Source organism: Callospermophilus lateralis, chromosome 2 (assembly GCF_048772815.1).
Source record: "Callospermophilus lateralis isolate mCalLat2 chromosome 2, mCalLat2.hap1, whole genome shotgun sequence".
In the NCBI taxonomy this organism is placed as follows: Eukaryota; Metazoa; Chordata; class Mammalia; order Rodentia; family Sciuridae; genus Callospermophilus; species Callospermophilus lateralis.
Genome location: NC_135306.1, coordinates 150154133 through 150359062, shown reverse-complemented (window position 1 = coordinate 150359062; position 204930 = coordinate 150154133). Strand labels below are relative to the sequence as shown.

The 204930-nt window shown below is 38.8% G+C and overlaps 1 protein-coding gene and 1 pseudogene across 5 annotated transcripts; one reads left to right on the top strand and one right to left on the bottom strand.

The window, feature by feature from the left end:
- Positions 1-8748: 8748 nt before the first annotated feature.
- Fam168a (family with sequence similarity 168 member A) lies at positions 8749-194489 on the bottom strand. Of its 5 annotated transcripts, XM_076846663.1 has the most exons (10): positions 194296-194489; positions 75272-75359; positions 70852-70944; positions 32419-32499; positions 26793-26819; positions 21761-21886; positions 13157-13299; positions 11497-11671; positions 10082-10212; positions 8749-9369 (listed from the first exon to the last, which is right to left on the bottom strand). In XM_076846663.1, the coding sequence occupies exons 2-9, from the start codon at positions 75339-75341 to the stop codon at positions 10100-10102; spliced, it is 828 nt and encodes a 275-aa protein (XP_076702778.1). In that variant the 5' UTR covers positions 75342-75359; positions 194296-194489; the 3' UTR covers positions 8749-9369; positions 10082-10099. The 5 variants fall into 5 exon arrangements, with proteins under 5 accessions (XP_076702778.1, XP_076702779.1, XP_076702780.1 ...); XM_076846664.1 differs by lacking the exon at positions 26793-26819; XM_076846665.1 differs by lacking the exon at positions 70852-70944.
- Positions 103018-104834, top strand: LOC143391306 (protein FAM222B pseudogene; annotated as a pseudogene).
- Positions 194490-204930: the final 10441 nt, after the last annotated feature.

Here is a 204930-nt window from a genome sequence, read left to right as displayed (position 1 = left end):
CCCTCTTGGCCACAGTGTGCAGAGTGCAGGGTCAGTGGAAGCAGGGGTACCTTGAAGGAGCCTTTGCAGCTGTCCAGGCAAGAGATGATGGAGAGGAACAGCTGGAGCCACGGGACTCCTAGGGCAGACCTGCGAGGGCTCCATAATAGGATGTGGGGCAAGGGATTAGGGCCAGCTGGGTGGGACAAGAGCAGTCCTGGGGGCACCTATGACAGCCCTGACAGGTGTCCTAATGGTATCTGGACATGGAAGTCTGGAGCTTAAAGAGACAGACCTGGTTGACAAGAATATCACTTAGATGGACATTTATGCCAGGCCTGAGCTGGGACATGTCTCAGGGAAAGGGCCCAGAGCAGATCCTGGGACCGCTCCAGGGCCTGGCAGAGAAAGAACCAGCAGCAGAAAATCAGGAGAGGAGTGTCCTGGCAGCTGGGAGAGGGCAAGGGGGTGGAGAAGAGGATGGGCTAAAGGCCAGGTGCTGTGATGGGCCGGGAGGACTGCTGCCTGAGCAGACATGGATTTAGAGGGAGTCCTCTCAGGGGAGCAGTGAAGCAAGGCCAGGTCCAAGTGGACTGAGAGCGCTCCATGCAGAAGCCTGGCTGTGTCAGGCCATGGCTACTGGGGCCTTAGGTTCTGGGAGAGATTGTTTTTAGTTAAGTTGGGAATTCATTGGTGTTTGTATTCTGTCAGAAGATGGAAGGAAATAGCCAGGGACTGTGGCACATGCCTGTAACCCCAGCTACTCAAGAGGTTAAGGCAGGATGATCAAAAGTTCAAGGCCAGCCTGGGCAACTTGGCGAGAGACCATCTCAAAATAAAAAGGGCTAGGGATGTAGCTCAGCAGTAGAACACTGCCCTCACATGCAAGAGGGTCTAGAGTCAATTCAATATCCCAGAGCAAAACAAAACAAAACACGAAAGAGGATGACACAGTAAACACTACTGACCTACCTCTGGAGAGGCTGAGGAGCTAGAAAGAGACCCTGAATGGAACCAGGGAGGTGTGGAGAGGACCAGCCTGCATGAATTGGGCCTCTTGTGAAGCAGGCATAAATGACCAGGCTGGTGCTGCAGGAATCCTGGCTTCACAGAGGGCAGAGGCTTATAGGCAGAAGCCAAGGCGGGGGCCTGGTGGCCTCAGACAAGAACTCCCACCCTCAACAAGATGGGCAGACATGCTTTGAGATTCCACTTCCCCTGGCTTCTCCCCAGCTACCAGGGCACAGGCTTCTCTCTGGGGCTTCTCAGTTGAGAAGGAAAGGGCTGGGGTGCTCCTGAGGAAGCGGCAGACAAGGTTTCACCTGTACTAGGATAGGAAGGAAGGAGACAGGAATGATGGACAGCAAAAAGAAATTTTTTGGGGACAGCAAAGGCTGTCAATCAAAATCTAGGGCAGGATAGATGACTAACCAATGTAACCAGTGAACCAAAGGAAATGTTCCCTGGGGCTGCAGGGTGCACTTGGCATCTCTACTTCCCAGCTGTTCAGATTCTCGAACTTGATTGTCCCCTCAGCCAGCCAACTACCCCTTTTGACCTAGGGCTTGGGTAACACATGGCCCACTCTGGGGGTACGTGAGGATGAGAAAATGGACCCATTCTCCTGCTCTGGCTTCCTTCCCCAGGGGAAGGCTGCACTGTGGTGTTTTGATGTCCTTTCCCACCACAGGCATCTATAGATGCCAGCCAGGGTACAGACCGACACCTTGTCCAGGCTCCCCAGGCTGTTAGGGACACCCATATCACAGGGGAGTACTGTGCTCCCCTGCCCGCCCAGCCTCCTGCTTGCTGAGAGGAGTGGCTTGTCTCTTGAGGTTGAGGGTAGTTCTTCAAGAGTGGGATAAAGAGCTAAGGGGTATGTAGGGGTGTGCCTGATGCTCCTGGGCTCCAGCTCCCACTTCCGGAAGTTTTCCTGGCTCACTTCAAGTCCCTGCAACCCTCTTAGTTCTTTTTTTTTTTTTTTTTTGGTACTAGGGATTGAACCTGGGGGCACTTAACCACTGAACCAATCCCCAGCCTTTTCTTTTCTTTCTTTTTTTTGAGAGCGCGTTTCCCTAAGTTGCTGAGACTGGCCTCAAACTTGCATGCCTTCTGGCTCACCTTCTCAAGTTGCTGGGATTACAAGTGTGCACCTCCTCCCCAGAATGGTGGAGGTTGGGGCCCAGGTCTCAACTTCCCTGCCTGATCCTGGCCTCAGCCCTGCCACTATGACCTGGAGTTGAGTGCCCAAGAAATCCCGTCCTGCCCTGGAGAAACTGAGTGCTGTGACACAGCAATACTAGTGGCCAGAGGTGCCTTCCCCAGCCACTGCTTTTCAAGCTAAGTCAAGGACAGAAAAGGACGCTGGGGAGTGCCATGGGAGTGTGGGATGTTTGATGGAAAGCACTGGAGAGAACAAAGTCTGGTTGCCTCCCCCTCCCCACCCCAAAACTGCAACCAGGGCCTTGAATACTATTGAATGTTACACAGCTTATAATAAATAGCATAGAGACAAATGCTTGGTTTTAGTCTTTCTAAGTGATCACTCTAATGGGCCTGTTTTTTCCTCCATTTGTAATGGTTGCATTCTTAGAGGTGTAGATGCCAGCATGTGGAGAATAAATTGTCTTGATCAGGCCCTGGAAAGGCCCAGTGGCCCAGGGAGAGAAGCCTAGGCCTGCCCTAGGGCAGTATCATCACTCAGAAAGGGGAAAAGAGATTCAGATGTTTTGAAGGTAAACTGACCTGATGACTGCTTGGATAGATCATGCGCACTCTGTCAACTGTCCTGTAGCTACAAACCACAAAGCCTTCTTGGTTTCCATCTGATAAATCCACCCTTTAAAAAGCTCCCTTCTGGGATGGGCAGGAGAACGTGAGCCTTGGTGTCTGGGTTCTGGAGCCAGACCCAGCACGAGTTCCAACTCTGCCCCTCACCAGCTCTGTAAGTGCATTTACTCTCCATGGCTTCCCCTTTTAAGACAGGGATAGGACTTGCCTCACCATCAGCTGTGAAGACTGTGTTAACAAGCAGGAAACAAGGGACAAGAGGAGGCACTCCACAGCTTTTTTGGCAAGGGTGGGTGCTGGGCATCAAACCCAGCCCTCATGCATGCTATGCATATTCCACTACAGAGCTACACTCCAGCCCTGCAAATGTCAGCAATTAATGGCCTCACCCAGCTCCAGTCACATAACTTACTCCAGGTGCTAAAGTCGCCACTGCACAGCTCCCTGTCAATTGAGAGTGGCTGAGGGCACTGTTGGGCCTGCTTTGCAGGCTTGCATTCCTTCACTGTGAATCACCTTGGGGAGAAGCCCAGGGAATTCACTGGCTGGGGGTGGGTTTTTGTGCCTCCCTCCCCCAAGAATCACTCAGTCTGGTCACCTAGGACTTTGGTTTTTTGTTTTTTTTTTTTTGGAAACTTTTTTTTTTTTTAATAGTTATTGAATGTTCTACAGTTTACAGTAAATATCATAGTTACAAACTCTTGGTTTCAATCTTTCAGAATGATCACTATCTGATCTTCAAAACAAAACAAAACAAAACCCAAAGGAATCCAAAACAATGAAACAAAACCAGATTTACACTTCATACACGCACAAGCGGAGGCTGAGGCCGGTGGGGCTTTCCAATCTTTACACTCCACGTTGTGTTTTGAAAACACCTATAATTCTTTGATCAAACTACTTGGAAGACACTGGTCAAAAGTTTTTTATTATTATTATTATTTTAAATGTTTTTATTTGTTTTTAAAATGTGAGTTCCAATAAAATTTAAAAATTAGATTCCAACCTGTAGATTAAAATGAATTAAAAAATACAAAATCATATACAATGCTCTCTTCACAGGGTTTACATGCCATGAGAACAGGCTTCTCTGTCATGATATGAAAGGGATCCAGATGCCTTGAAGTCAGGAAGGGGACTGACACTGGTCCGGGGCCTTTTAAGATCATCACAGACAACTCCAAGGTGCTAGGCATAGCCTCACCTCCCCTTGGCTAAAGAGGAGCTTGAGCCACCACATAGATTTGGGCAACCTGGCTGACCCGAGGAGACCTCTGGGCCAGTCTCACTCTTTCCTTGACTCTCAGGCATGAGCGGTCGGAACCTGGAGGATGCTCGTCTTGCTGGGGTCAGCCCAAAGCTGATTTCACCTATTTGATTTCCATGAGCTGGTACTTATCTGCCAAGCTGTTACCTCTGTTCTGTTCAGGAAGAAAAATTCCCCCTCTGGGGGCTGGAATGGGTAAAGGGACTGCCACAGCAAGGACACCTAGGGATTATCGATGCAGCCACAGTGAAGCGGGGGCTGTTGTGTCCCTCCCTGGCCCTGTGGCGGCCAGTCTCATCTCCTGTGCTCCTTGGCTGGCTGCCGGGCTGGACTCAACAACACGTAAAATAGGAAATACCCACGGGAGAAACTGAAGGACTGAGACCCAAGTGTGGCCCAGGCAAGGCAGGCCATGGAATGTTGAAGCTAGCCTGCCAGGAATTTTGAAGGCTGGGTCCTGGAACCATGTAATGTTGAATTTCAGAAGCGTTTTCTAGGAGTGGGGACATGGATGGGTAAAGGACACATCGTGAAGCTAGCCTGGCACACCCAACAGAAGCACAAGTGCTTAGAGGCTCGGGTGTGGAATCTGCCCAGTTCTAGTAGCTGGGTTTCCCCACAGACCCTGGCTTTCAGCGGTGGGTGGAGCTTGCACACCAGCACCAGGCCTGCTTTACCCATTCTGGAATCCCAAGATGACAAGAAGCTAGGGGCTGCACAACCAGTGGTGACATGTTGATATGGGACAGAAAAGCAGAGCTTGCATGTACCTCACTTCACTCCACTTTAGAGTCACTGTATGGTGACAAAGACCAGAGATGGTGGTGATGACACCCACAGTGAAGCCTGTGCCCTCTGGCCAAAGAGCAGACCCAAGGAATTTGATATGTTGGTCTTGCTCAGTCAGCAAGGACATGTCCAGTCTATATACAGTATACAAGAAATTGGTGACTAAGGGGCTTGTCCTGTCTTATGTGGTTCATTTTTGAAGTCCATTTAGACAAACCAAGCCCTCCAAAACACCTTCAGATCTCTGGAAGGAGGTTACCTCAAAATTTGGAACAATTTGGGTGGCAAGGGGAAAGGACTAGGATGTACAGAGCCTACTCATTTGGTGCTTGCTCCTGATCTCACCCATGAAAAAGCAAGCCCAGGACTCCAGGCAAGATCTGTTTTTGGCTATTCAGGGCTATGGCAGGCCTCCTAGAAATGCCAACTTGCTGGATCTGGATAGTGGGCAGGCTTTCAGGGGTCACAAAGCCAGGGTGCTGCAGGTTTCCGAGAGACATGGGTCTTTCAATAGAAAAAGATGCCTGGAGCTATATCCTGGAACATGTCTTCAGTCCTGGGCACTGTGACTGCAAAGTGCTTTTTTCAAGTTAGCCTTGTGATCCAAATTCTCATCCTTTCTGTGCTACCAGCTGGATATACCTCTGGGTTCCCAGGGCCTATCACAGATTTTGGTTCAAAGCAGAAATTCATAAAAATCTGCTCCTCTGAGAGCACTGAGCTTCCCAGGCCTCCATAAAGTTTCCTCTGCTTGGGGCAGACAGGGAGCCTCTCCCTTCTTCTAGCCTGTCACTGAAAGACCCAGTAGGTGGCAGCAGAAAGAGCAGAGGATTTGAAGAGCTTGAATCTTGGCTCTTTCGCTCATGAGCCCTGTGTAGTGTGTCATTTGGCAAGTCTCTTAACCTCTCTTAACTCTCGAAAAACATTAGTTTTTTCATGTATAAAATGGAAGTTTTGGCAATCAACATCAAAGTACTTTACATGCCTAAAAAGCTTTGGAGAGGTGTGTGCATCCCTGTTGAATATTCAGGGAAGAGGGTATGTACTTTAGGTTCATTGCCTGAAGGGACAGCAACTGTCTATCTCACAGAAACACGTTTTGTTTTGTTTTTAAGCATGGCAAAAAAATGAAGTTTCAGGCTTTCATCATTTGGGGAACCCAGCTCCTAGATGAGCTTCCTGGGCCCTAGGCCAGTTAGGGGGCAGTGGGGGAAGCCACAGTGTTGTCTGGGGATTGGAACCAATTTCACCCGTGGCCCTGGCCACCAAAATGATTAGCTGGGGAGAGGCAGTAGCATGGGATTGAGAGGGCTTGCATGTCATGGCTAAGTCACATGTGCATGTCCCTTGTGTTGTCTGGTTTGCCTGCCTTCCTGTGACAAGAGGACCCTTCCAGCTTTGACCTTCTGTCCAGTTTGACCATGGGGCCATCCAGAATCTTTGGTTGATATTTACAGTATCTCCTGCCAGAAGCCTGTGACCTTTGCCAGAGCTGGGCTCATCCAATCAGAGGCAGACACTGCCCTGTTCTCCAGGGCTAGATCCCTTTGTAGTGACTCCCTAAGCTTGGCCAGGCTTATGGATTTCTGTCAAAACAAGAGGGCAAGGCCAGCTCAGCTGTGGCTCCACTGCTTATACTGACAAAGGGGTTCTGGGCCGGGCCCTCCAGATCATAGCTTTTCAATGCCTTATCTTTACCTCAGAGCTTCTCTCTCATCCTGAATTGTACACCAGGGGTACAAGATAAGGTGCTGAGCATAGACACTTCAGTACATGGGCCTGTGGGGGTCAGGCTGGAAGAGAAAGAGCACACAGCCTGGGATTCAAGTGGTTCTGCTGCTTATTTCTGAGCCTCGGTTTCCTTATGGATCAAATAGGAGGCATAATCACCATTTCTCAGGGTTAACCACATGCTATATATTAAACTGCTCTGTGCAATGTGAGGTACAGATGTTAGTTTTTACTTATGGGTGTAGAAAGAACAAAAGTTATAAGGTCATTCCTAGGTCTCTTCCTTTTCCCCCTCTTCTCTGTAGTTCCACCCAGCCCACGAGGCGACAGGGTCATGGAAGCCTGTCAGGACCCCAACATTCAGCTCACTTCAGGCCCATTCCCTTTCTTCTACAACCTGTATTCTCATTTGTCAAATGGGTGGAATAACTGACCCTGTCTCTCTCTGGACCTGTAAATTAAAGGCTGTGAAGTGCTTTGAAATCTATGAAGCACCTGACAAATATTTCCTATTATTATCATTATTATTATTTTGGCATTTTCCAAACACATATGACACAATCTAGAACAGCCTTCACCCACCTTTATGAAACCAAAGAGGGTGGGAGGAAGTATTTGCAAAAAATGGATTAACACTGGAAAACTTTCTGTTGTTTTAAAATAAAACCTCATCAAGCACCCCAGAACAGACCTCTCAGAATAGCTGGGTTTTCTCTTTCTAGTCTTGAAGTTCCCTGGAAGGTCAGGAAGGTGGCCCCCAAACTCCTGGCACTGGGCCAAGGACACTGTGGGCTCTGATCTCCTGGGAACAGCTAGACAGTTTCTGAGGTCTTTCCGACCCAAGGGTTTCCTGATTTTTTTCCTCCTTGAGGGGAGAAATGGAAGATAGGGGGAATGGTATGTCCAAGTTTACAAGAATTTAAAATGAAGTTATTTTAAAAATCCCAAATGTTGTCAATGATCCCACTTTGTACAGTAAAATGTTCCTGCCCCACCCCAGAGGGGCTGCTGGCCCAGTTACGTGCTGGGTACAAGAGGATGGTGCTGGGCAATCCAGGCTCCTGGCTGAGACTAGCAGGGGCCTCTTTGTCCTAGGGGTCCCTCTTCTCCCAGATGAGCCCATGTCTGCTGGGCCTTATCCTCGTCCTCCTCTCCTGATGGCTCCCACTTTCTTCCTCTCTTCTCAGGATGAGGGGCTACTGTCCTAAAAGCATGGCCTCTCCTTATCAGCCAGCCCTCCTGCTCCTTTTCCTAGGGGTGGAGTCAGGCACAGGACGAAAGTTCCAGATGTCTTCACAGAATTTCCAAATGCTATTTCTTCATTTGCAATTTCTGTTCCTGCCATCTGCCCCATGTAGCCTCAGATCAGTCTTCAACCCACACTTCTGGAGTCCGTGAGGGTAAGGAGCAGAAACAAGAGCCCAGAGAGCATTCCGGAGCTCACCAGGTGTGAGCGCTGCTGACTTAATTTTTACAAAACCAAGCCAATCCATCCCTAGGTAAATTTTGTAGGCAACATACTACTAGGTAGGAAGGCTGCATTTAATGCTAATTTACTGCAAGGTCTAGGGAAGTCCTTTCTTCTTCTCTGGGCCTCAGTTTCCTCATCTGTCAAACAGGGAAATGGATGAGATGATTGCTAAGGTCCCTTAAGTTCCATGAGTCTATGAAATGTTTATTGCTATTGCTTTTCCTTCACTAACCTGACCTTCAGAGCCACCAGCACCCACCTGGAATGTGGTTCCTTCACTTTGGCCATGAATGGCGCAAGGTAACCAGGAGCCTGGCCCGTCTGCCAGCCCCATAGACAGACAGGTGAGCCCTGGTACTGGGAAGGGCAGAAGGGAAAGGGAGAGAAATGCCACAGGTTCCCATTCTAATGAGGAGGAAGCTCCTCATCAGAGTGGGTCTATGAGGGCTCAGAGGCCGAGGTCTGGATTATGCAGGGAACCTGGCCTTTCAAGTCCTCAGGATGCTGGGATCCCACCACCCTGCAGCTGCTTGGCGGGTCTGAGGTCAAAATCCCCTTTTGAGGAAGTGCCAGGTCAATTATCATCACTGTGCAAATCAGAAGGTCCAGGCCCAGAACATATGGTCAGAGACCTTTCAAACCAAAGCCATCAGGCAAGCACCTCTCTCCCCTTTCTTCCCTCTCCTTCCCCAATGCCCCCTCCCCTCACCCTTCCCCCAATTCTCCCAAAGACTCTGGTTTCCCCAGGTTCTCATGGAGCTGCTAATAACATTCCTACATAATCAGGTGGTTTTGTTCTTGGTCTGCTGCAATGGTTCTTAGAAGACATTTCATTTGTGTAGAAATGTCCTAAACTAATTTTGCTTAAAAAAAAAAAAAAAAGAAAGAAAGAAAAAGAACAATTACCCAGAGATGTTGCCTGCTCAACAGCTCTGAGTTCTGACCCAGGACTTGAGGGCCACATCTGTTTATATTCTTCAAATGAAGTTGAGCCTTCAGCTGAACCACTGCAATAAACCCCACTCTACTTGCCACTAGCCTGGGATCCTGGGGACTAGATGCTTGGGGGGAAAAAGTAGTGCTGAGGGGATGTGGCCTGATCAGGTAGAAGTGGGTACAGCTGAAAGGGCAGCAGCTAAGAGAGGGGCTAGGGGGAAAGGCAGGAGATTAGAAAAAGCAGCTTTTACAAAAACCAAAAATAAAAACCAAAATCATTAAAGATGCATAAAGTGACCCTTGCACTTCTGTTGTCTCTTCTTGAAAATAGAGGTGGTGCTGCTAGGGAGCTGCTCCAGCACCGGTGTAAGACTTGAGTAGTTGCATACAATGTGTGACTCCAGATCTGGAGGAGGAAGGGAAACCATCAGTGACAGTGATATTCCACAGGCCACTTCAGGAAGCCTCTGAACCCCCTTCCTTTCAACTTGGGAGCCCTAACCAGAGCCCTCTGTGTTCTCCTAGTGGAGCTGTTTCTCCCTGCCCATGGAAGCTGTTATCTAGCACCAACTTCCCCCAGAGGGGGCAGAGGGCAAGGGAGATGCTGCTATAGGGCAAATTCCCAAGTGAGAGCCTTGGAACCCTACAGTTCACAGGCACTGCTTCAGAAGTAGGGCAGCAGAGGGCTGGTGGTCAGGGTCAATCCCAAGTTTCCACTTGCCTCAAACCATAGCTAACATCCAATTTAGGTGAAGATTTCATCTGAAGAATGGGGCTCATGGAAGTCTGAAGGCCATACAGTTAAAAACACAGAATTTGGTACTGGGGGACTAGAGTTCAAGTCTCAGATCAATTTTTACTGGCTGAATGGTGTTGAGCTACATATTTATCTGCAAAACAGAGCTAATGATTCTTATTTCACAGAGCTACTGTGAGTATTATGAGATAACCCAGAGCCTATAGGTTCAATAGTCAGAACCACATATACACACAAAAAAGAGTGAAATTACAGGTCTTGGAACAGGAAAACAACACCTAGGCTCCAGACTCAGATCAGGGCTTTGAGGCAGTTTCTATATGCATTCCCTTCCCACCTCTCCCGCCCTGGCCCCACTTACTTGGATGGGCTGAAGGTTTTACCAGTGCGGGGGCACGTAGCTGTACGCAGGGGTTCCTTGGGCCCTGTATGTTGGCATAGAGACAGGGTGTGCCCCAATCGCAGTGTGCTGGGGTGTAGTCAGCAGAGTACCTGAGCATGCAAAGAGAAGAGGAAACCTGACAAGTCTGTACCAGGGTCAGGGGTGAAGAGGAGGAAACCATGCCTTTTAAGTTAGTGCCCCCCCTGAGTGAGTCCCCCATCTCCCCTGCCTGCCTAAGGAACCTTCTCTACCATGTCAAGCTTTACCTCTTTAGGAGGATCTTTTCGGATGCTGGAGGAGAGAATCAACCACTATTCTTTGGAAGCCTCCTTTCGCTTTTCTTTGTGGGATTGTTGCACACACCAAGCGGTAATTGTTGGTGTCTGTGTTTATCTCTCTCACACTAACCTGCATGTTCCTTAAGGGAAGGGCTCTGGTTTGACCTAGTGATTCCTGGTACCCAGGACCTAAACAACAGGGTGGGCCCTGAGAGGTATCAGTAGCTTGCTAGTGTAAAGGACAGAATAAAATCCGAATGTCCACTCTACCCCTGGCCCTTCTTTCCTCAGATGGGGACCTCGCTGGCTCTTTAAAACCTCGGTCTCTACAAGCTAGTCAAAGACCCTGGTCTTCTCTCACCCTTAATGGGAAAGCCCAGTTTCTCCCTCAGTGTCAACTCACCCTAGACCTTCCTAAAGCTGAACTCCCCATCCCCATCTTCAAGGTTCATTAAGGGCAGTGCTCTGCAAGGGTCTTCGGGGACTCCTGCTTCCCTCCTCTCACCACAGGTCCTTATACTCCTGTCTGCTAAAATAACATTGCCCTGTGCCCTCTTTTCTGGGCCCCCTACTGATACCAGAGTCCTCATGTCATCATTTCTCCCCTAATCTGCAGTGACAGCCTCTTCACTGGCCTATCTGCTTCCAACCCTTATCCTCTGGTCCTGCTTCAGCCTGTTGCCAGAGAGATCTAAACCCAACCCTGTCCTTCTACTTGAAGCCCCTTGCCAGCTCCCTCACCTTAAGATTCTCAAACTTCTCCCTGTCTCACCCTGGCTGCCGGGCCACCACTCTTCCACCTACTTCCGAAGTGCCTTCAGCCACCTCCATTCTTTCAACTTGCCACCCTTGGATTCTTTCAGCCTGTATTGCTCTTCCCTCTGTCACCTCTCTGCCTGGCCTCTATTCACCCTTTAAAGCCTTGCTCAATATCCCCTTCTTGGTGAAATCTTTCTCATCTCTGCGACAGATTTAGAAGGTCCTTCCTCTATGACCCTGGAACATCTCCGCATAGGATTTCTTATGTTGTGTGGCAATCAGTTCCATGATTGTTCTCTGCTCCATCAGGAGTTCCCGGAGGAGAAGGAGGGATGCTAAGGCAGATACTGCCCTCACCTGCTGACATTGCCATGGTGGTGCCAGCCACCATGCCCATGGCCACGCCATTGGTCCTGGGGGCAGCAACAGGCGCTGGGTAGATGGCAGAGGGAATGCTGTTGGGCTGGACGACCGTGGTATGGTGGATGACATGGGGCTGGGCAGCGTACACCGGCTGTGTATAGTAGGCTCCCTGGGGAAAAGAGGCTGAGGTCACAAGGGCTCTTGGAGAGGTGGCAGGGGATGGAGGGAAATGGTTGGGGTGGGGACTCTGTTCCTCCCAGACCCTAAGGAATGCGGAGGGGAGAAGCACTGATCCATCGACACAGGCCTAGGCCCCAGCTGGAACCCTGCTTTGTCTTACCACGACTGTGGCTTGTTCAGTGCTGGCTCAACTACTGGTCACCCCCACACCTATCTTAATTTGCTCCTAGGGCTGCTTGCTCCCTAATGGAATAAGAGCTCTACTCTTTTAACCCTAGTATTAGCAATTTAAAATGTTTGCATTTTATTGAACTACACTCCAAAAGCTTCCTATAATTTAAAGGTGGGAACAATAATCAATCAGTTTCTAAGCATGTGAATGGGGCTGGTGAATCCCAGAACACTACACACATATGCTGAGAGGTTACCAGACTGGTGTGCGTGCTGGCAGCTTACACACTGAGAAAGTGCCATTGATCAACAGCGTTTTCCACGATGTCTCTTACTTACTCTCTCTCTCCTTTTGACCAAAAGATAAGGATGGAGACAGAGATCTGAGGTGACTTCCCAGAGTCTGGATCACATGGCTGCTTCCTGCTACTACCACTCATATGCCTGCTGAGTAGAGAGAGGCCCTTGCGATCATTTTAATCCAAAAATTTTCATATCTTTCCACTATATAGTGACAAGGGCTTCAAAGGTCTGAGAGGATAGTCTAATACAGTTTTCCATAAATGAGAAAAAATAATCTCAAGCCTCTTTTTTTTGAAAAGTTCTGCATTCTAATTGGCAATATAGCTAGTTTTTAAATTAAAAAAAAAATTTCCCCTGCCAATTAAACCTCATGTTGAATTATCACTCCAGAAGAACGTGCCATTAGCACGCCAGAGAAATCATATGGTCTCTAACTCACATCCTCCCAGAGTGTACACAATTATTCCCCTGAAAGAGTCCAAATGAGGACACTGAGGCACAGATAGAATAACTGCCCAAGGTCATAGGGCACTGGTGGCAGAGCCTGGGCACTTTTCTCCTTCTTACTTGGTTCACAGACTTTATCAAGGAAGAGTAGATGTGGGGTTAGGGAAGACCAAGACATGGGATCTCATCATCCTGACTCAACCAATAGCTCACTGTGTGACCTGGCACAAGACACCCCCCTCTCAGGGTCTGTTTCCCCACTTGTTTAACAAAGAAGTTCAACTAGATGATCACTAAAGGCCTCAGCCTGGGCCCCCTCGATATTCTGAGTTCTGTTCATCTAAATTAGAGTTCATGCCTCACCCCTCTGGGGACTGAGGTAGAGGGAAGGAGAAAGCAGACTTACTTCAGGGATATTGTTTCCATGGCACCAGTGATGGCTGGCCAGAATTATGAACCCTCCACTCTTTTTCACCCTACCCCACCCACCATACTCAGTCTGGAGGGTCCTCTACTTGCAGAAGAAATAGGCCCAGACCTCCTGTATACCTACCTGTGCATACAGATTCTGCTGAGGGTAGGCACTTCTGATTGGATACATGGCCGTCTGATAGGGGTTGGGTGATGGGGAGTAGGGGGGTGGAGCAGTATTACTCTGGGTCGGTGGGACCTTGTATGGAGTCCCTGCAGTATATCCTGTACCAAGGCAATAAGAGAGACTACCAGTTAGTTGGCATAACAGTGGTGCTAGAAGGCAGCAGGTCCCAGTCACAATTCCCCAGACAAAGATGGGCTGAATCCAGGCTGGAAACACAAATGAGAACAAACAAGAGAATAGGGCTCAACCCAGAGAGCCCTAGCCCTAGAGGCAGCTCCCTCAGTCCTGGTGCACAGGGCAACATGTGTGTTTCTCTAGAGATTTTTTAAAATTTCTCTAGGTTTCAAGGACTCTCATCTACAAAGTAAGAGGTCAGAACCATATGGTCCCTTTTAGCTATGAAGGCCTGGGTTCCTGCACTGTCTGAGAAAAGTAGGTCCACACAGATGGAAGCCCCTTAACACCCCCACTCCCATCTTCTTGCTTTTCTGTCTCCTCACTTATCCCAGCATCCCAGAGTATCTTTTGCTAGCGGTCCTGCCTTCTTCCTTAATCTTGTTCTATTTCTTTTTCTCCTTATAAGTATCTCCCTTAACCATGCTGCCTCCTCCTCTCCAAGTTTGAAGGTAAAAACCCACATAAAACATCTCTCAGATGCTCATCTTCTGCTCTGCAGGGCTGGCTTTTCCTCCCCTCCTGTGGCTTGTGGGAGATCATCTTTGCCCCATGGGCAGCTTACACACTGAGAAAGTGCCATTGATCAACAGCGTTTTCCACGATGTCTCTTACTTACTATCTCTCTCCTTTTGACCAAAAGATAAGGATGGAGACAGGCCTGAAGTCAGGACCCAGACCTAGGCCATGTCTGCACCTCAGCAGGCCAGACAACAGCTGGGGGTTGTGAATTCAGGCCCCAAGAAGTTCACAATTGGCTATGAGAACAAACTGTGCTTCTTTTGAGACCTCCAGAAAAAAGTCAGATCTTATGTTTACAGGAGGGACTTCAAATACAAGTCACTTAGGAACAAGGTGTCCTTATAAAATCACCAAATGGAATCATCCTATTGAACTAGGTAGTCATCAACTGATCCCCAATCCTCTGAGTTATATGAGGGGATCCTGAGGCTCAGATAGGACAAGCCTTTTTAGAAACTTCTCCTAAAGACTCTAAACTCTAGCCAAGCATGATGGTCTGTAATCCCAGCTACTCAAGACACTGCAGCAGGAGGATCACAGGTTCAAGACCAGCCTGGGTGACTTAGCAAAATAAAAAGGGCTGGGAATGTAGCTTAGTGGTAGAATGCCCCTGGGTTCATTCTCCACTATTTAAAAAAAAAAAAAAAATTAAGATTCTAAAATTTTCCTTCTGAGTTGAAGGGTCAGTGTCAGAGGACCTTGGCTCCGAAGCCCCTGTGGAAAGATGCTAGGGTGGCTTCTGCCCTGTAGTCCTGTCCTAGGTGGGTCTAGCTAAAGTCGTTGGACCTCTCTGGGCTTCATTCTTTTGCCTATAAGATGTTCACCAAGGAACCTTTAAGCCCCAAGGGACTGTGTCTGAAAGAAGGGACTAGGGGTCAGAGTAGCAAGGAACTTTATTAGAGGAGAAGTGATCTAGGCTTTGGTCTGGCTTTCTGCCTAACTTGGATGTCAACTGCCTAAATCTCTGGGCCTTAGTTTCTTATTTTGTAAAATAGGAGATTAAAAATGAAAATCTCTTTCTAAGAAAAACTAAAATTCCATGGCTCTAAGATTATGGGTTTCCTCTATCCTAACTCCAAGTAAAAGCAAGCTACCACATGAGCACAAATCCTCAGTTACACCACAGCTTTGGCTTGGTATTTTCTGCCCTGATGACTCAAGAGGATATCAGAGCTATTGCTCAGCTGGCACAAAAGATGTTCTGTCATCTCCCCTGGAACTGTTACTTATTTTCCCACCTGCATATCTACAGAGTTTGTTCCATGAAAAAATTGTTTTGTTCTCAAGTTTGTTTGGGAAATAAGTAGCAAAGAAGATGGGGTGAAAAAGATACATTAAAGAAAAGGCAGAATTGATAAGAAGTAGAAATTAACTGGAAGGGAATTATAGAGCAGATTCTCTAAGGTTTCTAGACTATGGAGCTAAACCTGAGACATGTGGTCACAGGAAAAAAAGCAGATACCACATGAGAAGACGGAGTCTAGGTTTGCAGAAACCTAGAAGGAGCCATCTGATGGGTATTTCACCTTTTCACCTTGGAGACAGCTTATTTCTCTAAGAAACAAAGGGATTCTCAAAATGGGCTGATTCCAGGGGATCTTCTTTTCTTTTATGGTACCAGAGACTGAACTCAGGCGCCTTGCACATCCTAGCCAAATTTTCTACCACTGAGCTATATCCCCAGTCCCCCAGGGAACTTAATAGTATTTGGAGAAGAGAAAAGAAGGGGATGAGTTTTAAGGTCCCATAATTTGTGAAATAGCAATGTAATATAGAGATAAATAGGTGTTGTTTTTTTTTTTTTTTGTTGTTGTTGTTGTTTTAATTTTGTGGCCCTGAGAAGTCTTTAAAATAATTCAATGGGCTATGAATCTCTGAAGATGGGGGGATATATAAGGGACTGTATTCCCCTAAAATTATCACAGAATTATTATACAGAATTATTATTATTATTTTTGGGTGGTATTAGAAATTGATCCCAGAGGCACTTTGCCAGTGAGCTACATCTCTAGCCCTTTTTATTTTTTTATTTCAAACAGGGTCTTGCTAAGTTGCTGAGACTGTCTTCAAATTTGTGATCCTTCTGCCTCAGCCTCCTGAGCAGCTGGGATTAAGGATGTGTGCCACCTGGTAGGACCACAGAAATCTTTTATTCATAATAATAATTCCAGTCTGTGGTTTTCTGTAATTACAACTTATCTGGTAAATAAATATTTAATTTAACTACATACCTGCAATGACTACTTTCTTGTTACAATGGTAGTTACAGAGATCATATGGATTGAAAAGCCTGAAGTATCTACTATCTCAAAGTCTGGCCCTTTATAGGAAAGTTTCCTGACCCTTGATTTAAAGGAATAAAACAAGGGCTGGGGCTGTAGCTCAGTGGTAAAGCACCTGCCTTGCATGTGTGAGGTCCCGGTTCAATCCTCAGCACCACATAAAAATAAATAAAAATACTGTGTGTTAATCTATAACTAAAAAAATGTTAAAAAAAAAAAAAAAGGAATAAAACAAGATGTAGAGGGGCTGGGGATGTAGCTCAGTGATAAGGCACTTGCCTAGCATGTGTGAGGTCACAGGACTCACGCCCCAGAGCATTGCAAACAACAAGAAAACAAAACAAAACAAAGGCTGGGGATGTAGTTCCTGGGGAGAGTGCTTGCCCAGCAAGGACAAGGTCCCAGGTTCAATTTCCAGTACAGAAAAAAAAAAAAAAAAAAGGAAGGGCTTATTTTAAAAACAAAACAAGCCAGGCATGTTAGCACACACCTGTAATCCCAGCAACTCAGGAGGCTGAGGGCAGGAGGATTGCAAGTTCAAGGCCAGCTTCAACAATTTAGCAAAACCCTGTCTCAAAAAATAAAAAAAGGCTCGGGGATGCTACACAGTGGTTAAGTGCCTGGCTTTCTACCTAATTTGATACCTGCGTTCAAAAAAGAAAGAAAAGAAAAGAAGAGAAGAGAAGAGAAAAGAAAAGGAAACAATACAAAACAATGTGTGGAGAATCCTGCCAGGATAAACATCTCTATGCAGAAAAGGGCATCCTCAATCAGAAGATGGCTGTCTCTGAAGGTACTACAGCACAGAGCAGTGGTTACAGTCTGAAGACAGACTGACAGTCTGGGGCCAGACCCCAGTCCTGCAATTTAATACCTGTGGAATATATCATCTTCTAACCTGTAAAATGGGGGTAGTAACAGCACCTACTTCATAAAGTTTCTGTGATAAATACATTGATAAGTGCAAAGCACTTAGTACAGTGCTGGACATATTATAAGCATTTCAAACAGGGTAGCTGTTATTATTTTTTTTTTCTCTCACTGTATAAAGATAGTAAATTTCCTATTCTGGAGGCATAAAAGCCAAGTCTGGTCTGAATGAATACAAAAGATAAGAAGTTAAATTATGACTGGTATGGTTTGTTCCAACTTGGAGCAAAGACTCCAGGACTCTAATATTCTAAAATTTTATGGTTGAAATACTATGATTTTATGATTCTTTATAGAGTTAACAGGACAACACTGCTGGTTACTTTACTTCATGCTCCTAGAGAATGTGCTCTGGAATTTTTATCTTCACCAGAAAAGGTTCCACAACCCCTCTATACCACAAGGACGACCATATTACAAAGTGCAGGGACTCTCCCTCTGAGGAAAAGGCTGTCAGAGACTGCAGTAGAATCTGCTTTCCATATCTAAGAACAACCTTTTCTGAGAATGTTTCCCTTTCTTCATGTTATGAAATGAGACACATACTCAGAATACAAACAAGTAACCAAAACATCCTTGGCAACCAAAGAGATGCTGATCTAGAAGGCCCTGCTTGTCTGTCTAGACAGTTTGGGATGGGAGAAGCAGAGCCGCAGAGCTAGAAGAGGTCTTAGAGATCTCCCAGACCGACATAAACATTTCACAGGTGAGAGAATAAATAGATACTAAAAGAGAATGGCTGCTCATGGGGACACTTTCTCTAACCACAGTAGTAATCAAGGTTACCATTTGTGTCAGGAAGATATGAGGCTACAGAAGCTACCCAGGGTCCTCAGCCTAGGCTCCGTCAGAGAGTTCTGCTCACTTCTCTCAGGGAATGTACTCATTTGGACTGGATAATTTCAGAGGGTGTTTCTGAAGATGATGATATTCTGAGTTTCTGAGTATCTCAGTAGGACTTTTATGAGAACATTACTACTGAGGACTTTCTACAACAGACTGGTGGTCCTTGGGGAATAATGAAAATTCCTGTTGTTGTAGTCTGGGTTACTTTAAGTATCACAAAAATCAGGGTTTCTTAGTTTGTGAATCTAAGTAAAAGAAGTTGTTGGGGCTGGGCCCAGTGGCACACACCTGTAATCCCAGGGGCTCAGGAGGCTGAGGCAAGAGAATCAGGAGTTCAAAGCCAGCCTCAGCAAAGGTGAGGCACTAAGCAACTCAGTGAAACACTGTCTCTAAATATAACACAAAATAGGGCTGGGGATGTGGTTCAGTGGTCCAGTCTCTGAGTTCAATCCTTGGTACCATGGGGAAAAAAAAAAAAAAAAGTTACTGGGCTTCTTGCAAAAAAAAAAAAAAAAAGGTTTTTACCCAAGTGAACTTAGGCTCACTGATGGCCTGGCAATCCTGAAAGAAATTCTGAATCTGAAGGTCATAATATTAGGACTTCGATATGCTGTGCTTTAAGGACATTAGAGGCTTGCAATCAACCTTCTCCCTTGCAGAGGAAGAATCTAGAGCCTGAAAGGACTGCAATTTCAATTTCCCCCAAATTGCATAACAAATTAATGAAAGCTGTGTCCAGAGTTCAGGGCTTGAGTTCTTGTCTTGGACAGAGCTCTGAGTTAAAGGTTTCTCCAGTTCAATTTTGGGCATTTAGTATATTGGTCTTTGTATTCCCATTTCACTAAGGGCAAAATCATAAGAGGAATTTGATCATTAGAAGTCCCAGCTTTGCCTTGTAAAAGAAGCTTTATGATATCTATTGTTTGTCTCAGGTTCCTAACCATAATTTTAGGCTCCATCAAACAGGATAATAAAGAGAGTGTGTATGTTAGCAAGGTTAAAACTTTTCCAGCTCTCTCTTCAGTCCTTCTTCACTGCTATAAATCTTTCAGTTGTAGAAGCCCTACCACTTTCAAAGGTATTGGTCCTCACATCATAGGTGCCTTTCAGACTAATAGGTTTATTGATCAGTGGGTTTATACGTCTGGACAAAACAAAGCTCTATGTCTGAGTCTTGCCTTGACCTCTGACTCTCCTTGTTGGTAGCTAAACTGAGCACTGAATAAATAGGAGGGAGACCTATTTACATACAGGCTTAGCAAGTGCTGGTGAAACTGAACTGAATTTGTCAAAGCACCCTGAATTTTCTATGGCACTAGAAGCAACAAAATGTGACAATTAGTGGGTCAGTCAATCCCAACTCCATTAATGTTTAAACCTGTGTAACTCTTTATTTACAAGAGAGGGATACATTTCGGTCCTTCCCAGGGACTGTGACGGCCTGTCTGGGAGGGGACATGGTTACTGGACATTTAATGGAGTTTCAGGAAGGCTTCATATAGTACAAGGCAAGGCCTTCTGATACTTGGACTGCTTAACTGTGGAAAGGGAGGCAGAAACTAGATTGCTGATCCTGAAGATATGAGCAAAGGCTTGATGGCAACTACTGGTGAGAGCTGCTGGAGAGGAGGTCCCTGTGGTGGGGAGGATATTGATACAGAGCTGCAATGTGAGAGAATCAGGAGTCTACTGGTTATTGAGAATGTTTAGGATGAACCAATTCAGGGGCCTCATTTAAAAGACCAAAGTCCAAAGCATGGACATGAATTATCTAAGGCTACTCAGAACAAAGTCTAGAATCAATTTGGGACCTCTACTCCAGGCCTCTTCTTACTGCACTACAGTAGGTATGCCTTCATGTATTTATCTATGTATGTGCAACTGTATGAGAGAATAGTTTTAAGCCAATTAACATACATAGTTTTATATATGTTCTTTCAATTCTATCTGGGGTATGTGGAAAAACTCTCCATAGCTGGTATCCCTCTCTTAAAGGGTAAAATGAACCTCATGAAAAGAGTTAGGAATAAAATCTTAACCCTGGGTGATATCTCTTTCCAGTTGTGCTGCTTATTAGTTGGGCAGCACTGGGCATATTACCTTTTTGAGCCTCAATTTTCTAACTAGGATGAAAAATCCACCTAAATGACTTTTTTTTTTTTTTTTTTTTTAAGAGAGAGAGAGAGAGAGAGAGAGAGAATTTTTTTTAATATTTATTTTTTAGTTTTCGGTGGACACAACATTTTTATTTTATTTTTATGTGGTGCTGAGGATTGAACCCAGTGTCCCGTGCATACCAGGCGAGTGCGCTACCGCTTGAGCCACATCCCCAGCCCCTTAAATGACTTTTAAGACCATAGTGTTGGCTAAATGAGAGGGTGCTGGGCAAAAGTGGTCCACCTGTAATCCCAGTGACTCAGAAGGTTGATGCAGGAGGACAGCAAAGTTAAGGCCACCCTCAGCAATTTAGCAAGGCCCTAAGCAACTCAGTGAGGTCTTATTTTAAAAAATAAATAAATAAATAAATAAATAAATAAAAAGGGCTAGAGATGTAGCTCAGTGGTAGGTACCCCTAGGTTCAATGCCTAGTATTGCCAAAAAATAAAAATAAATAAATAAGAGGATGATTATGAAAGCACATTATCCAAAAGACAAGCTATACTCTGTAAGCTGATATTGACATCTAGGGGCAAATGATAAGAAGAGGTGACATTAGAGGTTTTAAAGAAGAGAAAATACAATGAATTCTTCTAATCTACTTACTTGGTAGACTAGCAATTCACTGTAACATCACACTAAAGGCTTATAGCTCCTGCTGGCACAACTCCAAGGCTAAGTCCTCACCATATCCAAAGTCAGCCATTCATCTAAAAGCTCCCATGAGGCACCAAGTTCTTCCTTATATGGAATCAAAATGCCACTAGTAATTTCGAATCACTGGGTCTCATTTCCTCAGTGGAACCACTGTGTGAAAAATCAGAAATATAGGGACTGGGGATGTGGCTCAGTGGTAGAGCGCTCACCTACCATGTGCAGGGCATTGGGTTCGATCCTCAGCACCACATAAATAAAATAAAATAAAATAAAGGTATTGTGTCTAACTAAAACAAAAAAAATATTTTAAAAAATCAGAAATATAAAGATGATAGCACTAGTTACCCTACTGAGCCTCTAGATTATCATGACCAATCTGACAAGGCCGGCTGGCTTTTATCAATATATATACTTTATTCCCATAGTATAGCTTCCACAAGGGCAGTATTCCTCAAAGGGGCTGGGGTGGGGTGGCATTTACTAAGTTTGGAGACATTTTTGGTTGTCATATAGTGCTTTGCTCCTGGCATCTAGGTGTAGAGACGAGGAATGCTGCTAAACATCCTGCAATGCTCAGGACAGTCCCCAACAACAAAGAATTATCTGGCCCAGAAGTCAACAGTGCTGTAGTTAAGAAATCCTGCCTAAGGGGAAATCCCTCTCTGTCCAAACACACAGGTCTTCAAAATGGGCCTTCTGTTCTTTCCCTTGAAATGCAGTAATAGTCTTTTCCTAATCCAATTTCTCAGCCAGAAGGAGAGTACTCCTTTTCCCTCCCTAACTGTTGTGTGTCTCCCTAAAGCAGGGTGCATGATCAATGAGATCTTTATTGAATGAGGAAGGCCAACTTTTTTGCATGGATAGGAGAACCTTTTAAAGTAGTATTTATATAATAAAGATCATTTTTAAAAATCCCCTTTCCTTTCTTTCTAAGAAACAAATCAGTCCCAACCAAGGGGAACAAGGAAAGGAGGAGACAGGCTGTATTTACTGAAAGCCGCAGAGGATGCTTGGTAAGTTCGGTTCTCGGTCCCGGTGTCCACTGGGAGGTGGAAGGTGCCTTCAGTGCCACAGGAAGACGAGTTCTGTGGCCAGGCCTGTTTCATCAGCAGAGTGGCTTAAGGGAAGACACAAGAATGGCATTAGGCAGAAATAAGAAGTGGGCACCACCAATCACAGACACAAAGCAAGGATTTTGTGCTGGACAGAAACATATAACCCAAAGGGCCTGTTCAGACACACAGAATGATTCAGCCTTTCTGAGATGGGTTAGTGGGGTGGGAGCAGTGCTGAAGTGAGCTTCCAGATGGTTGAAAACTGAGGAAATCTGCACTTCCGCTAAGAGCATCAGGATTTTCTAGGTACTACTAAAACCATGAACATGTCCATGAATACTGCTTCCTTCTACCTGACCTTCTGGCATAAGGCTCTGGTATATTCCTCAGCTACTTTATAATGTGGATCAAGTTGGGAGCCTTTGTGTACTGGGTTATATCAACTCAGCCCCCCTCCTTTTTGTCTGAAATTTCCTCAGGAGGTGTATTTAATAAGTTGTGGAAAAACTTTATTCTTGCTGGAATACCATGTCCTCTAAATGGACTGAGATGTAGCCATGCAAGCTTAAAAGGCACAGGGCCCTGTGGGTGTGTTCCTAGTTATCCAGTGGGGCACTCCTTGCTAACTCATCCTGGACACCCATCCAAGGTCAGATGAACAAACCTCTGCATATCCCTGAATTATATCCTGCTGAGGTGCTACTGGGTATCCCACCTGAGACAGCTCATAAATTAGAAATGATCCTTTAGGCCATCCCAAAAGTAAATGCCAACTTGGGGTAGGTGTGAAATAGAGATGAGGCCCAGTTTGAGGTCTGTAAAGACTTCCTTGGCTAATTCAAAGCTCAGCTTGAGAAGCTTGAAAGATGATCCTTTATATGTTGTAGAAGTGGGACTGACTCAAAAAACTTACCTTCATGGTACCCAGAGGGGAAGGAGAGAGGAAATAGGGCTCCAAAGGGTAGAATTGCCCAACTTTTTACTATACTTTCAAACACTAGAGAAGAAACATCCTTTACCCAAATTTCTATTTCATTCAAATAAGGTCTTGGGAGTCTTTGATATGGATTTTTTAAAAGTATATTATAGCAGGAGATGGGGTTGTACTAACAACAGTCAAATATAATTGAAACATTTTCACAAGGGGCTAAGGTAAGTCAGTGTAGTCTGAGAAGAAAGTATGCCTATATATGCTCTAATTTCACCAGAATATTCTACCTTCAGAGAGATTTCATATCTTCCTCTGACTGTCTGGATAATAACAAATGTCTCTGTTCCTTCAATCACAGAACTGCTAAGGTTAGAAAAGGTCAGGGACTCTACTGTTCTTACTAAACTAAGGCTAGGAGTGCAGCTGTTATATGCTGACTCTGCTTGCATTAATGGCCCGCAATATATACAGCAGATGCTGAAGAATGAGAAGGAAATCATGGGCAGGAAAGTGACACTAAAAGGAGAATTCTGGCAAAGAGAAATGGAGGCCTAGCGGAACTCCAAGTATAGTTCAGGGCCTCTTCTGGATATCCAGACATGGCTCTGCATATACTACAGGAGGAGAGAAGTCCATTTAAAGCAATCATCTTGGGTTCTTTATGGGGGCAGAGGGCTGGTATAAAGGGGATTAACAAAGGATCCAATTAGTGTTGAAAAGCTTATGAAGATGTCTCCAAATTTAGAACTTGATACTCCATGTGGCTGGAAAGCTGAGGCCACCCAACACAACTACCTGAAAGGTTAAACATGTAAGTTCTGAGGAGTCAGAAAGAATAAGCCCATGCCCATAGGAACCTCATGGGACTCCACCAGTGAGCAGGAGCATTGAATTTGGTTGTATAAATTTGGAGAAATTAGAGGTCCTGATTCATCCAATTTTTTCCTCCAAGTGGCACATACTTCAACATAATTTGCATCATTAGCCAAAAGTCTGACATTAGCCTGAAGGGCTGTGTGACAAAGTAAATCAAAATTAGCCAAAGAGTACTGAGGTCTAACTGCGCTCAGCACTGAGGGGAGCGCCACCGTGGACAGGAACACAACGTGGGTCACGGTCACTGCACACAAGGTACTTACAATCTAGCTGGGGATGCAACATAGCCACACACCAACCAGGGAGTGAACAAGACAGCATGATACCCAGTAAAACAATGTTGCAGATTAATCAGGAAAAAAGCAAATGGGATTATGCCTTTGATTGTCTTCCCTAAGTGAACCCTTAGCTAAACTATACATTTTCCTGAATAAAGGGGCATTTTCTTCTGGTTTCATTAAAGAAAACAAACATCATTTTCTATGCCTCCTCTGTATATTTGAATACTAAATAATTGAATAAATGTGAAAACTTAAAACCAAATATCAACTTGACCTCCTCATTAGTTAGATAATCCTGTTCTTCTTCTAAGTACAATTCTAACGGCACCCATTCTGTTGGTGATGCTGATCAGAGCTTAGTTGTGGAATGAAAACAAACCCAACTAAAGCTTTTTTAGAAGTATAGTGGTGGAAGAGGCTGCTCTAATAGGAGGGCATATTCTTGGGTGCCAGAAAGAAACCACTTCCTAGAAATGTTTTATGTTTTGAACTGTGCGATTGCTATATTATATGTATATATATGTATATATATATGTGTGTGTGTGTGTGTGTGTGTGTGTGTGTGTTACATGTGAAAAATGTTGTTAAGCTTTTTACTTAAGATCAGTGTACTATATCATATGTGCCATCCTTCAAGTCAAAAAGACAGAACAAAAGGGAGAACCATTGGCAGTGAAGGGCCATGGGCCAGTCACAGCAGGCTGCCCACATCCAGGTGCTGGGTTGTTCACTTCCCTGGATATAGGACCTTCACACCCTCTGACACTTGAACAATCTGTTAAGCACACTTACAAAGAGGAGAGGCAGCAAGGGACCATCATCCTGAACAATGTACTGAGTCAGGAAATTTACGTTCTTCTATCCTGGGCTCTGCCACTTATTAGCTATGGGATCTTGGGCAAGTCACTTAATTTTTTGGTTATCTCAAAATGGCAATAACTACCATTCACTGATTGCTTCATAGTATTGACATAAGGGTAAAAAATAAAGTGTCACCCAGTTTAAGTTCTGGTAGCTATCTATTCTTCCATCTCCATACTGGTAAAGGGCTTTAATTCAAGCTCTCAGCATCTCTCACCTGAATTGCTCCAACTGCTTCCTCACTGTTCTGTTTGTTTTTAAACCTGTCCCCTCCAATCATTAAGCTACAGCTACAGTGACCTATCTAAGACAAAATCAGAAAACCCTCTTTCTTAAGAATATTCCCTGATTCTCTACTGCATATAGGCTGGTCTGAAGTCCTTATTGAATTCAAGGCCCCATGATCTAGTTCAGATTATCTCGCTAGTCTCTCAGTCTCCAGTCTATACTACAGTACACCCACTGATTATCATTCCCAGAATATGCAGAGGAGCTACACATATCTGTGGTTTTGTCCATACTGCTATCTCTTCTGGCATGCCTCTTCTCACATTCCACCTGGTAAACTTAGACTAATTCATCAATCATGAGCTGAAGACGCACATGTACTACAAAGTCTTTTCTTCTCTCCACCCAGTGACCACAGCTTCTGCATGCACTCCATGTAGTTGACCACCCTCACCATTCCTGTGATTCTTAGAAGTTCCTGTACTTGGCTGGCTTATCTGTCTCCCCAATAATCTGCACACTCCTTGAGAATTGGAGAGCTTGTCTTACTGGTCTTTGTATCTTCAAAGGGCCACTTAGGGCCTGCCACAGAATATTTTGTTAAGTGTTCTATCCATACTACTCATGCATCATCATTTCAGATGCTTTAAGTGGAAGGGTGAAGAAGTCTGAGACCTTCTCTAACTTTTTATGGAAACCTCGGTCCAAGTTCATATATTCTGGGGCAACCGAGAGAGAGAGAGAGGGGGGGGAGGGGGAGAGAGAGAGAGAGAGAGAGAGAAAGAGAAAGAGAAAGAGAAAGAAATAGGTCTGTGGCTTGCAAAATTGAAATAATAAAATTGTAAAAGGATGGGATGTTAGCATTAAAGATATGAAAATATCCATGTGGAATAAAACTTTATCTATAGTCTAGAAACATTAGCAAGTTGCCCAAGATCACACAGCCCACAATAGTGGCAAGAAATTTCACAGCTCATCTTCTGAAAGATGTGCAACACAAAAATTTAATTTCTGACAACTAGATGATCAAGGTTTAAAAGTTGAGAAAGTGTGCAGAGATTTTACAAAAACATTGTCCTCAGCAGCCCAGGTGAGGGTGGTTAAAGTGGCAAGTCCTTCCCATGGTCCCTTCCTGTCTAAGACAAAAAGGACCTAGTCAAGTTACACTGCTAGGACCCTCACAGGTGCCCAGAAGTTCCCGTGGTGCCTTGGGCCTGGAGTCCACACTGCCCCAGAACTCAGCATTTGATCCCTGAACTCATTGGCACACTTGGCTCCCACCTTTCACCATCCCGGAAAATGCCCCAATAATGAGCCCAGAGCTCAAGATCTGAGCTAAGGGAACAGATTGTATTTAAAGTCACCAAGTCTTCAAACATGTCAGACTGCTGATGGAGATAGGAAATCTGATCCTGGGGCAGACTGGTGTTTTAGCATAATCCAGGGACTTCTTCAAAGAGGCTGCCACAAAGCCAACAGAAAAGCCACATATAGACCCTGGAATTTTGGTTCATTTGTTTGAATTCAGCAGCCAGGTTAGGGTGAGAGACGCCTTTTAGTGCCATGATCCTTCATTGTTGCCCTAGGGAAATGGTTCATGTGTGTCTCCAACCCATGATTTTGCACCATCAGACATGTTCCTGCATGCTTTAGGAACTGCTGCTGAGCCACCTGGGGGGAGCCCAAGCCTAGGGGATGGGATTTAGGGAAGAAAGGAGAGGGGTTCTACCATTGTTACAAAATAACACATTCATAGGCCGTAATACAGATGAGGAAAAATAGCTCTCCTACCATAAGCTGAATGCAGGAACTGAAACTCTGTTGGATAGAAATGTTAGTTGAAATTACCACTAAGAATTTGTGCAAAGTTTTACATATTGCAGTTACATATACATTCTTTGGCTTAAGACAGCAGTTTCCCCCAGGCCGCACAAAAAATGGTGACTATATGGGGTATGAAGTACCTTTACCCTGGAGAGGGTGACAGACTTGCCATCCAGGAAAGTTCAATCATTGCAGAGAAAAATCTCCCTGGATGCCATGGCATCTTCCATATAGCTGACCCAGAAGCTGCCTAGATGTGAACAAGACCAAGCTCTTGCTCTTTGTTCATTCATGATAAAAACATGTTTCAATCCTCCCAAGAACCAGAGAGGGTGAAGATGTGATAGATATTAGAGGAAGTGAAAGTTCAGGGACAATATCATCAGCATAGGACTCCTTAGAATTGTTTGTAAAATCCCAGAGAGCTAGGCCCATGCCTCCAGGGCAGTTGGTGCTATACAAGTCTGAATCCCAGATCTGCTGCTTTTTTAACTGTATAAGTTTGCACAACTTATTTAACCTCTGAACAAAATTTGAGGCAAGCAGCTCCAATACACAGGACTAATATAAAGGGGAACATTTATAGCATGCCTTGAATAGTGCCTGGAAGGAGGCAAGTGTTCAGGAAACAATTCCTTCCCCCTACCATTCTTTAGGCTTGTCATATGCAAAATGGGAATAATATATTTGTACTTTATAGGCATTATGAAACCAGGTGAGATAATAGATAAAAAATGCTTTTGTATACAGATTCTTGTGAGGCGGTATTATATTTTTATTATTCTAGTTACCCTGTTTACCCTCCCTTTTCATTTTCAAGTCAGATTACCATTAATATGATAAACTCTTTGCACTGTGGATTCTGAAAACCTAGTCTTGGATAGCTTCTGTCTCCTGTGGGGCCAAATAGTTCTTAAATTAAGATTCTTGAAATCATAAAGAACTTGGAAAAAAGCTCCAAGTACCAACATTGCTTTCAGAACCAATCAAAGAACTTCCTTGCATTCTAGACAGATGATATCTTAGGTGCTAAAAATAGATCTGTCTAAAGCAACTTCTTGGTCTCCTTGAAGCAACTGAAAGATATTTAAACCTGAGAGCCTGGTTCCTTTGCAGACATCTGCTCCTGTGATGCAGGCACCTCTCTGCATCACAAATGGCTGGCTTTGGCAGGAAGTTGAGAGTAACCTACACTGTCCTCTCTGACCTTGAGCCAGCTCCTCCTTGGCAAGAACTTCCCCACTGCAATCAGGAAACCTATGAATACAGAGGCCAGCATCCCACAATATGAAGCAGGCCCAGTTTGTGAGTGTGTGTGTGGGTGTGTGTGTGTGTATAAAATTCATAAGGCAAAGGTGTCTCCCCAAGGTCACACCAAAATCAGAAAAGAGTTAGTGCTACAGTCCAGGTTTTCCAACTTTCAGGATGTGGCTTTCTAATACAATGCAGTAGCATTACCCTTTCTTGTGTACTTTGTGGGTTTCTGAGCAAATGGTCTAGGTTACCTCCATTAGCTCCTGAAAATATGTTGACTTTTAAAACACAAAATTGGACTGGGCATGGTGGTGCACAGGAGGATCATGAGTTCAAAGCCAGCCTCAGTAACTTAGCAAGACCCTGTCTCTAAATAAAATATAAAAGGGGCTGGGATGTGGTTCAGTGGTTAAGCACTCCTGGGTTCAATTCCCAGTACCAAAAAAAACAAACAAACAAAAAGCGATAAAATGGGAAAATCATGTTAGGTGATGACTTTTATTATTTTACTTTTTTTTTTTTTTTTTTTTTTTACCAGCAGTTTTCCAATCTCTCCATTTTTGTTTTAGTTCATTTTTTCTTTGACAGTCTCAATTTCCTCCTTTCTGCACCACCTTTCCTCTCTATCCTGGTTATTCCAGTTTAACACTTCAATTTCTCTCTGCCAACTCCCTCAACAATAAAGTAGTGGTTTAGAGTTCACATAGCCATGTGACATGATACTGGGCTGTGGAACTTTGAGCTAGTTACTCAACTTCTCTGAGTTTTAGTTTTTCCATTTAGAAAATGGGAGTAACAATAGTACTCACCTCAAAGTTCTGATTTGTTATAAAACAAGTTAACATCTGTAAAGAGCTTAAAATAGCTCTGACACAAAGGAACCCTTCAATAAATAATAGCTATTTATTCCTTGTCTTTCCTCTTTCTTGCCAAACAATCTTATAATCTTTCACCAGAAGTGCTGAAAAGAGCCCACTGCTGGGAATTGGAGCCTGGACCAATTCCTGGCCTTCACCTCACTCAGCCTCCAGTGTTACCCTGCTCTGTGCTATCGTTTAGTAGTTTCCATTCCCACTGTTTCATGTGAGGCTCTTACACTTTGACTTTTATTTTTCCTCTATCCCTCATCACCTCTGTGTCAGCAAATCAAGGCCATTAGATCAGAACTCTCCACTTTAAACTGGGCAATTGATTCTAAACACATCCCCTGTGATTTTTCCTAGGATCTGAGAGGAAGAACTGCCCTCCTGTGTGAGGTACCCCACTTCCCCCCTGCCACTCAATTCCCCCAAACTAGGAAGAGAACGGAATTCTCGATTTCCCACCCCCAATGCAGCCTCTGTGCAGGCCTAGCTGTGTGGCACTGCTTCTCCAGCATATCTGACTTGTCCCCTCCACTTGCTCCTCCCATCAGTGCTTAATCATGCCTATACCGCCAAAACTTTCTCAACCCCAAGCACCCTTTATAGTCAATGCCATTTTATTTGGCTTTCCCTGGTAGCCAAGCTTCTCGTAAGCATGGCCTCTGCCTGCTAAATCTACTTCTCTCCTCCCTGGTTCACCATAGATTGGTTTCCAGTCTCACTACCTACCTGACTGCTGCCAGTGAGGTCACTGGTGGCCTCCTGACTATCAAGACAATCAATATTCCTCATTCCTACCTCAGCTTCTGCTACAACTTGTTTCATTTTGCTTTAGACTAGTTTACAAAGCCGACTCACAGATCTCATGAAGATTTAAATCATTTACCTATTGTGATAGATTTAATAACCAAAGCTACTATAGTTTTTAAAGATAAAACTTACCAAATTTCATTATTTTTTTCAGAGAGATTTCTGCAGCTTTTATTATTGCTGCCTCCTATTGTAGATTTTTTGGGAAATATATTTTATTGATTAAAAGAAAACAGAAAATCAATGCTGAGATGTAGATTTTGGTCCATGTATCACCACTTCCCTTATAAGCTCTTAAGGCAGTGACAGCAGCTTCTTCAAGTTTGAATTACCTATAGTGTCTTCCTGACTGCCTCAGGCATAATAGGGCCAAAATGACTATCTGTGTAATGTCACATTTATGTAAGCACTTTAGGGGTTATCATTAGTTACATGCATAAAATAACTCTTGTTTGCAGAAAAAAAAAAAAAAAAGAGGGTCCTATCTGATAACTTCATGATGTGTGTGTGTGAGAGAGAGAGAGATGGGGTGGGGGGTATGGTAAGGATATGATTCCAGGGCTCAAACAGAGATCTTCAAATATAGCCCACATTCATTTCTGCTTTAAATATCCCAGAAGAATGGGAATGAGGGGACTGGGGATGCAGCTCAGCGCTACAGAGCTTGTGTGAGGTCCTGGTTCAATTCCTAATACCATATACACATACACACAAAGGGGAATGACAGTAGAAAGAATACTGGTTTAGTACAAAAAAACATGGGACTGAGAGACAGGAAATCTGCCAAGGGTTCTAGTTCATAAGTTGTTGCTGATTCATTGGATAATGTGGAACTAAACACTGTTTCTGGGTTTCTGTAGTCAAGAGAAGAGGCTTAACTGGAGAAACCTCTGGAATCTTTTCAAGCTTTTGAATTCCATAATAATAATCACTAAACAAGAAAATGGGGTGTTAGGATATTCAAGGCCTTTCCAAATCACCTTTTCACATCTTTAGTTAAGATTCATCACCACCTCCCACCCTGGCCCATGCTTCAACTATTCCTATTCACTTCTAAGTCTCTAACAGTGTCATGTTCCCACATTTCCATGTCTTTACCAAGCTTGCTCTGCCTGGACTGCCCAGTCCTCCTTTGTGTGATTAAAAGAACTCCTCCTAGGGCTGGGGATGTGGCTCAGTGGTATAGTACTTACCCAGAATGCATGAGGCTCTGCATCCACTCCCCATCAGTTAGGAGAGGGGGAGACTTTCTATTTCTCCCTCAAGTCTCTATTCTTCCACACTCTTACCCCCAGGCAGACTGTGGTTCCCTCTTCTCTTTTAATATGTATTCCTTTTATAATATTTACTGTATTGTACTGCAATGAATTTGTCTACATGTTAGGCTCCAAAATGGACTGTAAGCTACTTCGGGGAAAGATATCATGTTTTAATTTTTCTATCCCAGTATGGAGGATAGTCAACGAATAAATACTTGCTGAATAAATGAAGAAGAGTTTCCATAAAACAACTTAAACCCTGAGGTAAGTAGTTACATTTGAATCTCAGAGAGGTGAGGTAACTGCCCAAGGCTTTAATGAATCAGTTGGGTAATCTGGATTTTAACCCAGGATTTTCTAACCACAGAACCTATACATTCTCCTGCTCTTTTTCTTACCCCAGTTCTAGCAATCTAAAGGGCTTCATGCATGCTAGGCAAGTGCTCTACCACTGAGCCACACCCCCAGTTCTTTTATTTTTTTATTTTATTTATTTATTTATTTTTTTTTTAAAGAGAGAGTGAGAGAGAGGGAGAGAGAGAGAATTTTAATATTTATTTTTTAGTATTTGGCGGACACAACATCTTTGTTTGTATGTGGTGCTGAGGATCGAACCCGGGCCGCACGCATGCCAGGCAAGCGCGCTACCGCTTGAGCCACATCCCCAGCCCAGTTCTTTTATTTTTTATTTTGAGAAAGGGTCTTGATAAGTTGTCTAGGCTGGCCTCAAACTTGCAATCCTCCTACCTCAGCCGCCTGAGTAGTTAGGACACCATGCCCAATTTTCCTGCTCTTGAGTGTTTAAGTACTGGCTGAGCATAGGGGTTACGATCAGTGTAAGATCTCTGCAATGCAACTGCCCAAATTAGAATAAACCCTTTTAATATTTTCATATCCACTTCAACCTCTATCCAAGAAGTACTGGACATTTATTATTTTTGAAAAACAAGTAGCTTTTCTAAGCTTGAAAACCACTTCTTTACCCTCTGATGGCAAGTCTCTTACTCTCTTCCAAATCTATATCCTGGTATTTGGCTGTATGTGTGTGTGTACACGTGTTCATGTGTTTCCCAGCGGCAGCCTCAGGGGAAACTGAGCAAAGATAAGAATGAATTTGGATCTTGCTTGGGAGAGTAGAAAGGGTTCTATAAGAAGGATGCATGTTTCATACATTCCACTATAGGAGAAATAAGCCAAGCTTAAGACCCAAGGAGAATGAGGAAGATTTTACTTCCAACCCCCACCCTGAGGCTCATCTGCCTCAGTTCCCAGAAGGTATGGACTCCCACAGATTCAAACCAGGATAGGCTGAGCCCAGAGCAATTAAGGACAGGGAAAGGCCAGCAAGTAGGTTTGTTTTCCCACACCTCCCACCCCATTCACCACTGATGCCCCCACTCTGTTTACCTGGAGCATAACTGGGGCTATTGGTTGGGTACAGGCTGGGATTGTAGGCAGGGGCCGCTGCCGGGTAGGCTGTAGGGTAACCTACATAAAGACAAGAAAAGTCTTACTTAGGCAAGGAAAACAACAACACTAACAACAAAGAAGATTTCTAAAGAAACAAATTCAAGTTACAGGCTTAGCTTTCATTTTCTTCACAGGCCATTTCACAGAGCTTTCAGACTCTCAAGAGAAAAGTCATTAATACCATAATTCCAATAAATGCAGATTTTTGGGCCCACTTTTAAAAAGCAATACATAAAATATGCCTGCATTTTTCACTGTAAAAAAAAGTGGAAAAAAATTAAAAGAGTTTATGATAAAACGTGTATCTTTACTTTCACATTCTGCCACAAAACTGCTCTGAGAGGTAACCACATTAACAGCTGGGCATCTATTTTTTTCTAGGTAGCTTTCTATGGATTTTATACACATATATTCAGTGGTGTACTGGCAAGTATTTAACAATTGGCTTGAAGAGGTTGGGAGTGGGGTGCTTTTCTAGCATACGCCAATTGCCATGATGTAAATTATCTCACTGTGGCCAATTTCAAGCTACCGATATCACTCATATCATATGATATGAGTAGTTGGAAAGAAATGCTCACAGTCAGCACTCAAGATCACGTACACCAATGCCAGCTCATCATAGCATATCATATACAGTTCTGTTTTTTATTTTTTTTAAACTTCCATTGTGGCAAAGTAAATATAAAATTTGGAATTTTAACCATTTATGTGTACAATTCAGTGACATTAATTACATTCACAATGTTGTGCAACTATCATCAGTATCTGTTTATATAACCTTTTATCATCCCACATAAAACCTCTGTGTCTGTTAATAATAATTTCCCACTCCCCACAACCCCTACCCTGGTAATCTCTAATTCACTTCCTATCTCTACAATTTCTCCCCATCCTCACCAATGCTTTTTTTTTTTTTAAATTATAGCTTTTACAGTTAGTGTGAAGTGGTATCTCATAATTTTGATTTATATTTCCCTAATAATTAATGATGTTGAACACCTTTTTATGTGCTTGTTGGCCATGTATACATCTTCCTTTTTTTTAACCAGGGATTGAATCCAGGGGTCCTCAACTACTGAGTCACATTCCCAGCCCTTTTTATTTTGAGACAGGGTCTCACTAAATTGCTGAGGCTGAACTGTGCTTCTGATCCTCCTGCCTCAGCTTCCTGAGCTGCTGGGATTACAGGTGTATGCCACTGGGCCTGGCTTGTATATCTTCTCTGGAGAAATGTCTACCCAAATCATTTGCCCATTTTTGTAACTGGGTCATCTTTTTGCTGTCACACAATGTAGGAGTTCTTTATATATTCTGAATATTGAGCCATTACCAAATAATTTGCAAATATTTTCTCCAACTCTGTGGGTTTTCACTTGATAATCCTTTCAATGCAATTTTAAGTCCAATTATCTACTTCATTTTTTGCTACTTGTGCTTTTGTATCATATCCAAGAATCTATTGCTAAAACCAAGGCCATGAAGATGTTGGTTTTCTTCTAAGAATTTTATAGTTTGGGGGCTTTTGAGTTAATTTTTGTATATGGTATGAGGTAGAGGTATGTATAGTTTTATAACTTACTGTTTCATTTAAACATAAACATTTTCCCACATAATCACGTATTATTCAAAAACTTTATTTTTAATATCTTTATACTATTCCATTACACAGATATATCAAATCACTTAACCATTACCCTGCTTTTAGATGTTTAGGTTGTTTGAATTTTTCATTTTTATTATAGCTAACAACATCAAGTAAACTAAATAAACCTTTGGCTGCAACTCTATTTCTTTAAAAATTAGGTCTAGAAGCAAATTAAATGTTCTTATCTATCAACAGACATACTAAATGAATATTGTAGCCACTACAGAGAGTTTCCAAGAATCATCTTATGAAATCTCTTCATAGAAGCCAAGTACAGTGGTACATGCCTATAATCCCAGAGGCTCGGGAACTAAGGCAAGAGGATGGAGAGTTCAAAGCCCATCTCAGCAGCTAAGTGAGGCCCTAAGTAACTCAGTGAAACCTGTTTTCTAAATAAAAAATAAAAAGGGCTGGGGATGCAACTCAGTGGTTAGGTTAAATCAGCCCTTAGGTTAAATCCCTAGTACCCTCCCACACAAGAAACCCGAATCTCTTCATAGGTAGGGCTCAGTGCTAAGAGCCCTTACCTAGAATTAGAGAAGCTCTGACTTCCATCTCATACCACAAAACAAATAATCTCTTCATAAGTCTCCAATCCAAGTAATGATAATATGGAAATATTAGTTATCACATTTGTTCAGTAATATTGTATAGATGTACTAAAATATCATATATACCTCATAAATATGTACAATTATTATGTGTTAATTAAAAAAGAATTTTAAATGCTTAATGAAATGTAAATGTTAATCTGATGATTTTTGCATACTGATGTGTTTAAATTATCACATTGTATCCCTAAATTTGTACAATTAAAATAATAATAATAATAAATTAAAGCTAATCTTAAGCTTAGAAAAATATTAGTACTAGAAGTGAAATTCCTAAGGCTATTTTTATAATTCATCCATTGAACAAATATTTGATTATCAATTCTGTACCAGACACTGATTTAGAAAGAAAACTAAGACCTCTGCCCTTGTGGAACTTATAGTCTAAGCAGGGGAAAGAAGGCAATGGATAAATAGGAAATATAAACAAAATTTGGGGGATTTCTAAGTACTGATGTTTTAATAATGTATCTTTGTTTATATGCTGGTCCTTAAACCCTTTCCAACTCCAAAGAGAATTCATTTCTGAATTCATCTTCAATCATTTTCTGATTTTCGAATTGAGATAATCAATGTGTCACTTCATTAGCAACTGCTATGGGAGAAAAAAAAAAGGCAGGATGAAAAACACCAGAATTGCCACTGTCAAGGTTGAGAGCATTGCAATATTAAATAGGATAATCAGGGTAAGATACTGAGAAGGTAAGATTTCCACAAATTTGAGGGAAATGATATGGTTAATCAAACAAAAGGCTGAAGCATTCCAGACAAAGAAAACAATCAATGCAAAGGGCCAAAGTTGGGGAGCATAAGGGACACAGCAGAGGAACAGCAGAGGCTGGAGTGGAACAAATGAGGGATACAGTACTAGTAGCAGAGGGAGTAAGAAAGATAAAGAGCTATTCAGTTCATGTATGGCCTTACAGGCTACTATGAGGACTACAACTTTTATTCTAAGTGAAATGGGAACCTGTCACAGGGTTTTGAATAGAATAGCATGATCTGACTTATGTGAAAAGGGTCACTCTGATGGTTGTGCTGAAAAGAGAGTACAAGGGGGCAAAGATAGAGAAGCATGGAGACCAGCAGGGAGCTATTGCAAACTCCTGGCACTAGATGGTGGGGCTCAGACCAGGACAGCAGCAGTGCAGCTGATGAGAAGTGACAGGCTAAGTCTTCAAATACTTTGCTGCACTGCTTTCTAGAAAAACTATCAATTTGAACTTACACTAGCAGTGTAAAAGTGCCTGTCTCACTACTTACTCCCTGCAGTTTTTAAATGCTCTTTGGTTTTTTGACTGACAATGAAAAGCTGGTTTTAAAAGTCAAAGATTAAACCCCTAAATCCCTAAAACCTTCTTTGGGATTTGTAAATATTAGAGCTTTAATAATGTATCTTTGTTAATATGCTGTTGCCTAAATCTTTTCCAACTCCAAAGAAAATGCACTTCTGAATTCATCTTTGATCATTTCTGATTTTGGAACTGAGGTAACCAACTTGTCATTTAATTAGCAATCAGGAGGTATGTCACTCTGCAGAAGAAAGTCAGGGTCTAAGCTGGAAAGCTAAGTGATCAGTCTTATGGATGGAATCTATACTCAGCTTCAAGTGAGAGACTGCAGCATGAGTAATCACTGTTCTTCACCTCATATGCTATTTACTTCAGGGGCAATTATAGGATCTTCCTTAAATGTTTCCAAGTAGAATTATTTTTAATTCACATAGAATGGCAGCACTATAGGGGTTTTATTTTGTTGACTCTTCTTCATTTTATGGGTGATGTTCATAGGCCCAGAAAAGGGAAGAGACTTCTAGGATCACAGACTGCTGAGGTTAGAAGGCACCTTAAAATCCCTTTAGCCCAATCTTGTATTAGGAGAAGTTAGTGCTTCCATTACAATAACCTCAATGAAATCATTTATCCCAAACTTACATCTTTACTGACAGTAAAGGCCTTCCTTTCCTAAGATCCCCTACTCCACTGTGAGACCACTCTGTCCAAAAATGCCTTCTCATACTGCTCCAAAGTCTGACTACCTGTAGCTTCTACTTTTTAGAACAGAAAAATTTGAAGATACATGGTTGCCTTAACACATTGTACTTCACACTATAATTATTACACTGTACACTTCAAAGCCTTGTTTTCATTTCCTATCCTACACCCCTCTCCCCAAACTGTAAGCTCCTTGAAGGCACAGCTATGTCTCATTTGCTTGTATACAATACCTCTTGGTCAGTCCCCCTTCCCACTTCCCACTCAGTTCACCAACTCACCACTCCCCTCAGCCTGGACTGTAAGCTCCGAGCTTCTCAAATGCTGGGTGGCTGACAGCCTGCGTGGCCAGCAGGGAATATCCTTTCCCTACTATCAACTTTGTCCAAAAAGGAAATCACATATAAATTGGGTTCCTTCCCTACTCTTTTCTGGTTTTCATTTTGTTTATTTCATTTCCTTGTTTCAACTAATATTTTTCATCCTGCTGCTTCTACTGATGATGATATCTGCATTTTTAATGCCAAGCACAGATAAGGCAAAGAATAGGTATAGGTACTCAATGAAGAGATTATCAAGGGGTTGTTTTCTGCAATGATGAGTGGCTCTGTGTGTGTGTGTGTGTTGGGGATTGAACTCAGGGCCTCATGCATGGTAGGTGTGAGAAAGTCCAGTGGTCCATTTTCAGAATACAATATTTAGCCTTAAATGTAAAATTAGGACATAAGAAAGGAAAGGCAGCTGGAGGGGAAATAGAGCAGAATGGAAAGTTTCAAGGAGTTAACTCACAACAGCACCATAGTCAATGACTGTGACAGATCCGAAATCCATGTACCCAAACAGCCCTTTGACAAAACAGGAGGTGGGAAAAGGAGTCTGTCTGACCCACAGAGATAGAGATCTGTTAAGAAACAATAACTTAGGCCAGGTGTGGTGGTGCACACCGGAAATCCCAGGGGCTCGGGAGTCTGGGACACGAGGATTGTGGGTTCAAAGCCGCCTCAGCAACGTCGAGGTGCTAAGCAACTCAGAGAGACCTTATCTCTAAATAAAATATAAAATAAGGCTGGGGATGTGGCTCAGTGGTTGGGTACCCCTGAGTTTAATCCTGGTACCCACCTCCCCAAAATAAAAAGAAATAATAACTTAGGTAAAAAAGTAAGAGCTTGTATATGTGCCAAAAGATACTCAATCCAAGAAGACTTTCTCCCCACAAGAGAACAAAGGGAGATGGGAACAGCTAAGGTATAAATTTATTCTTTAAATAACACAATAGGAGACAGTAAAACCTAGGCAACTTTTGAGAAGACTGTGTACCTCACAATACTCAGCCAATGAGGAATGGGTGTGTGTGTGGGGGGGGGGGGGTAGGACTGTCAGGAGCTACCCTGGATGCACATGCCTTTAAGTCCTGATACCCAGGGGCACTGAACAATTGTTGCCTTCAGCAGTAACTTGGGTGTTACCCCCAGCTGGGATAACAAGGTGTGGCTCCAGGAGTAGGCATCACCAGCTGGAGTTGAGTTACACTTACCTGTTCCTTAGTAATCCTACCCCTTTGCCCTTTTGGGGATAGAATGTTCCATGGAACCTCCCCTTATGTGTCTCCCATATAAGAATAAAGAATTCCAGTGCTTATTCTCTTTCCTCAGACCCTGAAGGTCAGAGAGCCGTCACGGATTTTGAAAAGGTACTTCTGTGTGTTTGCACGCTTTCTTTCTTTCTTTTTTTTTTTTTTTTGAGAGAGCATTTTTTTAATATTTATTTCTTAGTTTTCGGTGGACACAAACATCTTTATTTTTATTTTTTATGTGGTGCTGAGGATCGAACCCAGCGCCCCGCGCATGCCAGGTAAGCGCGCTACTGCTTGAGCCACATCACCAGCCCCTCTTTGTCTTTTTTTTTTAAGTTATTGGAATAGTCAGATTTTGTGAACCCAGCATTAGATCGCTAGCTAGGATAGATGGCAATAAAGGACCTTGCACACTAGGGGATAAAATGCTAATTGTAACCATTCTGGGTATGCCTGCTCAACCAGATACCTGATTTTGCAAGACTGTCATCAAAGCCTGTTTTTTTTTTTTTTTTTTTTTTTTTTTGTCATTATTGTTGTTTTGCTTTGTTTTTAGTTTTTTTTTTTCCCCCTGTACCTCCTGTTTCTGAGCCCCTTGTTTGGGTTTGGGCAGGTGAGCATGTTTCTCACACTAGGCAAGCATTCTATCACTGAGCTACATACCCAGCCCTTTTTTCTCCATGAGTTTTGTGAAGGTTTTTGTTTTTTGTTTTGTGATGCTGGAAACTGAACACAGGGCCTTATGCATGCTAGACAAGCACTCTAGCTCTGAGCTATAACCCTAGCCTGAGTGGTTTAAAAACAAATGAAACAAATTCAACAGGGTCTCTGGCTTTGAGATGGTCACCAACTGATGAAGGAGAAAGATAAGAGGATAGAAAGTTGTGGAAGGGGGCAGAGATAAGTGGACAGTTAGAATATAGTCTGAAATGTGCCATGACAAGGATAGACTGGTCAGAGAAGAGACTTTCATTAATCATCATTATTTAGCTCTATTGTCAGTTAGGAATTATCCTGGGCCAAGTGTCCCTGGATGTAAATTAAAAAGAGAAAGAAGGGCATTCCAGATGAAAGTAGCATTTTGAGGTCATCCACTACTGGCTTCACTTATGCCCTCCTTGGCTCTGAGAGGTAGAACTGATATTTTAACCAAATCCTTTGTCTTCAAGGGCTTGAACTTAAAATTTTGCCTTCTTGTGACCATGCCTCCTTTTATGGTAGTTACCCTAACCTTCCTTTCTGACTTCATCTGTCCACTAATTATACTTGGCTTTTTATATTGCTATACTTCTTGCCTGAACTTCTGATTCATATAGTATCTAACTGCCTTCTTGACATCTCTACTTGGATGCTTGCTAGATATGAAGGCTTTGCAGTACAGCAGGATTGCAAGTTCAAAGCCAGCCTCAGCAATGGTGAGGTGCTAAGCAACTCAGTGAGCTCCTGTCTCTAAATAAAACACAAAAGATGGCTGGGGATGTGGCTCAGTGTTGAGAGCCCCTGAGTTCAATCCCGGTACCAAAAAAAAGAGTGGCCCTGATAGCTGGGAGTGTATGTCAGTAGTTGAGCACTTGCCTAATACAAATGAGCCCAGGAAAGGGAAGGGCAGGGAAAGAAAGGGAAAAGAAGGGCAGGAGGGAGAAAATTTTTAAAATTGTGAGTGGAGCTGAGTGCAATGGCACATACCCATAATCCCAGTGGCTTGGGAGGCTGAGGCAGGAGGATCACAGAGTCAAAGCCAGCCTCAGCAGCTTAGTAAGGCCCTAAGCAACTCAGCAAGACCCAGTCTCAAAATAAAAAATCAAAAGGGCTAGGGATGTGGCTTAATGGTTAAGCACTTCTGAGCTCAATCCCTCATACAAAAAATGAATGAATGAATGAATGTATGAATGAATAAATAAAAAACTGTGTGTGAGCTCTAGATCCAGACTGCCTAGGTTTGAATTCCAACAATAACATTAATTAACCTCTCTGTGCTTTAGTTTTCCCATCTGTAAAATGAGGCTAATAATATCAAATATCTACAGAAAAACTAAAATGCCTAGGAATAAATTTAACCAAGAGAGTAAATGACCTCTACAATAAGAGTTACAAAATAGTGATGAAAGAAACAGAAAGGCAAAAATAAAGAGACCTCCCAAGTTCATGAATCGGAAGAATTAATATTGTTAAAATGTTCAGAATTGATTAATATTGTTAAAATGTCAAAGTGATTTACAGAGTTAATGTAATCTCCATTAAAATATCAGTGTCATTCTTCAAAGAAATGGAAAACTGAATTCTAGAATTCACATGGAACCATAAAAGACCCCAAACAGCTAAAGCAATCTTGAGTAAAAAGAACAAAGCTGGAAACAACATGATACTGGCTCCTAAGACCTACTACAAGGCTATAGTAACAAAACAACATGGTACTGGCATAAAAATAGACACCTAGTAGCTGGGGGTGTAGCTCAGTGATAAAAGCATATGTATGAGGTCCTAGGTCAATTCTTAGTGTCCTCCCCCAAAGAAAAATAACATTGACATAGACCAATGGAACAGAATACATAACTCAGATATAAATTCATACATCTATAGCCAACTGATTTTCTAAAAAAGCACCAAAAACATACATTGGAGAAAGGGCAGCCTTTTAGTGGTGCTGAGGAAACTGAAATCCCTATGTAGAAGAATTAAAGTAGACCCTTATCTTTCACCCTACAAAAGATCAATAAAACAAAGAGCTGTTTTTGAAAATCAGTGAACATTTAGCTAGACTAAAGATGGGGGGGGGGGCAACTAAATAAAATCAGAGATAAAAAGAATACTGATATCTCAGGAGTTAGTCTCCCAAAAAAGAAAAGCTCAAGACTGGATGGCTTCACTGCTAAAATATACCAAACTTTTAAAGAACTAAATAGCATTCTTTTTTCAGACTACTTCAAAAACTTGAAAGAGGGGGAACTAAAAAAGATTTATACCATGATCAAGTGATGCAAAGATAGTTCAACATGTGCAAATGAACAAACATGTCAATCATATTAGCAAAATTAAAGACAAAATCATGATTATCAATAGATCCATAAAAAGCATTCAATAAAATTAAACATCTGTAATAAAAACTCAGCAAATTATAGAAGATAATGCATCTCTTCTTAATAAAGGCCATATAAAACAAACCCACAGCCCATACCATACTAAACAGGAAAAAGCTGAGAGTGTTTCTCTGAGATATGGGACAAGACAAGGATGTCCACTTTTGTTGCTATATTCAATACAGCACTGCAAGTCAGAGCAATTAGGAGAGAAAGAAATAAAAGGCATCTAAACAAGAAGGGAGGAGTCAAATTATCCCTCTATGCAGGTGACATGACTCTATAAATAGAAAACCAAAAGACTGGTAGAACTGATAAATGAATTCAGTAAAGTAGCAGGATACAAAAATAAGCATTCAAAAGTAAGTAGTACTTTTATATATCAGTAGCTAACTTTCTGAGAATGAAATTAAGAAAGTAATCCCATTCACAATATCTACAAAAATAAAAAATCCAAGATAATACAATACGTTGCTAGAAGTATTAAACTAGTTAAGACCCAAAGTGCTGGGGCCAAGTACATAGTTAAGCCTTTTTTTAAAAAATATTTTTTATTAGTTGTTGATGGACCTTTATTTTATTTATTTATATGTGATGCTGAGAATTGAACCCAGTGCCTCAGACATGCTAGGCAAGTACTCTACCACTGAGCCACAACCCCCGCCCCCATAGTTAAGCCTTTTAGGAAAGTTAGCTATTATTATTTCAAACATAAAAGACTACAGAATAAATGTTTGCATCTTATCTTCCCAAACTTGTTCTCCATGGTTTTCTCTATAGCATTAGATGGTAATTCATTCTTCCAACTCTCAAGGCAAGTCTTAGAATCATTCTTGACTATTCTTTCTTTCCCATCTACATCCAATCCATTAACAAATCCTTCAACTCCTTTTTTCAAAATATATTTAGAATCTGATCATATCTCACTGTCTACACAATTTCTATCCTAGTTCAAATCATCATTAATACCCACCTAGATTACTGTAATAGCTTCATAACTAGTCCCCTGGATGATCCCATATGGTCTGTTTCATACAGTAGCCAAAGTGATCCTATTAAAACATTAAGTCATGGGGCTGGGATTGTGGCTCAGTGGTAGAGTGCTCGCCTAGCCGTGTGAGGCCCTGGGTTTGATCCTCAGCACCACTTAAAAATAAAATAAAAATATTGTGTCCAACTACAACTTAAATATATATTTTAAAAAATAAGTCAGGTCACAGAACTCCTCTCTTTAAGTCCCAAAGTAGCCCACATGACAATGATAGCCAAATCTCTTTCAACAACCTGGGTCCCTGCTACCTGTGTAACCTCCTCTCCTATTGCCTCCTTGCTAATCTTTGGCCACAATGGCCTCCTTGACATTCCTCAAATGCATCAAGCACTTTTCCAATTCAGAGCCTTTAAGTTTGGTGCTTCCAGTTCCTAGAACTTTGTTCAAAGGTCACCTTACATTCTTTCTAAAACAGCATTCCATCATTTTTTATGCTCTTTGATCTGTTTTTCTTTCTTTCTTTTTTTTTTTTTTTTTTTTGTAGTACTAAAACCTGACGTCATATATGCTTGTTTATGTGATCACAGTCCACCTCCCACCACTACAACGTAAGCTAACAGTCAAGCTTGCTAATTTGTGGATTCCTTGCTAAAAGTCTCCTCTTACCACACTCCAAAGGCTCTCCCCCTACAGGCTCAGTCTCAGCCCTGTGAGTGTAGTACATTACAGACCCTAGGTCCCCAAGATTGACTGGATCTGCTGAGGTACATCAGTAGTAAAGCATACTGAATTGAAATAACATATGTGTATATTTCACCCATTGCTCATACAAAAAAAAAATTTTCACACCTGTTATTCATTTGATCTTAAAATTAACCCTAATATTATTTCTCCCATTTTGTAGATAAGCAAACATAAGCTCAGAGGTGAAGTAACTTTTTGACTAAGATTATCCAGTTTTTCAGTGGTAAAACTGGGAAAGGTACCCCCAAATCAATGCATTTTTCCACACTTTCCAAATAACTATAACTGGGACCTTGGAAACAAATGTACCCCTTCTGTGGGTTTGTCTGTGTTTTCTTTTTTTGCAGTATTAGGGACTAACCCGGGCTGCTTTACCACTGAGTTATACCCCAATCCTTTTCTAGCTTTTATTTTGAGACAGGATCTTGTTAAATTGCTGAGGCTGGCCTCAAACTTGTGCTCCTCCTGCCTTGGTCTCCTGAACCACTGAGATTAAAGAAACACACCACTGTATTTGGCTGTTTTTTATTTTTTGAAGGTCAAGAGGGAAGAAAATAAATGGATACAAGCAAGATTTTTCTCTTTTACAGTCCAAAGGCTATAGTAGTGATTGGATTTCCTGAGATCTTGATGTGTACATTTTAATTTCTTTGTAAATGTCAATACAATTTAATCCTCTTTTCTTGTTCTTACTGGGATTAAAACTAAAGAAATATAAAGTTATTTTTTGATTAATATGGAAATTAGAAATTACTCTCAGCAGAAATCAGAGAACTATTTCTGAAACTACTTGATTTTTAGGTGCTAAAAATAATAGAGTATTAAAAGACTAATGAAAGCCTACCTCTCTGGCTCAGTAAGTCAAAGAAGATTACTCCTTTGTGAGCAGGGGATACTTAGGAATAAAGACATTTTAGGTCTGACACTCACAATGAAAAAGTAAACCACCCTTGCTCCAAATGCCAGAGTGACCCCAAACAAACAAAAGTCTTTATTCTCTCAAACTAAAAAGAGGGCAAAAGAAAGGATATAATTTGGAATCTGTATTATATTCTGAGCACTGTGGTAGGCAAGTCTTTAATCTGATTTAATTTTCACCCTAAGTCTATAAAATACATTAGGACTTCCATTTTAGAGATGAGAACATTGAGACATGTCTTGCAAAGTAAGTAGAAAGTGGAGACAAAACTCTGACCAGAGCAAATTAGTCCATTCCTACCAACCTCCTTACCTCTTCTCAAAATATGAGTCTACTCAACGTAACCTCCAGATTTGGCTGCCATTAACTTGGCCAAGATTTTTTTATTTCATCTTCTGAACCACACAAATATGGTCTGTTTAAAAGGAAAACAAAACAAAACAAAAAAGCTATTTTTTTTTCCTGCTCAGTGTCTTAATATAGGCCATGCTCATGATATTGAAAGTAACACACAGACACTGAGTTAGAATTGGAAGAAGTATTAAGAGGTGACTAAGTCTAATTTGCCATCCTTTACAGTGATCCACAGGCCTGGCAACAGCTGCTGCCGCACCCCTTTCTAATGGCTCAGTAAGACAAAGAAGTATGTTCAGAATCTTTTCGGTCAGTCAAAGCTCATATTAGAGAGCACTGGAGGTTGGAAATTCTTCTCTTTGAGAAAAAACAAAATAACAAAAAACAGCCTCATGAGGAATTGTATCTGACATCTTCTTCCTCAGTCACTGGTCCCAGTTCTACCCTCACAGAACATGCTAGTTTCTTCTGCTTCAGAACAGCCCTCCAGAGATATGAAGACATCAGTTATTCTTCCTTAATTTTCTCTTGTACAAATCTAATACATCCAATTCCTTCGAGCTTCCCCCTCCTGATTGTTCACCTTTGATCAGACTTTCATTTAAATTAATCTATAGGTATTACATAAAATATACAATCAGAATGTTGGGGTGTTATCAGAATGCCAAGGAGATTATGAAAAACAGATTTGGAAGAGTTGGGAATAGCTTCTCAGAGGAGGAAACATTTCAGTTGGCGTTGAACAATGAATGAGAAGAACTTGTTAGAGGTGTATGGGATGAGAACAAAGAAATATATATTCATTCTATGCATGAAGGTATGAAAATGCTTGCCTTATTAGGAAAATGGTAAATAGTTTAGTATGATTACACATAGGGGAAAATAGAAGGAAATGAAGGCAAAAAGGAAGACTGAGGCACAAACTGTGAAGGGATCTGAATGCCAGGCTAAAGGACAGAATTTACTAGTAAATAAAAGGAAACCACTGGAGGGTTTTCAACTGGGGTGTGTGGGTGGGGGGGGGTGGTTCAGATTTGTGTTTTGCAAAAACCACTAGAGCAGCAGCGTAAGAAGAGGTTCAGAGTAGGCAAGATCAGAGGGACCTAATAAGAAATTACTGCAGTAGCCCAAAGAAAAAGTTAAAGGAATAGCAATGGGATAAAGAGGAAGGAACTGCAAAGATATTTAGGTGACAGAACCCACAAAATTTTTTTTTTAAAAGATAGAGAGGGGAGAGAGAGAGAGAGAGAATTTTAATATTTTATTTTTTAGTTTTCGACGGACACAACATCTTTGTTTGTATGTGGTGCTGAGGATCGAACCCGGGTCGCACGCATGCCAGGCGAGCGCGCTACCACTTGAGCCACATCCCCAGCCCCTGAACCCACAAAATTTGATCTTGATAGATAAAACCCCATTTTTAGTGCTATAGGCTGAGAAGCTACAAAGTAAGGAAAACATTCTAACACAGAGTACACAGGCTCCTCCTCCCCTCTTCTTTCTTTTTTAGTTGTAGTTGGACACAATACCTTTATCTTATTTATTTATTTGTTTGATTGTTTGTTTATGTGTGGCTGAGGATGGAACCCAGGGCCTCGCATGTGCTATGAGAGAGCTCTACCATTGAACCACAACTCCAGCCTCTCTCTTCTTCAATAGAAGAAAATAAATTAGATGGGTCCTTGAATCTGTTAGCATCAGAAAAATGCCTAAATCTGAATTCCTTTTATTCTCTAGCAGGCCTGGCCGCTGAAAGTGCTAGACCAGTGAGAATGTAGGTCAGTGAGAATGTACCAAGCAGAGGGTAGTTGTGGAGTGCTGCCTTTGGGCCTGCCCACAAGGCCTGACTCTGAGGCAGCCTGTATATTGGATTTAAGACCCACCCACCAAGTCTAGCACTGGAGTGGGCCCAAGGTTTTGTAAAGCTGTGAGAGAGGCACTGTTCTCAGGGCAAGGTAACGCCCCTGAGATAACAAGAAGGGAGACACCTGGTGCTCATCTGCACTGTGTTGCATCTTCAAGGAAAGCCTATCCAGGTTAAGGGCAGCCACCTCTAGGCCATTCACCTTAGGAAAGTCCCAGCAGAAAGAGCTGCTAAAACCTTGGCAGGCTTAACTTGCATATCATTAGTGTAGAAACAATACCAACAACAACAAAAAAGGAAAACAGGCTGCTTAGATGTTCCTAATATAATTGCTCTTAAGTACATAAGGCCAGGTGTGTGTGCTGTTCCTCTGGGAGAAAAGATTCTTTAACAAATCTCACTGTATCTCTCCAGATTCTTCTTATCTGCTGGAATGGAAGAGATTTTAATAGAAAGCAGATGGCCTATTCTGTCTCAATCTCCTACTCAAAAGAATGCTGCTGCTGCTTCTCTTCTCCTTCTCCTTCTTCTTTTCCCCCACTGTATCTATAAGGTACTTGGGAAGTACCCAACACTTCCTATGTTGATAGTGAATGGTCTCTGACCCTGTGCATTTATCTTCTAAATACAGATTAAAAAGCAAAGTAAGATTTTGCAAACTGATGATTTGGTCCATGAATTCCTTTCCCTTACAGATCAACTCACTCTTTCATTCCATTATGCAGCAAAGGGGAGAATCTAGTTCATATTCGATAAAACATATGGGACACTTGCTTTCCATATTAAAAAAAAAAAAAATCAGACCCCCACTCACACTTCTACAATTCTAGAAAAAAAACATACTTTACTATAAAATAGAATTTTTGAAACTATTAAAAGAAAAAGAAGAAAACATTGGTATGACCCTAGGGTTAGAAAACCCTAGGATAAGACAGACCCTTCCATCCTTCCTTTCTCCCTCATTCCTTCCCTTTGTTCCTTCTTTCCTTTCTTCTCTCCTTTCTTCCTTTCTTTTTTTTGGACAGGGATTGAACCCCAGTGTACTTTACCATGGAGTTACATCCCCAACCCCTTTTATTTTGAAACAGCATCTCATTAAGTTATTGAGGCTAGTCTGTCTAACTTGTGATCCTTCTGTCAGCCTCCAGAGTCACTGGGTTTACGACAGCTATGTGTGTGCCTCCTTACCCAGTTTAGACAGTATTTCTTAGATAAGACTAAAAGAAGAATCACAGAAGGATGATAAATTTAACTCATCAAAACATAAAGCTCTACATAATAAAGATGCATAAACAAAGTTAAGAGACAAGTACACAGAGAGAAAAGACATTTGTAAGATCTACAATACAGGATTAATGTCCAAAATGAAAAATAAAAAAACTTGCATTAGTCAATGAGAAATTAATTCAATAGACTCTAATCAGACAATCTGCAGATGAAATAATTCAATTGACCAGGTAGGAGGAGGAGAAAAGAAAAAGATGTTTAACTACAACAGTAATCAACAAAATGCAAATACATGGAATGTGTTATCATTTTACACTTAACAGACTAGCAAAAATTTTAAGTGTTGGGAAGGAAGGATCTGAAATAATCCTAGTATTCTGTTGGGGGTTTTTGGATTTATATTCAAATAGCATATTGGTCATATAGTTTTCTTGTCTGTGACATCTGTATCTGGTTTGGGTATCAAGGTTATATAGGCCTCATAGAATGAGTGTACCTATATGTTCTAATATGTTGCATATAATAGTTCATAGAATTCCCTTATATTTCTTTTTATTTGCATAAAGTGAGCAGTAATGTCCCCTGTATCATTCTTTTTAACTGAAAAAAAAAAACCTAGAAACTTTTACTTTTCAAAATTCCTGTGAAAAAGATAAAAAGACAAGCTGTGGCCAGAGATAAAATATTTACAAATCACATATCTGATAAAGATAAGTATCTAGTATCTATAAATACGCTCTCATTCTTGATTTTAGCAAATGGGAATTTACTCTCTTGTTCCTGATCAGTCTTGATCACCTCAATTTTGATACTATTAAACCAGTTTTTGTTTTATTGATTTTCTCTGTTGTTTTCTCTATTTCACTGATTTCTGCTCTAATCTTTATTTCTTTTCCTCTACTTGCTTTAAGTTTCCTTTGTTCTTTTCTTCCTTCAATGTATTAAGGTGAAATGTCAGGTTATTAAGCTGAGACCATTCTTCTTTGTTTCTTTTTTTTGGGGGGGAGGGGGAACTGGGGATTGAACTCAGGAGTACTCAACTACTGAGCCACATCCCCAGCCCTATTTGGTATTTTATTTAGAGACAGGGTCTCACTGAGTTGCTTAGCACCTCACTTTTGCTGAGGCTGGTTTTGAACTCACAATCCTCCTGCCTCAGCCTCCTCAGACACAGGATTACAGGTGGCGCCTGGCCTGTTATTCTTTTTTAAAGTACAAATCTACAGCTATATATTTCCTTTTCCCAAGTACTGCTTAGCTGTATCCTATTTGTTTTGGTGTTATATTTCATTCACCTCAAAATATTTCCTAATTTCTTTTGTGATTTGTTTTTTGACTCACTGGAGTGTTGTGTTTCATTTTCACGTAATTACGAATTTATCAAATTTCATTCTGTTACTACTAATTTCATTCCACTGTTCTCAATCAAAGAACATATTTTATTTAAGTTCAATCCTTTAAATGTATCAAGAGTTGTTTATTAGCCTAGCATATGGTCTATCCTGGAGATTATTCCATGTTTTCTTAAGAATTATATTCTGTTATTATTATATCTATTAGGTGTACAGTGTTCAAGTCTTCTATTTCTTCACTGATATTTTTTTTTAAGAGAGAGTGAGAGTGAGAGAGAGAGAGAGAGAAAGAGAGAGATAATTTTTTAGTATTTATTTTTTAGTTTTTGGCGGACATAACATCTTTATTTGTATGTGGTGCTGAGGGTCAAACCCAGGGCACATGTATGCCAGGCGAGCATGCTACCACTTGAGCCACATCCCCAGCCCCTTCACTGATCTTCTACCTAACCCTATCTATTATTGAAAGTGAAGGTAATGGAGTTTCCAACTATCATTACTGAATTGTCTCTTTCATGCTTCATTTCTGTCAGTTTTTTCTCATGTATTTGGGGGCCCTATTATTAGGTGCATATGTTTGTAATTGTTGTATCTTCAATTGACTCTTTTCTCATTATAAAGTGTCCCTCTTTATTTCTAGCAACATTTTTGTTGTTGTTTTAAAGCCCATTTGGTTTGACATAACTACTCTAGCTTTCTAATGGTTGCTGTTTACGTGATTTTTTTCCCCCATCCTTTTACTTTCAAATAATCTCTAGCTTTGAATGTACTGTGTGTCTCCTGTGGACAGCAAAGAGATGGGTCTTGGTTTCCTTTTTCATGTATTTTTTTCCAAAAATTTTTAATTGGTGCATTGTAGTTGTACATAATAGATCTTGATTTTTTAAAAATATTTTTAGTTATATTTTTATATTTTATATATTTTAGTTATATTTTTAGTTATTTATTTTTATGTGGTGCTGAGGATTGAATCCAATGCCTCACATGTGCGAGGCGGAAGCTCTGCCACTGTGCCACAGCCCCAGCCCCTGGATCTTGATTTTTTAATACAGTCTGACAACATTTGCCTTTAGAGTCAACACAGGGAAGATTGAATGAAGGCTCCAGAACAATAGGGTGTGCTGAAGAGTGAGTAAAGAAGCCGACAATAAAGGAAAGGAGAAGTGATGATAGCTTGAGGTAGAAGGATCCAAAGGAAATTCCTTTTTTTTTTTTTAAATAGAAGCAAGACTTTTCTTCTCCTTAAAAAATGAAGAAAATTAGGGAATAGATCTAAATACACTTTCATTTATGATGATGTTTGTTAATACTCATTTTCATACTCATTTTAGTATCCTGAAGTCTATACCCCAGTGTGGGAATTAATTCTTGGCTGGAAGCCAAAAATCCATGTTTTTAAAATTGTGTATATGTTAAATGTTAACACCTGCATCATCGCCTTCATCAGTGAGTCAGGTACACAAAACATGGGCTGGAGGTGTGGCTCAGTGGTAGAATACTTGCCTAGCATGCTCAAGGCCTTGGGTTCAGCCCTCAGCACCACACACACAAAAATAAATAAATAAATTAAATAAAAACTTAAGTGTGTTGGGGACTGCAGTGAATGTAAAATGAAAAGATACAATCCTCGCTGTGCATAAATTGAATATCTAATGGGAGAGACAAGCAAACACACAAATAAGCTGGTATTAGCCTTGGGTAATACCAACCTTGGGTAAAGGCTGTGGCAGAGGGAAATTCAAAGTATTGTAGGAGAGAACAGGAAAGAAAAAGAGAATTTCTGTCTGACTTCTGGCTTTGGAGAGGCTGAAGCAACTACAAGTTAAAGACAGGAACACCTTAAATAGTGTGCTAACTTATGGTCAGGCCATGGACCCTCCCTTAGGGTTGCACACACTGAGTCCAGGAGTAAAACAAAGTCAAACTAAACAGTGTTATGTAATGGCAAAAACTTCATTCATAGGCAGACCTAGGTTCAAATCCCAGCTCTCTTATTTACAAACTCTGTGTCTTTGGGCAACTCACACTTCAACTTTCAGAGCCTGGATGTTATGATTTGGATATGTGGTGACCCCAAAAAAACTCATGTGTAACAATGCAAGACACTCAGAGGTGAGATGATTAGATTAAGAGAGTTGTAACTTCATCTGTGGATCAATCCACTGATAAGAGTTAAGTGGGTGGTAACTATAGGCAGGGAGGGTATTGCTGGAGGAGTTAGGTCACTGAGGACATGCTTTGGGGGCTTATATTTTGAACTCCTGGTGAGATGAGTTCTCTCTCTGCTTTCATGTTGCCAAGTACTGAACTGCTTTCTCTGCCATGCTGTTGTTCTGTCTCATCTCGGGCCCAGGGCAATGGAGTAGACCACTGATGGATTGAGACCACTGAAATCATGAGCCCCAATTAAAATTTTCCTCCTCTATGTTGTTCTTGTCAAGTCTTTTGGTCACAAGCAATGAAAAAGCTGATTAAAACACTGGGTTTTGATATTTTAAAAGATAGATGCAATCTGTAACATTTATTTTTTATTACCAATTCTATGTCAGCATCAGTATCCTTTTTCCTTCTGCATGTGGATTGGCTGGGGAGGTGGGTAGGGAAGTCCTTGAACATGCTTTGTAAAGATCCATCCAAGTATTCCTATTGTAATTTAGGAGTTTCCTTCTCTGGCCCTCCTAGAAGAGTCATCAGTCCACTGAAACGAACAGGGGCTCTTAGGGCAGGCAAATAAGGATTCAACAGCTGGCTGTACCATTTACTCAGATATGAAATCTTAAGACAAATCCCTTTACCTGATCCTCAGAAACACAGAGATGTCCTATACTACAGGTAAGACAATCAAAAGAATACTTGAAATTCTAAACACTTTATACAAAATACCTCACATAAATACTTGGCACAGAGTGGTAGGTACTTAAATGTTAGTCTCCCCACCCATAATCTTTTCATTAAAAGCTCCTTTTTGGAAATGGCCCACGGATTTTAACACTATTTAATCAAAATCCTCCAAGTCCTCAATCATGTGCCTTATCTCCCATCTTTTCCTTACCCTCACATGGTTCAGATGGTCAGGCCTTTTACTGTTTGGCTAGACAAAAGCAAGCTACAAGTCAGCTTGGTTTTTTGTAGAAACACTGAATATAAGTGTGTGTGTGTGTGTGTGCGTGTGTGTGTGTTGGGGGGGTATTGTTGTATGATTATAATCTTTTGGGCATTGTGCTGGGGTTTTAATCCAGGGACTCATGTCCTCTATCACCAAACTATACTCCCAATCCTTTCTGGACATTTTAAAGCATTTTTGTTCCCCTTTAAAAAAAAAAAAAAAAAACAGTAAATTAAAGCATCCCACATCTTTGCATTTTTTTTTTAATATTTATTTTATTTTAGTTATCAGCGGACACAACATCTTTGTTTGTATGTGGTGCTGAGGATCGAACCCGGGCCGCACGCATGCCAGGCGAGCACGCTACCGCTTGAGCCACATCCCCAGCCCACATCTTTGCATTTTTATTTCTAATTCAACTCGGTCTATTATTTCTGTTTTGTGCTTTTTGGTTTATAGTGAGTTTAAGCAACCAAAGCATCTACCAATAGAACATTAGTTGAAATAAATTCAAATGATCCAATTCAGAATTCAAATAAATTAAGGTAACACTGGACGTGGTGGCCCATACCTGTAAACTCAGCAACTCAGGAGCCTGAGGCAAGAGGATCACAAGCTTGAGGTGGACCTTAGTAAGGTCCTGTCTCAAAATGGAAAATAGCATAGAACTGGGGATATATAGAACTGGGTGCTTAGTGGTAAAGCACCACTTAGTTCAATTCCCAGTACCAAAATTAATTAATTAACTAATTAAGATGAATTATAGAACAGTACACAACATATAATCTAATTTTTCTTGAAAAAGAATGTCTGTCTGTTCATTTAAAATGAACTAGAAAAATGATACATCAAAGAATTGTCTCCAGATCAGGGGAATTATGGGCGTTCTTTATGTTCTTCTCATTTGTCAACACTTTGATTTTTCTTTTTTTTAAATATTTATTTCTTAGTTGTAGGTGGACACAATATCTTTATTTCAGTTTTATGTGGTGCTGAAGTTTGAACCCAGTGTTTCCTGTGTACTAGGCAAGCTCTACCACTGAGCCACAACCCCAGCCCTACACTAACATGAACACACTTGTTTTGGAAGTGAGGAAAAACAACAAGAGAAACCATAAAATAACTGTGTTATCGGATACTTAGGTAGGTTCAATTAATTTCCTATTGTTAGACATTTCTTTCATATGTTCCAAATAACTGCTACTCATCCTTCAGAAAGAGTCAGGACTATAATCCAAATACCCAGATTTCCAGGTGTATGTAAAAATGTAGCAAAAACTTTCATTGGGTCCTACAAATTTAAAGCACTATTGTTCTATAGACTCTTAACTCATTGTTGACATCCTCAGGAAGCAGGTGGAAAATATGTGTGACATCCAAACCAGAATGGGGTTTTCAAATAAAATGAAACATGAAATATGTCTTAAGTGACAGACCCTCAGAAAACACCACTTCAACACTCTTTTTTTTTGGGGGGGGGCAGGGGACAGGTGTTAGAGCTATCATTAAATTACTATATAGACATAGGTAAGATCCTTATGCTCCTTATTGAATTCTAAATCTTGTTCTTGTCTGCAAAACAATAACAATAATTACTCTTAAATGAACATCTCCCATATCTATCTATCTATATATCTATCTATATATCTATATCTATATCTATATCTATCTATCTATCTATCTATATATATCTATATATCTATATCTATATCTATATATATATATATATATATATATATATATATATATATATATATTTTTTTTTTTTTTTGTGGTGCTGGGGATTGAACCCAGGGACTTGTGCATGTGAGGCAAGCACTCTACCAACTGAGCTCTATCCCCATCCCATCCAATATTTTTTACAGGTGAAAAACTGTGGCCCTGAGAGATTTCATAATTTTCTCATGGTTACTTAAATGACATATAAGAATGAAATCAGATCTGAAAAAAGAAAATAGGGGTAGGGGAATGTCTGAATATTTCTGTGAGTTATTTTAGGTTTTCTTTCTTTTAACATTAATGAGGCATCAGCAGAACTTTCTTCGTATAATTCGAATGATACTGTGCACTCTGTTGGATTGAATTAGAAGGTGCATTGAATTACAATTAACTCATGGCCTTATCTTAACAGCTGAGTAATTAGATCAATCTTCCAAATTTTATTGCTTGGTTTATTATGGCCTATAATCAGTTGAAATTACAACAGAAAGTCCAAGTATTGCACAAAGGCAACATGCTGTGGAGGAAGAACATTTTCTTCAGTTGGGTGATACCAGGCAAACTACTTAACTACTCAGCACGTAAGTTTCTAATCTGTAAAATGGAAATAACATTATCTTACCCCATAATTACCAAGATATGTTAAGTTTAGAAATGTCCAGTTCTAGGGGAAAAGTTATGAGACAATTATCTGAGAAATATCTAAAAGGAAAGCTCCCTGAAACACTCACTGGTCTCAGAATTATTGAGAACTCAGTGATGGCACAGGATGCTATCACTTATAGCAGAGAGAGCTTGGGATAAGTCCAGGTTCCTCCCCTTTCTCACTCCCCAAATCCAACATCAAGCTCTTATGTATATTCCACAAATGCTGAATGTCTACTGTATGTCAGATATCTTTCTCTCTAACAATGACTCAAATCTATTCTCCTTTTCATCCCAGATACCACCTCTAACTCAGGTCTCCTGACTAAACCATTTTAAAAACCTAACTGGTCTTCTGATCTCCATTTCTCTCCCCCAACTCCCTCCAATCCATCCACCTCACTGCATTTAGGGAGATCATTTTTAAACATGCCAATCTATACATCATGCCTAAAACACTCTGATGGCACCCCACTGCCCTAAACTTTTTAGCATAGCATAAGGATCCTCCACATCTGCCTCCTATCCATCTAAATGGCTTACTTCCCTTGCCAAGCCTGGCCTGGCTTTTTACACTTTACCAACATCAAACACAGAACTTTCCTAACAATACTTCGCAGTCCTGTTCTATATCCATGTTGTTGTTCAGGCTGTCCTTATGCATACATAGTCTTTCCTCTGCCCTTCACTTTTTTTCTCCTAAAAGTCTTCCTTGACCTTCATCCCTCCAGGTTAGATCAGAGGTTCTTCTAGGCTATCATAACTGTTTTTTCTTATAGTGCTTATCAAATTACAGCGAGCCTGGCATGATGATGCATTCCTGTAATCCCAGCAGCTCAGGAGACTGAGGCAGGAGAATTGAGAGTTCAAAGCCAGACTCAGCAAAAGTGAGGTGCTAAGCAACTCAGTGAGACTCTGTCTCTAAATAAAATACAAAATAGGGCTGGGGATGTGGCCCAAGGGTTGAGTACCCCTGAGTTCAATCCCTGGTACTCCCTGCTCCCCCCAGAAAATTACAGTTAGGTGCAGTAGCACTCCCTGGAATCCCAGCTAGTTGGGAGGCTAAGGTAGAAGGCTTATTAGAACCTGGGAGTTTGAGGCAAGAGTGGGCAACACAGTGAGACCCTCTCTCAAAAAAAAAAAATAAATAAATAAATAAATAAATAAATACACACACACACACACACACACACACACACACACACACTTCCATTTTTCTCAAATAGTCATCCCTCTATTTTGTGGATCTAGGGTCAGTTCAAGGATGACCCCCTAATTTGTGATTGCCTTTATTTGCTCCAAGTGGGGGCTTCTGCTTGGGCTCTCATCACCCATACCTATTCTTTTTTGGTCTCTCTTGTTCCCTAATTAACAAGGCTTAACTGAAGCCCTACGTCTGGCAAAGACAGACACACCAATTAATGAAAATTTATTTCTGTGCTTATTCAACTTCTAGTGCAGAAAAAAGTAGCGTGGATTATAATTCAGATATAGGCTGTAACCCCAGTTTTGCTACTTCAAAATATAAATTCAGTAAAGTTATTTCTACTCATTGAGCTTCAGCTAAAGTGTACGTGTGCACAGACATGTTTTGAACCCAGGGCTTTGCACATGCTATGTGTATGTAAAAATGTAGCAAAAACTTTCATTGGGTCCTACAAATTTAAAGCACTATTGTTCCTATAGACTGTCAACTCACTCTTGACATCCTAAGGAAGCAGGTGGAAAATATGTGTGACATATTACCACTGAATCTTCCCAGTTCATACTTCTTATGTAAAATAGGATAATAATTACTTTGCAGAGTTGAGATAATTATAATGCTGATATTATCTATGCTAAGGAAGCCCTTTATGTTAATATCATTTAATCATCACAATACCTTCATGAGGTAGGTTTTACTATTTAGAATAATTAATAATAAATAGTAGGTTTTACTATTAAAACCTAGAGGTCACTGTGGTAAATACAATGGGCTGGCTCACTGAATACTCCTTCCCAACCCCCTCTGCCCTTGGTGGGGGTGGACACTACTCATTTCCCAGGCTTCCTAACACCCTATAATAACCATGGGTCTAGTTCTGTCTAACGATATGTACAAAAAATGTCTACAAAAGGAACTTTGGGAAAGTCTTTGCTTTCCTAGTAAAAGAATACACATTACTGGGGGCTGCAGTTGTAGCTCAGTGGTAGAGCGCTCGTCTAGCATGTGTGGAGCACTGGATTTGATCCTTAGCACTACGTATGTATGAAAAAATAAAATAAAAATCTAAAATAAAATAACATAAAAAATACACATTACTGATGTTTCCTATACCCCTTTTTTCCAACCTTAATCATAGACACAATTCCTAGAGCCATAGCAACCATCTTAGATCAACAAAGACCACAAGAGTCATGGGGATCTTGAAATCACTTATCTAATAAATCAATGCCACCTGCCACTGACGTCCAGACTTTTTTTTTTTTAATTTTTTAGTTGTCAATGTAGCTTTATTTTATTTATATGTGGTGCTGAGAATTGAACCCAGTGCCTCACACATGCCAGGCAAGCACCCCATCACTGAGCTACAGCCCCAGCCCATCCAGACTCTTTTTTTTAAAATACCTTTATTTAATTTATTTATTTATATATGGTGCTAAGGATCAAACCCAGGGCCTCGAATGTGCTAGGCAAGCACTCTACCGCTGAGTCACAACCCCAGCCCCTAGACTTCTTTTAATGTGGGGGGGAATATATATATATATATTTCCCCCCCATATGCCTAGTTAAGCTACTGCTAGTCAAGTCTTCCAGAAGCATCTTCTGGTGTTTATAACTGATATAAATGATGGAGCTGTGATTCAAACCTAGCTGAGATGTAAGCTGAGCTACATTCCCAGCCCAAACCTGGGCAATCTTAACTGGTGGGTTACATAAGAATCACCTTTTACTGAATTTGGTAGGGAATGAGTATTTAAATAATAAAAGTGATGATAATATCAATCATTCAGCCCACCTCCTTAAAGCTCTATGCTCCTCTGGAAACTTAAGATCAACAGTAACTTTAATTACAACAGAGCTGCTCAGGAACAGCCCTCTCCTGCCTGCCCTCTCCTTAGACAATATGTCCAGCTCTCTTGTCTAACTTTCAATTCAGTTCTCCCAGTTCAGGTTCACTCTCAAGAGGAAAAAGGGAGAGATGGTCTGGAGTTGGGTTTTCGTTTTCTGCCCACCTGTACTATTCTCAAGGTATCAAAAAGATTCCAAGTCTCATGCCATGCAGATGCCAGACAACACAGAGTTCAATGAACTCACCATAAACTTACAAATTGCGACAGCCTTTGTGACAGTAGAGGTCAAAGCTTCTCTCTAGCACTTAAAGGCCTTGTGAGATAACAGGAAGTGTGATTTTACAGCTTAAACAAGACTATTGATTTTTCTGCCTCTTCTCCTGCTGAGAGCAGTAATAGCAAAAACCTGATTTAGACACTCGATCAAGTACCTTCCCCACCTGCTGAGCAATTTTCAAGTAATCACACTTTTGACCTTACCCAATAAGAGTCCATTTAAAGCCAATGTTGGGGGTCAATTATTTAGTTTCCCAAAGATGTGTAAGGAAAACGATAAAATTGTTGGCTGGAAATTGTAGCTTTCATCCTTGTGCCCAGGGTTTGGGGTTGCCTGACCACAGACTTCTCTCTGTCTCAGAAGAGGCCATCTGCCCCTCCCATCATAGTTGACATGACCTGTTTATAAATCTACAGAGTTTATGAAAAACATACAATTTTCTGGGAACCACCTCCCAGTTTCTGATTCAGTGAGTCTGGGGTGGGGGCCCAAGAATGCATTTTTTTTTTTTAAGAGAGAGAGAGAATTTTATTATTTATTTTTTAGTTATTGGCGTACACAACATCTTTGTTTGTATGTGGTGCTGAGGATCGAACCCAGGCCGCATGCATGCATGCCAGGCGAGCGCGCTACCGCTTGAGCCACATCCCCAGCCCGCAAGAATGCATTTTTAAACAAGTTCCTAGAACCTACACTTAGAGAATCACCGCTATAAAATGCAAATTACTTATTAGTCTCAGAGACTTTTGGCCTTTTGGAGGATTTACTCACTATTGGGCAAATCCAGATGCTGGAAAAGTCTCCTCATTCCTAAGAAGAGATTCTTCAACATCAGAATATTTAACTTATTAAACAAAGCAACACACACACACACACACACACACACACACACACATACACATCATGCTAGACTGCTTTACATCACTGTGAAGAAATACCTGAAAAATCAGATTAGAAAAGGAAAGATGTATTTTAGTACTGAATGAGAGCTTAATGTGAATAATTGTTATAGAAGAGCCCCAGGACAAAAAAAGGTCTATTTAAACTCTGAGGTTAATTTGTCAGTGTAGAGCCAGCTGGCTCCATTGCTTTCAGACCTGTGATGAGGATGAAACACCGTGGTGGAAGGGCAGGAGTTGAGGGTAGAAAGCTGCTCACCTCATTGGCAGCCAGGAAGAGTATTGGGGGAGGGGGCACTGGTGCAAGGAAGGGGACATGATATATCCTTTGAGGATACACACCCAGTGAATTACTTCCTCTAAGGTCCACCCCTTTTAACTTTCCACTACCTCCCAATAATGCCATCAAATTATGAATCTATCAACATATTAATTCACCAATAAGGTTACAGCCCTCATGACCCAATTACTTCCCAAAAGCCTCACATCTGAACAGTGCTGCACGGGGGACCGAATCTTTAACACATAAGCCTTTGGGGGACATTCCAGATTCAAAATGTTAACATCTACCAATCTGAAAGCCAATAGTAACAGGTTTCCATAGATTTTTAAGGATCAAATGGATTCCAAAATTTCAGAACACTGTGCAATTGTGCAATGCCTATGGGTTTTCTTAAGGCAAAGCTCTCTCTTAAGATGCTTTGAGACTGAGGCTATAGCACATATAGATACAGCACATGCTTAGTATACACAGGGCCCGAGTTCAACTCAGCACAGAAGAAGAAAAGAAGAAAGGGAAAGAAAAGAAAAATAGATATTTTAAATTCAGAAGAGATTCACTCTGGAAGAAAGGAGAAGTCTCTAGAGGAGGTTTTCCAGCCTTTCAAAGCATATATATATATATATATATATATATATATATATATATATATATCCCATACTAGCTGCTACTAGGGGGAAAACATCCAGTGTTTTATATAACACACCTGTGCTCATCACTGTAATAATAAGGAATATATGAGTACAAAACAGAGAAGAGAAAGGAGTGTGTGAATACAGTATACAGTGGGAGGATAGGGAGACAAACATAAGCCACACAATTCTGAGATTTTCTTCATGGTAGCTTAGGGGTTGTTCATGGGCTGTGACTTGAGATACTGATTTTTTAAGATAATCTAATGGTGTCTGGGAAGGAGGTGGACATAGGTGCTCCTGGGCAGCTTTCTCTATTTATCCAGAGATCCCTGTAAATATCAATTATTCTGCACATAAGCAGTGGCTTAGAGCTTAATGTGAATCATTGTTATAGAAGAACCTAAGGACAAAAAAAAGTCTTAAAAAACTCTGAGATCAATTTGCTAGAAATGTGTGAACCCTTGAAATGACTTCATTTTAGGGGCTTATTCATTCAACCAATCAGTGTTCATTGTGAGTTTACTTTTTGTTTATTTATTTCTTTGCATTTTGATCCTCTGGTCTCAGCCCACCAAGTTGCTGGATCATAGGTGCAGGACGCAGCACCCCACTGAGAGTTTACTTTGTGTTATGCACCCTGTTGAGCATAAAGGACACACAGATTGCCTGCAAGGGTAACAGGTACTAAATATATAAATACGGCAGTACAATGACATGGGAGACTCATGTAGTTCAGTGGTTAAAAGCATGGAACATCCCAATCTGTGTTTGGATCTGGCTTTATTGTTTTTTGGGTCTGTGATAGGAACAAGTCTTTTTCCATCTTTCTTGTGTCTATAAATATTAAAACTTGTATAATAAATACTAAGTAAAATAACAGTTCTTAAACTATATTCAGTAACCCCTGTGGTTACTCAATAATATGCTGAAGGGTACATAAAAATATATATAAATAAATAAATATAGTGCACCTTCCTGAGATATTAATTTTACCAGATATTAAATACAGTATTTTATAGAAAACAAGTATGACTATGTAATGGTGTTTTCAGGCAAAATTCATATAAATTTTGAAGACAAGACAAACTTCATTGTCCTCAAATGTCAGGTACACTGTAGTAAGTTTCCAAACATTGTGTATGGTCCATAATGGATGCTCTACAAATAGAAACCATTGTTGTTAGTAATAGATAGCTGTTCTTATTAGCCCACCCACTGGAGAAACAAATTTACTCTATATAGCTTGGAACATAAGGGGAGGCCCCCTCTATGGTATTTTTTTCCAAGTTTGGAACCTCTCCAGGTCCTGCCCAGAAGCCCAGTGATTCCATGCTGAGAACAGGTCAATTATGCCTCCAAATGCCAGGAAATTCTCTTCTAAACACAGAAAAGAAACATTTTAGCTGATAAAATTGCTAATCTCAATGACTTCCTGGCCTGCTTTGGGAGCCTAGCATATGCAAGCAGTTAACCTCCAGGATAAGAACAGTCAGTCTAATCCAGCTCCATCCATGGCCATCTTAAAATTTCTGACAGATGAATTATCTTCTTAAAGTATCAGAAACAAATTAAAGACAGGGTAGGTTATTATTATTATTATTATTACCTTTGTAGAGAAGGAAACTGAGGCCTTTGGAAATAAAATGACTTACTCAAGTTTTTAGTTAGAAGCAGCTGAAGCAGACTGGGTCTTCTGACTTTAAGTGTAGGCTCTGCCATCTGCATTAAGCAACAGAGGTCATTCTAATGAGAATTTATGTAGCACAGCCCAAAGCTCTTCAAATCCTTTGTTAACATCCATCCCACTGATCTGCACTCTAATCACAGCCACAAAAATTATATTAGCATTGACTAAGAACCATAAGTAACTAATAGAAAACAAAATTAAATTGCATAAGCTTAATTAGCAGGAAAAGGGAACTCAGTCACTTGTGATGACTATACCTAAGTGATCTTCCATAAGAAGCTACTTGTGAAAAAAGGCTTTCATGGTTTCCTATTGATCTTGCCCAAATCCATCAAGAGCTGTAGGGAAAGAACCCTGGGCTGACAGAAGCTGTTGTCACCGTACTCAGAATGGGTTCTGAGTAGGGGTACTGAGCTTACTTGTCCTTACCTATTTCTGAGCCCTTCAGTTACATCTCAGATTCCAAGGCAAAAGGAGCTGGGTACAGTGGCCCACAATTGTAACCCCAGCTATTCAGGGGGCTGAGACAAGTGGATTTTCAGCCTCAGCAACTTGACAAGGTCCTGTCTCAAAATAAATAGAAGGGATGGAAATGTGGCTCAGTGTTAACCACTTTACAGAGTCCCTGGGTTCAATCCCCAATGGGGGGGGGGGGGAGGGAGGAGGGAGAGGTATGGGGGGAAAAGGCAAAAGAAATAGATTAAGGAAAGGAATTATAATGAAAAAAATCTAATAAAAAATTTAAAGATTAATGCCCAGAATGTTAGAATTGGAAGGGAGCTGCCGAGCAACTCAAGCCCCTGGTAGCATGGATGTGAAAGTGAAGACAAGAGAATAGGTAGGAATTGCCCAGTTTCACACAGTCATTTATAGTGCAGTCAGACCTAGAACTCAGACTCTCCTTATGCTTCAAAAATCTAGTTCCATGCTTGCTTTTTCAGAATGCTTTTCTGACACCATTCTCTGACCTCATGCATACCTTTTGCATCTATTTATTATGTTAGGCTTTTAGAATATTGTGGCACCTCCTTCTGAGATAGTGTGTCTCTCACTGTACTAAAATTGTGTTGTTACACACCCGTGTCTTTCTATGTCATACAGACCCTGTGCTGGTTAATAAAGAGAGTCTATGGAGGGGCCATGAATGTACACAAAGAACACAGTCATTTTAGGTGTGTGTTCACAAACTTATAATTATATAATTTGAAAAACAAAGAATATAACAATTGGTGTAGAAAAATAAAACTATATCCCTATCTCTCACCCCGCACAAAAGTCTATTCAAAATGGATCAAAGACCTAGAAATTAGACCAGAAACTTTTCAACTGCTAGAAGAAAAACATAGGGTCAATGCTCCAACATACAGGCACAGGCAACAATTTCCTCAAAAGGACCACTAAACGCAGGAAATAATACCAAGAATTAACAAATGGAAGGGCTTCAAATTAAAAGCTTCTTCTACATAGCAAAGTAAACAAGAACATGAAAAGAAAGCCCACAGAATGGAAGGAAAACTTTGCCAGCTTCTCTTCTGGCAGAAATAAACATCCAGAATACATCAAGATCTCAAAAACTGAAAGGTGGAAAGGCAGGGATAAAGCATCTTAATGCAAAACCCTAAATGAAATCTCTCCAGATAAAAGCAGGCACCTTAAGTCTTCAGTCAAAGCTCTCAGCATGGTGATGATACAGATTTTTTTCGCACGCTAGGGCAGAAGAAAGGTAATAAAGTGAGCTATCGGACAATTTTGCATCATTTTATAGAAATATGCCCATGACTGAATATTATAGAAAGGTCCACGTGTTAAAGGCTTAGTCACTGCCTGTAGAGCTTTTGGGAGGTGGGAAAACTTTAACAGGTAGAACCTAATGGGAGAAAATTAGGTCACTGGGGGCATACCTTGAAGGGGACATTAGGACCCTAGCCCCTTCCACTCTTTTTCTCTTTGCCTCATGGCTGCCATGAGGTGAGCAGTTTGCTCCATGGTGTGCTCCCATGCCACCATGATGTTCTTCCTTCCCACAGACCCAAAAGCAAGGGGACAAGCAGCCAAGGCCTGAAAACTCCAAAACTTTTGAGTCAAAGTAAACGATTCCTCCTCATAAGTTTATTATCTCAAGTATTTTGACAACAATGACAAAAAGCTGACTAACATACTGAATACACTGCTGGGATTTCAGTTAATTGAGAGACTCTGTCTGTCCTTGTGAATGGGTACACAGAAAGCATGTATCCCATCAATCCTGCAGGCTGATGGCTAGCTACTCTTTATTTACAAAGAATATTGTAATACAGCAAGGCTGTATCTGGAGGGAAAAAAGCAAATTCTGACTTGATACTTTTTATGATGCAATGGTGACAGACCTTTTTAAAATATGACACCAAAGGTTCATTGTTGCATTTAAAGAATAACTATATTGGGAGTGATGTCATGAAAGATGACAGAATAGAAAACTCCAGGAGTCTACTTCTCCACCCAGACAACTACTGGCAGAAAGTATCTGAAGTAACTGTTTTGGAACTCTGGATTCTAATCAGAATACTTATAGCATCCAGGGGAGAGCTTGATGAAAACACTGGTAAATCTCAGCATTTTTGCCCAGTAGCTGCCATCCCCTAGTTTCTGGTATGCTTTGCTAGAGCCAGGGTGGGCAAGAAGGACTTAAAAAAAAATAGACATGATGATATTTTGTAATATGTATGGCAGTAAGGACTCTGTCTTCCAAATATCAGGGTTATATGTTTTGACTGCAGGTTTTGATCACTGAAAGACCATCCCAAAAGCTGGCAGCCAGTTTCAACTTCTATTGGCTGAATCAAGATTTCAGGGTATGTAAAGGGACAGATGAATGAATAAGCAAATATTGCATGATTCTACATAGTGAGTGATACAGACGAATGCATAGTAACAGAAAGTAGATTAGGGGTTATAGAGGTTGAAGGGAAGATAAAGGGGAGTTATTATTTAATGGGTGCAGAATTTGTGTTTAGGATGTTGAAAAGTTCTGGAAATAGTGAGGACAGTTACACATCATTATGAACGTACCTAATGCTACTGAATTTAAAATTAGCCATTTTTACACTTAAAAATGGCTAAAATGGTAAATTTTATGAAATATACATTTTACCATGATAAATTTTTTTTAAAGCATGTTTGTATTTCATTTACGGTGACTTTATAAGCTATATACCCTTGGGAAAATTATTCAACTTATTTGAAACTTCTTATTCCCTCAGAAGTAAAATGAAAACAGCTCTCACTTGAAGGATTATCACAAGAATTAGAAACAATGTTTTTGAAGTGCCTGGCACCCTAGTGACAGTTATTATTGTAGCTATTACTTTAACATTAAGAGCAACGATAATAAAATTAATACAAACTAATAATGGTAATGATATTTAATGAGTAAATAAGTGCCCACACTCTGTTCTAGGCAAAGGAAGTCCATGATTCCTTCCCTCAAGGAGCTCACAGTCTAGAAAGACCCAAATAACTGCACAACTCCTGAAAAAAGGAAGACAAAAAGACTTAGAAGCATGGATTTAGAATAACAATCCAACAACACTACTACTTCTTTCTTTGGGAGAATAAACTGTTCTTTTCTACAGAGGTGGGAAATTATTTTGTGATGCTGGAAAGAAAATTGGTCACAGAAAAATAGCAATGTGGTTTAATGTATATGGCTCTTGGTGAGACAAGATTTAATCCATGTACCTTTAGGTACACACTCACAATTTGTATTCATTCCAAAATCCACAGGGGGGGCCCAGGTTTGTAGCGCTGGCCTAGCATGTACGAGGAACTGGGTTCAATTTCTAGCACCACATAAAAAAATAAATTAAAAAAAATAAAGTTATTAAAAAAAAATCCACAGAGACCTTGCCTGATGCCTTGGTGGAAGGAAAAGACTGGAGTCTGGTAAACCTAAATGCTAATCTTGGCTTTGTTATTTATTAGCTGTATTACCTTGTAAAGACTTGTTAATCTTTCTGAGTCTTTTTTCATTTATGAATAGGATTTTTTAATAGGAATAAATATTGTACTGTTCTGAGAATTAAATGACTTCACAAATGGTAGTTTTAATTTCTATAGTAATATACTTCTTATTATATGGGTTTTGTGGGTCTTTGCTCTCTCATGTTTCAGAGAAAATTTTTCATAGGAGAGTTAAATTTTGTTTTCCAAAGTCAAGGTCCATTCTGTCTTTGTTAGCAAAGAAGCCGTTCCTCATAGTGAGGCAGTCCAGGGCTGAATAGATAATACAGGAAGCTTGAAGGCAACTCTTGCTAAGTAGCTCAATGGAATCATTGGATGTAATTATTACTGTTCTAAAAAAGAAAATTTCTTTCAAATCCAGTAGGTCAGAGGAAAGGATCCTTTTGACTACATGACTCAGAAGTAATAAAAATCTTCCTGTTCCATCTAGAGGAATTGAGCAATCATAAAATAACATCCAAGTGAAGTTTTCATTCACCTACAAAGAATGAACAAACCTTCTCACATTGGCTACTGGTCCCAAACTCTCCTTGCCAAATTGGAAGGCTACTCATTAGCAAGAACAACCAGGTCACAGACATCTCTTCCTCAAACCCAATGTATACTTCTCTGCTGTGATCCTTCACTCAGATTTCCATCTCCTACCCTCCCTCCCTTCTTCCTTCCTTCCTTCCTTCCTTCCTTCCTTCCCACCTTCCCTTTCTTCCTTCAAAATTTACTGAGAGCCAACTCTGCACCACTCCTTGTGCTAGATACTGTGGATATAAGGATGACTAAGAATAAAACAATGGCTACTCATTCTTTAGTACCTAATAAGAGACTTAAGCACATACTGGATGCTTTACACACATTATGTCAATCCTCAAAGCACTTTTGAAGTAGGTAGATAATATTATCCCTGTTTTTTCTTTTCTTTTCTTTTTTTTTTTTTTTGAGAGAGAGAGAGAGAATTTTTTAATATTTATTTTTCAGTTTTCGGTGGACACAACATCTTTATTTTTATGTGGTGCTGAGGATTGAACCCAGCGCCCCACACATGCCAGGCGAGCGCGTTACCTACCGCTTGAGCCACATTCCCAGCCCCTATTATCCCTGTTTTTAACAGGAACCTCAGAGGTGGGAAATGACCTGAGAAGATGATAGAGTTACCTTGTTTAAAGAAACCTAAATAAATGTATTAGAAATTAAAAAAAGAAAAAATAAAAGATAAATAGCATAAGGTAAGTAGAAAGAAAACCACATTGGCTGCCAAAGTATTTGGGTTCCACTTGTAGCTCTCATATTTGCCTATCTATTCATGTGTCAAAAACTACTGAGTAAATATTCATGGCATGGGGCTATGCTGGTTACTAGAGATACTAAAGTAAATCAGGTATTGAATTCATTGTGAATATCAATAAGTGCTTTCCTTATAATTTAAATTAAAAACCTAATGTCAGACACCAAGAGAATACGGATTTAAAAAAAAAAAAAAAAAGATGAGCAGGAGATGGGCTGAAGAGATCTGAATGATTAGGTCATTAAAACTACCCACTACAAGCTAAGGAGTTTGATTTTATCTGAAGGATAATGAAGAATCCTTGAAGAGTTTTAAGCACTAGAGTGATGTGGTCAAATTTTCAAGTTAGAAAAATGATTCTGGCTGCTATGTAAAGAGTAGATTGGGGGGCTGGAGTTTGGCTTAATGGTAGAGTGCTTGCCTGGCATGTGTAAGGCCCTGGGTTCAATCCTTAGCACTATAAAAAAAAAGAGAAAAAAAAAGAAAGAAAAAGAAAAGAAAGAAGAATGGGTTGGGAAGAAAACCTATGATAGGAACTGGGAAGACCAATAAGGCAATTTAAAAAATCCCAGAAAGAGTAATAATGGCCTGAATGATAGGCTATAGGATCATTATCAGAATGATAGGATATAGGATCATATCAGAATATAGGATGAGAAAGATGAGGAATGAAGGTCTGAGAAATGTAAAGAACATTTTTATTTTTTAAAAAGTTATTTTGGGCTGGCGCTGGGGCTCAGTGTCAGAACACTTGCCTAGCATGTGTAGGCACTGGGTTTGATCCTTAGCACCACATACAAAGAAATAAACAAAGGCATACTGTTCATCTACAAAAAAAAAATTAATAGTTATTTCATAACTATTAAAATAGTTATTACTTTTAACAGAAAGAGAGAGAATAACAAGCATTGATGAAGCTGTGTGGAAACTGGAATCCTTAATACATTGCTGGTAGAATGAAAAATGATGAAATTGCTAAGAAAATTATATGATGGCTCATCAAAAGATTAAAAATATCCAGCAATGTGATCCAGCAATTCCACCTCGGAAATATGCCCAAAAGAACTGAAACTAAGATACATGGTATATTCTAAGCTAAAAAATTTTTTAGCTTTATATATACTAAGATACATGGTATATTCATAGTAGCATTATTCACAACAGTCAAAAGGTAGAAAGAGGGCTGAGGTGGTGGCTCAGCAGTAGAGCACTCGCCCAGCATGTGCAAGGTGCTGGGTTCAATCCTCAGCACCACGTAAAAAAATAAATAAATAAAATGAAGGTATTGTGTCCAACTACAACTAAAATACATATATATATATATATATATATATATATATATATTTTAAAAAAGGCAGAAGAAACTCAAGTGATATTTGACAGAAATAAACAAAACGTGGTATATATTCAGTCTTAAAAACCTGATGACATTAGGCAGTGTGAAATAAGTCAGTCACAAAACGATAAAGATTGTATGGTTCCATTTAAATCAAATACAAACCACAAATTGATAAAAGGAAAGAGAGGTTACAGGGGAAAGAAAGTGAACAACTCAGTTTTAGATACGTCAAGTCTGTGCAAAGTATGAGACATTCATGGAAGGGATGTTCCAAAGACAGCTGGAATAAACTAGTCTGTAGCTCAGAAGAGTGATTTGCCACAAAGCTACAGTAAATGAATCATCAATCTATAGATAGTAGCCAAGGCAAAGCAAGAGAGATGTGGCCCTTGGACAACACCAACTTTTAATGGGTGAGCCAATGGAAAATTCCTTGAGAGAGAGCGAGAGAGAGAGAGAGACAGACAGACAGACACAGACACAGAAAAATTACAATGGCCTCAATAAAAGTAAGGAAAGCTGGGGCTAGAGTTATAGCAGTGGTAGAGCACTCGCCTCACATGTGTGAGGCACTGGGTTTGATCCTCAGCACCACATAAAAATAAAAAAATAAAGATATTGTGTTCATCTACAACTTAAAAATATACATTTTTTTTTAAATAGTAAGGAAAGCTTGCTTCAAGAAGGAAGGGGCATCAGGGGTGTCAAATGAGGGCTGAAAAAGATCCATTGTATTTAATGAGAAGGAGATGATTGGTAACTATAGTGAGAATAGTTCATAAGAAGTCTCTTGAGGCTCTTCTTCAACTATAGGTGAGAAAGTGACCTGAGAGGTCTTTTTTGAGCAGAGGAAATAAGTTTGAACATCAAAGAGGGTTTTGCTGGAGCAGTTTCAGAAATTAGAATCTATTTTCCAGATTCATCTAAGACCATAACCACGGTGGTGTCCAACATACAGCTACAGCCACATGTGCCACAGCAGTAAAAGCACTCACTCTGTAATTCAGAAAATCTGTAGTATGGGTTCTGCAATACAGTGTGACCTTGCGGAAGCAGATCTCCAATTATTTCATGGGGAAAATAATGGCTATCTCCCCAGAGTTGTTATAAAAAACAAATATGAGGGAAAACTCCCACAAAAGTTCTTTGCAAAGAATAAATGCACCAATGTCAGTTAATCTTACATATGATCCTTACAAAAAGAGAATGAGCTGAGTAGGGCTTGGGTCATTGCTGAGACCGCCATTTTTTATTTTTTATTTGTTCTAATTAGTTATACATGACAGTAGAAGACTTTATTTTTTAATCTTACTGATATATCAGGTTATTCATTATATTTGCAGGCCATCAGCTTCATTAATTTTAAAGATCATCTAGATGATAAATCACTGTGTCAAATATAATCTGCTTCTTAAATTGACTATTTTTTTTTTTTTTAAGTAAAAGAAGCAGTCTAGGGAAAAAAACTGTTAGAAAGATGGTGACATCTTTGAACACATCAATTTTTTAGCTTTATAAATTTGGGGGTCATATCTTCTATTTATGTATTTGTAGCTTTTGAACATGGGTTTGATACAAGATGAAATCAGGAAATTCATTCAGGGCCTACCACAGGAGTCAGGAGAGCACTTGACTAATATGGGCCAGCAGACTAATGGGAAGTGGTCAGGACAGGATGTAGGGAAGATGAAACCTTGCTTATTATTTTGTGGTAGAGAGACAATGATTACACAGGCCCAGAGTGGGGAGCCTTAGGTTTCAGACTCAGCTCCAACACTTTCAGTAAAATACCTCTTATTCTCCATCTTTTCACCTATAAATGATGAATTCGTTTCACTTCAATTGTTCTCACATTTCAAAATTCTTTTCTAATTAGGTTTTGGGAACTATATCACAAGTAAATGGCTGGTCCTATTACATTCAGCTGTCTTATGAAAAAAGCATTCCTAATTCTTTTTTATAAGTTATCTTTTTTTTTTTTTTTGCAAATGATATATTGGAAGTAGGAAACCTTAATAACTTATCTGATATCACACAAAACTTAAGTGACAGATGAAATTGTAATCTAAGTCACCATCTCTAAATACCATACTCTTTTCCCTTACAGAGGATATGTTCATTGCTGGGCTTTATAACTACCCTTAACTGAGTGTCAACTATGAGACAGGCATGTTATTATAGGCTCAATCACCAAATTTAGGGACCCACTAACCAAACCATCTGTTTAGATCATTATCCCATTTTACAGTTGAGGAAACTGAAATTTAGATTGGCTAAATAACTAATGTGCCACACCTAAATAATGGGAGAGCCTAGATTCCAATCCAGATCTGAAAGACACATAACAAAGTTATCAATATCAAAATAGTCACTTATGTCAAATCCTAACAAAATGGTGTCAGTAAGTCATGAAGAAGAGCTTTTATAGACAAATGCCTGTAATAGGGCTTATAATAAGAAATTCCTTGACATGTGCTTATTATAGGATTTATTGCAAGAAATTCCTCAAAACCACAGTATTCCAGATAAGCCACTTGTACAAAGATGCCTGCCTAGCAACAATGACCTCAGGCCAAATCCTGCAAATAGCCCCTTTAACCAAAGGTCTTTGTTTCATAATAGTTATATGAACTTTTTTTCCTTAAAAGTTTCCCTTTTGCTCCAGGCCTCCTGGGTGTGCCTATGGTTCACTGTAGCATGCGTATCCTGAGTTGCACTTTTGCACATTCCCAAATAAACTCTTTGCATGGAGCTTCATCTCTCTATATTTTTATTTCAGGTTTGTTAGCAAAACCTGTCATCTTCCCAGACCACCTATCAGACCTCTGGGTGATGCCTAGATATTGACACCATCAGAACACTTTAAGAAACAGAATAATGTTTACATCTTAACTACATTCCAGAATTCTAGCAGAGAAATCTATCTGAGGCCTTCAGAAAAAGAAATGTCCCAGTCTGTATAGAGCTCATTGTTATGGTTAACCAAAACGACAGGTATTCAGGCGTTCACTATACTTACTATTGTCTTAGGCAGCCAGGGCTGCCATAACAAAATACCACAGACTGGAGGCTTAAACAACAGACATTTAGTTCTTACAGTTCTGGAGGCTGGAAGTCCAGATCAAGATGTCAGCATGGTTGGGTTCTAGTGACAGGTCTTCCTGGCTTGCAGATGGCCACCTTCTTGTGTCTTCATAAAGCAGAAAGAGCTCTGATGTCTCTTCTTCTTTTAAGAGCACTAATCCCATCATGAAGTCCCCACCCTTATGATCTCATTGAAACCTATAAAGGCCCCATCTTTAAGTAACATCCTATTGGGGATTAGAGCTTCAACATATGAATTTTAAAGGGACACCAACATTCAGTCCATAACACAATCTATAAACATTTTAAAGTATATGGTACATTACATTCTTTAAATTCACTTTTTCAAGATGTACAGGAGGTAGCAATAATAATGCCATAGGATTGTTGCAGGTGTAAAAATACAATTTGTGTATAGAATGCTGGGCTCAGTTCTGAGTGCACAGTAAATACTCAGTAAAGGAGCTTTAAAAGAGGGGAGGAGTGGAAAGGGAGACAGAGAAGAAAAACACTGTCAATTGGATAGAAGATAGCTATTTACTGGAATACACTGTATCACAAAATTGTATTTCATTTCCCATCTAATACTTCAGAGAGAATTTCAAATTGGGAGTGTTTTCCTTTAATTCCTGTGCCATCACCCCATGGCCTTTGAAGCAGATAACACCACAATGCACTTGACTCCCTCAATTTTTGTCCTGCTGTACCTACCTTAAACTACTGGTCAGCAGCAGGCTTGTACCATCTCAAAGGGAAGGTTCCCTAGTCCTGGATTCTCCCTTAGATTATTCATGAAGCAGTGAAAGGGGCACATATTTTAAGACAGATCAACTTGCCATAACAGAGAGCACATATACTTTAAAATCATAAAGACCTAAATTCAAATTTTTCCTCATTCCTTAGATGCTAGATATACTAGCCAAGTCAATGAACTGATTTAAACTATCACAGTTTTTTAAAAAAAAAATCTGTTAAAGAGTATTTTGAAGTTTATGATTAATAAGATTAATCATAATCAATACACACAAACATACATAGAACAAACCTAGAATGTGTCCACCAAATAGCAATTAATACTTGTTAACATAACCATTACTATTAGTAACAATAAGTGTATACTGTAATGTACTACGTTTTGCCATTTGTTTCTAATTATCTCATTTGGATCTTCCATTTCCAGCAATATAAAAGAAAAAATAACTCAAAATTATGCCTATTGAATGACACCTAGAAAATTTGGATGAAGTATAACAAATATCTTATTCTTAGGTAAATCTGAGATTTAAGAAAGAAAAAGAAATATTCAGGGATCAAAAAATGAAGGTGAAACTAAAAATCAGGAAGTTTAAATAGTAAGTTGATGTCCATCTGCTCTGGTTAGGGTTTGGTTGCTAGGAACCAAAGGGCTTGCATTCTATAGCCAGCAGGGATAGGAGATAAGGCTATGGATCTTAGAGAGGCCAAGGGCTGGAACTTAAATTTCCCTGTATAAAGCTGGGACCCTAAAGGAGCTGTATTGTAAGTTAAAAATTAATAAATATCTCTGTATCCAAAAGTACAGAGATACAACATGAGCCAGAGACATGGCACACACCTGTAATCCCAGCAACTCAGGAGGCTGAAGCAAGAGGATCACAAATTCAAAGCCAGCCTTGACAAGTTAAGAAATTAAAAAAAAAAAAAAAAAAAATGGATTGTGGGGATGTAGATCAGTGGTAGAGTGCCAACAGGGTTCAACTGCCAGTACCACAGAAGGAAGGAAGGGAGAAGAAAGGAAGGGGAGGGAGTGAGAGAAGAGATAAAACAGGGACACTCAAGTTAAAAAAGAAAAAAAAATCTCCCTATGAATTTGAAACTTTGGCCTGAATGAAGCCTGAATTTATAAAACTTTGTGGAGTTTATACTACCTGTGTGTTCCTAGAATCTCCATCAGGGAAATGAACTTTAAACATAGTTCCATCCTGATAATATTCCTTGGTGATTAGCAGAAAGAAAGAAACAAACAAAACCCCTCCTTCTAGAGAAGTACAAATTATTTAATTCTCACAACTGTCCTATGAAATTAGACCATATATATATTTTTTAATAGAAAATATTATTCAGTTTATAATGGAAATTAAGTTTTGGGTGGGGTTGTGGCTCAGTGGTAGTGCTTGCCTTGCATGTGTGAGGCCCATAAATAAATAAATAAATAAATAAATAAATAAATAAATGATTGATTGATTCATTGACAATTAAAAAATATTTTAAAAAGAAAAGGAAAAGAAATTAAATTTAGGGAGGTTAACAACTTGTCCAATATTATCTAGTTATTACCTGATCATGCTGAGGTTTGGACTTGGTTGTTCATTCAACTGAAACACATTACCAAGTTCTGTTATGAGTCAGGAAGACAAAGTCTATTCCCTTTCCAATATATCACACTGCCTAATATTTTGGGGGGGTAAATCAACAAATAAATGCAACTATTTCCTTCCTTCTCAAGCTTAGCAACTCAGTAAGAATGAAGACAGCCAGGATCACAGCAATTACGAAACCAAAGCCCCACAGGGCTCCCAAGGACTCTATCTGCTAAAAAACACTGACCTCTGGCAAAGGATCTTAGGTTGCTAGCATATTCTCAACTGGGAAGGGGAAAACCAATCAGCTAGATAGATGTGGGGTACTACCCCATGGGTCTTAGTTACTAGAATTACTTTTATTATAATAAATACACAATAGACATTCAAATAGAAAATATTTACTTTTAAGGTTAAATAATAAGGAAAATTACACAGTTGTGATAACATAAACACGTGAAATTGAAAGTTAGGGATAATAGCTACAGTTGTATCTGGCTTAACTTCCAATATATTTCAAAATGTATGGTGGCATGGTATTGAGACAATTCTGATTTAATAACATAAGCAGCTGGGGCTGGGAGTATAGCTCAGCAATAGAGCACTTGCCTAGCATGTTTGAGGCCCTGGTTTAATCCCAAGCATCACAGTAAAATGAAAACAAAGATGAGAGCTGCAAAAGGTAGCAGTTTTTTGTTTGTCTGTTTTATATTAACATGCAGTCTTAGACCCTTAAAACAATGATAATAAAACATGTATGCATGCTTTATAAAAACAGATCTTAATCTTTTTTAAAAAATCAAATATTTGAGGACACCGAAACACTCTCATAGTGTTCTTATAGGACAAAGTTTAGACACAAGCAAACAATGGGTTCTCTGAGATCCTTCCACTCTCAGTCTTAGGAGGCTGTACATCATACACAAAAAAGTATGTAAGGAGTTTGAGAAACCGATACATGCCACCACTTCTACTTATTTTCATTCTGGGACAAAACTCTTCAATGCTCCCAACTCTAAACTTGCTACCAAGACCTTAATCTATCTTTCCTTCTCTCCCATTTCTTTTCTAATCTATATACTCCATCTAAGCTTGAGGATTGACAGTACCCTGTATAGTCAAGAATTGATCACACATTCTTTTTTGTTGTTGTTGTTATGTTTTTGGTGTTGGGAATTGAATCCAGGGCCCTATGCATGCTAAGCATGCATTCTACCTCTGAGCTGCCCCAGGCCTGACCAGACTATCTCAATTCCATGTGATTGTTTATACTGTTACCTCCACCTTCATTTATATTTATTAATGTTTTTGAAGGTTTGTGATGTGCTAAGCACCATGCTAGACAACTTACATCTTCTCATTGGCTTCTACTGCCATAAGTTCTCTCTGACTTTATTTGTTTGTAAATAATAATAATCATTACTAAACACTTACTTTGTAAGTGCTGAGTGCTTTACACTAGCTCTTGTAATTCTTTCAGCACCCCTATAAAGTAGGGTAATGTCCCTGTTAAATACATGAGAACTCCGAGGCTCTAGAAGTTTGGAAAACTTGCCTAAAGTTGAGTAAAGGAAAGTATGCTTTCTGGAAAAGTACTGTCCAAAATAAGAGTTGATTTCTTAAGGAATAAAGTAAAGCAGTCAGGAAACAGCAGCATTCAAGACAAAGAGACAACATAAATAAAAGTACAGTAGTAAGAAACAGCTGGTCTGCAATTAATACCTTCAGAATCACCTGAGCCAAGTTTGAAGATCTAATTTTGTTTTGTACTTTTGACTATGTGACTTTGATTTTCTCATCTGTAAAATGGTGATAATAAGCTCTACTATGTAGAATTTTCTTTAAGAATGAAGTGAAATAAGGTATATGGTAGTGCCCAGCATAGGCTAGACCCATGATAGGTGCCCAGTGAACAATTCAATGACTCTTAGTGAAGAATGTCACACTTTCATCATTACTTGACCTCAGATATATCTTCTCCAAGTACCCAAGCTTAAGGACTTTTGAAGGCATAGCACACCAAGTCACTCAGAAAGTTATTTTGCAATGACATCAACCCCCATTTCTCACAAGAGCCTTTCTCACACCACTCACCCGTGTAGGCCATGTTCTTAGGGTTACCATAAGGAGCCCCAGGCTGCACGGGGCTGTAAACAGGGTTCATTGTGGAAGACTGAGGATCCTACAGAGAAAACAAAGAAAACAGAATTAATTATTAATTGCTCATTTTCCTTGACATAAGTTTTTCTTCTTAAATCTCCAATTTATGCTCCAAGGGAAGAATCATAGTTTAGTAATAAAAAGAACTAAACAACATACTATACAAAATACTTTTCCCATTTTACAGATGAAGATATTGAGAAGCAGAGCAGTGATACAACTTGTTTAATGTCAACTCAGGTTCTCAGTTCAGTGTTAATTACACTATCCTACTGAGAGCTCTGTCATTAGCCATTAGTGTGGCATTGGCCAGGTCACTCTCTCTATATATATATATTTTAATACCCTGATATAAAATGAATTAGTTTAGGATCTCTGAGGTGCTTTCTAATTCTAATGATACTAGCTCAAAATTATATGCTGGAAAATTATATACTTCTGTGGTTCACTAAGGGAGTCCGATGCCTGATGATGAACACAACAGCCTGCTGGAAAGAAGAGTAGCAAGTGTCTTACCTATTCCTGTACCTGCAGAGGACAAGATACCAGTTACGCAGCTTTAAAGAAAAAAAGATGAAGAGAGGTTCACTGCCATTGAACATTTTAAAAAAATTATTTTTAGTTATAGATGGACACAATATCTTTATTTATTTATTTGTATACAGTGCTGAGGATAGAACCAAGTGCCTCACCCATGCGAGGCAAGTACTCTACCATTGAGCCACAACCCCAGCCCCCCATTGAACATTTTAATGTACACAAGGAAACAGCCAGAATTTCTTTACATATTCATTCAAGAGAAAAAATAAACTTAGAAATTTGTGTGCAGGAACTGTCACTTGCACAAGTGTTCTGTTAATTATCTTAATGAAGTACATTCTCCTATTCGGATTAATGGAAAATCTGTCATTAAGCTCTATTAACCAGTCAATTTGTTCCAACCTTGTTTAGGTAGCCATTTCTTACAGGCTGATACTGTTTAAAAATGTGTCTACAAATATATTATTTTTAAGAAATGTTTTTATAGTAGATGGACACAATACCTTTATTTCATTTTTATGTGGTGCTGAGGATCAAACCCAGTGCCTCACACATGCTAGGCAAGCACTCTACAAACTGAGCTATAGCCCTAGCCCTAAATATATTATTTACACTTCATAAAAATCAAAATATTCCCTCCTAACTAGGTTCATATGATAAATGGGCAATTTTTTAGGTCATTAACTTTTCTAACACCTCAGAATAGGAAATAAGTTCAATGTTGAAAGCAGGCAGTGAACAGCTGGCCTGATGACAACTGTTCTGAGACTAATCAGTCTGTCCAGGAATCTGAAATGAGAGGTAGAGAAAGGATAGATTCCCAAGGAGAGGAAGTTAGGGCCATCAGACAGGCAAAAGGGATAATGCTGCCAGTCAATTTCAGAGGCCAGAACTTCCCGAAGCCTACCCAATATGCAGCCTTGGCAAACCACCTCAGGGTCACAGCCTAGATAAAAGTACCATCTGTCTATAAACTAAAACCACAACAACTTGAAGATGAAAGTTAAAGAAGATATGTATATTTTAGCTCAACTTAGGAAAAAATATTTCACAACCAGAGTTGAAAATTACAAGACATCACAGATATTATGTCACAAACTCTAAAGTGACATGCAGAGTAAACAAGGATGGTATGACAATGGTGCAAATGTGAGGATGACAACACAGAGGACCTGCTTATATACTTTTCCTGTCTTGGGTGTCTCCCTTCTATTCACCCAGTTCTCTGCATAGTAAGTCAGCATGAGGGAGACTATTAAGGTGCTGCTATCCATTCACCAATGGATCCACAAAAAGCTTGTGGAAACTTACTGGTCATTGTGACAGTATTAAGGGGTGGGACCTTTAAGAGGTGATTAGGCCATGAGGGATCTGCTCTCATGAATGAATAAATTAAAGCTGTTATCATGGGAGAGAGTTCCTTATAAGAGAATGAGTTTTGGGGCTGGGGTTGTGGCTCAGTGGTAGAATGCTCGCCCAGCATGTGTGAGGCCCTGGGTTCGATCCTCAGCACCACATAAAAATAAATAAATAAAGGTATGGTGTCCAACTACAACTAAAAAATTAATATTAAAAAAAAAGAATGAGTTTGGTTCCCTCTTGCTGTCTTTTATCTTCTTTTAACCCTTCTTCTCTTCTGCCACAGGATGACACAGTAAGAGGGCACTTGCCAGATCCCAGAACAATGATACTGAACTTCCTAGCTTCCCCAAACTGCCCCAATAAATTACCCAGGCTACAGTATGCCTTTACAGCAGCACAAAATGACTAAGACAAGCGCTGGGCAGCACAACTGAGCCTATAAACATCAGGGCACCCTCTTATTGAGAAAACACTCTGTATTGCTGATTGGAGAAAATATAAAATTGTTTTTCATAATCAAAGGAACTGGTCTCCTATTGTTTTAAAATGACGGCAACTAGCACAGGAAGAGACCATGCCTGGGGCAGTATTTCATATCAGCATCAATTCCAATCCCAAGTAATGACTGACAGAAAAGAGATCTGTCAGGGGTTAAAAATTTGAAATAAGCTTATGACAGCCACTTCTGGGAAGCTGCCTAAGGACAGACAGAATTCCCAGTTTCCAAATTAAAGTCAGTATTTTATGATAGAATCTAAGTAAGTATTTAAGTTCCAAAAAAGATTTTGATGTTCAAACAGTTTAAGGAGCACTCTTCCCCAAATGCAATTTCCATACATAAAGAAACTAAATAGCAGTGAACAAGAACAACAAAAATCTCTACTTATATTCTAACTGGGGAAGAGTAGACAGAATTTTCTAAAAACTGAAATACCAGTATATTAGATGGCAATAAATGCTATAAAGAAATCAACTTAGAGTGAGTGTAGGAGTGCTAGGACCAGAGTTTCTATTTTAAATATGGTGATTAGTCAAAATGTCAGAGTAACATCTGAGCAAAGACCCGAATAAATCGAAAGAGCCATGTAATACTTTAACAAGGAACTGTCCAAGCAGAGGAAATAGCAAATAAAAACTCCCTGGCAGAGCAGCTCAGTGGTGAAGCACACTTGCCCAGCATGCGCCAGGCAAAAATGCCCTGAAGTGAAAATATGTTTGAGAAATACTTTGCAGGCTAGGTTGTAATGGGTTTTTGTTGTTGTTGTTGTTGTTGTTGTTGCATGCAAGGTAAGTGCTCAACCACTAAGCTACAACCCGCCTCCTAATGGTAAATTTTAGCATATTAAATGGCTGAATTAAGAAATACTTGGTAAAGAATTATTTGGGGTTTGTCTGAAAGGTTGCTCTCAGAGAAGATTAGCATTTGAGTTTTAGCAGATGAGGTGGGGAAGATCTGCCCTCAGAGAGGGCAGGTACCACTCTCATTGGCCAGCTAGGACAGAATAAATACGGAAGGTGAATTGGTCTCTGCTCCAAGAGCTGGGTAGACCTTCCCCCTTTTAAAAATTTTTATTTGTTCTTTTTAGATACACATGACAATAGAGTATATTTTGACATATTATACATACATGGAATATAATTTCCCCTTCTTGGAATTGAACATGATATGAAGTTACACTGGTCATGTATTCACACATGTATATAGGAAAGTTATGTCCAATTCATTCTACTGTCTTTCCTATTCCCATCCCTCCTCTCATTCATTCCCCTTTGTCTAATTGAATGAACTTCTATTCTTCCTCCACTCCCATTATGTGTTAGCATGTGCATATCAGACAGAACATTCAGCCTTTGGTTTGGGGGAGATTGGCTTATTTCACTTAGCATGATAGTCTCCAGTTCCATCCTTTTACCAGCAAATGCCATAATTTCATTCTTCTTTATGGTTGAGTAATATTCCACTGTGTATACATATCACACTTTCTTTATCCATTCATCTGTTGAAGAGTACCTAGGTTGGTTCCATAGCTTAGCTACTGTGGACTGAGCAGCTATAAACATTGATGTGGCTGTGTCCCTGCAGCTCTGCTGATTTTACGTCCTTTGAGTATAACATTAGGAATGGGATAACTGGGTCAAATGGTTCCATTCCAAATTTTTTGAGGAATCTCCATACTGCTTTCCATATTGTTGTACCAGGTTGCAGTCCCACCAGCAAAAGGGTATGAGTGTACCCTATTGTTGCTTGTATTCTTAGTAACTGCCATTCTGACTGGAGTGAAATAAAATCTTAGAGTACTTTTGATTTGCATTTCTCTATTTGCTAGAAAATGTTGAACATTTTTTCATATATTTGTTGATCCATTGTATTTCTTCTTCTGTGAAGTGCCTGTTCAGTTCTTTTGCCCATTTATTGATTGGGTTATTTGGTTTTTGGTGTTAAGTTTTTGAGTTCTTTATCTATCCTTGAGATTAACACTGTATTTGAGGTGGCAAAGATTTTCTCCCATTCTGTAGACTCTCTCTTCATGTTCTTGATTCGTTCCTTTCCTGTAAAGAAGCTTTTCCCATTTATTGATTCTTGATTTTACTTCTTACACATTAGGAGTCTTCTTGAGGAAGTTGGTTCCTAAGCAGACATTATGGAGAGTTGGGCTTACTTTTTCTTTTTGTAGGTGTAGGGTCTCTGGTCTAATGCCTAGGTCCTTGATACACTTGGAGTCAGGTTTTGTGCTTGGTGAAAGATAGGGGTCTGATTCATTTCGCTACATATGGATTTGCAGTTTTCCCAGCACCAATGTATGTTTTTCTTTTCTCCAATGTATGTTTATGATGCCTTTGTCTAGTATGAGATAACTGTATTTATGTGGGTTTGAGGATAGGCCTTTTCTTACTGCCTTGAACATCAGAACTGTCAGCTCACGGGCATTTGGACTCGAGGACTTACACCATCAGCTCTCCAGGTTCACAGGCTTTTGGCCTTGGACTGAGAGTTACACCATTAGCTTTCTCGGTTCTGAGGCCTTTAGACTTGAACTGAGCTATGCTACCAGCATCCCAAGATCTTCAGTTTGCAGACTGCCTGTCATGTACTCCTTAGCTATCATAGTTGTGTGAGCCAATTCCTCTAATAAATTCCATCTCATGAATCTATAATAGGTATCCCATTGGTTCTGTCTCTCTGAAGAACACTGACTAATACAAATTGGAAGATACTGCAGTGCTTTGAGCAAAAGAATGACATGATTTGACTTCATTTTAAGACAATTACTCTGTGGTGCTAAGATCAGATGCCAAAAAGCAAGAGAAGTAGGGTAATAAATTAGGAGGCTACTGAAATAGTTCAGATGAAAGATAGGGGGCTGGGGTTGTGGCTCAGTGATACAGTGCTTGCTAACATGTGCGAGGCCCTAGGTTCAATCCTCAGCACCACATAAAAATAAATAAATAAAATAAAGGTATTTTGTCCAACTACTATTAAAAAAATTTTTTTAAAAAGAAAGAAAGTAAGATGGTAGTGGTTGAATGGCTGGTGGTAGTGATTGGTGGTGGTGGAAAGTCATATTTCGATGATTAAGCTGACAGAAATTGCTGATGAATTGAATATAGGGTCTGGAAAGAAAACAAAGGATGACTCCAGTAGTGATTTAAGGAACTGGAATGATAAAAATCCCATTTAACTGAGATGAAAACTATGAGGGGAGCAGGTTTGGGTGAAGAATAAAAATTTAGATTTGGACTTAAAGTTACTCAAAAGTTCTGCTTAGAACAATGATTGATACACAATACTCTGAAAGGATTAATCTTTAGTACCACTTTAAATATTACTTTACTACCAGCAGCTACCATTTATTGTCCATCATGTGACAGGTACTGTGCTAGAATCTTAGTAAGTTCTTATAAGTCTTATTAGGTCACGAAGATCTTCCAAAATAGGTTTTATTTTTACTATATGACAGATAAGTAAACTTAAGCCAAGAGAAAGTCTCTTTGCCCAAGGTCTCAAATAAGAAGTGAGAAAAGGTCAGTTTCAAACTGACTACAATGTCTATGCTACTTCCACTAGGCTAGGTAACTCTCCCAGGCTCCTCTGTCTCCTAGCCTTGCACTGAATTTTCCTCTGGAATTCCAGGTTTTCAACCCCCCTACACCTCAGGGGTCCTGGTGCTCTGTTTGGACCCTGATAAATCCCACCATGGAGGCAGTTCGTATCCATTATACTACCACCACCTGCTGGGTCCCTGCTGGGCATACATGGGCAGTTACAAGAGAATAAAGCCTTGCCTCTCTCTGTTCCTGCCAGATGACTAGAATCTTAGCTGCCATACACTACCCATCTGATCTGATTTCAGTTTTACAGTAAGACAAACTTAGGAGTACCCACCATGCAAGTCCTGCCCCCCATCTTTCCAGAGTCAAGTATGAAGCTGTCCCTATTCCCTGGGGTTGAACCACCATAAAGTCTACTTTACTTATGCCAGCTTCTCATTTTATTCAGAAAAAAAAAAAAATCTAAAGTCCTTATAAGAGTCTGTAAGACCTTATATGATCTGGCCTTGTACAACTATCTCTCTAGTTGCAGTTCTGACAACTATACCCTTATTTCCACTATTCCAATGACAATGACCTCCTTGCTCTTCTCTGAACACACCACACTTATTGGTGCTTCAAAGTCTTCATACTTGCTCTTTGCCACATCTAAATGCCCTTCTTCCTGGATATGCAAATGGAATGTTCCCTCATTTCCTTTAGGTCTCTGCTCAAACATCACCTTGGCAATCAGAAATGCCTTCTTTAACCAACCTTTGCAAAATAGCTCCTCCATATGATGTTATTCTCTGTCCTCTCATCCTGCTTTACTTTTCCTATTGACACCTGTCTTAGCCCATTTTGTGTTACTATAACAAAATACTTGAGACTGGGTAATTTATATTGAACAGAAACTTATTTCTTGTAATTCTAGAGGCTGGGAAACCAAGCTCAAGGGTCTGGCATCTAGAAAGAGCCTTAATGATACATCATCCCATGGTGGAAGGCAGAAGGACAAGAAAGAGAACCTACCTGAAACCTACGGAAAGCCGTTTTTTAAAGGCATTAAACCCACCCACGAGAGCAGAGCTCTCATGGTCTAATCACTTCTTTTATTTATTTACTTTTTAAATTTTTTGTAGTACTTGGGATTGAACCCGAAGGTGCTTTACCATGGATCTATATCCCTAGACCTTTTTATTTTGAGACAGAATTTTTGCTAATTTATTGAGGCTGGCCTGGAACTTGTCACCCTCCTGCCTCAGTCTCCAGAGCAACTGTGATTACAGGCATGTGCCACCCCACCCAACAGCCTAATCACTTCTTAAAGGCCTCACTTCCCAATGTTGTTACACTGGCAATTAAATTTCAATGAGTTTTGAAGGGAAAAAACATTCAAAGCAACAACTATTACCTAATTTTTTTTTCTTATTTGCTTATTCTTTCCTTCATTAGAGTAAATTCTATGAAAATAAGGGTGCTGTTTCTTTTGTCTTATATCACCAGTACATAATAGTTGAATGAATAATGAGCCATTTTTCATGCTTCTCCAAAGACAACTTTAAAAAAGCTTTAAGGCATTTGGCACTTTTTGGCATGCTCTAGTCAACCACTTTGCTCCATTGGTCTCTCCATGACCTACTTCTCAAAGAGATTCATCTTAGGCTGAACAAGTCAAGGTGAACCCAGAAGTAATATGATGTATGTGAAATAAAATAGAGGTGCTGATGAAGCTGGTTTGCACCCTAAGATTTTCTGCCCACTGTTCTTTCTACAAGTGGCTTGCTGCTGCCCTCAAAACAACTGTGGACTATTTCTTTCAAAACAGCAGCAAAACCATGCACACTGGCACATATCTGTAATCCCAAAGACTCAGGAGGCTAAGGCAGGAGGATAAATTCAAGGCCAGCCTAAGCAACCTAGCAAGACCCTATCTTTTTTTCTTTTTTTTTTTTTTTTTAGCAAGACCCTATTTCAAAATAAAAAATAAACAGGACTGGGGTTATAGCTCTATGGTAAAGCAACCTGAGTTCAATCCCCAGTAACAAAAAAAGAAAGAAAATTAGAAAGTAGTAGTAATAATAATAATACTACAAGGGGATGAAAATTCTGAAATAGCCAGAGTGCTCAGCAAACTCTCTCCCCAAAAAGCAAAACTACAATGGAACAAAATGATCAAAAACAATCATTTCAAGCTGGATGTAGTGGCACACATCTGTAATACCAATGACTTGGGAGGCTGATGAGAGAAGACACAAGGTCTAGGTGGCAATAACTTAGTGAAGTCCTGTCTCAAAATAAAATAAAATATAAAGGGCTGAGGATGTAGTTCAGTGGTAGAGCACTTGTCTAGCATGTGTGGGCCATGGGTTGGATCTCCCAATACCGCACAAAAGAAGAAAAGAGGAGAGAAAAAAATACTACAGCCTTTTCAGGCCTCTGGGGTTTTGCTGGGGGCAGTTCTTCCTTTATTTATTTATTTTGAGATGTTGGAAACTAAACCCATGGCATAAAGCATGTTAGACAAACACTTTACTACCAAGCTATTCTCCCAACCCCTGAAATGTTTTGTTTTTGTTTTTAAGATGTGGTCTCAGGGGCTGGGGTTGTGGCTCAGCGGTAGAGCACTTGCCTAACTCTTGCAGGGCTCTGGATTTAGTCCTCAGCACCACATAAAAATAAATAAATAAAATAAAGGTATTGTGTTCAACTACAACTTAAGAAAAAAAAAAGATGTGGTCTCACTATGCTGCCCAGGCTGGCCTCAAAACTCCTGGGCTCAAGCAATATTCCTGCCTTAGCCTCCAAAGTAGTTGGGACTATAGGCATGTACCACCATACCAGTTAGTTCTCTAAAATTAAATGCATACATTAAAGTGAGAAAAACCACTGAACCAAATTAATACTGGTGAAAGTGTATGACATTTTAGCCTGGAGCTATCCTTATTTCCAAGGCCCCCAGCTCCTGGGGTTAATTCTCTGGGATAGTGGGGGAGGGGACAGACTAGGCCAAGAGAACTACTGCTACCAGAGTAGGACAATTTAATTTGAAGCTGAGCATGGAAAATGCCAGGCCCAGAGTCATTGTTCAAATACAACAGTGAGACAATCTGGAGAACAATAGCAAATAATCCAGGATCCAGGAAGGCCACTACTTCAGCTACTCTGAGGCCATAATACTAGTTGGTACAAACCATAAATCCAAGATAAACCAAAAATTTTAAGAAGATTCTAGGGAAAAAAACCAGTATAGTGAGTGTTGATAATCTTTCATGGGATCCCTAGTGGTCCAAAAGGCATAACACTTACTTAGGAAACACTTGAGAGAATCCTAACTACTGACCTTAAGTGAACATAAAAAGGCCTTGAACTCACCAAAACTAAAAGCCAAAGCAGAGTCATAAATTGAATGCATTTTCCCAAACCACATACAGATCCATTAGCAAAGCGTAAAATAAAAGTCTTCCAAGCCTAGGATTTAAGCACAACCCCTGACCAATGATTGGCTGGCCACTAATCAATGCCCAGGAGTGGTCTTTAGAAAGTCAAATTTGAAAATTAAAATAAAAATTTTAAGAAATATGCCAGATGCAGAGGCACACACCTGTAATCCCAGCAGCTCAGGAGGTTGAGGCAGGAGGATCGTGAGTTCAAAGCCAAGCCTCAGCAACAGTGAAATACTAAGCAACTCAGTGAGACCCTGTCTCTAAATAAAATACAAAAAGGGCTGGGGATGTAGCTCAGTGGTTGAGTGCCTCTGAGTTCAATCCTTGGTATCCCCTGCCCCCCAAAAATTTAAGAAATATGACCAGAGACACCAGTAGTCACACAGTGAAAAAAAAAATGACCAATTTACAAAAGACTCAAAGTCACTAAACAAAAACTCTAGCAACAATACCCTCTCAGTGGTGAGAGATCTGAATCAAGAGTTGCAACAATATAGTGTTTTAAACATATGCCTTTCAACAACAAAAATCATGAAAAATGCAAAGCATGGCCTATTTGGAATAAAGGCAGGAAATAAAGAAATAAAGACAGGCAATGTTAGATCCAAATATTATACAATCAAAATATTGATATCAGGAGATAAAATCTTCAAAGCAGCATTTATAAATGTTAGAACTAAAGAAAGTCATACTTTAAATAATTAAAATGAAAATATAATTTGACTCATCGAACACATAATATCAATAAACAAAATTTACAGAAGTAAAAAGAACCAAACTGAAATTGTTTTTTGAAATGAAACATTAAAGAGGGGCTCAACAGCAAATCTGAGTTGGCAGAATTACTAGACTTGAAGGCAGAGCAATATAGATTATGCAATATAAAAAACAAAAGAACAGATGAAGAAAAATAAGAGTCTCAGAGATCTACAGGATATTAAAAAAAAACATACAAGTAATAAGAGTCTCAAAAGGAGGAGAGAAGTAGAAAGAAAAAAATCTTTTAAGATATAATGGCCCCAAACTTCCCAAATTTGACTTAACAACAACAATAACAACAAAAAGGTTTATGCGTTGGAGACATGGTATTCAGGGTGGTGGTACAAGGAAATGAACTGGAAACTTTAAGTGGAGCCTAGTGGGAAGTCCTTAAGCCACTTGAGACTTGACCTTGTAAGGGATTATGGGATCCCATCCTTTCTGGCTTCATGTCTGATGATGTGATCTCCTGCTTTCACATATGCTACTACCACTAAAATTAATCATAAGGGGCTGCAACTAGGGGTGGGGGGAGGGTGTCACAAGAACCTGTACCATGCCTGCAAAATGGTGAGTTAAATAAAACCTTTTTTCTTATAAGCAGGCTGCCTCCTGGTTTTTTTTAAAAAGGCTGGGCTGGGGTCGTGGCTCAGTGGCAGAGTGCTTGCCTTGCACATGTGAAGCACTGGGTTCAATCCTCAGCACCACATAAAAATGAACAAACAAAGTGAAGACATTATGTCCAGGTATAACTAAAATTAAATGCCCATCCAACAAACACAATGAACTCCAAGCAGTATAAACACAAAAAGATCCATACCTATATATGGTAAAATATTCAGTAAAACCACTGAAAATCAATGGGAACTTTCCAAAAATGGAAAGAGAAAACAACTTCCCAGATAAAAGACAACACTAATAAGATTAACAGATGACTTCTTATTAAACCTATCTTTTGAAATTGAAGGCCACATAAATACATTTCCAGACAAGTAACAATTGAGAGAATTCACTGCTAGCAACCTGTGTTTAAAAAAAAAAAAAAAAAAAAAACACTAAAGAAATACTAATACTGAAAGGAAGTGATAATAGTAATTCAAATTCATACAAAAAACTAAAGAGCACCAGTAAAGGTAACCAGATAGATAGGATATATAATAGTACAGTATTTTTTTTCTTAACTGTTTAACTATAAAACTGTATTGTTAGCTTTATGATATGTAAGGATGTAATATAAACATATAATATAAACATAAGAGTCCAAAGTAAAGGAGCATGGGAATGGAGCTATATAAGAGCAAATTTTCTATATTTTATTGACATTAGTTCTGTATCTGAAATATTATAATGCCATAAGTAATAATAAGTTAGGATGCATATTTTAATACCTAAAGTAACCACTGGAAGAATAAACTTAAAAATTTTAAGGATCAACAAACAGCAAATAAAAAGGGATAAACTACTAATCCATGTCACAATATGGATTAACTCTGAAAATATTGTGCCAAAGGAAAAGAGCCAAAGCGAAAAAAAAATGTATTTTATCATTCTATTTATACGAAATGTTCAGAACAGGCAAGTCTACAGAGACAGACAATAGATTTTTGGTTGTCTAGAACTCAAAAGAAATGAAGATTGACAATAAATAGAATCAAAGAGATTTCTCTGGACTTAGAATAGTTTAGATTTTGGTGACAGTTGTACAACTTTGTAAATTTGCTAAAACATTGCATTATAAACTCAAAATGGGTGGATTTTATCATCTACAAATTATACCACAATAAAGCTGCTAAAAATACAAGTTATTGATTCAAGAAGAAGTTATAGTGACACCCCCAGCCCCAACATTTTCATTTTATATACATGAACTCATGTTCTTGTATTGGGCCTTGCGTAACGTGTTACAGATTCAGAGGTCGATGGGACAAAATTTCCGATAGCCATGGAAACTGGCAATTAATGGCAATCTAGTACAGTTAGTATACTGTCAGAATATAAAGAAAGAACAACTAAAATGAGGGGACGGTGAAATGCTGTGCTGTCACTTGGCAGCAATATGCTCAGTTAAAGGATTCTATTTCCCAGCCTCCAAGTTAGATAGGGGTGGCTATCTGATAAGTTCTGTTCTGTGAGGCGTAAATGAAATTCCAGGAAGAACTTCTGGGAGGGCTGAATAAAAGGAATTGTGCTAGCTTGGGAAAAGATATTCTTCCTCCCTGCCCTTCCATTTCCCTTGACTATTCCCCACCATCTAGAATTAAACATGATGATTAGAGCTCAGTGGTCTTCTTTTCCCTGTAATCTGAAGAATGGAAACCTTAAACCCAGAAAGGCAGAAGCAGCTTTGATAAGCTCATGAAACAACCATTTTAGCTCTGGACTAGGGACCTCTTACTTTTTTTTACATGAAAAATAAAACTCTATGCTTTTAATCCATTATTATTTTAGATTTCTGTTATATGTGGCTAAACCTAAACCTATTTAATAGGAGAGAAACTATAGGTTTCAAAAAAAGATATGTTCTGAAGGATGACATGAATTCTACAGAAAGAAAAGAAGGAAAGGCCATTTGTGAGATTATACCAGCACAGAGCGAGACATTCAGAGAACATCAAGCAGTTCTGGAAAGATAAAGCACAGAACCTAAGGGGAAATACGGAAAGAATATTATCATTCCTATCTCTGTTTCTCAATAGTGTCCACTCAAGTTTTACAAGAACATCAAAACACCAGATATAGCATGGCTACAGGTCATTTCATGATCCCAGAGATCACTGAACTTTTCTGTTTTAAATACTCAGTGAGGTTGTAATTTGTCTGCCTGATTCTTTTTTTCCTGCTTCATTTTAAACACAAAGAGGTAAAGGGGCTATCTCTGTTTTATTTAGTACTAAATTACTAAAGAAAGGGCCTGGTACAAAAGTAGAAAACTTCTATAAAAACTTTTTAACTAGATTAATGAAATAATTAATGAAAGATGAATAAGTGAAGAAAGCATTTATTGGTATCCAAGAGCTTAATTTCATTATAGAAATTAACATTTTTTCCTAACAGTATAAGAACTCGTAATCCTCCTCCAAATGAATTTAAGAAAGCAGGCCAGGCACAGTGGCATATGCCTGTAATCCCAGTGGCTTGAGAAGCTGAGGCAGGAGGATTACGAGTTCAAAGCAGCACTAAGAACTCTGGGAGATCCTATCTCTACATAAAATTTTTAAAAGGGCTGGGGATATGGTTCAGAGATTAAGCGCCCTTGGGCTCAATCTCCAATACCAAGAAGAAGAAGAAAGAAGAATAAAGAAGAAGAAGAAGAAGAAGAAGAAGAAGAAGAAGAAGCAGCAGCAGTAGTAGTAGTTAGCATGGGTAGTAGTAGTAGTAGTAGCAGCAGCAGTAGTAGTAGTATTAGTAGTAGTAGTTAGCATGAGTTTTATACCAGTAATTCAACTTTGGATTGTGTTGGATTTCACCAGTTGTCCCTGCCCAGTGTTTTACTGCCCAATGTCCTTTTCCTATCCAGGAGACAATCCAGATCCCACACAGAAGCCCAGTTTTTCTTTTTAAATATTTTTTATTAGTTGCAGATAAACAAAATACCTTTGTTTTATTTATTTATTTACTGTGGTGCTGAGGATCGAACCCAGTGCCTCACATGTGCTAGGCAAGCACTCTACCACTGAGCCACAACACCAGTTCAGGAGCCCAGTTTTTTATGATAGTATCTGTTTCTTCATCCTGTCTGCCCAATGTAATCAGAAGTGCACATTAGAGTTTTGCATTTTACAATTCTGTACATACATTTCATTTCAGAAAAGGTTTCAATTTAAAGATGAAATGGGAAATCTGACTTAAAGGAATCTGTTAAGAATCTCAATATCTGAAAGGCTTCCACATGCAAAAGCCCAACAATCAGCTTTTCAGCGTGCCTGAAAATGAGATGCTCATCAGCAAAAGGTCAGGTTTCAACCACCAGAGCATTTAGCCCATTAAAATCACTTTAAAAAAATAACTTTTCAGCTAATCAAAACATAACAAAGGGCTGGGATTGTAATTCAGTGGTAGAGTGCTTTTTTAAAAAAAGATGTGGCATTTATACACAATGGAATATTACTCAGCACTAAAAAATAATAAGATCATGGCATTTGCAGGGAAATGGATGGCATTACAGCAGATTATGCTAAGTAAAGTTAGCCAATCCCCCAAAAAAACAAATACCGAATGTCTTCTCTGATATAAGGGGGGTGACTCAAAATGGGGTAGGGAGGAAGAACATGGCAAGAAGATTACCTCTAGATAGGGAAGAGGGATGGGAGGGAAATGGTGGGAGAAGATGAATTGCATGGAGGGTGGAAGGAGACCCTCATCATTGTACAAAATACATGTATGAAGATGTGGGGAGGGGGGGAAAAAGAATGGGTCTTATTATTGCCCAGGCAGGCATCAAACTTGGAATCCTCCTGCCTTGGTCACCTAAGTAGCCAGGATTACAGGCACATGCCACAGTGCCCAGCTTATTGTGCATAATTTTTAAACTAATTCTCTTTAGGAAAAAATGAGAGACATAGAGATTTTATTCAAACAGAAGATGGTGTAATGAAGCTCCTTACTTTGACTGTATGTTCTGCTGGAGTTTTAGAGTCAAGCTAGCCCCATGTGCAATTAGCAGTGAAGATTTCAACTCTTCTGCCTCTGGGCTCTAATAAAGGGGGTCTTTGCTGGAGGAACTATATTGCTTCAGAACAATCAAAGGCTCTATTCTTCAAAGCCTACCTGCTTCAAGTTTTCAGCCTCTGTATTTATTATGTCCAAGGAACTTCAGGAACTAGACCATGTTGGTCTATACACTTATCTCTGTCCCTGACCTGCCAGGTGCTTATTCTTATCTACCTATTATATAAATGCAAGTGTTAGGGAAAGGGGCTCATAGTTTCTGATATAATGCAAGTAAAGCTGACCAAAGTTTAGATGGTTTTGTAGGCACTGGATACTCAAAACAATGGAATTTATTATTTTTTGTCTTGCCTTTTTAGCAGTAAAATATACATAAGCATAAATTTACTACTTTAACCATTTTAAAGTATACAGTTTAATATAGTGCATTAAATATATTCACATTGCTGTGTAACCATCACCGCCATCCATCTCCACAGCTTCTCATCTTCCCAGTGTGACTCCCCGTATCCATTAAACAAGAACTCTCCGTTGCCCCTCCCCACCCAGACCCTGACAACCACCCTTCTACTTTCTGTTCCTATGAATTTAATAAGTTTCTAGGAATCTCATGTAAGAATCACATAATATTTTTGCTTGTGTGAATGACACTTCACATAATATCTGCAAGGTTTATCCATGTCATAGCAGAAAAACACTGTTTTTGTCATTACAAAACACTACAGACTTCGCGTCTCAGATAAATTATAAGACAGACCATCATTTATTAGCTTTTCAAGACAATCAAAAGCTCACTGTAGGATTTTTCCCCCTCCAATACCACTGAGATTTCCAAATTGATTTGTAATATGGAACAAATATTTCTAAATAGATAATTTAGATGGAGCATCTTTTGCTGCTCTCAAAATAAATTCTAACATATTCATTAGGAAGTAAAATGACCCTCAATAAAAAAAGACAATGTGTTATCAGTGTTTGGATAAATAAGATTAATGTTTAGAATAAGCTATTCATTTGCTTCTTTTTAAATTTTTTCATATATATTTTTAGTTGTTGATGGACCCTTATTTTATTCATTTATTTATATGCAGTGCTGAGAATTGAACCCAGTGGCTCACACATGCTAAGCAAGTGTTCTACCACTGAGCCACAATCCCAGCCCATATTCATTTGCTTTGATATCAATAAAACTTTCTTGCAGGAGAATAAATATGCATCTGATTATTACATATAACACATCTACAACCATTTCCTACTCCAAAGTAGTATATTTTTTAACGTTGCTAACAAATTCTTATTATCCACACTGATGGGCCAAGAATTATACTTTAACCAGCAAGACCAATATGAATAAAAGTGTGAATGATCTTACTATAATCAGAAAATACTTCCTCATTCTCAGAGATATCATTTATTGTTTGCTTTCTCACCTCTCCCCAAACCTCACCTCCCAAACTTGAATCCCATGTGTCCCTGTACACTGCTTGTTCTGACCCTCATCTCTCTCTCATCTCCTCCCGATCTTTTCCACCACACTCTCTATAATTCAAGATTAGCAAAATCCTCTGTAACTTCAACCTCTCCTGTGAATGTCCCCTTCACCTTCTTGCCCTTAAGTGAAATCTGGCTATCTCTCATGACAATGTTTTCCTTTGGAGTCCTTTCAAATGGGAGCTGGTTTTGTCTCTACTCCCCATCTATCACTGAACCTTAAAACTTACTGTTGCTTCCATTTCCTTCTCCATACAAACATCCAGTTTTGAATTTAAATTCAGCATCATTCCTCCTTATAGGCCTTTATTACTCTTACCCCTGCCCCTATCTGCAATTAGGAATGAAATACAGAGCTTTGTGCATAGCAATGCTAGGCAAACACTGTACCATTAAGCTACATTCCTTTTTCTTTTGATCTTCCAGTCTCAACCTCCCAAGTAGCTGGGATTATAGTGTGTCACCACACATGCCTAGCTCTTTACTACTCTCCGGTTACTCTCTTCTAATACCTTAAAGATTGTGGCTCCGGGCTCACTGTCATTCTAATCATTCTTGTCATTAATTCATAATAATGTCAATAACTACATAAACAATGGTTATAAAACATTGCCAGATAAAACCAAAAGCTCACTGTAGGATTTTTCCCCCTTCAGTGCCATTGAGATTTCCAAACTGATATTTAATCTAGAACAAGCATTTCTAAATAGATAATTTAGATGGAGCATCTTAGTACTCTCAAAATAAGTTCTAACATATTCATTAGGAAGTCAAATGACCCAATAAAAAAGACAACATGGTATCAAGGTTTGAATAAATAAGATTAATGTTTAGAATAAGCTTTTATAACTGCCTTCTCAGTTGCTTAACTTGCTCTCTTCCTTTGATCTTGACTTCTACCCTACCCTCAGCCTCTCATTTCCATGGTTATGACCTTGTCCTTGACTAATAACTGTAACCTTCTAGAGTATTTTTCTTTTGAGGGGAGGCAGTACTGTGGCTGAACCCAGGGGCTTATGCATGCCAGATGTTATGGTTTAGATATGAGTGGCCCCCAAAAGCTTATATGTGAGAAAATGAAAAAAAACTTTAGAGGTAAAAGGTTTGGATTATGAGAGCCTTGACCTATTCAGTGCATTAATACCAATAAGGATTAACTGGATTTTAACTGTAGGCAGGAAGGGTGTGACTGGAGGAGGTGTATCAATAGGGATGTGCCTTTGGGATATATGTTTTGTCCACGTGGCGGGAGGCTCTCTTTCTGCTTCCTGATATCCTGTGATGAGCTGCTTTCCTCTGCCACACCATTCTGCTATGCTATTCTGTCTCACCTCAGGCCCACAGCAATGAAGCCAGCCATGTATGAACTGGGACCTCTGAAACTGTGAGTGCCAAGTCAACTTTTCCTCCTCCAAAACTGTTCTTGTCAGGTCTTTTGGTGGCAGCAGCAAAAAAAGCTAACTAAAATACCAGGCAAGCACTTTACCACTGAGCTACTTTCCCAGCCCACTTTCTATAATATTAATATTAAATATCTCATTCTGTAACCATCTTCTATCTTTAGTTTGCTCACTATAGCATTTCAACTCTAACAATCCTTCAACCTATCTGGACATTCAACTCTACTAATTCTACCTGCACTTCATTACCCACCATTCTCCTCAGATTCTCATATCCCTCAGAACTGTAACTACTTTAAACTCCTTAGTCAATTTTTTATAAACATTCCTTTGCCCCTTTACCACTTGTATTAACACTAGTTTGATGAAATCCAATCTTGTTAAATCCAATTCACCATCTATTCACTGCTCACATTGGTACAAATGTTGGAAGGAAGAAAACATACCACTTATGCTTACTAAAGTTAAGTTTTAAACTCATGATCATCATTTTCATGTGGCTTTAAATGCTACCTGACAATCATTCTATATTTTCCTGGTCCATTCCTTTTCCTAAATATTGCATGCTTCGTCTGCTCTTAATCTCTTTCTCAACTAGTATTTTTGCTTTTCATGAGAACTTTCTCAAGCTTCTCCAGATTTACCTACCAAACTGTACTTGTGTTCACAAACTCTAACCTCTCCCCTATTACTACAGATGAACAATCCATGTTCAGCCCTCCAGTGATATATTAGATTCAATTTCCTCACCAATTGAAGGATACTACTCAAGTCACTTCCCCTATTTCTCAAGCATTAGAATTCCTATTCTCTTCTTTGCAGGGTTATTCATATTAACATGTTACTTGTCTCATCTAAAAGCATATATATAGGCTGGGTGCAGGTGGGGTGGCAAACATCTATAATCCCAGCAACTCAGGACACTGAGGCAGGAGGATTGTGAGTTCAAAGCCAACCTCAGTAACAGTGAGAAACTAAGTAACTCAGTGAGACCCTGTCTCTAAATAAAATACAAAAAAGGCCCAGGGATATGGCTCAGTAGTTAAACACCCCTGGGGTTAAAAAAAAAAAATACATATCTAAGATAAACTAAAAAATGCTTTCTTGATTCCATCTAACATGCCAGCTACAACTTTGTTTCTTTCCCTTCAGAGCAAAGTTCCTACAAAGAGCTAGTTTTATTTGTTCTTTCATCTTCTCTCCCATTTGGTGGGGGACAGATACAGGGGATTGAACTCAGGGGCACTCACCCACTGAGCCACATCCCCAGCACTATTTTACATTTTATTTAGAGACAGGGTCTCAGTGAGTTGCTTAGTGCCTTACTTTTGCTGGGGCTGGCTTTGAACTTGTGATCCTCCTGTCTCAGCCTCCCATTCTTTTGGTCACTCTCTGTCCAGATTTTCATTCTTACCATCCCACCACCACTGTCCTTATCAAAGTCACCAGTGACCTCCACCATGCAAAAACTTGTAATCAATTTTCAGCCCTCATCTTCCTTGACATATCAGCAGCACTTGACCCTCATAATCCTTTTATCTCCTCTTTATTTTTCTCCAGTGCTAGGGAACAAACCCAGGACCTCATGCATATTCTTTACCACTGAGATACATCACAGCCTTCTCTCTCCTTTAAAAAATGTTTTTCCTTACTCTTTGTAGTGTGTGTGTGTGTTTTCAGGTACTGGAGATTTAACCACTGAATCGCATTCCTAGTCCTACTTATTTATTATTTATATTTTGAAACAGGGTCTCATTAAATTACTTATTAGGGCCTTGCTAAATTGCTGTTGCTGGCCTCAAACTTGCAATCCTCCTGCCTTAGCCTCCTGAGTCACTGGGATTACAGATGTGTGCCACCGCTCCCAGCTTCCTTGCTCTTTTAAATACTTTCTTTACTTGGCTTCCAGACACTACACTCACCTGGGTTTTGGCGTGTTTGTTTTGTTTTTTCTCCTGTTGGTTCTGACAGCAACTTTTCAATTTCTAAATTTTGCCATGATCCAGATTCAAGTTTGAGCCTTTTATCTACCTCCATACATTCTCAAGGTCACCTCCTCTAATTCCATGACTAAATACCATCTATATTTTAATATTTACTACCTCCCAGCCTTCTGAAATGTTTCTCCTAAAGTCTTCCCCAGTTCAATAGATTGCAACTCCATGATTTCAACTGCACTGGTCAAAAATCTGCTGTTATTTGTGACTTCTTTTATTCTCATTCATCATGACTGGTCCATCAACAAATTTTTCTCAATTCTACTTCTACCTCTAAATTATATCCAGTTTTCAATAAATTTTTACTACTTCCACTTCTACCATTTTAATCTAAATTACTATCAATTCGCACAGGATTAATGCTATTGCCTTCTAATTGGTCTGTTTTTGTTTTTTTGTTTAGTACCAGGGACTGAACCCAGAGGCACTTTACTACTGCGTTACATCCCCAACCCTTTCTACTTTTTATTTTAAGACAGGGTCTCACTAAATTGCTGAGGCTGGCCTTGATCTTATGATCCTTCTGCCTCTGCATCCCAAACTGCTGGGATTACTGGCGTGTGTATACCTAGCTAGTCTTCCTGTTTTTGCATGTGTCCTTCTTGAACCATACCGGGCTTGGCCTCAGGGCTCTGGACTTGTTCCCTCTGCCTTGAAAATTCTTCTTTCAGTTCCCTCTCTCATTTACCACCAGTCTTAATTAAAAATCACCTTCCAGTAAGGCTTTCTTTGGGTCCCTATCTTAACAATTCAAACTTTCACTTTCAACCTTTCTTCTTTGATTTATAGTTATTCTTTCCCACTTAACTATGCTACTTAATATTTTGTTTTTTACCCTGTTAATGGTGTCTTCCCCAATAAAATATAAGTTCCACTGTAATAGGAATTTCCCATCTATTTTGTTCACTGTTTGCCTCCCATGTTAGAACAGTACCCAGAATATGGCAGATAAAATTTGAGACATCCCTCTATTCTATGGTTCAGATGACACACAAATCATGGACAATGAAAGTTTGCATTAGTCACTACCTACTATTTGTCAGATGTTAATCCCAGTTGGTCTCATTTATACTATTATACTTATTCTTCATAATAATCCTGAGCCTTCAGAGACCAGCTGCTGACAAAATGTGCACATGTGCACACACACACACACACACACACACACACACATACACACATGCGCGGGGTTCAGCAGAAAGGAAGGCTAGGGACTAATGGAAGATGAGAAAATGGCCCACGGAGAGGTGAGGATCACAAACAGAAAGATGATATGATGGAAAGTTACCATTCCAGTAGAAAGCAGATTTCATGTTTGGTCTACATGTTTATACAGTTCTCATAATCAAGGGATGTGCTTTCCTGGCTTCTATTTTACATTCTTGCTTGGTAAAATTGTCTTCCCCCTGGTCTGAGAATTCCTGAGAAACTGTCCTTTCACTTCTGCAAGCTCAAAATCCAGCTATCACAGAGAACATTCCCATAAATTTTTATTAAATTGAACTCAACAATTATTTGAGGTATTTATTCTATTTCACTCATGACAAATGCGAGCTTTCAGCAACATTATGTAACACACTCTGGGTGCATAGACCCTCTAATTGATAGAACAGGAATTTGAACTCAAGTTCCCTGTCTGTCCCCTATTGTTGTAATATAACATATTATACAAAAGTCATAATCACTAGTTGAACACTACCATATCCCCATCTTCATCTGATAAGTGAAGCGTAGAAGTGAACTTCATAAGTTCACCACTTCAACATTCAAACATTTTTCCCAATTCTTTTCCCCACCCACCCACTTTCTTCACTTTCCTGTCCCTCTGTATTCATACCTGCCTGACCATTTAGTATGTAAAGTCCTCTTTTTTTTTTTAGAGAGAGAGAGAGAGAGAATTTTTTAATATTTATTTTTCAGTTCTCAGTGGACACAACATCTTTTCTATTTGTATGTGGTGCTGAGGATCAAACCCAGCGCCCGCGCATGCCAGGCAAGCGCATTACCGCTTGAGCCACATCCCCAGCCCTGTAAAGTCCTTTGAAGGCAAAGACCATGTCTGATTCTTCCTTCAAGTCCTCTAAGCATATACCCACAGGTACTTTGGAAATGTTTGTTAAATTGAAAATACTAAAAATCAAACAGATAACTTTTTTAGTTTCCAAAGCATTTCCATAGTCTAACAACTCAAAGGGGAATCAGGTCTGGGATCAGCCTCTACTTTATAAGTGAAAAAGCCTAAAAGAAGAGAAGCCCTTTGCCCAGACTTTACTCCTCATACTGCAAGCTCAGCATTCCTTATAACATGTAATAATGTTCACTATATTTTGAGGAGCCAAGAAGATGGCTGAAGCAAGAAAGAGGATCAAGATTGACAAAAGATTGTAGCACATTATAAATTATTCACTTAACAACATAAAGAGCACATCCTGAAAAAGTAAGCAGATGTGGCATTCATAGAAGAGCCACAGGCGTGGTTTAAAATCAACTCATGTCTAATGACACTCTGCTCTGTATATTCCTTGTGTAAATCACTTGGAAGAGACAGATGATAAGAGAGTAAGATACACTGAAGAGGCTTAAGTAGCAGAAATGAGACCTACACACTCAGAGCTTAAAATCCTGATGGCAGACAAAATCAGACACATGCCTTCAAGTCACAGTTTAAAATAATATTAAAAAGGCAAAACAATAAGAGCCAAATGAATTTTATAGGTAACCTGTGCGTCTGTACAACTATCACAGGATTTAATATGGGAGAGAAAAGGATCACCATGAGAGACTGCATCTGTGTTTTTTTGGTTTCTAGGGTTTCTGCTGTTTGGGGGAACTTGAATTCAAATTCCTATTCTATCAGTTAGAGGGTCTATGCACCCAGAGTGTGTTACATAATGTTGCTTTGCTTTCCTTTTTGTTTGTTTATTTTTAAAGAAGAACATGATTTACCATGAAAACTGTGGCAGAGTTTGAGACAGAACTAGGCTTGGGATTCCTATGGAATGGGAGAGGAAAAACAACAGAACAGAAGAGAAGACAGGTCCAAAGATTCCCATGCTACTTCCTACGTGAAGCTCTGCGAAGCTTTCCAGCTAGAACTAACCCCTGTCTTCTGTTCCAAACACACTGAGTGATAGCTCCATGCTAAACCCACTTCAAGTTAGAAGACTTAGCCAGGGGAGGTGGCGCATGCCTATAATCTCAGCAGCTCAGGAGGCTGAGACAGGAGGATCTCGAATTCAAGCCAGTCTTAGCAACAATGGTGAGGCGCTAAGTAATGCAATGAGACCCTGTCTCTAAATAAAACACAAAATAGAGCTGGGGATATGGCTCAATAGGTGAGTGCCCCTAAGTTCAATCCCCGATCACCCCCCACACACATACAAAAAGACAACTTATTTGTTTATGCAACTGCTTCCCTCCTACGCAGAAAGTTCTGAAAGCAGCAGATATCTTATAAACCTGTGGGGTTTTCCACTGGCTAATAAAGCCAAGCACAGTGTAAGTACACAGTTTGATCAACTTAGAACTTGACAGAAACTCAAAGATCATTTAATTCAAGCCTTTTGTTTTGCAATGAGAAAAGAGACCAAGTGACTCTCTCAAAATCATAGAGCAAGTCAATGATAGAGCCAGAAATGGGCCTCCGGCCTCCAGACTCTCAGCCAGAAGAGTGGCAGTGAAGCTGCTCTTTCTATCCAAAGTACAAGAGATTTCCACTGCCTACTGGCTAGTTATAAGACTACTGGGCCCTTGAAGTGGGAGGTCTAAGACTCTGAATCAGGAACTGCTGCATTCCAAACAGCTGACATGCAGAATACCAGGGCCAAGTCCTTTGTCTCAGGACAGAAGGGCTCAGAAAAAACTGGCAGAACAATCTCTATTTGATGCAAAGGCCCCAGAACACTATGGACTGCAGGCTAGGGCAGTGGACCAGTAAGGATTTCATTCTGATGAAGCTAAAGAAAAACTGAGGGGAAATGGGAGTTTGGGAGCAATGGAGAGGTAGATTCATTTGCTCAGCAACAGTGACAATGAGAAGCACTCTAGGTGCAAAAGAAAGAGACTCTATTAGAAGAAGCTGAGGGCTTAGGAAATGATAGAGAGAGTAATTTCAGGACTCAGTGAAAATTTCCCAGGGAAGCACCTCTCTAATTTGAGACTTGATGGTATATATATATATATATAAATAAAATAAAAACAAACAAAAATCAGACTGGAGCATGTATGATGCCAAAGAAGATCCCAGTACAGAATAATGCAGCTTGAGTGATCCAAGTCTCCTCATTCTCCATCACTGCTGCAGCCCAATCACCATCACCCTCCATCAGAACCACTGGGAACTCATTTAAAACATATTTTTTTTTCTTTTTTTCAGTGGTGCTGGGGATTGAACCCAGGGGCTTGTGCATGCGAGGCAAGCACTCTACCGATTGAGCCATATCCCCAGTCATTAAAACATAATTTTACATATAAATTTAAAATTTAAATTCCTCAATTTTAAAAGGAATAAAGGATTTGAACAGATATTTCTTAAAAGAAGGTATACAAATGGATGATGAAGAGCACATGAAAAGATGTTCAATATCACTGATAACTAGAGAAATGAAAATCAAAACTATACTAACAGCCAGGCAGTGGCATACACCTTTAATTTCAGCAACTCAGGAGGCTAAGGCAGGAGGATCTCAAGTTCAAAGCCAGCCTAAGCAAAAGCAAAATGCTAAACAATTCAGTGAGACCCATTCTCTAAATAAAATACAAAATAGGACTGGGGATGTGGCTCAGTGGTCAAGGACCGCTGAGTTCAATCCCTGGTACCAAAAAAGAAAAAAGGAAAAAAAAAAAAAAAAAAACTACACTAACAATACCCCTCTCATCCTTTAGGCCAATATCAAAAATATCAGAAAATAACAAATATTGGTGAGGATGTGGAGAAACTAGAACTTTAATGCACTTTTAGTGGGAATGTAAAGTGGTACACTTACTATGGAAAACAATATGAAAGTTCCTCAAAAAATTATTCAGCAATCCCACTTTGGGAAATATTTCTAAAAGCACTGAAAACAAAATCTTGAGGAGATATATGTACACCCATGTTTAATGCAGCACTATTCACAGTGGCCAAAGGTGGGAGCAATCTAAATGTCCACTTATGGATAGATAATGAAATGTATTGCGCGCACGCAGGCATACACACACACACACACACACACACACACACACACACACACACAGAAATATTATTCAGACTTTTTAAAAAATCTGTCATATGTTAACAGAGGACATCATACTAAGTAAAGTAAGCCAGTTCCAAAAATGATACATGATTCTGCTTACATGACATATCTAATATAGTCAAACTCTTAGAGAAAGCAGAATAGTGGTTACTAAGCTTAGGCTGAAGAGAGTGAAAATGGGAGCTGCTGTCCAATGGACATAGTTTGTTTTCTAAGATGAAAAAGTTCTAGAGATCTGCTGAACAACTAAGTAAATAAAAACACTACTGTACTGTACACTTAAATGGTTAAGATGGTAGCTTTTATGTCAATCTGTCCTTTAAATACACACACAAACAGTTTAGGTTCCACACCAAAACTACTAAATCTGACCATCTGGGAATTAGAATTTTAAAAAATTCTTGAGGTATTTATGGTAGTGGTATTTCTGAAATTCAAAAAAAACCACAGGCTTTAAAATAAAGTCCAAACTTTATTTTGGCATCCAAAGCCCTGTGACTCCATTCCTATCTAGCATTCTATTCTTAACCCTTGCTACTCCTCAGGTGACACTCTATTTGCCCTCTGGCTAATCTAGGCCCTGGAAGAAGAAGAGAAGCACTGTCCAACTGAACACTATCCAATGCAAAAGCTGTTAGCCACATGTGACTATTGAGCATCTGAAACATGGCTATTGTCTACCATATTGAACAGCATACTCAACAGCATAGGAGTGGAACAACAGATCCTAGAAGAAAAAGAGAAGTAAATGGTAAAACAAAAACAAAACCCTCCATGTAACCTTTTTCTCAAATATTACTGATGTGCATTCAACCATTTAACAAATATTTATTGCTTATTGTGTGCCAGGTTTGTACAATTCTAAGTACTGGGGACACAACAGTGAACAAAATAAACATCCCTGTCCTCAGAAACTTGAAGCAGATACAGCAATTAAGAGCAAAAAGAGCCAGAGGGTTGAGGTTCAAATTCTGGCTCCGCTTTTAACCACCTATGTATTCTTTGAATATCACTTCATTTCTTCATGCCTAATATGGTTTGGATGTTCCCCCAAAGGTTCATATGTTGAAAGGTTGATCCCTGGCAATAGATTATAGGGGAGCTTTAGAAGGTGGGGCCTAGTGAGAGGTCTTTGGGTTACTGGGACCCTGCCTCGAAAGGATTAAGGTAATTCTAGTGTGACCCTGAGTTGATTCTCTCAAAAAAAGTTATTATAAAAGGAACAATCCTGACCCTTTCCATTCTCTCTTGCTTCCTGCCTGGCAATGTGATCTATTCCTTTCACATGCACCACCACCACTGTGATGGCACTGCCATGAAGCCCTCACCAGAGTTGAATCAACATCAGTACCATGCCCTTGAATCTTCAGCATGCCCTTGAATCTTCAGAACTGTGTGCCAAACAAACCTTTTTACTTTATAAAGTTAGCCTACCTCAACTATTTCATTGTAGTAATTCATTTAGTCTTTTTTTTTTTAAAGAGAGAGTGAGAGAGGGAGAGACAGAAAGAGAATTTTTTTTAATATTTATTTATTTTTTTTTTTAGTTATCGGCGGACACAACATCTTTGTTTGTATGTGGTGCTGAGGATTGAACCCGGGCCGCACGCATGCCAGGCGAGCGCGCTACCGCTTGAGCCACATCCCCAGCCCCTTATTTAGTCTTAAATGAATCCAATCCTCAGTTTCTTTATCTGTAAAAGATGGGTAATAATACTACTATCTAACAGGGTTTCTATAAGTATTAAATCAGTTAACAATCAAAAAGGGCTTATACTTAACAGCTGGGCACAGCAGTATGTATACACCTGTAATCTCAGCAACTTGGGAGGCTAAGGCAGGAGGATCGAAAGTTCAAGGATAGCCTGGACAATTTAGTGACTCCTGTGTCAAAATTTTAAAAAAGGCCTAGGAAGTACTTCGGTGGTAAAGCACCCTGCGTTCAATCCCCACTATCACAAACACACCAAAAACAAACAAACAAACAATGCTCAACCACATAAGAACTAGCTGTTATTATTATTGTAAAACAATATGGAAGTTCCTCAAAAAATTAAAAACATAATTATTATAAGATCCAGCAATCCTACTTTGGGATATATATTTAAAAGAACTGAAAAAAATCTCAAGGAGATATTTGCACACCCATGTTTACTATTCATAGTGGCCAAGAGGTGGGAGTGAGGAGCAAGACAATTAACAAATAGTAAAAAGTAAAGGCAATTAGTGGTATGGGAAAAAAATAAAGCAAGATAAGGAGACAGGGAGTACTAAGACAGACAATAGTCAAAATTTTTAAGCAGATTGTCATAGAAAGCCTGAGATGATGCTACCTGAGAAAAGACCTGAAGGAGGAAAGAGAACAAGTCACACAGATTGGGAGAAAAAAATGTAATCCTCTTATGAATGCTTTCTCTGTATGAAAGCATGAAACCTCTATGAAAATACTGACAATCTACTCCTATTCAGATATAAAAATAAGATAGCTAGGGGCTGGGGATGTGGCTCAAGCAGTAGCGCGCTAGCCTGGCATGCGTGTGGCCCGGGTTCGAGCCTCAGCACCACATACAAACAAAGATGTTGTGTCCGCCGAAAACTAAGAAATAAATATTAAAAAATTCTCTCTCTCTCTCTCTCTCTCTCTCTCTCTCTCTCTCTCTCTAAAAAAAAATTAAGATAGTTAAATAGATGAAAATTATTATTAAAAAAATAAATGAGGGCTCCCGGCGAGTCCCGGCGGCAGCGGCGGCGACTGAGGGGCCGGGGCGTGGAGCAGCGGTGTGGTGGCGGCGGGCGGCAACGGAGCAGCCATGAGGGCAGGGCCCAGTCACAGACATGTGAGCCACTGCCCCATGTTGTGTTGATGCTGGTCTGCCATGCTAGCCTGTGTACCAGGGCCAGGTGACCTGTCCTTTCAGCTTCTTTCTCACACGCAGATGAACACTGGACTTCAGAAATGGGACACTACACAGAAAATGAGAACTGCTCACTATCCCACCCCAGCCGAATTGGATGCGTATGCTAAGAAGGTCGCAAACAACCCACTGACTATAAAAATCTTCCCCAACAGTGTGAAGGTTCCCCAGCAGAAACACGTTCGCCGTACTGTGAACGGCCTTGACACATCAGCCCAGCGCTACACCCCCTACCCAACTCAGGCTGCCACCAAGGCAGGCCTGCTTGCCATTGTCAAAGTGCCAGCCAAAAGCATACTCAAGGACTTTGACGGCACCCAAGCCCGGTTACTCCCTGAGGCCATCATGAACCCCCCAGTGGCACCCTATGCTACTGTGGCACCAAGCACTTTAGCCCATCCCCAGGCCCAGGCTCTGGCCCGCCAGCAGGCCCTGCAGCATGCACAGACCCTGGCCCATGCCCCTCCCCAGACACTGCAGCACCCTCAGGGTATCCCGCCACCACAGGCACTGTCTCACCCTCAGAGCCTCCAGCAGCCTCAGGGCCTGGGCCACACTCAGCCCATGGCCCAAACCCAGGGCTTGGTCCACCCTCAGGCCCTGGCTCACCAGGGTCTCCAGCACCCCCCCAATCCCTTGCTGCATGGAGGCCGGAAGATGCCAGACTCAGATGCCCCCCCCCCCGAATGTGACCGTGTCTACCTCAACTATCCCCCTTTCAATGGCGGCCACCCTGCAGCACAGCCAGCCCCCGGACCTGAGCAGCATCGTGCACCAGATCAACCAGTTTTGCCAGACGAGGGCAGGCATCAGCACTACCTCAGTGTGTGAGGGCCAGATCGCCAACCCCAGCCCCATTAGTCGCAGTCTGCTCATCAATGCAAGCACTCGGGTATCAACCCACAGCGTCCCCACACCAATGCCTTCATATGTGGTCAATCCCATGGAGCACACCCATGCGGCTCCAGCCGCATTGCCTGCCACAGGTCCTGTCAACTTGCCCACAGGCATCTCTAGAGCCCCCACTGGCTACTCTAACGACCTCAAGCCAGTTGCTTGGAACCAGCACCAGCTGGCCCACCTACAACAGATGTGCAGCAAGGCTGGTGGGACACCAGCCCCTGGCCTGACAGGCAAGCATGCAGCAGGACGTGAGTTGGCAGGGCCTGGCTTTGTGGGTAAGGCCCCTGCCTACCCGCAGGAACTCTGCCTGACACAGTCGTTCCATCTGAAGCCACCCCTGGAGAAGCCGACCCCATCCCCACCAGTCAAAGGCCTGGCAGCCCCATTGGCCTACCCCAATGGTCACTACTTCCAACCCTTATGGAACAACATTCTGCCCACTCCCAATAGCGACAGCTTGGGATCTCAGGACCTTGCCATGCCGTTCCACGGTGGGCAGCCCACAGGTGCACCCCTCGACTGTGCGGCAGCTCCTGGGCCCACTACCGAGCAGGGACTGGGGGCAGTCCAGTGGCAAGCCAGAACAGCTTGATGCAAACGGTGGATTACCTGAGTGGGGATTTCCAACAGGCCTGCTTCCGAGAACAGAGCCTGGCCATGCTGAGCAAGGCCCACCGAGCCCCTGGCAGCCGAGCCCCTGATCCCACAGATAGTCGAAGTCTTCATATTCAGCACGCAGGGTATAGATAGGGAGCCATGGTGCCCTCCTTAAGCAACACTTCATACATCACCCTTCTAGGTTTAGTCTTACTTTAAGTAACTGAATAGTTTCAAAGTTTCACTGCTCCAATGTGATCATTCTAAGACATTTAAGGGAGGGAACTTGACATGGGATCCAATTAGGGGAAGAAGGGGTTCTCTTGTCCTCCCTTTCAGCAACTTTTGTTTTTATGTTAACAATGTATCCCTTAAGCCAGGATTTTATCATCTCCACTGCTTGCCTATTAGTCTGTCTTCACCTTGGTCATTTCCCACCAACCTCCTTCCATCTTTTCCTGAACCTCTACCTGTTTCCCTTAGGACTGAAGTGTGACTAAGGGAAGGGGCCTTAGGCCCTAAGCTAGGCCTCTCCCTTTAGAACTAATAAGCCAGACTTTGCAAGTGCTCTGGAAGCTCAATCCTTATTCACCCAAAGATCTCAAATCAAAACTAACCTATTCTTCATCTCTTCCCCACTCCTTACTTGAGGCTTTGGTTTGCTTTTATATTGCTTTCTGTAGCCACTGCACTTGTGTTTGCCTTTGCCACACTGGACTCAAGGCCATCTTGCAGGTATTTGGCCGTAGTCTTTGCTACATGGAGAAAAATGTCTTTATATTGGCATCTTGTTTCCTGACTTTGCTTCCAGACTTGGAGAAATTCAGTGGCCATCTAGCATACCCCTTCTCACTGTTGCCTCTCTCCTAACTTAACTGTGTCCTTATCCCCCTACCCTCTCCCCTCTGCCCTCCAGAAAAGCAGAACAAAAACTATCTTACTCAAGAAATTAGGTAGGTAAGGGATGATCACATTGGAGTTTGAAATTAAAAACACCAAAAACAAAAAAGAAAAAAAAAAAGGAAAGAAAAAAATGCATTTGGTTCTCTCTACACTGGCTAAGAATATTGTTCTACACTGTAAGTTTTAAATGTCATGTTTCTGTATGAATGTAGTGTGGGTTTGAGTAGCATTGTGTATGAGTGGCCCCACAGGTACATTCACCCTCCTAATCACCTCCTTTGCAGCCCCTCAGTATAATGAAGAAAGGAGAGAAAAGAAAAAACAAACACAAAGCCTTAAGCTCTTTGAATTCTTCCTCAACCAAATGAGCATGGTTTTAACTAGTGGAGATGGGCTTATATTGGAAACAGCCCCTCCTACCACAGTCCATTCTCAGAGCATCCCCCACCTACTCCATGCTCAACACATCTCATTCCCAAGTGACAATTAGTTGGCTAGAAATTTAACATTTTTATGTAACTTTAAACTTAGATTTTGTTTTGTTGTAAATTATGCACCCATCTTCTGTTAAAGATGCACAATGGGCTTTTTTTTTTTTTTTTTAAACCAAATAAGCCCTTACCTTTTCTCCTGTCTCTGGGGAATGTAAGCTGATATTTAAGATTTTGGGTTCTGTTTACTATCCACTGTTCCTTAGCCAGAAATTCTCTAGTGATCTGAAGCAATGTGACTGAAGACCAGTTTTTAAATTATGTGTTGGCAAGTTGCCTTATATTTAAAAAGAAAAAAAAAAAAGGAAAAAACTGCCTGATTGTGTTATGCCAAATGATAGCAACATGAAGTCCTAATTTATTGTTCCCAGTTGTTTTCCTACTGTCTGTGTACACTGGTACCCCCCTTGTCCCTGAGCCCTCAGGAGCCCCTGCAGCTTCTGGTGGATGCCTTCTCCCCAGGTGTTGGCCACTGTCTCACCCAGGGCCCCCTTCCAGTCCTGCTTTTCTGAGTCAAGTTTAATGAGCACTACTGTTTACCCTTATCTCTTGCTTGATTTCCAAATCAGATATTCTTGCTGTAACCCCCTTCTCCATCCCTCTCCCCAAAAGGTGAGCTGCCATTTTAGGAAACCGGACCAGACACCAATTTGGGGGCTTTAAGTCAAACAACCTCAAACCCATTTCTTCCTGTGTAGGGGTGCAAGTCTCTGAAGCTCTCACTCCCACCCCTAGTCTGCATGGAAAATGTACTGTGATCCCCCACCCCCAACAAACTACCCTCACCTTTGGTGTGAGATGTTTCCTAGTTCAACCTGAGTCCCCTGCTCCTCTGTCAGCCAACCCCCAACCAGCAATAAGGGTCCAAGCCAGGGCCTCCTACCCACACTCCCTGCCTCCTATCCACACGTCCCATGCCACCCCTAGGGAATACCTGGATTCCCCATTCTATATCCACATACTGTAGCATTCATTCTCCATCTCTCACCTCACCTGTGGTGGTTTATGGGTGTGATGGGGTTTTTAAGATTATTATAAACCAGTAAAAAGAAAAAACTCACACAAAAAAAATGAGGCATATATTTAAATCAAGCGATCCAAATTCATATTGTCTATCTACCATATATGTGCCATATGATTATTGGTAGTTTATTCATCTGTCGGTGAAGACACAAACGCAGGAGAGGGAGAGGGGAGATACTAGGGAACAATACTGACAAAATTATGTGTTATACTGTGTACATGTATGAATATGTAACAACAAATCCCACTATTACGTAGAATTATATGTAACAACAAAAAATACGAGAAAAAAAGATACAATGCCATACTTCAAAGAGATCATTAGAATCAGCTATGAAGTTGGGCAGTGTTATATTTAAGTCACAGCTTTAAGCTGGGCATAGTGGGGCATACCTGTAGTTCTAGCTCCTATACTGCTCAGGAGTCTGAGACTACTCTTTTGACTGTTTGGGTAACATAGTGAGCCCTAGTCTTAAAAAAAAAAAAAATCACAGCTTTATCACATATTAACCATATGGTCTGAGTGTGTTACTTAATCTCTTTGGGTCTTTATGTCTTCATCTCTTTCAAATAGTGATAATACCATGTTCACAGCTGATGTAAGAATTAAATAAGATAATACAAGTAAAGCACTTAGTGCAGTGTCTGGCACACAGTAAGCACTCAATGAAAAGTAACATCATTTTCAGGTTGCTTATGAAAATATTTTCAATAAGAGGAAAAAGCCTCTTCAGCTTAACATGCTGTGAAATGTTTAGAATGCTTATATCCAAAATTATAATACTCATATTATCATTTAGAATACCAATATCCAAAATTGTGAGCAAATTAAAGAGGGAAAGAGTGTCAAAAGACAGTTGTCAGCCAGGCACAGTGGCATACGCCTGTAATCTCAGCAGCTCTGGAGGCTGCTGAGTGAGTTCAAAGCCAGCCTCCACAATGGCAAGGCAACCCAATGAGACCCTATACAAAACAGGCCTGGGGATGTGGCTCAGTGGTCAAGTTCAATCCCTGGCAACAGATTATATGGGAGCTTTAGAAGGTGGGGCCTAGTGAGAGGTCTTTGGGTTACTGGGACCCTGTCTCGAAAAAAAAAAAGACAGTTGTCTTGGGCTTGGAATGTATAGTGTTATGCCTAGCATGAATGAGACCCTGGGTTCAATTCCCAACACCACACACACAGGCAAAAAAAGACAGTTATCTTAAACATTTCTCTAAATACAATTCCTTTTATTTCTCTACTTTGCATTTCTAGCTTCCTTCCAAACATCTTTAATACTGCCGTAAAGTACATGTGGAAATGTACTTAAAGTAATAGGAAAGGGAAGGCTTGGGGTCTTTCTGCTAAATTGAAATAAAACTGCCATGTCTCCTTCTTTAGCTTTGTAGGCTGCTTGCACAGTAATTGATCATCTGCATCTACCAGAAAAGCCAGTTTAAATTGAAGTAGCTAGTTGTGTTTTTGTTTTAGAATTTTTTTTTTTCTTCTGATACTACAAGAACACAGTGGTATCTCTGGGTCTGTGGCCTGTTCATCTGGGTAACAAAAGATGGTACAGCCAGAACATGAAAGCTGCACAGGACATAACAACAAAACGGAAGAAAAATACCCCCAAGCTAGTGTAATATGATCAACAATTGGATCTATTCATATGCTTATGTTGAATAAACTGATAATTATGTTTTATTGCATTACAATCCACATATGTGAAGAGTACACTAAAAAAGGCTGATCTGTGTCCAGTATGCTAAAATCCTGAAATGTAAGAAGCAGAAGAGCCTTTAGAGAGTATCCGAAATAGCATTATTATTATTATGGATACAGGAACTAAAGGACTAGAAAGGAAAAGAAGCTTATTCACAATCACATGGGAACAGAACTGAGATCAGAACTCAGGAGCAGGCTGATTGTAGACTTGAATATAAAGTTTATAGGAAGGAAATCTGAAAAACTTTAACATTTGTGAACAAATCTCCAGGGATGGTTTAATAACCCCACATTTACAAATGCACTGACTCTAAGGATGAGGCACTCTTTAGCTAAGTAAATTACTCTCATCCACCACTGCCTTGTCAAATGCATTTCAAATGCTCACCTTGAGAAAATGGGAAATTATGGCAGCTCAAGGGGCCTTTGAAGATGTTCAAGATCAGCCTAAGCTGCATATATTAAGTTCAAAAGTGAAATTTCTAAAACAAAGCCCTAATTTGTAAAGGGCAAAAAGGCAGAGAATTCATTACCCAGCTGTTTCCAGAGTTCTCACAACTTACCTCTATACACTGGGGAGTACTTGTGCAGTGGTATTCACAGGAAATGAAATCCCCCAAATCTAGGATTCTGCACTTTTAAAAACCTAGCTGCAACCTCCATGCTCCAGAACTTCCCACTATTCAACAATGTTCCAGGAAAAATAAATCACCCTGGTCTTCTTCCACAAACCTTGTGCCATCCCTGTGAATTCAAATCGTAACCATCCTTCAGGCCCATCTCAAGGCTCCCAATTCCAGAGGGTTTTCTCTAAAAAGGCCACATTAAAGTGATCAGTCCTCTCTGGTTCTGAATCCTTTTTGCCCCACCACCCATCATTTCTCACTGCCTTTCCTCATCTTCCTTCACTTAATTCAACCTGTATTCTGGCTACCACATCAATTTAGTTGTTTCTTCTCCAATTACCATTAGCTAATACTCTGCCTTTGGAGATTGGCTCTAATAGTACTGTGTCTCCCCTGTCAAAATCATATCAGTAAAGTTATAGTATGTTAGAAAAAATATGGACAACTTGAACTCAGAATATCTGAGTTGTAACCATGGCTCCATCAACTCCAAGCCAATATTCACATCCAGGTCCACCAAGCTCCTTCAATTAGGCAACTCATCCTCCATATACAAAACCAAATAGCCACTGATTTAACAAACCTAAGAGTTTATTAAACATGCCTCATAACTTAGGCTCTCTAAGGGATAAAAAGGTACATAAGGCATGACCTCAGCCTTCTACCAGCTAATGATCTTATGTGAGTAGGAAAATAGAAGGTAGAGTCTGGCTTGAGATCAGCCTAAGATCAAGATCAGTCTAAGCTGCATATATTAAGTTCAAAAATGAAATTTCTAAAACAAAGCCCTAATTTGTAAGGCATCAGGGTCCTGTTCTCACCTCTGCCACAGAATCTGTGATCTGGGTAAGTACTTTCCCTTTACTAGGCATCTGCTTTCTTACTCTGAAAAATGAGCAGGGGTTATAATCAGTGCTTTGTAAGGGTCCTCTCTCTCAGTTTTGCCACTCTGTGGAAAATAACCACAGTACTACCTGTTCAAGATGCAAGCCAAGAACATGGTATAGATAATGCCTAATGTAAACAGAAACAAACTTCTGCATTCAATGGAAGCTGCTCTGTGACCAGGAGATTTAGTGGAACCTCAAAGGGGGATGGGAAAATTGAGTTTGGATGATGAATGCGTCTGCTGCCAGGAGGTCACGGCTAATCACAGGAACACTTCTCATTCACAGGAAGCTTTGCACAAACCCTCCATTCAAGTCGCAAGGTCCCTTTCCACACAAAGGAGACTCATGCCCCAGAAAAGGAGAGGTACCAGCCAGAAGCCCGGCAATGCAGACAATGGACAAAGCCACTGGGGCAGAACCCATCCTGCCCAAAGCTGAGACCACATCTCAGGGTTTCTCTGTCCTCAAGTTTTCTTTCTACACAAGATAAAGAGAGCAATAGGAGTTGAACATTTCAAAATATATAATAAATCCCAAGTTATTTTAAACAAAATATATATTTTGTTTAATTAATGTTTTGTAGAATTTATCAGAGAAATAGCAGAATATTCCTTCTGCAAGCATCAGAAATAGTAAAAGCAGGTTTTGCTATAAGACCAAAATCCCAGCTCAACTATTTATCATCCACATGATTGTAAGTTGCTTTTTTTGTTTTTTAACATCTATCTCTCTCTGAGACAGATAAGATAGTAACATCTATCTTATTTATCTATTACAAATAAATACCGGAGGGCTGGGACATAGCTCAGCAGTAGACATAGCTCACTTAATATAGGTGAGGCCCTAGGTAGACCCAGGTGGTGGGGAGGGAAGATATTAGAATGAAAACAAGGCCTGAATTTCAGGTGTTCAATAATGTTTAGTCAAACTAACTGCAAAATAAGCCATTCATTAATATAATTCCCAACTTCAAGGCACTCAGTATAAAATATCATCCAGACATGTTCACAAACTATAATTAAATTAAAAGGAAACATATACTTTGTGAAAATAATTTCCCTAGGGAAGCATCTCTTACGAAGTAGTTTGGCAAAAATATTCAATATTCACTCACTATCCATGAGTTCTCTCACAGTTCTAACAGCTTTTAACAGACAGCTCCATGTGATCAGTTTGGGCCAATGTTCTATGAACAGAAGTGATATGTCTCAAATACATGAAGAAGTACTTAAAAGGTGATGTATGACCCATAGCTTTCTCTTTCCTCCAAAGGCAGCCTGGAATCTCATGCTGAGATGGTGGCATCAGAAGACTGAAGTAGCCTAAATAATCATTGTAATTCTGCCTATCCTGAATATGGATTTTTTTGTGTGTGTGGGGGGGAGTACTGTGACTGTAGAAGCAAACGTGACTCCATTTTGTTTTATGACTTTATCCTGTAAAACAACAAGTTGTTTCAGTTTGCTAGCCCTTGATTTACTTTTTTAAATGGAAGTAGTGGCACTATCTTCTCAGAATTGTTATGAAAATTAAATAAAATATATGAAAGCAGAGGAAATAATGCCATGTAGAAGGGTCATGACTGCGTCAAGATGTTCTTTTCCTTTTGCTATAGAAACCTTTAAGAACACTAACTACCTAATTGGGCATTGTTTCTGTAACTAGGGTAATGGGGTGTTTCTGTAACTGGGGTGACTGGGCTATCTGTGATTGGTTAGGCTTCCTGCCGCTTGACTTCACTCTCCCACTTCTGTAACCTGGCTTGCTTGCATTGGCTAGACCCCCGAACATCCCTTTTGTGGTTTTCAGGCTTATAAGGAGTGCCCTTGCTGATCAGGGGAACAACTTTATGTTCTGGTCAGTCACCACTAGTGTGCTTCAATAAAGGCTTGATTCGATTATATGTGAGTGGTCTGGAAGTCAGTTTATGAAACCCTGGGATGAAGCTTTAACCGTAACAGTACCAGGGATTAAACCCAAGGGTGCTTAACCACCGAGCCACATCTCCAGCCCTTTTTATGTCCCCCCCGCCCTTGTTGCTGTGGGTTTTTGTTTTTGTTTTTGTTTTTTGTTTTCAAGACAGGGTTCTGCTAAGTTTCTCAGACTGGCTTTGAACTTGGGATCCTCCTGCCTCATTCTCCTGAATCATTGGGATTACAGGCATGCACCACCATGCCCAGTTTAACCAATGAAACTGTAACAAGATAAACCTAGAATAAGTGAATTCAAATCTGTAGTCTACCACTTGGTATTTTGGCCAAGTTGTTTCGGTTTGCTAGCCCTTGATTTACTTTTTAAAATGGAAGTAGTGGCACTATCTTCTCAAAATTGTTATGAAAATTAAAATATATGAAAGCAGAGGGAATAATACAAATGCCTTTGGGGGAAAATATGAGACTGCACTTGATGCTCAGCTGAGAAATTCCAACTGGAGTCTGTGTTGTCAAAACCAAGAAAGGGCACATGTCTGGAAGACAAATTGTGCTTGGACTAGTTTAGAAAAAGCAGTTATTTGTTTCTTTGGGAGGAAAAGAAAACTCATCCTCCAGTCTGTAACACTTTTTATGGTCAAAATAACCTATCTTACTGCTACATTTATTCTTCACAAGAAGCCAGTGGTGTGGATGCTTTTCAAAGAAGAATTAATTCAATGGTCTGGAGAATGAGAATTATCTTAGGAAATTCCTCAAAAGCATCAAGAATTTTGGTCCGTGAGGGGAACACCCGAGAGCTCTATAAAATGAACTTAATAGTGCAATACAAAACTTGTAGTCCAAAAACCTAATATGTGTCCTGGCTCTGTCTTTTACCAGATATCTTACCTCAAGTAAGTTATTTAACCACTCTGATAACATCAGTGATCACAACTTCCTTGTCTCTTTTTAACATGGGGAATAATACAACTTACCTTACTAGATAGGCAAAATAATTAAGAGAGAAATGATTGAGAAAGTATCTGATAAACTAAGATTCATAGTAACACATCTCAAAACAATATCCTTGGGATTACTACCCCTCTGTCTGTTCCTATATTGATAGAATAAGCTTAAGTTTTAAATTCTAAATTATTGTTGAAATTAAACAGTTACATTTCTAATAAATAAGCCTCAAACTCTAAGCCAAATTAAGTTTTGCTTATAAATGTAATTACTCATCCCCTTTTCACCCCCAAGGTTATATAGTATAGAAGATACTTCTGAGTTGTTCTTCCTGATCCTCAAGGAACAGAAATATTTTTTTCTGCATGGTAGGACTATAACTTCAGAGGCAAGCACAATCCACCACAATACACATAAGGCTCCTTTATCCAAATCCTACAGAACTTCATGAAAACTTCAAATATATATATATCTTTCCATGTCTATCTCTTCTAATAGATCTTATGTACCTCCAGGGTAGTGATTATGGGCAATTCTCATAATTCAGGGCCTACCAGGAAAGGTCTGAGCCTACAAACAAATCAATGGACCTCTGGTACTTTAAAGAGTGGATGGTAGAAAACCCTTCATTCATTTATCCAAAAGTATTTATTATGTGCCTTCTATGTTCCTGGCACTGCCCTGAATCTTACAGAAGCAGCAATGAATAGAATAGATATGATCTCATTAGGCACAGTGGCATATGCCTATAATCCCAGCAACTTGGGAGGCTAAGGCAGGAAGATTATAAATTTGAGGCCAGCCTGGACAACTCAGCGAGGCCCTGTCTCAAAATCAAAAAGTAAAAAAGGCACAAGTGGCTAAGTGCCCCTGGGTTCAAACCCTGGTACTGGAAGGATAAAAAAAGAAGAAGAATAGACATGATTCTGACCTCATGGAGTTTCTGGGTAGTAGGGAAGACAGCTATGGAACAAGAAAGTATAAATATATTATTATTTAAAAAAATACAAATTGTTATGGAGGTTTATAGTGGGCAAGAGCATGTAGTTACAGAAAAGGTACAACTGTAAGATACTTTTTTAAAAAAACTTTTTTTAACATTTATTTTTTAGTTGTAGGTGGACACAATATCTTTATTTTATTTTTATAAGGTACTGAGGATCGAACCCCATGCCTCACGCATGTTAGGCAAGCGCTCTACCACTGAGCCACAACCCCTGCCCTGTAAGGTACTTTTGAGACCACTGGGTCTACATACTAAGTCAGTAATAAACAAACTCTCCCTATGGATCTCTATACCTCCACCCCCAAACCCCTTCCCTCATGCAGCTGGTCTAGAACCCAGATTACCTTTACTATTGCCTCTATCCCAGTTCATAGATTTCTAAATCCAACAGAAAAAGATCTTATATTAATAGTTAAAGGGCACTGTTTATTTGGGCAGGGTGGGGTAGGGGAAGCCTTGTATACATTGTGGTGAATTGTGCTTGCCCATGAGTTCTCTGAAAGTATTCTTCAAACATGCAGAAATAAATATTTCTGCTCCTCAAGAGGACCAGGGAGAACAACAATTCAAAAGAGTCTTCTATACTATATAACCTTGGTATTGGTGACTCAGGGATACCAATTGAAATACCTGATATGACTGAGTTTTGGGGGGTTTTTGTTTGGTTGGTTTTTGGTACTGGGAACTGAACCCAAAGGCTCTTTACCACTAAGCCATATCTCCAGCCTTTTTTATTTTATGTGAGAGGGGTCTCATTAACTTACTTAGGGTCTCACTAAGTTGCTGACACTGTCCTTGAAATTACGATCCTTCTGCCTCACCCTCCCAAGCTGCTAGAATTACAGGCATGTGCCACCTTGCCTAGCTTTTTTTTTTTTTTTTTTTAAAAACATGAAAGCATTGTGCTATAGCTTTTCCATATAAAATAGAAAGCATATGTCATTTTGTTAGGGTCAAACACAGAAGTAGAAGATTTGGAACCATTCCTTTCAGCTAGGTCACAACTCAATAGTAAATGTCTCTAAAAAAGACAGTGGGTTTAGGAGAAAGAGTAGAGTGTCCCAGTGACTCCATTTATTGACTGTGTGCTTTAGGGAAAGGAGCAAAGACTGGTTCTCTACAATATCCTCAGTGCCTAACACAGTTTCCAAGAATTGGTGGATAGAAGTATTCAAAATATATTTGTTAAGAGCCTGAATCGAGGAACCTCTTAGATTTTTGGATAATTTTCTTTTTCTGTCACTAGTAAGTGACAGAACCAGGATCTGAATCTATGATTTATTTATTCCAGGGATGTTACAGAATAGTATACAGGCCTATAATAGAGCTGCATCCATTTCCCAGGGAAGCTCTTCAGTACCCAAGTAAGAACAACTTATTCTAACAGATTACAATTTCCAAAGATGGTCACAATAACATCTCCCATTCCATATGTTTTTTTCATAATGTGATCTTGCCACAAACCCATCAAGAAGTAGAGCCAAACTAGATGTGGTGGCACACACCTGTGTAACACCCATTATTCAGAAAGCTGAGACAAGAGGATCCCAAGTTTGAGGCCAGCTTCAGCAACTTAGCAAGGTTCTAAGCAACTTAAAGAGACCCTATCTCAAAACTTAAAAAATACACAGGACTAAGGATGTGGCTCAGTGGTAAAGCTCCCCTGGGTTCAATCCCCAGTACCCCTCCTTTAAAAAAGCAGCGGGGTGCGGGGGGGGAGAAAAAGAAGAAGAAGAGGAGCCTAATTTTCCTCCCCTTGAATTTGGGATGGTAGCCCAAATTACAACTATAGGATACAGCTTTAAGTGGTTCTCTTGGGATACTCCCTAAGAAACATCTATGAAAAAAATTTTTAAGAAGTTCTTTTTCATTCATTCAAGTACTCAATGAGTAATTCTGCATGTTCTTACTATGTGTCAAGATCTAGACATTATGTGAGACACTGAGAATGCAGTGGTGCACTACCAGTTACTATTTCTGTCCACATAGATTTTACACTCTAGATGAAGAAAGTGGTACACAGTAGGTGGGACACACTATACATCCCATAATTACAACTTGTAAGAGATGCTCACAAAGAAACAAAGAGAGATTTGCTTAAAAATGGCAAGTCAAGGGCTGGGGATATAGCTCAGTAGAGTGCTTGCCTACAAAGGCCCTGGGTTCAATCCCCAACACCACAAAATAATAATAATAATAATAATAATGGCAAGTCAAGAAAGGACAGTCCAAGGAAGTGACATTTAAAACCTGTCACAGCCAGGGAGGAGTTAGCAATGTTGCAAGAAGGAGCAGGCAAACATTTTATGAAAAGGAACAGCAAACACAAAGGCACTGAAACAGAAAAAAGCTTGACACACTCAGAAACAGAGAGATGCTGAGTGTGGCTGGAACCAGTAAACAAAAGGGAGAGTGGCACAAGGACAAGAGCATAGATTTCTGAAGCAATATTGTTGGGTTAAGCAGAGGTCATTAAGTAGAGCATATAAGCAGGTTCACTTCCCAGAGTTATCCTTTAAATATTATTTTAAAGTTAGCCATATATAATTTCAGATATAAAACAAAATAGCAAATAATAAATGCAGGTACCGAATACTATATAATTAATTGCAGTCACTCAGAAAGCACATTATGCTAAAATGGGACTGTATCCAAGATAAAGGAACATATGGTTTGAAGGCCTTCCTGTAATTAACCTCTTCAGAATTTCAGGACATAGAAAAACAAAACTGACTTTCCTGCTGCCTCATTAATGGAACATTTCATAAATCATACCTGATTTGACCTAGTTTCTTTAGTTCTCAAAATGTTTCATTGAAATCATAATCCTTAAATGAAAAGGATGATCAAGCCTCTCACCAAAGGATGCCATGTCCAAAATGAAACAGCTTCTTGATAGAATTCAAGAACATCAAAGTGGCCTCTGGGGGAGTGGGGGGGGAGTTGCTGGGAATTGAACCCAGGATTGCCTCCTAACAATCAAATTTTTAATTAAAAAATATAAGTCCATGTCCCACAAAAGAGCTATTCCTAGCTCATTCCAGGGGGGGTGGGGGGGCGGCATGGCTGCCAATCTGGCATTTCTGAAAGTAGTTTTATGGTAATTTTACCCCATCATCAGCTACTCAAAAACTGGGTCGTTAGGACTCCTGTTTGCTATGTCAGGGACGCTGCAGTGTCCTATATGCAGAGGCTATAAGGGCCAGTATTAAAAATATTATGAGGACACCGCTAGAAGCTAAGTTTCAATCAAATGAACATCACCAGCAAACGCTCCAAAGCATGGTAGAGCAGAAAGGGCACTGGGGAGAGTCAAGGACCAGACAGAAGTCTGTTTCTCTAATTATTCATTCTAACTCTCTGGGCCTTATTTCTATGTATGACATAACTCTTAATTTCATATGGTTTTGAGGAGAGGCAGGGCATAACAATTATTTTATAACCTAATTTTATTTTATTTCTTGGTAGGGGTACTGGGGATTGAACCCAGGGCCTTGCACATGTTAGGCAAGCATTCTACCACTGAGCTACCGCCCCAGCGCTCTAATTTTATTTTTAATCAAGGTTATAGGTAATTTCACAGGTCAAATTCAATAACACCATAAGACTTATAACAAAATGTGAGACTTCTACCTTATCCCTGATTTCTGCTTCAGAAAGCAATCACTTCAATTTTTAGCTTAACCTCCTAGTGTCTATTTATTTTTTTAAATGTATATATTGTCATTTTAATTTAATTTTAGTCACTTCTTATTATCTTTCTGAGAATAGAGTTTGCTCTTTTATATCAACATCATATGTTACTCAAATCCACACAGAAGTCCACATACTTCCCTTACTCCCGCATAGTTAGATCAAACTTTCAGCTAAATTAATATTAGGGTACATTCAGAACATGGCTCTGGAATACACCTTAATCATTATTTGGGAATTTCTCCTCAATTTTCTATGTTACATTCTCCTATTTCCTTGATTCCATACCTCTCTCTTCCTTTTTTAACTCATTTTATTGGATCAAACTACCCAGTTTTATGAGATAACATATATGGGAGATAAGTCTTTTGAGGTACTGCTACATGAAAATGTCCCTCCCCTCTCATATTTGTGTCAAACGAGTATAGAATTTTAGGCTGAATATTATTTCCTCTCATAAACAATTCCTTGGCTTTCTTCTAGCTTCCAACATTGCTTTTGAAAAGTCAAATGCTTTGTATGTGACCTCTTAATTCTTTTTGAAAGCTTTTATCCAGTGTACTAAATTCCTTGCTATATATATTTTTTTCATTCAGTACACTGGGCCCTTGGTGGGCCTTTTATCTAAACTTAAGTTCTGAGAAATCATGTTATTTATTTGATGATTTTCTTCACTCTATGAAGGGAAGAAACTAGAGAAACTGAATAGAAGGAAATCATCAAGAAGTAGTTAAATCAATCTTATGTTTAAATAACCTTTAATTTTAAATACATCTTAAATTGATCACTTAATTTTTCTTTCTTATTTTCTACTATTTGTTTCTGCTAATTTTTTAAATTTGTTCTAATTAGTTACACATGACAGTAGAATGCACTTTGACACATCATACATTCCTAATATATTTTTAAATGTCCAAAAGTTCTTTCTTGTTTCCTGGCCTTTTTTTAAACAAGATCCTATTCTTGTTTTACTGAGGCAATCCTTCTCTGATCTGACATTTTTTAACAAATTTTATTTTGCTCCCTATGTGAGCTCTTGAGCTCACATGTTCTCCTTCTCCCTACTCCACCTCCCCTCCCTCTCCCCACCCCCCATATTTTTTTTAGTAGTTGATGGACACAATATCTTTATTTATTTATTTTTATGTGGTGCTGAAGATAGAACCTAGTGCCTTACACATATGAGGCAGACACTCTACCATTGAGCTACAGCCCCAGCCCCCTTCTCTCTTTTTGAAAGGGATGGAGGTTTCCTTTTATCTGTAGGTTTTAGTTTATTGTTCATATTAAGAGATTTTTCTCAAATAGTAATTGTCTTTGCCCATTCATTCACATTTAAGAGTAAAGCACATATAGACACACTATATGAGCATAGGGCATTTTAACTGCTAGGCGTCAGTACAGAAAAAGAAAATGCCATGTCAAATTTTTCATTCTGGAGGGGAAGAGAGGCCTTCAAATGGCTATGGGTCAGTTTCTCAGAGAGAAATCCTCCAATTCCTACCTGAGGAGAATAAACCTGATTTACCTATGTCTACAAACCAAGAACTAGATAGAGGCCTTCACTTAATTCTTGTTTTCAGGATGCCACCTCTCTGAATGATGTTTTTTCTCAGTTAAGTTTCATATCCCCAAGTGCAGATCCTCCCTGATTTTTTCTCCAGTGAATAAACCTCAGTGTTCTGCTGAAACAGAAAAAGGACAAAGGAGTATAATTATTCCTTATATAATCTCTAAATTAATCTTTCTGTTTTCTCTACCTCTTACTTAACATTCAAGATGATAAGAATCTCCAATAACTTAGGGTTTTGTAGAGTTTCTACCTCAAAATGACATTGTTCTCATTAACATCCCTCTGCAGCCTTATTTTCTACTTTCTGTAATCTGTTAAACAATTCACCGTTTGTGCTCTTTTTCATCTTCTAAATGTTGCCCCCTCTCATTTATTATTGTCTCCTCTCCTATTTTCTTAGCCCTTATGAGCTAATACCAGTTTTGTTCCATTTTAAGAAGTTTTTAAAATAATATAAGATGAACATTCAATCTGTCTTATCTTTTTTAAAAAAATATTTATACATATATATTTTAAGTTGTTGATGGACCTTTATTTTATTTATTTATATGTGGTGCTAAAAATCGAACCCAGTACCTCAAGCATGCTAGGCAAGCGCTCTACCACTGAGCTACAACTCCAATCCCAATCTGTCTTATCTTAATCATAGCCCCTATCATGAAGTTCTTGGAAGTAGCACAAACACAAAGAATATGAAAATTCTTGGAAAATTTAGAAAATAAGTGTAACATTGCTAATAATAGCAATTACTTTTTTTTTTTAAACAGTTATCCCAATATAAAAGACTATTTTTCTTTGGTGCTCTAGGGAAGCAACAGTTTCATAAATAAAACAAAAATATTTGCAGCATGTATATCAAAATAGTAATAAATATCTTAACATACCAACAATCTCAGCATAAAATATGAGACAACTCAGCATAAAATGTGCAGTAAATGACACAAAGTTCACAGGATCAATATAAGTGGCCAATAAAGAAACAAACAAACAAAAATTTTTATTTAATATTACTGGGGACAGGGTTGTGGCTCAATGGTAGAGTACTTAAAGTGCCTAGCATGTGTGAGGCACTGGATTTGATCCCCAGCACCACATAAAAAATGAAATCAGATATTGTGTCTACTATAACTAAAAAAAATGAGTATTTTTTAAAAATAAAATAAAGGTATTATGTACAACATCTACAACTAAAAAATATATATTTTTTAAAAAATTTAATATTAGGGCTGGGGATGTGGCTCAAGCGGTAGCGCGCTCGCCTGGCATGCGTGCGGCCCGGGTTGGATCCTCAGGACCACATACAAACAAAGATGTTGTGTCCGCTGAAAACTAAAAAATAAATATTAAAAAATTCTCTCTCTCTCTCTCTCAAAAAAAAAAAAAATTTTACATTGTAGGGGCTGGGATTGTGGCTCAGCAGTAGAGCGCTCATCTAGCACACGCGAGGTCCTGGGTTCAATCTTCATCACCACATAAAAAAATAAAGAATTTAAATAAAGATATTGTGTCCAACTACAACTTAAATATTTTTTAAAAATTTAACATTATGGGCTGGGGATATACAGCTCAGTTGGTAGAGTGCTTGCCTTGTACCCAGCACCACCAAAAATAATAACAACAACAACATTACTTGTAATCTAGGGATTTAACAATTAAAACCATGAGATATTTTTCTCATATCAGATTGGCAAAAATTATAAGCAGTGATAATATCTAGTGTTGATGAGGTATGCAAGGTATGACGATGTTCCCAGTGATGATCAGAAACCTAAAAACTAAAAGGCCTCCTTGCTCCTGAGTTCTCATTCTAACTACTGAGTTCTTGACTCAGTGACTTTGAGTCACCACCTTTCTCTGAGCCTCCATTTCCTCATTGTTTAAACAAAAAACAAAACTCACTGAGCATATAATTTGTTTACTTCAAAGTATTATGAAGAAAAAATGCAATAAAAACTGGCCATAAAATAACTCTGTAAATTTTACAGCTCAATGCAATCCTATAACAATACTATGATAAGACAAACCAATTAAGTGGTCTCAAAATTTAACTGTTTATTGTTGGCTAAAGAGCCTATGAATTAAATAGCTAATTTCCCCAAAAAAAACTGCATAAAGAGAATTAAAAGGACAAAATCCAGGTTCTGATTTCACCAGATGAATTTAAGGAAGTCCTCTACTCTCTGTTTTTTGGCTTCTAAAGACCTCTAAGGATTCTATTACTGTCTGGGGAAGAAAAATGAAACCCTTGAACTTCAACAGTGGAATTCAAACTTACTAGAGTCTCTGATTTGAAAAACCTAGGCCAGCTTTGCGGGTTACAGATCTATGAATATTTTTTACTGGTCAGCCCTCCTTTAAGGCTTATACCAAAGAAATAATAAAATAACAGCCTGATCACACCTCATTAAAAGCCTGTGACAGACACTTCTTAGTCATGTATACAGAAAACCAGACCCAGAAATATAGAGTACAAGAGGTTCTGAACCACCACTTGGCCTTTGCACTACACTTTATCTATTACGGAGCAACTTGGCAGAGTTGGGAAGGAAACTCACAGAGGAAACAACTCCACCGTTCTGTTTAGTACATGAATACCAGAGGACCACATAAAACTGCCCCTAAAGCAAATGGCAAAAGCTCCCCATTAGAATTAATCCTTGAGTATGTATTTAACTGACTCATTCCACAGGAAATATGCACCTTAGGGATTTTTCTTCCTTTAATTCCCCTAAAAATGATGGATTATAACCACTTATTGAGCCCTTAGCATATGCAAATACTATGTACCAGATGTGTGACAAGATACTTCTGTTTCCGTTAGCCAGGTTTGTTCTCAAACCAAAACTATCATTAAGGAATTATTGCCTTCATTTTATAGGTAAGTTGAGGTTCAGAGAGATTAATGAACTTACTCAAAGTCATGGATCATTACTATCATCATTATATATCATTCTCATTTTAATGATGAGGAAACTGAAACTCAGAAGGGATATATCATTAAGTTATTAAGAAGCAGAATGCAGGTTTGCCCTACATAGTTCTGTTTCTAAAGCCCATACTACTTATACTACACCACTTTTTTTTGTTCTATGCCAAACTACAAAATTAAAATTTCAACTCCAACAAGTATACAGTTAATAATAAACGACATGTCACAGCTGGGTGTGATGATACACAAGTGTTGTCCCAGTTATTTGGGAGGCTGAGGAGGGAGAGGAGTCCAAGAGTTTAAGACCAGCCTGGGCAATATGGTAAAAAATAAATAAATAAATAAACAAATAAATAAATGTCATGTACAGACTTTTCCTTTAGTTCCTTCCAAAATAAATAAATAAATAAATAAATAAATAAATAAATGTCATCACTTCTGAAAAGCAGTTAAGGAACAGCATTTACAGCAAAGAAAATCAAAGGGGAAGGTGACTATCTTAAGATTCCCTCCTAATGATAGTTCCAAAAGAAACAAAGGAAAGGTGGCATTAATACAAGGACTTTTTACTGTTGTGATGAAGTCATACTCCCAAATGAGCCAATTTTCCCGGCCATCCATCCAATGGATCATCAAAACCAGGTGAATAAGTTTTTACTGGTGCACAATAATTATTCAGAATAATGAGTTTCACTTGGCATATTTGTACATGCAGATAACATAATTTGATGGATTTTAATCCCCAGAACCTTCCCTTGTCCTCCTCTCCTCCCTTCCTCTACCTTACTGGTCTCCCTTCTATTTAAATGAGATTCTTTTTTTCCCTGCAGCTGAATAATTTGATTGGCAAATTCTGTCATTACTGGTCTTACCCAGTGATTTTAATGAAAAGCTTGTCTCAATAGCATCTCTCCCAGGCCACAAGCAACATACTCTAACCCTATAAGCAATGAGACTAGGATCTCCAACTCTTCCTGCTTGGATAATATCTTGAAAAAAGAAGTAACTGACTTCCAACCCTAAATAATTTACTTAGAGACTTTGTGTATACTGACCCAGAAGCAACAAACACTCCAGCCTCATAAATTTTGTTTCCTAATAATTAAATGGTCTGTCCACCCTCAGTCCCCAGAAAAGCAAACTTTAGGAGGAAGCAAAGAGAAGCTTAATGTTGTAAGGAATGTATGAGAACTCTTTTGTAAACTGCTAGTGTGGGATTAAAGAAGGGAAAGGAAGAAGAGGAAAAGAAGGAAGACAAAGATGAAGAAGATGATCCTGGCTGCCAGGCAGCAACAGCCTCATTAATCAGTGTTGGAAGCTCAAGCTCAAATTGGCTTATTTAAAAGGCCAACTATTAGCAAACATTATTACTGCAGCTTTGCAAGAGCTGCTATTTTGTTCTGTTATTGCTTGCCCAGTCTCTAATGGACAGAAAGAGAAATCCGTTCCACAGATTTCTACTGTCATCACCTAATAAGCTCTGGGCTTGCTTTCAAATGCTGGGAGAAAGGGAGAAGGTGCTGTCCAGTTTAAATTTTAAAACATTCAAATTCAGGCTCTTGTCATGTCTCTTCCACTTTACCAGATGTACAACTTTAGTCAAGTCCCTCAGTTTCTCTAGCTGAAAAATGAGGATAATACAATGGGATAAAAGGAATAAAAGAACTAATTGTACATGACCCATAATAAATTATTGCCCTTCTGAGAAATACATGTGTGTACAAAGTATCCACCCTAGAGTTCAAATTATCACCTTTTAGGAAAGAAGATATGTTTGACTTCGTAGTACATATGAACATCAACAGCAGAATTTTCTCCCATGCTCACTCTAGCATTGATGCACATGACAGGCACAAAGCCTGTGCCTTCAATAAGGCTTTAACTTACAAAATAAAGCAGTTGCTAAAGATGATGCCTAGCCCAGTTCGATCCCTTCCAACAATAATCAGAATTAAGCCAACCTAGAGAAATATCTAACTTTCTCTATCTTAGTGATATTCCTTACTCAAATAGCACTTGTTTGAGCAACTCTTTAACACCAAGACCCTTCTGGGATAATGCAGACACAGAGACAAATCAGACTGTTGCAGCCGCTATCAAACTCATGGTCCAATGAAGATGACAGATATGAAAACAGATGATTATAATATAGAATTTATTCATTTGTTGTCTTACAGTTTCAAACTAATTCTCTATTGTCCTGCTGTTATACCAGACCAAACTCTGCAGGCTATATTTCTCTTTTCCCAGCCAACTGCCTACTAGGTTCTGCCAACAGAGGGTGCTGGAAGGAGACTACAAGGCTGGGGAGATAGAAGGAACTCTTTCTAATGTTCAGTTTTCCACAAGGCAGCAAGCAGGTCAGTGTGCAGTGGGCCTTGGCTGATTTCAATGCAATGACTCTCTAGTTACTGAGGCAAGTGCCCATCAGCCAGTTTCTTCTTCACCACAACAGTAAGCAGAACATTGCTACAGAAGCCATGTATTCTCCTCAGAGGTCTGAATCTGAGCCTTGTGAAACTCTCTTCTAAGCTCCTTCCCTGTTCAGCCCTAGCAGTGATAGCCATTTTCTCCAGTTTCTACATTTATTGGATTTTCTTTTATCTCTTTTGGTAATTAAATACCTTTTACCTAGTTAACAATTCTTTATATTAAATTTAACCTGTTCAAATCATTGTTGGAACTTTTGTCTCCTCAATTGAATCATGAATGATATAAGTAGGATAAATGCTATGATACTGATCATAGAGTCTAGCCTCCTATTTTATAGATAAACTCATGTTCCAAAGATTGAAAAGAACATGCACATGGTCACAGGCTAAACCTACTAGTAGTAGTAGTCCCTGTTTCTGACTCTCAATAACAATAAAAATACAATTTGTGTCTTTCCCATCTACATTATGAGATTCCTAAGCAAGCTGTTCCTTGGTACCTATTACTGTTCCCAGTACACAGCAGTATACATAATTGTTCTATTAAATTGGATAGACTCAGCCTTTTTGCCTAATAATGAATGGAGTCCTAACATACCCTGATTCATGAAAAATCCCTCCTGGGGTCTAGGAATATTAAATTGCACTAGAAACTCAGAAAATACTTCTATTTGAGAATTTAAGTATTTCTTGTGCCAAACTGGCAATGCAACTATGTATCTTTAGAGCTTCTACTAAAGAAATTAATTTGCTGCAAGTCCAAACACAACAATTTTTTATCTTCCTCCTTTATCTGAATTAGAAAACTAGACAGAATTTCAATTACTATAAACCTTGTTTACTAACATTCAAACTACTGCTGTCTAATATTCACATTGTTTTTTCTTTTGGAAGCTCATTTTTTATTTAGAGAGGGCAAATCATGCACTGTAATAAAAAGTAGGAACTGGAGTCAAAAGAAGAGAATGAGTCCTAGTCTGCCAACTTTTATTTTTCCAGGTGAACTTGGAAAGTCATTTAATTTCTCTGAGATTCAATTTTCTCAGCTAGGGAATAGGAAAAATACTATGTGCTCCTCTGGACTACTATATGGATCAAATGAGAACTATTCCTCATTACACTGTACTATGACCTAAAGAATCTGACCCTATCAATCATGCACAGTGGTACACACCTATAATTCCAAGTATTTGGGAAGCTGAAGCAGGAGGATTGCTTGAGCCCAGGAGTTCAAGAACAGCCTGGGAAACAACAAAACCCTGTATTCTTTCATCCAAAGAACTGAATCCTGCACTCAGAAAGCTAAGACAGGAGAATTGCATTTTCAAAACCAGGATCAGCAACTTAATGAGGCCCTGAGCCACTTAGTGAGACTGTCTCAAAATAAAAACATAAAAGGGCTAGGGGTATAGCTTGATGGTAAAATGCCTATGGGTTCAATCCTTGGTACCAAAATAAAAAATAAAAATAAAGAATTAAACCCTCTCTGTTGAGTCAGACAACCTGAGATTATTCCCAGCTTTACCATTCATGATGTGATATGAGCAAGGTATTTCATCTCTCTGAGCCTCAAATTGTTGCATCCATAAAACAGGAATAATCCTACCTTCCCTATATACTGTACAGAATCACTATGAAGCTTTTTTTTAAAAATGAGAAGACATGGATGAAAGCAATGTACTTGACAAATCATTAAGTTTCATCATAACACTTCACATATGTGGAATTCAGCAACCCAATTACCTTGTCTTTTGGGAACACACAGAGAACTAAACTAGGAAACAAGCAAAAAAGTCCTCTCCAAAGCCAATATAACTGTCTTTAATGCAACACATCTATTACTAGGAGAGTCCCTAGGGCCTCACTCTTCCTTTAAAAACAGATCTAACAGAGCTGGTGGTGTAGCTCAGCGGCAGAGTGCATATCTAGCATGTGTGAGACCTGGATTTGATCTCCAGCACTGCAAGCAAACACACACACACACACACATTAATAAACTCAGTTATTTCAAAGTACCACATACAGTGAGAAGTAGCCAAAAACAAAGGAGAACATTTTATTCTCTATCATGTTTTATAAAAACCAAAGAGAAAAGGCAGAAAAATAATTCAAAACAACTGCAAAAATTGCACTGGGGATATAGCTCACAGGATATACCTCACACACTGGGAAGGAGCACATGCTTACCAGGTACCACCATCTAAACACACAGACAAAATCTAAAACATAGTATTCACACACCAGAATGTGGCTTTTAGCACTTCTGGGCCAGAAACATTTTACTACTGAGCTGCATCCCCAGTCCTTTCTGTTTTTATTTTGAGACAAGGTCTCACTAAATTATTTGGGGTCTCTCACTAATTTGCTAGGGCTGGCCTTGCACATGGATCTTCCTGCCTCAGCCTGGAATTATAGGCATGCTGGAATTATAGGCATGGCACCCAATAGGCTTAAGTACAGCATAAGGGTTTTTAGTGCAAAATGCAACAGCTCCCATGGGAATCACCACAACATAAATGGCAAAATAACTGATGTTCAAAATAATGAACTTGAATCTCAAGGAAGATTCAATGATATTCTGTCTACTATGAAAAGGGAATTATATAAAGCATTTTAGGAAGAAAATCTACTCAAAAGTCTTCCCTTCCTCTCTTCTTCCTTACTTTTTAATTTGGTGCTTAAAAGGACAAAGCCTCAAGCAGGCATGGTGATACATGCCTATAATCCCAGCTGTTTAGGAGGCAAGAAGATCATAAGCTCAAGGCTAGCGTGGGCAATTTAGCAAGGTGCCTTGTCTCAAAATAAAATTTCAAAAAGGTTGGGGATGTACCTCAGTGGTAGAATGCTTGCCTAGCAAACGCAAAGCCCTTGGTTCAATCCCTGATACCACTAAATGGTGTGATGAGGGTGGGTAGTGTTTGTGCGTAAAAATTCCAACTGTCCAGGTAAGTTGGTCATTTACTAGATGCCTCTACTTATTTGCTAATGGAAGAGAATAAGTAATGTAATTTAGTCAAGAAAATCACATTTATGTGCTGGGCATATTGTGTTAGGTTATACTGCTGGGAGTGGACAATCACATTCTTGTGGATGTGATGAGTCTGAATGCAGCTACATAGAATTGATCTATGTGACACTGCACACTGCATGCCACCTAAAAGCCTGTTGACATCTCATTCTGGTAAGTGTCCTAATGTCACAAAGCTTCTTAGCAATGGATCTAAAACTCAAGTTTCTTAATAATGTTAAAGCCCACATTCCCCCAGAGCAAACAGCTGCCTTTAAACATAGTAATACATGATTTCTCCAACTGTCAAACAGGGAATGAAATTCTGATAAAGACTTCTGGACAAAGTTGATAAATTGAATAAATGTCCTCTTCTTAGATGCTACTTTAGAGTCTTTTTTAATAAAAGAGTATTTTTTTAAAAAATATTTGTTGTTATTGATTGACCTTTATTTTATTTATTTGTATGTGGTGCTGAGAATTGAACCCAGTGCGTCACATATGCTAGGCAAGCATGCTACCACTGAGCCACAATCCCAGCCCATCAGGAGAGAGATTGAGAGAGGGAGGGAAGCAGGATTCCTATACCAAAAAAACAATAATAATAATAATAATAACATAAGTAAACTAAACATTGAGAAACTTTCTCTCCCATTTAGCTTTCCAATCACTGGTAGCAGGCCTATAACTTCTATGAAAGAGACTGGGGGATTCTTCCAAAGAATCTGGTGAATCCTAGTGGAAAGACCTAAAGATACTAACATTGTAGTTGCCCCTACATACAACCCATGCAGATCATCATACAACAAAGTTCACATCCAGTAAGCCCAATCATGTATTTAAAACTTAAAAATTATCTTTTTAGTATACTACTTTTAAATATGAAGAGGCAATCAAGGATCACACATATCTGGAGAAAACCCAAACATGAAAGACAGAATTTATGCCTTTATATGGGAAGAAATTTGGGGATACAAATGAGAAGTTACTTGAAAGAAAACTTAAGTACATCCCAGCTGCTTGGGAGGCCAAGATAGGAGAATCACAAGTTTGAGGCCAACCTGAAAAACAGTAAGACTCCATTAAGGAAGAAAAAAGAGAGAAGAAATGGAGGGGTGAAGAGGATAAAGAAAGGAAAAGAAGGGCTGGGATGTAGCTCAAGCGGAAGCACTCTAGCCTGACATTCGAGGGGCGTTGGGTTCGATCCTCAGCACCACATAAAATAAAGATGTTGTGTCCACCAAACACTGAAAAATAAATATTAAAAAATTCTCTCTCTCTCTCTCTCTCTCTCCCTCTCTCTTTAAAAAAAAAAGAAAGGAAAAGAAAAGAAATAATGACCATGTTTATCTTGGTCAAAGTTGGCCAATGATTTAAAATCAGATCAGATGAACCTATGCCAACAATCTGATTAAAAAAAAAAACAGCCCTTTTCAAACATAATGGTTTTACTGATGGTTATTTGCTTTCTCGGGGGCAAGAGGCATAATAAGATAAAATCTGCTGAGTGGGTCATAAACAAAAGCATCAGTGGATGCATCACTGTGTCCATTAATTAGTGATGCAATAACATGTAGATATATTTTTGTAAGTTCAAATTCTAGATGAACCTAGAGAAAACAGGTCACTCATTCCATGGCATCTCACCTTCAGAGGTCATGAGGACCTCATAGAAAACATGGTGATTGAGAAGAGTTTTAAAGAAAGAGACAAAACAGGAAGTACAGCATAGAAGACTAGAAGGGGACAGACATAAATGAGTATGGAAGGGCTGAGAAGCTCAAAAATAGTACAGTGCAACTGGAGCATAAACAAGAGCAATAGGAAATGAAGCTAAAAGGGCAGGCAGAGATTAGATCAAGAAACACCTTGCATGTCATGGAAGGAATCTGGATTCTAACCTGAAGGCAACAGGGAGCCAACAAAAAGTTTTACCAGCAAATTGAGATGACCATATTTGTATCTTAAGAGATTTTCTGATGATAATGTGACAGATTTGAGGGTCAAGGGGAAGAATGATGCTACAACCTTCTGTGTAGCAGTTCTCCTACCTACAAACCCCATGTTCTGTTCTCAGCTTACTATGAAGCAGACTGTTCTCTCTCTAAGAGACTACTAGAGACACTCTAATGGTGTCCCTGAGGAATCCTGCATCTACTTTCAGGTTCTTCCCCAGCCCCCCTCCCCCCAAATTCCTAATATCGTCTCTAAGGACACAAAGATTATGCTTTGCTGCCTTATCAGAGTGTATCTTCCAGTCTGATTTCAAAAATATGCATCTGCCCCAAGCCCTCACCTCCCAATTCCCAATGACTGTGGCCAATTCCAGCCACTTATTAGACCTTCATTAAACAAACGTGCATGTGTGTGTGTGTGTGTGTGTGTGTGTGTGTATGCACACAAACACACAGTTACTTACATAAATATCAGATTTCTTCATGTATATTTCTTAAGGAGATGGAAAAAAAGATGAAAAGGAAGACTTACCACCAATTTAATGCCTTAACTTTTCCTATATATTCTCTCATTGGATCCTTACTGCAATTTTGGATGGGGTGATATTTTTATACTCATTTTCAGAGATGAAGAAACTATGGCTCAAAGAGACTGAAAGACTTACCCAAGGTCTTGGAGCCAGTACAGGGCAAAGATGAGGTTTGAATCCACATGTCTGTGGGTTCACCAACACTTCATCTAAACCTCACAGGTATTGGGTTTCCCCATATCTTACTTATTTGTTACTGAATTTCTACTTAACACATTCTGTTGAATTGCATTACACTAAGTCTCTAACTGAACAGGTCAGCAACCAGTAATAGCAACCAAACAGAAAAACAAAGAACAAATGTAATACTTAGACAATAAATGCAGATACCACCAAAAAATTAAAAAAAGAAAATCAGCAACATCAACTCCAATAAACTCTTCAGAGCAGATGTTATTAAGAAGTGAAATAGCCAAATTGCATGTTGAAAGACCTCCAATCCAGAATTTTATCTCTTCCTCAGGCAGCTCAGTAGAGGACCTGGTAAAATACTGCCTAGTAAGGAGCACATCATAAATAAACTCCATTAAGCAGATGCATTTTTCCCTAGAGCCTTCCCACTCTGACAAAAACTACCAGAAACTGGAAAAATCTTTTGTTTTCCATCTGAATTGCCTGCAGGCCCTTGCTGGATAAGGAAAGTTGGTGTTGAAAAGCAGATGGCTTGTCAAAGAACCTAAAACCTAAGGTGAAAGGGAAGCAATTTACTGAAAACAACCATTCCAAAAGGGAAATCAAGACTCTTTGAGGTAACAAAGAATGCTGTCATAATAGTGACACCTTCTAAACAGAAGATTCCAAAGCACCTTGTAGGAGGGGTAGAGACCAAGACCCAGATTACCTCCCCAGGTGCATTTACCCATAGATGTTACCATATGTTTATACTAATATTCTATATTTTTCTGAAAGTCAGAATCACTTGTTACTATCAACTCCCCCTACCCCCAATGCTAGGGATCAAACTCAGGGCCTGATGCATGCTAAGTCAGCACTCTATTCCCAGCCCGGAACAATTATTTTTCATTATGGAGATTTTACTATAGAATGAAAGATTCATACTATCATACCAGTTAGACCATCAATATACCAAGAAGAGCCAGAAAATAAGGTAAAGGTTAAATAAAATAACTTAAGTGAAATTGAACTGGCTCAAGATGTTTGTTCAATTGAACTGAAAAAAAAACTAATTAGTATTTGTTTACTATACTCTGATTATCAAAAATGACCTAGGCAATTTTCATATACTTTATCTCATTTAATACCCAAAACAATTTATAACAAGTGTTAATTGGCCTCATTTTACAGATGATAAGAGCATTAAAAAAAATTAACCAACTTGCTCAGTCATTCAGGTAAGGGGGAAAAGTGATTTGTTCAAGGTATCAAAAAATAATAATATTGCCACTTTATATTTGGATAATGCTTTGAAATTTTTCACAAGCACAAAATATGGGATTGGGGTAAACAATGGGCTAGGAATACGAATACCTGAGTTCTAGTTTTGGCTATGTGTTTGAAAATGTTATGCAATTTAAACTAGGTTCCTTTCCCTCTCTGACTCTGAATTTCCTCACCTATGCAATAGTGGTACAACACTTAAAAAAATCAGTAGAGCTGGGCTTAGTGGTGCAAGCCTGTAATCCCAGTAGCTCAGGAGGCTGAGGCAGAGGACCATAAGTTCAAAGCCAGCCTCAGCAACTTAGCAAAACCCTGTCTCAAAATACAAATGAAAAGGGTGTGGATCAGTGGTAAAGCTCCCCTGGGTTTAATCTCTGGTACAAAAAAAAAAAAAAAAAAGGTCAGTTGGGCTAAATGATCGCAAATGCTATTCACTGGAAAAGGCATTCTTGTCAGTGTTAGCTTGCTTCATCTAATTACACTCTAAGGACTAACAGCTTACCTCCACCTGTCCATGAGTCATTTCTAACCAGAAGAATCCTTTTTATAGTACAACTTACCACCTGTGCAGGATGCTTCATTAAGTGTAAAGCTGATACTGTATTTTGCTAGAAGACTGGTGCAAAAATGTTACCTGGAGATGAATAAATCATTCCAGTTGCATTGGATTGCAACTGTAAGGGCAGCATCTGTGGTTCTGAAAACAGATGGTCATAAAAGGATAGAGGCCGTTGCTCCCATTTCATTTTCCTATGGCAAGCAGGTTTGGATCAGCAGGAAGGCTGGCTGAGAAGTGCCTGAGTAGAGGTAGTATCCAGCGATAAGGAAAGATGACAAAAATGAACTCACAGTTTCTTCCATAATAAATGAATGTATCAGGGCTGCAATTACCAGAATTCCAAGCTCTTACTTTTGTACCTACTCATCAATTTCTAAATTGTTTTCTTTTTAGTCCAACACTCCTTTCTTGATCACAACACGAAGGTGAGCTCAGAGAGAGTGCCTAGGACAGCCTTGGCACAAAACTAAGACTTTAAGATATGCTGACTAAAACAAATTTTAAAAACAGAGAAAAATAAACTGAACTTATTTGAGGACAGCCTAGGACACTGAAAGTAATAGTGCATATGCTTAATAAATGAAGTAATATGCCAACTTCCATTCTAGGTGTTTTACCTACATTCTCTCATTTATTTTATTTTATTATCTTCATTTTATAGATAAGGATAAATCATTATTGGATAAGTCATTGCAGAAAACTCAGAAAAGTTAGGTACTCCTCCCAGAGTCACACATCAAATAAATTGATACAAGTCATAACTGACCCTCCAATGCTGTATGCATTTTGTTTGTCAACCTTCTGTCCTATCAATGTCTTTCTTGCATTCCTCAAATACACCTGATTTATTCCACCCTTTGTATCTTTCTACCTGCTGTTTCTTGCCTCTGAACTTCTTTCTACCACACTGCTCAAAGGCTTTCCACTTCAGATCATTCAGGTCTTTGTTCAAATGCAATCTCTTCAGAGGAGCTGTTCTTGGTCATCCTCCCAATATACACTGTTCCCTTTTTCTTTTATAATTATGGCACTAACATTATATTATTTATTAGCTTGTTTACTGTTAGCCTCCTTTAATAGAATGAAAAACTTATGAAGGCCAGCAGTTTGTCTTGGTCAAAACTGTATCCTCAGCACAGACCAGTGACTAGTATAACATGGGCCTATCAAATATTCATTGAATGAATGATCAAATTCTACATGCTCAGAATCACAGAGCTCTAGAATATCAATACAATAAGGTAGTTGTTACAGGATAGAAAGAGCATAGGTTTTGAGATCAGGCAGACCTGCAATTAAGCCTCTCACTTACAATGATGGTATGACTTTGGAAGTCTATAAATTTTAATCTTATCTATAAAATGCATATAAAAATATAGATCACATAGGGGCTGGAGCTGGGGCTCAGCAGTAGAGCGCTTGCCTCGCATGTGTGAGGCGCTAGGTTCAAGCCTTAGCACCACATAAAAATAAATAAATAAAATAAAGGTATTGTGTCCAACTATAACTAAAAAATAAATATTTTAAAAAATATAGAAACAGGTTTATTTTAATGACGGGAAAAAATTTAAGAGGTAAGTCAAGACCTTCACTTCAGATTATCAACCCAAGAGCCAAAAAGGTGAAGTTTATTATCCAATGTCCCACAGTTATTTAGAATCAAACCATGATTAGACTCTAGAACTCCAGATGATCACACTAGAACATCTAGCATTATCCGCCACAGACTGCATGGCCTCTCATGCTCTGCTTTCTCTTGGTCCTTCTATCTCACTGGCTGCACCTTTGATCCTCTTAACTTTTCAGGGTGAAAGTGCCCAGGGATCAATGATCAGATCTCTTCTCTGTTCTATCTACACATATTTCCGAGGTGATCACACCTATTCCATGGCTTTACCTATGCTAATGACTAAAGCTATGATTTGGATAAGTGCCCTCCAAAGATCCACGTGTTTTAACATGGGGTTTGGTTCCTAAGGTGGCAGTACTTGGAGGTAGTGGATACTTTGAGATGAGGTGTAATGGAAGGAGGGCCTTAGAATACTGGGAGCATGCCTCCAAAGGGGGTTGTGGAGTCCTTGTCTCATTCTCTTCCTCTACTCCTCGGCCCAAGATGTAAGTGGCTTACTCTATGTCATGTGCTCCTGCCAGGATGTACCAACCTCATTAGAGCCTCAAAGCCATGGGACCACCTGATATTGCACAAGAAACTCCAGAACCATAAACCAAATAAACTTTTTCTCTTTTTAAGTTAATTGCTTTGGGTACTGCATTTAGTAACATGAAGCTAACTATTACAACTTCAATTTTATATTTCCAACTTGGACATTCCTGAATTTCAGAAATGTAACTGCTTACCTGACATATCTTCTTGGTTATCTAACAGCCATCTTAAAGTATAATACAGTTAGGTGTCACTTAACAACAAAGATGTATTCTGAGAAACACATCATTCAGTGATTTCATCACTGCATAAATATTATACAATGTACTGACACAAATTAAGATAGTTATAACACTGCTACACTACATAATTTTTTAGGACCACCACTATATATGGGATCCATGACTGAAGAAAATATCATATGTGCAAAACTATATGTTTATAACCACATGCCTGACACCCCCCAACACACACACACCTGCTTCTCCCAGTCTCCCATCTCTAAAAGTGGCAACTCTATTTTATAGTTGCACAAAGCAAAAATGTCAGAATCATCTTTGACTGCGTTTTTATTATTGTCATAATCCTCATCTAATCTATCAGCAAATTCAGTCAGCTCTACTTTCTTAACATCCCTAATCTAACCATTTCTTAGCACTTTTATCACTAACAGACTTGAGTTTTCATTACTGCTGTTTAACTGTAAAACAGGTTATCTGAATCCTCTGCTTTGGTCCTCACCATGTCTAACCTATCTTCCTCCCTCCCAGTAGCCAAAATGATCCTTTTAAGTTCAAATGAGAGCATGTCATTCCACTCTCTTCAAAACCCTACAATGATTTTTTTTCACTCAGAGTAAAATACAAGATCATTACCATAACCTATAAGACACCATGTAATGTAGTTCCTCTCTATCTCATCTCACCCCTTACAACACTCCTTCTTGTTCACTGTTCATTACAGTTACTTTTCTCCTCCTTGCTCCATACTGTACTAAAATTTTAACACCAACATCTATGGTGTTTGAAAACCATTCTGAAATGACCAAAAGCAAAGATCAAGAAAAACATACAATCCTCAGATCCATTAATGTGAACAACAGGGACATTTTTCCCTTTTTGTTCCTTGATAAACCAAGCAAATTATATGTATGACTTGCTCCTTTATTTCATTTAGATCTCTACTCAAATTTCACCTCATTAAGAGGCCTAGGTTAACTGGTTATATCTAAAATAGCTCCCTCCCTTCGAAGCACTCCTTTTCCCCTTACACTGATTGACTTTTTTCTCTCTACCTGTTAGAACTCTATTGGAAGGAGGGACTTCATTTTATTCACTGCTGTATCCCCAGTGTCAAGATCAAACTCTAAGTACTCTACACTCAATACCAGTAATATATTTTAGCCATTAATTGTTTTTTAATTATATCTTAAGTCTTTAATCTCATTTTCCCCTAAACAGGATGAAAAATTCTTTGAAAATGTCCCTTTTCTGCATACTGGATAGAAGTAACTAAAGAAGGAAAAAATGAAAAATGAAGCCATATTTTTCCCCATGAAATTCTCTAATAATCAGCTAACAAATCAATATCAGCAAGCACCTTTGGGTGCAGAGTACCATCCTACCAAATTTAGAAAGATGTTACCAAGCTACATGGTAAAGCATTAAGATATACATAAAAAAAAAAAAGTAACAAGATGGGCAATAAGCTCATGAAAGATGCTCAGCATCATTAGCCATCAGGGGGAACACAAATCAAATCACAATAAGATATCAACAGTATGGTTAAAAACAAAAAGACAAATAACAAGTAGATGTTAGGACCTGGAGAAATTCGAAGCACTCCCCCCCACAGTGCTCGTGGGAATATAAAATGGTGCAGCCACTGTGGAAAACACTCTGAAGTTCCTCAAAAGGTTAAACATAAAATTCCCATATAATCTAGCAATTCCATTCCTAAGTGTATACTCAAGATAAATAAAAACCTTTGTCCACATAAAAATTTATGTGAAGGTTCACAGCATTACTGAAAGCTAAAAAGTGGAAACCACCAAAGTATCATCAACTGATGAATATATAAATAAAAATGGCACATACACTGGTGACAAATGCCTGTAATCTCAGAAACTCCAGGGGTAAGGCAGGAGAATCACAAGTTCAAGGACAACCTTAGCAGTTTAGTGAGACCATCTCAAAATAAATATAAAAAGGTCTGGGCTCAGTGGTACAGCAACTGTGGGTTCAATCCCCAGTATGGAACAAGTGGGGAAGGCTGGGGAGGTGGGGAGTTGCATATCCATAAAACCATATTCAGCAATAAAAAGGAAGTAATGATCCACGCTAAAAAATGGATAAAGCTTGAAAACATTATGCTAACTGGAAAAAAATAGTCATCATAAGCCATGTTTTATTATTCCATTTATGTGAAATGTCCAGAAAAGGCAATCTAGCCATAGAAAATAGATGAATTGGTTGCCCACAGCTGGTATATATGGGAGAAACAGGGAGTGGCTACTAAAGGGTATGAATTTTTTGGAGTAATGAAAATATTCCAAAATTGAGTGTGGTAGTAGTTGTACAATTCTTTAAATATACTAAATACCACTAAGTTGTACCCTTTAAATGGGTGAACTGGATGGTACATGAATTATATCTCAATAAAACTCTTATTTTTGAAAAGCCATTAAAAACTTAATCTGGGCTGCAGGATATAGCTCATCAGTAGAGTGCTTGCCTAGCATGCACAAGGCCATGGGTGTGATCCCCATCACTGCAAACAAATAAACAAATAAAAACTGATCTGAGGCTTACATTGGGTCCTGTTTATCAATATTTCCATTCACTAAGACTAAAAAAGAAAAGAAAAAAACTTCCAGTTGAGACTTTAAAATAAAAAAGTTTTCTCAAATTACCATTCATATTCAACCTAACATTTACTGCATGTTAGGTAACTCTCACCTTCTTTTTTTTTTTCTTTCTTTTTTTTTTCCTTTTTTTTTTTATTGGTTGTTCAAAACATTACAAAGCTCATGACATATCATCTTTCATACATTTGATTCAAGAGGGTTATGAACTCCCATTTTTACCCCAAATACAAGTTGCAGAATCACATCGGTTACACATCCACATTTTTACATAATGCCATATTAGTGACTATTGTATTCTGCTACCTTTCCTATTCCCTACTATCCCCCCTCCCCTTCCCTCTCATCTTCCCTCTCTACCCCATCTGCTGTTATTCAATTCTCTCCCTTGTTTTTTTTTTCCCCTTTCCCCTCACAAACTCTTATATGTAATTTTGTGTAACAATGAGGGTCTCCTTCCATTTCCATACAGTTTCCCTTCTCTCTCCCTTTCTCTCCCCCCACTCGTCTCTGTTTAATGTTAATCTTTTCCTCATGCTCTTCCTCCCTGTTCTGTTCTTAGTTGCTCTCTTTATATCAAAGAAGACATTTGGCATTTGTTTTTTAAGGATTGGCTAGCTTCACTTAGCATAATCTGCTCTAATGCCATCCATTTCCCTGCAAATTCCATGATTTTGTCGTTTTTCTTTATTTTACTTAATACAACCAAAAATCCTACAAGACAGGAATTATCAACTCACCCTTTTTGTAAGCAAGATACCTACATCTCATGGAAATTAAATGATTTAGATTTTTATGAAGTTATCAAAGCCAGGATTGATGCTGCATTCACTATCTCAAACTAGAACTGTTTCTAAGCGCTCTCTCTCGCTCTCTCTCTCTCTCTCTCTCCTTTTTTTTTTCTTTTTAAGAGAGAGTGAGAAAGGGAGAGAGAAAGAGAGAATTTTAATATTTATTTTTTAGTTATCGGCGGACACAACATCCCTGTTTGTATGTGGTGCTGAGGATCGAACCCGGGCCGCACGCATGCCAGGCGAGCACGCCACCGCTTGAGCCACATCCCCAGCCCCTCTCTCTCTCCTTATTACTGAGCATAATTCAGATCTGGATGTAGCACTTATTTATAAAAGCATCTGAATTAATAAAGCAAGAACTTAAAATCATAAGAACACAGATTAGGGCAAGGGATGTAGCTCAGTGGTAGAATCCTTGTGTAACACAGGGTGAGGCCCTATGTTTAGTAGCCACACCACCAAAACAAAAAAAAAAAACACATTAAAAAAATGATTACCAAAATCACTATAAAACTCAATTATCTCACTTGTTCATCAGTGCCCTCCTACATGAAAAGGAGGCTAGGTCTGATTCCTAAGTTCATTTATATGGGAGCAGGGGGTGTTTTTGAAAAAAGAAAAGTGCAGAGCATTTCCCAGCAAATTAATTAAAAGCCATAATCACTTATATCATAAGATTCATTCAATTCACAACTGACCTCAACCAATCTAAAAGTAAAGCAGCTTCTTAGTAAAACAACAAAAAAGTACCATTTAAAAAGCAAGCTGTGGGGGCCGGGGTTGTAGCTCAATGGTAGAGCGCTTGCCTAGCATTCATGAGGCACTGAGTTTGATCCCCAGCACCACATAGAAATAAACAAATAAAATAAAGGTATGTGTCCATCTACAACAAAAATAAATAAATAAATAAATAAATAAAAAGCAAGCTGTGGGGGCCCTGGCTGTGGCTCATTGGTAGAACGCTTGCCTGGCATGCACGAGGCACTGGGTTCAATCCTCAGCATCACATAAAAATAAAATAAAGGTATTGTGCCCACCTACATCTGAAAAATACATATTAAAAAAAAAAAAAATACAAGCTGTGACAGTAGCTCAGGAGGCTGAGGAAGGAGAATCATGAATTCAAAGCCAGTCTCAGCAACTGAGCAAGGCCCTAAGCAACTCAGCAAGACCCGGTCTCTAAATAAGATACAAAAAGGCAGGGGGTGGGGTAGGGGGGTGGCTCAGTGGGTAAGCACCCCTGGGTTCAATTCCAGGTACCAAAAAAAAAAAAAAAAAAACCACTAGCTGGGACAAGACAGTTTCTTGGAGTGATAAAACTGTCCTGTATCTTGACTGTAGTGGTGGTTACACAAACTACCCATGTGCTAAAATTCAAAGAATCTTATTACAAGTCAATTTTAAATAAAATTTAACAAAAACTTCATACAAAAAAAAAAATGAGCTACCTACAATTCAACAAAATAACAATTAAAAAATTGGCAAAGGGATCTGGAGTTGTAGCTCAGTGGTAGAGCACTTGCCTCACATGCGTGAGGCCCTGGGTTCAATCCTCAGCACCATATAAAAACAAATAATAAAAATAAAGATATTGTGTTCATCTACAACTAAAAAAAAAAAAAAACCTGTCAAAGGATTTAAATAGACCTTTCTCTAAAGAAGATATACAAGGGCTGGGGTTGTGGCTTGATGGTAAGCATTCACCTAGCACGTGTGGGGCTCTGGGTTCGATCCTCAGCACCACATAAAAATAAATAAATAATGGGGCTGGGATTGTGGCTCAGCGGTAGAGCACTTGCCTAGCATGTGTGAGGCCCTGGGTTCGAACCTCAGCACCACATTAAAAATAAATAAATAAATAAAACGAGGGTGCTATGTACAACTAAAAGAAATAAATATTTTTAAATAAAAATAAATAAATAAAATAAAGGTACTGTGTCCAACTACAACTAAAAAATAAATTTAAAAAAAAGAAGACCTGGGCTGGGGTTGTGCCTCAGCGATAGAGCGTTAGCCTGGCATGTGTGAGGCCCTGGGTTTGATCCTCAGCACCACATATAAATAAATATCAACATTTTGTTTTTATAGAAAACAAAATGAAAAATAAATTTTGTTGAGGATGTGAAAAAAATGGAACTCTTATACATTACTGGCAACAATGTAAACCGATAGAGCTACTAATAAAAACAGTATGGAGTTTCCTTAAAAATTAGTAATAGAGTACCATGTGATCCAGTGATTCTACTTCTGGGTATAGATCCAAGAGAATTGGAAACAAAATCACAGAAATAGTTGTGTACCCATCCATGTTCACTACAGGATTATTATAGTAGCCTAGAGGTTTAAACAAACCATTGTCCATCATGGAGTTAACAAAAAAAGAAACCATGGTATATGCATACAATGGGATATTATTTGGCTTTTAAATTCTGTCACTTGCTACAATATGGGTCAACCTTGAAGACATTATGCTAAAAGAAATAAGCCATCCATGGAAAAACAAATACGGTATGATTCCACTTAAATTGTGGATGACAGACGATACAAACTGGGAAGAAGAGGAAAGAATAGAGTGGGTTCAATGAGATAGTTTCAGTTTTGCAGGAGGAAAAAAATTTAAGAGATCTGTTACACAACAATGTAAAAATGGTTAACATTACTAAACTGTAACTTAAAATAGTTAAGATGGTAAATCTTATGGAATGTTTTTATCACAATCCATTTATGAATAAATAAATAAGATGGACATACATAGTAATGTGACAGGAGGTAAAATGATAATAACAGTTAACATTTATTGAGTGTTTTCTATAAGCAGGTACATTAGTTTACTCATCTGCGTCCATAATCTCATCCAATCCCTCTTTCACAAATGAGAAGTCTGAGCCCAGAAAGGTCAAGTCATTTGCTCAGAATTATACTGCTCAAAACTGAAACTGAATTCAAACTCAAGCAATTGGACTCCAAAGCCCAGGTACTTTACCACTGGTATCTTACACCACAAAGTACCATAACAAATACTACAGATAGGTCAAGCACAGCAGAGCACACCTGTAATCCCAGCAACTCAGAGGCTGAGAAAGGAGGATCTAATTCCAGACTAGCCTGGGCAACTTAGCAAGACCCTGGTTAAAATAAAAAATAAAAATGACTGAAGATGCTAAAGATGTAGCTTAGTAGTAAAGTGTCCCTGGGTTTAATCCCTAGTAACAACAACAACAACAACAAAAAGATACTATAGGGCTGGGGTTGTAGCTTAGTGGTAGAACACTTACTTAGCATGTGTGAGGCACTGGGTTCGATTCTCAGCAAAATAAATAAATAAATAAATAAATAAATAAATAAATAAATAAATAAATAAATAAAATGAAAGTCTATCAAGAAATAAAAAATTATTTTAAAAAAAGATACTATAGACATAAGTTGACAAAGATAACTATTCAATCCTGACAACTTAAACTTTCAATTGAAAACAGCCATATTAGAAGCAGACACATTGTACATTCAATGTATGTGATTAGAGTCAAGGAAACATCAAGACTGTTCTTTTGGGGAAAAATACACATATAAAAATGTAACTGGCCCCACAGTATCTCCCTTTGGAACCAGCCCCAAGTCAGCCCAGGAAAAAAAAAAAGAAAAGAAAGAAAGAAAGCAAACTAAACAGTTCTAGATCATCACTCAAGTAGGCACAGGCCCCTGCGCGTGCACACATACATACACACACACACACACACACACACACACACACACTTATTTCTAAGACCTAGTCTCCAGCATCCCAGTTTCTTTTTTTTTTTAATATTTTTTAGTTATAGACAGACACAATATATTTATTTTGTTTATTCATTTTTATGTGGTGCTGAGGATCAAACCCAGTGCTTCACATGTGCGAGGCAAGCGCTCTACCACTGAGCCACAACCCCAGCCCCACTTTTTTTTTTTAATATGTATTTAGTTGTAGAGGAACACGCAGTATCTTTATTTATTTTTATATGGTGCTGAGGTTTGAACTCAGTGCCTCACACACACGAGGCAAGCACTTTACCACTGAGCTACAGCCTCAGCCCCTGGAATCCCAGTTTCAATATTGCTTCCAGTGCTATCAGATATCAGTGCCACCAGAGTCCTTTCAGGCACTCTGGACTTCTGAATAGTTTTCATATTTGCTCTGAGCAAAGAACTCTTTCCTTTGGTCCATGGCTCTGTAAAAACAAAAACCACCCTCTGCATCTCCACCCCATTAATGGATGCTAGAACTTCCTCCAGGCCCTACACTACATACATTCCCCTTGTTTCTACTTGAAATCTTTATTTCCCCATATCTCATTGTTCATGATGTTTATTATTTATCTAAAAGGTAAAAGCTTTAAAAAATTTTAAAAAGACACTATGCCAAAATAAAGTACCAACAGCATTAACAGGGGCCTAATGAGGAATTAACTTTCTGCTGATTATAATCATTCCCCAACACTCAAGGAAGGTCAGTGAAGGCTCCTCAGTGTGAATTATTTTCTCTTCTGTAGTTTCTATCAAATAAATATGATGCAGTTTATAACAAATATATTTTGTTAGCTGTATTTATTATCTTTAGGCCACATTTCTTAATTCTCCATATTTCTTTGCAAGATTTCTTATCTTTCCAAGAATGTTAATCCACTCCTTCGTAGGAATCTTTAGTTAAACAAAGCTGTAAGAGGTTTGCACTCAACCAAGCTTAATGGAGCACCTACTGTATTTCTGAATAGGATTTTTTATAGTTTTTTTCATTTAACTCTCAAAAAGAATCCTTTGAATTAAGTATTACTGACTTTTTGGGGGGGCACTGGGGCTCAATCTCAAGGCCCCATGAATGCTAGGTAAGTGGTCCAACACAGTACCACCACCAGCCCCTCTATTATATTGAACTGTACTTCCTCATCTACATGTCTGTTTCCTCACTGTTTTGACCCTCTAGAGCCATACTTTCTGATATGTAAGCCACTAGTCATTTGCAGCTATTTTAATTCACATTTAAATTAATTGAAAGTTGGGCAGGGTCTGTAGCTCAGTGGTAGAATACTTGCCTAGCATAAGCAAGGCACTGGGTTCAATCCTCAGCACTCCATAAAAATAAACAAATAAAATAAAGGTTCCATGTCCATATACAACAAAAAAAATATAATTAATTAATTAATTAACTGAAACTAAGTAAAATTTAAATTTCAATTCCTCAGTCTCACTATTCATGTTTCAAGCACTCAAGAGTACATGTGGCTGGTGACTACCCAATGGACAACACAATATAGAACATTTCCATTAATTACCTGTAGTGTAGGCTAGGAGTCAGTTTGGCAGTAGCTATGCCTAACTCATTTCTGTACCCCAGCATCAGCCCTTGATAAGCCCCCATTAAATGTTTCTTAGGAATAAATGACATTGGGTAAGAGACAGCTTGTTCTACCTTATATCACACAGCACTCAGGTCCTCTTTTCCATAAATTCAGTGTCCTTTACAGGCTAGAATCAATGTAAAAATAAACCATCCTTCCAATTTGTGGGAAAAAGAAGAAACCATAATAGTAAGGAAAATCAGAAAGTCTTTTTCTTCAGTCCCTCTCCCTAAAGCTTCACTACTTATTATAAAATTTAATTAAGAAGAGGCTCATTTCTCATTTCAGGTTTGGCAAGTAATTAAACTACAGGTGATTCTGAGAGGAATTTTTTTTTTTTTCAAATACTGGAACAATGTCACAACTTAGCAGAAATAAAAACAGGAAAACTCCAGTCAAAATTTATTACACTTTTTGGAACTCCATGGATAGAGATATCCTCAGTATGTTCTTAGTCACTTGACACGCATTTTCTGAGAAATATTAAGAACTAGGTGTTACAGACAGCCAATTATGGTGGTCCATGCCTGTAATCCCAGCAACTCAAGAGGCTGAGGCTTGAGGATTGCAAATTCGAGGCCAGCCTCAGAAATTTACCGAGACTGTCAGCAATTTAGTGAGATCCTGTCTCAAATTTTAAAATGGCGGGGGAGGCTAGGGATGTGGCTCAAGTGGTAGCGCACTCACCCAGCATGCGAGAGGCACTGGGTTCGATTCTCAGCACCACATAAAAATAAAATAAAAATATTTAAAAAGAGAGAGAGAGAAGAAGAAAAAAAAAGAAGGAAGGACTGGGGATATGTAGTTCAGTGGTAAAATACCACTGGGTTCAATCCCCAGTACAAAAAACAAACAATATAAACAAAAACAAAGGAGGTGCCAAAAAAAGAGAAATAAAAGAGAAATGAAGGAAAGGAATAAAACCCAGTGGGGAAACAGGGTGCAGGGTCGGGGAACCACAAGGGAAGCTGCTCTAAGATGAGTCCAAACTAAGTTTAAAGGGTAATCAAGAAACTGGGCGATGAAAAAGGGGTGAGTATGTTTCCCAAATAGAGACAATGTCATAAAGGTATAGGAATGGAACCTGGACAATAAATAAAGAGTTCAGTTTGGCTGGAACAACATATGAGAAAGAAAAGAATTTCTGGGTAATGAGGCAGGCAGAGCCCAAATCAAGACCTTTGCAAAGTAAAATAAGAGGCTTAAATTTTATCCTCTAAGTTATGGAAAATCTCTGATAGTTTTAAAGAAGGAAAGAGGAGTAAAATCTTTAACAAATCTCAGTACCAAAGAGAGAGAGAAAGAAAGAGAGAGTGTGTTCCTAATAGAAATAGTTATGGTTTTAAACACAGCCTGTTTTAAATGGTCTTTCTCCATTAGTCTATGCCTTTTAAAGCTGTAACACCATGATTTAATTATATAACACAACTACAAAAGCAACTGTTAAAGTCAATTCCATACACTGTAAAAATTTCACAGCACTCCTTTATTCAATAGTCACTCTAAACTTCAAACTAAAACTGCTCACTTTTCTCCTTTCCACTGAACACAATTTTAGAAAAACATTTTACCCAGATGAGCACATCTGTGCAGTGTATAACAAGTGTAAACAACTTAACACGAGTTTAATGAAACATTTCCTATTCTTTGTTGGGGAAAATTCTAATATGGCAACATCAGGTTGCAAATTGACATTTTTAAATTAACTTTTTAAAAAATATAAACATGCCAATTTTAAATCCCATCTGGTGGCATGTTGTGGCTACCCTGAATGAATTTTCAGTTTTTAGGCACATGGCTAAAGCATTCAGAACTACCATGTACCACCAGCAGCCTCAAGGACAATACTTAGGAATCTCTTATATATCCATGCCGCTTTAATAAAAGGATTTCTTTCCAGAGGAGAGACACTTGAGATTCATCTCATTTGGTCATGTTCCTTCTACAGAGGAAAGTATATGTAGGAAAATGAAAAGAAGCAACTCATATTTTTTAATGTTTTTTTTAGTTGTAGATGGACACAATACCTTTATTTTATTTGTTTATTTTTATTTTGTGTTGCCGGGGATTGAACTCAGTGCCTCACACATGCTAGGTAAGCGCTCTACCACTGAACCACAACCCCGGCCCCAGCAACTCATATTTTAACAAAGTACTATTTTTCAGTTTTACCTCCTCTTCTCTTAAAAGGCAATGGACTGTCATATTTTTGACTGCACAGTTCCTGACCTTAGAGAGTTTTACCTTTCCTTCTCACTTGTACCAACAAAACTAAAATACAAGACTTTGGAATTGAACTAAACTGTGTTCAAATCTAACTCTACCTCTTACATATTGTGTGAAATTGGGCATATTTCCTAACCTTATTGAAACTTTATTTCCTCATGTATAAAATTATAATACCTAATACTTAACCTTGCTGAGCTATGGTGAGGATGAAAGAAAATGTACACAAAATATCTAGATATGTCTGGTACATTTGGGCATTTAAGTATGTTAACACTTTCCTTTGTATCCAACTATAATTTGTACTTAACAGTAATTATCTATTTTAAAGGTTTGTTTTAAGGATTAAATGAATTAATTCAGATAAAGGGCTTATAACAGTGCCTGGCACAGTAGGTAATCATTAAGTGTTAATTGCTTTCATTACTATTATCATAGCATGTTTCAGACTAAAATACAACTTCTTTCATTGCTGTCTTCCTCCTCATTAGTTACACAAAATAGGCTTCAATAAATATCTGTTGACCAGCTAAATAAATAATGGTTGAATGAACAAATTAGAGATATAATAGTCCATTACAGAGGCTGGAGATGAAGAAATAATGGGAATGTGTCCAAATAGACACAATGGCATGGGTGAAGTATAAGAATGTGACCTAGACAGTAAGTGTCAAGTAGTTCAGTTTGACTGGAACAAAGAATAGTATTTGAGGCTAATGAGGCAGGCAGAGCCCAAATCATGAAAGAGCCTTATAAAATAAACTAAGTGCTCTACCACTGAGCTAGCTATACCCCATCTTAAAAGGCAATGGACTGTCATATTTTTGACTGCACAGTTCCTGACCTTAGAGAATTATATTCAGGTAATAAACAGAGTCCGAGAGACATTAAAGGTTAAGATCACTAAGAATAGCAACTACAATCCCCTTTGGTCTCTCAAAAGCTATATTTATAGGTTTGGTGGGTTTTTTTGTTTTTTTTTTTTTTTTTCTGTAACCAGATTTCTCTCTCTCTCTCTCTCTCTCTCTCCATATTTTAGATGTTACCTATGGGATTGATCAAGTTTTTCGAATCTATGTGGTTTCTGAGTCAGAAGATACCACCAATGAATAATGAAGTGCTGTAGAAGGACCATGACCAAACGAGATGAATCTCAAGTGTCTCTCCTCTGGGAAAGAAGAATAAAGACCTGATTTCATCTGCCCTGAGCTAGAGAAAGCAATTAAATCCAAAAGTAACAAGAGGATAAAATCCTAACTATGAACAAATGAGGACAGAACACAGACAGAATCAACTATGAAAAGCAGTAGGGAATTACAGGCACTCATCCCCTTCTCTAGAGAGCATAAGTAGGTAGTCTTCTATGGAGTAGTCCTTCTTTCATTTAACAAATAATTCATACAATGAACAGAATAATTCAAAAGCATGTATCCAGACCCTTAAAAAAATTACACCTTTACTCCTATTACCCCTTATTACCTAAATAGTTATTCTAAGAAAGCTATCAAAAAATACAGTCTAAAAATTACAACCCAAGATGCTTATCACAATGCTGTTTATAATATTTTGAAAAAGGAAATGTCTCACAATAAATTATGATTAAATCACTCCAGACAATGCAATAGCATACAGCCATTAAAACTGATAGATCGAGGGCTAGGGGTATAGCCATCTCAGTGGTAGAGCACTTGCCTAGCACATATGAAGCATTGGGTGGATCCTCAGCACCACATTAAAAATAAATAAAATAAAGGTATTGTATCCATCTACAACCAAAAAATAAATTAAAAAAAACTGATAGATTGCTAAATTAAGAGGCACTCCATGGGCTGGGGTTGTGGTTCAGTGTTGCAGAGCATTTGCCTAGCATGCATGAGGCTCTGGGTTCAATTCTCAGCACTTCATATAAATAAATGGAATAAAAAACACTATGGGGCTAGGGTTATAGCTCAGTGGCAGAGCGCTTGCCTCACACATGTGAGGCACTGGGTACGATCCTCAGCACCACATAAAAATAAAGATATTGTGTCCATATTTTTAAAAATTCTTAAAAAAATTTAATCCAAAATTTTTTTTTAAAATACTCCATAAAACTACCTATAGGCTGATCTTAACAATATAAAATAAATAGAAAAAAACATTTTGAAAGCCCAAATGCTGAAAGTTATTTTGTTTTTGTTTTTAGTGCTAGGGATTAAACACAGGGGCACTCTACCACTTGAGTCACATCCCCAGATCTTTTCTTAATTTTTATTTTTCATTTATTTACCTATTTAGGTACTAGGGATTAGACGCAGGGGCACTTTACCACCAAGTTATATATTCAGCCCTTTTTATTTAGTTTTCTTTTTATTTTGAGACAGGGTCTCACTAATTTTCTTAGGGCCTCACTAAGTTGCTGAGGCTGGCCTCAAACTTGGAATTTTCCTGCCAGCCTCCCCATTTGCTGGTATTATAGGTATGCATCACCACACCTGGCTAAATTTTTATTTTAAGCCAGGGTCTCACTAAGTTGCCAAGGCTGGCCTTGAACTTTTGATCCTCCTGCCTCACCAAATGCTGTAAAATTTTAAATTAATCTCTGTATAGTAGAACAGAGAGAGATATTATTTGCCAAGTTTTCAATTTTTTTCCCATAATAGGAATTTTTCCAAAATCCACAGGAGGAAGGAAATGTTAGGAAGAAAAATGAGGATATAAAATACCATCAGGATTGATTGAGATCATTAGAATCTCTGCTAGGTGAGAAGGATATAAAAGGCATATTATTTTTGTACAAAAGGACTATTTTAATCCTAGTGAGAACTGACACAAATGCAAGGTTGAAACACAATGGGAGAGCAATAAAAAGGAAATCCCATCAGATTCCCAAGAGGTCACTTTCTTTTCAGAATGCCTGTCATCAGCAAAGCCAAGTTCAATGAGTGATGTGAGGAATGAAGCTTGCTGGGTGAAGAAGATAGTAGAAATCCACCTAAGAACTAGTGCTAAAATATGTAAATTCCTTGAGAATATTGGACCTGTCAATTATCATATCAAAGGACATAATGGAAGGCAGCAACAAGAATGTGGCAAGAAAGAGGAATCAAAGAAGGTTCTTGGAAGATGGTTGATTTAAAAGAGAAAGACATTAATTTAGAGAAAGGCAAAAAGTACATTCCAGGAAAAAGGGGACACCCCAGAAAATAAAAACAGCTTAATGTACCTTAAGGAAATGATATTGTTTCAGCATTGCTAAGAGCAAAATTCAAGGCTGACAGGGGTGAAAGATGTAGTTGCGAAAGTCATCAGAAGTCAGACAGAAGTCTCTGTCTCAGAGAACCTGAATGTCTGGTCTACTTTATCACTCAAGCAGCTACCTGAGTAAATCTACAAGGATATCAGCCCAGAAGAAGATCACTCCAGCAGAAGAGACAGCCAGGCAGCAATATGGAAAAGAGGAGTGTTGGGAGGTTAGAGCACAAGGAAGCACACCCAAGTCACCCTGGGGGCTCAGAGAAAGCTTCTGAGAGAAGGTGCTAAAATTGAAGCACAGAGGAAAAAGGCTAAAGGCATTAACATTCAAGATGGTAACTAACACAGCACTGATACCCGGCCTGATCACAAACTCCATAAATCAGGTAATGAGTCTCTGCAATACTTCCAAGGAGGGAGCCATTTCTAGCACCAGACCACAAGGACCTTGTTGATTACCTTCCTCCCCAACCAGGTAAAGCTCTCTGCCACTAGTGAGGCCTAGGACCCTGACTTGTCCTTCTCTCCAGTTCTGCTAAAAGTCACCAAACACCCTATTAGGCAGTCTCCAATGGTCAGAGGTGAGGATGCACTGAACCACTGAGGAGAAAACAGAGGTGGCCTGCAATAGGTTTTCCAGACCCCAAATTTACCAAGCCAGAACAAAGGTACTTAGGATATTTGTAACAATGTTTCCTCCAGGAGGGCAAACACTCCTCTGGCAGTACCTACAATATTATTGCTGTTTAACAATGCCTCCCTCACTCCCTTTCCTCCCAGAGACCAGTTCTAGAAATAATTATCAACTCCAGTCTCCTCCTAGCCCATTTTCCCTAGGCTCTTCCACTCCCAACTATACTGTCCCAACCACCAATGAGTTCTAAACTAGTCTAGGCCAGGTGCAGTGACACACACGCACACCTGTAATCCCAGCACACCTGTAATCCCAGCGGCTCAGGAAACTAAGAGTTCAAGGCCAACCTCACCAATAGTGAGGCACTAAGCAACTCAGTGAGACCCTGTCTCTAAATAAAATAAAATACCAAAAAAAGAAAAAAATACTGATCTAAACAAGATCTTTTCTTCCTCCAGATACCTCTCCAAACATCCCAATTCTGTAGACTTTTCCTTAAACCACCCTGCTAGACAGACATCTACTAGCAAATGAACTAGTATCTGTTACAGTTCTCAGACACTTCTACATACATTAAATCATTTATTCTTCACAAATTTGAGAAGTAGGTATTCATATCTTCATTGACTAAACTGTCCCAGTTTGGTGTAAGTAAATAAATAAATAGTGGGGATTATTTCCAGAAAAAGAGGCCTTTCCTTTTATCTTTTTCTCAAGCCAAAAATCTTTCTCAGAAGCTTCTGATAGTGTTCTTCTCACATCTCAATTAGCTAAACTTTGGAGACATAGCCATTCCTACATCATTCATTGGCAAGGGGCATGGGATTATCATGAGTAACTGATTTAAACTACTTTTTGGAGTAGAATGGAAGCTGGCAAACACACAACCAATCCCTCTAGGACACAGGGAACAATGAGGGAAGCAGACTGCTTTCAAACTAGATGTATGGTCCCTAAAAACTCAGGAAGAACTGCCATCATAGAAAAGACATTCTGTAGAGTCCAGAGTCTATGGAAAGCACCCAAGAAGGGGATTTAAAGACCTTAGTTTGAATACTCGTACTATAATAAGACTAGTTCTAAATCTAAAGCCTACTAGGTAGGCTTGGCTAAGGGACTGCCTCTCTCCAATCCTCAGTTTCCCCTTCAACAATAAGAAACTGCAGAAATCAGTGTTTTCCAAATTGTTCTGCAGAGAACTAGGGGTTATGAAAAGGTACCCAAGACCAGAAGTAGAGGGGGACACAAAGGAGCAGTGTTACAAGCCCCACTTAACCAGAGTAGTTCCCATTTAATCTGTTAACCTTCATGCAACATTTGGAAGAAAAGGTTTGTAGTGTTAAACTTTTTAAAATCCACTAGACAACTAATATCCCTTCCATGCATGTGTTAATTTACCCCAAAGTTCAACCATTCCACAATGTATACATATTTCAGGCATCATGTTGTACATGATAAATACATATGATTTTGTCAATTAAAAAAGAAAAATAATTACAGAAAAATGACCAAAGTAAATTAACAATATTCCTTCAAAGCATTCAACTTTTCAGTGAAGAAGGTATCAGCTGCAAAATCCCCTACTAAACACTTCACTTTATGTCACTGCAGTGTGAATGATCAAATGGAAGAAAAAAAATTCAATGGACATTAAGTCTGTGTTTCCATTTGATCTCTCAACATTGTTTAGCTCTACTATTCATTTCTTCCTTATTCTTTCACTGTATTCTCCTAGTTTTCCTCCCACTTCTGTGTTTTAGCCCACTCTCTACTTTCCAGGTTTAGCCTCATTTACTCAATGTCTAAATGTAACCTCAAGACTGTATTATTCCCTGTTCTCTTCTCCCTCTTCTCTCTCTTTCTATAAAAATGTCCATGTCCATGACTTTATTTATTTAACCATCTAAATGCCAAATACATAACTAATTTTTCTCTAGTCCTTTTCTTTCTGTAAGTTTCAAGACAAACTGTCTCACTGCCTACTCAACATCATCACTTGAATGTCTCAAAGTCACTTCAAATTCAATGTGTCCAAAACTGAACTCACAAGATTCCCTCCCCAAACTAATCCTTTTCAAGAATTCCCATTTTACTGCAAAGCATCTCCACCAACCACCTCCTACTTATTGAGCCAAAAAATCATTATCATTCCTTTTCCTTTACCCCTCCCCCATTTAATCCATCATTCAGTCTTATAAATTCAATTTGCTGAATACCTCTAACATTTCCACCTATCGTCTCCACCTATCATTCTCTTCATCCAATCCACCATCTTATCTCTCACATGAACCATATCTGTGAACAACAACAAAAAAAAAATCTCCCTGCACCTACTGTTACCCTTCTAGACAGCAGTCCTCTTTATCTGCAGGAGAAATGTTACAAGATCCACCATGAATGCCTGAAATAAAAAAAATAGTACCAAACCCTAACCATACTGTTTTTTCCCTGTATACATTTATATCTCCAATGAAGTTTAGTTCATAAATTAGGCACAGTAAGAAGTTAAAAACAATAACTAATAACAAAATAGGACAATTATAACAGTAAAGTTATGTGAATGGGGTCTGTCTCAAAATCTCACTGTACTCCATTCAACCTTTTTCTTGTGATTATGTGAGATGATACAATGCCCCTATGATAAGATGAAGAGAGGTGAATTACATAGAAATTGTGACACAAAATATCAGGCTACTACATAAAAGTTACCTGAATACACACAGCAGTAGCCAACAGTCAATCTGATAACTGAGATAACTACTAAGTGACTAACTGGTATACAGCATGGATATGCTGAACAAAGGGATGATTCATGTCCCAAGATGGACTGAGACCAAAGGTACAAGAATGGATGTGCAATTGAAAATTTATGAATTGTTTATATCTGGAAATTTCCATCTAATATTTTTAGACTGTGGGCAACTGAAAACATAGAAAAGGAAGCCATAGATAAGAGGGGACTCTATTCCTTTCAATAGATAGCAAAGTGCTATTTTCCAAATTTATATCATGTTATACCCCATAAAACACTTTGATGGCTTCCAATTATTCTTAGTATAAAGAAAAATATCTAGTCCTTTATTTTTCTTATTCCTATCCTTCAGTACTAAAGCTTTATGTACTATAACCTGCTATACATATTTCATTTTCTCAAATATATCAATCTCTATTCTGCAAGAGACTTTCCATGTGTTGTTCCCTCTACATAGAAGATTCTACTCACTATTCTTGCCCTAGTTTTGTCTAGAAAACTCTAACTTGTCCTTCAGACTCCCCATCCAATATCACTTCTTTAGAGAAGCTTTCACAGAACTCCCAGACTAGGTCAGATCCCACTGAGATATTTGCTGACAGCAACATGAAACTCTCATTTGTAATACTTAACCACAGTTATAATTTTTACATTGTGTTTATGCATATGATTAATTGATCAATATCAATAATCATTACTAAACTGTAAGCTCCATAAATATGTGGAGACCATATCTGATTTTGTTGACCATAGCCTCTGTAATTGTTATATAATCAGTAACCAAAAGAGCCAAGGTTACAGCTCAGCTCTATTCATTTCCAAAATTTCCAGTATGTACCACTGAAGACAATAAATCACTAAGACTATGAGAAAGCAATTTTAACTGAAAACTAAAAAGATGAGTTTGATGTTTCATGAATGTCTGCAAATCTTCAAAATCCCAGAAAGTGAATTTTTCTACATTATTATAGTGGTTAAACTATTCTTCCAAAATATGGAAGACTAGAAATGAGGAAGAAGGGAGGATGGGAAAGTGAAAAATCTTAAAATTAAGTTATTAATAAAAGATATAACATGATTATGAAATTGAAAAACTTAATATTTTGGGGATATTAAAACTAGGCAAAGCAGTCTACAGATTCAATATGATCTCTTGCAAAAATCCATGGCTTTTCTTTGTAGAAATATAAGAGCTAAATCCTCAAACGCATATGAAATTGCAAGGGGCCACAAATAGCCAAAATAATCTTGAAAAAGATGAACAAAGATGGAGGACTCACACTTTCCAAATTTAAAACTCACTACAAAGCTAAAGTAATCAAAACAGTATGGTACAGGATATACATATAAAGCAATAGAATAAAGGATCCAGAAATAAATTCACACATCTGTGAGCAAATAACTTTCAACAAAGGTGTCAAGACCCGTTAAGAAAGAAAGAATAATCTTCATACAAAAGAATACAGCTGCAGGCTGGGGATGTACATCAATGGATAGCACTTAAGTTCCATCTCCAAAACTGTAAAAGAAGATGGAAAGAAAAAAAAAAAAAAAAAACCTCTACACACGAGTAAAGGTTGTAGCTCAGTGGTGGAGCACTTGCCTTGCACATGTGAGGCATTGGGTTCAATCCTCAGTACCACATAAAAATATATAAATAAATAAAGGTATTGTGTCCATCTACAACTAAAAACAAATATTTAAAAAAGAATAAAGCTGAATTCCTATTTAATATCATATAGAAAACAACTCAAAATGAATCAAAGACCTAAATGTAAGGCTAAAACCATAAAACTCTTAGAAGAAAACAAGAATAAATCTTCATGACTTAGGTTTTGGAAATTAATTTTTAGATATAACACCAAAACATGAGCAACAAAAGACAAATTAAATTGGACTTCAAAATTTAAAACTTTAAATTGGATTTCAAAATTTAAAACATCTAAGCATGGCAGCACATACCTATAATCCCAGCTACTTTACCAAGAGAGTAAAAAAAAATATTTTCCAGTATTCCAAATATTTTCTTTCATTCTGTGGGTTGTTTTTTTTTTTTTTTTTACTCTCTTGGTAAAGGTCTGGTATTGAGAATACACAAAGAACTCTAAAATTTAAAAAAAAAAAAGGCAAACATCTAATTTTAAAATAAGCAAAGAACCTGAATAGATATTTCTCCAAAATTATGCAAATAATCAACAAATACATGAAAAGATACTCTTTATCATTAATCATTTGGGAAATAATAATCAAAATCATATGAGATACAATGTCACTCATATCCACTAAAATGACCATTAAAAAAAATAAAATAAAATAACAGTGTTAACAAGAATTGTGAAATTTGAACCCTCATACATTACTGGTAAGATTGTTAAAATGGTGTAGCCATTATGGAAAACAGTTTGGCAGCTCCTCAACAAGTTAAACGTAGAATTACCATATGACCCAGTAATTCTACTCCTAGGTATAATCCAAAAGAACTGAAAACAGTTATTCAAACAAATACATCTATCCACACATTCGTGGTAGTACTATTCATGATAGTCAAAGGTAGAAACAGTCCAAATGTCCATTAACAGAAGATAGATGAATAAACTATATAGTACATCCATACAATGGAATGAAGCCATAAAGTACTAATATTTGCAACAACATGAATGAACCTCAAAAATACTATTCTGAGTGCAAGAAGATACAAAAAGTCACATATTATATGATTTGCTTATATAAATTATCCAAAATAGGTAAATCCATAGAGACAGAAAGATTGGTTGCACTAGGCACTAGGGAGAATGGGAATGCAAAATCACTATTTAATGGATACAGAGTTTATTTTTTCCTTTTGAGGTGATGAAATATTTTGGAACTCCACAAAGGTGATAGTTACAAAACACTATGAATGCACTAAATGCCAGTGGGTTGTTCACTTTAGAGAATGGTTAATTTCAATGATGTTACATGAATTTCACCTAATTGAATCTGTCATGGTTTGGATGTGATGTGTGCCCCAAAAATTCATTGTGTGAGACAATGCAAGAAGGCTTAGAGGTAAAATGACTGGGTTATGAGAGCCTTAACCGAATCAATGAGTTAATTCCCTGATCAGGATTAACTGAGTAGTAACTGAAGGGAGGTGGGGTGTGGACAGAAGAGATGGGTCATTGGGAATGTGCCTTTGTATCTGGTGAATGGAGTCTCTCTCTCTCTCTGCTAAGTTGAGGCCACATTATGACAAAACAAATCAAAGGAATACCCCAATAAATTGACATTTCCACACATGCAATTCATGCTCTCTGAGACAGCATGATGTACCAAAAGGGTGGTAGGGTTTGGAATTTGCATCCATCTCCATGAGCTTATTAACTGTGTAAGCTTGGGCAAGTCACCTCTCTGACCTATGGAAACATGACCAAGGTTGTGGCTCAGTAGTAGAGTGCTTGCCTAGCATGCATGAGGCACTGGGTTCGATTCCCGATACCACATAAAAATACATAAAGATATTTTGTCCATCAACAACTAAAGAAAACATTTTTAAAAAGGGAAAATATGATTATAATATCTTTCTTGGAGCTACTACAGGATTTAAAACAAGGGAAACATTTAGTCAAATGGTAAAATATTATGCAAATGTTTCTTTTGTTCCTTTACTATCTAAGAAGGGATTCAAAAAAATAATAGAACTACTTTTATAAAGAACACTATCCTCAAAGCTCCACAACACAGAGACTACATTTTCTTTTGGATTTGAAGTGATCAAAACTGTTTCCAGGGAGGGCTTATAAAAACAATACCACATTAAACATTGGTGATTTGTTTTAAAAGTTAGTATGCAATTAAAAGGATTCCACTGTTTCACCAGGCTCTTGTGGCATCCAATTAAGTAATAACATGAGAGAGAAGCTCTTAATTATGGAGGAAAACTTCCATAAGCCAGTGACAGGTGTGCAGGGCTCAAGCTGAGATCAAAATAGTTGACTACAGCATTAATTCATCCTTTTCCTTTTTCCCAAAGACACTTAAGTTTGCTTGCAATTAGTTGAAATGTAAACCAGACCAAATGACTGCCATGTTTCAAGCTTTATTACCTTTTATCACATTAACATCCACCAATTGAGTTTTAAAGGATTAACACCAAAACAGATGGCTTAAAACCCATAAGTGAGCTTCAGTGATCAAAAATGATAATGGCCAGACTGAATTTACACTCGTCACTGAGATGTTACCATGTTTCCCTGAATAATACCTATTCATAAAACTGAAGTTATACCTTTTTCATTTTCATGTTCTATGTAAATAACCTTAAGAATAAAACCATCTTCAAGGGGATGCATTTTTTTCTAATTTGCATATCGTTCCTCCAAATTGTAAAGCAAAAAGCTCTCTTTCTCCTTCTTTTTTTTTTTTTCCTTTTTTAAATTTTAAGACAGTTTGGATAAATTGTCCAGGTTGGCCTTGGATTTGTTATCCTTCTGCCTCAACCTACCAGAAGCTGGGATTATAGGAATGAGCCACCTCACCAAGCTAAAAAGCTACTCTTTTGTCCCTTGATGTAAGCAATAAAAATTAAAGCCAAACACCCAATACTTCTTTGTTTTGCAATAGAGACAATGGTTTTTGTAGCACCAGACAAAAAAAAGGGGGGGGGCAAATAAAGCCCATCCCCAAAATCCAAATGGAAGAATAATTTTCCCAGAAGTTTGATTATCCCTGGGTCAAAGTTTGACCTTTGGAAGACATAGACTCTTACAAATATCAGTGAAATTGTTCCTGTGAACTCTAATGTGTCAGAGCAATGATGATGCCACAAAATCTCCCATTAGTTGAAATATCCCTTTTCAAGCAGGGCTACTCTTGACTTCCAAAGAAAGCTTCTGGAAAATCAGGTCTCCAAATTCAGTGATCAAGAGAAACTTTTTTTTTTTTTAATTCAAATTTGTTATGACAGCAGAATGCATTACAATTCATATTATAGAGTAGAGCACAATTTTTCATCTTTCTGCTGTATACAACATATATTCACACCATTCGTGTCTTTTTCATACATGTACTTTGAATAATGATGTCCATCTCATTCCACCATCATTTCTAATTCCATGCCCCCTCCTTTCCCCTCCCACCCTCTGCCCTATCTAGAGTTTCTCTATTCCTCCCATGCCTCCCCCACTGCAACCCCACTATGAGTCAGCCTCCTTATATCAGAGAAAACATTCAGCATTTGGTTTTTTGGGATTGGCTAACTTCACTTAGCATTATATTCTCCAACTCCATCCATTTACCTGCAAATGCCATGATTTTATTCTCTTTTAATGCTGAATAATATTCCATTATGCATATATACCACATTTTCTTTATCTACTCATCTCCTGAAGGACATCTAGGTTGGTTCCACAGTTTAGCTATTGTGAATTGTGCTGCTATAAACATTGATGTGGCTGTGTCCCTGTAGTATGCCGCTTTTAAGTCCTCAGAGTTTAGACTGAAGAGTGGGATAGCTGGGTCAAAAGGTGGTTCCATTCCCAGTTTTCCAAGGAATCTCCATACTGCTTTCCATATTGGCTTCACCATTTTGCAGTCCTACCAACAATGTATGAGTATGCCTCTTCCCCCACATCCTTGCCAACACTTATTGTTGTTTGTATTCTTAATAGTTGCCATTCTGATTGGAGTGAGATGAAATCTTAGAGTAGTTTTTATTTGCATTTCTCTAATTGCCAGAGATATTGAACATTTTTTCATATTCGGAAAAAACTCTTGAGAAATACGTACATATTTACCCAGGAAGAGCCATTATGATAAGAAAAACTCAGGATTTGGATTCAAGCACCAGTTCGTAACATAACTCATCCAAGAAATTATTGAATAGCTGCTCTTTATCAGTATTGAATGCTGATGATCAAAGGAGGACACGTAATAAATTAGTGTTACAGATTCTCTGACAGACATCAACACAAGAGAAGTGTAAGAGAAAATAGTCAGCTCTACCTGGAAAAGAGAGGTACAGCTTTACAAAGGACATGATCCTGGTACCACATTTTTTTTTAAATAACATAAGGCCATGTTTATCAAGTTAAAAAGGGAAGAGAACCATTTGAGGTGGGCGGGCAAGTTAAGATCTGGCAGTATAACTCGGTGAATACTGGGGACTGCAAGTGGTTGGGAAGACTTGAGTTCAGAAGAGGAAGTGGCAGCAGAGGGAAGAAGGAAAGCTGCTATCCAGACAAGAGAGATGCTGAGAGTTTGAGCTAAGGGAACAGCTCTGGGGATGAAAAGAAAGGCCACAGATTGGAGAAATGTTAAGGAGATGTTGAGAGCCACAGCCGAAGGGGCCCCAGCAAACTTTCAGACTACCAGCTGATGATTGGCTCACAGCGGCCCCAGCAACATCTAGCTGATTGGCTCCTCTGCGGTGATGCTCATTGGGCTGTTTTCCTGCCCTTTCAGGCCACGGAGCTGCTCATTGGGGGACTTTTTTGGCTCCGCCCAGGCGACCCAGCCAATCGGCCTCAAGAGCAGGAGGATTGTGGGAGGTGGAGAGGCTGGTGGTTGGGGGGAGTGGCTTGTGGGAAGCCAGCGGTGGCAGTTGGGCTCTGAGGGTTTTTCCTGAGGAGCTGTTTTGTTTGGCGTGTGTGGTTCTAAAAATAAAGTTAGTTTCTTTTGACAAGTGGCTCCTGAATTGTGCCCAGCCAGACTGCGGCATTTGGTGGCCCTTATGGGGAACGAACCCATGACCCTGGCATTATCTACATAGCTCTGTGACTGAAAGAAAACAGAAAGATAAGGAAATCCTAAATTTCTGGCTTTGATGACAGAAAATGGCGGTGTCATTCACTGAGATAAGAAATAAAAAGAGAAGGTTTGGGGAAGATGATAATGAGTTTAGTTTTAAGCCAGTCTTGTGACTAAACCAGTCACTTAATATGTCAAATTCAGTTTCTCAGTTGGAAAAATTATTATTTTAATTATTACAAAAATTATTACAATAAAGGTTATGGTGAGAATTAAATAGGATAATGGATGAGGGAGGGATAGAGGGAATCATTACCCTCTACCCATTGGTCTAAGGAAGAGATTGCTAATAGTATTTATTTTCTCTCCCTGAGTACAGACACTTCCCTATCCTAATCCCCTGCCAAGATTTAACTGGGCACAAGCAAACATGCTGGAAACATCCATTCCCCAGGATTATTTAAAATTAGGTATGCCATGTTTCTAAATATAATGAATGAGATGCCAAAAGAATTAATGTATACAACTTCCAGCTCTTTTAGATGGACAAGGAGGTTGAACCCAGGGCCTCACATACACTAAGCATACACTCTACCACTGAGCTACACCCGCCCTGTTTTTATGGCAGCTTTGTGCCATCCACTCTCCCTTCTCCCTTCTCACAGACTAGAAGGTAGGTGTGTCAATCAGCTATCTGAGCATACAGATAAAGGCGTCATTCTCCGACAACAATGGGATAGAAGTAACTTTGGTTTCCAAAATGATTTCAGGGAGCAAGACCTCTGACCACCATAGTCATAACAAACCTAGCTCTGGACTGTTTAATAAAAGATAAATGTCTATCTAGTTTGAGGTACTGAATGCCTGGATTTCTGTTTCAACAGCCACTCTGAATTCTATACCAAACTTTAAAAATCTGCAAGGAAAATAAGCAAGACAAATTTCAGGACCCTAAAAATCTGCTAGATGTTGATAGTATGTTTGAGACTGGAGGGAGGAACATTCATATTCATACATACACACGTTTACTTATAAACATCAAATGAGAAGAGCTAAAATGGTCCAGGACTGTAGTCATCTAGTTAAGATTGAAAGTTCTAATTTTTTTTTTCATACAAATTCCACAATTAGTTTTTTTAAAAGCCAATAATATACAGATTACTAACTAAATCAAATCTACAATCTGGAACAATGAAATCAATTTTGTGACATTCTTAATTTATATAACAACCATGTCAGACTAAAACAAGAGCTTGAAATTCGCAGATTTCTGAACTATAATCAAACAGAAAAATAATGCAGGTCAGAACACCTGAAAAATTGCTTCTCGGCCTTTTGGCTAAGATCATATGCAGAACACCTGAAAAACCAAGTAGCTAGGTTATAACAGGACTTTTTGGCTCTGACACTGCCTAGAAACTAAACGGAACCAAAATTGGTTTCTCCTCATGGTGAGGATGAAGGTCAAAACACTTGGGCCTGTGACTTTAATCACCTTTAGGGCATTATCTGGCTATGAAATTGCCAAAGTAAGCAAATAATTTCCAAAAGAAAAAGAATGTACTAGGCTGTGAAGAGGTGAAGCCTTTGGGAGGTGGGATCTGAACCCTTGTGAAGGAGGCCCAAGGGAGCTTGTTTGCCCTTCCACAATATGAGGACATAGCTTGAAAACCCTGAGGAGTGGGCCTTCCCCAGACACTGAACCTGCCAGAACCTCAATCTTGGACCTCCCAACTTGCAAAACTGAAATAAATAAGAAATAAAATTGAGGGGCTGGGGTTTTTGTTCAGCAGTACAGCGTTTGCCTCACACTGGGTTCGATCCTCAGCACCACATAAAAATAAATGGGCAAAATAAAGGTATTTTGTCCATTTACAACTAAAAAAAAGAAATAAAACTGTGTTGTGATAAGCTAAAAAAAAAAAAATGAAAAAGAAAAAGAATGTACTGTGGTAAGTACAAGGCAATATAGATTCTAGCCCCAGGTTCTTCCTTTTTCAAACTATATGACCTTGAACAAATCAATTCACTTCTCTGGGTTTCCAGTTCCTTATCTTTCTGATATGAGAGGTGGAACAGATAATAAGTTTTTTACAGCTATATGAAATTCCAAAGTTTGTAAATATTCTAATAGTATTAAAATAATTTTGTCATTTAAATGCCAATACTTCAATGTTAAAAACTTATAGAATATACTATAGCTTCAATTTCTTATTTTAAATGCTATTAAGGAAAAAATACTGGAAAATAATTTGTTACTGCTATTCCTTCCTTTTAGAAATACAAAAGAAATCTGACAAGTCAATCAAAAACTATCAGTACAATTAAGACAATTCACCCAGACATCAAAAAAAAAAAAAATCGATTTTTCAAGTACTACAAAGACTTAAGTATAATCCCTTCTCTCATATGAAGGGTTATAGACAGTTATCATATACTGGCCCAACTATGTTAAACACCACTAAAATTAGAATTAATCTAATTCTCAAATATAATCAAATAGTGACCAAGAATGAAGATTCAGGAGAAAGCACAGGATATAAAAATAAACTAGCAATTTTAGGATCATCACTCTCTAATAATACTATACTCAGCATCAACATCTTCAATATGTACACCTTCCCAACCTTTATGGAATACACCTTTATGCCAACTATTCGAAAAGGAGACACCACACACACACACACACACACACACACACACACACACAACTGTTCTATCCATCTACAAACAGCTCAGATAAAGGAATCTATATTCCACATATCAAAAAAAATCACTGTGCATTCCTAAGAAAACAGATGTAAAGCTCTAACAGCTAAAAGTAAGGTAGAGGGAGAAAATATGAAATCTGGAGTCAGAAGACCTGGAATTTGGATTCTGCTACTCAGCAAATGTATAAGCCTATATAATTAATGCAGTTCACTTTTCCTGACCTATAGAACAGACACAAAAAGGATAATGTCCATTTCACAGAGTTTTAAGGCTCAAATAAGATAGATAATATTTTTCATATATATTTACATATTCATAGAAACTTTCTGAGAAAATACAGTTGTAGGGATTATATAGGCTCTGAAGTCAGAGTGACTTGGGTTTTAATCACAACTGCATCTCTTCATTAGCTATGAGACTGAGCAATCAAATTCCTTTCTCTGAGACTCAGTTTTCTCTTCTATGAAATAGGGTCAATGAGACTCCACATCATGTAAAAATCACAAAAATGGGATCCTAATCAGATTAAATTATACTCAATGTAGTATGTCAAAATAGACTCTACTGTCATGTACATCTAAAATGAGCAAATAAAGAAAAAAAATAGAAATACGATCAATGAGAATTAAGACAAATATTGCACTTGGCACAATGCCTGGCATAGAGCACAATGTTAGTTAGTTAGCATCATCATTATCCTAGCTTTGTGTTGAATACAATGAGTAAAAAGAGCAGGAGGAAAAAACAATTTGGTCCTGCCCTGAGAGCTACCAGTTTAATACAAGAAACAGATTAGAAACAGATTAAATAACATAAAAATGCTTTTAAAAAATGAATTATGTCAATATCAGTCAACACTATAATATAGAGTTAATATGATAAGGTAACTCAAGACTGATTCTAAGTGGGGCCTACGGAAACCCATCTCCTTATTTAACCACTATACCACCTTCATACTAGCAGACAAAGAGCATAGAAGATGAAACCTAAATGCGTTCTTATGATCATATAAAATATACTTTGAAACTGTCCTGAACAACAACTATTCTACCCTAATGGCCAATAGAGAAGGCAATGATCCAGACAACATAACACAGTCACGTATAGTCAAGAAAAAACAACATCACCCTGAAAGAAAAATGAATAAAACTGGTGCAGCACCAAAATCCAGAGCCAGAAGGCTTTCTTCTTACGGAAAAATGCTTAGCCAATACACTGCATCACTTAAATAATTAAACGCAATGAAAATGTGGGTTGATGTTGCACTGAGGAAAACTATCATCTGCATTACTGAAATATCATAAACAAAATCAATTTCAGAGAAGTAATCTGAATAGGACTGCATAAAATTAAGCTTTCTAGTTTGTGGAAGCAGATCCCCCACTTGCCAACCACCTGCACATCTTTAAATGAAGATATGCCAATGTGCTCATCTGAGAGCCACCTCTGGATTCATGTGCAATAACACAAGATTCACTTACAACTTTCCCCCAAAATGGGCATATTCATATGTTGGAAAGTAAAGAGTTAGGAATGAAACAAAGTATATATTAGCTTCTTTACAGATTTCTAGAAGACTTAAAACTGGAATTTCAACTTTAGTGTTCCCGTTCAGGAAGCTACAGATGTTAACAGCCATCCCTATTTCTTCAACCAATCCTCCACCCACTGCCCAGTGTCCTGAGTTTTTCTAAACAAGGAGCCTCCATCCTCCCTGTTGTATGGATCAGGATTAGACCAGAATCCAAACTTGATTTCTAAGCTCCTCCCTAAGTCCCCTTGGGCTGCCTCACACAGTATCCCTACCCCCACCCTATTCACACTTCCACTAAAAATTTTCTTTACCCAGGACCTCATTCTGACCTCTTCTCTTCAGCAGTCCCTAAGAATAACAATAAAACTTATCAAAATGTCTCCTTTATATAGTTTAAGTAAAATTTTGCATTTTTCTTTTAAATATTCACTAGTGAATTCTCACTAAGTCCCACCTAATCTAATGATAAAAGTCACAAAATAATTACTACTTTGTCGGGCATTTTCCAATGTAAAGGGCATTTTCACATCTATTATCTCATTTGATCCTCACAACAGATGGAAAGGTCACCTTTATTATCATCGCTGTCCCAAGTCTCAGAGAAAGTCAGTTGTCCCAAGAAACTCAACTATTAAGTAGCAAAGCTGGAACTACAACCAAGTTTGTAGGATCACAAACCCATGTCCTTTCCACATAGGCACTCACTCTCTTGTCCAAGGAAGTAAACAGTAAACCAGCTGTTTAAATGTCCCTTAAACAAATTACCTCCTGGAGCAACAAGTTCCTAGAGAAAAATGAACTCTTGTTAGTTTAACAGTATCAACATGAAAATACAATAAAATGGCACCAGCAGTTGTTGTCTTTTTTAATAAATTTTATGGCCAATGATCAAAGAAACACTCTATTATCCTATAACACTCCACTAGGAATAGTCAAAAAGGAAAAAAAACTATGGAGCCCCTTCTATGCTACAGGCAAATATTACTATATACATCAATCTTAACATACCTGTAAAGTGAGTATCAATCACATCCCTATTTTGCAGATGAGCAAAATAGGCTTATCCAAGATCACCTAACAGCAGTGCCAAGATTTTGAAACCTAGTCCCCAAACTCAAAGTCTGGGCTAATTCCAGTGACTATTTCACATTTTAGAGACTTTCAAAGAATTCATAAAACAACATCTCTTTAGAAAAGCCTTTAATTGGTCTGGGGTTATAGCTCAGTGGCAGAGTGCTTGCCTAGCACGTGTGAGGCACTGGGTTTCATCCTTAGCACCAAATAAAAATAAGCAAAATAAAGGTATGCTGTCCATCTACAACTACAAAAAAAATTTTTTTTTAAAGAAAAGCTTTTAATTTTATTAAGATAATCAAAATACTCCATGGACCTTACTATTAAAATACAAGATTAAATGACAGAAAACAAATACATATATCTGATGATGAGTACTAATTCATATATAATAGATTATTGAGCTATCTGCTATAAAATCTAATAAGAGTTTAGTAGAAATTTGAATGTAGGGCTGGGGATGTGGCTCAAGTGGTAGCGCGCTCGCCTGGCATGCATGTGGCCCGGGTTCGATCCTCAGCACCACATACAAACAAAGATGTTGTGTCTGCCGATAACTAAAAAATAAATATTAAAAAATTCTTTCTCTCTCTCTCTCTCTCCTCTCTCACTCTCTCTTAAAAAAAAAAAAAAGAAATTTGAATGTAGTTTCAGAATGTGTAACGCTATAATTAAAAAGCTAGTTTGAGGACTGGGGATGTGGCTCAAGCGGTAGCGCCCTCATCTGGCACGTGTGCGGCCCGGGTTCGATCCTCAGCACCACATATAAAGATGTTGTGTCCACCGAAAACTAAAAAATAAATATTAAAATATTCTCTCTCTCTCTCTCTCTCTCTCTCTCTCTCTCTCTCTAAAAAAAAAAAAAAAAAAAAAAAAAGCTAGTTTGAGCTTTGAATCTGGCAAGCCTGTCACTAATTAGCTGGGATACCTTAATTTAATTATTTCTTTGAATTTTTAGTTTTAATATAGGTAAAATAGAAACAATACCTACTTCTCAGGGTTCTCATTAACATTTAGAGATAATATATGTAAAATACCCAGGGCAACATCTAGTGTGACAGCTATCATCATCCTTTGCCCCCAATGGATTTTCCCAGTCAAAATATGTAGATGAAAATTTTAAACACAAAAACATAAAACTCCAAATATAATGAACTGTGTGGTACCATGGAAAATGAATATTCAAATAACTTAACATTTAAAATATCATTAGATATTTTGGCTTTGGATAGATTTTTTTTTTAATCTCAGATATCAAAATAAACCTGAGTATTTGCCTTGAATCTCTAAGCAGAATTTCTTACCCCTTCAGAAGATCCTCTAGTTACCTAGTAACCACCTGCCAGCCCTAAACTAAAGAAAATTGGCTCAGCACTGGGCTAATTACGCAACCAGCCTGAACAATCTAAAAGGAAGTCTGAAATAAAAGGAATTGTCAGCCAGAATGTTATTGAAATTATCCACAACAGGAGACCTGAGAATCCAAATACCACTGGGCATTTATTTCCATGAGAATAAAATCACAATTTATGAGCCCTACCAATTATACCATTATTAAAACAAACATCCCATTGAGGCTACAACTATCAGATAAATGGCTTTATTGTCCCCATTGTTTCTTCTACTGCAGCAAAGAGGTGCAAACTGAATGAGCAGTTACCAGAAGCAGTAATTTCTAGGAAATTACAATGCAGACCTCCATCTTAAAAGTCCCTTTGTGTTGGAGTGTATGTGCTCTAAAGGGGAAAGGAGAAATGGAGATTCAACTGTTCTCCACGAGCCCCCACATTCAAAAGATTCTGACAACTTTACAAGCAGAACTTACCAGTTTTCCCTGCTTTTTCCTATTTGTTTTCTCTCCCAGTAGGCTGTTCCTGGGCTCACCCAAGAGGAAGAATCTGAACTCAGAAAATGCACTTTATTGACTAGAAAACCTTTAGACACCCTTCCAACCCAAATAAACACAGAAGAGACAAGAAAATGGCCCCTGGTTTCCTTGGCTCCCAACAGTACAATAGACCTCTTGCTAGCGCAATGAGAATTAATGAGAAAGTGCAAAAAGCATGGCATAGGCTCCTCCTGTTATTAAAAAAGAAAAAGCCCCTTTAAAATAACTGCTAACGTTATAAACCTCACACTGTATTTTCAGACTAAAATGGGAAACCTGAGACACACTGCCTAGGTGCTATCCTTGCTAAACTACATCATGTTAAAGGGAAAGCAAAAGTAATCCTTTCAGTAACAGCTCAATGAATGCACAAATCTACCAATTTGGAAAAAGAAGGAATGAAACTACCTTCACTGGGCAACTGTTCTATACCAACCACTGTACATGAAGTATTTTTAATTCTCACAACATCTTTCTGAGGTAGAACAGAGATCCCTTATCAACAGAATTTGAGAATTTAAAGCTAAGTTCAAAAACAATAACACAAAGTCACAGATCTTCTAAACTAAGATTTGATTTAAAGGCTCTAACTTTAAACTCTAACCTTCTTAACCTTTAGTTTTTGCTTTTTGTGCTATTAGTAGAACCTAACAAAAATACTTTAAAAAAAAAATAACGATATCAAACCAAATTCTACCTAAACCTTTTATAAAGCTCTAACACTATAAAGGAATCATAGATAGATGCAAGTGGGCTCTGACCTCATTATAAAATACACTTTTTTTAATCATTATTTTTATTTTTTTATATGTGGTGCTAAGGATCGAACCCAGTGCCTCACACATGAGAGGCAAGTGCTCTGCCACTGAGCTACAGCCCCAGCCCTAAAATTCACTTTTGAAATTCTTTAAACTCTCAAAAGACTTATGAAGTGAGTGATAATGATGCCTCACAAATGAGAAAGCTGAGGCTCAGAAAGAATTTATGATTTGCTCAAGGTAAAATGGAAATTAAAACCTAGGACTCTGACTATAAGCTCATTGCTTATACAACCGTATTACAATACTAGACTTAAAACAGGCATAAAGAACTAAAAAACATAAAATCCGATTGAAGTTCTTTGCTTATTTTTGAAGAACATCTGTTCATAATTAATATCACGTGGAACACTACGAATGAGGGGAGCACCAGAAAGCCCTTTAGGGCCTCAAACCGCCTCAATCTAAATTTTCCTATTTCAAAAACACTGGAAGCCCAGTGAAAGACAACATGAGATCTAGGTGACAGAAAATCATTTTGGAATTCTGAACTCCTAAATGTACTTTGGACCACCAAGTGAAAACATGCCTGGTAATATTGGCTTCCAGGGTTTGAGGGCCCACTATGGAGGGCATTATGCTAGGTTGTTGTTTTTGTTTTTCACTGCTGAGGATTAAAACCAGGCTCCCATGCAGGCCAGGCAAACACAGTACCACTGAGCCACATGCCCAGCCCTCTAGGCTCTTTTTTTTTTAATATGAATTCTTTTTTTAACATTTTTGTTAATTTTTTTTGTAGTTGTAGATGGGCAGAATGCCTTTATTTTATTTGTTTTATTTTCATGTGGTGCTGAGGATCAAACCCAGTGCCTCATGCATGCCAGGCAAGCACTCTGCCACTGAGCCACTGCCTCAGCCCTTTAGGTTCTTTATTTTCATTGTTCCTAATTTTCTTCATGGTCCTTTAGGCAGGTGGTAGAACTCCTATTCTACAGATGAGTCAACTAAGGCTGAGAAATGCAGTGACTGAATCCTGACTAAGATTTCAAAACCACTGCTTAATCTATGATACTAAAAAGTACATCAGTGGTAACTTAGATTTGGGATGGAGGAGACGGCAGGAAACGACTTCAAAGAGGTACCAGGAAACTTTGGGGAAGTGAAAAATGTTTACCATCTGAAAGGTTAAAATAAATAGAACAGCTAGTATTTAAATTCAACTTGCAAAATTGTTCAGAAAAATAAACTTGAAGGAGACAAAATGCTATCAGTGTCAGTACAGCATAAATGATAGAATGCCCATCCCCATTCTTTAGAGCAAGCTTCTCTGAAGAAGTTTAGTGTATTGAAAAGAAAAAAATTATAATATTCCATAAGTAAACTTTTAACTGATTAAGGCTAGTGGTATGTACTTTACCTAATTCATTCTTAATTCCCAAAACTATTGTTTTTTTCTGTTTTACTGATGGGGAAAATGAAATTCTGAAATGTTAAACAACCTTTAGTAGTGGTACAAACATAAACTGTGATCTGGATGTAAGTGTTAAGTCTTCAAACAGGAAATGGAGCTCTTTCTAGTTCATATTCTTGCTCTCCAAGCCACTAAGAAACGCACTCAAAAATGTTTTAGAGCCAGGCATGGTGGTGCACACCTATAATCCCAGTAACTCAGAAGGCTAAGGCAAAAGGACTGCAAAGTTCAAAGCCAGTCTCAGCAACTTAGCAAGGCCCTAAAGCAACTTAGCAAAAATTTGGGGTTTTAATGATTGTCCAACTAAGCCCTCAGTAATTTCTGACAGGTGATTAAAATTATGATTCTTAAAAATATTTGGCTGGTTAGAATCTTAGTAGCAAGCCAAAGTAATCCTTTACGCATGCATTTATTATACATGAGTGTCAAACTGTGTGTTAAGTTGGTTCTGGTTGATACAGATGAGTAAGATATGGTTGCTTTCTTTAAGAAGCTCCCAGGTACATGTGGAAAAAGATATAAATAAATACATTACTGTCAGTGTGTTGTGGCTACTTTTTTTTTTTAAAGAAAGAGAGAGATAATTTTTTTAATATTTATTTTTTAGTTTTCGGTGGACACAACATCTTTATTTTTATTTTATTTTATTTTTATGTGGTGCTGAGGATCGAACCCAGCGCCCCGTGCATGCCAGGCGAGTGTGTTTACACTTGAGCCACATTCCCAGCCCATGTTGTGGATACTTTAACATGAATAGCAGAACAGAGGGATTAAAACCTTCAGGGAAGAGTTCTTTTGGAGGAGAAGCCTCCAAAATAAAAAATAAAATCTCAAAGTAAAAAATAAAAAAATGACTAGGGATGTGGCTCAGTGGTTAAGTACCTCTGGGTTCAATCCCTAATACAAAAAAAAATTAAAAATTAAGAAATCATTCATCTTAAGCAGTGTCTTCCATAATAGCAAAGACTCAAAATTTCATGGATTCTGGACTTAAAAATCTGTCCTAATTCATGAGGTTTACAATGTTAGCACTCCATAAATAATATCTACACACAAATATTCTCAACCTTTTTTTTGCTTATTTACGGTTTGGGCAAAAAAAAACACCTGATACCTCTGTCAAAACACTTATCAATGAGTAAATTTATTTTTTAAATCAGAATATACAAAAATGTGGCATTTATACACAATGGAATATTACTCAGCACTAAAAGATAACAAGATCATGGCATTTGCAGGCAAATGGATGGCGTTGGATTACATTATGCTGAGTGAAGTTAGCCAATCCCTAAAAAACAAATGCCGAATGTCTTCTCTGATATAAGGGGAGTGACTCAAAATGGGATAGGGAAGAAGAGCATGAGAAGAAGACTACCACTAAATAGGGAAGAGAGGTGGGAGGGAAAAAGAGGGAGAAGGGGAGTTGCACGGAAGATGGAAGGAGAACCTCATTATTATACAGAATACATATATAATGTTGTAATAAGAAAAAGGAAAAAAAAGTGTGTCACATTAGATTGGATAGAGAGAAAGGATGGGAGAGGAGGGGAAGAGTAAGGAGGACAGGAAGGGCAGCAGAACAGAATTGACAATATGACTGATGTATGTACATTCCATGTATCTATTATATGTCAAAATTCATTCTGTTGTCATGTATGACTAAAAAAATGAAATAAAGAATAAAAAAATCAGAATATACTATTTGTATATTTATGAGGTTCTTTTTAATGTATCAAATTCTCACAACTTTCAAGGTAGATAGAAACAGATATAGTTATCTTCACTTTAAGGGTAAAAAAACATGATATTCAGAATGCTCAAACAATTTACCCAAGTTGGACAACTATTAAGTAGCTGAACTAAGATTCAAATCCAGGACTTCTAACTCTATGCCCAGAATCATCAGAAATAAGTTCAGGCTTCTCCTCCAAAAGAACTCTTCCCTGAAAGTTTTAATCCCTCTGTTCTGCTATTCATGTTAAAGTATCCACAACACACTGACAGTAATGTATTTATTTATACCTTTTTTCACATGTACCTGGGAGCTTCTTACAGACAGCAACAATATCTTACTCATCTGTATCAACCAAAACCAACTTAACACACAGTTTGACACTCATGTATAATAAATGCATGCATAAAGGATTACTTTGGCTTGCTTACTAAGATTCTAATCAGCAATATTTTTAAGAATCATAATTTCAATCACCTGTCAGAAATTACTGAGGGTTTAGTTGGACAATCATTAAAACCCCTAATTTTTTAAAGTCTCAGTCATCTCACCATTCAGATAAACTAAATCCTATATGTACATTAAAAAATCAAATGCACAAGCAAAGTACTGATAATATTTGGTTCTGCAGCATATATTTTATGGTATCCAGAAGTTAAAATTGACCAAAGGTTAGCAAAGAGAAACTCAAAAGCAGGAAAAAAGAACAATAGACTGAGTCAGAAAAGCAATCATAATGTCCTAGCTTCTCCATTTAGCAATGTAATCCAAATGAGATTCCAAGATCTGTCACAAATCAAGCTCCTTCTGAATATTTAGATGTCTAGTATATACACAGCTCCACTGACCCAACTAAAGGCAAAGAATACAGGCAAGCTGCAGAGAGACAACTGAAGTAAGAACAGGCAACACAATGCAAAGGGAGCAATGGACAATGGACAAGACAGAAAAGCCACTCTTCTAAAATTCAGCCTACAGCAATATTGCTGTAACTGTATAACTGACTGGTTGGAAAATTACACCTGCTTAACAAGCCAGCCTGAAACTATGGATTAATTTGACAAGTCCTTACTGATACCTATTCTATGCAAAGTCCCAAGGTGAGTTCTGAGAATACAAAGATGATCAGAGGCTGGGGCTGGGGCTCAGTGGTAGAGCTCTCGCCTAGCACGTGTGAGGTGCTGGGTTCAATCCTCAGCACCACATAAAAATAAGTAAATAAAAGTATTGTGTACAACTATAAAAAAACTAAAAAATGTATTTAAAAAAAAAGATGATCAAATATACTCCCTGCCCACTTCAAGCAGAGAAACCTAAAAAAAATTAGTAAACGGATAATTATAATCAGAGACACCCAGAGATGGGGCACCCAATCCCAACAAAGGAAGTCAAGGAAAGTTTTTTGGAAAATATTAGCTCTTAGGTTGAGTCTTAAAGGCTGAGTCAGAGTAAACCAATTAAGAGTAAAAAGAAGGGGTTACAAGTTGCAGCTCAGGGTTAGAGCACTTGCCTAGCATGTAGAAAGCTCTGGGTTCAATCTCCAGGATCACAGCAAAAAAGGGAAAAAAAGCAAAAAGAGTAGCAAAGAGTCATCTAGGCCAAGAGAAGAACACGTGCAAAGACACTGAGACAAAAGGTATGACAGACACGTAAGAAGAACTGTAAGCACAATACAATGCACATTTCAGCAATACTGAAAATAAAATGTGCAAACTAGGAAAAGAAAAAAATCATGAATGACTCTGGAGAGAAAGTTAGGATGAGAATCCTGAACTGACTTAGATACTATACTGAGGAACTGAACCTCAACTCAAAGATTTTTAAGTATTTGAGGGGCTGGGGAACATGGCTCAATAGTAGAGCATTTGCTGGGCACATGAAGCCCTGGGTTCAATCTGGCACCAGGGGAAAAAAAGGATCTTATGTATTCAAGATTCATGCTGGGGTTGGAGTTGTGGCTCAACAGTAGAGCGCTCGCCTAGCACATGAGAGACATTGGGTTCAATCCCCAGCAATACATAAAAATAAATAAATAAGATGAAGGTATTGTATCCCACTATAAGTAAAAAAATTTTTAAAACAAAACAAAAATTCATGCTAACTCTCATCTAGGAAACAGTGTTGGTACAATGACATTTGATTGAAGGATACCAATATCCTTTCAGATATCAACATTGAGAATAGAATTGGTTTTTCCCGCTTCATAATTTCACAGCTTGATCAAAAGTACTGTCAGAGCCAAAAATCACAAACATAAGGATAATATTAACATCAACATAAATACAGAAAAATATTTTTTAAAAACTCCAAATGCTTCAGAGATATTTTGGAGAAATATTGGATCTCCTCAGTAATGACTAAAGTAGTCAGAAAGTTTATAAAAGGATGTTTCTCATATTTAGTGAAATCTTTAATTGAATCAGAACTATCAACTTTAGTAACTTTCCAGAACAATTCAATACTTCAATCAGAAACCAGACCACAAGGTTTAAAAAGTTGATGTGAAAATCAGGAACAGCAGTACACACCTATAGTCCACTACTTGGGAGGCAAAGGCAGAAGGATAGCAAGTAGAAGATCTACCTGGGCAACATGGCAGAACTTTGTCTCAGAATTTTTTAAAAAGTGAAAAGACTAGGGATGTATGTAGTTCAGTGGTAGATCACTTTGGGTTCAATTCTCAGTACTAGCAGGACAAAAATAAGGTTGACTCTTGGGGCCTGGGGATATAGCTCAGTTGGTAGAGTGCTTGCCTAGCATGCACCTGGTGCTAAATTCAATCCCCAGCACCACCACCACCACCACCAACACCATAGAAAAAAGGAAAAAGGTTGAATCTTTCCCCATACCAACAAACAGTGGCCAGATCCCAGTGTGCATAACCACTGTACACTTAGTAGCACCAGCATACAGTGAGAGTAATTAGGTGATAATCTATTCTGTAATTTCTGGTTCTGGTTCATTCATTTAGCACTGATTCAATTATTCAACAAAAATGTACTAAGGACCTGCTGGGTTCCAATTAACAGGGATATACAAATAATTAGTGAGAAGATGGGGATGTAGCTCGGTAGTAGAGCACTCCTGGTTCCATCCCCAGTACCACAAAAAGTGGGGTGGGGAAGGAGGAGGAGGAGGATATAGGGACTAATGCAAAGAATGTTAATTCCCCACCCCAAGAACTAAGATTATAGGCTGTATAGGGATGATAACTAGAAGGTAAAATGACGTTCAGTGCTATGACTTGTCTAGCCTACTTCTTTCTGCATTCTCTGCTCACAGTGAAAAAATCAAAGTCATGCAGGCCAGTTGCAATGGCATACACAAGTAATCCCAGTGACTCAGGAAGTTGAGAGAGAAGAATCACAAATTCAAGGCTAGCCTCAGCAATTTAGCAAAACCCTGTTTCAAAACTAAAAAAAAAAAAAAAAAAGTGGGGAGTGATGTAGCTTTAGGCATAGAGGGCCTCTGGGTTCAATCCCCAGTACTGCAAAAAGAAGAAAGAAAAAGAAAAAAATTAAAAAGAGTTGAAGATACAGCTCAGTTACAGAGTACTTGCCTAATACAAGCAAGGCCCTGGGTTTGAGTCCCAGTACCACGGGGAAAAAAATAATGTAAAAATCAAAGCCATTACACAAACAAGATTAATTAATTGGCCATGGCTTCAGCTGCATTTTTTCTTTTTTTTTAATTTGATTAATATTTTAAAATATGTCATTTTTTCATTTCATGCTTTTATTCCAAGTTTTCATTCATATTATTATGATTATTAGAAGATTCTCTAATTTCCAATGTCATTTTTTATTCTAATTTGTTATGTATGATAGAATGCATTACAATTCATATTACACATATAGAGCACAATTTTTCATTTCTCTGGTTGTACACTGCATTTTTTCTTTTTCTACTGTTAATATTCTAGGCTAAAAGTAAGGAAGCCTAATTAGTCTGGATGGAAATGACATGTACACATAAAGCATTTTTGCTACATATAAAAGTACAAGAGTACTGCCCCGCAGCCCTGTGTCCTGGAAAGAGGCCAGCCCTGCAGCCCCACGGCCCTTGTGGAGAGGCACTCTGCACTGGGGTTCCTTATTCACCAAAGTGTGGCTCCATAGCCCTACACCAGGGTACATATGGGCTTGAGGTTGCTGCCACCACAAAACTACACCGCAAGGATATCGCTGCTTCTATCAAGGGACAACAATAAGGACCTGGTAAAACATCACCAAGGTCCCTGTGGGCCTGGCTGCACCAGAGGTATCTCTACTAGAAATGGTAACAGTTATCCTGTTGCTGAGGTAACAGGGAGTCTTGCATGGAGTAACCTCTCTCTTGTTTCTCCTACTAACAGCCAACTTCTTATGATTACCCTCTCACTAGTCATATAATCTAAGACCTCCATATTCTCACATCCTACCTCATAAACATCTCAGCCAACCCCCATCACCCCCTTCTACCATTGGAAACTGTAAACCATTTTGCAAGGCTATTGACTGTATGGTAGAAGATAACCAAACTCATTATTTCTGATTATGGCAACAAAACTACAAATGTAAAAATAGATCTATGGCTGCACATTGGATACAATGAGTGCTGTAATATTGATCTCCCCCTTAAAGGGCAGAAGCTGTAATACCTCAGACCTACACTGCAAGACGGGAAGACACATAGACATCATGAAAAAAAAAAAAAAGGGAGGAAAGTGCCCCAAACAAATCAAGATACTACAACAATAGAATCCATAGATAGCACAGTAGATGAAATGTCAGAGAAAGAGTTCAGAATATACATAACTAAAATGATTTGGGGGTTAAAGAATGACCTAAGTGAACAGATTCAGGCAAAAATCGATCACTCCAACAAAGAGATAAAAAAACAAATACAGGCGCCCATCGTTCACACCAACAAAGAAATAAGAGAGCAAAAACAGGTAGAAAGAGATTACACTTCAAGAAAGAGATAGAGATTCTGAAAAAAAAAAAAGAAAGAAAGAAAAGAAATCCTTGAAATGAAAGAAACAATAAGCCAAATAAAAAACTCAGTAGAAAGCATCACCAACAGACTAGATCACTTGGAAGACAGGACCTTAGACAATTAAAGACAAAACATACAATCTTGAAAATAAAGTTGATCTCACAGTAAAGATGGTAAGAAACCAAGAATAGAATATCCAAGAATTATGGGATACCATCAAAAGACCAAATTTAAGATTTATTGGGTTAGAGAAAGGTTCAGAGATTCAAACCAAAGGAATGTACAATCTCTTCAATGAAATAATATCAAAAAATTTCCCAAGCATGAAGAATGAATTGGAAAATCAAATACAAGAGGCCTATACGACACCAAATGTACAAAATTACAAATCTACATCAAGACATATTATAATGAAAATGCCGAGCATATAAAATAAGGATAGAATTTTAAAGGCCACAAGAGAGAAAAATCAGATTACATATAAGGAAAGACCAATTCAGATCTCAGCAGATTTTTCAACCCAGACCCTCAAAGCCAGGAGATCCTGGAACAACATATACCAAGCTCTGAAAGATAATGGATGTCAACCAAGAATCTTATATCCAGCAAAATTAAGCTTCAGATTTGATGACAAAATAAAAACCTTCCATAATAAACAAAAGCTTAAAAGAATTTACAGCAAGAAAGCCTGCACTACAGAACATTCTTGGCAAAATATTCCACGACGAGGAAATAAAAACAACAATGAAAATCTGCAAAAGGGAGAACTATGATAAAGGAAAAACCAACCAAGGGAGAAACTAAATCAAGTTAAATACCAAAAATAAACAAAAATGACTGGAAACACAAATCATATCTCAATAATAACCCAGAATGTTAATGGCCTAAACTCACCAATCAAAAGACATAGACTGGTAGATTGGATTTAAAAAAAAAAAAAAAAAAGACTCAGCAATATGCTGCCTTCAAGAGACTCAATTCATAGGAAAAGATGTCCACAGACTGAAGGTGAAAGGTTGAGATAAAATCTACCATTCACATGGTCTGAGTAAATGAGCAGGGGTTTCCATCCTCATATCAAATAAAGTAGACTTTAAGCCAAAGTTAATCAAAAGGGATAAAGATGGACATTTCATACTGCTTAGGGGAACCATACATCAATAAGACATAATAGTTTTAAATACATATGCCCCAAACAATGAGCATCTACATTCATCAACCAAACTCTTCTCAAGTTCAAGAGTCAAATAGACCACAATATAATAATTCTGGGTGACTTCAACACACCTCTTTCACCATTTGATAGATATTCCAAACAAAAGCTGAACAAAGAAACTATAGAATTCAATAATACAATCAATAACTTAGACTTAACTTACATATGTAGAATATATTATCCATCAACAAGCAAATACACTTTCTTCTCAGCAGCACATGGGCCCTTCTCTAAAACAGACCATATATTATTCCACAAAGCAACTCTTAGTAAATCGAAAAAAGTAAAAATATTTCCCTGCATTCTATCAGACCACAATGGAATGAAGTTAGAAATCAATGATAAAATAAAAAATAAAAGCTACTCCAACACCTGGAGACTAAATAATATGCTACTATATGAACAACTGATTGCAAAAAATATTAAGGAGGAGATTAAAAAAAATTCAGAGGCAAACAAGAACACTGATACAACTTATTGAAATCTCTGGGACATTACAAAGGCAGTACTAAGAGGAAAGTTCATTGCATGAAGTTCATTCCTTCAAACAAGAAAAAGTCAACAAATAAATGACCTAACATTACATCTCAAAGCCCTAGAAAAAGAAGAACAAATCAATCCCAAAAGCAGTAGAAGACAGACAGAAAATAATTAAAATCAGAGCTGAGATCAATGAAACTGAAACAAAAGAAACAATTTTAAAAATTGACAAAACAGGGGCTGGGGTTGTGACTCAGTGGTAGAGCACTCGCCTCTTACGTGTAAGACCCCGAGTTCGATCCTCAGCACCACATAAAAATTAATAAACAAAATAAAGATATTTGCCCATGTATAACTAAAAAATATTTTTAAAAAATTGACAAAACAAAAAGTTGGTTCTTTGAAAAAATAAATAAAATTGGAGAGAGAAAACTCGAATTACTAACACTATTGATGAAAAAGGAAATATCACAATAGACACTACAGAAATACAGAAAATAATTAGAAATTATTTTGAAAAATTGTACTCCAATAAAATAGAAAATATCAAAGGCATTGACAAATTCTAGATCTATATGATGTGCCCAAATCAGAATGATATACACAATTTAAACAGATCAATTTCAAGCAATGAAATAGAAGACACCATCAGAAGCCTACTAACCAAGAAAAGCCCAGGACCAGATGGATACACAGCTGAGTTCTACAAGATCTTTAAAGAAAGCACCAATACTCCTCAAACTATTTCATGAAACAGAAAAAGAGGGAATGCTTCCAAACTCATTTTATGAGGCCAATATCACCCTGATTCAAAACCAGGCAAAGACACATCAAAGAAAGAAAACTTCAGACCAATATCTCTAACAAATATAAATGTAAAAATTCTCAATAAAATTCTGGCAAATTGAATACAAAAACATATCAAAAAGATGGTGCACCACAAACAAGTAGGGTTCATCCCAGGGATGCAAGGTTGGTTCAACATACAGAAATCAATAAATGTCATTCATCGTATCTATAGACTCAAAGTTAAAAATCATAAGATCACCTCAATAGATATAGAGAAAACATTTGACAAAATACAACACCCCTTCATGTTCAAAACACTAGAAAAACTAGGGATATCAGGAACATATCTCAACATTGTAAAAGCTATCTATGCTAAGCCCCAGGTCAACATCATTCTGAACGGAGAAAAATTGAAAGCATTCCCTCTAAAAACTGAAACAAGGGGCTGGAGTTGTGGCTCAGCGGTAGAGTGCTTGCCTAGCATGTGTGAGGCCCTGGGTTCAATCTTCAACACCACATAAAAATAAATAAATAAAATAAAGGCATGCTGTCCATCTACAACTACAAATAAATAAATAAATGGAACAAGACAGGGATGCCCTCTTTCACCACTTCTACTTAACATAGTTCTTGAAACCCTAGCCAGAGCAATTAGATAGACAAAAGAAATTAAAGGGATATGGTAGGGGGAAGAAAAGAACTCAAATTATCACTATTTGCCGACAATATGATTCTATACCTAGAAGACCCCAAAAAATTCCACCAGAAATATTTTAGAACTAATAAATGAATTCAACAAAGTAGCAGGATATAAAATCAACACCCATAAATCAAAGGCATTTCTGTACACCAGTGACAAATCCTCAAAAAGAGAAAATAGGAAAACCACCACATTTATAATAGCCTCAAAAAAAAAAAAAAAAAAATACTTGGGAATCAACAAAAGAGGTGAAAGAGGGCTGGGGATGTGGCTCAAGCGGTAGCGCGCTCGTCTGGTATGCGTGCGGCCCGGGTTCGATCCTCAACACCACATACCAACAAAGATGTTGTGTCTGCCGATAACTAAAAAAATAAATAAATATTTAAAAAAAAAAAAAAAGAGGTGAAAGACCTCTACAATGAAAACTACAGAACGCAAAAGAAAAATGAAAGAGGACCTTAGAAGGTGGAAAGATCTGGGCTGGGGTTGTGGCTCAGTGGTAGAACGCTCGCCTAGCATGCACGAGGCCCTGGGTTCTATCCTCAGCACCACATAAATGTAAAATAAAGATATTGTGTCCACCTAAAACTAATAAATAAATATTAAAAAAAAAAGGGGGGGGCTGGGGATGTGGCTCAAGCGGTAGCGCGCTCGCCTGGCATGCGTGCGGCCCGGGTTCGATCCTCAGCACCACATACAAACAAAGATGTTTGTGTCCGCCGAAAAAAAAACTAAAAAATTAATATTAAAAAAAAAAAAAAAAAAAACTCTCTCTCACTCTCTCTAAAAAAAAAAAAAAAAAAAAAAAAAAATCAACAAGATGGAAAGAAAGATCTACCTTGTTCTTGGAAAGGCAGAATTAATATTGTCAAAATGACCATACTACCAAAAGCACTATACAGATTCAATGCAATCCCAATCCAAATCCCAATGCCATTCCTCATACAAATAGAAAAAGCAATCATGAAATTCATCTGAAAAAATAAAGAGACCCAGAATAGCCAAAGCAATCCTTAGCAAGAAGAGTGAAGCTAGCGGCATTACTATTCCACACCTTAAACTACACTACAGAGCATTAGTAAGAAAACAGCATGGTATTGGCACCAAAAGAGACTTTTAGACCAATGGTACAGAATAGAGAACACAGAGACTAACCCACATAATTACAGTTATCTCATATTAGACAAAGGCACCAAAAACATATATTGGAGAAAAGATAGCCTCTTCAACAAATGTGCTGGGAAAACTGGAATCCACATTTAACAAAATGAAATTAAACCTCTATCTCTCACCATGCACAAAACTCAACTCAAAGTAGATCAAGGACCTAGGAATTAAACCAGAGATCTTGCGCCTAATAGAAGAAAAAGTAGGCCCAAATCTCCAATATGTTGGATTAGGCCCCAACTTCCTTAATAAGACTCCTTAGCACAAGAATTAAAACCAAGAATCAATACATGGGATGGATTCAAACTAACAAGCTTTTTCTCAGCAAAAGAAACAATCAGTGAAGTTAATAAGAGAGCCTACAGAATGGGAGCAAATCTTTACCACAAACATCAGATAAAGAGCTAATCTCTAGGATACATAAAGCACTCCAAAATCTTAACACCAAAAAAACAAATAACCCAATCAATAAATGGGCCAAGGAACAGAACAGACATTTCTCAGAAGACGATGATAAACAATCAATCAACAAATAAATGAAAAAATGTTCAACATCTCTAGCAATTAGAGAAATACAAATCAAAACTACTCTAAGATTTCATCTCACTCCAGTCAGAATGGCAGCTATTAAGAATACAAACAATAAGTGTTGGAGAGGATGTTGGGGGGAAGGTACATTCATACATTGCTGGTGGGACTGCAAATGGGTGCAGCCAATCTGGAAAGCAGTACAGAGAATCCTTGAAGAACTTGGAATGGAATCATCATCTGACCCAGCTATCCCACTCTTTGTTTTATACACAAAGGACTTACAAACAACATACTACAGAGACACAGTCAAATCAATGTTTATAGCAGCACAATTCACAGTAGCTAAATTGTGGAACCAACCCAGATGCCCTTCAATAGATGAATGGATAGGGGAACTTAGGTATATATACACAATGGAATATTGCTCAGCACTAAAAGAGAATAAAATCATGGCATTTGCAAATAAATAGATGGAGTTAAGAGACTATAATGCTAAGTGAAGTAGGCCAATTCCAAAAACCAAAGGCCAAATGTTTTCTTTGATATGAGAATGCCAATAATGGCAATGGGGGTGGGGGGGGGGAACCATGAGAAGAATGGCAGAACTTTAGATAAGACAAAAGGGAGGGAGGGGAAGGGAGGGGGCATGAGTGTAGGAAAGACAGTAGAATGAGTTAGACATCATTACCCTAAGTGCGTGTATGAAGATATGAATGGTGTGAAAATAGTTTGTGTATGTCCGACCCCTGCCACAAAAAAATTGTGCTCTGTATGTGTAATATGACATGAATTGCATTCAGCCATCATAAAAAAGTACAAGATTATCTCAAGGCAAAGCACTAAAGTACTTGTGCAATTGAGCTGCAAGCTGAAAGAGCTGCATTTTTTTTCATAAAACAACATTTTTACTTGAAAGAACAACTGGCAGATAAACCAGAATTGCTCGGATTTAGATGTTTGGCAGGCATTTTTTCAAAAATGAACAATGTGAGACTGTCACTTCAAGGAAAACAACTGTCAGTATTTGTTGCCAATGATAAAATTTGAGCTTTCAAGTGAAAATTAGAAGACTTGTCTAAAGAGATTGGTAGCAATATTAAGGAATGTGACTTTTTTATATTATGCAATAGGATATCAACATTTAGATGATCTACATAACTCAGTGCCATAGACCGAACAGTGTCTCCTCCAAATTCATATGTTGAAGCCCTGTCCCCCAATGTGATAGTATCTGGATATGGGCCTTTGGGAGAAAAATAAGGTTTAGATTACTTATAATTAGGTTTAGATGAGGTCATGGGGGGAGGGGGCAGCATGATGAGATTAGCACTCTTATTAAGAAACACCAGAGAGCATGATTGTGCAAGTAATTAAGTTTGCTCATGTGTGCTCTCACTTTACCCTTTCTCCATCTCTGACCCCCATCATAGCTTTTCTTTTTCTCCCAACTCCACCCCATGTGAGGACAAACCAGAAGGTAGCCATCTACAAGTCAGGCAGAGGCTGGGCACAGCCAGGCAAAGTGCAATCCCAGCAGCTTGGGAGGCTGAGGCAGGAGGATTGCAAGTTCAAAGCCAACCTCAGCAAAAAGCAAGGTGCTAATAGGCAACTCAGTGAGACCCTATCTCTAAATAAAATACAAAATAGGCTAGGGATATGGCCCAGTGGTCAAGTGGCCCTGAGTTCAATCCCCACACACCCCTGCCCAAAAAAGGGGCTAGGCACAGTGGCTCACACCTGTAATCTCAGAAACTCAGAGGTTAAGGCAGGAGGATCACAGATTCAAAGCCAACCTGAGCAATTTAGTAAGGTCCTACTCAATGAGATCCTATTTCAAAATAAAAGATGAAAAGGCTGGGGATATGACTCAGTGGGTAAGCACCCCTGTATTCAATCCCCCATATAAAACAAAAAAGTGTGTGTGTGTGTGTGTGTGTGTGTGTGTGTGTGTAAGGGAGGAAGAGAGTCCTCATCAGAAAAAGTCATACTGCCAACCTGATCATTGAGCCTCCAGAACTATGAAAAAATAAGTATCTAATGTTTAAGTCACTTGGTATTAATATTTTATTATGGCAGTCCAAGGAAACTAAGATACTTGTGAACCAATATTTTCCAAATGACCTAGGTATTACTAACAGAATCATGCATGGGTTTAAAGATCTATTCAAAGTTGAAAACAGACCAATTTTAAAATAACCATATGTGTTATGATTGGGATATGAGGGATTCCCCCAAAAGCTCCTGTGTTAATACAGGAATGTTCAGAGGTGAAATAATTGTTATATTATGAGAGCTGTAACCTAATCAGTTTATCCTAGTTTGGATGGACTACTGAGTGGTAACTTTGGCAGGTGAGGCATGGCAGCAAGGTGGGTCACTGAGGGTGAGTATTGGGAAGGTTCAACTTCCCTCCCCTTCTCTCTCTGCTTTCTGGTCACCATGAGCTGAGTAGCACTCCTTTACCAGGCCCTTCCACCATGATGTTCTGCCTCATCTTGGACCAGAACAAGGAATTCAGCTGACCATGGACTAAACCTCTAAAACTATGAGCCAAAATAAACTTTTCCTTCACTAGTTTTTTGTTGTTGTTGTTTTAGTTTTGTTTTTTGTTTTTTTAAATCAGGTATTTTGGTCATGATAACAAAAAGTTGACTAACAGTAGAAAAAGATCATTGATACAGTTTTAGATTCCATGAGAAATTCCAAAAGACCTTAAGAAACTGCAGTTTTCAAATTCCGGTGTAGTATCAAAGAAGAATATCAAACTGGGCATGATGGTGCATGCCTATAATCCTAGCAACTCAAGAGGCTGAGGCAGGAGAATCAAAAGTTTGAGGCCAGTCTCAGCAATTTAGCAAGGCCTTAAGCAATTTAGTGGGACCCTGTTTCAAAATTAGAAAGAAGGAAGGGGTGCTGGGAAAATGGCTTAGGGGTTAAGCATTCCTGGGTTAAATCCCTGTGATGATGATGATGAGGAAGAAGGAGGAGGAGAGGAGGAAGAGGAAAAGGAGAAAATCCACAATTATATAAAAATGCAAATTAAACATTCCTTTCTCAAACACCTATTTACATAGGGCAGGAATTTTTATATACATACATATATTTATTTATTTATTTATTTATTTACTTTTAAAATTTTTATATAGCAAAATAATAAACTGCAACAGATTGAATACAAAACCAGTTATGAACCCAGACAGCAAAGAGATTTGAAAAAAATGTAAAATGTTATTCTAATTTTTTTGGTTTGGGATAATATACTTGTTTTAATAAAAAATATATATATATGCTAACAGCCAGGAGTGGTGGCACATGCCTGTAATCCCAGTAGATCTCCCAGCAGATCGGGAGGCTGACACAGGAGAATTGTGAGTTCAAAGTCAGCCTCAGCAAAAGTGAGGTACTAAGCAATTCAGTGAGACACTATCTCTAAATAAAATGCCCCTGAGTTCAACCCCTGGTACAAAAAAAAAAGTTAACAAGTAATAGTTAATAAAACTATTAATTTATTAGTAATTTAAATATTCTGGGCTGGGATTGTAGCTCAGTGGTACAGAACTTGCCTACCAAGTGTGAGGCACTGGGTTCAATTCTCAGCACCACATAACAAGTAAATAAATAGATAAAATAAAGGTATTGTGTCTGTCTACAACTAAAAAATAAAAATAAATATTCCACACATTTCTCAGTGTTAATTTCTAATGCAATAAATATTGATAGATATTTGGGGTCCTTGGTAAGTAAAAATGTAAGGACACCTCATTTAAGAACTGTTGCTATACAACAAGTAAGAAAAACTATTCCTACAATGGTCAGAACAAAAAGCAAGTCAGAGCCGGGCAAGGTAGTGCACACCTGTAATCCCAGTGACTTGAGAGGCCTGCTTCAGCAATTTAGCGAGGCCCTAAGCAACTCAGTGAGACCCTGTTTCTAATAAAATACAAATAGGGGAGTTGGGGTTGTGGCTCAGTGTTAGAGCACTTGCCTTGCACATGTGAGGCACCGAGTTCGATCCTCAGCACCACATAAAATAAATTAGTAAAACAAAGGCTTTGTACCCATATTCAACTAAATATTTCTTTTAAAAAAATGTATATTATATACACATAAAACAAAAAAAACAAAAACACAAAAAGGGGCTAGGAATGTGGCTCAGTGGTTAAGTGCCCCTGAATTCAATTCCTGGAACCCAAAAAAAGCAAGTTAGGGGCTAGGGTTGTGGCTCAAGCCGTAGCGCACTCGCCTGGAATGCGTGTGGCCCGGGTTCGATCCTCAGCACCACATACAGACAAAGATGTTGTGTCCGCCAAAATACTAAAAAATAAATATTAAAATTCTCTCTCCCTCTCTCTCCTCTCTCTCACTCTTTCTTTAAAAAAAAAAAAAAGCAAGTTAGTCATACTTTATGAAAGTTCATAAGCAGACAAAAATCAAAAGATAGGTAACCTCAGAGGAATGGGTAAAGTTCCCTTTCTTTTTTTTTTTTTTTTAATTTTTCAATATTTATTTTCTAGTTTTCGGCGGACACAACATCTTTGTATGTGGTGCTGAGGATCGAACCCGGGCCGCACGCATGCCAGACGAGCACGCTACTGCTTGAGCCACATCCCCAGCCCAAAAAGTTCCCTTTCTTGATCTGAGTGCTGGTCATACTTTTTGTGTATTTTTTTTCATGTATCATGTAAACCTCTATACAATTTCATTTTAATTTATATTTTCTATGTAAACATATAACTTTGCTATGGTTTGAATGTTGTTTCCCTTCAAAAGTCATGTTCATACTTAATCCCGCAATGTGGTGGTATTAAGATGTAAGGACTTTGGGGATATGATGATGTCATGAGGGTTCCATTATCTTGAATAGGATTAATTCCCTTATAAAAGAAGCTTCCTGGAGAGTGTTGCCTAGCCCTTCCATTCCTTCCACCATGTGAGGACACAGCTTTTGTCCTCTCCAAAGGATGCAGCAACAAGTCACCATTTGGATGCAAACAACACTGACCAGATGCCAAATCTGCCAGTACCTAGATCTTAGACTTCCTAGCCTACAGAACTATGAGAAATACATTCATATTATTTGTAAACTACCCAGTCTAAGGCTTTTTTTTTTTTTTTTTACAAATATCTTACATTTGAACCAAGACATGCCTACTTTAGCTCACCCACAGAAGTTCTGTTAGCACTGATCCAGGATATAATTGGGGCAAGTCATAAGAAATCTTAGACAGGGATAATGAGTTCTATCTTGCACACATTGAATTTGAGATCACCAGAATGGATGTATTACAGGTAGTAGACTGTAGCTAGTGAGACCTGCAAGTATAGAGCTTAGGAGAGACCTCTGAGCTGGAGAAAGAAATTTAAGTCATCAGCATATGAGCAAGACTACTTACTCAAAGAAATAATCTAAAAGTCCAGTGAGCCAGGAAGCCAACCCCAAGAAGAAAGAACAGTTAAGATCTCTCCTTAAATATCAGTTATGTTCACAGCTTCAAAAATCAGTTCCTGCTAAACATCCAACAGGAAGAGCAAAAACCATGAACTGTGTTCAATAACATAGCTAGCTCATTTGGTGGATGAAGTAAAGAAAAGAAATTTGGTAGGGAGAGGGCTTTCAGGGCTTTCCGGATGGAAGGTACAACATATGGCAAGAATAGGAGTACAGGGGCTGGATGGGTAGTGGTAGTGCTCACCTAGTACCCATGGGGCACTAGGTTCAATCCTCAGCACCACATAAAAATAAAATAAAGATATGGTGTCTACCTAAAAATAAAAAATAAATTTAAAAAATGTTCAAAAAAAAAAAAAGCATAGGAGTATGACAGTACAGTCTGACTCGGGACTGGCTTATCTGATTTAATAGTAGAAATACATCCTAAAAAGCCCTAAAAGAGATACAAACTAGGGCCTACCAGCACACAAGAAGAGAACAATTAAAGAAGACTGTATGTGATCATAAAATGAGCCATTCCAAACCTCATTCCCCAAAATATCTGCATATCCTTCAGGACTTACCTCAAGCATTAATTCCTCTCCCTGCTCCACAGGCAGATGCTTTGTCCACGCACCTACTGTAGTACGAATCCTATTTTGCTACAATTATGGATGATATCCCACCCCCCAACTAGACTGTAAGCTCCTTAAAAGCAGAGAATTTTATTTTTGTATCTTTGACTACCAGCACACCCTACTGCTTACCATCTAATAATCACTCAATAGATATTTGTTGAACAGATATTTTAAACCTGTCTCGTACAAGACTACTAGCTCCTTGGCCTTAGAATGTGTTGCAATTATAGATCTACATTCTTTTTTTTGCTTTACTTATGATAGTATCAAAGTAAATTTATTCCAAATATATATTTTCTGAGGGAAGATGTAGCCGAGGACAATGAATAACAAAACAGCAGCCTAGAAGAAAAGTTGACGCTAAACAATTCACAACTAAAATAAAAATATCAATAACAGTAAGCATTAATATACTGAGCATCGGGGGGAGCAGGGATAGTAGAGGATAGGAAAGGCAGCAGAATACAACATACACTAGTATGACAATATGTAAATCAATGGATGTGTAACTGATGTGATTCTGCAATCTGTATATGGGGTAAAAACGGGAGTTCACATCCCACTTGAATCAAAGTGTGAAATATGATATATCAAGAACTTTGTAATGTTTTGAACAACCAACAATAAAAATTAATTAAAAAAAAAAAACATATATATATATATATATATATATATATATATATACTGAGCATCAACTACATATGTGCCAGTCACTATTCCAGGTATTTTGACCTCCTTGCCTCACTTAATTCATACATCAACCCAACAATGGAGTATATTTTCTTCTTATATATGTACTAAACAATCTTTCTCACTTGTCTCTGTAATAAGTTACAGGTAGAAAACTAAAAGGGAAATGGCTGTGTTTGTCTAAATAATTGCAAGGAAATAGTATATACCACATTCTCTACTTCAATAAAGCCTCAACTGTTTCATTTTTAGCTAGCCAGCACAGTTAATGTGGTCCCATAAATTCACTAGGAGAAAGTCTACTAGCACTTTCTCCATTCCACTATATTCACCAATCATAAAGTTTCAAGAGAGAAACTATAAACTGGCCTTCATGGATTCCCACCTTCATTGGGAAAAAGAACCTTTCAGAGAGGCAATAAACCAACTATGGCAAACTTTTTATTTATGTTTATTTATTTGTTTATTTATGTCTTAGGGTGCCCTGATTTCAGTCTGGTAAACTAGGAGGGAGAAAAAATGTAACTAAGATTTAGATATTCTTTTCTTTAATTTTTTTTATTTTTTTAATAGTTGTAGATGGACAGAATGCCTTTATTTTATTTATTTTTATGTGGTGCTAAGGAATGAACCCAGTGCTTCATGTATGCTAGGCAAGCGCTCTGTCACTAAGCTATAGCCCCAGCCATATATAGTCTTTTATAGTTTGTTTGTTTTTTAATATTTTTTTAGTTGTAGATGGACACAATGACTTTATTTTTATTTATTTATTGTTATGTGGTGCTGAGGATGGAACCCAGGGCCTCACGCATGCAAGGCAAGGCACTGAGCCATTTATAGTTTAAAAAGCATTTTCACATTTATTATCTCATTTGAGCTCAAATTTAGGTTTGTAAACTGAAAAAGCAACAGATTATTAATGAATTTGATTTCAAATTTCTTGGACAAAAAATGCTTTGCATTTAGATTGCTAAACTTCTGATATATATAATAGAGATTTCTTGTTGGTGGTACTCTGTACTTCAGATGACAAATTCTCCTACACAATCAGGTGAGAACTAATGTACCAGGGTGCCTTTCTGCAAAAAAGAAGAGGTGTAAAAACCCTAACCAAAAGAGCCAAGTAGCTTGCAAAAACATGACATGAAGCTTCAAGCTGGTATAACAACAACAACAACAAAAATCTAAAATATGCAGAATTTCTCTATTAGTGAGAAAAGTGCTTTAAAATAGTGCTCTTTAAGAGCTCACAAAGCCAAGTGTGGTGATGCATGCCTGTAATTCCAGCAACTTGGCAGTAAGTTCAAGACCAGTCTCAGCAACTTAGTGAGATCCTGAGCAACTTAGTGAGACCCTATCTCAAAATAGATAGATAGATAGATAGATAGATAGATAGATAGATAGACAGACAGACAGTCAGGCTGGCTGGGAATGTGGCTCAGTGGTTAAGCACCCATGGATTCAATCCCCAGCATCAAAAACAATAAGAGTTCACAAGGCTGTTACTACCCCTTATTCTTATTTCCAACTCTGATCCATAGCAAAATAATCTGGTCACCCATAAAAGCAAATTGGTTGCTTCTTGCTATCTGCTACACTACCCATATTCTTCAGCAAATGCATCCACAGATAATAGAAAATATTGTTATATCTGCCTTATCCTCCAGAGCTTAGCATGTGCAAGGTCCCAGGTTTGATCCCCAGCACAGGAAGGAATGAAGGATGGATGGAGAACCATAGACAATAACTTTGCTTCTTTGTATTTTTTTGTAATTTCCAATTTTCATCATATATATTTTAGTGGTAGAAGACAAAGTTCTTTTACAGCTAAAATACAGGAATAAAGTGTCTGCTGTGGTGGCACAATTTATAATCCCAGTTATTCAAGAGGCTAAAGATCACAAGTTTGAGGACAACCTGCACAATTTAGAAATACCTGGTCTCAAAAACAAACAAACAAAAAATTTGGTACCCCAAATAAAACCAGGGGTGCTCAGCCACTGAGCCACATCCCCAGTACTTTTATTTTATTTTATTTTATTTTAATTTTGAGATAGGATCTCACCAAGTTGCTTAGGGCCTCGCTAAGTTGCTGAGGCTGGCCTTGAACTTGCAATCCTCCTGCCTTATCCACCAGAGCCCAGTCACTGGAATTGGCATGTGCCACTGTGCTCAGCTCAAAATAAATTTTAAAAGTGTCAGGGATGTAGCTCAGTGGAAGAGCATTTGCCTAGCGTATTCAATCCTCAATACCACCTAACAAAAAAGAAAAGAAAGAAAGAAAAAGAAAAGAAAGAAAGTCACAGAAGAACACTTATCCCGGGTATGTGGCTCAAGCGGTAGCGCGCTCGCCTGGCATGCGTGTGGCCCGGGTTCGATTCTCAGCACCATATACAAACAAAGATGTTGTGTTGTATCGGCTGGAAACTAAAAAATAAGTATTAAAATTTAAAAAAAAAAAGAAGAAGAAGAAGAACACTTATACTATGATACTATTTATAAACAGTTACACACACAGGGCAAGGAATGTCTCTTACCTAGCATGAGAGAGGCCCTGGGTTCTATTTGCAGCTGCCACAAAAAAGAAAAAAAGTTGCAAGTGAAAACTATATTGTTTACAAAGGGCTGAAGGGGGGAATGCTGGGCAGTGATACTGGCCAAATTTTATTGTTATATTGTATGCATATAAAATATGTAACAACAAATCCCATCACTATGTACAACTGTAATGTATCAGTAAAAAATGTGTAGGGCTGGTGTTTTAGTTCAGCAGTAGAGCCCTTGCCTTATATGTGTGAGGCACTAGGTTAAATCCTCAGCATCACATAAAAATAAATAAAATAAAGGTATTGGATCCATCTACCAAAAAAAAAAAAAAAAAAGTTATTTTATGTGGAAAAAATATATATTGTTTAGATATTTAGAGATATGCACATATTTGGTAAAAGTAAGGGAATGATTCATATCAAATTCAGGAAAGTGGTTACCCCTGAGGGAGAGGAAAGGAGGAAGATTCAATTGAGCAGCACTTCCCAAGAAGCTTTAAAAATACTACAAACTCCTTTTTTGTTAGGCTGGGTAACAGTACACATCTTCAACTGTTATTATTGTTTAAACTTTGGATTTGTATTATATATACTCTTATACATATGAATTATTTCACAATGTAAAAGGAAGATGTGGGCAGGGGAAATAGCTCAGTTGGTAGAGTGCTTGCCTTGCGTGCACACAGCCCTAGGTTCAATCCCCAGCACCACATACAAGAAAAAAAAAAAAAAATCACCTAAAAGAAACATGTGAAGAAGAATAAACTGTAATCCAGACTCTTTCTCTTACTGGCTGCATAATTTTAAGCAAATCATTTAATCCCTGACAGTCTTTCTTATTTTATAGAAGAGGAAATCAACAACTCACATCTGTTTAGTACTTTCCTTGGCATTTAAAGAACTATTTAAAGGGGCTAGGACTGTAGCTCAGTGGTAGAGCGCCTGCCTCACATGTGTGAAGCAGTGGGTTAGATCCTCAGCACCACATAAAAATCAGTAAAGATATTGTATGTTTATCTACAACTAAAAAAAAATTTTTCAAAAAAAAACTATTTAAAGTTCCTAGACTACAAATATGCAAATAGGTAGCACAAACATGCAAACTGCAGATAAATTGTTATATCATAATAATACAAAATAATGCCTCTTTAATAAATAATAAAATACCATAATACTAAGAACTCATTGTTAGGGCACAGAATGCAATTCATCATTCTAGCCATTGCCTAGCTTTTTAATAATGGGAATTTACACTGTTTTAGTGTACATTATGCAACACTCTATGTTAAATACTTTCTTGGATTATTTTCTCTAATCCTCAAGCAACCTTATGAGATTAGTTCTATTATGCACACTTTAAAGATGAGTTCACTGTGCCCAAGGTCATACAGTAATAGTGATGGACATACTTCAGAACCCACACTCAGTCACTGCACTCATTTTGCCTCACTTTTTTTCACATTAAATTCTCTCTCCCATGACACTTAAAGCTCCTTGACAACTGCTTTTTGTTCATCTTCATTTCCCCTGGAACTTAGCAGGCATCCAATAAATAAATAGTAAACAGATATTTCACATATGTGCAGTGTTTTCAAGACATAATTTCAGGACATGAACTGATTTATTCCTCTTGATACCTTTGTGAAATACAAAGCATTTTTTGTTTGTTTTGTTTTACCATATTTAAGTGTATAATTTGGGGCACTGAGTACATTCACAATGCTGAGCAACCATTAATACTAAATATGAACGGTTTCTAATGACTTTACTGAAGTCTCTGCTTTTAAGTGGTGGATTTGAAGCCAGTTTGACTCCTAAATTCATGAGCTCTTCATTCTACCAAGGCTTCTACCAATACCTTCACCTGCTCTCCCCTTTTCACCAGAGTGTCTGGAGGGTCAAATGAAGTAAAGAAGCTAAAACACTTTATTCACATTAATACTATACAGATGACTGCAGCTGTAGCGGGGGGAAATACACCAACACATTTCTCTCAGGTGATTACTTTTCATTTTGAGCTTTCAAAAGCCAGGACTTTCAGAGAAACATCTCACCTCTAGACATTGCCTGCAGATGCACAAAAGCAAGGTCTGGACCCCATAGTAAAGTTATGAGGAGAAATGTTTGCATTAGTTAGATTACATTCTCGTAGTATTACAGGTAACTGCTCAAACCTGATTTTTATTGTAATACAGAAAGCTTCCTCATTAAAAAAAAAAAAAAAAAAAAAAAAAAAAAAAACCACTTTAAATTCCAAGGGTGAGTTCAACCTTCCATCATTCCGCCCATTTTGAAAACTACCAAAAAAAAAAGATTCCAATTGGTATTTTTGTGTGCTCAACTGAAAGTCAAGAAAAGTGGTTTGCTTTCAAGCTGAACTCTGAGGCTTTAACAAAAATAAAAAGAATTATTTTGATCCCATTGGTGCCAATTTTATCCTCTTTACAACTCATTTTTCCTTAGTCTGAGCTCTAATCAACATCTACTTCATGTTTAACATATTATAGTTAATGCAATTAAGTCCAGAAAACAGTTTCCCTAAAGATGTTCCCTCCTTTCACACTCCTCTCTACTTTCCATTGTCAGCATTCTGCCATGAGAATAAGCATATCTCTTTAAGTCAAATTTCTGATGAATAGATGGAGATGTTGTTTCTGTAGTTAATACAATGCATACATCACCATCATCCCCTAAAAAATAAAAATGATTCTCTATACTTCATTTATCAACATCTGATAGAATTCTGATCACCTGAATTCCTTTAGAAGAAAATTCAATCTATAGAAATAGTCCAATTATTTTAAATCTTATCAAGCAATGTCAAAAGAGAATCAAATGAAAAACTCCATCAGTACCAAACCATCTATCTCACCAATGAATATTTATGACATTTCCATATTTCCTGTCTTCTGTTTACATAAAGCAGTGATGCCAAGACTCATCTCAGGATTATTAGCCTGCAATACAATGATGGGCCTAATTGCCTTGCAAACCAGGACACCAATAAATGGAGTCTTCAAGCAATCAATTTTAAGAGGAGAGAAAAAAAGGCCTAAGTGTTTTCTGCATACATGCATGTTGCCTGCCTAGAAAATAAATTCAGCTTCATATTTTTTAGTCTCATTCATTAGTTCTCAAGCAAGGAATGCACCCTTAACCTCAAGCTCATCAAACCTATTTAAATTCCAGTACTAGTTTTAATGCACCAGGGGGAGGAGGGAAAGGAGAAGACAGAGCCCTCATACAGAAAGATACCTATCACAACCTCCTCACATCTCCTCCCACCTTTAGTTTCAAAGTGCCCCCCAACTTCTCTTTATGATACTCGAATAATAAAAGACATCCTCCCCTCCTTAACTTTACCTTTTTGGCTGACTTCCAAAAGATACTAATACAAATAAAACAAACAAAAAGATCAAACTGAAGCTTAAAATGTCCTTTAGAAGAGTCTTTAATATACCTTCTCTGTTCCCTACAAAGTCCCCTTTAACAATCTTCCAATTACTGCCTCCCCTCCAAACACAGCAACCAAAACTGTCCCTTTAAGTGTTCTAACCCCTAAACCTCTGGTGTCTCTTGGAGGACATCCCAATCCTTCCTCTCCAGAAAAATCCAACCTACTCCTTCCCAGGGTTGCACACCTCTCCATCCTCTCTGTCCCATCCATACCAACAACCCCAGGTCTCTCACATCTTAAATTTCCTCTCTACCACCTCACCATCCACAAACACCTCTCCAGCTCATCACAGACATTCCTTCTCCAAAACTCCCTCTGCCACCTTGGCTAAGGGACATTTTCTTTAAGATACCATCCCCCAACCTTGCTCACCACCTGCCACTATTCTTTCAGTGAATCCAGTCTAGCAGTCGCATGTGTCCTCTGCCTTCTCCCTACACAGGGAGCCACCATGCCCCCTCCAGTGAGTCCAAGATCACCCTAAATCCTATTCCACTGTGCCCCACCCCCAATTTCAATCCTTGTCCTCCCATTTTGGGCCTATCTTCCAATTTATCCCTCTCCTTCCAGGTCACCATAACACTCCATCCCCCATTGAAAGTCTCACCCCTACCAGCACCTATTCCAACATTCATCAACCATCCCAGGAAAATCTCAAATTCCACCCCCTCTGCTCTATCTTAACCATGCTAATTCCATAAGTCTCCGCAAATTCCACCATCCCCAGGTGACAAACGCCCACTTCAAGCTCAGGTCTCAACCCATGCCAAGTCCCTCACCCCCAGCTCCTACCACCCTACCACCTCCATCAGCTTACTCCAGTCCCACCCCAAATTCCACCTTCCTGAATTAAAACACTCCCCAGGGCCCTATTCAACGGTTTACATCCCACTCTGTATAGAAATCATCCACCTATCTCCCACCCGGGCTCAGATCCCAAGCTGTCAACTGCTCCAGGCCAACCCCAAATCACCACCCTCATTCAGTCCCCTCCCCCATTATAAAAACCATCCCACTTCAGTCTCCTATCTCGCCCCAAGACCATCCCAAATCTTTCCCGACACCATCCCCCCCCCAACACACACACACACACACACACACACACACACACACACACACACAGGCTCCTGTCCCAGGTCCGACTATTCCCCCATGAAGCCCACCTCCTTCATCCCCCCTCCAACCTGCTGGGGTCCCACCCTCACCCCACCCCCAGCCCTCGCTCGGACAAGTCTCCCCGCCAGCCCGCCGTTCCATCGCGACCTCAGCCCCCTCCCCCCAAGCCGCGAGGGGGCTCCGCAGCCCCCACTCTCATTCTCCCCAGCGCCGCCAGCCCAGGCTCCAGACCAGCGGGCCAGCGGGCCGGGGGGGGGGGGGGGGGGGGGGGTCTCCTCACCGGCTAGCCACTGCAGGCGAAAACGGCTGCGGAGGCGACAGGAGGCGATGCCCTTGTCTTCTCCGGAGGCTACAGCGGCGACGCTCTCGCTCCCTCGCCCGTGTCCAGTAAGGTGGCGGATGGCGCGCAGGGACGGGAGCCTCCTCCTCCTCAGCTACTCGGCTCTGAATCCTCTGCAGTAGCCGCGGAGGAGCCCGACGGGTGGGGGGAGGGGACGATCGGCTGCAGGCGAGAGAGGAGGAGGCGGAGGGAGGGGGCGGGGGACCGCTGAGAAGGGCGGGGGAGGAGGAGCCGCCGCGGCGTCGCGACACGTCCCACGGACTCAGTGCGCCGGGACCACAACTCCCGGCATGCCCTGTTCCAGCCCGCACAAGGCCTTTGCTTCCCGCCGCGCGCCCGCGCTGAGGGTGCTGTGCCCTCTCCCACCACGGACAATGGAACGAGCTGTCTGTACACTGGCGCCTTTTGTAGCCTTGAAGACCACATGTCGGGAAAGTCGGCGGTTCTGCACCCCGATCCCCAGGTGGCGTAGTTCTCAGTCTCCAATCTACACAGACACGGGTTGCCTCCCGCTGGACTACATCTCCCGGCGTGCCACACAGCCTCCCGCTCTCCTCTTTCCGTACCTTTCTCAGACCCCGTACTACAGTTCCCAGGGAGTATGGTCCCTGCAAAGACTAGGAGGTGCAGTTCTCGATTCTTCCTCCATGTTAAGAAAAAGAAGTCAAAGAGAGAAAAAAGGGAAGGAATATGCTGACCCACCGAGCATAGACCTAGATGGGCTGGATCACCTGTGATTCTGTACTCTCCATCTCGGTTGGCCCTGGCTCACGCCAGAACTAAAGAGGCAGCTAGCTTCCTCACTGGTATTTGCAAATTCGAGGACGATTCCACAACTTGAATTCAAATGTAAAAGGACATTTAATTACATTTACAGCTCCATTATTTTTAAGAATTTACCTTTAAAAGATAATGGAATAATTTAGAAAAGACAAGTACACAAGGTTGTTATTATTAGATTGTTGATTATGGGGAAAAACGCAAATATTCGTCAATAGGCTCATTAAATGGTGATATATGTATACATACAATGCATTACTTGGCAGCCATTTAAAATGATGAAGATCTATTAACATTAAAAGCTATTCACAACTTATTATCAAAGGGAAAAATAATTACAAGACACTATGTTTACACAGGTCCAGTTTATGTGAAATTTAAGACAATATAAGCAGAGAGATTACAGGAAAGAGGTTCCCCCCCCAAATGATCATCTGGGGGAAATGGTGTCAGATTTCAAGTTATTTAAATTTTAATATTGGGTAAATTGTTGAAAAGGAACACATTTCTTTTTTCTTTTTCTTTTTTCATTGGGGGGAGTGCTTACTAGAAATTAAACCCAGAGGTGTTTTACTACTGAGCTACACCACCAGACTATTCTCCCTCTCTTTTTTTTTTTTTTTTTTTTTTTTTTTTTTTGGTACTGGGGATTGAACCTAGGAACACTTAACCGCTGAGCCACATGCCCAACCCTTTTATTTTTTATTTCGAAACAGGGTTTCTTAAGTTGCTGAGACTGGCTTTGAACTTGCAATCCTCCTGAGCCTCTCCAGTGCTGGGATTATAGGCATGCTCCACAGCACCCATCAGCACATATTATTTATGAAAAGTTATGAGACTGCTGGGCTCAGTGGCTTACACCTGTAATCCCAGCCACTTAGGTTGAGGCAGGAAGATCACAAATTCGAAACCAGCCTCAGCAATTTAGCAAGACCCTGTCTCAAAATTAAAAATAAGAGGCTAAGCTTGTGGCTCAGCAGTAGAGAGCTTGCCTAGCACATGCGGGATGTTGGGTTCTATCCTCAGCACCACATAAAAATAAAAAATAAAGGTATTGAGTACAACTACAACTAAAACAAAGTATTTTAAAAAGATAAAAAATAAGAAGGACTGGGGATGTGGCTCAGGGATTAAGCACCCCAGAGTTCAATCCCCGGTATCAAAATAAAGAAAAGAAAAAACTGAGACTATTTCCAAAAAAGTAAAATTTCCAAATCCAACAACCTCTCACCTGCCTAGAAAATTTCCGGTGGCTCCCCATTGCCTCAGCAGTGCTAAAGGACTGTCTGGTTTTTCTGTGAGCTCAACAGTGAACACTTCCAATTCGTAACATTAAGTTAGCAGAGAGAATTTTCTCAATTGTCAATGTTCTCAAATGTTTCCCTTTCTGGTCCTTCCACATCCTTTTCCTCCTTCTCTCTTACTCACTCTTCAAACTCAGGCCAAAATTCTACCTTCCCTCCAGCATATTTTTAAGGACACTCATTTTCCTTACATCTTGATTATTTGAGGTGGGGGGATAGGGGTACCCGGGATCAAATTCAGTTGCACTCAACCACTGAGCCACATCCCCAACCATATTTTGTTGTCCCCCCCACCCCACCCCCATAGTGCTGGGAATTGAATCCAGGACCTTGGGCATCAAGACAAGCACTCTACCAACTGAGCTATATCCACAGCCCCACTTCAGCCCTATTTTGTATTTTATTTAAAGACAGAGTCTCACTGAGTTGCTTAGTGCCTCCGTGTTGCTGAGGCAACTTGCGATCCTCCTGTCCCAGCCTCCTGAGCCGCTGTTATTACAAGTGTGCTCCACCACACCAGGCTACATCTTCATTCTTATAATAGTGCTTTCTGATCCGTGGGCCAGAGATTGTGAGGAGGGAAGTAAAGATGGAAGAACAGAGAGTGTCTACAAAGTTCTACCTACACAAAGCATTTTCTACAGAATGAATAAATTCGTTTTGCAGTTTAAAAAAAAATTGTTTTTTCTTCTCACACCTGTGTCTAGCTCTTCCAGAATGTAGACTATGAGGCCAGGGGGCCAGAGGGGATGTAACTAAGAGGTAGAGTGCTTGCCTTGTATGCACAAGTCTCTAGGTTTAATCCCTAGCACCAAATATGGCATATGTTATCTCTGATTTAACATAAATAATATATTCAATTACAGTATTTTCAGCTGAATGTCATTATTCCTTGGTGTTCTGTTCAAAAAAAAAAGAAAAAAAAGTAGGACATTTGAGCTCCACCACCCCAGCCCATTGAAGCTCAGGAGAGCTGGGAGAAAGCCATGGTTGCTTAGCTCAGAGGATAACAGTTTACAGTCTTCTGCTTCAGCTTTTCTCTCTAGCTCCCCCAACTGCCCAGTCTGGTTATACTGCTCTTCCTCAGGACCCATGTTCCCCAAATATACCAGGCACTGTCTTTTTCAACTGCTATCTCCTTTTTCATACTAATCTCCCAGCTTTAAAAATTTCAGCCCTCTGCTCCCTTTTCTAACAACAGCGGAAAAGTTGCCTATGATATATTGTCTATGTGACAAGCCCCTCCCTCTGTCTTGTTAACCATGCCTCTTCTAAACCCTGTCTTCACTTGTTTTCCTCCTTCTTCCCCACTTTTCTAGTGACAAGAAGTGGAGGATCGGTGGGAAAAATTAGAAGAGCTCTCATCTATCCCGTCAGTTCAGAATTATCTGAGTTAGGGGAATCAAGCAGTATAAAGAAACTTCCTGATCCAGGAATCTGGGAATCAGGTTCTAAGTTAGACCTTGCCATGAACATGATGAGGATCCTCAATCCCTTCACTTCAGAACCTCAGTTTCTATATCTGTAAAATGGAAAAAATGATTCCCATCCTGCCATTTCATAAGGTTTTTAGGAGAATTTATTTTTAAAATGGATATGCCAGGCACTGTGGCATATGCTTGTAATCCCAGCTACTGTGGAGGCTGAGGCAAGTTTGAGGCCAAGCTCAGCAACTTAGTGAGGAAGATGCTGTCTCAAAATATTTAATTTAAATTAAAGGCCTGGTGGACTGGGGTTCTGGCTCAGTGGTAGAGCACTTGTCTCTCATGCATGGGACACTGGGTTTGAGCCTCAGCACCACATTAAAAAAACTAAATAAATAAAGGTGTTGTTTCCGTCTACAACTAAAAATATTAAATAAATAAATAAATGTGTTGTGTACATCTACAACTAAAAAAAAGAAAAAGAAAAACTCTTTAAATTAAAGGCCTGGGGATGTAGCTCAGTGATAGAATATCCCTGGAATCAATCCCCTATTCAGGGAAAAAGAAAAAAAAAAAAAAAAAGAACCTTTGAGTATAAAAGTGTTTTGAAGAGTGTAGAGCATCACAGTCTAATTCCTTCATATAATTTGAAATTTTCAAATCACTCCCAAGTCGTGGCATGTAAACTTCCTGTCTGAGAATTATATCAACATTATCAACATTAATGAATATTTTGATGATTTAACTCTATTAGCCAATTTAATTCTTTGACAAAATTTTCTATATTTCTAATTGTACTAAGTTTAAAAAATTTTTTGGATTTTTCTATATTTTGTTCTATATTGAATTTGTATCCAGATCTATTCTTTTCTCTATCAATTTTATAATAAAAATTTTATTTATCAATTATCCTTTATTTTTTATGATTTTTACTGATTATTATTGCTTCAGCCATTATGAAATTTCCTTGTTAATAATTATTTCCACCAAGTCTACCTTTTCCTCAAAGCAGTTGGAGCCATTGTTGATTTTATTTTGTGTCGATTATTCCTACTAAGTGGAATTTTCCCAGGGGTCAAATTTGCTGTGGTCAATGTTACCAACAAAGATGGGATTATTCAGTTTGCTTCTCCATCCATAATAAATTGTACCACATGTAGCTTTAGCCATTGTCAGTTTTATTTTGTGTTGATTATTTCTACCATATCTAATTTTCTTCTGCAATCCCCTCAAAATAAACTCAGAGTCAAAATGACAGAGTACAAACACTGTCCTTTGCCTATTACTGTCTGATTAACTTGTGCTTTGTAGTGTTTTTTGTTTTATTTTGTTTTATTTTTTTGTCCCAGCAATGTTAATGAGCTTCTTTGCAAACCACCTCTCAAAACATCTCTTTGGGGGCTTTGGCACATGTGTATGCTTTAAGAACTGCTCTGGGGGGCTGGGGATGTGGTTCAAGCGGGAGCGTGCTCACCTGGCATGCGTGTGTGCGGCCCGGGTTCGATCCTCAGCACCACATACAAAGATGTTGTGTCCGCCAATAACTAAAAAATGAATATTAAAAAAATTCTCTCTCTCTCTCTCTCTCTCTCTCTCTCTCTCTCTCTCTCTCCCTCTCTCACTCTCTCTTTAAAAAAAAAAAAAGAACTGCTCTGGGATCACAGGAAATTGGACATTACAGATCATGTTAGGGGGCTGGGGTTGTAGCTCAATGGTAGAGCACTTGCCTAGCACATGTGATGCACTAGGTTCAATCCTCAGCACCGCATAAAAATAAAATAAATAAAATAAAGGTATTGTAACCATCTACAACTAAAAAATTGTTTTTTAAATCATGTTAGGAGAACTGATTTTTATTAGTAAGTCAAGTGCTGGGTTGATGTCTAAGATCTATTATCTATTTAAATCCTTCAAACTTGAGCTATGCAATAGCTCTCGCCTATGATCCCAGAGGTTCAGTAGGATAAGGCAGGAAGATCATAAGTTCAAAACTAGCCTCAGCAATTTAGCAAGACTAATCAATTTAGCAAGACCCTGTCTCAAAGTAAAAAACAAGCTGGGGATGTAGCTTAATGGTAAATCACCTCTGGGTTCAATCCCTATTATCAAATAAAATAAAATAAATCTTTCAACCTAAATTTCCTTTACCTGCCTATTTTATAGGAAAGGGAATTGAGATTGAGAGAGGAAGGGATTGGCTGAGTTAGAATTAGAACCAGGTCTTTGTTTAATTATCAGTGCTATTGGAATTCTGATTTGCAGGTTATCTCATTTAATTTATAAATGTTTGTTATTATCTTGTTGGAAAATTAAATATAATTTTTGAGTTTAGCTAAGAGATAAAACAAGAGAATTACATGAATGTAAACAAAGCACTCTCTGAGCTTCTTTTTACTGCAAATGAGACAAGAAGTGTGAAAATGTTTTGTAAATGGCTCAACACTGGGCAAATGGAAGTTACTACCATTTGTGCTGAAGGCTGTTAGATAAAGCTGCTATGCCAGCTTGCCAGAATGCTGGAAAACTAATAACACACCATTAATTCAATACATGAGTATCAAATGTGCATCCTAGCCAATATTAAAGGAATGAAATTGCATTCTACCTATCCTTTAGGACCTAATTCAGATATCAGGAAGCTTCTCCTGGCCTTGGCTAGGTTGAGTCTTCTGCAGGCTCTCACTGCCCTGCTAACATTCTGTACTCACTATTTACGTACTGTCCTCAAGACAAGGCCCAAGGTGATTTGGTTGCTCTCAGTGGTCCAGAGTTCAATTTAGCTCAGGGCTTCTTGAAAAGTAAGGGTTCAGTAAGTTGTGATTGAATTAATGAATGAATCAATCAATCAATTAGCATGACAAGTCTATAGATAATATAGAGAATCAATTAGACTGCAAGGGAAAATACACATCAAATGAAGTTAAGGGCAAAAGTAAATCACAAATGAACCTGAAATGACCCAATAACAGCAACTGAAGCTCCTAGGCAGCAGCAGCAGCAGCAGCAGCAGCAGCAGCAGCAGCACAAGGAAAAAACCTTAATGTCCTAGGTTCAATTCCTGCCATTTCCTAGCTGGGTGTCCTCCCTCAAGTCACTTTCCCACCTACACCTGTATTCTCTTTTGTAAAACCTTGAAGAACTTCCTGCAAATGAAAGAGTTAACTAAAGTAACAGATGTTTTGCAAGGTATGCAGAGCTGACAGAGTGAAGATTGTTACTGAAAAAAGCCAGAAAATAATTTGGAGGAAGTGGTTGGAGTTTAAGTTTAGCAGCATAAAGCTGCTCAAGGGATGGGAAATTATAGCTCAGAGGTAGACTGCTTGCCTAGCACGTGTGAAGCCTGGGTTGCATCCCTCAGCCCCCCGCCCCCCCCACACACACGCAAAAAAAAAAAAAAATGCTCGAGTTCATAAACTTAAAAATATGTATACGTGAATATATGTGTGTATAGTTACACACACACATAAAAATTGCATTGTTGAATTGTGTCCTCCCAAAAGATAACCAAAACCATAGGCAGTGGCATATACCTATAATCCCAGCAACTCAGGTAAGACGATTATAAATTCAAGGCCAGCTTGAATTTATAATCTCAAAATTAAAAAAAAATTAAAAGCATTGGTGCTGTAGCTCAGTGGTAGAACATCCCTTGGTTCAATTCCCAGTACTCCCCCCACACACACACACAAACACATACAAAGACCTCATTGGCTATCTAATAACTGCCATAATTTTTTTTAAGAGAGAGAGAGAGAGAATTTTTTAAATATTTATTTTTTAGTTTTTGGCAGACACAACATCTTTGTTTGTATGTGGTGCTGAGGATCGAACCTGGGCTGCACGCATGCCAGGCTAGCGCTTGAGCCACATCCCCAGCCCCATAACTGCCATAATTTTAAAGTAGCAAGGAGCACAAACCATATTTTGATATATCTGCAACAACTGTAATGTGACATGAAAATGTCTGTTATTGTGACAAAGTCACAGGAACTGTAGTGCTACTAATTCTACTATATGTACTTTGTTACCTATATTTAGCATGGAAGGAAACACTATCTGTAAAGATGAATGAATATAAAAATGTCACTTTCCCATTGGAGATCATAGAATCACTGAGTTCTTTTCATGAACTCTCAAGATAGGGGTGAGGGTGGGGATGTGCTCCACCATTGAGCTACACTTAGCACTTTATCATTTTAAATTGCAAAGACTAGCCTCAAACCTGCAATCCTCCTGCTTCAGCTCCTGACTTGCTGGGATTAGGGGCATGTACCACCACATCCACTGACTATAAAACTATAATTCTGTGGGGTTTTTTTTTTCTCTCTCTCTCTCTACTAGAGATTTAACCTAGGGGCACTAACCCCTGAACTACATTCCCAGTTCCTTTCTATTTTTTTTTATTTTGAGACAGGGTCTCACCAAGTTGCTGTGGCCTTCACTAAATTGCTGAGACTGGCCTCAAACTTATGATCCTCATGCTCAGCCTCCTGAGTCTTTGGGTTTATAGGTGTGCACCACCAGGCCAGCAGGTGACTATAATTTTTAATGATATGTGGGATTGAAGAGGTAGTGGGGTACAGTTAGCACAGATTAAGGGTCCGGTCAGAATTGAACTCCAATCCTTTTCCTCACTCTTTCTTCACATGAACCCCAGTTTCATGAACTTGGACAAGTTTTTTTTATATCTTTTCACAAAATACGTATATTCCCACATAACTTCACAGGGTTGTCATGTGAGTCAATGTAAATTACTCTTCAACACTAAAATTTTGTAGACAAGGGTTTTGTGTTTTGTTTACATTGTTTTGTTTTTTGTCTTGGTGACAGGAGATTGAACTCAGAGGCACTCGACCACTGAGCCACATCCTCAGCCCTGTTTTGCATTTAATTAGAGATAGGGTCTCATTGAGTTGCTCAACGCTCGCCATTGCTAAAGCTGGCTTTGAACCGATTCTCCTGTCTCAACCTCCCAAACCACTGGGATTACAGGCATTCGCCTCTGCTTCCAGCCTTGTTTGGGATTTTTGCAAGTGCAGTAAACTCTAGGAAGGTTGGCAATAGGCACTCAGGGATCACAGGGATCATTGGGGCAGATTGGACAAGACCAGGAGAGTGAATTTTCTTGGGATATGATGATCTCTGCAAATCTCAGAGAATATACTCTAGGTTAGTTAACCAACACAGAGATAGCAGGGCTGAGGCAGGAAGACTCCAAGGAAGGAAAAGTGAGAGGCCAGGACACCCTAGAAGGCTGAGGCTCTGTCCAAATACCATGACCTACTATGTAAGTTGTTTCTTTCTTTTTTAACATTTGATATATGAAGTTAAGAGCAAAAGTAAATCACAAATGAACCTGAAATGACCCAATAATAGCAACTGAAGCTCCTAAGCAGCAGTTTTAAGTTTTAGGTGGACACAAGAAAGAAAAAGAAACAATGACCAACTAATAGCAATAAAATACTTAGATTTGGACTATATTCTCTATATACCATTCCCCACTGAAATGAACTAGAGCTTCTTGGAGAAATGATTAATTCTGTATCCAGAGAAAGAAATGAAAGATGAGTTTGGAAGTGCTTGTCTAACCAGGAATCAAGGAATCTGTCAAAGACCATTGGTATTATATCAGATACCAATTGAAGAACTTCCTATTGGCAGTAGATGGAGCCAAGAATAATAACTGCAGGTGGAAACATATTAAATATGTTTTTTTAAAAAATATTTATTTATTTATTTTTAGTTTTTCGGCGGACATAACATCTTTGTTTGTATGTGGTGCTGAGGATCGAACCTGGAGCCGCACGCATGCCAGGCGAGCGCGCTACCGCTTGAGCCACATCCCCAGCCCTTAAATATGTTTAAACCCATGAATTTACAATGATTCTACAAAAACAAAGCCCATTGATCACCTTTGGAGAATGCTAGGAACCAACTCATTGTTCTGAATATTGGCAAATAAAGGAAAGAATCAAAGATTTATCTAATCTTTTATTTGGTTGTTTTTCCAGTACTGGGGATTAAACCAGGGCCTTGTGCATGTTAGGCAAGCAGCTCTACCACTAAGTTACATCCCCAGCCCTTTATTTGATTTGATTTGACTTTGAGACAGGGGTCTCATTAAATTATAGAGATTGACCTCAAACTTTTGATTCTCCTGCTCAGCCTCCCAAGTAGCTGGCATGCACCACTGAGCCCAGCTATGTTAAGCAAACTTTTCTAAGCAAACTACATATTTCAGGGTAATTGATGAGAAGAACAATTCCAGCTAATAAATGTACCACCATCACAATCAAGAAGCAACACTGGGGGGTGGGGTTGTGGCTCAGCAGTAGAGGGCTCGCCTAGCAATAAGAGGCCCTGGGTTCGATCCATAAATAAATAAATAAATAAATAAATAAATAAATAAATAAATAAATAAATAAAACAAAGGTTTAAAAAAATGTTAAAAAAAAAAAAAAAAGAAGCAACACTGGCTGGGAAAGTGACACACACGCCCTTAATCTCAGCTAATCGGTAGGTGCAGGAGGATCGCAAATTTGAGGGCTGTCTGCTAAATTTAGTGAGACCCTGTTTTAAAATAAGAATTTTTTAAAAAAGACTGGGATGTCGTTCAGTGTATGTAGTTCAGAACTGTTTGCCTAGCATGCTGGAGGCCTTGAGTTCAATCCCCAGAGCTGAAGAAAAAATAAATAAATAAAAAGAATTGCAACAATGTTTCTCCTTTACAAAAGAACTCCCTCATACCACCTCTCCTTCTTTGTACCATGGCAACCACTAATATGTTCATCTCTCTAGTTTTGTCATTTAGAGAAATGTAACCTTTTCAGGTTGACATTTTTTTCTTTTTCTACTAAGCATAATGCCCTTGAGATCCATACAAGTTGTTACATGTGTCAATAGTTCATTCCTTTGAATACTGAATAGCAAACAGGATTCTATCATATGGATGTACCCAAGTCTATTTAATCATTCACTCCTTGAAGCATATTTGGTTTGCTTCCAGTTTTTTTGCTATGATGAATAAATAAAGCTGCAGGAACATTCATGTATAGTTTTTTGTGAGA

Bases quoted from the DNA above. Each gene is read 5' to 3' on its own strand.
- Fam168a (XM_076846663.1), bottom strand. From the start codon at position 75,341: ATGAACCCTGTTTACAGCCCCGTGCAGCCTGGGGCTCCTTATGGTAAC. The intron at 70,945-75,271 runs GTGAGTGGTGTG...TGCTTTATGAAG, and splicing joins TAAGAACATGGCCTACACGG to ACACAAGAAGGTGGCCATCT. The intron at 13,300-21,760 runs GTAAATACAGCC...GCCTTGGTACAG, and splicing joins AGCATCCTCTGCGGCTTTCA to GATATACTGCAGGGACTCCA.